Below are 288,358 nucleotides of genomic sequence, written 5' to 3'. Positions count from 1 at the left end.
TCACAAATATCATTACTACAACGAAAATTTGCGTAACTGAAATGATTTTTTTTCAATTTTGTCAATTTATTAAAACGTGAAAAGGTTCGTTTAATAGATCGTATAAAGTTATTTCCGATATTTGTAGGAAACAAGAAAATTGTCAAATACACATACTTTTTTTTAATAAACGTAGGTAATTGTTTTGAGTAGATAATTGTCCATTCGATTTCATAGATGTACACAAGCGACATGCTCGTGTAGTTACGGCTCTCTAGAACCTAACCCTAATCTGCAGTAAAAGTTTACATGAATCGTGTTCTGAGAACACTGAACATAATGCATGTACGTAAAGTGTCGCCCCAGATTAATCTGCAAAGGCTAATCAGGGACGACACTTACCGCTTTTATGATATTTTTCGTTAAAATGAAGTCTTTTCTTAGCACAAATCCAATTTTGGCGGTGTCGTCCTTGATTAGCCTGTGCGGACTGCACAGGCTAATCTGGGACGGCACTCTGCGCACTTGCATTAAACCCAGTTTTCTCAGAACGCGACTCATGTCATCGTCTTACTAATAAAACAATTAGCATAACGATCGACGCATCGCTGAATGTGATATTGTTTGGCAAACGCCACTCTTTACATTCTACAAACATTTCCTGTATTTTAAAATCCTTTCAAAATAACGCATGACGTGGCTCAGCATTATTTGTACCTCAGGAGTATTGCTTCGTTTTTCCAGCGCAATCCAGAGAAAAATTTTTATGATGATACCATAATATGCAGTCCGCACAGGCTAATCAGGGACGACACTTTCCGCAAAAACTTGATTTTTGCTAAGAAGAGACTTTCTTGAAACGAAAAATATCATAAAAGCGGCAAGTTTCGTCATTGATATTCTTGAGCGGACTGCACAGGCTAATCTGGGACGACACTTTACCACGGCCGTTAATCACGCGCGCCACCTGTTTTTTGAGATGCATTGATAAATGAGCCAATTCTACTTCCGATGTGGCGTTCAGGCCCGGAATTATTTAAATTTAACGAATAATTTTACAGGGTGATTAGGTTTTATATGTTTTTTAAAAACATATTTTGCATTATTTTTAAAACTCGGCCAATGTAGTGCGATTCAGTGACTTTGAATTCATCCAAAGATTTTCGGAAACATACACACAATCCATTTGGAAACGTGAGGACCTTTATAAGTTATAGCATGGTGGAATTCGTAAAAGCAAATCGATGTCTTTTGCCTGCGTGACGAGCAAATTCCCAGTCAATTAAATCGCTCAGTACATAAAGCGATTGCTTTCAACCTGTACAAGTAAATGCGTGCACAAAAACGTCGGCATCTAGTCGATATAATAGATTAATTTGCATTTTTCAAAAAGATAGCCAATGCGAAGGAGGTGGCGCTCAGATTATGAGGTTGCGCCTATGCATATTTAAAGCTATTTTAAAGTAAAGTATTTTATGTTATGGTTTTATTATGTTTACAGGACTTACATTATTTTTCGTAAGTTTACTTCTTTAGCACATTTGAGTCGCGTGCGTTTTTAATGTAAAAAACGTAGTTTTATAATAATGTCTTGGTGGATTTAAACATTCGTCTTTATAAGATAAGAACATTGAACATGTATAATACAAAAAGTTCACGGGAAAAGACCGAGCTATCTTCATTTTTTGGAGTTGATTGTGGGAAAAACAACATATATGTGCTTAATTATGATATATCGACCTTGGCCTTTTAGTGAATTCAGCATTTAGATCAAGGGGCACAAATCATCTTAAATTTATTTCGTGAATTAATATACTGTATACAAATATTGCTGTCGATGAATTTATTTTTATAATGTTGAACATTCAGTTATTGGTTTTATTGAGTATTACAATTTTTTGGTATATACATGTATCGTACAATATGTTTTATTCATGTTGGTGACTTCCTAATTGAGTTGATCACTTATATATTTAAAAAAACAACATCTTATTTATCATAGAATGTGTTTATGTTTTGTAAAGATTTGGGCCTTCGTATGTACGTTGAAAAATAAATTAAATATAACAAATAACATAATCTATGAAATCTACGTCATGTGCTAATGTCATTGCGATACGACTGTTAATTGATACATCCTGCATTGGCGCCTTCTCCTATCATTAGCGCCATCTCCTTAGCATTGTCTCCATCTCTTTTGGAAAAATGCACAATTATCTACTACGTGGACAAGAAGCCATTATTTTTGTGCATGTAGCATCTAATGTATGTTGTACGCAGTTGTTAGTGATTTAATTGGAAGGATATTTGTTCGTCATACAGGAAAAAACTCATCGAAATGCTTTTTAAAACTCCATCATGCCACAACTTATAAAGAATCTCACTTTTATAAATGGGTTGAGAGTGTATGTTTCTGTACATTTTTGGATGAATTAATCTTCGCTGAATCGCACTACATTGCCCGATTTTAAGAATAATGCGAAATATGTTGAAAAAAAAAACTCAACATAAAACCTAATCACCCAGTAAAATTATCCATGAAATTTCAAAACATCCAGGCCTGCACGCCACCTCGGAAGTTGCATTGGCTCATTTATTAATGCATCTCAAAAAAAGAGGTGGCGCGCATGATTAACGGCCGTGTTTACGTACATTCAAGAAACCCCCTTTTCACAGAGCACGGCTCATATGGTAGTTCAGGTTGAGTTGTCAAGCATGTATGCAACACTCGTTCATATTCCTATATGTCGTCGTAATTTCATGACCGGACCCCGAGTAATATGACGAAAAGAAATTTAACATGAGAAAAAGATTAAAAAATGTACCATGTCGGTGTTAATCGCATTAAAGAATAGTGTGAGTCATTTCGCTGGTTTGTACAAATGAATCCATCTAATCGTGATGTTACAGACTTTATCAGCAACATTAGAGTCAATGCTCACATTGTATCATAAATTCAGAACACAGCACGTTTTAAAATGTTATTTTGTGTTCAGGCATGTTCAATTAAAGATTTAAAAGTGCTTATTAGTTTTGCAATTTATGAAGAGAAAAACCACTGGAGTTTGCAGACGAAATTTTATATTAATGTTTAACTTAAGTGCAACATAAATGATACATTAATTTATTATTGATTTATCTAATATGATTTGTATCCCAATGTTAATAACTGTATAAGCCATTATTAATACATTTCAACATAATCTTTCATAATTTTATGTTTCAGTGATACAAGCCGCGTCTTATGCCATGTGCGGCAAGCGTAATTCCAGCCCAGCCTGTGCAGCCGCGCAGTCTGGTCAGGAGCTTCCCTGTCCGCTATAAAGTAACTCAAGGTTTAGTGGTCTCATGCACAGGCTGGTCTATGACATACTACCAATTTGCGGCCAGATATAATTTAATTTATTTCCAATAAGTTTAGTTTAATAAACACCGGCTCGTGCTTGACCATATTGATTACCATGAGCGTTACCGTGATACGTAGATATTAAAACAAAGACACCCCTTAATATTTAATTAGAATACAACAAATTACATACTCCGAGTTGGAGTGCCGGAAGGACGTCATTGATTATCAATTTGATAGCTAAGATTCAATGTCATTCGAAACGTTAGGCAAATATAAAATATTTATCGAGCACTACCGTTTCCCGAGTATTTCGTATTAGAAAGCAAGTGAGGCCCATTGAGCATACAAATTGAATAAACTGCCGTGTCATGTCTCTTCTAATCATCGCGGATGACGTATAGATATGCACCCTGGTGGCGTTCATTCACCTCATTCTAATATACCAAAGGCTGTTAGCATAAAACTGTTAGTGAAGCAAGAAATGATTACCAAATTGACGGAAGTAGAGTGCACAAAGTTTATTTACAAAAACCACAAATGATTGAATACAATAAGTGTGCGTAACGGTTTTGATTTATTGATAGAAACATGTTATTCATTGGTATATACGATTTTAATGAAATACAACACAAGCGCGAGTCTGATATGAAACAAGGAAAATGGGAACTCAAAGAAACAATGTTTTCAAGTTTTATGTATAATTGTAATTAAAATAAAATTATTCGTACTTACAACATTTATCTCAAAACCTGCAACCACAGAAAAGTTATTGAGCGGCGACCGGTATTTATCACTCCCCCTCCCGGAATGGTGGCATATCCGTTTTCCGGAGGTTTTGTTTACATATTGAGCTGATTTTGGGTATGTGCATCTACCTAAATGCTTTACAAATAAGGTGTGAGTTTGTTTCGGTTCATTGAATTTCGGCGAAGTTATGGGCCTTAGACTTAGACAGTATATCAATAATAACCGTTTTCCGGAGTTTTTACGCAACGCTTTGAAATATTGGACTGTTTTTTTTTTTGCAATTGACTCTACCAACATGCTTTACAAATGTAGTGTGAGTTTCGTTCCGGTCCATTGATTTTTGACGAAACTGTGTGCAATTGAAATTGAAATATTCTCTTTAATAACCGTTTGCCTAAGGTCTTACGAAACACTTTCAGATAGTCAGCTGTTTTTGGTATGTGAGTCTACCTACAAGACTTACAGATAAAGTGTTGGACATAGAAATTTTCTCTGAAATAGCTGTTGGGTGGCTTCAAAGCGCAGTCTGAGGTATTGTGTTTAATGTCTTGTTTTTCTACTCTTTAGTAGTTTACCTTTATCCAACTGGCGCCAAATGAAACACCGAATCATATCTGCCTGATAAGTATTTAAACAAAAAATTTCAGCACAATACTTCCAAATCAACTTAAGTTACTAGAGCGACCTTGACACTGACCCGACTGACCAAATAGAATGCTGAGCTACTTTGCCATGTACTCTTTTATGTTATATTTAAGTCATGCAAACTAAAGTTCATTTCCGGAAATCACCTATTTTACGCCATACACACGCCGGACCGTACTCAATTTTCGATGTTCATTTTGTTTTACATCGTTTTACGACTTGTTAAGAACATAAACCGGAATATTTTGCATATATATTGGATATGGCACGAGTTGTCATATCATACCATATTTTATTAAACGAGTTCTGGAATTTTGTTAGTAAGCAAGCCTTTGACGAGATTTCAAACGAATTTCCTGGACTAGTTTAATAAAACATGGTATGAAATGACAACGAGTGACAGATCTTTTTTATCACATGCTTTTAAATGAGAAAATTAAATAAATATTTACGCAAACATAATAATAAATCCCGAATGTTGTTTACATTTAGTGATGCCATTTGACGTTGCAACGTTCTTTCAGCAAAATAGCAAAATGCGATTGGTCAATCGAACGAAAATAAGTTAATGAAAACGCATAAAAAGTATATTACACATGTGTAAGATAATAATATTCGTAACGGTTATATTACGTAGGAAACAGGGTATGGCATGTGATAAATCATTATATTTTTGGACAGTATTGAAATGAACTAATGACGCGAACAAGAAACGGCGCTAGCGCGTCATGGGATACTTTTGGCCTCGTGAATTATTTTACTACACACGTTTTGCATAAAAAAAGTTTATTTTGCGAGGCTTAGAAAATCTGAACTAAGAGCCTTGGCCGAGCAAAATAAACTTCGCTTTATTCGGCGCCCACCTTGTATTCGATTTATCCCATCAATTTTCTAAGTCGTCAATTTTTTAAAGCGGGTATATACGATTTTTTTTATGTGTTTAATTGTAATATATTGATAAAATATGTTACAATAACACAAAATAGGCAAGAAAAATTATACATTAAAGCCGAATTTCATAAAATGCAGCAAAGACAAATTAGCGCCCCAAGCCGATAGTGACGTACATATTTTCCTACAATAACCGAAGCATTCGTCTTTGTATTAGGATCGGAGATAGTGTTCGTGTGTCGTATGAATAGATATCGTTGCAGGAATTCAAATAAACCGTTAAACTAAGTTTAGATGCACATCGTACATGTATGGTATACATGCTGGCGAATTCGGCTGTACAGCCGTTTTCAATTTCAGAATTAAATATCTGGCTTATTTTACATTTTTCGACACATGTTCTTCTTAACTTTTATTTTAATTTATATTGAAATATATATATAATAAGTTTTTTACACAGTTTATATAAATTCATAAATATTTGACAAAATCGTATATACCCGCTTTAAAAATATAATAGGAAAATAGAACTACACGGAAAATATCAAAGTTATTTTAAGCAAACATTGTTTTATTATTTTATTCGTGGCGAGCCTAATATATTTTAAAAAGATCAGGCATTAACCTGTGTTTCTGTTTATCATACCTCTATGTCCCCGATTTTACAGAAATAATGAAAAAAACACACACAAAACTGCAGCTTTAGCGGGAAAGAATATGAATTTTGTCGTTTGACGTGTTGATAATGACGCCATGAGTACGCGCACTTAATACGGTAATTGTAAAAAATGTTGCTTTTTTTTGCTTTTTTGTGTTGCAATTTGTGTTTGAACATATAACAACATTAATCTCAAAATCAAATTGGTATCAAATTGTTTGTTTTGTTGAATCTGATTCGATTTTACTAAAAATGATTACTTTATAGTTGATTCTGAGAAATATGACCATCCTTCATACATGGCTGATATAAAAGTCCGCCGCGTGTTACAGCTATAGTTCAGCATTGCCGAAATAAAGGAAAATATATTCAACAGTGGTTCATTTCGGCAATGCACGTCTGATGATGGGATACGTATTTTTCCTTGTTATTGAAATGGTTTAAAGCTATCCCGAATACCACAGTGAGTTCAGAAACAAAAAGAACACACGATGTCCCTTTAAAAAGTCGAATTTAGCTGAATTGATCTCGGAGGGAATAAACTTTTCTGTAGGAGCAGTTACAACTGTCTTGCAATCTTTTTACCGTCGTAAGTAGGAAAATAAAAGGAAATCATTATCTTGTCGCAATAAACGAGATTATTTTCACACATAGAAAACAATGTCACACGATGAGTAGCTCTTGCGTTGTTCAAGTTTAATTGGGTTATAACGGTATTTGTGTTAATAAAAAAACGTTATATGTCTTACATTAACGTCTTCAACTTTATTTTCGTATCAGCGTTGTTCTTATAGTACGCTGTATATATAGCATAGGAATAGTTATGCAAAGAGGTCAACGGCGCAACCGGATGTAGCATGAAGGTTGACCTTGACAACAAGCTGGTCGTCCTATGTATCGCGCAGACAAACCTCAGACCCGACACCGTGCTGTGGTCAGAGGCAGGGAAACGACTCGTCATAATTGAGTTAACTGTACCTTGGGAAATCAGATGCGAGGAGGCCTACAAGAGGAAAAAGTCCATCTTTACGGAGCTGCTAAAAGCTTGCAACCAAATAGGCTGGCGTGCTTAGTTGTTCCCCATAATAGAAGTAGGCGCTAGAGGGTTCTGTGCACAAATCCGTGTGCCGACTGATGTCAACAGTCGGGTCTACTGGCATGGATAGGCGGCGGACTATTCAGAAACGAAGTCAAGCTGCAGAACGTTCGTCACAACCACCATAGAACCTGAGTCTACATGAGGTTTATGCGTGGTTGTGAAATTGTATTCAACTAATTAAAGGACGACATAAGATTTAGCGGGTATATTTGTCGTTCTGACGAGTTTTTGTCTTTGCGACCCGCCTACACGTCCACTCAAAATAACGACAAATTTATCTACCAAATAACAAAACACACGCCGATTAAAAAGTCACCGATGACCTTATAACCTACAAGCATGCCAGAACGATGGCAGAAATTGTGGCAGAAATCAACAAACCTTCGTTTCGAAATTAGATTCATGGTGCTATCCTTTCGTCATTGTTTGTACAATCCATGCAACAACCGCATATTTAGATGCAGATTAATGACACCGCGTAAACTGTTCAAATATAATTATGGAACAGTAATGCCAACCAATAACCGACGTGTCGGTGTCGCACCCTGCACCAACATCAACACCTACAAGTTCAGATTGCTGCGGTATTTAACATAAATGTCAACAAATATACGGCTAAAACACGGTATTGGCGCTGATAAAGGAATTTTCATGTTATATGCATGAAATAAAAAAAATTAAGTCTCACTCGAACAAAGCTAGAATATAAAAAAGAGAATCCTCTAAATATCATACTGGAATTATGCATTTACTGACTTGGTTTTATGCGGAATTCTATCCTGCAAATACTTGAAACTTGCTAATTTGATGAAACGCCTATTTATATAATTATATTCAATGACGTTGTACAAAACATATATATGTACATAAAATTGATAAAAATAAGAGGTATTGATAATATTATGCAGCATTAATTAAAGGATTGATTTTCTAAATATGTGTGATATAAATAATAATGCTGTAAGAAACTTAAGCAATAAAACAATACCGGCTACACTAGTAAAACACAGTAAAAGTAAAATATTATGTAATAAATTGATATAACTAGGGTTAAGACAATAATTAAAATGATATTATGAGCAAATATTTGACAACATAAAGACACTGTTTTTCATTAACTAAAAGGATACGTAAAAGGATATTTCTGTACTCTGGCTGTCGGATCCCACAGCTTTTAGTTACCTGTCACCCTTAAGGACACTTCTTTTGGGTTTTAACCTTATTTGAACTATCGTGACTACAAGTCACTAATAGACTGACCAAGTGTGACTACAAGACACAACTTGAAGGTTAAAATTACAGTGTGACTATAAGACATAACTAGAGGGCCTAAGCGTGACTAAAAAGCAGCTGGTTGATGTAACTCAATCATTGAGCAAAGAAACCCTAATGATTCTTGGTTACCAGTCACTTGTACAATAAATATCCTTTTCGAGCAAAGAAGCCCGCGCAATTCTTTAATTTCTTGGTCCTCCGAGTCCTAGTGACAAATAAGCCCGTACAACTGAGTCTCGATTTTTTTTTAAATCACAGGTATTCAAATTAAAATAGGTTGTAAAAGTCTCTGAAGAGAAATGTTTTCAAATTCCTTTTGAAAATGTCTATTGAGGCGGAAGTGCGGATGCTTAATGGAAGGTCATTCCACAGTTTCGGACCAACAACTCCGAAACTCCTGTTCAAGAATGTTTTTCTCTTTGTGCGTTTCACATCATAACATCCGTTATACAAGACGGTAGATCGTAGGTTACGTGCTGGTACTGTTTCTTTTAAAAGTTCTGTAAGGTATTTTGGCGCGTGACCAACATAACAATTATACATGAAGGCCTGTAATTTGAATGTTATCCTTGCCTTTACTGGTAGCCAGTGAAGTTCATATAAAGCATCTTTTGAACTGTCATATCTGTCGACCGAGTACAAATTTGGCAAATATTGCTTCTTGAATTAAAGAAATTGGCAAAATATTATGGATATGAATTTATAAGCAAAATACCGTCAGTAGAAGGTTTTGTTTCAACTCTGAAATTCAAACAGTAATCTGTTGTTATATGCCAACATTTTTTTACAAAATAACATTCATTTGAACTTTTATTGACATCTAGAACTCGACTTTATATTATGATAAGTAGTAAAACCATTTAAATCACATTGCTAGCCAAGATATTCGAATGAGAGCTTGTTCTTTGTCAAACTTTCCAGTTCTAACATTTGTAGTGTTGGTAATATTTACAAGTTTATACGGCAATACTTTTTTTGTTTCATTATCGAAAAGTATAAATCCTGCAAAGGCTCATGTGTATCCAAAGTCAAAGTTGGCCAAAATGGGTGGTGCTGTATTGTACCATTAAAAAACAGCAACTCAATCAAAAAAGTTATAGACACTACACAAACAGGTATAATTGAATGAAACATTAAAGAATTATTCTACTTGTCATTAAAACATTGTTTTTCTCAATAGAAAGTTCCATCATATGTGATATAACGTGCATCATTATCTATTAACCTCTGCAGCCAAGAGCAAAAAAAGTGATGCAATAACTCTCTTGATTGAATATTGCATCATTCTTACATCACTGTCTGTTTGAGTAATTGACTACAAGACAATGTTACCCGAATTTCTTATCCTAGAAGAAGCTGTCCAATTTCTTTTCTGTTCTTTACCATGGTACATCCCTAAGACAAGGGAAGACGACAAAAGCAAACCTCTGGGAACAACTCTGGTAAGTTTGTATTGAATTGGTAAACCACACTCTTTAATTGAAGTGTCTGTAACCAATATCCCCATTTTATACTGTCAATGACCCTGTTTTTTATTCATATTACAGTATTGATGTGTAAGGCTAAAATTCGACATACTGCCAGTCGGCAATTTGTAATATTTTGGTATATTTATAGATTCTTTCATCTAGATTCTGATAACAGGCAACATTTTAAGTGATTTGATTTATTATAATATGCAATTGAAACTGAGTATTTTTGCATTCCATATCATTAGACTAGTAAATTCAAACAGAAATATTATGAGAATTCAATGAGCTCAGACTTAGTATTGGATACATTGCTGATATTGTCAAATGGTTACAAACACTACTAGACATGTGATTTGACCCAACTGTTGTTTAATAGTTTAAAGGAAAGTGTGCAATCATTGTTAATGCTATAACATTGAATAATCATCAGGTCGTGTGCTATTTCTTTTGTCAATCAGATAATTTTCTTTAAGAATCTACAAGTTATTCCAGTTTGCTTATGTATTAAAGCATATTGCGTACTCATTACAACTATGTTTTGTAAAGTCTAAATTTCATCCGTATACATAGAGGAACAAAAATGAGAATGCAATTGTTTGTTTTTCGGAAGCAAAGATAAGCCAGACGAAGATAAACATAAGATTAAAGCTAGAATGGAGAAGACGAGGCTAAAGGTACAAGCTTAGTGAAAAAAAATAGAGGGAAAATAAGGCGAAACACGAGGAGCTAAAAAGGGTTGATAGAGAAAGAAGAAAAGATGCAATACTACTTAAAAACAACAATTACTTTCCGATTCAAATTTTCAACAAGAATTAAGAAGTAAAAAACGTGAAGAAATGAAAAGGTATCGCCCGAAATAGAAAGAAAAAGCATCCCTGGCATTATCGGTTAATAAGAGTGCTGAATTAAGAAGTCCGAAACTGCTGAATTAAGTAGAAAGAAGAAAGAAGCTGTGAAAAGAACACAATCATGGCGTATCAAACTGAATGAAAGTATACAGAAAGAGTGTATTCAGATTGATTGTGAAATTGGAAATACTGGGTCAGCCAGAGATTCACCAATGAATAACGTGTTACCTAAAACAACTCTGTACAGACTTTAAAAAAGGTAAAAGAAGTATAACCAAATATCCCAAATAGAAAAGCAGTCATCATAGGTAAATTAATTGAATCACCATCAACATCAAAGTTTCTAAATAGGAATACAATGACAATGACACCAGATTGCAGAAAAACTTGAATTGACAGATACTGTTATACAATCTGTGCCAGAGAGCATTTCAGAAGTGAAAACAAGGAAAGGGGGTGCAACGAAACATGCATACAACATCATTTGTGACGCATTACTGAATAAATATAAAAGGCAGAGACTTTAAAGTATCAGTGAAAGGGAAAAAAGCTAGTTCTACATGGTGGAAGACGAACCAAAGAGAAAGAAGAAGAGATGAACTTAACTCTCCTTTAAAGAAATCTGTGAAAGATTTTTTCTAACTCAAGAAATCAGTAGGGAAGTGCCTAATAAACGTGAAACTGTGAAAGTAAGAAAAGGTGGCCAAAAAGAAATACTACAAAAACATGTGATGACTATGACATAAGAAGAAGCCAACAACGAGTACAAGTTAAGAAACCCTAGTCACAAAAAAGGACTACCTTAATTTTCTTAATTGAAACCAGTGAATGTAAAAAAAGGCAGAAGATCATGCATATGCCTTAAGTGCTGTAACGTGGCCCTAAAAAGTGAGGAACTAGCAAATGTAAAAACAGCAGTGAAAGACCATGGAGATTGGATGAAATTTCAGTAGATTAGAAAAGCTTAAGTGATGCTACTTTTTGTAAAGATGACACCAATCCAGCTATTAATTTTTTTAGAAGATAATGCAAACAATGCGGTGTGAACTGTTTGCAGAGTTATCTTTCACCATTTGTTGAAAAGTATAGTGACAGGCAGATATCATGGTATCAATGGGAAAGTATAGAAATAGCAAAAGATTATAGAGTAAAGCGTTGCATCTCCAGTGTGCCTAAAGAAACAGACATACAAACATTAATTACATGCTTAGAAACTTACATGCAAGAGTATCAAGAGCACGTTTTCAGGGCCAACTGGCAAGAGCAACATATAGGAATTTGTCTTGATATAATTGGTGAGGGTTCTATTGCTATGGTCATGGGTTTAATTGAGAACTATGGGTGTGTTTTTCAAAGTGAAAAAAAAATCTGGATTCTTCGACAGGAACTAAGTTTCAATACACCCAATCATGTGTTACTATACAGAAAAATAGAGAGAAAAAGAATTAAGGATAAAGCATGCCATTATTGGCATCAGTGAAGAAACCAAACATGATGCAGACTTAGCTATCACTTTTGAGAACAAAGCTATAGCAATTCTGAAGAACAAAAGGTGTGAAAGTTAGGGAGATCCGTGAGTGGACAGATGGCTGTGCTGCCCAGTATAAGAGGAAGAAAGCCATTGCTGACGTAAGCCTGAGGAAAAAGCCATCTGTAACAGGACATTTTTTCGAAACATCACATGGAAAGAGTGTTTGCGATGGTCTCGATGCGACAGTCAAGAATGCTTGCTTCAGAGCTATAATCAGCTAATGAAAGGTGATAGGTTGTGCAGAAGGTGCATATCATTTGTACAGGGAAACTGAAAATGGAAATTACAGATACTGAAGCTAAAACAGTTTCGAGAAGGGAGTTCATACTTATTAAAGATGTTGAGAGAAATAGAGAAGAATCTGAGTTTCAAATTATCGATCTTATTCACGAAGTTTAAACAGTTTCGTTATAGAGTACATTCTTAATAGGAAACAATTTAAAATAAAACTACGCGTTTGAGATATGCGGACTTTAAAATAAGTTTATATAGTTTGCTTAGGAACACTCACTTTCAAGAAAAGTTGAGATATTTGACAATAGAGTCTCCCTAAGTGAATAATGACAATTAAGACATAGAAAGGTGTATTCTTGTTTTGGAGCGCTTTATATCTAGCCAAATTTTAAATCGTTTACAGTGATATTTTTTCATTTTTAACCAATGAGTTTTAAAAGTGCACATGTGCTGAAACTATTAGCCTTTTCCAAAAACAATGAGCTTTTTTGGTTTTTATGTTGTATGCTTAAAATTCTGATTTTGGCAGCGTTGGTACATGCCGTTTATAATGCAAGCGTCAGTGCATACCCCACAGTACATAAAGTCATCTTCACTTTCGTATTGAAACCAACTATAAGTTATTTGCCATTTAGACAAAAACTTCTTCGAAATAGATGTAAATGCCTCGCTTACGCTCTCGGATGATGCTACATGTTCATTACTTTCGGCAATTCAAAGTGCAGCCTTCAAAGTTAATTGATCTTGACAGGTTTTTTTGTGGCATTTTGACAGTTCAGAAAGCGAAAGCGGATGCGAACGTTTGGATGGTTCTTCATCGTCGTATTCAACCTTATAGTCCATGCACAAAGCAGAGAACCAATATGAAACGCAGATACAAATGGCGTAGAATGATGTAGTACACATACAGCGGGCGTTACAATAAAAATCACCTCTGGCGTTCCGATCAAATGCGGAACAATTCGGGTTAATGTTAAGTATTAACAAGTATCTTTCCGAATTTGTCTTTCTTGAGAATCAATGCGCTTTATTAGACGAAGATATTTTTGTCACATGCGCTTTTAATAATTTTAATGCGCAAATAACGCAAAACGCACATGAAAAATTATCACTAGTTTATAAACGTATCCTTAATTAGCGATATAAATATTTCAGGTATGTGAATGGATTATAAGTTGTGTGCCTTTTGTTGGAAATTCAGGCGTAGTTCGTGTCTTTTCTGTGGCTGTTCTATGCAGACTTAGGCAAATTGTTTAATCCTCTATCGTTTTGTAAAAGCTAGGTTCTCCGAGTGCTATCAAAATTATCCCCATTTCATTTTCTACAATTACAAAACATTGTTACATCAGTAATCAGAAACGGACAGCGCGGTTGAGAGTACGAGCTGGGTCTTTGTGGAGAGTACCAAATACCTTATAAAATGTTTTACCCTGTTTATGGTATAAAGCATATTTACAAAAAAAATAGATTGTGTTTACATGTTTCCATCATTATATTGAATATCTTTTATTTTTATGTTTAAGAACTAGACTAGGATGCAATGTCAAATCATGTGAATAATGACTATTAAAGTATTGTAACATAACTATCAAAGGGATCTTTTCACGGTTTGGTAAATTGACAAAATTGAAAAAAGTTGTTGCAGATTCGCAAATTTTCGTTTGAGTTATGATATTTGTGAGAAAACAGTATAAATGAACATTCACCATAGTCTAATATAGCCATTATATGTATCTTTTGACGATTTGAAAACCTAAAAATTATAAAGCGTTCCAACGCGAAACGATTGAATAATTTAGAGAGTTCTGGTGTTGTCGTTTAAATTTACGAAACTACGAAGATTGCTTATATAAGGTATACAATACTTAACTTGTGTTTACTCGGCGGAATAGCCGAGAGGGCTAATGCGTTTTTACTTCAGACTAACTCCAGGACTCCGGGGGTCACTGATTTGAGCCCTGGTACCGGCTCCTTTTTTTCCTTTTTTAAATTTTATTCTTGATTTTTCCACTGGAGCTTTAAAGATCCAATGTTTACATTTATCAATATAAAGCATTTAATGACAAACTTCAAAATATGCCAAAATCTGTGAAAAGGCACCTTTAAGCAATTATAGGTAAATACGAGTATATTTTACCCATACAAATTATTGTAATTTTTAAAATAAGGATGTTCTTCTACAGTTCATTTATCATGTCAGGTTAAAAAACTAAACAACGTAAATAGGGCGTTGTAGCTAATATTTACAGGTTGATACTTGGCCTTAATTTATAATTTTATATACATTTGAATGCAAAATACTGTACCTCTAAATCCAAAGCAAATTAAACTCTCGCGTTTCAATGTGTTTTACCATTCGCCATGCAAAAAATAATCCGCCACTTTCAATTATGGCCGCTACGTAATTACGACCATCGATCGAATCCCTTTAACATTTTGTATACAAGTTACAATAGATCTGTCAAGCACAGCGTCATCATAATGTGACATGAATAGGACCGGTAGTTATATTTCAAATTATCGATTTTATTCATGAGGTTTCAACAATTTCGTTATTGGGTACATTCTTAAAAGGAAACAATGTGAAATAAAAGTGGACTACGCGTTTGAGATAAGCGGACTTTAAAAGATGTTTAAATTCTTTGTTTAAGAACACTCAGTTTCAAAGAAAAGTTGAGATATTTGAAAATAGAGTGTTCCTAAGAGAATAATGACAGTAGAAAGGTGTATTCTTGTAAATTTGGAGCGCTTGGCATCTTGCCAAATTTGAATCGTTTATTAACGAATCCTTAATAAGCGATATAAATATTTCAGGTATGTGAATGGATTTATTGGATAATAAGTTGTGTGTCTTTTGTTGTAAATTCAGGTTTAGTTCGTGTCTTTTCTGTCGCTGTTCTATGCAGACTTAGGCCAATTGTTTAATCCTCTATCGTTTTGTTAAAGCTGGGATATCCGAATGCTATCAAAATTATAACCCTTTTAATTTTTATTTCAAACCATTGTTACATCAGTAATCAGGAACGGACAGCGGGGTTGAGAGTACGAGCTGGGTCTTTGTGAAGAGTACCAAATACCATGTAAAATGTTTGACCTTGTTTATGGTATAAAGCAACGTTCCAAGCAATTTAAGTTGTGTTTACATGTTTCCATCATTATGTTGATTATCTGTTATTTTTATGTTTAAGAACTAGACTTAGAATGCAAGGTCAAATCATGTGAATAATGACTATTTAAGTATTGTAACGTATAGTTTATTTGTATGTTTTCCACTTATCTTAAGAGACCTAAGGATCTCTCTGAAATGTATACTTTTTAATATTGTGTTATTATGTTGTACTTTAGGACTGAAACCAAAGTACTGGTCTCTTCATAAACATGAATTGTGAATTATATGTTGCTGCTGTTTTTTTAAACTATAGTAATTTGAATGCCTTATTTAATATTTTAAAACAACATGTGTTCCAGGAATGTCAAGACACAATCCATAAATAAGAAAGCACGAAATACTGTTACTTTTGTCTATTTGAGGATGGATCACAATAGGCTAAGCAAACAGCAAAAAACAACAACAAAAGATAAGAAACCGTGGAAAGCAGCACACTATGTGGAGACTAATTTGACAGATAATAAAGAAATCTCAGAGATACTTTCGCGTGCTCTTGATGACTTAGCCGTCAATGAACACGTTATACAGTTTAGAAGGAAAATAATGCTCTCTTCTGAAAGTGAATTGACACTGACTCACAAAGGTTTTGGGCGTAACAAACGAACTTATATATTTGGAAGTCAAATCGAGGGCACATCAACCATTGGAATGATGTCTGACGTAGACATCCTATATCGTTTTGATACGTTCTGTTTGTTTCTTGATTCAGAAAATCCCCCCATTCAGCCGCATGATCATCAAATCGTGATAAAGGTAAGCACAAGCGGTTGTGCTCCGCAGTTTTGTGTTTTAAAAAGAATTGAACCATCCACATTAGCAAGGCGTTTTCAAAATTTGGTTCTTAATACTATTGATATCGCTGACTTTTTTCGATGGGATTGGACAAACCATGACGGCAGGATTCCAAATACAGTTATGTTTGATATCCAAAATCTCACTCCAGAAATATTTAGGCAAGCAACTAGACATGGACCTGCAAAAAGGTATGGCAATATAGTCCATGTTAACGCATGGAACTGTAAAAGTCTTCCCGAGCAATGCAAGTTCGTTTTTGAAAGGCCTCGCCCCGGTCACTGGCCTTCGGAGAAGACTCTGAAGAAGGCCAAGACATACGGCGTGTTTATAGTCCCACAGGGAACCCCCAAAAGTACAAACATTTGTACGTACGATTATTGTGATTATCAGTGGCGAATTTCCACAAATTTAACTGAACGGCTATTTATGTTCAGTTTAGATACAATACATCTGAAAGCATATGTTCTAACAAAGATGATAAGAAAGGAGCTGTTCGGACCAGAATATCGAGACAGGCTGAGTACATTTCATTTTAAAACAGCCTTCTTCTTTGCGGTCGAGAACAACCGGTCTGATTTGTGGAGGGAGGACAATCTTATCAATTGTGTCAAGTACATTCTTGCAACTTTGAGGCGCTTCTTAATGCGCCACAATTGTCCTCACTTTACTATAGAGAATGTTAACCTTTTTGACGGGAAAATTGAAAGACACGAGTTTCAGAAGTTGGTGCAAACACTTAAATATGTTATTAATTCACTGAGGACAACGATCGAACATATACAAATGGACAACCTTGGAAATACTTTTTATGAGCTCAGTACGAGAACAAATGAACGCAGTACCTATTGTACGAATGATTCGTCACTATTACATTATGTATTTAATTATTTTGAGGGAGCGATTAATGCAGTTTTTGAAACTGAATTTTTAGTACCACCCGACAATGCAAGAAAAGATTCGCTCAAAAACGAATTTACAAGCGTAAAAACGTATTCATGCGCATCGTTGGGAAAATACCAAAAATATGCCTATGTATTGCATGACGTCATGTCACGTATGGCTAGTTTTTTTGCGTCCGCGTGCTTAGAACAGAAGGCAGAAGAACATGAATTAGATCGGGATAGCATCAATAAAGCTAGACACATGTATGAACAAACTCTAGAGGCTGATATTATTGGCACATACATGCGATACGCTTCCTTCCTTTTCTGCAATGGAGAATTTGATGAAGCATGTACTTATTTTGACTTGATAGAAAAAAAGATAAAAGAAGATAAGAAATGTAATCTTATTTACCAGCTATTAGTTTCCCAGTCAGAGTTATTAGCAGTAAAGATAGCAAAGCAATCATCTGAACAGTCTTTCAAACAAAGGTGGTCGGTATTTTTGCTATTTAGACGAGCAGAGTCGATGTGTGTACCTGTATTCCTTCGATGCGAATTGTACCGAGGACGTTTTGGCACCCTAACTTTTCCTGATTATCTATTACCATTTTGTAGTAATGATGAGTGCATCTGTGTGCAAATCGAACCATATCTCTACTATCTACAGTATCTTACATACAAACTACTCAACCAAGAACCTAAACGGACGGAAGCTTTGATGAAATTATTCAAATGTATAACACTCATTGAACCCAGACAATTCATATCATCGGAGGGCGATATCTTCTTTATATCACACTCTGATACCTCGCTGAACATGCTAGGGCACTGCTTCGAACTGGAACAGAATTTGAAAATGGCATGGGTGATGTACGCAACGTCTGCAAAAATGCTACCTCAAAGAAATGCGGCCGTACTGCATATAATTCGACTTCTGTGGCAAGTTTATCAAAGACTGCGGTTTTAGGGACATTATAACTACAATCTCGAAGTAACCAAGTGGTAAAAAATGTATCTCTTATTTGTTATGTGACTAAAAAAAGTTAACACTGGAGGTTATATATTACCTAGCATGTCTCTTTGATACGGATTCGGAGGTTTGACGATAGGTGCTGGGTGTTTTTCACTTGCGTTGTTAACGCATGGCCCAACGTGGTGACAGAGGTATAGTTTCCTTCAAACTTTGTTTAACGAGGTGTTATACACATTAGCAAGTACACATGAGGGTGAAGATTCATTTCATTCAAATTAAGCCTTTGGTCAGCTCCTAGCATTTTAAAGCAGTGTTACTTTGTTGTGAAGGCGGTTCAGATATGCATATTATACGAAGCAATATAAATGGCATTACGATTATCATTACAAAAACGGTATAATTTAATAAATGCTTTGCCTTTTTAAGTTAACTAAGTCATTACTGTCCATAGACATCATTATGTTCTATAGGAAATACAGCTACCAGTTTATGTATTAAGGGTATTACCTTTGTGTTACAGTTTTATATACCGTACACTTACCGCTAAGTTACAATTATAAATTGTGAACTAATAAATACTAAATTGGTATTTTACACCGATATTTTTTATTTTATTATGTATATGTATTGTGTTGTATTATAAAACATTATTTAAAAAATAATTTTTTATACAAATTTAATTTTCAATCTGAAATCGTATAAAATTGGATAATTATTTTTGGCCTGGGGCGAAGCCCTAAGACCATAGTAATGATATAGAGAATACTAGGTTAGCGTTGAATACAGAGAAGTTTATGTTGCGAGGCTTAGAACGCCGGGAGCGCGAGCATTGGCGAGCGCTTTCGGTGTTCGAGCCGAGCAACATAAACTTCTCTGTATTCAACGCTAATCCTAATATTCTATTTATCCCATTTGATTTTTTTCAACGTGACATTAAACATAAATAGATCTAATAACCTTAACAGTAATTTTTATTCAGTCTTAAAAGCGCTTAAAATGTATTTGTTCTGGTACGCAAAATAGTCTTTAAAAAAATTCACACACAAACTGTAAAACAAGTAAAAATATCACCATATGCCTCGATTCCATTTTACGCAGTATGCGAATTGTAACACATAACGACCGCGAAAAGAAGATTTTACTTTATTATAATTCATTTTATTTTCGAAAGAAAATGATCAAAATCCAATATGGCGGCGATTTCTCCTGACAAAGTGATGTCGATGTCCACATACATCGACGACCTAGTTCTGGCTACCATAACTTTAAATGTCGCTTTTTATGATTTTTGACTGGCGCGACTTTGTACAGGTCTGCCAATACTATATAAACTGTACGCTGAAGTTTCTTTAGCTATCGACGACCTTGACAATTTTGACGAGTAAACAGACAATTGCAGCGACTGACACTTTATTTGACTTAATATACAGGGCAATACGTTTTCCGACTTCGGACGACGAATTTAAAGACGCGCAGAACGCATCGTCTAAGTTATCATATCATGAAAAAATTCTTCACAATGGCAACCTATGTAAAAGACCGAGCCAGTCCGATTGAGATAGCTCGATTTTTCTAATCGGCATACCTCGCTGATTATCATTGATAAAGGTAAAGCTCAGCTATAAATAGGACAGCATATTCTGGGAAAAGATGTAATAATAGTTTGTAAACGTTAATTTTAAATCAGTTATATTCAATCCATTATATGTTTATTGATCAATGAAACAACTATGCACTTTCTGTATTGTATTTGACATTTGTCGTGATTCAGGAAATAAATTGCGAATTAGCACGTGTTTACAGTGTTCGACACTAACTAATCTGAGTAAGGAGTCCTTTGAACTCCCTACTTTAAAAATTTAGGAGTCCGAACAGACTACAAGTCCAACAATCAGATACTATATACATTATTTTTTGGGTTATTACACATGTTAATCCATGATATGTTTAATTCTCGGTCATCTTTGGTTTTAGATCGAAGTTCAATAATTGTTATCATATGTTATCTATCATTGCAGCATTATTTAACCCATTCCAATACAATTTAAGTTAATTATTGTAAGGTTTAAACAATATACATTTGTTAATTATGCATGTATATGTATGCTTGCTTGTTAACATTGGGATTAGGGTTAAAAACCATAATCGGAAAACTATGCTAATGATTCACATCTTACGGGTGTAACAGTCCTATATGTTTCATTGCTTTATATATTTTTGCTCATTACTATTTCAAAGAAATAATTAATTTAAACAATAATGCGATTCAGATCAAAGTATTACCGGTCATTACTGACCACATCGGCAGATGTGCATTCCCAAATTTTAATCACTTTTGTCAAAACATCAAGGTCTACATGCAGTTTAAGCGTGCTTTCAAAACGCCTAACACTAATGCCAGTTTTGTCCGGATTTTCTGTTTAATATGTATAAAGTAGAATAACTGTTTGAATAATTAGATAACAAAGTCAACGAACTGCAATAAATTTCTGAACTAATCGATTGATAGCGACACGTAGTTATTCACGCATTTTCTGTCTTCAGTTACTAGGGTCCATGAAACGTGCATTGTGTAAACAATTTCGGGTATTATGATTTTTATAGTGATAACAAGCAAAATCTAGTTTAATTTATCAAAAATGGCAGAGAAAAAAACGGCCACGATCGAGTAGGTTCTAGAGTTCCCTTTTTACTACACGCAAGGACTGCGACAGGGAAAAAAATTCGGAATGTTTTCTTTTGTCGATGTGTTCAAGCAAAATAATGAGTGACATATGTTTTCGAATGTGCAAAAGTTCGGGCATGCCGATCTCGAGATACAAAAAAGTAAATCGATTGATATGTTTATAATTAAAGATGATTTTGAAGGAGTCCGTCGGACTGCCTTGACACAAATACAAGGAGCCCGAGTCTCATTTCTATGAGTCTCGGACTCCCGGACTCCCGTAAGTGTCGAACACTGGTTTAATTAACTTTCAACGCGATCATGAGTGTAAAGAAAACGAATTATTTCGAACCAAGCTGATAATCATTGATAAAGGTAAAGCTCAGCTATAAATAGGACAGTATATTCTGGGGAAAAGATGTAATAATAGTTTGTAAACGTTAATTCTAAATCAGTTATATTCAAACCATTATATGTTTATTAATCAATAAAACAAATATGCATTTTCTGTATTGTATTTTACATTTGTCGTGATTCGGGAAATAAATTGCGAATTAAAACGTGTTAAATTAACTTTCAACGCGATCATGAGTGTAAAGAAAACGAATAATTTCGAACCTGCAATTTGTAAACGTTGTAGCGACTATGGCATATAAACAGCATAATAGCCGTATCAGGGCTGTGATCAGGGCGGACCATAAAGACTTCGTGAAGAGGCCGATAGGACCTGAAAATAAACTCTGATACATACACATCATGGCTGTGATACTCGCTCTTCTGCGTGCTTTCTAATTTTGCATATTTTATCAACTTTTCAAACATAAATTACAGAGCCACATCAGTGCACATACTATGTTTGACAATTCATTCGTTTGTTGGATATTGTTTGCTGTTTTAAACACATATTAGGTCATATCGCGGAGATTTAGTTAACCTTACCATGTGTTCATGGGCGAACTCACGTATTCAAGTGCTCTTACGACTATGTGCTCATACCCACTTTCGATCGGGAATCGTCATGAAATTATTGCCGTACTTAACGAACAAGCATGCCTAAGCTTATTGAATTAGAGTAAAAGAACGATAGTCAAAAGAGAAAAAGTATATGTTCATGCACATGGGATTGTGAAATCACGTCCGTACACATAGCATCATTAACTTAGGAAAGGAAACAACGAAATATAAAGTTTGGTATGATAACAATTTGAAATTAAAGAGCATGGTGTAATTAAAGAGCATGTCAAGTTTAGAATTTATATGCTGAAACGTAATGTTATAACCCACAAACGTTTAACTATAACAGACAGTTTTTTAGATAAGTGGTACAGAAAATACACATCGAATACCTTTTTAAAGATATTTCTTGTTATATTTGATCGAGAATGTAACCCTCCTCCCAGTCTCGCTGAAAGGATCAAGTTCCCCACGGGTACTACTTCCCCGTACCGCCAATTTTGTTTCGTACCCTACATTTTTCGTACCCAATTTTTTTCGTACCTAATTTTTTTTTCATACCCATTTTTTTTCTACCCAAATTGTTTTCGTAACCAATTTTTTTTAAGTACTTAATTTTTTTTTGCATAATTTTTGTACCCAAAAATTTCGTACCTATTTTTTTCCTACCCAAAATTTTCGTACCCACATACACAATTGTGGTGATGTAGATAAACTTAAATAGATGCTTTTATATCAATCCTCTTCAAAAGCATCGTCACACCAGAACTGTCAGTACTTTGATTTTTTATATAATGTTATGGGTATGCCGTGTGTGATCCGATGCATCAATGGCGCCCATGTTAAAATCATTTCCCCGAGAACAGAGAACGAGAAAAGTACAAACAAAAACCAAAGCACGATTGGAATTAGTATCTTACCTTTAATTATCCTTTAAAATCCATCTAATCCATTTAACTCAATAATTGACGATTTTGCATCTAGGGTCTTTAATAATAATTTTAGCATAGTTAAATAAAGACCCTTATGCCATCCTATCACAATATTCAAATGAGTTTATGAACTCAATAAACTTTCTTTTTCGTCACACGCTACGTCATGTACTTTACATTACTGCTGTTTCAAATGAACTGGAGCAGTTTATCTAATAATAGCCGTTGGTAAACTCGGTTGCATTTGCAGATTTCTGCATACAAACATAATTATGTTTAAACTTGCATAATGTTTTATTTATCTATGGCAAATGCCCTTATTGTACAAGAAAATAATTTAATATATAAATACACAAAGAATGGAAAACATCCCAATACACAACAGATAAATGAGTAGATAATACCCGTGTACAAAATGGGACGTTCCCAATTCCAGTGTGGTGCTATTTTTACCATCTTAATATACTTTACACAGCTCTACGCCTAACGTGTATTAAATAGGAAAGCAAACATTGCAGATTATTTATGAATTGTGCGATATGTGTATGGCTTGCTGTACATTCTTAATTTTTAAGTTCAATGTCAAAAGTATATGCATTGATTATAAAAAATGCATATTACACGAAATAAGGAAAATGTGATCAATTGACAATTCATATATGTCGATATACAGTACATGTAGAAAACATGTGAAATAAGTCGCGTTTATAACAAATCGTCAAAAAAATGGGGAAAATAACGCAACAAGTATGTCATTTTATGACGCCATCAATCAGCTGATTCATTATACGGATGGCGAAACATTATGTCATATGACTAGATTTAAAGGTTGAAGGTCGTACAATTTTGAAGCTTAAGTTTTCTCGACTTTGTTTCTTATGAAAAATCATTCAGTTGTAAAGTAAATATAAATAAAAAATAACAAAACAAAAATCGTGTAATTTTATATTTTATTTCAACATTTCTTTTGGTGAATATGTCATATATATTTTTTTCTGCAAAATATGCGTATTTTCTTCCAATGGGTGACCTTAAAATTCGATCAATGAACCAAACAATATCGACCTAATTTTAGCGCATATCGCATGACGTCATTTGAAAAGTAGTCCGTGCACGCGACAGGTATATTCCACAGTGTTGAAGACAGGCAAGTATATTCCACAACGTGTTATACCGTCAATGTCGCGGTGAAAATGGGATAAAAAAAATCTGAAACAGTCAGAATTGGCTGGCTGCCAAAACATCCACGAATGAATGAATTTCCAAAAGTCCGATTTACCACTTGGCGGTCATTCATGCGCAATCAAAGGAAAGGGACCTATACAAACAAATAGGTCCCTGCAAAGAAGTTCTTCGCAGATCTCAATAACCCGCATTGTTAATGCAGAACATCACTATATAACATGACAGTGTCATAAAACGTGTAAAAATATTATTGAAGCAACATTGCTAAGCATTGAGTACGTCATAGTTTTTATTATTGTTTGCATATTCATGCGAGAATAAGTTCCTCACTTGACGGTCTAGGCCGAAAATATACGAGTGTCTAATGAGACAGTAAGAAGAATTTTCTCTGATACATTTTTAAGGTATTAGCACTCTAATGAACTTCGTACAATATCGCCATCTTTCGTACATATCCGTCACTCCGAACGTTATCCGGGAATGTGCGGAAAACTACAAAAATTCTATTAAATACGCTATGAAATACTAAATGTAGGACCCGCAAGCTAGATACAATGACAACAAATATGGCCGACATTGTAACTGACAGATTGGGTCGTTTAAAGAAAGCAATTTGCTATATTGAAAGAGAAAGATTAATAGAAGTGTTATTATTGTCCATATTAATGTGACTGGAGTAAATGATAAACGTCAACTAATGCAGGGCAGTGTTGACATTTATGAAGAAAACAATTCCATGAAATACGAATGTCAAACGCTTGAAAAGTTTGACCAGTCAAGAATAACGTTTAGAACCCGTGTCACTTACAAAATTTAATATTGTTGGTGAGCAGTAAAAGCGGATTAAGTGGATTTATGCTTGTGTGATGACTGTAGCCATGTGAACGGGTCATCGTATGGCAAAACCCATCACGTAAAGAAGAGTCTTCAACTTTTCAAGAAAGGAATGCCTTGTTTTGCTATCAATACAAAGTTTGGAACAGGAATACATGGATTATGCATACAATTTTCAAGTATAACAGTTTCATTATTCATAATTGAAGTAAAGTAGATTTTGAAGGAAAAGTGCACCCTGTCAGTGATTTTTACCACATAATCAGGCTCATATTTGCTTCCATTTTGAAAAAGAAAATATGCCATGTAAGAAAAAAGTTGTGTTGTAAATGCATGGAAATCAAGGACAGCATATTTGAATTGTATGACCAAGTAATGATGTTTTCCTCAAACAAACAACAAAAAAGTATATTATGTCCCAAAGACTAAAATTACTATTCTGAAAAGGATATGCCAATGACTGCTACTTCTATGATCACCTAAATTATGTATTATGGTTATGACGGGTTATCCAAATTAAAATGCTGCATATTTATCATCTTTTCAGCAATGATCAACAACATTGGTGGTCCAGGAACTGTTAATTACTTTTTGTCAACACTGTATGTTCCAATGATCAATTGAACTTAATGAAAATGGAAATACATGCGGGAAGGACCATTCATCAAGTTTCAACTATCTGCTTTATAGGAGACAGCCTTATAAGATGGAAACGAAGTAGGTATTTCACTGATTTATGTGATTGTTAATGTAGAACCAATGTTTTAAGTAATAAATAAAATGTAACGTTAATAGGCAGTTTTATATCCAGTAGGGATAATACATGTATTTGGTATTAACATTTAGATGAAAAATGTGTATATGTGGTGTTTACACTAACTTATTAATCCAGTTTAAAAGGGTGTATCATATAAAATACTAGTAATGACATGCTATGTCGTGAATGTCTGAATAAATAAAGTCGATGACGCATATCATAATTGATTATGTCACACTTCTCATGAAACACTAATGTCAGTTCTTACTCCTATACAAGTGCTTGTGTATTTGACATCTGTATATGATTGTTTTGTTAAATAACATGAATAACATGTTGTCATTTAAAAGAAACAACTTTGAGAAGGCTTATTGAAGCCAAATAAATAAGAAAAGACCAAATATTTTTATTTTGATAAATAAAAATGGTTAAAATTATTCATACACAATTTGCATTATGCATAATTTTCTTCGACTAAAACTTATTGAAGTTCTTATGAACCTGCCTGAATATAACTACATGCACTAGTCAAATATCAACTTCATTGGAACAATGGTGTTACCTTTTCAGTGACACATTGTATGCTGATTACCTGTGTAGGAGGAAAAAGAAACCAGACAGATCATGGACTCAAATTCAACCCAGAAAATAGCTAGGAACTTGCAGTCACTTAGTGTTCTTGTTTACAGTCATGTGTTCAATACTGCAACAACATAAATATTATAGCTGGCTCTGGACTCAACCTTATGCATCTTAAAATGATCTTTAAATGCGATGGTCTCAAGAACATTTTCATAATGAATAACTCTGACGGTCAGTCCAGGGTCACCAATGCCAAGCGTCTTTTGGAGAAAACTTATTCCAACCTGTCGAAGTTCTTCAAAGAACTGCCATGACAATCATGTATTTGTTTTGTTTGTCATAATAAGTTCCATGTTTAATATCACTAGTATAACTAGTCATTGATACATTGATAAATCTATTTTCCTTTTAACGTGTTTGATTGAATGATTAAGATGTGTCTTGTTACTAAATTATTAATGTTCTTATTTCCCTGTACCAGTTTCAAGTCTTATTTATAGAAGAACGCATTTCACGTGCAATTTCAAACTAGGTTAGCAAATCTTACTGCACTGAGTAGGTTCCATCTCACACATGATATATGAGATGTATGTATGTTTATATGTTTATGAGTTTATTATAGACTTTTCCTCTTTTTTTATTTATTTATAATATTTTTTTAACATTTAGCTAATCTTTATGGTCACATATAAACAATCTCTAATTCAGTATGGCGTTTCTGGAAAAGGGGGGTAACCTTGATTGTAAAGCGGGAACTTTTCGTTTTCACTGGTGGACCCTATTTTTAGCTCGACTATTATATATGAAATATATATATATATATATTGTTGAGCTATCCTACTCACTCCGGCGTCGGTGTGAGCGTGAGCGTGCAAATGTTAAAGTTTGCGTACCACCCCAAACATTTTCTATGTGCCTTGCCATGTTGCTTAAATAGTTTGCATACTTCTTTACCAACATGACCCCAACCTATAAACAAGAGCAGACAACTGTATCAAGCATTTTGTAAGAAGTATGGCTCTTTGTTCACTTAGAATATGCATATTATTCATGTTAAAGTTTGCGTACCACCCCAAATATTTCCTATGTTCCTTGACATATTGCTTTAATATTGTGCATATTTCTTTACCAACATGACCCCAACCTTTAAACAAGAGCACACAACTGTCTCAAGCATTTTGTATGAATTATGGCCCTTTTTTCACTTAGAATATGCATATTCTTAATGTTTAAGTTTGCGTACCACCCCAAATATTTCCTATGTCCCTTGACATATTGCTTTAATAGTTTGCATACTTCTTTACCAAAATGACCCCAATCTTTAAACAAGAGCAGACAACTGTATCAAGCATTTTGTAAGAATTATGGCCCTTTTTCCATTTAGAATATGCGTATTTCTGATAAATCTATGTTAAAGTTTGCGTACCACCTCAAATATGTTCAATATGTTGCTTTCATATTTTGCAAACTTTTCTACCAACATGACCCCAATCTATAAACAAGAGCAGACAACTGTATCAAGCATTTTGTAAGAATTATGGCCCTTTTTTGTCTTAGTAACTGAATATTTTCTTAAATTTTGTGTTTAGATCCACTTGACTTTTAAAGTATTAAAGCTATTGCTTTCAAACTTCAAATATTTTCTTACTACCATGAGGGTACTGTACCTGGCAAGTAAAATTTGACATTGACCTTTGAATGACCTTGACTCTCAAGGTCACAATAATAAATTTTAGTTAAATTACCATAACTTCTGTATGTATGATAAGATTGTATTCATAATTTGACAATACAACACTTACCTGAATACCACAATGGACTCCACCCAAACAAAAAAATACCCCACGCCCCAACTCAGAATCCCTGCACCCCCGACCCCCCCCCCCCAAAAAAAAAAATAAAATAAATATTTTTTCCTCTTTTTAATTGTTGGAAGATTGTCTAATAAATGACCACACCCCACATTATTCCCCCGCTCACCCCCCCCCCCCCCTACCCATCCCAAAATGAACATGTTTTTCTTTGAAACATGGTTAAAAAAAAATAATATTTATTTACTTTATTTTTGACACCGAGGCACTACCGGCGACAACCGGGGCTTGACCGGGATAAACCGTAGCCAGTCCGGGTTGACCGGGACTCTGCCGGGCTGTTTACCGGCTTCAACCGGGCGGCACCAGGAAATAGTGTGACTGCGTTAAAAAATGTCTACAAATCATCCCGGTCCTCGCCGGTCGACCGGCGTTAGCAAACCGGGATGGACCGGGGTTTTACCGGCTAAGGTGAGACTTGAACTTAAGTGGATTTTCTTTTGTATACACATTACAAAGGAAGTATGAGTGTTTTCCTGATCTGTTAATTATGTAATAGAAAACTATTTTAAGCTATTGAAAGGTATTTATTTGACGCCAACAATAATGTAATTATACAATATATTAATATTACACTAATTAATATTATTGTTGTTTATGGTTAAAAAACAGAGAGTTCTAAGAGAGATGCTCGTTTAAAAGTCACGTATCTTAACGATATTAAATGGTTATTTATTTTAAAATATGTGACCCAAAATGACGAGATACTTACGTATAACGTGAACTGACAACTTTAAGAATAATATGTTCCTGTTCTATGCGCATGATTGTGGATTCTGCTTGCGTGGTTTAGTATTTATCAATTTTAAAACAATTAGCAAATATTATGTATTAGTGTGATACTTTGTGGGGTACGTTTAAATTTTCAGCTATTTATCAGTTAATAAACAATGAATTCAAGTTCTAATGACGTAAGTCCTTGGTGCCTTGGTGTGTGTTTATGCACGAATGAGGACGAATAATCGTTGTTAATTTAAAGATAAAAAAAGATAACAGTAACGTTATTACTAATCGATTTTCGGATGACAATATTCCTATTTAAGACCATTTATCTTTTGTAGTAATTCGCTTTTCTTTAAAAAAAAAACAGCTTTTGATTTAATTTTATAGATTATACACACGTTTGTATTTTATTCAAAACACTATAATCAAACATTTTTCGTTCGAGTGTGCAGTCATTTTTAGCTCGGCTGTTTTCGGAGATAACCCGAGGTATTGTCATAGCCAGCTCGTCGTCCGCCGTCCGCCGTCCGCCGTCAGCCGTCCGCCGTAGGCGTCGTGCTAAAACCTTAACATTGTCTCTTAAATCAAAGTGCTTCCACCTACAACTTTGAAACTTCATATGTAGATGCACCTTGATGAGTTCTACACGCCACACCCATTTTTGGGTCACTAGGTCAAAGGTCAAGGTCACTGTGACCTTTAATATAAAACTTTAACATAGGCTCTAAAGCCAAAGTGCTTCCACCTTCAACTTTCAAACTTCATATGTAGATGCACCTTGATGAGTTCTACAGGCCACACCCATTTTTGGGTCACTATGTCAAAGGTCAAGGTCATTGTGACCTCTAATATAAAACTTTAACATAGGCTCTAAATTCAAAGTGCTTCCACCTACATCTTTGAAACTTCGTATGTAGATGCACATTGATGAGTTCTACACGCAACACCCATTTTGGGCCACTAGGTCAAAGGTCAATGTCACTGTGACCTCTAAAAAAAAATTCTGACAAGCTTTCGCAGCCGAGCGTGGCACCCGTTATGCGGTGCTCTTGTTTTATTTAGGCTTGAATTTATAGTTTAAATGTGCGGCAGAGATTACAAGTATTTTTTTGGTAATGTTCAACAATACGCAAACTCACCAGTGCATGTTATACACCAAGTGTAGTGTCTGTTACTGTTTTATACCACAGAACTGAAATAATTGTTCAACAAAATCTAATGCATGTTCAAGCTAAATTTAACTTGATCTGACTAGGGGACACTCTCGGGAATATAATGAGCTTCATTCAATTGTTTATCAAACATTTAAATGTTTGAGTGAGTGAGATTATTCTCAGCTCCAATACCGTGTTTTATCTGATACAATTTAATTGAACTCAACGCAAGTTCAGATCGCTGCAGAGTTTCACACAATTGTCAACAAATTTAATTAAAATCAACCTGTTCCTTGGCACGAATTATTGACTTCCGCTACGACATGGCAACACTAACGTACAAAAAATCGCAGCTCAATCAGCAGACGATATTTTGCTTCAATAAATCTTACGGAGGGTTAGGCAGATATTATATTCCGGAGAAATCCGATGTATCACGATTGGTACACGGTCTCAGCTGGTAGGAACTTGTCATCGTAAAAGTCAACGACATTCGTATATTAGATGGGTAGACCGCTAAGGGGAGGCGTCATTCGCATGCAGTGAATTGTGGAGTCTGGATACGTTATCAATTACGTTATACGTTAGGCTGTACGTTAACACGTTATGGATGCTCGGATGAGGGCGGCGATAATCCTTGGATTACTGGTACAGGGTGAGTATTTGTAGTTTAATCTGTTACTTACTTTTACATGAATAGCTTATGTGGCATAAGAGAAATATAACATTTTTTTATTTAAAATTATATTATCATAGATATTTATTGAATACGTCATCTTATATTAAGACACCATGTACACATGCTGATAATATAAAGAATTTGTTTTGCCGAATGATTTATATTATTGTTCACTATTTTTGCTATAACTGTTGGCCCATTTGGCCGTTTACAACTCTCATCATGAAAATTAAGGAATTAATCAAAAGTGCGTTTATTTACATATTTGGAATACATATCAAATTCACATACACCAACTTATCTCTCTCGTTCATCGCAAATCAAAACAACAAAAACAAATACATATAATTAAACAATGAAAAATGCAATACGAATTAAGATATATCGCACACCGTAGAAGAACTGATATATATTACTAAATGAAACAATCTTATAAAAAATGCCGGACTAGCCTTATTCTTCATTGTACCTATCGCATGGTACGGACCTAAAGCCGTAATATAGGAAAATAGCACGTGTATTAAAGGTACACTATATATTCTGAGAAAAAGGGGCTTAATGCATGTGCGTAAAGTGTCCTCCCAGATTAGCATGTACAGTCCGCACACTAATCAGGGGAGAAGCTGTCCTACTGGATTTTCGTGTAGAAGAGAGTTTTTTTTAAAGAAAATTAGCATCAGAGCGTTAAGCATTGTCTCGAATTAGGCCAGTTCGTATTGCACAGTCCAGTCTTGGACGACACTTAACACACTTTCACTTAACCCTTTCATTGCGAGCCCTTCTCAAATGATAAATTCTCTCTGCTATAAAGACACCAGCAAACATAGTGGAATACATTATTTCATGGTGGAGACATTAAGATTGTGTTACCCTTAATTAAACAGTTGTCAATGCATGTAAGAAAAAAAAATTGATGAAGGCCGTTTTAGTTAATTATTCATCTGATATTATTTTCGATGCAGAATTATGCATAATCTATTATTAAAAACGTGCTTTAAACATAAAAATATTACATTTTAACGTTTAACTCACGATTTATTTTAATGTATGAAATTAACTCATGATGTCCAAATTAGAGCATATTTTTTTTGTTCAATTGTTTCCCGATGCAAAATGAAACACCACATTTGGATGCGTTTTTAACTCGATTTCCTATTATTGTATTGAGTGATGCGATTGACCACTCGATATAAATGAGCTGCGTCATGCGAAAATGGGTCTTGTGACATATGCAACCAGCGTAGCTCCAAAATAGCCTGCGCACCTGGGCTACCGGCTGTACGGATATTACTAAAGACCCATTTTCGAATGACGCACCTGAAATAAAGGACCTCGTGCAATCTGTTCTGCCGGCACAATACACACACATTTGTTGTAAAAAAATAATAATAATACAATCGTTTTTAGTGGTATAAAACGTTTTTTTTTTTTAAAAAGCATGTCAATGTGTTTGCTCATTATAGATAACGTCATCATAGTTCCATTGACCAATCTGGCCATTTGAGGTAAATGAGAGACGACGATGCAAAAATCCTCCTTTAGTATGGTCTGTTGTATGCTGCTGACAGTAATTCATCCATTGGAAGGGATGTATTCTCTTTCATATTGTCTATCCAGCTTTCCTTCGGACGGCCTTGACGTCGATTTTCGTCGTTGTTTGACGGTCGCCAGTAGGGTCTCTTTTGGACCAACAAGTGTTGCAGTCATGTTCAGGACGTATTTGTTCGTCTTGTGCTCCGTATAGAAGATGCAAAGCAGTCTTCGAAGGCATATGTTTTCAAATGCCAGTATCTCGCGTGAAGCGTCCAGATTGACGTAGAGCTTGTACATAGTGGGGAAGCTCATCGAAATGCTTGCCCACATCCTGCTTAGTCTCGCCATCACTGCGGTCGCCATGGCAATTTGTATTCGGACCTCAACGGTACTGGTACCATCCTTCGACAGGATTTCACCCAAGTATTTGAAGCTGGTAAACATTTCTAGCTTCTCGCCGTTCATGGTGATGTCGCTTCCAGTGTTGGTCGTATGTTCACCATGATCTTGGACTTATCTGTGCTGACACCAATAGAGTCTGTTGGTGAGATCTTAAAGTTCACTGCTGGTGCCAACCATGAGGTCACTGTCATCAGCGAATCTCAAGTTGGGGATGGGTTTTCCACCGATGGAGATAGAGTTGTGATTGTCATGGGGAGTCTCCTGCATTATCTTCTAAAGAAAACAGTTCAACAGGACGGTAGAGAGCAGATATCCCTGACGGACGCCCAATACTTTCCATTGAGAGGTACTGCCCTGCAGGCGTTTCAATTGATTCATTGGATGACTCGCACCATCCCTTCGTCAAAGTTGCCATCATGCCACACGCATTTGATTTTATTTTAAGTCGATAAAGTTATGAAAGAGCTCACGTTGGAATTGCATGCGTTTTCAAATGATGACTCTGCAGTTTAAGATTTTTGCACTGTTGTACGCCCAGTTCTTTATCCACTCTGCTCTGTAGCATGACTTTGCTGGGATGACTGGTGAGGTCGATATTGGAGTAATTCTAGCACTTTGGATTGCCTTTTTGCGGTAGGTGGATGACCAGTTATTGGGTCCACTCATTGGGTCACTTCTTCGTCTACCAGATCGTTTTGCATTGCTGAAGTCGTTTCACTGTTCACCCATGTATGCCTAGTGGACTCTCCCATCCTTCTAAATTGGATCAATTTATTTCCAAAATTAGGGATGTCTAGTATATTAATTTCTATATTTAGAATATTTCTTAAAGAAATAACACCTTGCTTCATATCGATAATGAATCGCCTCGTGTGCTCCAGGGAAATTTTTATTGAAACTTGAATCGGTTGTTCAGATATTTAATTAAATATTATCTGTATTTGTTTGTATCTGTACAACATATCTCCAGTGTCTATATAAGATAGAATATTTCGAATAAATGCCAATAAAAAGCAGTTCGGACCAGCATATTTAGGGTTTTATTGATACAAAAGGAATTTAAACAATGTATTACCAAAAGGTATAGTTTATTCGTTGATATGGGCCGTATTCTGTGAAAAGGGGGTTTAATGCATGTGCGTAAAGTGCCATCTCAAATTAGCACAGGCTAATCAGGGACGACTTTGTCCGCTCAAACTTGATTTTTGCTAAGAAGAGACTTTTAGTAAACGTAAAATACCATTAAAGCAAAAAGTGTTGTCCCTAATTATAAACATAAACATGCCCGGGACCATATTGGCCTTTTTTAAATATATGTTGTTGGTTGTGGGATACAAGAACTAGATCGTCGGCAAAGTCAAGGCCAACCTACTGTAACTAGAGATTCCACTGAAATCCGTTTTTCTTCTGGTCCGTCGATGGCTTCATGACCCAGTCTATGGTCATCAGGAACATGAAAGGTGAAAGTACGCAGCCAGCCATCACTCTGCTCCCCACTTCGAAGAAGTCGGAGATTCTGTATGATTCTGTAGGTCATCCCTTGAGTCGCGTTCTGAGAAAACTGGGCATAATGCATGTTCGTAAAGTGTCATCCCAGATTAGGCTATGCAGTCCGCACACGCTAATCAGGGACGACACTTTCCGCTTTTATGTTTTTTTAGTTTCAAGGAAGTCCCTCCTTACAGAAAATCAAGTTTAGGCGAAAATGTGCCGTCCCTGATTAGCCTGTGCGGACTGCACATGCTAATCTGGGATGACACTTTACGCATATGCATTATGCCCAGTTTTCTCAGAACGCGACTCCCTTCATACAACTTCCTGATGATGGTGATTTTTCCTGACACTCTGTGGCGTCTCAGAGGTCTCCAGAGGGACTGGCATTCAACGTTGTCGAACTTCGTCACAAAGACAATAAAGATGACAAACTGGGGCGAACGTCATTTTCCAGAATGATGCGGATGATAGCGATGATTATACCACGAAGAAACATAACAATAACAATATTGGTGCTCTTTAATAAGCAGATGCATTCGAACGTGGTTATGCCATACATTTCTTATAGAAATGCTGAATATCCCGTTATATTGTTATATAATAGGACTTCTTTTTGTTATGTTTACCCTCGTATTTCTGGAATAAATTGAAAGTAAAACACAAGTCGTGGGTGTTATGAATATTCAAGCGTGCCATTTACTTCTGTTGATAAGAACGCAATCAATTACAGATATAGTCATTTATAAAATACTTTTAACATTCATTACACATTAAATACAATGAACATAGCGGCATTCGCTACGAAAAAGCCGCGCGCTGTTGGTAGAAAATTCATATGGCGATTCATATACCAAGAACGGACAAAAGATCAACTTACGACATGGCATCGCGTAAATGTTAAGACAGCTGGAGGCCATTCAATGTCTCATTAAACTGAAAAAAAGACCACTGGAACATACCTGTATTGTCACAAGTATATATATGCCTAAATTATTTGGGTTCCATAAGTCAACACAATTATCTACCTGTTCGTATAGGGAGAAATTATTGTAGTTTGGGGACATTAAGAATTTCTCTATCTCTATGTGTATATTCCGACCAACCGACACAGAAATGCATACTTTTATCGCACATAATCGACATTTTAAATCTTATTATTTAGGCGATAAGTAAATATGATAAATACAATATTATCATGCATTATTTTAAGTTTAACTTTTCAGTTTGCAGTAAGTCTAATAATATTGTCCTTTTGTCTTATGCAGGAAATATCTCCATAGACATTTTCTTGAAAAATATTCTTGTCATCTCCTCAAGTCTTTTAAATAAATCAATAGACAAATGCAAGAAAATAAATGCAACACAAACCTCAATCATACAACAATGAGGCTGGTCAATATAAAACAATAGTTAAAGCTGCGGTCATCGCCTTGTAACTGTCAATGCAATTAATTAGAGTTAAAGCCGATTGATGGCATGCAATTTTGAGAATTAATCATGAAACACAAACGTGTGAATAAACATTAATCTAATCGAGTCACAATCATAATTAATTACCAAGAACGGAGAATAATAATTAAATTTAATTGCAATCCTATTAATCAATGGTTACAATGCATCAGAGCTACAGAATCACAACCTTTTTAGTCGCGATGAAATGAAATAACCACAAATATATATAAAAAAATCTTTCGTTGTTGACCCGATTACAGAACTTAACATCATAGACCATAATTAAATAGTCCCGATCATCGTCGTTCATCTAAGGATTATGTCTTAATTTTATTAAGGACATTTTTAGATTTAAAGATACAACCATATCTAAATAATTGTTATTGTTTTAATTGTTACAAAAATACAAATGTACCATTCCGTAGTAACGAAACATGGCTCATTTTCTTTGAGGTCTTATTGTGGTATTTTACAAACTTAGAAAACGACAGCAATAGATGGCATGACGATTCTTAGCCTAGCACATTAAATGAGTCGTGTTCTGAGAAAACTGGGCATAATGCATGCAGGTAGCGTTTCGTCACAGACTAATCAGGGACGACACTTTCTGCCTAAATTGGATTTTTTGCTAAGAAGAGACTTCATTTTAACGAAAAAATGTTATAACAGCAGAAAGTATCGTCCCTGATTAGCCTGTGCGGACAGGCTAATCTAGGACGATACTTTACACACCAGCATTATGCCCAGTTTTCTCAGAACGCGACTCAAATGCATGGTAATAGGCTAATCAGAGACGACACCAGGCTAATCAGAGACGACACTTTCGGCTTTTATTTTATTTTTCGTTTTAACGATGTGTTCTTAGCGAAAATCCCGTTTGCATTAAGCCCACTTGTCCCAGAGCGATGCTCATATATATTCGTATTAACAGTGCCTTCATTGTTTGTATACATTTTGACGACTTTATTGAGGATTACGCTCTGGAAAAAGAAAGCTCAGAACTAACGGCCGACTTTTCATTACAGAAATGCTATCCCACAGGGAGAAATAGTTGATGAATATTGCATTTTGTGATTGCAACAGAAAGAGCTGCCGCTCCCATTTCTCCACTTACTTACCGCGTCGATTTACACTTTCGCAATAAAAGGACCACAAACAAGTGGGTGGGCCATAGGATCAAAATGTCCAAACGAAAGTTTAAATGTGTAAATTAAAAAAATACCTTTTAAACGCTTATTTGTGTTCAATTGATCGCAATAATGCGGTGATCTAAAAGGCAATTAAAAATGTATTTTTGCCGTCTAGCCTGTTTCGGTCTGTTTTGTAATTTGCACGTGTACTGAAATAATGGTTACTTTGTTAATATGCGAGTTTAAGTGCATATGAAGCTATAATTAATTCATGATTTGCACAATTGGAATTAAAAAGCAACGCCATGATTTAATTGATTTACCGTAATTGTCTTCAACGATTACATGTAGCGATTGAATCCTTAATTCAACGCTGTTTATGCAGCGATTTGAGAGTGTTTTACAAGCAAATACCGTGCAAAAACACAATTCTATTTGAGTTATTGAATACGCTTATATAATGTTAAAGAACGCCACACTATTTGATTTGTTTAAAATGCCTATACATTTGCAATGTAAAAGAAGTCTTCACTATTTGATGTGTTCAACATGCCTATACAAGTCTAAAGATCTCTACACTATTTAATTAATTCAGCATGCCTATACAATGCTAAAGATCTCTACACTATTTGATTAATTCAACATGCCTATACAATGCTAAAGATCTATACGCTATTTGATTAGTTCAACATGTCTATACAATGCTGAAGATCTCTACACTATTTGATTAATTCAACAAGCCTATACAATGCTAAAGATCTCTACGCTATTTGATTAGTTCAACATGCCTATACAATGCTAAAGATCTCTACACTATTTGATTTGTTCAACATGCCTATACAATCAAAAAGAACTTTATGCTATTTGATTTTTTAAAAATGCCCCATGTATACAATTCAGCCTCGCTCTAGGAAAACGGGGCTTAATGAATCTGCGTAGTTACTTTTTGCAGACGATATGGCAATTTTTGCGAAATCGCCAGATGAATTGCAAACCAATATTAATCTTTTGCACTCATATTGTAAAACATGGGGACTGTCCGTCAACACAGACAAAACTAAAATTATGGTTTTCAGAAAGAGGGACAGACTGTTGTCAAATGAAAAATGGAATTTTGATGGCATAGAATGAACTGTTGTAGACGATTTTAACTATCTTGGCACTGTTTTCAATAACACAGGGAATTTTAAGCTAAATCAATAATATTTAGGAGGTAAAGCTATTAAGGCATTAAACGTACTATTGCAACATTGTAAAAAGGACGAACTTAAGCCAAAGATATTGTGTCAACTCTTTGATTCGTATGTTGGTTTTATACTTATCTTTTCAGCAGAGGTATGGGGATTCACGCAATCAAAAGATCTAGAGAGAATACACCTGAAATTTTGCAAACGTATTTAAAAACAACTAATGTAATGCGGGCGTTTATGGGGAGTTAGGTCGATACCCTCTGTTCATTATAGGGTATATACAAATTATTAAATGCTGGAGTAAAATTATACATACAGATAATATTATTATTAAAAAGGGTTATGAGCAGGCCAAAGCAGATTGTAGCTATGGCTTAAAAAATGGGTATATAATGTAAAGTTATTGGTATGCAATCATGGTTCCTCTTATATTTTTGAAGAAGCTAAAAATGTCGATTTTAAATAATTTATTTGTAGTTTTAAACAACGTATCATTGACAATTTTATCCAGGAATGGTCCCAGAGCATGCAGACAAACCATGTTCTTACTTCTTATGAACTCTTCAAAAACAATTTCCATGACGAACCAAACCTCGATTTACTACCAAGCAGCCTAAGAATGTTTTTCTGTAGGCTTAGACAATCGGTTCACCCACTAAGAATACAAACCGGTAGATATGGTAGAAATAGAATTGCTAGGGATCAGCGGTATTGTTTATATTGTAATTCACATGATATTGAAGATGAATATCATTTTATGCTTACATGTCCATTTTTAGAGGAGATACGCAAAAATATGTACCAAAGTGTTATAAACAACGCCCATCGATGTTTAATTTTTTTTTGAAATGTTGGGCATTTATTACAAAACCAAAAAATTTGACCCAGTTGACAATGATCATTCAGTCTTTAAGACTGAAATCTTCACGGAGTAAAGGGCATCTTCCCTACAAAGTTCATGTACCTCGATACCATAATTCAATAAAACGTATGAAAAAAAAATTAACGTTCTTGTCGTTACATTATGCATCAAGACTAACTGTCCAGCGCCGTTTGAAACCTTTGTTTACATACATTTCAACTAACTGACATTTTAAACAAACGAGTGATTTCATTGGTCCAATGCGGAGGTGCAGAGGCGTATCCAGAAAATTTTCAGAGGGGGGGCTCAACAGGGGAGGGTGCGGGAGGGGTGTCCCCTTCCGTCGTCGATTTTTTTTTTTGAAATGGCACCTTGAAGTGATGCGATTTCCTGCTTTCTAATCAGCATTTTGCATGATAAAAGTGCATGTGAAACAAAAAAGAACTTGAGTTCACACATCAAGTGTGACAGACACACGGACAGACAGACACACAGGGGTTAATCAAATGTCTCTCAAACCACTAAAGTGGTGGGATACATTATCTTTATCCATAACTTTTTTAACGGAGTTAGATGGGTGGACCTCCTATTTAACCTTGTTGGATATCCTACTAGGTCAACTTAGGTACAACATTAAAATGTTTATGTCCATGTCCCTATCAATGGGAATAGCTGGGAATAACAATGTGCAACAGAGCCCTGAAGGGAAGTAGGTGGGTTGGGTACACCTTTCCACCTAGCCTGCCATATGAAGTGCAACTCGGCAGGGAGGGACTGAGGGGAAGGAAGATCATCATTGAACCATTCAAGTTCACTAGCACTAACAGGAGGGGAGCACATTTGTTCAGGTATAAACTTCAATCCCATGGCTGCCTTAGTCTGCAAATCATTGAATTGGGTGTCCATTTCGTTCACAAAAGTGTCAACAAAGGGAGTCGTTAAGTTTCTTGTGTAGTTTAATTCGGGTGTTGCTGCCTCGATGTTGTCTCGCTTTAAGAAAATGATTTAGTTTCATATAGCAAAGTAATTCTTCATTTTTGAGTCTTTTAATTTTAAAAACTATGGATGAACATCAAAGCAGTTAGCCCGATTTGTAAAAAAACAAAATCAAAACAAAAAAAATAATTGCCATTCATTAAGTGTGCAGTTGAATTTCACTGGCAATAACTTGTTCCTCAAAAGGATTATCACTCTAAAGAGCTAATACCAATTAAATTCATAAAAGAAATTACCGAGAAAATAATAATGATTGTCCATTGCGTTCGTCTAAACTCTTTAATTGCTACAAATTGAAAGATTGTTTTTCTCAAGTTTCATGCGACAGCCATTTGTAAACATTTATCTACAGCTAAATGTATGGATGAATTTCATTAGTTGACTGTATCTTCTTCAGCCAATCAAATAGCGCAGTTTATTACTTACAGTCAATGAAGCGTGCACTTTAGCTGACGAAGGTTAGATCGTCTGTACACATGCCTGGGGGCTAAGCACACAAATCGACAGCTGTTTATGGCTTAATTAGGGACAAATGACAGGAAATACACAAGTGGATTGAAACTGTAAGGGGCTCATTTTTATTAAAAATCGTGTCTAGCCAGCCAGCTGGGGGGGGGCTTTAGCCCCCTAGCCCCCCACCTAAATACGCCTCTGAGGTGTGTCTTTACAACTGGAGATTTCATTCATAAAGACTGCATGATCATTGTCAACTGGGTCATGCGAGTTGTGTATCGTGTTATTTCTTAAAAGTTGACCCAGTATTTGTAAAAATATTAGAAGATATAGACATTTCCAGAACGGAAATTCATTTCTGCGTTGAATAAGACCGAGATCGTGAAAATCGCTGCACAATTGATGAAGATATGGCTGTTCAAAGCGATGCACCCCGTTTTGGGTTGATTTTGAGTTGCACACCTTGTTATATATATATATATATATATATATGATTATTTATCATTCAAAATGATGTTTTCACTAATTAATATCATAGCAACACGCTAACCACCTGTGGTCTATATTATCGAAAAAATGAAGTGACCTAACAGGAAATTAAAAAAAAAATAATTTCCCCGTCAAGTTAGTTTCGGTTTAATACATGATTATGTAATTTGCACTTGGATTTAAATAATTGTAACTTTTTGAAAGTGTAATTTCTAATGCAAATTAGGCTATATTAAGGCATTATTTAATTGTAAGGTTATTTAAAGTATATGGTATTTATAACATATCAGTAAATTCCTTTTAAAATGTCTGAAGTTTTCTGCAAATACACGCATATTGATTTATACATATAAAAAATATTGAAACTAAGCATATTTTCGCCTTGGACATTTTTTACCTTTCAACAATCTTAGTCGATTACGTACTAATATGAAATGAAATCACATTGGATCCATTAGTAAATCGATAATGTAATCGGATAAAAAGTGAACGTTATGAGTTAATGGATTTACCGTAAAAGTCTTCAACAATTACATGCATCACTTTATGCATTTCTTCAGCGCTTTTCATGCAGCGATTTGAGAGTATTTAACATGCTTATAACATATAAAGGAACACACCACTATTTGACTTTCAACATATTATTTAACATAACTATAAGGTATAGGCATGTTATGGTATACCATGACGGTTTAGGCATGTTATTGAAGGCATGTAAAAGAACATTATTTGATTCGCTCATATATTTTACATGATATATAATTTGCATTTTTTTTCTTAACATCTTTTTACGAAAACGGCTGGCATGCAAAAGGTAAGCTGAGGATTGTTTTTCACCGATTCATATAAGAAATTAAAAAATAAAAAGTAAAATATATACATTAAAAGTACATTTACGGCAATTATTTCTCATATAACATTATAAAAAACTAAGGAATATTAAAGTCGATTTCCTTCTTTATATTATCAACCTCAAACTTATATGCTTGAACCGACTGAAGTAAAGTGCTACTATAGTAAATAACGAAGCAAATATAACAGTCAGAGCAACTTCAGAGGAGCCGCTCCCATACCGCAACTTACGTACCGTTCTGATATACATTTTATTTTATTTTTTTTTATTCAGGGACGACTCTTTCCGCCTAAATTGGATTTTTGCTAAGAAGAGACTTCATTTAAACGAAAAATGTCATAAAAGCGGAAAATGTCGTCCCTGATTAGCCTGTGCGGACTGCACAGGCTAATCTGCGACGACACTTTACGCAAATGCATTATGCCCAGTTTTCTCAGAACACGACACATATAAACTTTAGGCTTGCTAATGTAAATAAGTTTTTTAACGAACGTAATTTTAAGCTATTTTTGACATTTTTTAGAGTTTTCTAACAGTCTTCATAGACTTTTATAAGTTATAAGTGGCAAAATATTAGTCACGTAATAGTATACGACTTTCTGCCCACATTTATCTGATAAAGTCATATATCGCATTGGATGCTGATTATGAATTTGTGTGCAATCAAACAGAATAAGATATAATTAAAATTGTGCTCAGCCGGATAAAAAATCACTCAATTGTTTTACGAGTATGATTTTGAAACCTAAAGTGCTTCTCATTTTAGTTGACATCTAAAATGCAGGTTCGTCTGCTATAGTAATCCTAGATACTCAATAATTTAAGACACATACCAGCAAATGCTCCCTCTATTTTCGTTTATAAAACTAAGTTGCATGGCATTTGATGGCTGCATAAGTGCATCACCAATCTCTCTGTATGTGAGGCAGGCATGTGTGATTAGTCTGACAGTTGTATGTAGCCTTATTAGTTATTGACGAATACATGTCACACTTCCTAGATTCAAACTTAATATATTTATAGTGGCATGCAACATATATTTGAGTCGTGCTCTATGAAAACGGGGGTTTAATGCATGTACGTAAAGTGTCGTCCCAGATTAGCCTATACAGTCCGCATAGGCTAATCAGGGACGACACTTTCCTTCTTATGATAGTTTTCCTTTTAAGAAAGTCTCTGCTAATAAAAAAATAAGTTCTTTATCGGAAAGTGTGGTCCCTGATTAGCCTGTGAGGACTTCACCCCCTAATAATAAGGACCGAAAAACATCGTGATTTAAGGTGGAATGAATATTGCTTGAAACTGCTTCTATTTCGAATGATATGGCTAAAATATTAACTATGTAATGAATATTTTCGAAACAATTGCATTTAAAGACCACTTTTGCAAAAATTACTTATTGCTGCATTATGTTTGAACTATTTTAATTCAAACATCAATAGTTTTGCTGCCACATTCGAATATTAGTGATATGATTACTTCCATTGAACGGACTCGATAAATGATGCTAGTAATTATTTGTCTTATACCCGAGGGGCTGTGTTCATTCTGTCAAGGGAGTATCACTCGGCACTAGTTGCTATATAGTTTCACATATTCACGGATGATTGTATGTTTTGAGTAAAGAACGCCCATGATGTTGCATTTCACCGCTAAAGCCGATGTCTTATGAATTCTTTATGAAAAGACGTGGTGGACTTGTGTTCATCTGGAAACTAATAATTAACTTAAAAACGATTGTGATTGATATTCTAAGTACACATTATTAATTCATTTCAAACAATAAATGAGCCTTGCACTGAGAAAATGGGGTTTTATTGATGTGCGTAAAGTGTCGTTCCAGATTAGTCTGTGCAGTCAGCACAGGCTAACCAGGGACGACACTTTCCGCTTTAATGATATTTTTCGTTTCAAGAAAGTGTCTTCATAGTAAAAATCCAATTTATGCGGAAAGTGACGTCCCTGATTAGCCTGTGCGAACTGCACAGGCTAATAAGGAACGACACTATACGCACATGCAACGATGTCCAAGATTGTCGGTTACTAGTTTGCACAAGAACAAAATGCGCTCCGTTAATAATACGTTCTTACTTCCTTTAATTATATAAGGCCAAGTACTAGACTATTGGTTAGGTATAGTCATAATGAAACTCACGAAGAATCAAGACAAAACATCGTGTTCATAGGTTTTTGTATTAAGGCAAATGATACATTGCCTATGCATGACAGGAAAACATATACGACAGAAATATAAACATACACATATATAATATTGAAGCTCGTGTCAGTGTCCATGTAAAGTCTGTGGGGTTTAAACCGGTCAGATGTTACGCCAAGCCCCGTCCTGCTATAAGAGGGAACGAACACAGAGGGCAACATAGAGACTACATAAAAACATAAACAAATACACTTACATGCTTTATTCAGATGTTATAGCATTTATACGATCTCTGAAAGGCACGCCGAATCTCACCATTTGGGCGAGATTTCATAAAAAACACTCATGTGTAAATACACATTAGCTGTATTACATTGACTTTAGATGAAAAACCAAGGAAAAAACGATTTTATTTCAATATGATTACTTAGTTGTTTAATATTGCCACAGCAAGAGAATAACCACTTTTCGAGGCACGAATAAATACAATAAATATCCACTTAACTTCGTCTTGTTGACACGATTTCAGAAAGTAGCATCTTATAATACTATCCCAAAATCGGAGTTATCATCTCAGGTAGAAGTCGGGTGAAAAATATCAGATAACATAGCTTGTATTTATTTGCCCATATTAATATTGAAAAACATGTATTTCGTTTTCAGTATCGGCTAATGAAATGACTTATTTATGAAATAGTATTTCCATAATTGCAACATAACATATGTATCCATTAGTTTGTATCTTAAATACATTTTCATATGTTTAAAAAATAAAAAGCTTAAAAAAATTACCAATTTGGAGTAACTATAGCACATGTCGAAAACTATTTATTGTAACACGACACACATTCAATTACATAGTATGTACCGGTATTGTGGATCATTTTATTAAAATAAGTTAACAAACCATTGTCGTCTCACCTTAGCAACTACTGTGTTACTTTGTTGGGAAGGCAAAAATCGAAGATGAAAATGTTTCAATCGCAGATATGAACACAGCTTTTTAATACAACCCATTAATACAACTCTGGCGGTAAATTGACATGAATTCCCATCACCAACCGTTTGTTCCATAGAACAAAAACCATTGTAGGCGATGTGCAGTGTGAATCTAACAATCAATATATTTTCTGACAAGATGTCGTGAGAATAATAAAATAATAATGAGGCGAATTCAGTGATGGAAAGTCATTGACTGTGTCGCGTTCGGAGAAAACTGGGCATAATGCCTGTTCTTAAAGCGTCGTCCCAGATTAGCCTGTGCAGTACGCACAGGCTAATCAGGGACGACACCTTCCGCCTACAGAATATTTTCGATAAGAAGGTACTTCATATAAACGAAAAATACCATAAAAGCGGAAAGTGTCGTCCCTGATTAGCCTGTGTGGACTGCACAGGCTAATCTGTGACGACACTTAACGCACATGCATTATGCGCAGTTTTCACAGAACAAGACACGCCTGAGTACTCGAGGCAGAGGCGACGTAATGTTTTCCGCTACTCGTAACATCATGCATTATGCGTTATTCCAATCTTCACGCTGAGTTGTCGTTCCTTGATCTTACATACAACCTCTGCCATCACAAGAAATTCCTACAGGATTTGGTAGGATTTTATTTATTTTGTTTAAGTATTGTATTATCAAAAGTAGTATCATTGTCTTTTATATTTTGAAAATAGTGCATACATGTAGGTTCATACTAAAAATGAATTACCTAAATTAAAAAAACAGTAAAAAAAAATCAACGGTAAAGTTATTTACCACGTGGCTAGGCCTATCATCACGTGGTTTGTTATTAAGGCAGGGATTTGATACAGCAATGCTGGTTCCAATAAAATCTTTGCACGGTGGTTGGTGTTATTCTTGATAAAGTAGTAAATAGTACATACTAGTACTGTTGCGTTTCCAACAGCTAGTGGAGTCCGCCTATATTAATTACACATGACATTCGACGAATACAAACTCTTAGTGTAACGGTCTAGCTTTATATTCCGTACGTTTTGCACACAGGCAGCAGTATCATAACCCCCCCCCCCACCCCCCGGACCATACCCCCCCCCCCCGAGCTTACCCCAGGGGTTCCAGATTGTTAAATGTACACCTATTTTGTGTGGTTTAACTTTCCAACAACGAATATTGACAAAAAATAACAGTTTAAAAAAAAAATACCCCTCTTATAGGTAGTATATATACACCAGGTATGAAACGCACTATATGACTATTGCTGAAAGATTGTGGAACACTGGACGTGACCTTTTTCATCGAAAACACACATGTTCCCATGCAGTTGCCGACAAAATCCAACTGGATTGGGGGGGGGGATTTTTTTTATGATACTGCTGCCTGTGGTTTTGCATGCACATTTAGCATTCATACGCTGTGGGTGTGATGCTGACATGGCTGCGTTGATATAAGCATAATACATGCATCTAGCCATCAATACATAAGCAAACACAACCCTTCATGTAATTACTATTTCGAGATTCGTGATTTATATGAGTCGTGTTCTGAGTAAACTGGGCATAATGCATGTGCGAAAAGTATCGTCCCAGATTAGCCTGTGCAGTTCACAGCCTGTGCACAGGCTAATCAGCGATGACACTTTTCGTCTAAATTGGATTTTTGCTAAGAAGAGACTTCATTTAAACGAAAAATGTTATACAAGCGGAAAGTGTCGTCCCTGATAAGCCTGTGCGGACTGCACAGGCTAATCTGGGGTGACACTTTATGCACATGCATTAAGCCCAGTTTATCAGAACACTAGTCATATAATCACCAAACAGATGCCATCTTACTTGCTAGATCAGAGACAAATGCCGACGAGCGTTATTACAATCTGAACTGAACACATATACATTTTCTAGTTCCAATAGTCTTGTTTCTGCGATTTTGTATCGATGCTTCCAACACCAATCTGCTATATTATTGTGTACTTTACATAATTAATAACCGACAACGTGTCTAAATTTATATTCATGGCATATATTATATCCATCCGTGGGCTTGCGATCGAATGTAAAAGTATGTTTTGGTTTTCGAAATAGCACTAAATTAGTGTTATTTGTCATTTCTACGTGTTTAATAACAGTCTTCATAGACGTCATAGTCACACTGCCGCAATCCACATAGTCTTTATGGAATAGTCCAGGCTTTTACTTCAACCTTCATCTGGTAGAAGGATATTTCCCATGGGAAATTGATTATTGATATCTGTAATATTAATTGGTACATCGTTCCAGGACACCACTTCATAAACAATGAGATTCAATATGGACTGTTGTAAGGTATGCAGAACAAACAGCTGTACACGTTTTATTTTAAAGTTGACCATGGCTATGTAGTAACGTCTGTTAGTATACCATAGCTATGTAGTAACGTCTGCTTGTATAAAACATGGCTCTGCAGTAACGTCTGCTAGTATAAAACATGGCTATGTAGTAACGTCTGTTAGTATACCATAGCTATGTAGTAACGTCTGCTTGTATAAAACATCGCTCTGCAGTAACGTCTGCTAGTATAAAACATGGCTATGTAGTAACGTCTGTTAGTATACCATAGCTATGTAGTAACGTCTGCTTGTATAAAACATGGCTCTGCAGTAACGTCTGCTAGTATAAAACATGGCTATGTAGTAACGTCTGCTAGTATAAAACATGGCTATGTAGTAACGTCTGCTAGTATACAACATGGCTATGTAGTAACGTCTGCTAGTATACAACATGGCTATGTAGTAACGTCTACTAGTATACCATGGCTATGTGGTAACGTCTACTAGTATACAACATGGCTATGTAGTAACGTCTACTAGTATACCATGGCTATGTAGTAACGTCTACTAGTATACAACATGGCTATGTAGTAACGTCTACTAGTATACCATGGCTATGTAGTAACGTCTGTTAGTATACCATGGCTCTGTAGTAACGTCTGCTAGTATACCATGGCTATGTAGTAACGTCTGCTAGTATACAAAATACCATACGGTATACAGTCATAACACGTTTCTCCGTTTAAAACACGTTTATGTAATGTTACCCCGTTTAATAGCAAGTTGCATGGTATTCGTTCTCAGCGTCTAAGCCTAATATATTTATTTATATACGATGTTTGTTTGCTAAGTTTCCCAGTTGTCTGTAGCTTGGTTAATTTTTTACGAATACATGTCACACGTCGTAGCCTTTGGCTCTATATACCTGATATTTCAAAGGTTTGCAACATATATCAACATGACAACAGTTACTTAATATGGTTCAAAGAATGCTCATACATTCCATTGATACACACAATAAATCAGTTGACAACATTCGATTCCCTAGGGCAAAATATATCTGAGCTCTTTCGGTTACTACGCTCTTAGTATTCAATAACATATACTGAGAACGATGTGTATGCATTACAAAAATACATTTATAATTATTAAGCCGGTAAACAAGTTTGACCAACTATATTATTACAACCTGTTTTTAAATTTATCTCAAAGAAAACAGAACGTAATGAAAATCCGCATAGGTCTAATATATCCATTATAATGTGAACGTTTTATTACAAAACCATGTAGACGTACATGTGTATTTGCAACCATGTTATTAAAACATGACATAGGGTCTGCCACCACTTCATTCAATCGTATTAAAATCACATGTAACGCTTTGTTTGCCAGACGCTTACTACTTAGAAACACGTATTGTGACGCATTTGCAGTCCCTGCGAAATTTACATTTATTAAAAGACCTTTCTTACTTAATTCAAGTGTTTTGGGCTTCATTTCCAACCATTAAATACTGATGAGAAGCAAACAACATAAAAGACTGTGAGTTACTCACAGGCTGTCTATTATGCTGTTCGCACATAGCTATTTTCACTTTGCCTCTGAGTGGGAAAGGGTTTATTCGTGCAAGCCAAACCCTTATCCAATGATGGCACAATAAATCAAGACAAGAATTGTGTCGAGTATCGTATGACCAAATTGTAGAAAACATACATCCAGAATCCTTATCCGGAGAGCCATTTTTGTTCGCTGGTCATTAATTTCCATCAAATGACCAATTGTCTAAACAATACAAGAAAACACAATCACAAAGATATTAAATATAAAATACTGATCACAGCTGCCACGGTCTATGGAAAGACTAAGGGATTTAACTCATTTATTCCTAGCGTCTAGAAAAAAGGCCTTGGCAAACAGCGTAGACTGCGGCGTCTCATCAGGATCTGCGCTGTTTGCTTAAAGGAATTTCTGTAAGATATATTCTAAATATAGAAACTACAAAATAAACTTATATAAACCAAAACGTCGCATTTAAATTGCCAATACAAATGCATTCGCCCACCTAGCACAGAATTGATCACAAAAGACATATGTGCAAATAAACTTTCAACTAATGACATTGAAATTAAACTAAAAAGAAATAAAACAGAATGATAAATCGATTACATTGTCATTATGTTACCCAATGTGTGAGAAACCCCTCAGCAACAAAATTATATTGTTTGAGGTACGATAAAATAAAATGAAAGTGCATGCATTAGCTAAATCCCCTCTTGTTAACAAAATTTAAGAACTTATAGCATCATATAGTAACACTAACAAGACACAACGAAGTGCTTCTATAAGTGTTACTATTATTATATACCCCATCGTGCATGTCTTTAATGGAATATGTATACGGCTTAAGAATTTTTTTTCGTCATAGCTTGTTTCTTTTATGTCTTATGCATATTTGGTGAAATATGGTATTCTTACATTTATTCTATGTTCCTAACAGTGTCATTTTGTTCAGAACAGATTAAGATGAAAACAATAGGAAAATGCAACTATTTTACTTAAACGCAACATCAATGCGTTTTACAAATATAAAACTTTTTTTTATGAAATACAACATTTGCATCAGTTATTGTATACATAGTTAATACACTGGAGAGTGTTTCGGTACCAAATAATATAATAATGTTTCTGTTTGAGGCATGTAACTAGTTTGGAAGTTTTTTGAATTTGATATTGGTTCTTTATGTTGCCTTATGTGACGGATTTAAATATATTTGCTACGCGTTGTCTTCATAAAGTAATCCAGTGTCTACTGTATTGGTGCATGTCAAAGGACGACTGCAATCATACGACATCTATCAAAATGTCTCTCTAGGGTTTAAACACCGATTTATTTCCTTGATAAGGCTGCATAATTGAACCTATGATCTTGGAAGTCGATTGCACTTCTTGGTAGAGAAACCATACATATTCTAGATACTGATGGCACTTGTATTAGGAAACGAAATACTTATATTAATTTAGCTGTGATACATATTTAAGAATTCGATTACATCGAGATTCAAACGAACAATTATTGCTCAAAGACGTAATCGGAAATCGAATAATAGTTTATTGTTTAAAAAAGGTTAGGCTTTCAATTATTTGTGTAGATAGACTACTTCGTAAATTAATGTTTGCAAATTTATTATAAAGTTAACTTCTTTATAATTATATTACAATGTATTTTTACATGTCAGCATTGTTAGCAGTTCATGGTAATACGTAAATTTCATCACTTCATTTTTTAATTACTTTAGAAGTTTTCATTGATTTACACTTATTAAATAATAAGTAAAACCGACTTCTTGGATCAATAAGTAATTTGATAAAAAGCAAATTGAACCTTCAGTTGCATCAGCAGGAACGAAATCATATAGTCATTGCTCACAAACACTCACATTACAAACACAGAAATAAATAATACAACGGAAGTTACTGCCCTGGAAAGATTGATGCCAAGCATATTCAAACCAATCGCTCAAACCTCACTCTTTGTAGATAAAACATTCGTTTGTAAACTAAACTTATGTTTATAAAATGTTGCAAAAGGTATTTACTTACACTTGAATGTTTTATGATTAACCCATTTATGCCTAGCGTCTAGAAAAAAGGCCTTGCCAAACAGCGTAGACCCAGATGAGACGCCGCATGATGCGGCGTCTCATCTGGATCTGTGCTGTTTGCTTAATGGACTTTTTGTAAGAAATATTCTTAATATAGAAATAAATATACTAGACATCACTAATTTTGGAAATAACTTGATCCAATTTAGAAGGATGGGATAGTCCACTAGGCTTAAATGGGTTAATAATATTTTATTTATGTATAACATTTCCAACGTCACCAGGGTCTATTGCAACAATCTTTATATTATATATCGGATCACAATGAGATAACGTATTGACTTAAGAAAAAGTAAACTTTGCTAACGACTGCTTTTCATAACATTATATAAAAGATTATTGAATATTGAAATGCTTTGACTTATTTTCATATTCAAACAATTCATGGTTTTCAAAACACATGTCTTTTGTAAGTTCATACGTTTACGATCATCGTAATATATTTTGATCACGTTGTTCTTTTATTTTCATACTGACAACTTACAAATGTATGTATAAAAAGTTAAATACATCCGACTGAATTGATAAAAGACAAAGCAAAAACTAGAATATATTTTACCGTGCTCTGTCCCAGACTAGCCTCTGCAGTCCGCGCAGGCAAATCAGCGACGCCACTTTTCGCTTTAATGATGTTTTTTTTTGTTTCAAGAAAGTCTCTTTTTAGCAAAAAATCGAGTTTTATGGAAAGTGTTCCTGATTAGCCTGTGCGGACTGCACAGGCCAATATGGGGTGACACTTTACGCACATACATTAAACCTCCTTTTAAAAAAACATGACTAAAATATAGCTAGACATCAAATGAAAGGCTGACATTTTCAGACGCCTTATGTTCTTGTCGACGAAAGGTTCCTCTTAAACAAAATCAGTCGAATAAGTATTTCGTCAGCTTTCAAAGTGATTCATGCCATTTATATAATACCTTACAACTTTTACAGTTTTGCAAGAGGACTATATATGATTTATACCAGTATATTTGTATGGTTTCAAAGTAACCTTTGACCATAACAAGAATCGTTACCATATGTATGTTCCGAAAGGAAATTGGAGTGGAGGTTCTGATTTATTTCTCCAGAATGTTTAACACAAGATTTCTTGGCAAAAATGTAGAAGTAATCGTATTTTATTGCATTACAAAGCTTTTAATCAGTAACAGTGATTGGTAAAAATTAAAAATTATTCGCGAAAGGAATAAGAGAGAAACAAACGGAATCATATTTAGACCAAACGAAAACTTCGGTTTTGAATACTCAAACACTTGCGTTTGATGTTTTGGAATTCCTCGACAGTTTTGTCGCTAAAGTTGAAATGTAACACGTAAACACATGCATACGCGTATTTCAAAACGTCTTTGTGTAATGTCACGATTTATTGACACTGCATTTCAACTATCTAATGTAAAAGGCTGCGCTCAACAACATATTTCAAACTATTTTTTAAGATTAAATATGATAATTTATTATATAACTTGTATTTTACCAAGTATTTTCGTTTCCGTACACGATGCAGCTTATGTTTATTTTATTACAATGTTTATCTCTGTGACATAACATTATGTAGTAAACTATCAAGATTTAAGACGATGTACACTGTGCAAGTCTGAATAAATATTCGTCTTGTCTTTCAAACTTTCTACTTTAAGTAAGCGCTTAAATGATATTTCAATATTTACGATAAAACGCTGTTCCATACACATGTAATCATTCAATCAGCAATAATTGTGACAATACAATCATTGAGAAGCTTTCAGAACTGAAATGTTCCATTCCCTAACGACCAATCATTCATGGAAGTTGCGACAAAATCGTTATAGTTAATGCACAAATGACGCAAAACACATACACAGAGTAATGCAATTGCTAACGAGATAAAGTTAAACGTTGCATATTGGAGATATACGAGATATTTAAATAGTACTATCGGCTTGTATTTGAAAGACACATATCCAAACGATTGATTTATTGGCCAATTAACATCGATTCTTTAAGATTGTCACATAAACTATGATTTTGCAATTTAAAGGACTATATCTAACTGAACTATGCTTAGGATTTCCGAGCAAGAGCGCGTTTTTCTTTCGTTTTTATATCTGTAATTTTATGGAAAAAACGCAATCCCTAGACACGGCTATGTCTCCAGTGGTAACAATCAACGTCATAAAGTCCGTCACTCTGGATCAGCAGACGATTTATTGCTTAAATATGTCTATCTTACGGAGGAGCCCGGTGATAGTCGATGTATAACGATTGAAAATCCGTCCATGTCTGAAAGGGTAATCTGTGTGTAACTTAATTTTATTATTTGTGTCTTGTTCTGAGAAAACTGGGCATAAGGCATGTGCGTAAAGTGTCGTCCCAGATTAGCCTGTGCAGTCCAAATGGATATATCATTCAAATTGACTACTACACCTCAATATAGGTACCGTGCCATTGCAGAGGTTATCTGAATAACACACACACACAATGCAAATAGGTCAATGCAATCCTGCAATCGCGTCGGACCTCGGACCACCAAGTATGTCTGGTTACAAACCCTTACAAACTTCATTAATCTACAGATACAGGGTTATAACAGGCACACCATGTTTCTTAATGGATGTTAATACTGATGTTCATTTATTTCAATAGTTAGAAAATAAAATGGAACAAAACGCTAAAATTATATTAATTTAATTCAATTTACTATTCCTATATATCCTCCCAATATATACGCCGTCTTTTGACCTTTTTCACCAGGGGGGGGGGGGGGGGGGGGGCGTTTGCAAGGAGTAAAAATAGTGCCTTTTCACGATGTAGGTCATCGTGAAATGTTGTCAGTAAATGATTTATCTTAGAATTCGGTGAAAACCAGATTTAATGCATTTGCGTAGACTGGATTTTTGCTAAGAGAAAATAAATAAACGTAGGGTGTCGTCCTTTATTAGCCTGTGCGGACTGCTCATGCAATCTGGGACAATACATTACGCACATTCATTAAGCCCTGTTTTCCTAATGCATGCAGAGTGCTTTTAAGCAAAAATAAAGCATTAATTTGACATGGGGATCTGTGTTTATAATACGAGAGTTTGAAGCGTTAATCATGGTAGGGACGTATTAGACGTATTGGGGTATTTACGATTTGTATAATACAATTATTTTTCTTTATACAGGATCCATAGCAGCGTCATTGGTGGACCTACTGTCGAGACAAGTACATACGAATGTCGGAAATGGCGATGGCGGAAATGACGGTGTTGGAAATGACGATGTCGGAAATTACGCTGAACGTCCTAAAGGCTTGACAGACATGGTGTCGGACAGTTTGAAAGATATTGACCAAACAGAACAATTCGACTTAACCGATCACAGTTTAAAGGTTGAGGAAACTGATGGCAAAAACGAGAAATATATTGACGCAACCATAGCTGGAGATGTAATTGCAGCAGACGGAAGTGAGTACGAGAATTTGAACACGGATAAAACAGAAGACCAGATATCAATCTTGGATGCACTGATTAACAGTCAGTCCAGTCCTTCAGAAAATAGTTCCATTCAATCAACTGAAAGCCTTTGGGACACGAAACAAAAATTATCATCAAAATCAGACACGTGCCACTTGCGACAGAGTATGGCTTATGGCGAATGTGGTCACGTTGCCCACTGTCAAGTCACGTGTTCGAGCGAGACCGATTGCACGTTTCCCTACTGCGATTCGAAGGGTCAATGTCAATGTAGACAAGGTACGGTAGTAACAAAGTGCGTCATTTATGTTAATAAAATGAAACATATAAAAGGTAAATAAACGAACTGTGCATATTGTAAATCGTATATCTTGGTATTTATTTATCGTATATTTTGTTAAAACCTTTTACGGAATATAAAAATAATATTTTAATGCTCTGTGCGTGTATATAAAAAGCATTTCCATATCTAGTGCATTTTAATGCTGCATACATTGATATGAGTTCTGTATTGCGTCGTTTTCCGGTTACTAGTGGTATATTTTGTCTTTCTGCTATGCTTAAAAGTCATGTCAGCAGTGAACATATAACACAAGGTAAGGCAATAGGTTGGTTTATTTCAATTCGTATTATTTTTATACATTTTCAGCTGAGTGTAGCACAGCCGAAATGTGCGAATTCTTCAGAATAGAGTGTCAAGGAACATTCACATGTAAGGAAGGTTACTGCTACTGTCAACAAGAGGAGGAAAGCGAAATCACACAACAACAAAACAGAACGCAATAAATAAAAACACGACGTGACTACCCTGAAAAATGTTGATGTTTGAAGACATTCACAATAACAGTCTATATCGTGACGTTGAGGGATATTGTTCGATTTGTATGAATAAAATTTGGCCGTGCTCTGTGAACAGGTTTTTTATGCATGTGCAGTCTGCACAGGCTAATCAGGGACGAAACTCTCTGCCTAAACTTGATTTTTGCTAACAAAAGACTTTATTGAAACGAAAATATCATTACAGCGGAAAGTGTCGTCCCTGATTAGCCTGTGCGAACTGCACGGCCTAATGTGGGACGACACTTTACGCACATGCATTAAACCTATTTTTCACAGAGCCCATCCTAATTGTTTTGTGTTTAAACGAATGAACAAACTAATTATAAGGGGGGTAAGAGAGCTTTATTACTAAATCAAAAACTAACTACAGCTCCGTAAAGTTAATGCTGAAAAGCGCGCCTGGTATGAAAATACAACCAAAGACAATAATAAGCGTAATTAAATATGTGCAAAAAGCGCGCAATACAAATAAACAACATGAGAAATTCAGATAAACAACAACATAAAATTGGCGCATTTGAACTGCATCGGTACACTAAGCATAAATATACATAAAAGATATATGCCAATCAATGTTATATATAAAAGCGCATCAAAGAAACCATCATGATAAGGCGCACAAAGCCAATAGATAATGGCCATACAATAGAACCTTATCGTTGCACTTACATCCTAATTGTTTTGTGTGTATAATGGAGATAACTGCATATCTCAGCCACACCAGTTCATTCAGAGTTATTTCCAGTTGATTCCAGTGGTCCTTTACTGACGTTCTTGGCATGTGCCTGTGCCCATAAGTGTTTAAGGCATTTAAAAACAGAAGATTTAAACTTGATATGTCGGTACAAATCGGTTTGTGATATTGTAACCCTTTCTGTTTGGCCTAAAATATAGAAGCTGTTGAAGACTGTTTTCCTATAAAAATCGTATGTTTATGGAAATAAACTTTATTACATTGCTTTAGAAATTCCTTTTTTCGTAGCAATAAAAAAACGAAGATTGTGTGTGATAATATCTTATTTATATTTAATAATGTCCATAAAAAGTTTTGCGATAAAATATTGATATGTATATCTGTACTCATTAAACAAAACGCAGACAACTGTAAACATACTGTAACTATACATTTAACAATTTAATAAACTGTTGATTTTATGACGGTCATGTAAATTAAAAAAATATATTTGCTTTTTATAGAACTGTGCTTTTATGATAAATTAAACTTCAGTTAAATGGTATTTGCTTTTAAACGTATTCTCTTGAAAAGCTCTTTGATTTCAATCCCGATGCTATGGCGTTCATTTGCATTTGTGCTTCTGTTGTTTTGTGAATAAATCATGTTTTAGTTTTTGTTAAATTGATATTTTTTTAAATGATGTATTTTGTGTATTTACTTCAAACACATGGTGTTGTTGTACATGTGTACGATAAGCTTTATGTGCTTACTGTTCTGTTCTGGTTTGTATTGCAAGTTATTTAAACGTTAACTATTGATTGTGACAGGTATCCTCAATCGTGCTACATCGGCTATCTCCGTACTCCTCCGCAAGATAGGATGATTTATATGGTGTACGGATATGTCCAAAAGTCGTATTGGTATCTGACGGTTTAGTTAGAACCGTATCATACGGTTTATAAATCGCATGATACGCTTTAAACCGTATGATAAAAACTTTTTAACTTTTAAAAACTTTTGGACTGGTTCGTACGTTAAACCGAATGATTCGAAACCGTATGATACGAATCGTATCAGACGCTGTATGACGGGTATTTTTCAATGTACAATCAGCCAATTTATAGATTTATTGAATGTAAACCGTATGATACGGTTTACGCTAAACCGTATGATACGAATCGTAAACCGTCTGATACGAATCGTATCATACGGTTTCGCATCAAACAGTTATGCGTACAATCGGTCCAAAAGTCAAAACCGTCTGATACGATAGTATCAATCGGTTTATGACCCCAAAACCGTCTGATACGGTTCTAGCTAAACCGTCTGATACGATGGTACAGTCAATTGCTGACTATGACAGGAAGGCTCATTGTGCCGTTCTGCCTAACCATAAATGTGCCGCCATAATAGTGGTTAAACCGGACCTGCTTCTATATAGTATGATAATAAACAGTTACATTTTTAAGGTACACACATAGTGATTCTTATTTGTTTTGAGAGAGGTTAGTCAACTATTAATTTATGTACTCGTGTAAAAATTACGAGCCGCATCAGCTCTATGAATGGCTCGAGCTTACATGAACATTGCATTTTCGTCTTTAACGGATAAGACTTTCCGCACCCCTCGTACTAGCGCAATGAGTGATGTAATTGCAGGGCCTCTCGTACTAGCGCAATGAGTGATGTAATTGCAGGGCCTCTCGTACTAGCGCAATGAGTGATGTAATTGCAGGGCCTCTCGTACTAGCGCAATGAGTGATGTAATTGCAGGGCCTCTCGTACTAGCGCAATGAGTGATGTAATTGCAGGGCCCCTCGTACTAGCGCAATGAGTGATGTAATTGCAGAACCTCTCGTACTAGCGCAATGAGTGATGTAATTGCAGGGCCTCTCGTACTAGCGCAATGAGTGATGTAATTGCAGGGCCTCTCGTACTAGCGCAATGAGTGATGTAATTGCAGGGCCTCTCGTACTAGCGCAATGAGTGATGTAATTGCAGGGCCTCTCGTACTAGCGCAATGAGTGATGTAATTGCAGGGCCTCTCGTACTAGCGCAATGAGTGATGTAATTGCAGGGCCTCTCGTACTAGCGCAATGAGTGATGTAATTGCAGGGCCTCTCGTACTAGCGCAATGAGTGATGTAATTGCAGGGCCCCTCGTACTAGCGCAATGAGTGATGTAATTGCAGGGCCCCTCGTACTAGCGCAATGAGTGATGTAATTGCAGGGCCTCTCGTACTAGCGCAATGAGTGATGTAATTGCAGGGCCTCTCGTACTAGCGCAATGGGTGATGTAATTGCAGGGCCTCTCGTACTAGCGCAATGAGTGATGTAATTGCAGGGCCTCTCGTACTAGCGCAATGAGTGATGTAATTGCAGGGCCTCTCGTACTAGCGCAATGAGTGATGTAATTGCAGGGCCCCTCGTACTAGCGCAATGAGTGATGTAATTGCAGGGCCTCTCGTACTAGCGCAATGAGTGATGTAATTGCAGGGCCTCTCGTACTAGCGCAATGAGTGATGTAATTGCAGGGCCCCTCGTACTAGCGCAATGAGTGATGTAATTGCAGGGCCCCTCGTACTAGCGCAATGAGTGATGTAATTGCAGGGCCTCTCGTACTAGCGCAATGAGTGATGTAATTGCAGGGCCTCTCGTACTAGCGCAATGAGTGATGTAATTGCAGGGCCTCTCGTACTAGCGCAATGAGTGATGTAATTGCAGGGCCTCTCGTACTAGCGCAATGAGTGATGTAATTGCAGGGCCTCTCGTACTAGCGCAATGAGTGATGTAATTGCAGGGCCTCTCGTACTAGCGCAATGAGTGATGTAATTGCAGGACCTCTCGTACTAGCGCAATGAGTGATGTAATTGCAGGGCCTCTCGTACTAGCGCAATGAGTGATGTAATTGCAGGGCCTCTCGTACTAGCGCAATGAGTGATGTAATTGCAGGGCCTCTCGTACTAGCGCAATGAGTGATGTAATTGCAGGGCCTCTCGTACTAGCGCAATGAGTGATGTAATTGCAGGGCCTCTCGTACTAGCGCAATGAGTGATGTAATTGCAGGGCCTCTCGTACTAGCGCAATGAGTGATGTAATTGCAGGGCCTCTCGTACTAGCGCAATGAGTGATGTAATTGCAGGGCCTCTCGTACTAGCGCAATGAGTGATGTAATTGCAGGGCCTCTCGTACTAGCGCAATGAGTGATGTAATTGCAGGGCCTCTCGTACTAGCGCAATGAGTGATGTAATTGCAGGGCCTCTCGTACTAGCGCAATGAGTGATGTAATTGCAGGGCCTCTCGTACTAGCGCAATGAGTGATGTAATTGCAGGGCCTCTCGTACTAGCGCAATGAGTGATGTAATTGCAGGGCCTTTTTGAAAGGAAAAGACATTTAAAATCAATGAGTTAAAAATATGAGATTTGTAGAGGTATGATTTATATTTGCTTTAACCGGCACATACGAGAGCATTTTTCACGTTTTGTGTTTTCAATTTCTGACACGTACAGAAGAAACATATCATGATTATACAAATAAACGTGCTTATCCTTGAGAAGTCGGAACACGCGATGAAAACGGTGTTCATTTATAAACATGATTATATTCAGCAAGCAAAAAGAGCAGAAACAATAGAAGAAATAAACCAATTACTGAAGTACTATTGCTAGTAAGATGGTGCATATGCGTATGGACGATAAATGCAAACCGACGACATATGTGAGCCAAATGCAGGACAAAGCACAACCAGGGCTTGATGCAATTTCTGTTAAAACGGCTACGAAAAAAAATATTTTTATTTGTTTAATGAAATAAAAATTAACTCCAGACACATAAACTATTGCGTCCCTTCTCTTTCTTGGTATGCAATTCAAGCGACCAATCGCCATTCATAACAATATTAAACATAAACATATCAAAGCTTGAGTCGCGGCTTTGAAACGGACAATGCAAAAAAATGCTTAATTTTAACAGTCTATTCTGCACTCGCTTTGAACGAGAATTTTACATCCAATGCTATTTCTAAAGCTGCACTGTTCGCATGTCATTCTGATTTGAACGACCGCCGAGAGCTGAGATGCGTTGCCGCATTAGACGGGATTGAGGATTGCTATATATTTAAAAAAAATCGCCGCTCTCATGGCAAAAGGGAGTCAATGCATGTGCGTAAAGTGTCGTCCCAAATAAGCCTTTGCAGTCCGCACGTTATAATCCGGGACGACACTTTCCTCTTTTATGGAATTTTCCGTTTAACGGATGCCCCTTACACACGAAAAAAACAGTCTTATCGTAAAGTATTATCATGGATTAGCCTGTGCGGACTACACAGCTAATCTGGGAAGACACTTTACGCACATGCAATAAGCCCTGTTTTCCAAGAGCGCGACTCTTTTTTTTCTGTATATATCGTACATATATGTATATATAAAGCTTTAAAGACGACAAACAACTGTTGGCGGAATTCTGAAACAAACAAAAAATATCGAATGGCCATTGACCAAATAATTACACATGCATTTATACACATTGTGGAACTTTAGCTACAAAAACAAGAGAGGCATTATTTCAGCACGCGGTCCTTTGTTATAGCAAAGCTGAATTGTTTCATAGTCTGAGACAGCCTAAAAGCACAAGACAAAACCTAAAAATGTACAACGGAACGAACACGTTCAAGAGGATAAAATGGGGCGCCGCGTTTGAATTGTCGATAGAAAGAATGGGGTGGGGTGGGGGAGCGTTTTAACATTTAAATTTCGTCTGGTCATTGAACAAAATAAGTGTTTTGTCCGGATATATTCTTCCTTCTTTTTGTGTTGTTCCAGTAAATAAATTGGGGCCTTGCTACGTGAAAAGGGATCTAATCAGAGACAACACTTCCACTTTTATGATTTTTGTCGTTTAACGATACTTTCTTCTTAGCAAAAATCCAGTTTAGATGGAAGTTTTCGTCCCTGATTAGCCTGTAAGTACTGCAAAGGCTAATATGGGACGAAACTTAACGCACGTGCATTAAACCCCCTTTTTACAGAGCAAGGTCAATTTCGTTTAGCAGATTGTTTAGGGTGGGTATTTTGATGCTAAATTATGACTTCAACAACCTGTTTAGTATAAAGATCTCTACAGGCAACGCAGTGGGAGCACAATAATCGTCCATATCATTAATATCTCGTGCTTGCTTTTATTCCTATTTATGTTTGATGAAATCTATTTATACCCATAGTTTATAGGCATTGCACGAATTCCTTAGGCATTCATACCATTCCTTAGCTTTGATATCAGCTGATAGAAAATTATAAAGATACAATAAAGATGGTTAATTTTTTATGTAATATATGGAGCATGTATCCGAGATATTTGTTGCAAAAATAAATAGCAATTTATTCACCTTAACCCTTTCAGTGCGGGAACCGAATTTTAAAGGCCTTTGCAAACAGTTTGGATCCAGATGAGACGCCACAGAACGTGGCGTCTCATCTGGATCCAAACTGTTTGCTATTCTGATGGTATTCTTTGAAATAAAATGAAGAAAATGCTTATTTTACAAATTCAGCAGACGACATTTTAGCAGACGACAAATTTCCCAGCATGCAAAGGGTTAATATAAAATTATTTTATTAGCAGTTTTCAGTACTGAACATACAAACGTTCAAATGTTTGATATCAATAAACAAAGGTTGCAACCAAAGTCAAGTAACATAAGTGCATTTTTTAAGAATGTTTGTTCATAGTTTTAATATAGTTCCGAATGGATCAATCGTTTTTATGAACTTACAAATGTATTTAATCCATTTATCACATTTAAATTTGTCTTTGTTAATAGAAACTTAACGAAGATAAGAATGTCACCTTGGCATTCTATCTTGTTACATATATATGGGCCGCGCTCTGTAAAAAGGGGGTTTCATGCATGTGCGTAAAGTGTCATCCCAGATTAGAATGTGCAGTCCGCACAGGCTTATCAGGGACGACACTTTCCGACTAAACTTGATTTTTTGGTATGAATATACTTTCTTGAAACGAAAAATGTAAAAGCGAAAGTGTTTCCCTGAGTAGCCTGTGCAGTCCGATGACACTTAACGTACACGCATTTAACCGCCTGTGCAGTCCGATGACACTTAACGTACACGCGTTTAACCGCCTTTCCACAGAGCACGGCCCATATTTAAAGTGATATTATGGGCATTTTTCACTGTTGAATTGAGCTGAACAGAGTTAACAGGTCAACAGAGTTAGTTAAAATATGGTTACTGACCAATTATCTGCAACTCATCTTGCTTCCAGTTGTTTATACAAAATATATATTATATTCGATATTTTACATGACTGGTGAGTCTTATAAGTCGAAATGATCCGTAAAACAAAATAGTGTCTATGTGTCGTATGAACGAATCTGCACTTAAACTAAATTTAGATTCAAAACGTAAATCAAATTATTTCTTTCATCAGTTGTCAAAACGAAAGTACAGTTGATATATACACGCATTATTTTCCTCTTTCCGGGATATTGTTTTAGTATGTTGATGCTGCATTAACAAATATAAGTGTATATGGAGTGAAAACACCAAAAATAAACAACGGTTGCGATAGACACCTATATATGGTTAGATGCCCATAATATCACTTTAAAATGCTGAAGAAAAAGGCGTGCGTACATTTTTGCAATCAAAGACGGTGGGTGGGCTAAATTGGTGTGATATCGATACATATTAACCCATTTATGCCTAGTGGACTCTCCCATCCTTCTAAATTGGATCAATTTATTTCCAAAATTAGGGATGTCTAGTATATTTATTTATATATTTAGAATATTTCTTACAGAAATTCCTTTAAGCAAACAGCGCAGACCCAGATGAGACGCCGCATCATGCGGCGTCTCATCTGTGTCTACGCTGTTTGCCAATGCCTTTTTTCTAGACGCTAGGCATAAGTTAATATAACATGAAAATCGAGTTTTATTTATTAGTTAACGGTACAACGTCATACAGATACAATGATTGTAAGTTATCCTGTTATCATCTTATTAAGTTTCGGGTTCATTGACCCTTCATCAATTGATAACTTATAATAATATATAACCACTTATGATCCTAAGATATACACTCACTTGGAAGCAAAATTAAACGAGAACGAAGTCTTTAATGCTTTACCGCCTCAAAATATCCAAAGGCAAAAATATGAAATAGTTAAAATATGTTTTACTTTTAGAATGATTTTTTGTATTATTCACGCATGAAAATAAAAAGATGTTTCAATGTGCGATTAAACAGATTAATCGCTTTATATATTGAAACAATTTGACCTATCAAATATTATAACGAGAGTTTTTACTACATTTATCATTTTGTTTAGCTCAATGCTTCATTTGGTCTGCGCCATGCGAAAATAGGTCTTACTACTTATGCGCCCAGCGTAGCTCCAGACCCGACTGCACATCCGCACAGTCTGGTGTGAAGCCAGCATGTTCGCTAATGAGACTTATTTCGAGCAGACAGGGCAGCTCCAGACCAAACTGCGCGCATGCGCGAATGCATACGCTGCTGCATATGGCATATGATCCATTTTCGCACGACGCGGCATAATCGCAAACGGGTGGTCCAGTTTTTGTTTCCGTTAATTACGCGAACAGGCAGGAATATATTATTTTACATTTGTTACTTTTATATTTCTGGATTTTTGATAAGCTTCATTTTCTAATGATCTAAGGAAAGCATCATCTTTTATCAGACTTATTAACGTTATCGTTCACAACTATTTTCGTGGTCGTTCAAATATATTTTTGTAACTTGCTATCGATGTTATTGCACAATATCGGATAGAAGGGTAACGTGAGGGAATTATATAATTAATGCAGTATTTTGCATTGATAAGTTCTTCTGTAAAACTGATATAAGTCGGCATTTTTTGGGGGGCATTTTTTTTTTGGGGGGGGGGGGTGCTAGATGTTATTTATTTGTACAATATTAGATAGAAATAATATAATACATTTTAAACTGCACAAACAATGTCCGTAATATATGACACTTCGAATATTAGTCTACATTTTAAGTAATTGTGAACACGCTTTTAAAACACTTGTTTAACATCACTGGTATAAGCTGAATACAAGGTGTCAACAAATGGCACCACACCTGTTAAACTTTACGCGCACAGCTGGTACAGCATTATTTACATATTGGCCTCGTTTTGCGAGACCTTGTCTAAATGAGTAAGTTTCGTGCCAGAACAGCCTGTGCCGTTCGCACATGCTTATAAGGGACGACACCGAACGCAATGATAACATTTATTGTTTAAATGAAGTCTCTTCTTAATAAATTTTTTATGCACATGCATTAAGCCCTATTTTCCCAGAACGAGGCTCATATGATCAGTATGCTTAATACGAGCGCCATGCGAAAAATGGTCTTATGTCAGATGCGGCCAGTTTGATAGGACCGTATGATAAATGGATACATTTCTATACAGAGCGGTGTAACATTAATCATAGATCACCAACTGCATTGTTTTTATAAAATAAACGTTACATGAAAACAGTAAAACATAAAAAGATAAAATGTAAATTTATTTGATAATTTGTACGAAGATTTGACTTAATTAGTACAAAAATGTCATGTGACTCTAACGAACCGCCGTAGCGTTTGCTCAAAGAACGCCATGCTCACGTCATAAGTATGAAGTCGCTACTTGACGAGGCTTTTGTATGTAACTCATGAATCGTATACATGCAAATTGTTCTTTCAGAGGTAAGATCACTTAAGATGAAGAGCTAACATTGATACTGGCCGTGCTCTGTGAAAAGGGGTATAATGCATAGGCGTTAAGTGTTTTCCCAGATTAGCCTGTGCAGTCCGCACAGGCTAATCATGGACGACACTTTCCGCTTTTACGATATTTTTTGTTTAAAAAAATCCAGTTTTGCGGGAAGTGTCGTCCCTGATTGGCCTATGCGGACTGCACAGGCTAATCTGGTAGGCGCTTTATTTTCATGCAGTTAGCCCTTTTTCACAGAGCACGACCCAGATCTTTTTCAGATGTTCGGCATGTTGATACAGCAAGTTTCTCAGGCTTGAAGCACATGACACGTACAAAACATTATTTTGACATTGAAGTGAGTTTAAAATTTAAACAGTTTGAAAACAACACTTCCTGCATGATACTATCAAACAGGTGTTCTCATGTTAATAAGCAGAAAACAACGCACTGTAATGTAGTTCTGTAACGATGATAGAATCAGTATTTCATTCAAACTTCGGTGTTAATGTATGTAAATATGTAACGGTTTCGGGTGAGGTATTTAGAAATATCTTGATAAAACGAACATTTGTTTTAGATGATAAAACGCATCACGCAGCGTCCAGCCGTTTAAATCATACTATCCTGACATATATTATTGTTTAAATGATTAATATTATGTGTCATATAAAAATCCTGAATCCTCTGACATTATTTAATTGTTGAAGAACTGTTTGTTGGACAATATTAACATAATATTAATTTTTATCTTGTACTTAATTCAAGTTCACTACCTTTTCCTTTATCTGCAAATGTACAGTTTTAGGCACATAACACACGACGCATGTCGGTGTTTACATAAAGATATAAAAGTACTTTCCTCTGTACAAAGTGTGAGCTTATATGGACGTGCTCTGTGGAAAGGGGTTTAATGCGTGTGCGAAAAGTGTCGTCCCAGATTGGCCTGTCCAGTCCGCACAGGCTAATAAGGGATGACACTTTCCGCTTTTATGATATTTTTCGTTTTAAAAAGTCTCCTCTTAGCAAAAATCCATTTTAGGCGGAAAGTGTCGTCCCTGATTAGCCTGTGCGGACTGCACAAGCTAATCTGGAACGACACTTTACGCATATGCATTAAACCCCATTTTCACAGAGCGTGGCTCATATATTAAAAAAGAAACGCTTTTAAGAATACCCATCTTTTATCAATAGGATTCAAATGGATAGTTGCCATGCGGGACGGGGTGGGGCATACGTTGTCCAAGCCAGCATAAAAGTCAGTGTGACCATCTTTACTATCCAAGATCATGCTCCCAGTTAAGACACAAGTAAGTGTTTAACAATGGTTTGTTTCCTATTTCTTACCGAAAAAGCACCAGCGACGGATCCGATATTTTATAGAATCTTTCAGACGGCTTCGTTATAATGTCTTTCATATTATTTTGACATAAATTTTGAGAAGCTGAATGAGTTATTTTTTTTATTTTGAGTTAAAACGTGCACCAATAATACATGGAATGAAAAACGTATTACATGCTTTTCTAAATTTAAAATGAACATTTACATACCCATCAAAATAAAAGTTAAACGAAAGACCAACAACACATATAGAGGGGTAAGGAGAGCTTTATTAATAATACTAACTATAGCTCCAAAACTAAAAGCGCGCATAATAACAAAACATGGCAAATCAAAGTAGATGCGCGCTAAAGGTAATGCAATAATTAAATTAAATATATTCATGTTACACACATTGGCAATAACGCATGTTCAAGCATTGTAAACAATTCAAAGATATGCATGCATACACAACAAACAAGATAATGTTATTCCCAAACTCCCAAAGTAGGGGTAGATAGTAGGGGTATACTCGTTGAACATTAAGATTCCTGGATTGCTTTTTGCATGGATTGGATAATATTGTACATAGCACGAGTGTCATTTGATAAGTAGTTCTGATAACAGTTTGAACGCCAATCGCCCAGTAGTTTGATTGCATCTGGGGGAAGCCCGATGGCATAGCAGAAAGTAGCACCACCGCGCCTGAATGAATGTGACGCAATCTCACTAGGATCCACACCACCTGCCTGCAAACACTGTCGAATCCGACCAATGAACAGATTACTGGTTAGAACCTGAGTATGGCCATCCTTTAAATAAACAAAGGCTGGGCCATCATTATTTGCTAGCGCGGAAAGTTTTGCGGCATGGAATATAGCCTGCACAGGACACAAGCGATGCTGCTTAAGGCGCGGGAGCGGGATATCAAAGGTTCTAGACTGGTACTGATTTGTCTTGCTCCATCTTATGTGCACCATAATACCCCATTGATGATAGGTTATGTCACGCCGTCTGAGATGTTTGTGGGGGTCGAAGGCCATATCACTGGAGACCAAAACTTTACTGCGACGCAATAAGCCGTAAAACATTGTTAGGGCTACAGCCCACACGGATGAGTCGAATGAGGTGGACATGTCTAGTCGTTCCAGAATGATTATTAGTAGTTCCGGTGTCATAGGTTGTTTGCGCACAGTTATGTCCCCAATATGACGGCGTATACCCTGCATCGTGTACTTAAGTTTGAAGTTGTCTGCTACGGGGTTAGACAGGTTCCATTCTGCGTGAAGTAAGCGTATAATGTTCATGTACTGTTTGATTGAGCTGAACTTTAACGTTTTTGACAGATAGGCAGCATAACGACACAATGTCGTCGTGCATGCAGGAACAGCGGCATATCCGAACTTTTCGCAGAATTTGAGATAGGATGATCTATGCGTTGAGTAGGTCCGTTTCGTGTTGGACGACAGAGCGTTACTGTAGAAATATTCAACGGCCCGATCCAGGTCCTCTTCCGTTGTACCGCTTCTATCTGTAAAGAGAAAACCCCGATTGTTCCATGATTTCGATTAGCCGCGAAAACCCATTTGGTTCATGGAGTCTTGATACCCTGTCAGCTAGAGTGTTGAAACGGCCAGGGTAATAAACAGCACGAATTCTAAAGTTATAAATAGCACTCAGCCAAAAGATTCGTCTAAGCGAGTCCATCACAGTTGGATGTTTGCAAGATCCTTTGTTTCTGATCGCGCATGCGGTTATGTTGTCACAATGTACGTATACCAATTTGTTGGACCACGCACGTAACCATCGTCTTGTAGCTATTTCCAATGAAAGTACTTCCAAGTAATTTATAGGAAGTAATGCCGTCTGAGGAGTCCATGGTGCATGTATGAAGTCCATTTGGAAAAACGAGCCGCATGCAGTTTTGCATGCGTCAATGCTGACTGACACAGGCATTCTATCGTCTATCATCTGCATTGTACCATTGGATACTTTCATGAAGTCCAACCACCACATAATATCAAGTTTCATATCTTTATTTACATAAGTACGATGTCCACTAGAGCGAAGAGAATTTGCGCGGTCAATTAAGCGACGCATATGAAACCGACCGCCGTAAACACATGGTGTTATCCAATTTAATTTGCCGACTAGTTGTTGAATCCGTCTTTTTGTAATTTTCCTTGCGTGCAGTGTATTTATCAGGAGCGTGTGTATTTCCGTGATTTTTTGGTCCGGTACCGTTATAGTCATATTAATTGAATTTAAAACGAGCCCAAGGAATGTCAGCTTCTGATACGGTCCTTCCACTTTATTGTAGTTGATTTGAAATCCTAATTCGCGGACTAATTTCATAAGTTCATGAAGTGCTTTTTGACAATTGTCGTATGTGTCTGCTACTAAGAGAAAGTCATCTAAATACACAATGATATCTTTGAAACCTCTATTTTTCATAATCACTCGTACAGCTTGGGTCAGTGTATTAAATATATAAGGGGACAGTTTTGCTCCGAAGGGAAGTTTTGTATCTACCATGTAAGTAAAGTGTTTATTGTTTCCAAAACGCCATTTTAAACCTGTAGCTTGAGTATTAGAGGGATGAATATTAACGCTTCGATAAGCGTTTTGAAGGTCTAGTTTAGCCATGTAACAGTTAGGTGTGATTAGCTTTATGGCGTCTTTAATTGATTGATATTTAAAGGTAGTTGTGTCCGCAAAGTCATTAACTGCAAATCCTGTCGGCTGACTACAATCATGAATTAATCTTACTTTCGAGGAATCAGATTTTGGTATGGCTCCAAGTGCAGAAATGATGAGCGGTTTTTCATCGACTATCTTATAATGCCCGTTCTCAACTTCCGTGATAATTTGGGCCTCAGTTCGCGCGCGCATATTTAAATTTGTGGCCGATGAATAATTTTCCACCTCTGCACTTTGAGAAATTTTGCCTATGTCCAGGATATGAAAACCGTTCTTGATTCCCGAAAGTATAAATTCACGATCCTTATAATCCGCCGGCAGATTTTGTTCCCAGGCTTGGAGTTTCAAGGTCGACGGTCGGATTACTGGTTTTTTGTAGCGTCTTGGCGAGAGTTGTTTGAGGGTAGAGCCTTCACGTGCTTGTAACGGCATTTATCCCCAAACGGACATGCACCTTTCGCCTTAAATATCCTGCAGTCCTCTTTTGGCGCTGGATTTTGGACCGGAACTGACGGTTTTGGTCGTTTAGGAACTAGCATTTGGAGTTCCATATGCGGGGAGTATGTTCCCCACTTAAATCCATGTTCTGCTTGCAGTTCACGATTGTGGTAATCATAGTTCAGCACACTATTCCACTCGAAGGACTCTTCAAATTCAAAAATTCTGGTAGTGTATGCGAGGTAATACTCCACCTCGCTTCTTTCAATGTCGTTCACCGTAAGAAGGTGGTTTAGGACTCGCATATTCGCTGCCCCCCATTCCTCCATTTGAATGCCCAAATAGGGATGTTCATCTTCAGTTTTGAAGACAATAGTTTCACGTTCGCTTGAGTGCAAGACGAATTTTTTCCTTTTATTCTTCTTCCGTCGTTTGCTGTTCTCCGACAGGAACTGTGTTATGTGAACTGTCTTTTTTGTATTCGCTTTCATGGTAAGGATTGATCTTGGGTCCATAAAGCTAGACCCATTATGCACATTACTGTGTCTTTCTTTTGAAGGAAGCTGTGTTATGTTTGGGAAAGTAAGAAGCTTAGTTCTGTAATCCAAGCTTCAAAAGCAAAGTCACTCGTAGCTTCTATATCGTTGTTCATTTTCAACACCAAAGATTTAAGTAAAAACACTGTATCCGTTAAAACTGATAATAGGTTAAAGACACAATTGAGCAACACAAAAAAAAGAAGCATCCTTGACGGAGATTGCGCAAACTTCCCCAGACAGAATCAGCCGGTCAAACCAGTAACTAATTATCACGTGACTGATAAGACAAAACTGAGGCCCCCGAAAGGAGCAGCGGGTGTGTTAATCTTTCCTCTAAATACAATTAAGAACCTTAATTATACTAAAACATAGTGTCTGTATGCCTTCTTAAGCGCAATATAAGGGTTAATATTTATTTAATTGAATGTAATCATTATAATGTTATATTTATCAAAGCATTAAAATAAATACTTTAAGTGGCTTTCCATTGGTTTAAACCCCTATCATTCTCACTGACAGTTCGAGGACAGGGACCTTAGCTGTTATTGGCGCCGCACTGTAATACGTTTGTTTTTCTCTTATGGGAGGATCAATGTATATGTTTTTATTGTCAGAGTATCTTGCATAGTGGTGATTTGTTGTGTAAATAAGTGTAAATAAGTACTGCATTTGTGCCTATTACATTTACTACAACATTTATTGCCAATAATGCAAAGCTAATTCTTTTAATTAATAACTGATTACAGGGACTGGGCAATAATAAAAGATCACAGGGACTGGGCAAATACGCGAACCGGTGAAACTTTCTGGTTTTGTATAAAAACAAAACATAATCAAAATATATTTATTTTGTGTTTTTTCTAACAATAGCGCAGACTTTTGCTGTTCGAGTTTTGGTTAACGCCTATTTTCTTCAATTTTGCAAGACGACAGGGATTACACGGTTTATTGCTTTATTGATAACCGTTACACTGCAGTCACTTATTAATATCTTAGTTAGAAGGTCATTTTTCAAGCGGTTAAGTAGTGTAGTGGTGATAGTGTAGTGGTTACACGCTCGCTTCACATGGGAGAGGCCCAATAATCGAGCCTCAGTAGAATCAAATTATTTTATTTGTGTTCTATGTTAACTTTTTGTTTCGATGTAGACATTTTAGTTTAAATAAATATGCTGTTTTATTGTAACCATTTTTTGTTTTTATTATGCCCATGAAATATATGTGTGAGCGGGTTGGGGGTTCGTAAACACATTAAAACTTTTACAGTGTTTTCATATCAATGAGTACTCAACCCCTATCGTAAATGAGCAACGTAAGAATAAGTTCAGAATCATCTCCCCTTGAAGTTGAGAAAAATATGAAATACGCTTACAAGATGAAGCAGATTTTTTAAAACCTACACTGTTCTGTTCCATTAATGAAAACTGCACATGGATGTCAGTAAAAAGAGGATAACAATGTAAATAAAATGAACAATGAAATATTTGGGGGTTACAACACAAAATCATAGATAATGGTTATTTGGGGGTTATAACACAAAATCATAGATAATGGTTATACCAGTATCTTTTTCTATTTTGTTAAAAATTATCGGCCAATATATTAATATTAACAGAAGAAAAAAAATCGTTCCATGTAACTTCATTGAGTGCCTTTTACACTGAAATTCCCGACGCATTTTGATGGTTTGCATCTTGTCATTAAATAAGTGTGTGTGTGAGCTTGTGTATATGGTCCGTTTCGAACCATAGGCTATATTATATGGCACACCAAAGGGGTCGAAACTTTAACTTCTGCGGAGGCAGAGAAAATGCTGCTCGAGCTGCACATTGCTTGAATTTGCTGGTCAAGCATTATCTAGATGCTGCTCGATCAGCAAATTCCTAAGTTAAAGTTTCGACCCCTTTGGTGCGCCATAAAATTATGTGTAAGCACGGAGTGTGTCCCAGCACTCAAACATAATTAAATCAATTGACACACGCACGTTGGGACGAAGTTTGAATTAAAGCTGCAATATCCAGCCGGAGTACCTGAGACGCCACCTGTCCTGTATGGTGACCACCAACCAAACTCGCATGTTGCCTAGAACTGAAATTGAACCCGGGTCGCCTAGGTTAAAAGCGACTATTTAATTCATAAGCGTTGTGTAATGTATTGTCCTGTGCGTATATTTACTTAGAAGCTTGCCTTAAGTCACGTGGTCATGAGTGTCAATACATCGGTCACTTGTTTTATGCCACGTTGCACTGTGTGTCTACTTCATTGGTCACTTGCCTTATGTAACGTGGCCCTGAGTGCCTATTTCATTTTACACTTTCCTTAAGTAACGTGGTCCTGTGTGTATTTAATTGGTCACAAACAACGCTCTGTAATGTTGTTCTATCACGATGATAGATCAGTATTTCATTCAAACTTCGGTGTTTATGTATGTAAATATGTAACGGTTAGGGTGAGGTATTTAGAAACATCTTGATAAAACGAACATTTGTTTTAGATGATAAAACGCGTCATGCAGCGTCCAGCCATTTAAATCATACTATCCTGACACATATTATTGTTTAAATGATTAATATTATGTGTCATAGGCTTATGTCCCTTTTGTTGTTTTCTATCTTTGTAGAAGATCTTGAGCTGTTTGTTTTTTTCAAAATAATATTGATTCATGTTTGCAACTAGATGCCATTGTTTTAAATTTATTACATTTTGCAGACATTTTGGCCGTTGCGGGTAAATCATCAGAGGAAATCAAAAACCATTTAGATAATTTATATTCTTATTGTAATACATGGAGAATGAAGGTTAATATTGACAAGACAAAGGTATTTTTTTCGAAAAAGAGGCGGATTATTGCTAAATAAAAAGTGGACACACACTCGCCATGCTATAGAAACTGTAAATGATTTAATTATTTAGGTGTTGTACTCAATTATACAGGTAGTTTTAAGTTAAATCAAGAACATTTAATTGGCAAAGCTCTTAAAGCATTGAATGCATTGTTTTGTAAATGTCAAGATTTTGATTTAAAGCCAAAAATTCTATGTCAGTTATTTGATGCATTCGTTTTGGTCTATTGTACGTTATTCAGCAGAAGTTTGGGGTTTTACGAAATCTAAAGAATTGGAAAGGATACATCTGAAGTTCTGTAAAAGGCTTTAAAGAGTTAAAACTAATACCTGTAATGCACGTGTTCATGGTGAGTTAGGAAGATATCCTCTTTTTATACATAGATACATAGGAATCGTACAATATCGGTTTAAAATAGCAGCCTCTGATAACATAATGATCCAAACTGTATACAACATTGGAGTACCAGATTACGCCAGAGGCCGCCGAAATCGGATTTATAACATCAAGAAATTATTGTATGCTTACGGATTCAGTTATGTCTTTAACAGCGTTCATGATATTGATGTTAATTTTTTAAAACCCATTCTAAAATCCAGAATTATTGATTCGTATAAACAAAATTGGCACCGTACACTAGAATATAGTTAAATGTTAAATAATTATAGAACGTTTAAGTCAAATATTGAAGTTGAGATTTACCTAGACTTAGTTCCGAAAAATGTAAGGTTTTATATATGCCGATTAAGATTATCTGTTCACCCCCTTCGTATACAGACTGGTAGATATAATGGAAACAGTATTGCTAGACAAGAAAGATATTGTCTTTGTTGTTATGCCACGGATATTGAGGACGAATTTTATTTTGTATGTATTTGTTCATATATAAGAAAGAAATGCATTAAAAAATATTTCTATAATAATCCATATGTTATTAAGTATGTACAATGGCCTCAATCAACCAATAGGTCTTATATAATAAAACTTTGTTTGTTTGTTGAGGAATCGTAGAGTATTAGATTGAATTTGTTAAATCGTATAACGTAATTTTAAAATTGTTCATCCTCTGTACTTCTGTATATATTTGTTTTGTAAATATTAATGTTTGTTGACAATTGTTTTCTGCGCATATACATGTTGACATATATCAATACCAACCACATGTGATGTTGACGATGTACATTGTGCAAGAAAAATAAAATTTATTTTTGTGTGTCTGTGTGTTTGCGTGTCTGCGTGCCTGCCTGCGTGCCTGCCCTCGTGCCTGTCTGCGTGCTTGTCTGCGTGCCTGTCTGCGTGCCTGCCTGCCTGCGTGCCTGCCTGCGTGCCTGCCTGCCTGCCTGTCTGTCTGTCTGTCTGTCTGAAAAGCGACTATTTAACGTATTAGCGTTGTGTTATGTATTGTCCTTTGCGTCTATTTCATTGGTCACGTGATCCTGTGTGCCTATATCCTTTGTCACTTGCCTGAAGTCATGTGTCTATTAAATCGGAGACTTGTTTTATGTCGCGTGGCCCTGTGTTTTTATTTCATTGGTCTCTTGTCTTATGTAAAGTGGACCTGTGCCTATTACGTTGTCACGTGCCTTAAGACAAGTGATCCTGTGTGAATATTACATTGGTCACTTGCTTTAAGTCGCGTGGTCCTGTGTATCTATTACATCGGTCACATGCCATAAGTAACGTGGTCCTGTGTGTCTATTACATTGGTCATTTGCATTAAGCCACTTGGTCCTGTGCTTCTATTAAATTGGCTACTTGCATTAAGTCACTTGGTTCTGTGTGTCTATTACATTGGCTACTTGCCTTTAGTAACGTGGTCCTGTGTGTCATCGGTCACTTGCGTTAAGTAACGTGGTCCTGTGTATAAATAACATTGGTCGCATGCCTTAAGTAACGTGGTCCTGTGTGTATATTACATCGATCACTTGCATTAAGTCACTTGGTTCTGTGTGTCTTATACATCGGTCTCTTGCGTTAAGTCACTTGGTCCATTTGTGTCTATTACATTGTTCACTCGCATTAAGCCACTTGGTCCTGTGTGTCTATTACATTGGTCACTTGCATTAAGTCCCTTGGTCCTGTGTGTCTATTTCATCGGTCACTTGCGTTAAGTAACGTGGTCCTGTGTGTATATAGCATCGGTCACTTGCCTTAAGTTACGTGGTCGTGTGTGTCTTTTTCATCGGTCACTTGCATTAAGTCAATTGGTCCTGTGTGTCTATTACATTGGTTACTTGCCTTAAGTAACATGGTCCTGTGTGTCTATTACATTGGTTACTTGCGTTAAGTAACGTGGTCCTGTGTGTCTATTACATCGGTCTCTTGCGTTAAGTCACTTGGTCCTGTGTGTCTATTACATTGGTCACTTGCATTAAGTCACTTGGTCCTGTGTGTCTATTACATTGGTTACTTGCCTTTAGTAACGTGGTCCCGTGTGTCTATTACATTGGTAACATGCCTTAAGTAACGTGGTCTTTCGTGTCGATTTCATTGGTCACTTGCTTGTGTCACGTGGTCTAGTGTGTCTAGTTCATGGTTCAGTTGCCTTGAGTAACGGTGTCCTGTGTGTCTATTACATTGGTCACTTGCCTTGAGTCACGTGGTCTTGTGTGTCTATTTCATGGTTCAGTTGCCTTGAGTAACGTGGTCCTGTGTGTCTATTACATTAGTCACTTGCCCTGAGTCACGTGGTCTTGTGTGTCTATTTCATTGGTCACTTGCATTGAGTCACTTGGTCCTGTGTGCCTTTTACAACGGTCAATTGTCTTATTCCGCGTGCCCCTGCGTGCCTATTTCTTTGGTCACTTGCCTTAAGTAACGTGGTCCTATGTGTCTATTTCATTGGTAACTTGCATTGAGTCACGTGGGCTTGTGTGTCTATTTCATTGATCGCTTGCATTTAGTCGCGTGTTCCTGTGTGTCTATTTCATTGGTCACTTGCATTGAGTCACGTGGTTCTGTGTGTCTATTTCATTGGTTACTTGCCTTGTGTCACGTGTATAGTGACCAGACTGCTGCTGGACTATATTATTCCCTTAATAAAAAACCACATACAAAATATAAATTCTCATCTGCTTATTCTTTTAGTGTTAACCATTTTACCAGAAACACGCGTACTTGTACAACTACGTTTATGATATCGTTGGATGGCTTTTCAAAATGTGTTTGTTTTTCTTGTTAGCCTGTAATCCATAAAGTACAAGTATGATCTCTCTAACTGCTTTCATTTTAGAGTAGGTGTTTTTGATTTGCTGATGTTAGGCATATGTGCAATCGGAAACAGGGTTAGTAGTAAAACTGGGGCACGCTGATTGTGATTGAGTCGTGTTCTGAGAAAACTGGGCATAATGCATGTGCGTTAAATGTCGTCCCTCACAGGCTAATCAGGGACGACACTTGACGCCTAAACTTGATTTTCGTTAAGAAGGGACTTCCTTGAAACTAAAAATACCATTAAAGCTGAAAGTGTCGTCCCTGATAAGCCTGTGCGGACTGCACAGCCTAATCTGGGACGACACTTTACGCACATGCATTAAGCCCAGTTTTCTCAGAACGCGACTCATATACATAACAAGGCTCAAATTGTTTATTTTGCTTGTGATTTTGTCTGACGCATTCAGTGTATCTAGCACTACTTACCCTAACTACTTGCGTTAAGTAACGTGGTCCTGTGTGTATATAGCATCGGTCACTTGCCTTAAGTAACGTGGTCGTGTGTGTCTTTTTCATCGGTCACTTGCATTAAGTCACTTGGTCCTGTGTGTCTATTACATTGGTTACTTGCCTTAAGTAACATGGTCCTGTGTGTCTATTACATTGGTTAATTGCGTTAAGTAACGTGGTCCTGTGTGTCTATTACATCGGTCTCTTGCGTTAAGTCACTTGGTCCTGTGTGTCTATTACATTGGTCACTTGCATTAAGTCACTTGGTCCTGTGTGTCTATTACATTGGTTACTTGCCTTTAGTAACGTGGTCCCGTGTGTCTATTACATTGGTAACATGCCTTAAGTAACGTAGTCTTTCGTGTCGATTTCATTGGTCACTTGCTTGTGTCACGTGGTCTAGTGTGTCTAGTTCATGGTTCAGTTGCCTTGAGTAACGGTGTCCTGTGTGTCTATTACATTGGTCACTTGCCTTGAGTCACGTGGTCTTGTGTGTCTATTTCATGGTTCAGTTGCCTTGAGTAACGTGGTCCTGTGTGTCTATTACATTAGTCACTTGCCTTGAGTCACGTGGTCTTGTGTGTCTATTTCATTGGTCACTTGCATTGAGTCACTTGGTCCTGTGTGCCTTTTACAACGGTCAATTGGCTTATTCCGCGTGCCCCTGCGTGCCTATTTCTTTGGTCACTTGCCTTAAGTAACGTGGTCCTGTGTGTCTATTTCATTGGTAACTTGCATTGAGTCACGTGGGCTTGTGTGTCTATTTCATTGATCGCTTGCATTTAGTCGCGTGTTCCTGTGTGTCTATTTCATTGGTCACTTGCATTGAGTCACGTGGTTCTGTGTGTCTATTTCATTGGTTACTTGCCTTGTGTCACGTGTATAGTGACCAGACTGCTGCTGGACTATATTATTCCCTCAATAAAAAACCACATACAAAATATAAATTCTCATCTGCTTATTCTTTTAGTGTTAACCATTTTACCAGAAACACGCGTACTTGTACAACTACGTTTATGATATCGTTGGATGGCTTTTCAAAATGTGTTTGTTTTTCTTGTTAGCCTGTAATCCATAAAGTACAAGTATGATCTCTCTAACTGCTTTCATTTTAGAGTAGGTGTTTTAGATTTGCTGATGTTAGGCATATGTGCAATCGGAAACAGGGTTAGTAGTGAAACTGGGGCACGCTGATTGTGATTGACAACTCGATCATGTTTTGCTTATTAAACGTCGAAAAGTTTGAGGCAAACCATTGAACTTGTTTCATACACTTCTCTCTAACGCCCCGTGGTTTTCTCATTAAATACGGGGAGTCAGCCAAGAGCTCTGTACTTGTTACGTAGGTAGTTCAAACCGCTAAACGAAATTGCCAATGTCTTGTTAATTAATTAGACCCGATAAGCGAGGCTCTCTTTGAAAACCTCTCAAAAAGAAGAAGAAAAATAACAACATTTCAAGACAAAAACTTCGCCTCATCAGATATGCGTTTTGTAGTCGATCGTTGTTGGTTATGGGTTTATAAAGATGGTTAATTGATGTGTATCTGTTTGAAGTTTTCGGGGAAAAACTGGTTTAATATGTGAGCCGGATATTTTATAATAAACAACAATTGCCGCTTGGGTGTTGTGGGAGTTGTGCTTATATTTTGGAAATATATTCATGTGAATTTACTTGTTTGAGCAAAATATACGTGCGTTTATAGTGGATAATATTTGATTAAATTGTGATAGAATTTATTTCCTATCAACAATTCTAAATTATCACCATATAAAAATAAAATGAGAATGTGAGTTTTATAAGTGTGAACAGATTTATATAAAAACAGCTATACTACTAATGGATATACAGACCATGTTATTGTTCGGATGGCTTGATCCCGGTTTTAATGATAGGTCCGTGGTTGTACGACAGAGACGTGCGGCATTGAAACGGCAGGTACGTGAATTACATGTAAAAGTTGTAAATAATTGTATTGTGTGTTGATATTAGAGATGATATGAGACGTGTTCTGAGAAAACTGGGCATAATGCATGTGCGTGAAATGTCGTCCCGCACAGGCAAATCAGGGACGACACTTTTCGCCTAAACTTGATTTTCGTTAAGGTGGGACTTCCTGGAAACTAAAAATACCATTTGAGCGGAAAGTGTCGTCCCTGATTAGCCTGTGCGGACTGCACAGGCTAATCTGGGACGACACTTTACACACATGCATTTAGCCCAGTTTTCTCAGAACGCGACTCATATACATAACAAGGCTCAACTTGTTCATTTTGCTGGTAATATTGTATCAGTGTATCTAGCACTACTTACCCTAACTTAATGTATTAGCTTTTCGCATACACCACTGTCTGATATTTGTACAATAATTAAACAAAATAACATAAGCGGATAGTGACTAGAATTTATTTACTGATGATATGTTTTAGATTCAGTATTACTACATTACTAATATGTCAAACCAAAATTTAAAAACTGTTACTTTAAGTACGTAACATATAGTTTGTATAATAAAACCATTCAGTTCAAAAGTATTAGTTGATTTTGAACGAATGTATATTTTGATTGATTGTGAACATGTTACTTTTCTATTCATTTTGCATGCTCGTATAATTTAAATGAAATGCTAATTTGTATTTAAGATCCAATATTTATTATAAGAAAAAAACGAAATTCATCACCATTTTTTTTCTAGCAAAAATAATTTCTATAATCGTATTGCATTTTGCTTCGAAATGCCAGTGCGTAATAACAAAAAAACAATGCGGCCGTCAAAGAATAAACACGCGTTATAAATATACGGTTGAGAAAAACAGATCCGTCGCCAGCTGAGAAAATGTACATGTTTTATACATGTTTAATATGTTCAAACAAATCCCGATGTCTATGATGTCTATGGCAATAATCTTGGCGCCTACTCAGCAATCCTTGTTGTATTTCTTATTTTCCGTCGTGTTCATCTAAAGTAAATGAAAATCGATGGCAGATAGTTTCCCTATCAATTACCGATAGTTATGTTGTACAAAAAGTGTTCTTGTTCTTTATCTATAAATAATATTTGTTGCTTATTTATGCATGATTCTTCAACACCCACTTACATTTGGATTGTATTAAAAGCGATGTCTACATAATCAGGAAAAATTCGTTCGTCACGAAAGCAAACGTAGTTACAGCATAATTAGTCATATCATACCATATTTTATTAAATGAGTTCAGGAATTTTGTTAGTAAGCGAGCCTTTGGCGAGCTTACTAACGAATTTCCTGGACGAGTTTAATAAAATATGGTATGAAATGACAATGGGTGTCAGATCTTTTTATCACATGCTTTTAAATGAGCAAATTTAATAAATATTTACGCAAACATAATGATAAATCCCGAATTTTGTTTACATTTCGTGACGTCATTTGATGTTGCAACATCATTTCAGCAAAATAACAAAATGCGATTGGTCAATCGAACAAAAACTAAGCCAATGAAAGCGCTTAAAAAGTTTGTTACACATGTTTGAGATAAAAATATTCGTTATGGTTATATTACATGGGAAACAGGGTAGGGCATTTGATAAATAATTTGTTAAAACCATACGCCTAACGTTAGACATTAACAAACTATTTTCCAAATGTGTTACAAACATGACACACAAGACGTTCATTTATTTATATCAAATACTCAATAAGAATAAAAATGTAAATCAAAAGTAAGTTTGAAACTGAAATTGAACAACCTGTTATGTCTCTGGACTTCGAATACAACCGAAAATAACAGATATATAAGGTTATAAGTTAAATATAAGAACAATATAAGTCATGATACATAATCCGGAAAGTAACTCGTTGTGAATTATTAAGTGACTTTTATTCCATTCGAGTGATCAATATGACAAATACATGACAAGTCGCGAACTGTATAACGAAAGCTCATACGGGTCAATTTAAAGTTTTGGTTTCATTGTGATTTTACCGGTCATTAACATAAAGTAATGGAAAAAATAACGTAATAGCAATCAAATTACTGAGCGCGATGGCGAAAAAAAAAACAATAAGAGCACATGGAGTTAGTTTTGAAAAACAATTGAAGTAAAACTTTATTTGGGTCCATTTATATTCTAACAAGTATACTGGAGTGAAACTAGGCAGTTAAATAATACGGGTTTACGGAACACAAAAGGTTCATAATGAGCCCCATTCTGTAACAACAATCACTCTTACTTTATTTACATAACATTTCTATATACCAAAAATGTTTCTAATTCCTTTAAAAACGTGTTATTAAGTACTCCAATATAAAGTTTTATTTATATTTGCTTCCATTTAAGTTGGTATTATACAAATTGTGCTTACCCTGTCAATAAAGAAACATGCGTCGCACACTGTATGTGCATAAGTCACCATTTCGTGTGTATAGAGGGTAACAGTTTAAAATGAGCCTCGTTCTGGGAAAGAATGGCTTAATGCATGTGCGTAATGCGTCATCCCAGATTACCACGTGAAGTCCGCACATCGTTATGAGGGACGACACTTTCCGCTTTTATGACATTTTTCGTTTAAATGAAGTCTCTTCTTAGCAAAAATCAAATTTATGTGGAAAGTGTCGTCCCTGATTAGCCTGTGCGGACTGCATGCATGTTGCCCAGTTTTCTCAGAACACGACTCAGGCTGCTAATCTGTGACAAAACTGTAAACACAGGCAATAAGCCCCATTTTCCCCGAGCGCAACGTTTAATGTATAAATTTCACCGTTAATATGTATTGAAGACATGTTATATTAATGCATGCAAAATACATCTATTTACAAACATCTTTTTCATGGATGAACCCTTATATTATAGGATTATTTTGATGGCCCATTTAATTTCTTACCTCTAATCAGCACGCTCCCTTCATTTTACCATATGCATTTAAGAGGTAATTATCTCCTTAAGATTTAAGGCTTTCGTGCGCTATTTCACAGGTGGTCTGAAGAAGTTCTCACGGCGCAATCTGCTTGTTTTGATACCGCTTTCTCGCTTCAAAACGCTCCATTACACCACAGTGTTAATGCGTTCAGCACGCGTCAGAAATATAATGAGATATGGATAACGGATACGGCATTGGTACCGCCCGCCGCGTGCAGTAAAGAGAATCTAAGGAGCAGATATTACCCCGCACCGTGACCCTATTAGTAAAGTGCATACGGTAGCAGTCATAGACAGAGTATATTCAATTATCTTGTTATAGACCCGACTCAACCACTAATGCACGGCTGACGTATGAGGCCGTTCAAAACAGTTACTATATCCTCGTTCTTTAAAAACTAGGCTTAAAGGGACATTTTCACGTTTAGGAAAATTGACAAAATAAAAACAAAATTGTTTCAGATTCGCAAAATTTCGTTGTAGTTATGATAATTGTGAGGAAACAGTAATATTGAACATTTGCCATGCTCTAAAATAGCCATTATATGCATCTTGTGACGATTCAAAAACCTAAAAAAGTATAAAGCGTTGCAACGCGAAACGATTGAATAATTTGGAGAATTTTGTTGTTGTCGTTATATGTTGTTACACTATGAGGATTGCTTGTAAAAAGTAGTAAATACATCACTCATTGTATGAGCAAAGATGGCCGAGTTGTCTAAGCGTTAGACTTTTACTCCAGGGGTCAGTGGTTCGAGCCACGTGAGGGATACTTTTTTCTTTCTCTAATTTTATTCTTGGTTTGTTAACTGGCGGTTTTTAGATGCAATGTTAACATTTATCAATATAAAGCATTTAATGACAAACTTCAATATCTGTCAAAATCTGTAAAGGTCCCTTTAAAGGATGTAAATAATGTGTCAGGTCCCTTTAAAGGATGTAAATAATGTGTCAGGTCCCTTTAAAGGATGTAAATAATGTGTCAGGTCCCTTTAAAGGATGTAAATAATGTGTCACCCCAGATTAGCCTGAGCAGCACGTACTGGCTAATAAGGGACGACACTTTCCTGAGCAGCACGTACTGGCTAATAAGGGACGACACTTTCCTGAGCAGCACGTACTGGCTAATAAGGGACGACACTTTCCGCTTACACGGAATTTTCGGTAAGGAGAGATTCTCTTTAAACGAACAATTACATAATAGCGGCAGTGTCGCCCTGATAAGCACATGCGAACTGTACAAACTAATCTGGGACGATACTTTAAGCACATGCATTAAGCTCATTTTTTTCAGAACGCGGCTCATTAAATTATCTTGTTACAGTGCCGACACTGTTGGGTACACTGCTGACGTATGAAGCCGTTCAAAGCAGTTTATTGTATAATCACAACTATTTCTGTGACGGAATATTGCAATACGTTAGACAAGTGTTACGTGAACCTATCATCGAAATGAAATGCGTTAGGATGATTCATTCTGATATGATGTTTGTTACTAATTAACGTAAATAGGCAAAGAAAGCACGTACAGTCTTTACAAAATAGCAACACGTGACTCACTACAATGTTAGTATATTATTTACTGCAAGAAAATTAGTTTATTATGTAAAGAAACAAAATAAATCTCATTCGAATTAAAGCATGCTTACGAAAAATCAATGAAAATCAAATAATTAAAAAAATAATTAAATAAAAGTAAATACAAGTAAGATTGTACAACTGTAAACAATACCCTACAAAGCACATGATTTTTGGTGAGCTTTTTTTCATTCCTCTGCTAATAGTTATTCAATAAACCTGCTATTTAATTCAAAATTATTGAAATGGACCATCTATGCAAACTATTTGCTACCGTGTTTATCCCACTTATAACCATATCTTTAAAAACGACACTTCTCAACCCGGAAGCGTTAAAAGAACTCATTACATGTACTTGTTTACAGTAATATATTAAGTGCATAACTCCCACCAGACAAAATCGTTTATTTTGGCATAAAGACAATTGACAAACGAAACACAGCAAAAGGTTACACATGCCCAATTAATTTCCGTCTTTGTTATATATATAATTCGCAATCTTTGATCTCAAATTTCACCATGACCGAGCGATAAGCCAATATATCACTATACATGACCGGAAAGGTGGTTTTATAAGCTTACAAAAAAACTGCATTTGAAAAAATTCTATACGACGTAACTCAAAATAATTGCCTTAGAACATGTGCACCGGTGTTGACAGCTACCGGCACTGCCATTTGAAGGCAAAAACCATGCCCTACTATTGAGGCTTGCAACCACTAACATACAGAGAAATGCACAAATCAGGCCTTTTGCCCTGTGACTTACACATGTACCTTTAAACTGATACCTAAACTTATCATTTCAAATACATTTTTAAAATCTTATGCACCAGGACCTGCATCATATGTGCTAAGTAGCAAACTGACTGCGTGTAACCCCCCACATTCCACTTCCGTTTAGGGTTATGTAACCAAAACAAAGAACACGTCAAAGGTTTGTAAGACACGGAGCATGTCTTAGACATCCTCCTTTTCGTCTATCAGAAAATGCATTAATTATGGTTTGCTCTTGATGGTGATATGTCTTGAGATGGTGTTAACAAATGTAGCGCATACTTGTATTTACTTTATTTCTACCTTGTCTTAAAATATTACAGTTCTGTTGATCTAAAATTGATAAATATAATTGTTAACTTATGCTTGCATAAATACTCTATTTTATTTGCTTTGATTTGAAATTAGTTCGATTTTGTTAAGAAAGTGGATGAATAAATGGAGCGAACATGAACAGATCTTAAACGATTCTTAATTCTGTTTACGAGATAAAAGAGAGAAATAATATATGTATTTGACTTTATTTTCATCCTGTATACTAAAATACAGAAGTTATTTTAAGTCATTTATTAACTGAAACCCAAATATGGCATTTATTGATCATGAAAAGACTTTTACACCATCGTACACGATGTATTATGAATGCAGCTGGCTAATTGACATATGATTTGTAAAACATATTAACACTGTTTAAAACTATTTATTCGAAAGATAAAGCATGTGTTAAAAATATTAAACAAATAACGTTTTTTAACAAATTGACAAACATTTTGTTGCAAAACAAGGAGGTCCTATATCTCCTCTTTTGTTTATACTATTTAATAAGTGACATCAAGATGGTTTTTATTAGTCTAAAATGTATGCACATCTTATTAAAAAGTATCACATTATATGTTATTATTTATAAATGATATTAATTTGTTAACAAATGATCCAATTAATCAAGTCAAGTTGAACTGTATAACAAATATTCTTCCGCTCGATATTACAAAAATAGCCTTAAAAAGATTTATTTGTTAAACAAAAAATGATCAAAAATATATATGTAAAACATTAAGAACAATGCTGTCGAGGTTGCAGATCGTTTATATGACCTTGATATTCTGTTGAAGCACTTAACGAGCAAATATGGCGAAAGGCAAAAAATGTCTTATATACTTGTTTACCTGGGTTCATTAAGGTATTTGGACAAAAAATTGTCTGTTTGCTTCGACTGTAACTCCAATTATATTTGTATGACGGTAAGATTTGGGATAAATATGATTTCAAGGATGCTGATCAAATTCATATGAGGCGCACTCTCGGTAAACAGGCCAAATGCATGTGTGTATAGTATCTTCACAGAATAGTCTGTGCACTCCGCGGGCCAATCAAGGAAGACGCTTACTGTCTGAGCTAGTTTGTTCGCTTACAAGAGATTCCATGTAAACGCATAATACCATAAAGGCACAAAGCATGACGAACTCAATCCAGAAAGTATATTTAAAGTGTGTAAATACACAACGTTTTTTAGTGTCTCTCAGAATGTTAAGGATATGTAGGAAACATAAAAGAAGTCAGGAAGGCCTTCCCATCCGTTAAAAACGGGAACATATTTCTTACTGTTAAACACGGATTTTTTATCCGGTTGCTTATACTGGAGAGTGGAAAACGCACATTTATTCAACTAGATTACCAACAGGTGCGTGGTCAAATTAAACAATCATATGTTGTTTACTTCAATTACGACACTTTTATTCTTATTTGTTGCGGAACAAAAAGTTGTGTATCTGTAATGTTTGCACAGAACTGTGGGGATTTTTCAACAATATTCATGTTGTTAGTACATCAATGCATTTTCGATTGTATGAAAAACAGTATTTGCAATCGTTGATGCGTGATCTGGTCATACTTTATTTGATTTGTGTCTCGTGACCGTTTGATTTGTTTGAATGAACAACACTCTGCGTCTATTTCATAGAAACACGATTCTTGTCGAAGACACATGATTCTCGTCGATTCTAAAGCAAAGCAAACTGACTGCCGGGTCAAACAATTTTAAACATATGATATCGTTAAAAGTAATTGGCACACAAACGTGTTTTTCGACAGCTTGGAAAGTGTTATCGCATATTAAAACCAGGCGTATTTCAATGGGGAAAGGAAAATAATTGTGCCTAATTGAACGACCTGTCAGTGATAAAATTTTACGTCACAACCGCAATTGCCAATGAAACACTTACTGTCATCTTGTATTTATAAATCGACCTACTTAAGAATTTGAGCTGCCATAGTAATTTAACGGAAGCTCTAAACATGTCAAAGAAAGGTTCATACTTAGATTGATTGCGGGGGCACTTTAGTGCAGAAAGTTCTTCAGCAGATATATGTTAACGATGTAAGAAACATATGAGCCTCGCGCTATGAGAAGCGGGCTAAATGCATGTGCATACAGTGTTATCCCGGATACGCATGTGCAGTGCACACAGGCTAATCTAAGACGAAACTTAACGCAAATTAATCAAGTCCGATTTTCCCAGAGCGATGTTCAACTGCTGTTAAGCATGTATGCTGCACACGACTACGGTCAATTACAAGCACTTGCTTTTCAAAACTATTATGGAAGACAAATTGATGAGAGGGTTATTGTTTTGTGTAGTATCAATAGTCTTGGTTCATCCATCGAACTTCATAGCTCTTGCTTGTTTGTGAAAAGTAGGCTTTACCATGTCCAAGAACAACTACTGAGCTTGTTATTGGAACTTAATTTGTACATGCTTGAATGGCCTTAACAGCTACTTCATACAAACACAAAACTAACAAAAAATCATTATTATACAAGAATAATAAAAATCCAGAAAAGTTATCAAGAAATACATGGCTGTTGGCATCTTCTTTACGTCTTTACGTCTTTTATTTAAGGATATTTGATCATATAAAACATGAAAAAAATCACAAAAAAATAATAAGACTTGCTCGACCGTTTAAAGCAGTCAAATCAGGAACTGATATTGGAACAGATTGGAAGTCATACTGAACCTCACATTAGACCTGCGTCATGGCAGTCTCGTTTCAGGACTTTGTACTTTAAGCAGGCAAAGAAAAATATATTTACACTTTAGAAACAAAGTTGCACTTATAATCTCCCTCTGTTCTCATGGTCAGGTAATGGTGCTTCCCTCTTTATAGCAAATTAACAACAACCTCGTCAACAATATCACGATACATATTTATGGTAACCACAGGAATTTGATTGTCGAGTGTGTTATAAAAATAAACAACATCCAGACCATGAACCGTGATATGTGTTGGTATTTATTCCCGATCAAAGAGAGTGAAATCAACCTGAGCCTTGTTCTGGGCTTGAACGGTTTTTCTTTTAAATAGTATATTTTTAAAGAAAATCCAGTTTAGGCGAAAGTGTCGTACTTGTGCGGACTGCTTTTAAATATGTTGGTGGTGTTGTTTCAAGCGTAACACGAAAACATAGGAAACGATTTTCATCGATTGAAGTATACTTCGCAAATTTTACTTTTATAGTCTCGTTTAGCTGGTGCAAAACGTACATGAACAAAACCAATTGCTGATGTAGAAAACAATTCAAGAGTAATATGTATGGCCATGGAGTTCGAGAATGCTAGGTTAATGTTGTTGACCTATTAAATAGGAATACGTAAGGCCAAACGTGTTGTTTTTACAATTAGCAATGCTTACCATTGACACGGTTAACCATTAATGATGTTTCCTTTAAAAAATATGTACCATTAAAACTATTAACATCCAACAATGCTAAGTAATAGTAGTTATTAACAATGTTTTCTACGAATAATATTTAAAATGTATACTTTTTACCATTAATTATGTTTAATAAACACTGTTACCTTTTTACCCTTTACAATGTTAACTAGTCAAAATTTTTACCACTGACTTTGTTTACAGTTAAACAATTTTACCATTAACGATGTTAACAATTAACGATGTTTGCCGTCTACAATGTTTACCATGAACCATGTTAACCATAAACAATTAATTGGTAGGAGATGACAATTCATGTAAAAGAAAACACAGACATATATTTTGTGGCGTTTATATGAACCGCATATTGTTCCATGTGGTGACGGTTAACTTGCATCATGTACACAAAAAACAACATATTATATAAAAAAGGAAATGACATAAAAAAATTATAGAAAAATCAACAACACATAACCAGACATCAAAGATGACAAAGAAAACCGAATTAATCCAATTGTGAGCCTAGCGTTTACAACTGCATGTCACTGCTTGTTCGAATCTTAATAACACTCTTATCGAAATAGGAGACGTACCTTTAAAGCGTGAACTCAAACAAAACAAGTTACGAAAATGAGAGCAACTTACAATCAGGAAGATACTCGTTCACTTCACATCCCTTTTCTTTTCACCACGCTTATTGTGCAATGTCGTAGTATGCTGGTACACAAATACTTGAGACGGATCATCAAGAAATATAACAAACAACATAGCAGTCAACTAGGCATATTTATAAAAAGCTTCAGACAAAGAATGTCATATGTGTTGGCCGCTACGTGTTGACATCGTTAATGATTTGTCGCATGCTACTGAAAGGAGTTCTTAAATATTACTTCATAAAGAATTTCGTTATGAAAAGAAATTCATGAACAATAATGCAAACATAAAGAATATAAGTGTTAGTTTTAAATGCAATGCATGATAGTAACAGGTTTTATAAAGGTGTTAAAACCAAACCATGAGTTAGCCAATTTTCTACGTTTGTATGACTTACCATGGATATATAGAATGAGTAAAGAGACTTCATTTTCGGACGAATTCGATATTGACACTGGAAATTCCAATAACTTCCAAGGTGATTGTAACACTCTTAGTCGATTGGTGAATGACCAAGGTGATAATGAAACAAAGGATAAATCCGTAAGAACATCATTAAAGGTATATCAATCACTCGTGTTGTTATCATTGCAATATTTTTGCTTTAAATCCTATATCCATTTGAATGCTTTCACGAAGTAATACCCTATGTGATAAACTAAGGTGTATTTAAACTTTGTTGAAACAAAAAAATCTCAGTAAAGTGATTGATTTGTGTTAATTTTCAAACCGACACCTTATGTTTAGTATTGTTTTGACCAAATGTATATTAACTCTTGAGCAATAAAAATGTTTCAGTGAAGTATTGAATGCAGTAAAACAAAACCCCTCCCCAAGCTGGTGATTTAGGCTTTTTAAGCCTCGCTTAAAAAGCACATCTTTAGTCAACACTTACTTTACATTCTTAACTTTCAATACCTCTTATTAACCCGAAATAATTGTTTATATGGAATCGAATGCATTAACGTAAAAATAACAACCGAGCACATGTAAAATCGGGCGTCATTAACACATTTTTAATAATATCAACAACAAATAATTTGGGGATCAAAATCAGTTAAAATCCAATTTGATTTTTTTTGCTAACTATTTGAATATGCATGCAATAACTGCACCTTAACGAACGTGATGCGATTGCTTGTCTTTGCATTCATATCTTTTGTACAGAAATTTGCCGTTTAACATGTTTTATTCGCATTGTGGACTATGGTTTTATTAACTTCAGTATATACAAATCTGTAGATGTTTGAAAACACAAGTGGACATTATGTTAACAGTAACAATCAAGTCTGGATCACTTAACTGTTCATAGATAAACTTGTCCGCCCAAATGCTTTCAGTTAAGTGTTTAAATAACCGAAGCCTGTTTGCATAATTGTCTAATTTTACCACCCACGTCAAATTGTTGTTAATAGTTGTACGTGTTTCTTTTCGCTGTCCAACCGTTTCGTTGCTAATCATTACGATTTCTATATCCTTTCTGATTTGTGTCGTTCTAGTCAAGGCCTAGTACTGCTTACTTATCAATTTTTTTTATTGAATGTTTAGTTATCAATAGTTTATGTTACTGTTAACTTATCAGTTGTTGACTTTACAGTGAACTTATAAATGGTTGACTTTACTGTGAACTTATAAATGATTTACTTTACAGTGAACTTATAAATGGTTGACTTTACTGTGAACTTCAAATGGTTGACTTTAATGTGAACTTATAAATGGTTGACTTTACTGTGAACTTATAAATTGTTGACTTTACTGTGAACTTATAAATGGTGTACTTTACAGTGAACTTATCAATGGTTTACTTTACAGTGAACTTATAAATGGTTGACTTTACTGTGAACTTATAAATGGTTTACTTTACAGTGAACTTATAAATGGTTGAGTTTACTGTGAACTTATAAATGGTTTACTTTACAGTGAACTTATCAAAGGTTTACTTTACAGTGAACTTATCAATGGTTTACTTTACAGTGAACTTATCAACGGTTTACTTTACAGTTAACTTATCAAAGGTTTACTTTACACTGAACTTATCAATGGTTTACTTTACAGTGAACATATCAATGGTTTACTTTACTGTGAACTTATCAATGGTTTACTTTACAGTGAACTTATCAATGGTTTACTTTACTGTGAACTTATCAATGGTTTACTTTACAGTGATATTATCAATGGTTTACTTTACAGTGAACTTATTAATGGTTTACTTTAAAGTAAACTTATCAATGGTTTACTTTACAGGGAACTTATCAATGGTTTACCTTACAGTGAACTGATCAATGGTTTACTTTACTGTTAACTTATCAATGTTTTACTTTACTGTGAAATTATCAATTGTTAACGTTGCTTTTAATGTATCACATATTACTTTACTGATAACTTATCAATGGTTTACATTACTGTTAACTTATCAATGTTTTGTTTTACTGTGAAATTATCAATCGTTTACGTTGCTTTTTATGTACCACATATTTCTTTACTGATAACTTATCAATGGTTTACATTACTGTTAACTAATCAATGTTTTGTTTTACGGTGAAATTATCAATCGTTTACGTTCCTTTTTATGTATCACATATTTCTTTACTGATAACTTATCAATGTTTTACTTTATTGCTAACTCATTGATGCTTTACTTAACTGTTTACTGATCAATGATTTACTTTACTGTTCAAGTTATCAATGGTTTACTTTACTTTTAACCTGTCAATATCCTACTTTACTGTTTACCTTTCTAGGAATTGCTTTAATGTTTACTTTTAAATTGTTTACTTTAATTTTAACTTATCAATGGTTTAAATTAGTTGTTAACTTTATTGTTAATGTACCAATGGTTTTCTTAACGGTTTACTTATCAATGGTTTACAGTTCTGTTTCGTCCGCATGTGTGTATTTATCGCCGCTGATAAGTGTCGTTGCCCAGTTAACACAGCGGGGTGGCCATACAAAGGGGGTGGGTTCAGGTCAGCACATAAGGCAGTCGCGAAGACATTGAGGGGACCTGTATATTAACTCTGAGTTTCAAACATATAAGGTGGTGTTGATGGATGAAGGGGCGGGGGCTCTTATTAAGTTGGATTTTGACCAGGCATTTATTTAATGTAAAAATATATAACAAATATCTAACTGCATTACACACATAATAAAGAATGTCGAATCTGCTGTAAAAACCAATTAATTTTAAACTCAATTTTCAGAAAGCAAAAGACGTCATTCATGAGAAACTGAGCGATGCCAAAGAAGATCTAAAGCGTATCAAAAGCAATGGGTACACCCACGAGCTGCAAAAATGCACGGGCGTGTGTACCAGTGCCCGTGATCCAAGGCATGACGCTGAAACCGACTCGTATACCTCAAACACAAAACGTTGTAGTGGCAAAAGCGTTGCAACGGGAGATCAGAAATGTCTCGAAGACACTCAAAGCAATTGTGAGACAGTGAGTGCGCACAAAGGTCATGAACCTGGCAAAGACCATTTAAGACAATGCACAAAAGCATCAGGTCGACCGTTGAGATTTCGGACTCACATTCGTGTGTTTGTTTCAATTTTTGTGCTCGGCGTTCTGACAGGTGCCGCTGTGATATTAGCATTAAAATTAAAAAATGGCAATTCACGAGGTAAGCTATTAAACATGCAAGTGAGTCTCGTACAGTGAAAACGGGGCTTAATGCCCGTGAGTAAAGTGTCGTCCCAGATTTACCGGTTCAGTGCACATGCTAATCAGGGACGACACTTTCCGCTGTTATGGTATTTTTCGTTTAAAAAGTATCTTAGCAAAAATCCAGTTAAGGCGGAAAGTGACGTTCCTGATTAGCCTGTGCTTTATGCATGTTTCATATACATATTGATTTTGTTAAAAGACACACATGCCAAATAAAGTCACATTTCCGTTTTAATCTTTTCATTTTCATTAGGGACGACAGCTTACGCTCTAATAATTAACGGTGAGATTAACTTAACGTACATGCATTACGCTCAGATTTCCCCGAACGTGGCTCAATTTAAGTATTGTTGGATAGGAGTATGGCTCAATTTAAGTATTGTTGGATAGGAGTATGGCTCAATTTAAGTATTGTTGGATAGGAGTATGGCTCAATTTAAGTATTGTTGGATAGGTGTATGGCTCAATTTAAGTATTGTTGGATAGGAGTATGGCTCAATTTAAGTATTGTTGGATAGGAGTATGGCTTAATTTAAGTATTGTTGGATAGGAGTATGGCTCAATTTAAGTATTGTTGGATAGGAGTATGGCTCAATTTAAGTATTGTTGGATAGGAGTATGGCTCAATTTAAGTATTGTTGGATAGGAGTATGGCTCAATTTAAGTATTGTTGGATAGGAGTATGGCTCAATTTAAGTATTGTTGGATAGCAGATTGTAGCCGGACTTGATCTTCCTCGCCTTATTATACACCGTTTTGTTATGGTATGTAGGATTGTTTGGTATTCATAATTGGGAGTTATTTATATTAAAACAATAGCACGTTTTTACATGGCAAACAATGATATTACAGTGTAGTTTGGAATTTCAATATCAAACATGCATCGGCCATATTAAACCTTTCCTTGATCGCTTAGTGACGGAATGTTTACTGGACATAAGGTATGTCTGCTGATAAATATATGTGATTCTCTATTGTAATATTGCATGTAATTTACATGTATTGATCCGTTGTGTTTAGCTATTTTCACTTGACATTCGATCGAAAGTATACGTATACATTCCTCGTCAACAAAATGATTTTGTTTCTACGAATAATAGAATAATACTCGTTATACCTGTATAACTATATTTTTTAGGATGTATTCAATACCTTCCACTCATTCATGTGCCGATAACATGTTTTGCCTCTATTTCATTTCAGATTCAGCACAAAGTTCTAAAAACAATATATCTTCATATTATGCGCCAGGTAAATATACGTCTTTAGTTAAACAGGCAATTTAGAAAACATGGGTAGAAGTTTCCTTTTTTTATACGAAAACGTTGCCATTTAAATCAGTGATCAGGTCTGTGACAATACATGTACAGGTGTCTCGTGCATAAAATCACATGACACGCGAATAAACACCACACAACCATTGTCTAGCGTGATGTGTCGGCACAATACTACAACATATGATAAAAGTATTTGAATCGATGAACAATTAATTATATTATTGTAGAAACATTGCTCATCGTAATAATACTGATCACTACGCGTCGCAAAAGCTTAATCATAGTAAACAGTGTCAAGAACCAGGATGAAAATAGTTATATAACAATAGCATGACCCATTAAAATAAGACTGATTATAAATCCCTCAAATGATTGTATAATATTTGCCCAGGCGTGATTGTTTTAACGCGTTATACATCGAAATACCCGATACATTTAATAATACGTACATCATTAAGGCCTATATGTGAACAGGAAACATATCAATGACGACTCAACACACACCCAGGATATGAACCTAGAACTGGGAAACGGAAAACCAGGCCTTAATGACGTCAGCACATGCTTTTAAGGGCGACACTTTCCGCTGAATGGATTATTTTTCGTTAGAGAAAGTCTCTTATAAACGTTAATCCAGTCTAGGCGGAAAGTGTCCCTGATTAGCCTGTGCGGACTGCTACGGCTTATCTTGGTCGACTCTTTACGCAAATGCATTAAGCCCCAGTTTACCAGACCGTGATCCATCTGCTCATCGGTTGTATTTTCATGTAATTATCAAGTGATGTGGGATTTTTTTTTAAACCAGAACAAGGTCGCCTGAACACTTAGTCTTGCAATCAATTCATAGGCCGCCTGAACACTTAGTCTTGCAATCAATTCATCTTGAATTCAGCGTCGTTAGATGAACAGATGTACCGCACTGAACTTACCGATACGGCGCTATTGCACAACACGCGTTTAACAAACACTCGCTAACATTATGTACATTAAAATCATTACTTCAACGCGTACTTGAAGTATTTATTTTACGGACAGTACGTAGAATGAATTGATACATCGCAATACTGGAACACGAATAAATAATGCATATATACTGAAGGTGTTTTTAATTAGAAGAAACACGTTTGTTTATTGAACATCAACCTCGCATTTAAATGTATGTTATTGTCAGATGTGTACCCATACAATGCGTTGTCATAAGTAATTATTTATTAGCGTTTGTAAAAACGTGTTACACAAAAGGTGAAATATTTTTGTAAACCTTAAAATTAAAGTTATTTAATTAAAAGCTATTAAAACATGTCTAAAAAATATCGCCTCAGTAATAAACGCAAATTCTTGAAAACAACATATAGCTCTTGCTGTGTGAAAACTGGGTTAAATGCATGTGTTTAAAAGTCTTCCAAATTAGTCAGAGCAGTCCGCACAGGCTAATCAGGGACGACACTTTCCGCTTTTATTGTTTTTCACGTTGAAAGGGAGTATCCTCTCACAGAAAATCCAGTTATTCGGAAAGTGTCATCCCTGATTAGCGTGTGCGGACTGCAGAGGCTAACATATTGCGATACTTTCACCACATGCATTAAGTCAACTTTTCACATAGCGAGGCTCGTGTTATAGGAAAAGATTGTAAGATCTCTATATTTTCAGGATTATGGCTTATTGAGGGAACCCTCGATCTCAGGCAAGATTTTAAACCGGACCTGTACGATCCAACTTCCGAGTTATACAGAAACACATCCTCGGCGTTTATTGCAGAAGTAAGTAAAAACTAGACCAAGCATGGAAACCGAAATAACATATCGAAAATCAAAGCCCTGATCCAGTGATATATGGAGTATCATACGAGCCCTGATCCAGTGATATATGGAGTATCATACGAGCCCTGATCCAGTGATATATGGAGTATCATACGAGCCTCGTTCTTGGAAAACTGGGCTTAATGCATGTGCGAATAGTGTCGTCCGATATAAGCCTATGCTCAGGCCAATCAGGGATTACACTTTCCGCTCTTATGGAAATTTTCGTTTATAAAAAGTCTCTAGCGATAATCTAGTAAAGGCGGAAAGTGGTGTCCATGATTATCCTGTGCATTCCACCAGTTGTCCCCGAGCGAGGCTATATGTATCAGTTTATCCTTACATAAAGACAAGTAAAGTCAAGTCCAGTAAATTTCAAACTGCATCAGTACATAGTCAAACAGCATACATACGAGTCTTGTTATGATAGTTTTCGTTTAAAGAAAGTCTCTTCTGAGTAAATTCCAGTTTCGGCGGCAAACGTCGTCCCTGATTAGCCTTTGCGGACTGCATATGGTAATCTGGGACGACACTTAACGCACATGCATTAAACCCTCTTTTCACAGAGCGCTGCCCATTTATATTTGCAGATGGATAGGATAATGTCCACCAGTCCGTATTCGTTTGCGTATGCGGGAACGGAACTACTCGGCTTTAGGTATAATGTATTTGTTTCTTAACCCATTAATGCTTAGTGGACTCTCCCATCCTTCTTAGTTGGATCAATTTATTTCCAAAATTAGGGATGTCTAGTATGTTTATTTCTATATGCGGCGTCACATCTGGATCTCCGCTGTTTGCCAAACCCTTTTTCTAGACGCTAGGCATAAATGGGTTGAGATAAATTGAAAAACAAAACATATTTAACGCCGCTTTCTGTATAACAGCCCAAGTTAGTATACGAATGCAATGAACGCAACGATTTCACTTTGACTCGACAGCCAACATATTAATCTACTAGAAAAAGACATATACTTTAATATACTCGATGTCAATTCTTAAAACAAAAAAAAAAATAATTAAAAATTGAGAATTTCATACTTGGACAGAGGTGTGTAAGACGGTAATGAGGGCTTTTTGCACAATTTCCTGTTTTTGTCGGCAAATAAATTGTATAATTAGTGACTACTCGTATTATAGCAACTTGTTAAATTGATTAATAGAAAAACAGTAATTCAAATAATCATTGAATACAATTGAAACATAAAAACTTATTTCGCTATTATTATCCATGTTGATTTTTCAAAGCCATCATAATTCGGTATGCTTCTGATAATAATTTACTACTGTTTGTAAGACAAAATGTGAGTGGTCAGCTAAAATCGAATCATGGTTCTTTCTTAATTGAAACGACGTAATTATTTCTGCTGCTAGAGATTGCTCTGATAGCAGTCTTAGATGCACACAGAATGTAAACAGTATTGACAAAAATATTGGTTTGATAGTTTAAATGATATTCGAGGAAAAAAGAAACATGGATACAATTATTGTTCGTTGTTGATTGTAAATGGTTTCGGTACATAATGTAACATTGATTGGCGGTATTGATCGTCAACGAAATGAATTCCCAGCAATGCAAGCATTTTATTTCGCATCCGAATATAGATACATACTCAGCTGTTTTGTTTATACAATTTGTAACTGGTTCCACAAAATGCGATTTCATATTACATAAAAGAATCGAGAACAAAATTGCCCAGCCAATCCAATTCCGCGTTACTAATATTTTGTCTCTGCATATGGCTGCCGGAAAATCATCAGTAAGTCAAACCAATTTTTAATCATTTATTTTTGTTTTTAAATAATATGGCTATAAATATTCGACGATCGGCGTTTGTTATTTTGCAGCGAACTTTGTGGATATAAAGAATTAAGAAATTTGTGATTTAACGCAATGAAAAGTCGGATAATAAAACATTTATTGCCAATGTTCGGTTACACACCTGTGTCCATCTTCCAGTTTTAATTTGATTTACTTAAAAGTAAGGTGTAGTCGAATACCAAACTTATTTCAATTCCATGAATAGTTATTTTATCTTGTAGGTAAATGTGGTGGTTGTCGATATAACGTGTAATCCTTGCGTTCATTGCATTCGTATGAGAAATTTCGGCTTTATTTTTAGACAAGGGAGTTAAATAAGATTTATGTCAGTGGTACCCTTTATATATGTTTAAAATATATAAACTACATTTTTCCAAAAGCTCCTTGTGGTGTTTCCGAGCTGAAAGAATATTGCATGCGAGTTTTCGTTTAGTTTCAATAGGGACAGCGTATTTGATCAAATTTTCTTCTTTTTCAGTCCCGGAAGTATAAAATGCCAATTTCGGATGAGAAATAAAGATACGAATGTAAAACCTTTGCCCGAGCCAGACCAATACACGGCACAAGTCGCACGGCATATACGAGACGTGTCGAAAACGTCACGACTGCCTATAGACGAATCAACCATCACTCTGCAAGGTACAGCTAATAGTATAATCCGTGCCCTTGGAAGACCGGTTTAATGCATGTGCGTAAAGTGTCCGTACATATTAGCCTTTGCAGTCCGAACTAGCTTATCAGGGACGACACTCATCGCCTAAACTGGATTTAATTTACAAGAGACTTTGCTTAAATGAAAAATTAAATACAGTGGCTAAGTATGCTAATCTATGGCGACACTTTAAGCACATGCATTTAAGGCAGTTTTCCCTGAACGAGGCTCGTACTAAGAGACACACACGTGTTAAATATTGACTGTTATTGACCTCCAGGTGCATATGTAGTTATTCATATTGCATGTTTCCTGTACTTAGCCCGGCATCCTTAGACATGGACACATAGAAATACTTACATAGATATACTGACATACATGCACTGGATATTCTTTCACACGTCACAGAATTGAATAATACTTGATCAACTGTTCAAGTATTTAAGTTGTATGGCTGAGTGTTGTGAAGATGAACTACCGATAACACATTCATACAGATAATTCAATTTGATGGTAAACTTTTGAAAACAAAATTCAATACAAATAAAACACCTTTTGGCTGTTGCTCTTCTGCAAATAGTTAACGACGTTAAATTACCCCCGCCAATGGGTACCATTAAAAAGCAATGGAAGACTATCCACAAAATGTAGATGTGTAGAATGCATGAACGTAGCTAGTGACAGTTCCCTTTATTTCCAGCTATACTGAGTCCATTTACCAAAGAACGCTCTATCCACACAACCAAGTCGTTTTTTAGAACATCCGATCTTCCATCGACAACTGCAAAACTTTTAACGAATGACAATGACAAACGTGAAACAACTGAAACTACACCGCTTACTAAAACAGATAATTCTCTAATATCAATGATAACCCAACCAAATATAAAACAAACAGAGACCACTTATTCAAGCAGCATTCAAGCTGAAACGTTCAGTGATCACCATGCCGTGTTATCAGATATCACAACAGACATGAGACAAACTCAACACGCCGGACGTTACAAAGTTACCCAACCAAACCTGATTGCGGATAATCCAAATGCTTCAGAAGCAGGCAATAATATAACTGACGAAAAAACAAACAGAAGTAACGTTTCATCCAATACAACTGATGCTCCAAGTGAGAACAAACAATCGATGCGTTCTCAATCTACTGTTAAGGATCAACTATTCTCTGATATTTCTAACACTAATGATAGTGTACCAACTTCTCCAACTTCATTTTTTGGAACAAAGGATAGTTTTCAGAACATGACTATAAACAATGACTTGATATCTCCGGATAAAAGCAAATCAGCATATACTGATTCAATTTTAAAAACTAATACGACTGTTGACAATGATTTAGTCAGTGAATCGTCTCGGACCGAATTCGTTCCGGTACCTGAACGTCACGAAAATATGAATGGAAAGATAGCTGTGCATGGTGATGTGTCTGAAACGCATGACACTTCGGATATATATGAAGGTAAGCGTTATGAATTCCAGCTAGAATATGTATCGCTTTAATTGTACCTGCAGGATATTAGCAATCGTACTATCTGTATTATGACACAAGTTGTAATCACTACAGCTTAAATATATATGCATTTGTTTGCGCGTTGTATACTTACTATAACTACTCCATGAATGTGCCATTAACTTTTTTTATGTACAGCATTGATTGTGTGTTTATAATTGTTTGAAATTTTACATCACAGAGACATATTTATTTCGTCCTGCCGATAACGATACAAATGGGGATGAAACTAGATCAATAAATGTGTCGGTGATAACCTCGGCTACCGGTTCAAAATCAGAGTCCAACCTCACTGCTAAATTGGATTTCCACAGGCTTCGCTCTAATGCGACAAGTGACATTTTTAATGACGACACATTTACAGCAAATGTCACAGCACCGGGTTTTGAAAATAAAACTTTATATTATGAAACAAATGCAAGCTCCCAGATTAGGTTAATTGAGAAAAAGTCATCATTGGCTAGTGTGAATGAATCCTTCCCGGATGAAATTATATCAGACCATCAACATTTCACTGAACACAACGAAACTTATTTTGAAACCACACATGGTATAAAGACATTTGAGAATATCACTGATTACACTTATACCAAACAGCCCTCGGACAAAATACAAAGACCAGAAATACTGAAAACATTATCTGATAATGCGATATCAAATGAAGACAAGGAGTTCGGGACAATGTTAAAGTCCAATATAACACAGAAAAATGCAACAAAAGTGCCAAGTATAATTGATTATAAATTGAGCAGAAATGTAACACTAAATGTGAATGACGTGGAGAGAAACTTAGTGACAAACAGTTCTACTGTTGGTAGCACACTCCGAACGGAATCAACAATTACGACCGCAACAATGTCATATATATCTGACTCTACTGAATGTACAAGTGAACAACGTAATGCTACAGCCGATAAAGGCATCAGAAATAGTTCTGTTGTCTCTGAAAATATTAATACTTCAGATTTTATAGACACAAAACAAAGTATTACTGAACTAGAAAGAACAACGCGTACCACGCTGTACGGAGGTAAATTAACAAGCGAAACAATTACAAACAAAGATGACAGAAAGCTACTTGGAACTCCAACAGTTGGGAAACAAATCACCAGCAGAATTCCGCGAAATGAGTTGCAGAGCACCAGCAACCAATACACAGAACACACAACTAACATTGACCTTGACCAATCTACCGAGGTGCAAGAGACAGAGAAAGTCCAAAAAGCCTTTGATGTCGAGGTGAACTATACCTCACATAATATGATCAATGAAACAACGGACGCGTTTGAAAATGGAACTGTTAACAATTCATTTTCTGGTGACTTCAACAATTATACAAATTACACTTTACAGAATTTGATCAATAACTCAACAACAAACGTATTTGAAAATTCAATAAATACACTTTCTGGTGATTTAAATAATAATACAGCATTCAGCGTCACAAATGCGAGTTATAAACTCACGTCATTTAGCGTCGGAATGTCAATTAACAATCCTAGTTCAAATTCAAATTTGGACAAGCAAAGCTTTACAGTTAGTAATAAATCTGTTGGTAAAACAACAGCTAGAGACGCCTCTAATGACACAGGTTTCATACATGATATCCTTGATCAAAGTACATATTCTACAACGAATGATAATAGTTTGAACTTTTCAGAAGTTGATAAAAAATTATTTACTAAAAATAATACATTTGAAAATACAACGTCAAACCATTTTGAATATATACAAGTAAATGATACCACACCTAACTTTAATGAAACACAAGAGGTAAATCTCAATGACAACAAAATGCAAACTGGTACGACGTCATTTGAATTGCGCACCGATAACTTACCAGAATTGACATACCAAACTTTAAGTAATCATCTTAATTTAGCAATCGATAAAACAACAGACAATGAATTACTAAAAAACAAAAGCTATGACAATCGAACAATTTTATCAACGAACATGGAATTACTCAAAAACAACAGCTCGGAAAATCTAACAATGTCATTAATCAATATGGAATTACTAAAAATCAACAGCTCTGAAAGTCGAATAGTGTCATCAACCAACATGGAATTACTAAAAAACAACAGCTCTGAAAATCTCACAATTTCTTCAACGAACATGGAATTACTCAAAAGCAATACATTTGAAAGTCGAACAATGTCATCAACTAACGTGGGATTACTAAAAAACAACAGCCTTGAAAAGAAAACAATGTCATCAACCAACATGGAATTGCTAAAAACCCTAAGCTCTGAAAATCGAACAATGTCATCAACCAGCATGGAATTACTAAAAAACAACAGCCCTGAAAATCTAACAATGTCATCAACCAACATGGAATTACACGAAAACAACAGCCCTGAAGATCTTACAATGCCATCAACCAACATTGAATTACTCAAAAACAATAGCCCTGAAAATCGAACAATGTCATCACCCGACATTGAATTACTCAAAAACAACAGCCCTGAAAATCTAACAGTGTCATCAACCAACATGGAATTACTCAAAAACAACACATCTGAAAATAGGACAATGTCATCAACCAACATGGAATTACTAAAAAACAACAGCCCTGAAAATCGAACAATGTCATCAACCAACATGGAATTACTCAAAAACAACACATCTGAAAATAGGACAATGCCATCAACCAACATGGAATTACTAAAAAACAACAGCCCTGAAAATCGAACAATGTCATCAACCAACATGGAATTACTCAAAAACAACAGCCCTGAAAATAGACCAATGTCATCAACTACCATGGAATTACTAAAAAACAACAGCCCTGAAAATCGAACAATGTCATCAACCAACATGGAATTACTAAAAAACTACAGCCCTGGAAATCGAACAATGTCATCAACCAACATGGAATTACTCAAAACCAACAGCTCTCAAAATCGAACAATGTCATCAACCAACATGGAATTACTCAAAAACAACAGCTCTGAAAATCGAACAATGTCTTCCGTCAACATAAAATCATTAAAAAACAACAGCTCTGAAAATAGAACAATGTCATCCACCAAAGTGGGATTCCTAAAAAACAACAGATCTGAAAATCGAACCATGTCATCAACGAACATGGAGTTACCCAAAAGCAACAGCTCTGAAAATAGAACAATGTCATCAACCAACGTAAGAAACACGAATTTAACATCTGAAGGTCTGCAATCAACATTAAGGTATTATTCTTCTAAAGTATTGACAAAATATCTCAACACTACGAACAGTACAAACACTCGAACCGAAATGTCGAATATTGTTCCAGTTTTTAAAACTGAAGAAGAAAATACAGAGAACAATGCGAAGAAAGCAAAACATAGAGATTTGAAGTCGAACAGCATTAAATCATTAAACGAAACAAACAAGAATTTAAATGAAAATACTATTTCAGTTTCGCCAAATTATGACGAAATCAAAAGCAACTCCATTCGCCCACCATTCCAAGATCCCGTAACCGAAAGCAATTTACCAACACATGATAACTATGAAAAGAAAATTGAATCGAAATCGGAATGGCTACAAACGACGGAAATATATAGACAGCAAAAATCTAAAGTGGAATCTACTAAAGTACTAACGATATGGACGAGCACAAGTAAGATATAGTTTTCATCTTATGTTTTGTGTCTCGCTCTCGGATGTGCGCTCAGGCTAATCCGGGGCGACATTTTCCGTCTTAACTACATTTTCGCTAAGATGACACTTCATTAACAAAAATAGATTAAAAGTGGTACGTTTCGTCCCTGGTCATCCTGTACATGCTCATCTTGGACCACGTCTCGTCCCTGATCATCCTGTTCATGCTCATCTTGGACCACGTCTCTGATCATCCTGTTCATGTTCATCTTGGACCACGTCTCGTCCCTGATTATCCTGTTCATGTTCATCTTGGACCACGTCTTGTCCCTGATCATCATGTTCATGTTTATATTGGACCACGTCTCGTCTCTAGTCATCCTGTTTATGTTAATCTTGGAAACACGTCTCGTCCCTGATCATCCTGTACATGTTCATCTTGGACCACATCCCTGATCATCCTGTACATGCTCATCTTGGACCACGTCTCGTCCCTGATCATCCTGTACATGTTCATCTTGGAAACACGTCTCGTCCCTGATCATCCTGTACATGCTCATCTTGGACCACGTCTCGTCCCTGATCATCCTGTACATGTTCATCTTGGAAACACGTCTCGTCCCTGATCATGCTGTACATGCTCATCTTGGACCACGTCTCGTCCCTGATCATCCTGTACATGCTAATCTTGGACCACGTCTCGTCCCTGATCATCCTGTACATGCTCATCATGGACCACGTTTCGTCCCTGATCATCCTGTACATGCTCATCTTGGACCACGTTCGTCCCTAATCATCCTGTACATGCTCATCTTGGACCACGTTTCGTCCCTGATCATCCTGTACATGTTCATCTTAGACCACGTCTCGTCCCTGATCATCCCGTACATGTTCATCTTAGACAACGTTTCGACCCTGATCATCCTGTACACGTTCATCTTGACCACGTCTCGTCCCTGATCATCCTGTACATGCTCATTTTGGACCACGTGTCGTCCCTGGTCATCCTGTACATGTTCATCTTGACCACGTCTCGTCCCTGATCATCCTGTACATGCTCATCTTGGACCACGTCCCTGGTCATCCTGTATATGTTCATCTTGACCACGTCTCGTCCCTGATCATCCTGTACATGCTCATCTTGGACCACGTCTCGTCCCTTATCATCCTGTATATGTTCATCTTGGACCACGTCTCGTCCCTTATCATCCTGTACATGCTCATCTCGGACCACGTCTCGTCCCTGATCATCCTGTAATGCTCATCTTGGACCACGTCTCGTCCCTGATCATCCTGTACATGCTCATCTTGGACCACGTCTCGTCCCTGATCATCCTTTACATGCTCATCTTGGACCACGTCTCGTCCTTGATCATCCTGTACATGTTCATCTTGGACCACGTCTCGTCCCTTATCATCCTGTACATGCTCATCTTGGACCACGTCTCGTCCCTGATCATCCTGTACATGTTCATCTTGGACCACGTCTCGTCCCTGATCATCCTGTACATGTTCATCTTGGACCACGTCTCGTCCCTTATCATCCTGTACATGCTCATATTGGACCACGTCTCGTCCCTGATCATCCTGTACATGTTCATCTTGGACCACATCCCTGATCATCCTGTACATGCTCATCTTGAACCACGTCTCGTCCCTGATCATCCTGTACATGTTCATCTTGGACCACGTCCCTGATCATCCTGTAATGCTCATCTTGGACCACGTCTCGTCCCTGATCATCCTGTACATGTTCATCTTGGACCACGTCCCTGATCATCCTGTAATGCTCATCTTGGACCACGTCTCGTCCCTGATCATCCTGTACATGTTCATCTTGGACCACGTCTCGTCCCTTATCATCCTGTACATGCTCATCTTGGACCACGTCTCGTCCCTGATCATCCTGTACATGTTCATCTTGGACCACATCCCTGATCATCCTGTACATGCTCATCTTGGACCACGTCTCGTCCCTGATCATCCTGTACATGCTAATCTTGGACCACGTCTCGTCCCTGATCATCCTGTACATGTTCATCTTGGACCACATCCCTGATCATCCTGTACATGCTCATCTTGGACCACGTCTCGTCCCTGATCATCCTGTACATGCTAATCTTGGACCACGTCTCGTCCCTGATCATCCTGTACATGCTCATCTTGGACCACGTTTCGTCCCTGATAATCCTATACATGTTCATCTTGACCACGTCTCGTCCCTGATCATCCTGTACATGTTCATCTTGACCACGTCTCGTCCCTTATCATCCTGTACATGCTCATCTTGACCACGTCTCGTCCCTGATCATCCTGTACATGTTCATCTTGACCACGTCTCGTCCCTGATCATCCTGTACATGTTCATCTTGGACCACGTCTCGTCCCTGATCATCCTGTACATGTTCATCTTGGACCACGTCTCGTCCCTGATCACCCTGTACATGCTCATCTTGGACCACGTCCCTGATCATCCTGTACATTCTCATATTGGACCACATCCCTGATCATCCTGTACATGTTCATCTTGGACCACATCCCTGATCATCCTGTACATGTTCATCTTGACCACGTCTCGTACCTGACCATCCTGTACATGTTCATCTTGACCACGTCTCGTCCCCGATCATCCTGTAATGCTCATCTTGGACCACGTCTCGTCCCTGATCATCCTGTACATGCTCATCTTGGACCACATCCTTGATCATCCTGTAATGCTCATCTTGGACCACGTCTCGTCCCTGATCATCCTGTACATGCTCATCTTGGACCACGTCTCGTCCCTTATCATCCTGTACATGCTCATCTTGGACCACGTCTCGTCCCTGATCATCCTGTACATGCTCATCTTGGACCACATCCCTGATCATCCTGTACATGCTCATCTTGACCACGTCTCGTTCCTGATCATCCTGTACATGTTCATCTTGGACCACATCCATGATCACCCTGTACATGTTCATCTTTGACCACGTCTCGTCCCTGATCATCCTGTACATGCTCATCTTGGACCACGTTTCGTCGCTGATAATCCTATACATGTTCATCTTGACCACGTCTCGTCCCTGATCATCCTGTACATGTTCATCTTGACCACGTCTCGTCCCTGATCATCCTGTACATGTTCATCTTGACCACGTTTCGTCCCGTATCATCCTGTACATGCTCATCTTGGACCACGTTTCGTCCCTGATCATCCTGTACATGCTTATCTTGGACCACGTTTCGTCCCTGATCATCCTGTACATGCTCACTTTGGACCACGTTTCGTCCCTGATCATCCTGTACATGCTCATCTTGACCACGTCTCGTCCCTGATCATCCTGTACATGTTCATCTTGACCACGTCTCGTCCCTGATCATCCTGTACATGTTCATCTTGACCACGTTTCGTCCCTTATCATCCTGTACATGCTCATCTTGGACCACGTTTCGTCCCTGATCATCCTGTACATGCTTATCTTGGACCACGTTTCGTCCCTGATCATCCTGTACATGCTCACTTAGGACCACGTCTCGTACCTGACCATCCTGTACATGTTCATCTTGACCACGTCTCGTCCCTGACCATCCTGTACATGCTCATCTTGGACCACGTCTCGTCCCTGATCATCCTGTAATGCTCATCTTGGACCACGTCTCGTCCCTGATCATCCTGTACATGCTCATCTTGGACCACGTGTCGTCCCTGATCATCCTGTACATGTTCATCTTGGACCACGTCCCTGATCATCCTGTACATGCTCATCTTGGACCACGTCTCGTCCCTGATCATCCTGTACATGTTCATCTTGGACCACATCCCTGATCATCCTGTACATGCTCATCTTGGACCACGTCTCGTCCCTGATCATCCTGTACATGTTCATCTTGGACCACATCCATGATCACCCTGTACATGTTCATCTTGGACCACGTCTCGTCCCTGATCATCCTGTACATGCTCATCTTGGACCACGTTTCGTCCCTGATAATCCTATACATGTTCATCTTGACCACGTCTCGTCCCTGATCATCCTGTACATGTTCATCTTGACCACGTCTCGTCCCTGATCATCCTGTACATGTTCATCTTGACCACGTTTCGTCCCTTATCATCCTGTACATGCTCATCTTGGACCACGTTTCGTCCCTGATCATCCTGTACATGCTTATCTTGGACCACGTTTCGTGCCAGATCATCCTGTACATGCTCACTTTGGACCACGTTTCGTCCCTGATCATCCTGTACATGCTTTTTTGGGACCACGTTTCGTCCCTGATCATCCTGTACATGCTCATCTGGGACCACGATTCGTCCCTGATCATCCTGTACATGTTCATCTTGGACCACGTTTCGTCCCTGATCATCGTGTACATGCTCATCTTAGACCACGTAGCTTTCCCAGCGCGAGACTCCTTTTGTTTATATGATAGAATGGTAGCTACGCATGATGTTGTGTACATATTTTATAACTTAATTAGCCTCATAGTATTAAATATAGACGTGTTAAATTTGTATAATATATATTAATATATTGCATGGTTTATTATAGCTTAAAATTTATGTACTATAACTCTGAAATAATTGACCTGAGTGGACTTGACGCTGCGAATACATGTATTTAGTATATACCTGCTTTATGGTCCCAAAAATACAAGTTGTATCACTCGGTTAGATACAACTGGACAGAAATAATTCCCGTATTATGCTACTCGCTAGTTTTCCAATTCCGTATTACCATAGTAGCCGGACTACTTTTATTGACGTCACTTTGAATACAGAAATATATAAGAACATTCTTGGTTAATTATGAACGCTTAACTCATTTTTTATAAACTTAAATGATTCAAAGGTGTATATAATAAAAGGAATATTACGCAAGTCAATTGATACAAGTGTTTGTATCAGTCTCGTGGCTTGCGCTATTTCGTTTCACTCTCGAGGCTCCTCCTCTCGTGAGATACGTCATCACACACGCCACTCGACTGATACAAACACATGGAACAATTGACTAGCATAATATTCCGTATATATTACTTCGATTATAGGGAATGTATTTTTTTTAATTAATATTTCCCTTACGACGGATATAGCCAATATGCTTCTCTGAATATTAATTTTGATATTTGTTCTAAGCATACTGCCATAGTTTAAATAAATCGTGATATATGTATAAAATCGCATATTTCTTCTTCAATAGCAGTCATTTACTACGGAAAAATCATTTTAGCCACTCTCTGTTAAAAGGTGGTTTAATGCATGTGCTTAAAGTGTCGTCAATGATTAGCCTGTGCAATCCGCACAGGCTAATCAGGGACGACACTTCCCGTCTTAACTAGATTTTTGCTAAGAAGAGACTTTCTTAAAACAGAAAATATCATAAAAGCGGAAAGTGTCGTCCCTGATTTGCCTGTGCGGACTGCACAGGCTAATCTGGGACGACACTTTACGCACATGCATTAAACCCCATTTTCACAGAGCACAGCCCAATTTACAGAAGATGTCACGAACGTCAGGTCAATCATTTCCGAGCTGAAGGCTGTTTTTGTTTGCAACATGTATAATAAATATATATCGATGTAGAAATAATCGCTTCGGCGAATGAAGCCATTCAAACCGCTACAACAATGGCGCCGATTAAAACTACGAAGAACACTACATTGAATCATGTAGAAATTCAAACATCAGGTAATCTATTCACTAATTGTCACTAATCAACTGTATTGTGTCATCCACGTGTGTATGTAATCGACTTTTATCCCTATATGAAGAAAATAGTAAAAAATAACATCGCCTCTTTTCGAATTTATGACGACCTGCATATTTTTGTTTTTGAATTGTCGTGCAATCTTTATTAAACGTATTAGTTATTTTAAACTGACGCTTTTATTTCTAATGGAAAATATATTTTTATTTAGATATAATAATGGTTAAATCAAATACAAATCAATTAACCTAACTGAACGTTAATAAAACATGTTTATTGAAAAATATTTTGCAACAAAAATATTGTTACAAAACGAGATCAGTGTTTATTACTTCTTTAAAACTATAAATACATACAATTTCAAATACAGTTAGTATTTATATAGCGCAAACATTTTACATTTACTATCGCGCTTCTCACGTACAGTATAAGCATTTAGCGAAAACAAGGGACCAATATACATTTCTGTTCAAGAGCTTTAAAGCAGATATGAGCGTCCTATTCTTGTTTCATAAAATGCAGGCGTCGTGATTATCCGACTTGTAATAGCAATCAAAGATGATCCTCCGGTATTAGCCTCTGCAGTCCGCTTGATGTTCGCTTAGAAGAAACATCCTTTAATCGAGAACAACCATTATAGCGGAAAGTGTCTAACTTGATTAGCATGGGCGGACCGCACAGGCTAGTATGTTACGATACTTTACGCAGATGTATTGAGACCCTTTTTTTCAGAGCGAGGCTAATATTAAAATATTTTGAAACAGTATTGTTATTAGACGAGATCAGAATTTATTACACTTTTAAAAGTCAAGGATCAACCGCCGATCGCCAACGCTGGAAAAGACATTGACGCAAAAGAGTCAGATGGTCCTGTAACGTTAGATGGGTCAAAGAGCTCCGACGATCATGCCATCGTCAGTTACCATTGGAGTCTGGTCGCACCAGAGGGCGTACAGCTGGATATCTTAGGGTTGAGGACATCGGTTGCCACGGTAACCAAGTTAGCGCCAGGGATGTACACGTTTGGATTAACAGTTACCGATACTGCTGGGCAGAAGTCAATCGACTATGTGACAGTTACTGTCGAAAAAGGTGGGCACTATATGCGTGTTGATTTAATGCCAACAAAGAAAGTTTAATATATTAAATATTCAACCAAGATTAAAATATAACACAGAACAACTTAACTTACGACCGCAATAGTAAGATAACAAACTTTTTTTTATCAGATTGACCTTTATTTTACAAATGTTAAACTACAAACGTGAATACGTTTTGTATTTAAGAATTTGATATAATACTTGATATTATTTTTTTAATATGTATGTTAAACGATACAATATAATTAAATCCAGTAGAAAAATAATTGGAATCAAGTTGTCTTGTTCTACATTTCAGAATCTACCATTGCTACTACAATGGCAGGTATGTTGATTTTACAATAATGGTGATTGGCAGTCAAACAAGATATTATGTTCGTAGTACACAGAATCCCAACATTTTGCTGAATGTAAAAAACAAGTTCTAGTTATTATCTGTATTAAGAGTTTTCATTATATCAAGAAAAGTTAAATGTAACTGTCCTTGCGAGACCGGTTTCACATAGTATTTGTTTGATAACATGGGGCAAAAGTATGAAAGATGTCGGAAAATATTGAACTGCCCAAATGCTAATCAAAATGTTTGTCAAATTAAGGAAACATTGAAACTCCAGACACACGTTTAGGTGGCCAATATATTTTACAATGAAGAGAAATACTTACAACCAAAACATAAACATAAACCGATGCTGAAAACGGTAATCGCCGCTTTGGTCGATTCAAAATATTGTTTTAATCTCCACCAATTAAAGTTTTATTTCTAGCCGCAACACAGTTTAAATATGAGATATATTTTACATTTGCGAAATGTCAGAGACAAATGTCCCCTATGAGAATTGGTGCATAATGCGTCCTATCGTTAAGATAAAACTTCAATGTATTTGTTAACGGAAATAAAAGCTTGTTTTAGACACATGCCTGCCGGTGTCGGTTCGTACATGCGCCTCGCGAGGGTTCACCCACACTGTGTTTCCTAACCTCCTCGGGCAATTGAACGAGGCGGAGGCGGAAAGTTACTTCACGTCCGCCTCCCGAAGCATCGCGAATCAACTGTGTCAGGAGTACGCATTGACGTACCTGTGCTCCTTGTACTTCCCCAAGTGTGACCTGGAAACTGGCAGTCAGTCGTTCCCATGCCGGAGTCTATGTCAAGGTAAAGGTTGTTGTTTTTTGTCTAGATGCGCTAATTGATTCACCATTGCAGGATTCAATTACAGTTGCTTTCCCGTGACGTATTTCATCGTTATCCATGTTACCTCAAATACGTGATTCTTCCGAGCGACCGTGGGAGATTGTGCTGGCAGCGCTCAAACGTTATGATTAATATGTGAGCCTCGAACTAGGAAAACTGAGCCAAGTGCGTGTGCATAAAGTGTGTTGCAGGTAAGCCTGTGTTATCCGCACAGGATAATCAGGGCGACACTTTCCGCTTGTATTGTATTTTTCGTTTAAAGGGAGGATCTTCTTAGCGAGAATCTCGTTGAGGAAAAAAATGTCCGTCATTGAATAGCCTTTGTGGACAGAAGAGGCTAACCTGGGACGACACTTTACTGGAGAGGCTAACCTGGGACGACACTTTACTGGAGAGGCTAACCTGGGACGACACTTTACTGGAGAGGCTAACCTGGGACGACACTTTACTGGAGAGGCTAAACTGGGACGACACTTTACTGGAGAGGCTAACCTGGGACGACACTTTACTGGAGAGGCTAACCTGGGACGACACTTTACTGGAGAGGCTAACCTGGGACGACACTTTACTGGAGAGGCTAAACTGCGACGACACTTTACTGGAGAGGCAAACCTGGGACGACACTTTACTGGAGAGGCTAACCTGGGACGACACTTTACTGGAGAGGCTAACCTGGGACGACACTTTACTGGAGAGGCTAACTTGGGACGACACTTTACTGGAGAGGCTAAACTGGGACGACACTTTACTGGAGAGGCTAACCTTGGACGACACTTTACTGGAGAGGCTAACCTGGGACGACACTTTACTGGAGAGGCTAACCTGGGACGACACTTTACTGGAGAGGCTAACTTGGGACGACACTTTACTGGAGAGGCTAACTTGGGACGACAATTTACCCACACGTGTTAAACCCTGTTTTTCAACAACAAGGCTCTTAATTATAATTGGTTTTTCTCAGTATTTATGTATAATAAATGCAGTCAGCTGGTCACTCGATATTCATGAAAATAAAACATATTGAAGGTAATTTAAATTCGGTACAGTATGTGGCGATAAAACGATACAACTGTCTGAGTGTCGACTATGGAAGTGTAAAATGTTGAGTTAAAACATGCACAAACACCCTGCCGTGCTGTTTGGGCTTTAATAACGGCCTAGTACTGCCTTCGAACTGCGCGGTCTCCGGTTTGATCATTATTGTTGTCGGAACGTTTGTTAAGCCGGAGTACTTAACAATAATGCAAAAGCTAAAAGGTATTTGGTAACGATTCAACAATTCGTGCGATTTCACTGAAATCTATGGACAAATACGAGGGACAGTGTTCCAATGGAAATTCACAATTTTGAGTAATACGAGTCTTAATTGCTATGATGTTTCAATCTGTTAGTTAAATTTAAAATCAACCGTTGTAAGTTGTATCTTTTATTCTAAATATGCAATATGGTTTTCCCCAAAAATGAAATATGTTCTTCTCCAATATTCATTTAGCTGTTTTGGGTAACACTGATGCGCGGTGAACAAAATATTCATAAATCCTTTTCCATGTATTTAAATATATGTTTTAAAGCGGCCAACATGGAAACTGATGAAGAATCATGAACCTCTGCAAGAGATCAATTTCCTTTAACCCATTAATGCCCAGTGGGCTCTCCCATCCTTCTAAATTAGATCAATTTATTTCCAAAAGTAGGGGTGTCTGGTATATTTATTTCTATATTTAGAATATTTCTTACAGAAATTTCTTTAAGCAAACAACGCAGACCCAGATGAGACACCGCATTATGCGGCGTCTCATCTGGGTCTACGCTGTTTGCAATGTCCTTTTTTCAGGACGCTAGGCATGAATGGGTTAAGATTCTTTACTATACATACGCAATAAAAACTTCGTGAAAATTCATTTTCAGAGGCAGTGGCTACATGCGGCGATTACTTTCACAACCCCATCAACTGTGATTACTTTATGGACATGGATTGCGTTGGCATGACAACTACGACCTTGGCCCCCATAACAACCACACAATCACGTACGAAAATTCAATTTACATAGATATAGTATATACGAACCGCGTTCTTGGAAAACAAGGCTTATCGCATGTTCATAAAGTGTCGTCACAGATTAGCCTGTGTAGTTCGCACAGGCTTATCAAGACTGATACTTTCTGTTTGTATGGAATTGATCGTTTATGCGAAGTCTTTTCTGCACGAATATCCACGATTATCCAGTATATGTAGAAATTTTCGTACCTGATGAGCCTTTTCGGACTACACAGGCTAATCTGGGACGGCACTTTACGCACATGCATGAAGTCCCGTTTTCTTAGAGCGAGGCCCATGTGGTATGTATTGCGCTCAAATAATATTCAATAGAAGATTTACATATCTACACCACATATACGATAACAAATACAACACACTTAACCTGGAAGTTGTGATGTACATTCCCGACGTAACTGTTAATGTTAATAAATGCTTTTAGGTTAGATACTTTTGTCTTGGTATGTTGCTAAACATACCAATGTAAAAGTAATTTTTCTACATATTACATATCATACGCAGAGCTAGCCGAAAGGTTATCTTAGGTTGCAATTGAAATATTAATAAATTGTTTCGTGTTGCAGCTAGATGTGAAAAGACCACACACTGGCAATGCCGTGACATTGGTTTTGAGATGACGCAGTTTCCGAACCACTTTAACGAACCGGACCAGTCCAGCGCCATGCAGAGTTTCGCGTACTTCGAGAGTATTATAGAGAGCCGCTGCCACAGGGACAGTCTGTTCTTCATCTGCAGCATCCAGTTCCCGAAGTGTGCGGACGGCATCCAGTATAAACCGTGTCGGAAACTTTGTCAAGGTAAATCTCGGTAATTTATGCAAAGAATGATATAAGAAAATAACCAAAGGTTTGGTAGTTGATAACAAATATACGGTAAACAAATGAGTTTATTTTATAGGCTTATGTACAATTCTGAATTCCTTGGCAACGGTGGTAGTTATTCACCAGCAAGTTGGTAGTAAACTATATTTTGTGTGTTTTTACAATTAGATTGTGATGGCTAAATCATTGTTGCATTGCACAATTAAGCCAACATTAATAAAGAAGTGTAGGATGTGGATGATGCACCCATATGAAAAAGCGGAGTATATTGGCTTGCACCTGTCCGTCGTTTGCTCGGTCTGTAGACCGTTCGTGATCACGCATTCTTCGACTTACAACCACGCAGTTTGCTATGTTAGTTAATGTTGAGGAGGGGAAGACGCCAAGTGATGTTATGGTCAATAGGTTGAAAGTCAAGGTCAAAGAGCCTGTAACAGAATTGTATTGGAACAATGCTCAGTTTGAGTACCGTTAATAGTCGTAATAACAATCCCTTAAGCAGACTTCGTGTAATGAATAATACTACGGAAATTATCAAATTCGTTCAAGCATTGAAATGTAGTCATCTGAGTAAGATCATGTGGACTTCTTGTAAACAATAAGTGAAAGACATAACGCATCCTCATTATGTCAATCATTTAAAAATAAAGTTGCATTTGTAGCCAATTTACGATTATGGATATCAAGTGTTCACTGGTTGAAACATATAATTCAAAAGAGCACGTTACTTAGTGTGTGATTTCAAACCCAGCAAATGGTGTTTGTGATAGAAAACACTGTTGATCTATGTATCTGTTTATTTAACAGTATATTGATTTTCATTGCTGGATCATGTTTAACTGTATGGGGATTGACATTATAAATCAGGGATGTTTGCTGGGGATTGGGGTATTAGTGCTGTCCAAATATCACTTGATAAATGATCGTTATTTTTCATATTAGACGTGACGGCGACCTGTACAGATATCGCGATGTTTTTCAACTGTAACAACTTCCAGGAAATCAATTGTATAGCACCACAAAAGAGCAACCTATGTATGTACCACGTACTTTACAATATCCACTACATGTATAATCATGTTAAACGTTTTAAAGCTTATAGGGTGCTACTTGTATGAATACTTAAATTTAATATAGATCTACGAGGCGGATTTTATTTTTCAAAAAGAACGAACAATATTACATTAGAACATGTTGAACAAGAAATGATGTATAGATCTACTTAAATTAAAAATTGTAATCGTACAATTTTTGTTTACCGCTCTTAATTACAACACAGTTTGTCATATAATTGTTTGCTACATAAGTGATGTTCTATTTGTTTCAGTATCCGGACGCATGCACAACAAAGGTCTGTTGACTGATTACTCCCTATCCAAATTAAGTATTAAATGAATCAATTCACTTGAGCCGCGTTTTGGGAAAATATTGCTTAATGCATGTGCGTCAAACGTGGGCCCAGATAAGCCTGTGCAGACCTCACAGGCTAATCTAAGACGAAACTTTCCGCCTTAATTGGATTTTCGCTATGAATAGACTTCCTTAAAACGAAAAATGCCATTAATTTATCAAAATCCGTATAACAAAGTATAAATATGTGTTTTTACCCGAGTCATTAATAAATAACGAAGATACAAACTTTATTTCGATTCCGGCATGATTATAAAATTGTCAAAAAGAATAAGAACTGCATAATATACCGTGTGTGTTCCGATTCGGATCGTTTTAGCTGAATTTTCTGAGTAAAGGCTAATAAGGGACGACACTTTCTGCTTTTACGGTATTTTTCGTTCACAGCAGTCTCTTCTTAGGAAAATCAAGTTTAGGCGGAAATTGTCGTCCCTGATTAGCCTGTGCGTACTACACAGGCTAATATGGGACACACTTTACGCACTTGCATTAAACCCCCTTTTCACAGAGCAAGGCTCATATACATAGGTAAGATTAAGCAAATATCATGTTGGTGTTGCCGACCGGTATTATGTGGCTTATATTGTGCTACATGTCTTAATAAACTCGTATTGGCACCTTTAACACAGTTGTGAATAATAATAAATATTATAAAAAGGCAAATATGCTATTTTTTTGAAAGAAATGTATCGAATTAAATCGATTAGATCTACGGAACTCGTTTGAACTAAATAGTTACCACTTCGACTAAATAAAATAAGCTAGTTATCAACGCGTATAATTACAAGTATTAAAATAACTAGTTATAATCAGATATATTCAGAAATTCATAATTTACATTTTTTCATTAATTATATATTTAGAAAAGGGCTCAACAATAAAAGAATACTGCATCTGATATTTTATTATAAATTTCATAAATTCATAATCGTAATGAAAGCGGTGTGTAACATTAGCCGATGGTGTACATACTGTTTCATAAACATTATGTCATAAACGTGTCTTTTGTTTTCAAGTATGTACTCCGCACGAGTTTGCATGCCAGAAGGTGAACAAGTGTATTCCCTCTGGCAAGGTCTGCAATGTGGTCAACGACTGCTCAGATTGGTCGGACGAGATGCAGTGTGGTACGTATACGATGTAGCAGACATGTATTTAGGGACTTATTCACAGTTTTCGTGTTTTTTTACGATGTCGTTAAATATGTTAATTACAAATCTCTATTCTCTCGATAAGTCTTTTTTTCTATTTATCGAGAAAAAGCGTATTTATAAATTATTACGGAACAGCGTTCTTCAACATAAAATGCTTTGCCATTTTATCGATTCGAATGATGGTTATCCATTATAAACCATAATTATCAACAATGTTCTTAGCGAGGAATGTTATTTCGCGTGTTTTCACATAATATACAGATTATATTATTAATTAATAACACATATCTTGAAACGCGTAAATACAAAAAAACTATGAACAAGTTCTTTTATGAGAAAACTTTATAACCATACAGTCTTCATTTTTTTCTGATAATTAAAGTATGAAGTTGCGATTTGTAAAGTCCGAGGTATTCATGTATTCGTCCTTGTGATGTATAGATGGTCAAAATGCTCTCATCTAGCATTTGCATAATTGATTTCAGTTGCGCATGGTGCTTCAAATTTAAGTCACGTACCTAAAGTGAAGGATACTGTAAAATCATTTTTATTCGTCGACGTGACGTTCCGATATTAAAAAATTAGTTTTTTTGCACATGTAAAAAAATTCGTGGATTTCTGATTAGTTAAAAATGAGGAATTTGCGTCGGTCATTTTCCTGTGTGTTTGTGTTGAAGTCGTGGATCGTTAAACCCACGACTTCAAATCAACTAAGATGAAAGTCCCATGAATAATCATGGGTATACAGTATTGCATTGGTGACGACAGTTTCTCTCATATTGACGTGTCTTGGGTTTCAATATAACCACCATTGTGAACATTTATAAATATGACACAAGTACACGTTATTTTACTAGCTCCATAAATGGTTTACACATTATGTGCAAGTCTCTGAAGTTATTGCGCAGACCGCCGTGTGGTAGGGAACGACGTCATTTTATATATTTACTTGTGAATAAGCTGTTAAAACTAAGCATAGAGACTGGTTGAAACATCCGAGACATCACTTGGAGAGAACGTCGTGTTTGAAATAATATCTCTAGTTTTCGTGCTGAACATTCATGGCATATAACAGCGTTTATCATGATGTCTCTTTTTCAAATGTTTCAGTACGCAATAAGTATCAGTCCAATTAGTTCAGTTTGCAATAAGTATGTAATCAATATCAGTCCAAATGTTTCAGTATGCAATCAATATCAGTCCAAATGTTTCAGTACGCAATCAGTATCAGTTCAAATGTTTCAGTACGCAATCAGTATCAGTAAAAATGCTGCAGTATGCAATCAATATCAGTCCAAATGTTTCTGTTTGCAATCAGTATCAGTTCAAATGTTTCTGTATGCAATCAGTACCAGTTCAAATGTTTCAGTATGCAATCAGTATCAGTCCAAATGTTTCAGTATGCAATCAGTATCAGTTCAAATGTTTCAGTACGCAATCAGTATCAGTAAAAATGCTGCAGTATGCAATCAATATCAGTCCAAATGTTTCAGTGTGCAATCAGTATCAGTTAATATGTTTCAGTATGCAATCAGTATCAGTTAATATGTTTCAGTATGCAATCAGTATCAGTTCATATGTTTCAGTATGCAATCAGTATCAGTTCATATGTTTCAGTATGCAATCAGTATCAGTTCATATGTTTTAGTTTGCAATAAGTACCAATTCAAAAGTTTCAGTAGGCAATCAACATCAATCCAAATGCTTCAATATGCAAACAGCACCAGTTCAAATGTTTCTGTATGCAATCTATATCAGTTCAAATGTTTCTGTATGCAATCAGTACCAGTTCAAATGTTTCAGTATGCAATCAGTATCAGTCCAAATGTTTCAGTATGCAATCAGTATCAGTTCAAATGTTTCTGTATGCAATCAGTATCAGTCCAAATGTTTCAGTATGCAATCAGTACCAGTTCAAATGTTTCAGTATGCAATCAATACCAGTTCAAATGCGACATGGGGATGTGCATCAAGTCGTACCAGCGCTGCGATGGAAAGCTTGACTGTCCTGACAACAGCGACGAGAAAGATTGCAGTAAGTCCCTAATACACACACATTCACTTTTTAAAAACTGAAAACGAAATGGTATTTGCTCTGGGAAACGAGTTTCGATGCATTGGCGTCAAATGGTGACACTTACCGCTTATATTGTAATGTCATTTAAAGAATTCTTATGTGTTTGACAATTTAGTTTAGTCGGAAAGTGTCGTCCCTTATAAGCCTGTGCGAAATACACAGGCTACTCTGGGACGACACTTTACGCACATGCATTAAACACAGCGAAACTCAATTGAATTTAATAATAAAAGTTGTTTGGTTGCAACATCAGATATATTGTATAAACTCTAGGTACAGAGATTGTTCAATTCAATCGATGAGGTTTCTACAAATACAAAGAGGTCTTATTCAACAAATTGATTCAACGAAAATGAATGCATATTTAATTGAATTCATATGTATTCAGAAAACATTAGACAGTGTCGTTTTATATAAACAATAATGTTTATTAATTCAGTGCGAAGATTTTGTTTACTTTATTTTCGCATTCGAAATTGTGTGTCCTTTTTATACTTGTTACTTAGTTGTTACGTATAGAAACAGTCATTCAATATATATTCGTATGTGTTTCTGTATTACAAATTGTTTCACTTTCATTTTACAGTGAATGTTAGGGCCATACTAGACCACGGTATTCAAATGAGCGAGTAAACATAGTACAAAGATTATTTGTGCCTCGTTCTGGGAAAACAGGACTTAATGCTGTCCGCCCAGGCTAATCAGGGACGACACGTTCCGCCTACACTAGGTTTCCGTTTAGAAGACACTTCCTTTAAACAAAAACTCCATATGAGAGGAAATTGTCGTCCATGACTAGCATGTGTGGACTACACGGGCTTACCTGGGACAACACTATACACACATGCATTAAGTCGAGTTTTCCCAGAGTGAGGAATGTTTAAATAGCAGCTTGCAATGTTGGTTTGCTCAAAATGTAAAGATGTAAGAGATTTTACTTAAATTGACTTAATTATACGTATTATCATAAAGAACGTTTTGATATTTCAACCAACCTATCACCACATCTAATCCGTTAGCGTCTTCAATAACAGCAAGAGTATCATGTTGTAGTGGATAGTATGTACTTGCGCCTATTTTTTTTCGTGTTTAATCTCAAATTTAAGTGTTTAGGATCTATGTTCATGTTCAATGTTTCATGTTCAATGTTTCATGTTCAATATTTCATGTGCAATGTTTCGTGTTCAATGTTTCACGTTCAATGTTTCATGTTCAATGATTCATGTTCAATGTGTCATGTTCAATGTTTCATGTTCAATGTTTCATGTCCAATGTTTCATGTTCAATGTTTCATGTTCAATGTTTATTGTTTCATGTTCAATGTTTCATGTGCAATATTCATGTTTCATATTCAAAGTTTCATGTATAATGTTACATGTTTCATGTTCAATCTTTCATTTGCATGTTCGATGTTTCATACGCTATGTTCCGTGGTTCATGTTCAAACTGCTGGATGTGCCCCGATTTCAAGTGTAGCATGCTCTAGTGCATGAGTGCAATCAATTCATGTTCGATGTTTCATATTTAATGTTCTGCAGATGTGGCGATGGCAAGTTTTACATGTCCTAATTGGTGTGTTCAATCGCTTCATATTCCATGTTTCATGCTTTACAGATGGTTGTACCCACGGTCAGGTGGCATGCCCGAGTGGCAAGTGTATCATGTCTGAGTGGATGTGTGACGGGCGGTCCGAGTGCGAGGATGGCTGGGACGAGTTCAACTGTGGTCAGTTACAAGGATACTTCATTGTATTACATGAGCCTCGTTACGGGAAAACTGGGTTTACCGGGAAAACTGGGTTTAATGCATGTGCGTTAAATGTCGTCCCATATTAGCCTTTAGCAGTTTGCAGAGGCTAATCAGGTACGATAATTTCCGCCTAGACTGGGTTGTCGTTTAGAAAAGATCTAAATAAAAATTATATCATAGCAGTAAAAAGTTGCGTCTCTGTTTATGCATTATGACCAGTTTTCCCAGAATGCGACCCCATCTTTTTATGCTCATATTACTTTTTGTGTTAAACATTCAAATATGAGAATTTGAGAGGTGCTCGCGTCTAGCGTTCCCTACTTAGCGGGTACGCATTATACTAGTAACCGAACAACCAGTACTCTGAAGTAAAAAAAACCACTCGATCAGCTTGGGTATTCATCGTTATTTTGCGAAAAACATTGAAAATAGTTGGTGATTTCTATTGTTAATAAAGAATGCTACGCCGCAAAGATATATGATTATTTGAGTTAACAGAAAGTATGTTGTTATGCGACGGTATGTCAGACTCATTGACTGTGTCTTTTATCGGCTGGGCATATCCGGTTAGACTTCATTGGACCTTGTCGGAGTTCTTAGAACCCCAATACTTTATAAATATATTCTATATTTAATGTTAAATGGTTTACAACTTCCACAGAAATGCCATTAACATGTTGGTAGCTTAACCATTTTCCTCTCAGAAACGAAGTTTGACGGATTTGAAGTCCCTTAGAAAAACACAGTAAATTTAAATCCTTTCTTAATAGATTCAAGTTAAGAGTCTCCATTTCCAACCCTACGATTCTGTTGAGCAGCAAACAGCATAAGACCTGAACAGACTGCGAGTCACTCGCAGGCTATTCTTGTTTTATGCGTGTTGCAATAGCCGTTTTTATTTTACTTTTGAGTGTGAAAGGTTTAAATAACATTACATAACAGTCACAATATATGTTTTGTCTTGATTTGAACGATCATTGGATGTAGTGTGCATAGTGCAATAAATAAACACTTCTTATCATAAGTCTGCCACATTTTTAAGCAGATGCATGTACAAGTGCAAACGTTATGACGGAAACGTTTTGCCCATTTAAGAAGAAGACGGTGACAACCACTTAAAAAAGTACTATAATTAATGAATAGTTCAACTTAAGTATGATTTTTTCTGTGTATCCTACTGTATCTAGGTACGTTAAAGCGTGCAAAAGCTAGGCTGGGCTGTTAAAACTTGGAAATTAGATAGCTGGTCACATGGGGACACGTTATTTCAGTTTCATCGTCAGACAGAAAAATGTGATTGATATGGTTGCAAAACTAATTGAAAACTAAAATCTTGATAACATGATGTGATAAATTCGATGAATTAAACAGTACTTAAGCAATGTTGATAAAACTGTGTATGTGTAAAGAGGGTCACATGGGGAATATTTTATTTGTTTTCGTCAGACAAAATTTGTTGTTTTTATGGTTAAATATTGAAAACTACAATCTTGATCCTGCGATAACCCAAAAAAGTATGTCAGCACTGCTGATATTACTCGTTTTATGGTTAGAGGGCAATATGGGTAATAATTATGCGTGCTGTTTCAGTGTTTTTAGATCAAAATTGTCATTACTATTTTTACTGAAATTACTGAGAACTATGATCTCTATTCTGCAATAATGACTAAAAATTACCTAATGCAATTTAATGGAGATCCTGTTCTTACAACAGCAACCCGGTATCGGACTGGTGTCTGTGGCAAAGCTCTTGTTCCAATTTGATGTTTACATTTTCTCTAGACGTTTGTCCGAGGAACAAGTTTATGTGCAAGGACGAGAATCGAACCTGCATACCTCTTGACCGGAAGTGCAACGGTCATCCTGACTGCCCGGATGGATTTGACGAGTTTGAATGCAGTATGTATAACACTATTGTTTTTATATTTGTCAAATAGCTTAAGCAAGTAGCGCGCCATTAAACTGGTTTAACACCCCCAAGCGATGCTCTGCATTGACCGTTCCTAGTAGAAGTGTGTTTTGGCCATGTTGATAATTGTAAACATGCGAGGACGTGCATTTTTGAAAAGAGTAAGTTACATTTAATAACAATACATAACACATACATTGCAGAACAATGCAAAACAACATGACATATAACATAAATGTGGCTTATGTTCAGGTTATCGGCTTGGGATGGTACATGCAATGAGGGTTGAGAAGACTTAAATACACATGAAATAAATGCTGAAATGGTTCTTATGTAAAATGCGAACAGCGAATCTCCAGGCAAGCCCGCTAAGTCGCGCAGTCTGGTCAGGATCTACCATGTTCGTTATGAACGAACGCAATATTTCATGGTCTCGTTAACTGACAGCGTAGCTCGTGACTAGACTGTGCGAATGCGCAGTCTGGTCTGGAACTTCGCTGAACGCATATGGCATAAGGCCCATTTTTCGTACGACGTTGCACAAATGTCCTTCGACAAATGTGGCCCATTATTGTAGTAATTGATTCTGTTATCGTCTTAGTCAGCGACGAGAACGGGATGCTGCAGCTGCCGATACGTAAGACCACTTTGCCCATCTGCGCGAGTTCGTGGGACGAAACTAAGGGGGACGTCACGTGCGAACTGCTCGGACATGGGTACGAACGATATTGCGACTAATGCAATTTGTTTTGGTTTTCATGTACATTTCATTACATTTTAGTTTTTATTTGTAAATACACATGCACATGCAATATATTTTGATTAAATTGTCCTGACTTTTATTTGGTTAAATAAGCTGAAAATGTGCTTTCGCTAATTGCTTACAAATGAGTTTTTTTGAAAAACTTGCAATACTTTTATATAACATATGTATACTTCATACACATATACATAATAACTGCGTGTAAAAGACACACTTATTAAAGTCTCTTTACTCAAAGAGTAAACATAAAATACACACGGTAATATTGTCCTATTGTCTTGCTGCTTGATAAATGTTATATGTTCTACTACTGCCTTATAAACCGAATGTGCATGTTTCAAGACAATACACTGTAAAAACTGTGACATATTTCCAGGCCGTATATTGACAAGACGGATGTTTTCTCAAACATGCATACGCTGATTGATCTGTCACCCGACGGCGGCATGACGTCGGTACTCGGACCGATTCGAATCACGTGCGTTATTTTCCAATATTTGAAACAATCCGTTGAAAAACACCAACGCCTCTCCCCCCCCCCCCCTCCCCACAAACAAAATAAAAATAAATAAATAAAATAAATAAAAACAAATCATTTACAGTTAACTGTAAGCAAAATTATTTGATGTGGCATTGTTTTCAATTTAGAAGTGATGCCATTTGTATTAAATGTTTATCCATTTTTTTTATTTGACAGTACACTATACAATACCAAAGTTCTTTAAAGTTGTAATTAATACCAAAAAACATGACCATTTCTGTTTTTGCTTTTTTTTTAATTATCGAAAGGTTTCTATATTAACATGTTAACTTACAAATAATATGATAATTTAATTCAATAGAAACAAAGAATATGTTCATATAAATACATGTATTACTCGAACAACGTTTTGCGATTTCAGGCATTCATGTCCGGAAAATAAAGGGCTCCGTGTCAACTGTCAGCCAAAAGGTAAGTTAATGACATGTACTCATATATATTGTAAGCGCTCTGAGAAAAGTGGTTTAATGCATGTGCGTAAAGTGTCGTTCCAGATTAGACTGTGCAGTCCGCACAGGCTAATTTAGGACGACACTTTCCGCTTTTATGTAATTTTTTTGTTTACAGACAGTAGCTTCTTAGAAAAAATCCAGTTTGAAGGAAAGTGTCGTCCCTGATAAGGAAATCTCGGACGATATTTTACGCACATTCATTGAACTCCATTTCTTCCGAGCGAGGCTCATATTATTTGTAACGCTTAATTGAAAGCGTACAGCGGTTATGATGGTTAACCCTTTGCATGCTGGGAAATTTGTCGTCTGCTAAAATGTTGTCTGCTGAATTTCAAAAATTAACATTTTCTTCTATTTTTTTCAAAGAATACTATCAGAATAGCAAACAGTTTGGATCCTGATGAGACGCCACGTTCTGTGGCGTCTAATCTTGATCCAAACTGTTTGCAAGGCCTTCAAAATTCGGTTCCAGCACTGAAAGGGTTAATCGAACCAAAATGCAATAAAAATAACTACTGCTAAAGAAGACAAGGAACAAGTTCAAATATACATGTACTTTCGTGCAATATATACCATACAAAACATGTTTTCCGGAGAGTTTCTTTAATGGTCCATGCTAAGAATTGCGAATTAGAACCGTTTGAAAGGAATACTGGCCCTTAAAGTATCAACCAAGAGTTATTTCGTTCTTTTAAACAAATCAAATCAATGACAGCGGAAAGCGTCGTCCTTTATTAGCCTGTGTGGAGGGCACCAGCTTATATGGGACGACACTTTACGCACATGCATTAAGCTCGATTTTGCCAGAGCGCGGCTCATTTCGACCGTACACAAGATTCAACAATTATCCGCTATGTCCAAAACTTCTTTTACATCCGTCTAGGCTGCGGTAAGAGGATGGTGTACCTGAATCGGTTTATAGTGAACGGAGAGAACGCAGAGCCGGGAACCTGGCCGTGGCAGGCCGCCCTCTACTTCGGCAACCAGTACTTCTGTGGGGGCACCCTCATCAACAGGGAGTTCGTGTTGACGGCCGCGCACTGTGTAGAGTAAGTGTTGCAGTGGGGCGCATGCGCACTGTGTAGAGTAAGTGTTGCAGTGGGGCGCATGCGCACTGTGTAGAGTAAGTGTTGCAGTGGGGCGCATGCGCACTGTGTAGAGTAAGTGTTGCAGTGGGGCGCATGCGCACTGTGTAGAGTAAGTGTTGCAGTGGGGCGCATGCGCACTGTGTAGAGTAAGTGTTGTAGTGGGGCGCATGCGCACTGTGTAGAGTAGGTGTCGCTAAGGAGACCTTCGCGTATATGAATTTGAGCCAGATAAGCCTATGCAGTCCGCACAGGCTAATCAGGGACGACATTTTACCATTGTGTGGATTTGTTTTTCATTTAAATTAAGTTTCTTCTACATGCAAATCTAGTTGAAGCGGAAAGTGTTGTCCCTGTTTAGCTTATGTTGACTGCATGTTAATCTGGGCTACATTTAACGCGCATGAATTCAACCCAGTTTCCTTATATGAATTTAATCTCGGTCGATGTTGGCAAATCTCTTGAGTTAAATCTTATCTTTAATTGAAAAGTACGTTGCTGAACCTATCAGTTCAAATTTTCAATATTATATCTTTCTGGAGACAAAAAGGAAAACATTTATCACTAAAGTAAAGTACAATTTTTGTAAATTTTAATGAAAGCAAGCAAATAAATAGTATTGGAATGGTGATCGCCTTAAGGATTTTGTACATTCAATAAATATTTCTTTTTGGAATGGAATATTTATGGAAATGGGGAAACGTAATATGTTCACATTTATTGAAATATCACTTATCTCTTTTATTGGTAATGATATAACACATTATAAATAAAAATCAAATACGTTCATATACGTACTTTATTCCATTCAGCCGGTACACAGGCGAATTCAGCTTGCTGACGGTGAAGCTGGGAGCCAATAACCGCGAGCACTCAGAAACCACTCAGCGCGTCATCAAGGTCGAGGCGATCAAACCGCACAGCGATCACGTGTACTTCGAGCGCAACGACATCGCGCTTCTGCAGCTGGAGAGCCCCGTGGAGTACACGACCTACATTCAGCCCATATGCCTTCCGGAGGCCACCGAACCACTACCGCTGTACTCCACGTGCTTTACGGTCGGGTGGGGGAAAGTGAAATGGAACGGTGAGTACAGAATAATGTGATTCTCGTTCTGGGAAAACTGGGCTAAATGCATGTAAAGATGTAAAGTGTCGTCCCGGATTAGCCTATGCAGTCCGCACAGGCGAATCAGGGACACAACTTTACGAATTCTTTTATTTTTGGTTTAAAAGAGGTCTCTTCGTAAGAAAAGTGAAGGCGGAAATTGTCGTCCCTCATTAGCCTATCCGGACTGCACAGGCTAATTTTGGACGACACTTAACGTACATGCATGAAGCCCAGTTTTCTTAGATGGAGACTCATCTATCAGGGACGGGTTACAGTGTTTTAAGAATACTACAATTTAGTATTGAATATGGATATTTATAGAAAATGAATAAAGAGAGTGTATGTTACAGATGATTTGCTTGGTTGACATAAATATTCTGATTTCCGATGAATCTTGTGTCTTTATGGCAACTTTAACTTTGCGATACCGTTTCATCGTCATCTTTTATGGTAACTATATCTGTTCAATTCCGTAATCCTTTTGCCCAATCATGTATGTTTACTAAAACCGTTTGAACTTAAACCATTATGTATACTATAACCGTCTGCTGTGAAACCGATTTTACTTCAGACTCTATGGTTACTGTAACCGTACGATGCGAAGCCGATTTAACTCTAGACTCAATGGTTACTGTAACCGTACGATGCGATACCAATTCTACTTCAGACTGTATTATTAATATAACCGTAGGATACGAAACCGATTCTACTTCAGACTGTATTATTAATATAACCGTAGGATGAGATACCAATTCTACTTCAGACTGTATTATTAATATAATCGTAGGATGCGATACCAATTCTACTTCATACTGTATTATTAATATAACCGTAGAATGCGATACCAATTCTACTTCAGACTGTATTATTAATATAACCGTACGATGCGATACCGATTCTACTTTAGACTGTATTATTAGTATAACCGTAGGATGCGATACCAATTCTACTTCAAACTGAATTATTAATATAACCGTACGATGCGATACCAATTCTACTGCAGACTGTATTATTAATATAACCGTAGGATGCGATACAAATACTACTTCAGACTGTATTATAAATATAACCGTAGGATGCGATACTTCAGACTGTATTATTAATATAACCGTAGGATGCGATACCAATTCTACTTCATACTGTATTATTAATATAACCGTAGAGTGCGATACAAATTCTACTTCAGACTGTATTATTTATATAACCGTACGATGCGATACCGATTCTACTTCAGACCGTATTATTAATATAACCGTAGGATGCGATACCGATTCTACTTCAGACTGTATTATTAATATAACCGTACGATGCGATACCAATTCTACTTCAGACTGTATTATTAATATAACCGTAGGATGCGAAACCGATTCTACTTCAGACTGTATTATTAATATAACCGTAGGATGCGAAACCGATTCTACTTCAGACTGTATTATTAATATAACCGTAGGATGCGAAACCGATTCTACTTCAGACTGTATTATTAATATAACCGTAGGATGCGAAACCGATTCTACTTCAGACTGTATTATTAATATAACCGTAGGATGCGAAACCGATTCTACTTCAGACTGTATTATTAATATAACCGTAGGATGCGAAACCGATTCTACTTCAGACTGTATTATTAATATAACCGTAGAATGCGAAACCGATTCTACTTCAGACTGTATTATTAATATAACCGTAGAATGCGATACCAATTCTACTTCAGACTGTATTATTAATATAACCGTACGATGCGATACCAATTCTACTTCATACTGAATTATTAATATAACCGTACGATGCGATACCGATTCTACTTCAGACTGTATTATTAACATAACCGTACGACGCGATACCGATTTAACACTTAACTTAATGGTAACTGTAATCATAATGCCGCGAGACCGTTTTAAAGGCAATCAATATTGTTAGTATATCTAGGCAATACAGTTTTGAATTAAGCCTTTATTGTAAATATAGGGCTGAAACCGTTTCAATGTTAGCCTAGTTGGAAACATTAACGGGGCGATATCGTTTCCACTTCGGTCTATATAATGACTGTAACCGGGCGATATCGTTTGAACATCAGCATGTATAGTAACTAAAACGCGGCGATACCATTTCCACTATGGTCTACATGATAACTGTAACGAGGCGATATCGTTTGAACATCAGCATGTATAGTAACTAAAACGCGGCGATACCATTTCCACTATGGTATGATAACTGTAACGAGGCGATATCGTTTGAACATCAGCATGTATAGTAACTAAAACGCGGCGAAACCATTTCCACTATGGTCTACATGATAATTGTAACGAGGCGATATCGTTTGAACATCAGCATGTATAGTAACTAAAACGCGGCGATATCATTTCCACTATGGTAAACATGATATCTGTAACGAGGCGATATCGTTTGAACATCAGCCAATATGGCAATTAACTCAGCTGCTATGGCTACTGTTTCAGGGGACTACGCGGACGTGTTGCAGCAGCTGAAGATGACGCTGTGGGATACAAACAAATGTAACAGCAGTATCGCCTGGAACGGAGACATCTTTGAAACATTTATGTGCGCTGGGTACTATTCTGGCATTCGGTCTATTTGCAAGGTAAGCGACTTTTTCTTCGGTTGAAATGAATACTAAAGCCGTGGTCTGGGAAAACCGGGCTTAATTTGTACGAAAAGCGTTGTCCCAGATTAGCCTGTGTGCCCGCACAACAACTTCCGCTTCATTTGATGTGTTGGTTTATATGTATTTTTATGTCCCCCACTATAGTTGTGGGGGACATATTGTTTTTACCCTGTCTGTTGGTTGGTTGGTCTGTTGGTTGGTTGGTCTGTTTGCGCCAACTTTAACATTTTGCAATAACTTTTGCTATATTGAATATAGCAATTTGATATTTGGCATGCATGTGTATCTCATGGAGTTGCACATTTTGAGTGGTGAAAAGTCAAGGCCAAGGTCATCCTTCAAGGTGAGAGGCCAAATATATGTGGCCCAAATCGCTTATTTTATGAATACTTTTGCAATATTGAAGATAGCAACTTGATATTTGGCATGCATGTTTATATCATAGAGCTGCACATTTTGAGTGGCGAAAGGTCAAGGTCAAGGTCATTCTTCAAGGTGAGAGGTCAAATATATGTGGCCCAAATCGCTTATTTTATGAATACTTTTGCAATATTGAAGATAGCAACTTGATATATGGCATGCATGTGTATCTCATGGAGCAGTACATTTTGAGTGGTGAAAGGTCAAGGTCAAGGTCATCCTTCAAGGTCAAATATATGGGTCAACATTGCTCATGTAATGTCACTTCTGCAAAATTAAAGCTAGCAATTGTATATTTGAAATGCATGTGTATCTCATGGAGCTGCACATTTTGAGTGGTAAAGGGTCAAGGTCATCCTTCAAGGTCAAACGTCATATAGGGGGACATTGTGTTTCACAAGCACATCTTGTTGAGTAAAGGAAGTTGATTCTTAGCGAAAGCCGAGATTAAGCGTAAAGTGCCCTCTCAGAATAGCATGTGCGTAATGCAGACTAATCTGGGACGACACTTTACGCTTATGCATTAGGCCCGTTTTCTCAGAGCACGACTCATTTATTTAATTAAGCTTTTCTTAACGTATTAATGTGTTTTATTGAGACGTTGCGGTATCTATATATAATATGTATATAATATAATTATAATCACTAGTACTTTTTATTGCCGTGGTGCTAAATTGTAGTCAATTGTACTCAATTGTACAAACTTTGGAATAAAGACATATTTCGTATATCCCTGGAGGATTTATCACGAAGCAAAACAGCAAAGTTGAAAGCGAATGCTTATTCACGGACTTCAAACGTACACACGGAAAAATTATACATAACTGAAAAGTATATATAAACGGTAAAACGTAATAATATTCATACATGTATATGTACATGAACTTCTTAGATACAAGAGCGTAGGTAATGGGGCGGCAGGGTGGGCGGCCGCCGCCCCAATATTTCGGCTAGTCGTCGTTATATAGATAAAACGTAAAATCTTATTTTTAAATATATAAATATTTACATTATTTTATGTTTTAATTAGCACGAGTTTTTGGAAATAAATAATAACTGTTGAGATTTCTGGGTCGTCGTCGGCGGCATTGGACCAACTGATTTCATGACAAACTGAGAGTGAGACAAAAATAGAGCATTTATATCCACATGAAAATTTCTCCAAAACGCAACATATTAATTGTAATTGTATTTTTTTTTTCGGAACCACGGGAGAGGACAACCCTCTCAAACGAACCCCCTTATGTTCCCAATACAGACACTGGACCGCCGCCCCATTGTTTGGAGGTTATCTACGTCCCTGAGATACTTTTATTAATATTTATGTGCAATTGACGCATATAACTCATTGTTTGTATTTGTGTTAACAGTACATGTACGTATACACGTCTTTCTGTTTAGATAGAATTAAAAAAATGGAACCTTTTTGAAGGAAAATCCGGTCAGTGTCGTAAAAAATGCCAATCGGCAGATATTCCATTTTGGATTTCTTAATAGAAATGTCTTTATATAAATTCTAGTCTGACAGTGGAGGTCCTTTATTATGCCTTGACGGTCAGAAAACATGGAAGTTACGGGGTATAAACAGTTACGTAGCGAACTATTGTAACATGACCGAGCGTCCGAACGTGTTTACGAATGTTGCAATGTACCTCGACTGGATAAACGATAGGACAGGTAATCGAGTGTTAACCGATTAAATCTATAAAATCAAACTTCGAACTTAAACATGAACTTATTTGTTTTTTGTAAAAGTTATTTTCTGAGTATGCTTTTAAAATGTATATAAATATGATAAATGTTTGATTTAAGACATGCTCAAAGACCCGTTTTCCTAAAGCGATGATTAACTGCATTTAAAACGTCTTATATGCCCTACTATGTCTACAGAATGCAAGTTCCGCTGTGATAACGGCAAGTGTCTCTACAACAAAGACTTCATTTGTGACCGTGTCAACAATTGCGGCGACAACTCCGATGAGACAAGAATTTGCAGTAAGTGGGAACAACTTTGTTAACTGTGCTTAAGTGTCGTTTAAGATTAGCTTGTACAGTCCACACAGGCTTATCAGGGATTACACTTTCCGCCTAAACTGGATTTTCGTTCAGAAGAGACCTCACGCAAACGAAAAATTCCATAAAAGCGGAAAGTGTATTTCCTGATAAGCCTGTACGGAAAGCAAAGGTTACTTTGGTACGATACTGCACGCATATGTAATAAGCCCAGTTTTCCCAGAACGAAACCCAGTCAGTATGCTCATACATTAAATTTATTTCATAATGTCGAAGAAGTTTGATAGCCCCATTGATTTGAAGGCACACAAAGCTGACACTTTCATATCTTATCGAATTAAACTATCAAGTATTATTATTCAAATGATATACCTGTTTATTTTGAAGGAATTGCGTTCATGTGTTTATAAATATATGTATGTATACTTAGATATTGAAAACAGTAGGACCCGTATACTCAATGTCATATTAAGACTAAAGAAAAAACAATAGGCCTAGAACCAAGAAGAATACATCCAACGTTGAATATTAACAGTTAACCGCTTGTTGTTATGTCATTTACAAAATGTTCTGTATGAAGATTGATGTAGGTATAGTTCGTTAATGCCAAGTTAGAATCAAAAGTAAAGCAATTTTTGAAAATTCTAATTAAAAGAATTTGTTCTGTTCTTAGAACTAAGAATAGTTGGGTGACTACGGGCCCAAAAATCTGACTTGTGTCAATAAACCACATCCATGTCCCAATAAATTGTACGCCACCATACGATTGCAAGTGTGCGCCAAGAGCGTTGTGGTCAACAGAAAATATATTACCGACGACAATAATTTAGTAACTAAAGAGTACCGGTAATTTATCCGTTTTGCCCACATACCAAATACTCCAAGTTGTAAAAAAGGTATTATTGAAGACGTTAGTTACTACTGCAAACCTTGTATTCGCTTACCTCACAGACCGCACAGTGACCTGCGACTTCGACGACAAGTTCTTGTGCGGATACCAGTACAAGGGATGGGACGTGGGCTTTGATAACAGGCGATCCAGTAGCACAGAGATAGAGGGCCAGCTTCATACGCAGTCTAATGTGCCGCAGTTTGACAACACATTCGGACGATATCCCGGTGAGTACGAAATCCAATGTGTCGCCGTTTGATAACACATTGGGACGATATCCCGTAGAGTTTGTAGTCCAATGTGCCTCAGTTTGACAACACATTCGGACGATATCCCGGTGAGTACGTCATCCAATTTGCCTCAGTTTGACAACACATTCGGACGATATCCCGGTGAGTACGTCATCCTATGTGCCTCAGTTTGACAACACATTCGGACTATATCCCGGTGAGTACGTCATCCAATGTGCCTCAGTTTGACAACACATTCGGACGATATCCCGGTGAGTACGAAATCCAATGTGCCGCAGTTTGATAACACATAGGGACGATATCCCGTAGAGTTTGTAGTCCAATTGTACCGCAGTTTGACAACACCTTCGGACGATATCCCGGTGAGTACGTAATCCAATATGCCGCAGTTTGATAACACCTTCGGACTATATCCCGGTGAGTACGTACTCCAATATGCCGCAGTTTGATAACACATTCGGAAGATACCCCGGTAAGTACGTAATCAAATGTGACGCAGTTGGACAACACATTCGGCTGATATCCCGGTGAGTACGTAATCCAGAGTGCCGCAGTTTGACAACACATTCGGATGATATCCCGGTGAGTACGTAATCCAATGTGCCGCATTTTGAAAACACTTTCGGACGATATCCCGGTTTCATGTAACCCTATGTGCCGCAATTTAACAACACCTACGGACGATACCCCAGTGAGTACGCAGTCAAATATTCCGCAGTTTGACAACACCAACACCTGATAAATGTTTTCGTTATAGAATAATTCCTATATTGCAGAGTGAACTTACTTTTAACTTTAATTGCCAAAATATCGCGAATTTTGTTATTTGTATTATCATTCGAGTCGAGTCATGCAAAATTGGGTCTTATGCCATATTTTTCCCGCGTAGCTCCAGACTCGAATTGCGCAGTCTAATCAGGAGCTACTCTGTATGCAAATAAGACGACGAAATATATATTGACTTTTGATAGCGGCGAGGTGGCTGCTGATGCGCAGTCTGAGATGAAGCTACACTGTTCGCATTTGGAATAAGACCCATTTCAGCATGGCGCGGGTCTTTCAGGTTATACTTGAAGTTTGTATGAAACTAGTAATCATCGTGCACAAATCTGACCCGTGTACTTATTTCATCGGATTTTTTAAAAAGATTTTGAACATTGTCAAGAACATGTCAATAATGAAACACGGTATATGATCGATTTGCAGGTCATTTCTTCTACGGGAAACTGAAGACTGTTACAGAAGCCGAGCTGTTGTCGCCCAAGTTTACGGTCTATGGACAGACGTGCGTTCGGTTCGCCTTCTACATGCGTGGAAAGTTGTATCCCCCAATTGGCCTCGCAGTACATCTGCAGGAGTTCTTCAAGTATAACGATTATTTGCATTCAATTTTATTTCGGTTAATAGTTAAGTTTTCCGGCAGCTCAACGCGTGAGCTGAATTTACGTCATTTATTAAGAAAGCGATGAGAATGTTTGTGCTGTTTTAAAAGTCTTATTTTTGCACGGCAGACTGTACCACATTGACCTCGAAGTGAAGCTACCGTAATTGCTTGTTTCGGTACTCGTTGTATTTGCCTGAACTATACGCGTTCTTCCATATTTCTGGAGTTATGAAATTCGTAATTATGCGTCGCAATATGTATCACCTCATTTGCCTCACACTATATCTACATGAACAGGCCCGAAGGCAGAGTTTTGAAAGGGAGGGGGGAGTGCAAATTTTCCCTAGAAAATTATGAAAAGTAAACGTACAATCCTGCATTCTGGTGAATTTTTTATCTGTACTTAGAGACTGAAGTTAAAGATCATTTTTATATGAAATTTCACTTTCATTGACCATAATCAGTGACTGATGGACATGAATATGATATAACATACAAGAATTTCCCACTACCGTTTTTCAACAATCACCTTTTTCGATCAGTCAGGGAAATACACTATTTTTTACGGTGTTAAACCCGACACTAGTATGCGCGCACACACTTTGTTTACATATGCAACAGCAAATTTATAGAATGTAAAATCAACAATAAGAACAGTATAAAATATCATTATTTATTGGAATCTTGGAATCTTGATAAAATTTGTGTATTTTACCATTCCAAAATTTTACCGATCTTAAATCAAGCAAATTAAAAGGGTATATTTGACTTGTTTTCAAAGAAATTGTTTGTCTGCTACTATGGGTAGTACCAGAGGCCTAGCATTGCTCTAAACGTGCTTATAGTGCATTGTACAACAAACAATGATTAATAAAACTTGGTATTGTCTAATGTGCAGCAATACTTAACAGGAATCAAAATGGTATAACTTGTTACTTTTATTTTTTAAACATTTTTTAACCAATTAGTTAGCTATTTCTAAACGAATTTCAGAAACATATAACAATACAAACCCTATGACTACAAACTGCTGGCCCTATGGCCTCAAAGTCCTTAACAAAAAGATGGACATATTTACCCATTATACTAAGGACCCGCCACAGTTAATGAACATTAGACGTTAACGTCGACCTGATCATATGTAATAACGTTTTAAATTCAATTTAACAATGGTTTAAGAGTAGGACATAGTTTCAAGTGTCAAGTTTGACATAATTAAAACATTGTGGAAAGTTATGTATGTGGAGCTATCTTGGAAATGACTTCATCAAGAAATTAATTTTATGGTGACCTGTCAGTAACCTATTGAATTGAACATTATTGTAACGCTTAAATACGGTGACTCACTGCATTCCGTGGAAAAGAGAAATAACCGGTTTGGCGTCAAATAAAGTTTGCTGCGACTTAAAGTACAATTTTGTTTACTCGTCCAAAAATATTGGGTGCGAACGCACCTAACGCACCCCCTGGCTACGGGCATGATGACTTAAAAAGTTATTATTTGTTTATATGCTTATTTGCTTTTCAATTGCTTAAGTAGAAAATACAGTGTAGTTGTGCGTAAAGTGTTGTCCCTGGTTTGCCTCTATGTAGTCCGCACGGGCTTTTCAGGAAACAAACTTTCCGCCTAAATAGAAATTCGATTTAGAAAAGACTAAATGAAAACGAACAGCCTCGCTTCGGAACCGGGCTTAATACATGTGCTAAAAGCGTCGCCTGAGATAAGCATGTGCAGTCCACACAGTCTTATCAGAGACGAAGCTTTCCACTTGTATTGTATTTTTAGTTTGAAGGAAGTCGCAAATCCAGTATCGGCGGTAAGTATCGCCCATGATAAGCCGGTGCAAACTGCACACACTAATCAGGGACGACTCTCTATGCATTAAGCACCGTTTTTCTCAGTTCGCGACTCATATGTTTAAATGTACTTCAGCCGCACAGATTACTCTACGACATTAAAGCGATGGCCGGACGCCATCACGCTGCTGTACGAACGAGACGAGTGGCGTACGGGGTACTTCGACATTACCTATGAAGAGTCCAGAGAGTTCCGAGAATTCAGACTAAAGTTTACCTCCGGGGAGTTACTCAAAACTGCAGTCGACGATGTGCAGATTAGGCCTGGGATGTGCAAAAATGTTTGTAAGTAATTTGTAAAAGGGAATGCACCTCGAGTGCACCCCCATCTAAATTAAAATAAAGCGTTTAGTAAACCTCAAACTTTTTCTTTTATGTGTTGTCGTATCATTTTCATATGGGTTCTATCGTGTCATAAGAAAACTCGTTTAGGCAAGATATGTTAAAAATATAACAAAGATGTTCAACATTTTATAGCAAAGCACCATTCATGAAATGCAGTCCACGGAAAAGGGGAGGAGTGATATGAGTATTAGTCAGTTGTGAAACTGTATTGATTAGGTTTACTTAACTTATTTACCTAAATAATGATGACCTTAGCGAATAAGTAATAATTCCGAACTATTTAGAAAAGTCGCGATTTTCATTTTAAATTATTTTGAAAATGGCTTAATAATAAAACAATGCAAGATCATATAGTTTAGTATTTCTTTCATATATTCAGAATCGTAGTAAAACAATCTGTAACACATGCTATTTTTGTCACCAATGTTGTCTATGTGTACTCATTGTTGCTTATTATTGGAATTATTCCTACTTAGGTTTATACCAAGACATGACATATTGTGTGTTTATACGCGCGTTATTTACTTTGAAGTTATTTAAATCATTGAAGCTGTTAACGTTTTATTAGTTTAAATGAACACAACAAAGTGTATAGGCAATCTGATGAGTAAATGTATCATTAACCCATTTATGCCTAGTTGACTCTCCCATCCTTCTAGTTGGATCAATTTATTTCCAAAATTAGGGATGTCAAGTATATTTATTTCTATATTTAGAATATTTCATAAAGAAATTCCTTTTAAGCATTATGCGGCGTCTCATCTTGGTCTACGCTGTTTGCAATGTCCTTTTTTCAGGACGCTAGGCATAAATGGGTTGAACCGGAAAACTTTTATATAAGTACATTTCAAATAGACAAAATTTACGTTCAGAAATGTTTAAAAGAATGTTTAACAAGCACGTACTAATAACATTTATAATTTGCGTTAGATCATTTGTCACTCGTTCCTGTAAAACAATCACTTGTTCGCATAATAAAGAATATCGTTGCTAGCGCATTATGATAAGCTTGTTAGGCATTATTTTATGCTTTACTTTCACGGAGGCATCAATTTCAGACGTTCAAATTAAACAATTGATTTGTACCATATTTTTGAGGTTACATGATTGTCACTGGAGTTACCTGACGCGGGCGTTATTTTAAAAGAAAACACATTAAGAGCTTTTTGTAGACTCACGCTCATGTTAGGCCTGTCTCAATAACAGTGTTGTGGACCTACGCAAAATAACTATAGATATATCATACATAGTTATAACATGATTCGGGAACAAATGGACTTAATGCATGTGCGTGAAGTGTCGTCCCAGATAAGTCTGTGCAGTCCGCAGCGGCTTTTCAGGGACTTTACTCTCCTCTTAAACTAGATTTTCATTAAAACGGTGTTTCCTTTTAACAAACACTTTCTTATATTGAAGCGTAAAGAGTCTTCCTGATAAGCCTGTGAGAACTACACAGGCTTATATCGGATGACACTTTACGAACATGCATTAAGCCCAGTAAATCAATGGCGGCTCATCTGTGTATGTCTTTACCAGTGTGCAACTCTGATCGGGAGTTCTGGTGTCGAGGTATTGGTCGAGAAGAGGACAAGTGTATCCCAAAACAGGCTCGCTGTAACCTCGTGGTGGACTGTAACAGTCAGCAAGACGAGCTACAGTGCACCAGTAAGTGTATCATAGTAGTATGTACTCGACCATACTGATAATACATTGTACATGTATTAACGAGGACCTGATTTTGTATTGAGTAGGTAAACATCTTTTTAACGCTGTCAGTGAACCGAGTTTAATAAATGAGTTGTTTGACGAGAACTTTGTGTTACTGCTCATTTGGTTCATCAAATCGCTGGACAATATTACACTTTTTAAAGGTATTTAAATATTGTCAACCCGAGCCCAACTGATGGTGCTAACAACCTTATACTATTCGGGCCTATCCGCTTTTCATATTAACCTCGTTCTGGGAAAACTGGGTTAAATGCATTGGCGTCAAGTGCAATCCCATCTTAGCCTGAGCAGTCCGAACAGGCATGACACGGACCATTCATTAATAAAATCCATAAAAGCAGAAAGTGATGTCCCTGATTAATCTTGGACTTCAGCTTACGCACATGCATTCAGCTCCGTTTTTTCCTTCACGAGTCTTATGTTATAAGCAATTCTAACGGTCTGATATTTTACCAACAGAACAAGACAGCTATCTGTGCACTTTTGAGAACGGGAATCTGTGTGGGCTCAGACAAGAAGTTGGGGACGGAACTGACTGGTGGCTCGTCAATGCCACATTCGTCCAGGAGGAGCTTGATAACAAGGGGTTCCGGGACCACACTTCCGGTTCTAACGAAGGTAGGCTATACAAAATTTCAGGCAAATCAAAGCGACACTTTTTGCTTAAACTGAAGTTTTGAAAAGATAAGACTTTCTTTAAACAGAAAATATCATAAAAGCAGAAAGTGTCGTCCCAGATCAGCCAGTGCGGACTGCACATTCTAATCTGTACGACACTTTATGCACATGCTTTAAACCCCCTTTTCACAGAGCACGGCTCAAATGTATTATGTAAATAATTTCGTGGACTATTGACAGTATAGTACTTAAATGAAGTAGCAAGAAGATACATACTCATTAATGATTGTATAGAGTTTGATACCACATGATCCTTGTATACATTGGCAAATAACAATGCGGAGAAACATATGTTCACGACAATTATTTGTACCACTTTCTGTGAAAACTGGGATCCTTGCATGTACGCAAAGTGTCATATTATCCTGTGCAGTCCCAGTGAAGGATGAAAATGCTGCCCCTGATTAGCCTGTTCGGACTTCACGGGATAATCTGAAATGACATGTAACGCACATGCTTAACGCACATGCATTACGAACATGCGTTAACCCTTTGCATGCTGGGAAATTTATCGTCTGCTAAAATGTCGTCTGCTGAATTTCTACAATTAACATTTCTTCGAATTTAAAAAAAAAATACTAGCACAATAGCAAACAGTTTGGATCCAGATGAGACGCCACGTTCTGTGGCGTCTCATCTGGATCCAAACTGTTTGCAAAGGCCTTCAAATTTCGGTTCCCGCACTGAAAGAGTTAAGTCCAGTTGTCCACAACGAGGTTGATTACAAGAAAATAGAACAGATCATATTTACAGCTCATCGTCATAAACATACATATGCAATAACAGCATGAGTTTCAATTAAATACAAACCATTCATCATTAAGATAAAAGATACATTTAAAAATGAATGAAATACAATATATTTTAGTACAAAATGTCACATAGATGAGGTTAAAACATAGGGACCGCATAATGTAAAAAACGTAGTTTAATAATTGCAACAAGTTTATTATTACATTATTCAAAGCTTATTATCTTTGTGAGAAATATATCATTTATACTACTTATATAAAAAAATCTCCCATTTTCAAGCATTTTAAACAAAACACAGCTAGTTTCCTTAACACTATTTGTCTGAACTCTTAAGAAGTTTGATAAACTTGAACATTATAACACTATTACTATTTTAGGCCGCATGTTCTTCATCAGTGCATACGGTATACAGTCCAGCTCCCATATCTTCATGCGGCAGGTGTTCCGCCTCAACAACGTCCAGCACTGTTTCTCCTTCTACTACCAGATGAAGGCGGACATCAACTTCAACATCTACGTACGAATAATTCTTATTGAGCCACGCTCGGTAAAAACGGGACTAGATGCAAATGCGTAAAGTGTCGTCCCAGATTAGCCTGTGAAGTCCGCACAGGCTGGTCAGGGACGACACTTTCCGCTTTTATGGGTTTGTTTTGGTCAAAAGAAGTCCCTTCTTTGCGAAAATGCAGTGTAGGCGGAAATAGCCGTTTTAATTTGTAATGCTAATTTAATTTCATGAAAATATCACATTTAAAAGATTTTTTTAATTCACACAATACAGTTCATTTACTGAAATAACTTTGAATAAATATATAAGGACTGATTTTGCGTGTTTAGACTTCTTTCCCAGAATGGAATGCTATAATTTAAGTGATTTGTTTTGGTATCAATGTAGATTTTATACTTTTCTGATGCTACTTTTACGCACTGACTTTAAGCTGTTGGATGTTGTTATATTGAAATACTTAAAGGGGCCTTTTCACAGATTTTGGCATTTTTTAACTTATTCATTAAATGCTTTATATCGATAAATGTTAACATTGGATCGTAAAAGCTCCAGTAAAAAATCAAGAATAAAATTAAAAAAAGGAAAAGAATATTGCCCGGACCAGGTTTCGAACCAGTGACCCCTGGAGTCCTGCCAGAGTCCTGAAGTAAAAACGCTTTAGCCTACTGAGCTATTCCGCCGAGTACATATACATGAAGTATTTTATACCTTATATAAGCAATCTTCGTAGTTTCACAAAATTTAACGACAAAAACAGAACTCTCCAAATTATTCAATCGTTTCGCGTTGCAACGCTTTATAATTTTTAGGTTTTTAAATCGTCAAAAGATGCATATAATGGCTATATAAGACCATGGTAAATGTTCAGTATTACTGTTTCCTCACAAATATCATAACTAAAACGAAAATTTGCGAATCTGAAACAACTTTTTTCAATTTTGTCAATTTACCAAAGCGTGAAAAGATCCCTTTAACAGTGGCCATGCGAACATTAGTAGTATTTGTTTATTCTATTTAAAGGCAAGAACGTACTGTATAAATTACAACTGTTGCAATTGTATAAGTTCTCTTCTAAAAACATATAACTATATATAGTTATATGTTTTTAGAAGAGAACCTATACAATTGCAACAGTTGTAATTTATAAAGTACGTTCTTGCCTTTATATATGTTTTAATTTAAGACTTGAGTTGCGAATGCGGATTGAGAGTTTAAACATAATTACAAAATGTACTGCATAATGTGCTATTCTATGTGTACGTTATTTCCTGATTAAGTTACTATTATTACATATCTTAACTATATTTTCTGACCATATTGACTTGATATAAACATCTATAATGTCTGTCTTACTCGTTAAATCATAATGTAGTTCAAGATCTTACAATTAATATATTATAACGTGTCATTATAAGTCTAGTTTCCACAATATTTGTCTTACATGTTTCTTTCGGTACGACAAATATATGAAAAGTGGTTATTAATTGTTAAGTACAGATTAGTGATAGCAGTTGCCTATGATATCAGTCTTACATTTTCGTTTCGGTAAGGCATATATATCTATGGCACTCTTAATGTTAATTCCATAGATGTTAAAATACCCTCTGTGATAGATATATAATTCACACAAGTTAAATGATTTAACTATATTATATTTTTGTATTTAAAGGTTTCTTTGCGATTGGTTATTTTACTTGTTTTTTCGTAATAGTAAAATTGAATTAATTTTATAAACATATCCGAAGAGGTCGATGTAGAGAAACCATTTAATGCAGGATAAAGTGGTGTAATATGGCATATTTATGTAAATGTGTATATATAACTACTCTTTTGTCATTGTTTGTTAAATCGATGTATATGTTTAGAATACAGCCCTAAAAGGCTTCTTTTAAACAACATACTATCATGCTTATATGATGCTATTTGATAGTACGAAACAAATCAGGATAAATGTATGCTACATTTTAAAAACAAATTTCTATGTTTCTAAATTGTTATTAGAATATCATCTAGTAATCGGTTAAGGACAAAAATAAATATAGGCAGCTATACTACCCAAAGTAGTTGATTGAAAAACCTCTAAGATAAGACCATATTGTATAATATTTTAAAATAGATTGGTTAAATGCTTAGAAAACGTTTCAGAATTATCTTGCATGTATGTTTTTTTTAAATATTGTTCTCAAAGTGATCTTCTCCAAATGTTGGAAACATACAGCTACAACTTTTGTTAAAATTTTGTATTCTAGTCTACACTGTTCGTCAACACTTGTATTGTATATATGTCCTCGTGGGTTTAAATGCCTTATTGGATTGAAATAAACTGTCTGTCTGTCTTGTATAGGTTGATTGTGCTGGATGTGTAAGACGTTCACATGTCGCTCAAGTTACTTTTGAAGAAAACTGGACGCTGTTTCAAATATCGCTGAAAGAGGGCGACGTCGTTAATGTTACCTATGACGTCGTTGGCAACGTCAGAGATTCAACTAATATCGTCAGACCTTTCATCGCTTTAGATGATATTTCTGTTAAGCCGGGAGAATGCCCCACATATGGTAATAACCATGTTAGATTGTTCAACATATGGTAATAATGCCAGATATGTGGTAATAACCACGTTTAAATGCCCGTCATATAATAATAACAACGTTAAAATGTTCGACATATAGTAATAACTACGATATATTGCCCGATATATGGTGATAACAACGTTAAATTGCAAGACATGTGGCACTTACCACATTAGATAGCCCCACTTATGGTATTTAACACTTTAAATTGTCCGAAATATTGTAATAACCACGTTAGTTTGTCCGACTTATTGAGCGAAGTGCATTGGCTAACCTTGAACGACACTTTTCGCACAAGCATTTAGCCCAGTTTTCCCATGCTGATTGTTGTTTGCGTCTATTCCCCAGTATGCCCAGCGAACTACGCCAAGTGCCGCACCACGGACCGGTGTATACCGACCAGCGCAATCTGTGACAGACGAGTGGATTGCCTGGACGAGTACGATGAAGAGAGATGTGGTATGATGTGCATGTAATACATAGCATTACTGTACGGACTAATCAAGTGAAGTCAAAAACGGGAAGTTATTTGTATCCGCCGGAAAAAAATATGATCATATCGGCCCCGGTCCTATTTGTCGGCGGCGGCCCGATCATAAACGTCCGTCCTGGCTCTGCTGTGTGTAATTGTCCAAATAATACATAACGTTTCATGAGTATTTTACGTAGTATCTGGCTTCTTAAAGTGACTTCACATATCACGCTAAATGACGTTAAAGGGCAGCTTTATTGTTTTTTTGTGAAATTATGAGAATTTTTCACTTTTGAATTGAGCTGAAAAGAATTAACAGGTCAAAAGAGTTAGTTAAAATGTGGTAACTGACCAATTATCTGCAACTCATCTTGCTACCAGTTGTTTATAAACAATATATAGTATTTAGATATTTTACATGACTGCCCTAGTCCTCTAAGCCGAACGGACCTGTCTTTTTATTACGATCGGAGTTAGTGTTCGTGTGTCGTATGGATAGAAATCGTTCAGGGAAACGAATCGTTTCTGTCGTCAGTTGTCAAACGAAAGTACGGTTGATATTCAAATGCATTATTTTTCTCTTTTCGGGATATTGTTTTAGTATGTTAATGCTTCAGTAACAAATATAAGTGTGTATGAAGTGAAAACGCCAAAAATAAACAAGGTTTGCGATAGACACCGAAAAACATAGCATATTATACTGTTAGATGCGTGTAATGTTACTTTAATTATACGATTTTTTAATTATTAATAAAAATCGGAAATGGTTAACATGCCTTTGCCAAAAAAATAGTACAAACATATTGTAAATGACAAAATAATCACTGATTTGCAATCAAAATTTGGATGTGTTTTATACTTGTGTGCTCCAAAATTGAAGATCATAAATGTTGTGCCAACCTTAACAGCGAGTCAATCCTCATTAAGCTTTTGCCTTCTATTCTATTATGCATTCTAAAAAAGTGACGTCTTTCAGTTGTTGTCGTTTTTTCTAGTATGTACTCCGAACGAGTTCCGGTGTCGCAGTGGACGCTGCGTCCCTAAAGTGTACATGTGCGACAGAGTGCCCCACTGCCTGGACGGGTCAGACGAAGGGGATGTGTGCAGTAAGTGCAACATAACTGTAACTTTTTCTACTGACAGGCTTTTTGGGACAACACTTTACGCACACGCATTAAGTTCAGTTTTCTCAGAACTGGACTGATATAACGGGAAATCAGCAATAATGTCATATACGTTTATTTATTTTAATTTTATACAGGTCAAGTACCCACAACATCATTAAAGAATGTTTGATGGCACTATAGAGTATATTTTGTCAATGTAATACAATGCTCTTATGAAAAATATAATACAGGTTAAATTCATTAAAGTTGCGTACATAGGCAACATTTTTGAATACATTGTTAAAATTGTATAAACGATGCTTCTATCATGAAATGAAAATAACAAAATAATTTATTTTGTATTTAAATTTATTTTTTTTCCATTGAAATGTAAGATGGGTTTAAATTTGGTACACCCCTACAAGTGCGGCTACGAGTTCGTTGACTGCACTACTATCGTCCCTTATTAGCAAGTGTGGACCTCTCGGGCTTATCCGGAATGACATTTGCAATAAGCTTAATTATTTTTCCCAATAGAGCCCCTGCAGTCTGTGAGCTGTACGGTCGACCAACCGTGCATATGCAGCGACGAGTTCGTTGACTCCACTAGTATCGTCCCTGATTAGCCAGTGCGGACTTCACAGGCAAATCCGAGGCGAAATTGTGCGCCCATAAATTAAAATATTATTTTATTCCCAATAGTTCTATTGGGTCTGCAGTCTGTGAGCTGCACGTTCGACCACCCATACATGTGCGGCTACGAGTTCGTAGACTTCACTGCGTACAAGTGGAGACGGCACGCCGGCCCTACACCGTCCAAACTGAAGACAGGTCCGCAGAATGACCACACGTTTAGAAATCAAACAGGTGGGAAACTTGGTACCAGAGCATGTTCTTTTAGAAGGTTTCGTTTTCAATTTTGTTAAAGTAAGTATTGCATGGCAATATTTCATGCGGTGTTTCTGAAGCTGTAATTAATGAGGCAATTGGCAAAACCTGCGGCTTACCCGTTAGTCCAGATAAATTTACGTCACAATCCTCTAAAGAAAGTACAATCTATACAATCGCAGTAAACGCGTCTGTCTCGCACAAAATCAAATCCAAGAATGCACTTGTCGCCTCTATACTGCCACAAGCCAGTGTAGTGAGATTCGCAAGACTGTAAAAATCGTAGGACAAACCGGAAGAATCGTATTTCTCACGTTATCCCATTGAGACGTACAAGACCGATGGCCGTGAAAAACCTACGACCGATGACTTTGTACGTTAAGATTGCAATAACTATTATTCGGACTGTTGTAATTTCCATTTCATTTTAGACATATATCCACGAATTGTCGCAATCGTTGACTGGTGACTGGCACCACATTAGCTTTGCTAAACATTATTCCACTTCCGCCTGATTAAACGTGTACAAACATACAAAGGAAGGGGGGTATATGCCAATTATTCTTTTTCTGCACATTGCAATATCACTTCTAACGGACGGCGTACGAGTCAATGTATGTAAGGGGATTAGGAGCGATGAGGGTAAAGATTAACTTGGTTATACATGTATATTTCATCCAACGTTAACCTTCAATTCCTTTGATATAGGTTTGATGTAACGTTGTTCAATGTCTGTTTTGTTAGTCAAACGTTTCGCTGCCATCTAAATAAACAACGAAAGATCAATGTATATTGCCACAATTGTTTTTTATTGGCTGGCTTCAATCATATGCATTTTTCAATAAGATGGTTCGCAGACTTCTTTAGTGTCAGATTGCCTTAAATGCGGAACAGTTTGATATCTGCCGTTTGCATTTCTCGCTGACTTTACAATTTTGCCAAATAAAAATGAGCTATGTCTTGATTGGTTGATATTCGATAACAGGAATACTGATTACAAAATATAATACTGCTTTTCTTTTGCATTTAATGTATTTGCCTTTCTTAAATTGTTTTCAGGATACTACATGTATCCCGAGGCGAACGAAGGCAGCAAGGGAGACAATGCCTCGATAGTCTCCCCAGTGTTCAACACCGGCTTCAGACAGAGCCTCGAGTTCTACTACCACATCTACTCCACGTCTCCTGTGGATACGGCCGCGGGAATCATGAAGGTGCGTGTAACCTGGAAACAAGTTATTAAGCCTCGCTCTGGAAAAACCGGTCTAATGCTAATCAGGGACAGCAGTTTCCGTTTGTAGGATTTTATTGGTGAAAAGGAAGTCTCTTTTTAGCAAAAATCCAGTTTATACCCGTAATTTTGTCCCAGATTATTCTCTGCAAATTGCACTGGCTAATATGTTACTTAACTTTACGCACATGCCATAAGTCCAGGTCCCCCAGAACGAGGTTCAATTAGAATTGTTTTGAGAAAACTGGGAAAAATGCACGTGCATTAAGTGTCGTCCCAGATTAGCCTGTGCAGTTCGCACAGGCTCATCAGGGACGACACTTTCCGCTTTTATGACATTTTTTGGCATTTTAACATGCATTTTGCCCAGTTTTCTCAGAACGCGACTCAAATGAACTGATTAAATTAATTACATATAGATAAGGCATTAAGGTTCGCGAGGTCAAGCTTCAACCTTATAATGTGCAATCTTTTAAATAATTATTCATAAAACATTTATTTAACTGAAGACCATGATTGTATTGTTTAACCAAACTGAAAGTGTAACTATTCGTATTTCTTACAGGTATGGTTGGAGGACCCTTCCACGCGCAAGGAGGTCTTGAATTGGACGTCGGACCCTCTGGAGCTTCACGACGCCTGGTTACGTCAGTGCATCAACGTACCGGACTTCCGTTCTCTACGTCTGTGGGTGACGGCGCTACGTACTGAGAGCACGATCTTTGGTGTAGACATGGCGGTGGATGACATCCGCCTGAACAACTATAGGTGTGAGGGTAAGCGTACACATTCATGGTCTTGTCATAAATGGTTATACATTCTCCACGGATTTTGAGCATTACTACCTGTTCGTTTAAATATGATTAATATTATACATATCGTTCCTGTATGAAATATGTTTGGTTTCTTGTTAGTTTTTTTCTTTTTTTTTTGTTTCACATTAAAACAACAATACTAACACTGTGAGGGGTGATTTAAATCAATATTTCATTTGTTTAGTGGTGTTTACCATCATAGTATGGTATTAATGATGTTTCTATGAAATCATATGCTCTTGTGTAACTATCAGACTGCTGTTTTGTATGGAATTTATACATGCATTGTCCAGGATGATTTTCTTTTCAAGAGGATTGGAATGTGTCACGTTAAACAATCACATATATCATACTACACATCGTAACTATCACATATATAATACTAAACATCGTATTGATTATTAAATATTTTCCGCCGCTTAAAGGGGCCTTTTCACATATTTTGGCATGTTTTGAAGTTTGTCATTAAATGCTTTATATTTATAAATGTAAACATTGGATCTAAAAAGCTCAAATAAAACATCGAGAATTAAATTAACAAACGGAAAAAAAAGTAGCCCGCAGCAGGGCTCGAACCAGTGACCCTCGGAATCCTGAAGTAAAAACCAATTAGACCGCTCGGCCATCCTGCCAAATATGTATAAGGGACGTATTTTATAGTTGATATAAGCAATCTTTGTAGATTCACAAAATTAAACGACAACAACAGAACTCTCCAAATTATTCAATCGTTTCGCGTTGCAACGCTTTATAATTTTCAGGTTTTTAAATCGTCAAAAGATGCATATAATGGCTATATAAGACCATAGTAAATGTTCAGTATTACTGTTTCCTCACAAATATCATAACTAAAACAAAAACTTGCGAATCTAAAACAACTTTTTTTCAATTTTGTCAATTTACCAAAACGTGAAAAGATCCCTTTAAGGCACGATACCAAAGTTCCAACTCTCAAAAAAGGTTCCTTACACGGTTTATCATGATTTACGCATGTAGCTTAACCTTTTTCTGATTCTCAGCAAAACATCGTAATAATCAATACATATTTTGGTAGATCAAAGATCAATAATCCAAAGCCCGCTAGCTTGAGGTAGCGTACATCGAGAACCATTTTTGATGTTGTAAAACTCTTTTTTATATTACAGCAAGGAATATATTCTTAACATTTTAGATATATGTTTCATTTGTTATATTGCAGAACACAGCACTGCGGCGTCTAAGATTGTTACAACACTGCCGCCTACCACTAAAAGATCGGGTAATTGAACTGTTAATTTAACGTACATTAGTGGATACAAACGATTGTTAATATAATTGGTAACTTTAACCCTTTAAGCGCTGGAACGGAATTTCGAAAGCCTTTGCAAACAGTTTGGATCCAGATGAGACGCCACAGAACGTGGCGTCTCATCAGGATCCTAACTGTTTGCTATTCTGATAGTAATCTTTGAAAAAAAACGAAGAAATGGCTAATTTTAGAAATTCAGCAGACGACAAATTTCCCAGCATGCAAAGGGTTAAATACGATTTATATCCTTTATTGAGACTCTTCCTAATTGGAGCCTTGCAGACCAGTATTTTTGAATACATGCAGCTACATCTTTTGAAATGTTTGTAGACCATTAATTTTTAACTCTTGCAAACCAGAATTTTATAGTTCACGTTGGCCATTAGTAAAAGTCAGAATTTAATACTTGGTATATTTAAATAAAAAATATCACTAATACATTTAGATAAATTGGATTACATGTATGTTTGCATTAATACGATTACACACATATTTGCATACACACGCTTATAAAGTGTCCCAATGTTTTGTCGTATTCATACATAATTGAGCCGCGCTCCGAGAAAAGGGGGTTTAATGCATGTGCGTAAACTATCGTCCCAGATAAGCCTGTGCAATTTGCCCACACTTATCAGGGACGACGCTTTCCGCCTAAACTTGATTTGTGCTAACAAGAAACTTTCTTTAAACGAAAAGTATCATAAAAGCGAAATGTCGTTCCTGATTAGCTTGTGCGAAATGCAAAGGCTAATCTGGGACGACACTTTACGCCCTTGCCTTAAACCCCCTTTTCACAGAGCACGACCCATATATTGTTTCCAGGTTGCACTGCTGAACAGTTCCAATGCAAGAAGGATCTCTCGTGTATCCCGAAGTCGTGGGTGTGTGACAGAATGACTGACTGCAGAGATAAATCGGATGAACAAGACTGTCCGTAAATGACGTCATGAATAATGCAATATATATCTTGTTTTGAAATGATGTGGATTTTGTCGGCGGAAAACTTTGAACAGCTCAAGTCGTATTGGAGTTTAAAGCGGGTATATACGATTTTTATATGTGCTGAATTGTAAAATATTGATACAAATATGTTATAATAACACACAATATGCAAGAAAAATGATACATTTAAGACGAATTTCATAAAATACAGCAAATACAAATTAGCGCCCAGAGCCGATTGTGACGAAGATAATTCGTAATTATTTTCCTACAATAACCGATGCATTCGTCTTTTTAGTAAGTGTTCGTGTGTCGTATGAATCGATATCGCTGCAGGAATTTCAAATGAACCGTTAAACTAAATTTAGATTCACATCGTACATGCATGATATACATGCTGGCGAATTCGGCTGTACAGCCTTTTTCGATTTCAGAATTAAATATCTGGCTTATTTAGCATTTTTCGACACATGTTCTTCTTAACTTTTATTTTAGTTTATATTGAAATATATGTATAATAAGTTTTTACACATTTTATATTAATAAATAAATATTTGACAAGATCGTATATACCCGCTTTAAAGGACTATTCGAAGGCCGTTCTTCAATAACAAGAGATGTTATCTTGTTAACGAGAGTGAATGATACGTCGTTCAGGCATGTCGTTAAAACACATTTCGAAAAATATGTAAATGTAATACCATGGTAAGATTGATAAAATATCATAGAGAATAACAGAAACTTCATATTCGTGTAGGAAGCTTAACAAGATACAAATCTATTTTAGACAAGAAAAACACGCAATTGTTTGCCCCGTGTGATATCGTTGATAGGTTTTAATTGATTTTGCTTGATGCGAATTTCTTTTTTGAGGAAATGATTAACTCTGTATAATGTTTTCTAGTCTGTTGACATTGACTTATTTATACACGCGGTATAACTTACATTAGTAGTATGACAAAGGACATAACCAAGCTATATAAGTGTGTGTAGCAACGTTTTAGTTATAAAGTTAGTTTTACTTTGTTTATATTGTTATCATTGATTTGATGTAATATTTTACATATTCAAAATGTTGTATTTGATTTGTGTTGCCAATTTGCAATAGCTGTTTGATGTAATATGTACAATCTGCAGAAAACGTACTTTGATAGAACTATTTCTAACTATAATAATACAGTTGTTTTTACCAAAAGAACTTTCTCTTACAAACTATTAAGTATTATAGATTGATTATATCTTCCTTCTGTTGTACCTGCTAAACGCATGTCTGCTTCACCATTGGATTCAAACGAAAATAGCAATACGTCTTATTTTCATAACATTTATTTAAACCCTGTACACATTTGAAGCATGCGCAAAGTATTCATTGAACAGTCTATTTTGCTTCTAATATGTGTACATTTTTATTTTTATTTCGGACACTTCTGTACATACGACGTCTCTTAGGATAAAAGTAAAATTTATTAGAAAAACAAAATGGCCGAAGTGATAATGCCCTCTACAATGTTTCGTTGTATAATTCTACACAACCCAGCTAGTTAAATAACAAACACTCGCACAATAGAATCAATAAATAAACAATACCACATATATGCGCCCACAAATAGCATGGAAGGATAAATCACAAACGGTAATGCACCAAAATGCATGATATCATTTTTTTCATCCTTATGCATAACGAATTATTATAAAATTATTTTTATGAATGATATGTCGCAGGTTGTTAGTTGAAATTAAATAATAAAATATTAAGTATTATATATAAAATTTCTTAATGTTTTCTGCTGTCAACTTTTTATATGAAAACACAGTCAGAAACGTTGTCCTCTGTAATTATTATGAGAAAAAAAGTGGAACTCATTTTATGTGGAACGGTGGATTTTATTGAATTTTCGTAATACCTGCATCATCTTTAGGATCATAACCCGTTGTTCTTGTGTTTTATTTCTATATTATGCATGTAATCTTGCCGGTAGAAATGTATATGAATATCTTGTCGGTTTTATTTCAAATTGTGTGCTAGTGTAAATAAAGCGTTTTTGGTTAAACAAATATCGTTGTTTCTTATTTCGGCATATGTGTTTGATGTGTTTCTATCTTTCAGTGTATTATATGCCACCATGTTACGAGTATTCTTCCATAAGGAACTTTTCTGATCCATCCTACTTACAACATAGTCGCAAATAGATTCAGATTGTCAACACAGTTTCATTATTGAACTTTTTAACGCATTTACAACAATAAGGGCCTATTATAACACTTAAAACTCATTTAACTCAATTAAAACTCTAATTGAGTGATGTTGTTTTCATAATACATTACTGGAATACATGTTAGAAGACTAGGCTTGTTACTTTTTGTTTACTACACTGTTGTACAATACAGACAAACTGCTTTCTACTAATGTCGTCAGCTAGGTACCACTTGTCATTGCTTGTTTCGCACTTTTAAACCTAGGACAAGCTCTAAGTTTCGGGCGGAAGTGCTGATCAGGCACTAACCATTAGTGGATGGCTTCCAGCTACTGGCGTTCCTCCTTAGTCACAGCCAGCTGGAGCTTCTTTCTGCTGCCTGTGATACCTTCTTAATGGCCAGCTTTCTCGCCTGTCCCACTATTCCCATATCCTGGAACATCTTTCCCAGCGATGGTGCAGGAAACCCTCTGCATCCGACTTCAATCGGGTAGTTCTATGCTCTCCACCCGGCCTCTCTACATTCCTGGACGAGATCTTCGTACTTCGCCTTCTTTCTCTCGTGTGCCTGAGTTCATCTTTCTTCCCATGGTACAGTCAGCTCTACCAGAATGATCTTCTTTGTCTTTTCGGAGACCATCACAATGTCTGGACGTAGGGTGGTGTGGACAATGTCTGGAAACTGCAGCTGTTTCCAAAGATCTGCCCGTAGTTCCCAGTCATTTACTTAGTATGCCGTCTAGGATACTCGGATGTCCTTCCTTTGTACCCTTCGTTACTGTCCCTGCTGGTACAAAGTTGATGTGTTTTGCCCCTGCATGTACTCGCGCCTTCTTCTTGTGTCTCCTTGTGTCTCTCACGTGAATCAGCTACCTCTCGGAGTACCTGGTCATGTCTCCAGCGACATCTCCCCTGGGCAAGTGCTTCCTTACACGAGGACATGATGTGGTCCAGGGTAGTTCTTCCCCCACATAAGTTGCATTCTGCTGTCTCTATCAGCCCCCATCTCTGGAGATTTGTCGGTGTTGGCAAGACATCATAAACTGCCCGGATCAGGAACTGCAGTTGAAAAAACTGGTACTTCCAGATATCTGTCCATGACAGTTTCCTCCCTGTTATCTGCCACTTTGTCCAGCTTCCCTGGCTCCCCATCTGGACTGCTTTCACATTTCTTGTCTCTTCTTCTTCCTTTCGGATTTCGCTCTGAACAAGTTCTCATCTTTGGACTGTTGTGGCTGAACTCCACGGTTGTCTAGTGTTCAAGCCGAGTCACTGTCTATTTTGACAACTTGTTCCCACTATATCTTGATGTCTCAGCCGACTCTCTGCCTGCTCAATTGCATTGGGTGCTGACCATCTTCTTCCAATTCTGACCTCTATCCCTGCATTCCTTATGCTCATGTCTCTAGAGTCTCGTAGGGTCAACACGAGCCTTGCCTTACTAACTATGTACTCCTGAAAGAGGGAGCTGCAACATTCCGGTTCTGTTGAAGAGTCCAATACTTGTCATATATGATGGAAGTCCGAACAATTGTCTTAGACTCTTGTTTATCATGCTTTCCAAGCTGTCAACCGTCGATGTTGGGATCTCATACAACAGCAGCCACAGAAGACGGGGCAGGAGGCCATGCTGAAAAAGCCATGCCTTGAACTTCCCCGGTAGGTCCGTTCCCTCCATCTTTGCAAGCCCATTCCTCAGTTGCTGCCTGATGCGCTCTGTGTTATTTCTGCTATCAACAGTGTGGTGTCAAACCATTTACCCAAGCACTTGACGGGGTTGTCAATAAGTGATGGGATATCCTCGCCCTGTACCCTGAGTGTTATCTTCTGCCAGACTTTGCCTCTTCTCAAGATAAGAAATCTTGACTTCCTTGGTATGAAGGCCATTCTAGCTCATGACAACATTTCCAAGGGCTGATAGGATCCATCGGGCTTGTATGTGGGACTCTGTTGTGATGGTCAGATCATCCATAAATCCCCTCTGTGGTGGAAGTCTGAAATCTGTCTGAGTCTTTGGTCTCCTTGACTCCCTGTCTCCTGCTTTGATGATGAGATTCATAGCGGCGATGAACAGTACTACTGACACTGTGCAGCCGGTTACAATCCCCTTCTGAAGCTGCATCCAGGATGTTGCAAAGTTCTTTGTTATGAAGCGCATATTGATGTTTCTGTAGTAGCTTCTGACAATGCTCTGAATATGTTCTGAACATGGTGGTGTTTCAAAGCAAACTCTATTACCTGGTGGGGTACCGTGCCATACGCACTTGCTAGATCCAGCTATACAACTGTGAGATCTGTCTTGTTGATCTTAGCTTCCCTGATTAACTGGCTAATAGCGCATGTGTGTTCAATGCAGCCAGAAAATCCTGGAACACCTCTCTTCTGTGCTGATGTGTCAATGTACCCATTACTGGTCATGAATGTTGTAAGACGCCTGGTAACCACTGACATGTAGATTTTCCCCTCTACGTTCAACAATGATATTGTTCGAAACTGTCCAATGTCCTTGGAAACCTTTTCCTTTGGGACGAAGATTCCTTCTGCTCGCTTTCACTCCACAGGTACATCTCCTTTACGCCAGAACACCTTCAATAGTTTCCACAACCGTCTCAGCAGTTTTGGGCATGACCTTTACACCTTGTAAGGTATTCCATTTGGACCTGGTGCTGACTTTGATCTAGCTTTCTTGATTATTTCTTGGACCTCATTGAAGGTTGTTCTCCCTCAGTCAATGCAACAGTGGGCATGGGTACTGGGGCTATGCGTTCATGTCCCTCCATCTGCATATGTCTCGCCTGATCGTGCGTATTCTTCAGATGCTCTTCAACCTCCTCTTAGAATAAATCAGCTGTCCCGCTTTCTTCTCTTCAGAAACGTTCTTGCTAAAACCATAGGGATTGGAAAGATATCGTGATCTTTGTCTGACATTCTCCCTCCTTGCTTTCCGTATCCTTTCCGCTTTTCTCAGGTCTTGAAGTCTGCCTCTGGTGTGGTCTCGTAGTTCCTGTAGACCAATTTTCTCTAGCTCTGATGTCTGTCTGTACTGGTTCCTCAAGTTGCGAAGGTCCTTCCTCAACTTCTCTATTTATATCTGCCGTCTGTTCTTGGAGACTGTGGTCTGCTTCCTTTCCGATGGTGTCACACCAAATCTTTCCTTCCCGACTGCATATATCAATCTACACACACTCCTCAGTTTCCTCTCTACTGTTCCAAGTAACACCTGTTCCACGATGCAATCTACATCCTCGTCCAACTCCTTAAACTGTTGTCGTTCATAGCTGGCCATAAGATGCGCTCTAGTCTGTCGTCTGTACTGGCTACCAAGATCATGTTCTGTTCTTGTAGGCTCATCCACCTCTTCCACCTCAGATTCGTGGAGATCCTCAGCACTGTGGTGTTCTTCCTGGCTGTTGTCCTCCTGTGTCTCACCAGACAAGTCTGTGCACTGTCTCTGCTCCGGATTAGGCTGACAACCCTTCCTAGACCGATGGATCTTGAGACCCCTGACATTCTTACAGATTTTCCCGCAAACACACTGAGCCGTCTCTGTATAGGCCTCACCTGTCAATGTCCGTTGTACTAGCCGTGTCGATTCCGTTATGTCCGTCCTATTGGATCTCTCTTCCACCCCCCTTCTCGGAAGACCCTGTTGGTATCTTTCTTTGTGTCTTGTTGTAGCTGTGGGTAACTCCTTACGGAGTCATCATCTTGGGGTGCCGGCCCTTGACATTAAAATTAACAAGAGTACCACTTTAGTTATGGGTACATCTATGTTATGATCTAAAAATGTTTTATTACAAGAACATGTAACATTGACAAGATTTTGATCCTGTCAGCAAGACTTACCAGCCTACGAATAATAATAATACAACTTAGCAAGAATCAGCCTCTTTTAAGATGATATTGTTTTTCTGCCCCGTATCCAGAGGTCACAGCATCTTAACTATTTTTTTATGAATTCATAAAAATGGTCTCTCAAACCACAAGTTCCGGATGCTTCATATTTGGCGCACTACATAGTTAAGAGGTCGTCTACAAAGCTAGTTTAAATCCTTCAAAGCTGTCTGGACGCATTGGGTCACATGTTATATACATACCCATTCCTCGGTAACCAAGTATGGATTGATGACGTAAAATACTTTCATCATCGCCTGTAACACGCTGGTATATGATAATATAAACCTTACTAGCAAAATAACTTCAGACAATCTTCTTGAAACAATATGAAAATGTAAAGTGGTCCTCTATGTTGTTGACATACTGCCCCTTGGGTAAACCAGTCAGGACACAGAGATTCACAGGAAAAGTAATATTCTTTTGAAAAGTTCTTTTCTCAGAACTGACGATTCCGAGCGTTGTTCTAAAAGCATGTCGTATAATGTATATTCAAAAATTAATCATGGTGTTAATTCTGGCCATGCCCGGTATCCAATCTATTAAATAAGGTTTAGCAAACAAAGCTTAAACGTTCGCCTCTGAAACTTCAATTTTCAGAATTTAAATCTAATGAAACATCTTATAGTGCTCTTTTGTTTGCTATGGTTATTTAGACGATACATGTATTTCTGTCATTTAATAAATAGCTTTCAATTTATTTCACCAGTCAATATTCACCAGTACAAACCCTTTTTATATTACCCTGTCACGAATGAGTTAGTATATGATAAACACATTTATTCATTACACAGAAAAGAACCACTCTTAAATGTTAAACCCGATTTAAAGATATGCGACGTTAAGGCTTCCTTGTGTAAGTTAAGCAATTCCCTTGAATTTAATCCCTAAATTGACACTTTAATAGTTAGTTTACTAAAACATTTGTTTTTCTCTTAAATATTTGGCGTAAATGTTTAGCTTTCAGCATCAGTGGTCCTTTAACAAAGTAGATTTATACCATGTACCTGAAACCGAAACCGAAAACTGCTCTAACAAAAATTTGTATTTAAGCACAATGCAGTGATATTATATTACACGTACCCATGCCCGGAATACTACCTGATCATAAGCTATGTACAGTAGCTGTAACATAACACGGTGGAAATACTGAATCAAACATTCACGGTGGCTCAGATGTGCCTTGTGAGGGTATTAATTTTTATCCTACAGCGAAATGATTTTATAGAACATAATCGGACTCATAGAGAAAAGATAATGTTTTGTCAACGGATATTTTTAGATACGGTTTATCCCACAGATAGATCATGTACATAGGGACTACTTTGTTTGGCCTTTCACCCCCGATTGCGTCATTCAGGTCATTGGGTACGCAGTCGTTTAACGAGTTAACAAGTGTGTGTGTGTGTTTACGATGGATTATTATAATATTATGAATTTATACAACATTGTTTGGATATTAAAGTAGAATGAAACTGGTGAGACTGCATTTTCGATTTTATTGAAATGTCGAATGTACTCGAATAACGCGATGTTTTGTTGAACAATTGATGGATTAAATTTAATAAAAATGTCAGTGAATTGTTCTTAAAATTTTCGAAGAAAATCGATGTTGAATTAAAAGGGTAATTTATTTGATGATTAAGTCGTTACTTTGTCAGTCGATCAAAGAATGTCTATCCACAAAGAATTGCATGCTTACATCCAGTGCTTTAAAATGGAAAAGGTGGATGGCGACGAAGAAATGTGTCCAGAATGTTAACTAGTCATGGAAGCAAATTAAACTTTACGAAAATAAACACGGTTATTACACAACTTCGGTGAGTAGAACAATAACCAGAAGATGTTTTACTTTTTATGTCAGTAAGTAAACTGTGTGTGAAAAAAAGAGTTGTTTATAGACTAAAATAAACAATATCGGCGGGGATAAATGCTCCACGTTGGTGTCTAAACAATTTGTAAATTTCAAGATGGCAGCCATTTTTGTTTTTTGGTATGTTACAGTGGTGAAACAAGAATCGCCTGTGTTCTACTAAAGTGTGTATCATTTGGAACGCTGATTAAATTTGAATTGAGGCGTATAGTGATATTTTGTCTCGTTAGTCTTCTTTTGCGTGGAATTTTTAAGGACTATTTCGAGTTCCGTAAACGGGAAAGATCACAATTAATATTATTACGCAATGTTAGATTCAGTTAATTTTATGTGTTTTTGCTTTTATTTTATCAATAAAATACTACTATTTTGATTGCATCAGGAATAAAAAAAAATTTAATATTGTAGGATAAATAGAATACAATGTTAGTGTGAAATGTGTACTTAAATGTATCCCACTTGTCTCAGAAAGGCTTACAAGTCTTGGCAGGCCTCGACATGTAAACCTTTTTCACCTGTGGGTTAAATTTAAGTAAACAATCACACTAATAAAGTATTCTCTTTATGTCGTTAATACGACTTAATACCTGGTTTCAACGAAATAATAAATCGTCTCCACGTTGTATTCACTAGTTGGTAGGACTTAGACAGTCATTTTGAAAATAATTAACGTGTTTGAACGACTATGTTAGTCATGCCAATGGCGTAACTGACGCGTGGACAAGACTTAATAACTCGTGGAAATGAGATAATGAACCATTCGTAACGGCCAAATTTAAAAATATAAATAAACGCCGTTTCAAAACATATAAATATATTGTTGATAGTGTTACTTTACATTAAGATTTTGGTCGCATAGATATGCATCGTTTAATATTTCATCTTTAATGCGTTAAAGTTGTTTGATTACCATTATGTTTATTTAATATTACAATAACACATTATGTTATTAAACATATTTTTAGTTTCTACGACCTGTTTTATGACAAGCAATTATGTAACCAAATAACAAAACAGCTCAATTAAATCTAAAGGTTCATGATCTTGCTGTTTTTTTATTATGTTTGTTTTGTTAACGAATATATTCTATCCAGCATTACAAGTGTGAACATATAATTTGAAGTTGACTGTTGATTTTTGGATTTTTTCTAATTAATGTACGAACCTTAAATCAAATTAGAGCGTTCGTTTTCTTTATCTGTGTAACCCTGGAAACAAAAGGACATATTAAACGGTAGATTTAATTACAGATTAACTTTTAATCCTAACTCGGGATGGTTTGGATGTTATAGGACATTTCGATATTTATATTTGTGTGTGCTAAATGTTATTCATGAAAATGTTGTTTTTCTATTTCTGCGTTTAGCGTTAATTATTAAATATATTCCTTGCCTGGTGATTGATGGTATTAATTCAAAAATAACGCTTTTGATAAGGCGGTCCAAATTTTATTTCTGTAAACAAGGTAAAAAAATATTGTAATATATTAAAATAATATACATGTGAATTTGCATGCACAGTTTATAATAGTATGTCATGTAGAATTTGAAATAAAATGTCTCTACAGTATTTTCAGAACCATAAGTAACTTACACTAATAAGCATATATTTTAATACCTGTTATATTATAAAAGTTTAAAAGGTTAAGTATTTATACATTTTACGGAACTGTTTACATACCGAATAATCATGTAGAATTAACAATTAAATATTATTAAGGGGTGTTGCGGCAGTTTATTTAACCGAGGATATATTTATAGCAACACCTATGCTATTCTCACAACCCAATAGTTTTGTTATCAGAATCATCACAAATTAATGACCGAGTAGGTTCATAATAGGTACTCAGTGGTTCGATCCCAGGTGCAGTTAACTTTTTTTTCTTTCTTTTATTTCATTCTTGTTTTTTTTTTCCTGGAACTCTTAAGTCCTGTTGTTTACATTAATCAATTAAAAGCATTTAATCACAAACTTCAAATCATGCCGAAATTTGACAACAAGTCCCTGTTATTGATGATTAAGGTTGAGTTTGATACTGTATGGTCTTATGTTTGTGATTAAATATTGAATTAGTGTTGTGTGTTTTTTTGTAAACTGTTGTGATCCCAATTAAGATTGTAAACAATCAATAATGTTTATGCATATCTCTAACAGTCTATGTACCGGTACTTGTGTTTCGCCTAATTGCTGTATTTTATGACATTTGACATAGACGGTAGGGATAGTTGAACAAAAAAATCTCTGTTAAAAGTGCGGTGACCCCCCCCCCCTTTTATTTTTGTTTTATGATAACAATACGTAGATGAACATATTTGAGCAATTTCGCAAAAAGTTATTAGATAGAACTTTTTGTAATTCCATTTTTGTGGTTAAAATAGTAAAAAATTGACGTATTTTGGGGTGACATAAAAATTATAAAAATTAAATTTCTTAAAATTTAACTTGTGTTCTCCATCTTTTTGGTAGTTTGTGGTTTAATAAAATGGTATATGATATATCTTAGCTTATATAATGTCTACATGTTGCCAATTTCATAGGTTATTAATCATTTTTATGCAATTAGAGATTTTTCAGTTTTAATGAAAAAGTACATGTTATATAATGGTGAATAAAAGCAAAACAAGGCCGGCGACCCTTTGTTTTTATTTCATTTTTCATATAATATTAGTATGTATTACTCAAATATAAATTTTGAGCAAAATTTATTAGATGGAAAAAAATCAGCAAAACTGCAGCAACACCCCTTAAGTACTACAATAAAATCCCAATACAACTAATATCAGCTATTAACTATAAATTACCGCACTTAGTAAAATAATACAAACAACAAATGAATATCCAAAATGTAAATAATTACAAAAACTATACCTGTAAACAAAACAACAAAATATTATTTGCGCACAGCTTTAAATACTGATAATAGGGCTAAGGTGTTACTCCCATCTCCGGAATCACCGCAAGATATTTTTTTGTTAAAGTACTTACTGGTACTAATAGATATTTCATTTTTTTGTCAAATTCCTAGGTATATTTTTCTGCTGATTCAGTGACCTGCGATCTATTTTACGTAATGATATTCTTGGAACTTGGAATATGTGTTTAGCTGACCCGAATACTCTTATATTTATAGATCTTTAACCTCAACCGAAATAAATGTTTTGTATTGTCCTGTTAGTAAGAATTTACTGACGAAGTATTTTCTTGCTGTATGTTAAGGCAGGTGTAAGAAGATGTACTTTTTCTTGTGTGTACTTGGTAACCATTTGCTACTCTAGTATGATTATGTTATATGACAATTTTATGTAATATACAATTACATTAACAATTAATGTAATTATATTAATCAATGAAGTTAGTATTTTTTTAAGCGATTACCGGCAACTACCATACGGTATGCGTTTTTGTAATACCATACGGTATGCGTTTTTATAAACTGAATGGCGTCAAGCAATATCTTAAAGCGTTAATATAGTATCTCACCACCCAATGTGTGCTTATGAAGTGTATCCTATAATGAGTTGTAGTAGTTCTGTGTATTGACTGCGTAGAATGATATAATTGTAGATTGTATTGTTTAAAGAATAGAAATTATGTCATGTATACGCAAACTTTACGAAAACCTGTCTTTTATACTTAATGCTTACACGAATTTACGTAACTGTCGAAAATCCACAATCAAACCCTGTCTAAATTCCCCAACGGGCAACTTATCACATGCATGGAGCATGCTTTGATCTCATCCATCGATTGTTTATTCATAAATAGACGATTTACATGTAACGTTTGTGATGCCGATAACGATACACAAAAATGAGTAATCACATCCCGTCGGACCGAAACAGATAATGACAATTCAAAATGGATTTTATCGGGTATGGGGCAAAGCTGGAGTTCATTTTGTTAAGGAGTCGCCAGAAAACCTCTTTATATACCTTCTTGTTCTATCACATCAGAAGACATTAGACAGAAATATTTATACTCATAATTGAACACGTCTGCTCTCATATAGGACGGAAGATTCGTTTACGTGCTGAAGTGTATGAATTTAAACACGCATTTTATACGCTTTATATAAATAATGACACGATTCATTAGACAAAAAGTTAACAGTATATCAGTAAGACGCGCCATATTTTATGGCTGTTATTATTGCATTAAAGAAAGAAAGCATACCATATAATTGAAACTTTGTTTTAAACGTGAACTGTAAACTGGTTTGCAAGAAATGTTTTTTCAATAAAATGATGATTAACAGGAAAACACGATACGTGGTTCGTTTTATAATATCCTGAACAGCACTATAAGCATGTCATGCAATAGTTATCATCAGTATTATCATCAGCATCAAAACTTTATATATTGCAATCTCTACCAAATCATCAAAGAATGCTCTGTTAATATTATTTATGTAACAATCGGTTTCATAAAAAAGAAGCCTCATTGATGTGTCGATTATCACCATCATTCATAAAAGGCCACATTTGTATCAGTGTTTATTTTTTTAAAGTTTCATTTAATGTAGACGAAGAATTAATTTCTTCAAGTAACTCGACATAGGCAAAGGATCAAATATATATTTGTTTTACTCTAATTGACATGATTTACAAACCATTTTTTATTAGTTATTTGTTAAATGTAATTTAATTCCTCGAGTTACATTATGCAAAATTAAGACATTTCCTTGGTCAATATATGAATAACAATTCATATATTTATTTGTCTTATACATGTAAGCATGGATCATTGCATGGAGTGCGGATTAGTCCTAGGCTCTTTAAAGGTATATTACTACATTAGTGATATAAAATCATTGAATCATTGCTACACAAAAGGACGCCATTCAGTAAGCATATTTTATAGTGTTCTATCAGTGGGCATTAACCACACATCTGCGAGCAGCAACAACATGTATTATTTTGAACTAGGAGCAAAGACATATCCATTGCTTATGAACCGTATTCGACCAAAACCAGAGGTTTATTTTATCTAGCTAGCGTTCCTTAATATTAAAATTTAACTGAGGTAGAAAATGCCTTTTTTATCAGCAGTACGTTGTTATCAAACATGTTACTTTAACTTTTGGAACATATCTATGTGTAGTTAGATGAAGGAAGAACTAGCAACTGTTTTATTGCGTTTTTAACATGTGTCTTTGTATTAAATATAGATTATTGGTAGCCAATTACATCAATTAATATTTAATTATTTAAGTATCAGAAAAACACAAGAAATGTTCAAAGCTTCAACTCCAAAGTAATATTATAATAACAGATCCTCACACAAGTTAATTGGCAACGCATTGACACTAAAGTCCTGTCCAGCATAAACATTGCTCTAAAATGACATACATATGAGGTCGCATACAAAAATTTAGCACTAATCTATTCTTAACAAAACTCTATAGTAATCCGTGCAAAATTGTATATTATAAAACACTAAAACATTAAGTATTTATTAGGCATGGGGACGCACATTAATCAACATTACGATTATCTGGTGTTTATGTGTACACATTAAGCGGCATGTGAAGTATATATTCTTGCCATCATAACTGATGCCTATTCGATCAGAACTGCACAAGGGACAATAATATACAATTGAATAGTGTGTTGTTTTACTGTTTTTATAACTGGGTAACATATGATAATGGAGCTACTTATTAAACTATTTCAAGCAAAGACTTACATTAAGCTTGTAGGAACATATTAAGATGCCAGATGTGAAATCATTTGTTATACTATTCCAAATTTGAAATCATGCTTTACGTCAGAAGGTTAAATACATAAACGCGAATCTCTCCAACAGCAAACATCAAGCCAGAACCAAAAACGATAACAAAGCATGAACATTTAGAAGGCCCAACATTTTAATTGTGATTACATTGCTTTTACCTTACAACTAGCTTTGTCAGAGATGTTGGAAAAACAAAGTTGTAAACCGAAAGGATTTTAGCTCATTAAGATAATGCAAGCTGAATTGTGAACCTGTTTGAGGGTTAAATTGAAGATTAATATTGCATTGTATTTTCAGAAATAAGATTATTGTGTAATCATTATATAATAAATCGTTCCTTGGCATACATATATTATAAAAATAGTTGCGCATGAAATGTACATGGGAAATCGCAAACGCAAAATCGGTAACAGGTCTTAATTCTGGTCCCACTGGACACGTGTATCGAACAAGACTTGTTGTTATTGTATTTATATTTCTTAAAGATTGCATCGATAACATTATTTCATAATTATAACTGCATTTTTTTAATACATATATATTTTTGGAAAAATAGAGTCGATATGCTCCTTTAAGACCAATGTTACAGAAGTAGATCTTATATGTCTTAAATATGGTTACCAAGCAGTTACTGCATGTGAGGAGACAATTAACCAAGGAATCAGTATTGGCTATCATATTTGTGAGTAAAAAACATCTTTTATATCCAACGCATAAAGGTAGAATATAGGATGTTGTTCAAATGGGACAAGGTGAACCATCTTAGTGACATTTTGTAATAATTGTATAAATCTATGAAATTTCTTAAGTCAACACAGCAATTAAGCTTCAAAGCATACATACATTTACCTGCCAGTGAATATTTATAAGTCTTATTAATTGTAAACTGATAGTTTTCAGTTCTTTTGCGTTGATCAACCTCAAGGGCTAGCAAAACAAGTTAGAACCTTTGCAATAATTAAGCATAAAGTGACACATGGAATCATTTTTACACCCATATAGTTTAAGTTCTATCCAAATACCTTCTAGTCACACCTCTAAGTAACTGTAACGAAAAAAAGCGGTTAGAAGCCAAATCGAAATAATTTGTGAATAATATTATCGCGGTATTTGCGGTCATGCGACTTTAAACTTATTTTAGTAACAAAACATGTGCTCTTTATGTTATGGAAGAAAACATAATTTTATCGAATTTAACATCACCGGTGCCCGTTGAATGAACAAACTATACGTTTTATAACGAGAAAATGCATAATATAATTAATATCAATATTAAAACCATTTGTAGTCTGGTAAGACTTGAGTTATTGAATAAAAAATGCAAAACTTAAGTCAGAAGTTGTTTTTACAAATCTGATATAGCGATCAGGGTCGATTAGAAAATATTGGAATACATTACTTGTCAACAACACTGGTAGTCTTCTTGTATCTTGTATGACGATTAAATAAATGTTTCAGTATTGTTCGCTGCATTTAAATTCGCTACGCACGCTGCATTTTAATAAGTATTTATATCGACGTATGTAAGTTGGATATACATTAATTTAATTCGTAAAGTTAAAAACATATTTATTAAATGAAAAATATTTTAGGACACTTTCAATACGGGGTTACCTACAATACAATTGTCTAGTCAGTGCTATATAAACTGTTTTGATGAAGTTCAAATTGAGGGTCAAATATAGTTATGAACAGTAAACGATTTGCATTCTTTGACGATTAAATATCAATATTAAATTATCAATTGCCAATTATGCGACTTTTACAGACACTAGCAGCAACTAGATTTTAGCAGCCGTTTCTAACAAAACGATCTACTCAATTAATTTGTTTCGCCAATTATTTGAGTCAGATATCCATTTTTGTTATAATGTAATATATTAATTAATACGTCAATGTTGACATAACGAAAATCCCATGATTATTTTCCTTATAGGATGCAATGGTCAATTGCCGTTGTTTTCCAATAAAGTATATATTTATCTACAATATTGTTGAGTTATGTAGCAAATTAGTTTTAAGACTATTATTCGATAATGACTTTCAGAGCGTTCTTTACTATTCATTTAAGTAAGCCATTTTAAGTGTTGTTGTACGGTATGACTGAATAGCGGAAAGAAAAGTCTTACTGCAGAAAAGATCATCCTAACATACTACATAAAGAGTACTTGTTCGTCGATATTTAATTACATGCACTACGCATTAATGTTCAAACACATTTTTTAAATGTTGAATGAAAACATACCGATTTCCGACGCGTTATTTTTTTCGCATGAATATCTATCATTTTCGCACCGACTTTGACGCGCCAAAATCAGAAGAAGTAAAATCATTGAATGAAAAATTCATGAAGCACATCTATATGCATGAACCGTGTCGATTACGCAACTGTTGTGTAGTAAACCTCTCATTTGTGCTGATGTGAGTTCGAAGACCACTAAAGGCATGATCGAAACAAATTATGTTTTGGAATTGGATACTTTTGTTTGCTTCATAATTCAATTGAAAAAAATTGTTTCTAGATATTTGATAAATGTCGTTATTAAAAGCCTACATTTATTGGAATATCATAGAAATGCATCTTAAATGCAACAAAACTGATGACCAAAATACATTTTAAGCAAATTTTATGAGTTAAAAAGGAATCAATGTCTTATATCGAGATATTACCAGCATTAAGCTATATTGATAACAACAATTATTTTCGAATTCAGTCCAGATACAAATGTAAATGTTCTGTTAGCAAGTTTCACGGTGATTGAGTTAAAAATATGGCAATGCTTATCAATGGACATGAAACGTATCTCACTCGTTGTAGAAATCGTTTCAACATAGATTTCATTACGATTACGCAAACAAACGTAATGTAACGATTAGAAGGTGCTCGAGCTTTGTTTTTTCCACAAACTGATGAGTTTGTTTACACCATATTACTAAAGTTTATCTTGTTATGAGATATCGTAGATGTTCTGGTTGAGTTTCATGAAGATTTTGCAAAAAAATTGTTGCATCTAGAATATTCAAAAGCTGTATCTTTGATTTAACCAAACGACTTCGATTTGACTTCATGCGACACTGTTTGAACTCAGCTAAGACCCAGTTTTATTATTAGCTGACATTTAATTTGCATAACTGTTCTGACTATGTTTCACGAGATTAGATAATAAATCTTGCCTCTGGAGTGTTCAAAAGTTGTTTCTGTTATATGATGTTATTACCTAGTTTTTGACCTCACTGGAACCAGTTTTGAAAGCGGCCGAGATAGCATTTTGACTGACGTTCAGTCAAAGTTTCATGGGCTCTATAAGTTTAACAAGCTTTTTGTTTGTATTTGACACTTTGACCTAGTTTTTTAACCCATGTTTTAAACACATTTTTAAACTCGGCTGAGGTATTCTCAGGAAAAATGTTCTGACCAAGTTTCATGAAGATCGGACAAACAATGCAGTGATATGAAATACCAAATGTCAACGCCTAATTGTATGCCTTTACATAACACAACACGCTGAAAATTAAAAATCAAGTAAAAGTCGTAACTATGTTTGGAAGTATTTCAGATAAATGTTTGATGATTCCAAAACCATTTCAAGAAAGCTTCAATCGTTTTAGATAATAACACAAACGAGAAAGCATTGTTTGTTTGTACTACTATATAACTGTATTTTGTGAAATGCTTACACATTTTGATATATGTAAGTGAACGCTTGTGTAAATTATCATCTCTGTACAGGCAATTACCATAATCACTCAAAATCCCTTCTTATTGTAGCTTTGACGGCTTATTCTTTGTTATACTGACTTTAGTTTATCTTTTGATCCTAGGCTATTATAATTTACTCTTTATACACCCAACATAACCTCACGTATCATAATTATGATACCAAACATATTATCATCCTTTACCATTTGCTTCTTTTCCCTTCCATCTTCTAATCTCTCTGATATCTTTTTCTTCATTGTGCAGCAGTTTTGTAGCAAACAACGAACACAAATCTTAATAACGTATCCGTCGCAATGTGTCTTCATCGCTAATCGCAACACCCGTATTATGACAGCGTTTCTGGCCCATCTTGTATTTATTGGAGGTTATTATTATGTTGTACATTAAACAGAGACCAGTAAACGCTGTCATGGTTGCATATAGATCACCAGCTATCTTTCCATTTTTCCTGCACTTATTATATGTATGTCAATTATGGCTTAATATAACAAGCCTTTTCTCATTACACATTTATGTATACACGTCTATGAACACAGCACTGAGAATTGAACATCCATGCAAACGTGTTCTGATAGGAAAAAACATACACACGGATATTATTTTCCTCAAAAAGCTTCTAAAATGTTTCGTATATGCTGCAACATGTTATTGGATCTCTATAGTCTTATTGCGATCAGGTGATATTCATCCTAACCCTGGGCCAACTTTGTCTGATCTATCTTTTAACACAGATACAAGCAGTTCTTCTTCCTTTCTAAAATCGTCGGCAACAAACCACATCCGTTTTGTACATTACAATATACAAAGTCTGGTGCATAAAATTGATGTTCTTTACACAGGACTACGAGGATTTGACATAATTGGTTTTACCGAAACATGGCTTAATAGTTCTATTTTATCTGCTGATCTCCTCTTTGACGGTTTCCACCAACCAATTCGCAAGGATCGCGCATTCGATTCACACGGTGGCGTTGCTATATACGTAAATGAAAGTATTGCCTTTAAACGCAGACAAGATCTTGAACTGAATAATGTTGAATGTATTTGGATTGAAGTTTTTCCCTCAAAAAATAAATCCATTTTGTTTGGCGTGTTTTATAGACCGCCTAGTGCGGAAAGATCATATATGATTTCCATTGAAGAGTCTATAGGGTTAGCCAGAGACACGCGAATAGATGATATTATTATAACAGGTGATTTTAACATAAATGCTCTAGCTGAACCGTCTGCACGGACAATTAATGATTTATGTCAACAATATGAATTAACGCAACTCATTAACGAACCAACACATTATACTGAACACACATCATCCATTATTGATCTTATTTTTGTAAGTAATCGGAATAATGTACTACTTTCTGGAACAGGCGAACCCTTTTTAGACCAAACCGTTCGGTACCACTGCCCTGTTTTTGTAACATTTACATTTACATTTATTATAAAAATTTACAAAACCCAGATACAAAACGTTTCATCGACATATCTGGTGCTATGACATTGGAGATTATACTAAACTACGACAAATGATGTCGGATACTAATTGGGATCTACATAAATCCGAAAATGTTGATATATATGCAGATAATTTAACTTAAACAATATTGAACATTGCAAGTATATGTATTCCGAACAAAAATGTTTGTATCCGTTTGCGTGATCTTCCATGGATGAACAATAACATAAAGAAAAAAATTCGACAACGAAAGCGCCTTTACCGAAAAGTAAAACAATTTCATAGTGATATTCACTGGTCAAATTTCCGTCGTGTAAGGAATGAGGTTGTTTTACTATTACGAAACTCGAAAATCGAATATTTTCACAATATTGCTAAAAAACTTAAGTCATCAGACCTTTCCGCTAAAGACTGGTGGGAGACACTGCGAACATTTGTCCCTTCTAACAGAACTAACACAATACCACCTCTTTACGATGAACAAACCAATAGTTTTGTAGCGGATGATACATGTAAAGCGGATATGCTCAACAGGTATTTCGCTAGCCAGTGTTCACTTGACGAAGCAAATCACGATCTTCCCCAAATGCACCATACACACACGAACAGTCTTCAGTCTATACATATAACACCAGAGGAAGTAATTGACTCAATTAAATGTCTAAAGGTAGGAAAAGCGTCTGGTCCTGATGGAATAGATAATAGAATCTTAAAAGAGGCGATGCATCAATTAAGCTACCCCTTGTGTGATTTGTTTAACTCTTGTCTAAATACTTGCAAAATGCCTTCTTGTTGGAAACTTGCAAATGTGTGTCCAGTTTACAAAAAAGGCGATCCATCCTTAACTTCAAATTATCGACCCATATCACTGCTTAATACAACCGAGAAGGTCTTTGAAAGAATACTGCATAAACACATTTTTAATTTTCTTCGTGCAAATTCATTTTTTGCACCCACTCAATCTGGCTTTTTGCCTGGTGACTCCACTGTCAATCAGCTGACATATATTTACAACACATTTTGCAAAGCACTAGATAATGGCCTTGCAGTCAGGGTTGTATTCTTCGATATAAGTAAAGCTTTTGATAAAGTATGGCACAAAGGTCTTTTATGTAAATTGAAACAAGCAGGCATTCGAGAAAAACTATTATCGTTTTTGTCTAACTATCTTTCTGATCGTAAACAAACAGTAATCTTACCGGGATCGTCCGGATCAACCCCTATTGAAATTCTCGCCGGAGTCCCTCAAGGTTCTATTCTAGGACCACTTATGTTTTTAGTATATATAAATGACATAATTACTGACATAAATGCACACATACATTTGTTCGCTGATGACACCAGTCTTTTCATGGTCGTTAATTCGCCTAACGAAACTGCAGCCGTACTGCAATCAGATATCGACAAAATTTCTAGCTGGGCTAACAAATGGATGGTTTGTTTTAACCCTTCAAAATCCGAATCAATGATTATTTCTCGCAAAATAAATAAACCAAATCATCCACCATTGACCATGCAGAACATTAATATTCCAATTGTTGATATCCATAAACATTTAGGTGTTTTTATGTCAAATGACTGTACATGGCATGCGCATATATCCTTCATAAAGGAAAAGGCATGGTCACGAGTTCATATACTGCGTAGATTAAAAACAATTCTTGATAGAAAAACTCTCGAGAAAATATATTTTTCGTTTATTAGACCAATCATTGAGTACTCAGACGCTGTATTTGACAATTGTACGCAATACGAAAAAGATGAACTAGAGAAAATACAAACTGAAGCCGCGCGAATAACAGCCGGATGCACGCGTCTAGTCTCATTTGAAGAACTTTATAATGAATTAGGATGGGAAACTCTTAGTCAACGAAGACGTAAAAATAAACTAATATTAATGTATAAAATGAAATCAAACAATTGTCCGAACTACTTACAGTCCCTTGTTCCCGCAACAGTTGGGTCGCGTAGCAATTACTCATTAAGAAATGCGTCACATCTCCAATCAATTCAAGCGCGTACGTCACTGTATTTAAATTCCTTTTTACCGTCCACTGTATCCGAATGGAATAATCTTCCAGATGACGCCCAAATCGCTGAATCTATCCAATCCTTCAAAAGGCGTATTAACATTGATCGACCGATTCAAAATCCCATATTCTCGTACGGCGAAAGACGCTCTCAAATATTACACACGCGTTTACGTACAAAGTGTAGCGCCTTAAATGACCATCTTTTTAGACGTAATATTGTTACATCCCCATTATGTGTATGCGGACTTCAGGAAACGACGTCACATTATTTTCTCGAATGTACTCAGTATGCACATGCCCGCGGCGAACTTCTTAACACAATATCCGTTTATTCCGTCCCCTGCATTGAAACAATTCTATTTGGAGACAACACGCGTGACTACCTTACCAATATTAGAATAGCTGATGCTGTTCACAAATTTATAGTTAATAGTAAGCGATTTGATTCGTAACAAGCTATAGAACGACTCACAACCCTTTTCTCTTCTTTTCCCTTATCTAATATTTCAAAACTACCTTTATCTTCTTCCCAGAACCCTACCACACTTTCCTTCACCTCCATATGTCAACTTAAAATTTAATTTTTACAATTCAAACACTATACACGGAGTTTGTCTCTTTCTTTAATTGTTATTATTGTTTAATGATCAAAATCCGATCATGTTCGCCTGAAAACATGTAATTGTATTTGTATAGGGAGAAGAACTATATAAGACATTGTCTTTCGTTCTAATCCTATTCAAACATGTTCATTGTATAAATGTTACATGTAATGCTATGTAATAACAAATTGTATTGCTTGAAATAAATATGTTTAAACTTAACGAGAAAGAGTTCATATGCGACACAAACATGTTCTTTTACACAATGTTTAGTTTCAACAAATGTGTATACCAACCGTGACACATTATAAAGATGAATAACAGACGCCCGATGATTCTTGCTTGGGATTTTAATTAAGAATTTATTTCAACGTTGGAATACAATATTAATCTTACACTTACACGTTGAAAAATTATACGAAAATAATTAATTTTCTTCGTTGCGTTTAATAAGTTTCGTAATAACCTCATGAAAACAACAACGTTTTTTAACATAGTGAATAAGAGCAAATCATTAGATTTCAAACGTTACAGCTTTAACCGCTTACACACTGACAGCGTCCCATATATCATACCAGTCACGTGGTTGTTATTCGATATCCAAAACATAAGTCGCCATATTGAATCTTCAGGTGTTCGCTTACATACAGTGTTTATATATACACGACAATATTACGTTATGTTCTCTTCAAATGGATATGATACAACACAATGACAACTGAATGATACTGATATGCATTATGTGACATTGTTTTCAGGTTCAGTATCAATCGAAACTGAAAAAAAGTAATGGAGAAAGAGTTGAACGATGAAGAGTTGTGTAATTGGCTGAAGGCGTGCATAGCATTAAAATACTTTAAAGAAGGAATTATGCCTTTCATTCATCAACAGTGTGAAAATATCTTTATACAAAACGTAAGCAAAGTTCAAGCTAGATGCAACCTATCACAATACATTTGCAAGGTATGTGTTATCGACACATTAAAGCCAAGCCACGCCAAAAATAACCCATGCAGTAAAAGGAAATGTAATTGCAAAATTGCAAATACGATATTGTGCAAAGACAATGGATCATGCAGTGAGTTGTATGATCTTTTAAGGGATAATCATAGACATAATGAGCCTAATTTTTCGAACACAAATTGTTCACTTTGGTCAGACCCAACACGAGGCCCATGGGAGCAAATGAAATGTTTCATTTTCACTCCTGGATACAAATATACTGCACATGAATCAGATGCAGATGTGACTTCATTGATACAAATTTTTGAAAACAACAAGGAACTTCAAAACGTTCTGGGCATTTGCTTTGCTGATTTCGATCAGGTAAAATTCTTACGAAAATAAATTACAAAAATATACTTGCAAATGTAAAATGAAGTAACATAGGTCGGTGTGTTTAATTTAAACTATACAAAGATTGTTTGCTCTGTCATATAGGTTTCAATGGAACTGTAACGATCTTTAAAACACAACTATGTTTAGCATGTGTTGTTAAAACAGTCTTTTGTTCACATGTTAACAATATGTAACTTATGCAAATAACATATACTGAAGACATTAATAGTAAATAGTTATCTTACATATTATCATAAATGTAATCAATTGATAAATGTTGATAAGTATAATTTTCTTTTTTTAAATAATTGGTTAGCAAAAACAATAAATTCGATTGCACACATTTTTAAGCGGACAGACGAGACGCGTCATGCATGATTTATTGAGTGCCTCAATTGTCTAATTCAATGTGCTGTTAAATTATAATGAGAATGAGCAAAAACAAAGTGTCTATGGTCCAATATTGTAACTTCAATTATCCAAAGTAAATCGATTATTCTACAATGAGCTTTTATATGACACTGAAACATGATCCTATAAGTGTTCGATCCAACCATTATATAGTTACAATGACGCGATAACTATACGACACCTGAGATCAAAATTACACGCTTCTTATTTTCAGTCCCTTCAGAATATATTTGTATTGTTAAGGACATTGTTTTACATTTTTGAATTCTTACTGCAATACTGATTTGTTTAGTCATACTACTTCTGTTTAGTTTACTGGTCTCAGTACATTTGACTCTTTGCTACTTCATAAAGTCATGAATTAGATTCGAAGGACAAAATTCGAAAATTATACCTTCTTGCTAAAATTAGTACATAGGGATACTATTCTGGCAGGTGAACGATTATTCCCGAGGTTTAGACTACTTTTGTGGATACCTTAATATGGCGTCCGAGCTGGCTTTGCTGAAATTCCGCAAAAATATATATTTGTTCAGAATAGTTTATACACGAAAATCATGAGTCATTGGGAAATAGAAAACATACGAACCATGGGACGCAAGACCACGTGGGTATACCATTAATTTTGGTGTGTCAAAAGTAAAATTATTTATATCTACGGTCATTTTTGCCGTTTCCATTGACTGACCGCTGTTATCAGTTTTGACTATAAGTAAAACGTTAACAAACGATTGAAAATTAAGCTGGTTTCGTTATATTATCAATTATAATCCGCTCTTGGTCATTAAAACAAGTATGTTTGATCCTCGCTGCGGTACCCGTGAAAATACAAACTTCTCTTATCACTAATGAGTTTAAACCAGTAGTGAAATCAAATTCGATCATTCGCTGGAAGCACCACTGTTTGTTTAAATTGTAAGCTGTAGCAAAAATGAAAAAACAAATGCGAGAGAAGATTACTTATAAAAGGACAAACATGTCATTCACATATTGTTTGACGTTAATTGCCATTATCATGTTGTTCATTTTCGTGTCAGGGCAAGTTCTGTTTTCATTTTTGGGATTTAGTGACGAAGAAGCTTGACAAATTTGAGTGTTGTCTCTATGGGTCAACAACAAGTTAAGCTGCTGACACCTACATGTATAACACCTCAAAATAAACTAGCAACATATTTCCTTTTTAAATTATTGACGATGAATAGGTTCTATATCTTTATAAGCGATTGTCGAGTTCTTACTAGTATTCGAATATACTTTTAATTTATTTGAATTTTTTTTGTTTAAACAATGTTATTGTAATCGATTTGTTTTCACGTTTCAAGTGCATTTTTGGTTATCGTATTTGTGTGCATATTTTTCAAGAATTGACATGTATTAAGAGAAGTGATTGGCACTAGTAGACCGATATTATTGATGGACAAATATTTGGCGGTTGGTTTTCAACGCAGTAAAATCATCAATACTTCTATCTTCAATGAGGTAAAACCATGATTAAATAATCCATATTGAAAGATATACAAGGCCTTTTTCGAAACAAATGTGTGCATTATTAAGCAAAGCGTTTTTAGCGTAAGTGTAAAAGGTCACCTTTGACATATCTGCCGTGTGATGGGTTATGCAAGGGAATTAAAACAATTGTTTTACGTATGCCATTAACTATGCATACATTCAGCGGTTTAAAGTTCAAACAATTATTAACATAAAGATGTTAAAACAACTTACATGGAATATCGATATCGACCACATAATTTTGCAAACTTTTCTTTATTTTATGCCTATTCTAAAATGCGTTAATGTTAAGAAATAACAATAAAGTTGCTCTATTTATTCAGTGCAGAAATTAAATGGCGGTGCTGACAGAAGAGATAAGTCGATAATAACGTACTTTGAACATTGAGCTCACGATTTCATTTCAGTTGTATAATATCGGGGCTTTAGGACAAGTACACTCTTCAAAGTGTTTTTATTCTTAAACGGCACGCTTAAATTTAAACAGAAAACACATAAGGAAATCAAACATAGGTTACTCTGCAATTATTATGGGCGGAGCTAAAACATTCACAGCTCACGCTGAAACTGAACAGTTAAGCCAATGCAATTACCTCACGTTGTAAAATCGCATGTTTTATCAATGAAAATCTCGATCCCGAATACTATGTAAACAAATGCGATGGTTCATCTTCTCAAGCTTGATTAATATCTAGCACAATCATTGTACACATCACAAATAAGGAAATCTTAAATATGGACGCACATTTGAAAACGGAGTGTATTGTGATTCATGCTATTATGTAGCTCTACAATAGATCTATCTAGGACAAACTTCTTCGGCGTTGTAACCGATGCATATATAAAATCTAAGTACTGACAGTACTGGTGTGACGATGCTTTTGAAGAGGATGGATATAAAAGCATCAATTTAAGTTTATCTACATCACCACAATTGTGTTTGTGGGTACGAAAATTTTGGGTGCGAACACAAATTTGTACGACAATTTTTTGTACAAAAATTATGCCAAACAAAAAATTGGGTACGAAAACAAATTTGGTTACGAAAAAAAATTTGGGTACGAAACAATATTTGGGTATGAAAAAACATTTGGATACGAAAAAAAATTGGGTACGACAAATTTTGGGTACGAAAAAAAAGGGGAGTACGCGGAAGTAGTACCCGTGGGGAACTTGACCCATTCAGCGAAACTGGGAGGCGGTTTACATTCTCGATCAAATATAACAAGAAATATCTTTAAAAAGATATTCGACGTGTATTTTCTGTACCACTTATCTTAAAAAAACGTTCTGTTACAGTAAAACGTTTGTGGGTTATAACATTACGTTACGTAGCAGATATATTGAAAACTTGACATGCTCTTAAATGACACCATACTCTTTAATTTCACATGTATATCATACCAAACTTTATATTCCGTTGTTTCCTTTCCTAAGTTAATGATGTTAGTGTACGGACATGATTTCACATGTCCTTGTGCATGAACATATAATTTTTCTCATTTGATTATTGTTTTTTTTTCTCTAATTCAATAAGCTTAGGTATGTTTGTTGGTTAAGTACGCCAATAATTTCATGATGATTCCCGAAAGTAGGTATGAGCACATAGTCGAATACGACTTGAATACGTGAGTTCGCCCATGAACACATGGTAAGGTTAACTAAATCTCCGCGATATGACCTAATAAGTGTTTAAAACAGCAATAATATCCAACAAACGAATGAATTATCAAACATAGTATGTGCACTGATGTGGCTCTGTAATTTCTGTTTGAAAAGTTTATTAAATATGCAAAATGAGAAAGCACGCATAAGAGCGAGTTTCATAGATGTCGTATGGCTATTATGCTGTTTATATACTATACTCGCTATAACGTTTACAAATGGCAGGTTCGAAAGAATTCGTTTTCTTTACCTTCATGATCGCGTTAAACGTTAATTATACACGTTTTCATTCGCAATGTATTTACAGATTCACGACAGATGTCAAATAAAATACAGAAAATGCATAGTTATTTCGTTGATTTATAAACATATAATGGATTGCATATACAGTCCACTCTCGTTATCTCGACATCGGATATCTCGATATTCTCGATTTGTCGAAGTAAGTTCAATGTCCCAACTTTTTTCCTTGTTTATCTATATAAATAAACATCGCATATCTCGATTTTCGTTATGTCGAATAATTCGATATGTCGTTATAAAAATTTTGTCCCGAGACCCGATTTTACATGTATTTACTGTGGTTTATCTCGAAGTGCGAATAAATGTTCCAGTGTCGGCAAAAGGTGAGACATTTTTTTCTTTGATACTTCACAGTCCCGCTTCGCCCGGCTGCTCCCGATACTGTGCGGTAGGGAATTGATCCGTTAATTGCATCAATTATCACACGTTTGTAATGTCGTTAGCCATTAACACTTGAGTAAGGCCTGTCACTTTAACTGTCACTTTAACATCAATTAACTGCAATTAATACACAGCCTGCCGAAAGGCCGAAATACAAATTGATTTAACAAACAACAATCCAAAATGCATTGAGTTATATTTTTACTAATATTCGATTGAACTTTGCATTTCAAACTACAAAATGTACATGTACAGTTCAGTATTCCGGAACGTGATTTACGCATGTTCAGATGGAAAACACTCGTCTTGATTGGACGTCAATTGCATCATAACTTTAAATAGCAACATTACCGGATGTTTACTCGACAGTTTAGACAAATTATAACCGCATGTGTTCATGCAATTCTGTTATACTTAAAACGTCATTTTAAGCATTTACATAGCAAAATTAATCGTGCCTCGTAAAAACGCGCATACATCAGGAAGAGTATTATTCCACACGGTGACGGCTTTAGTTAGACCACTTAGCAGGTATTTAGATGTTATTAACAAGGTAAATTTTCGTCTCATTGTTTCTTTGAAAACGCCTAATCGGATATCTCGAACTCTCGTTATCTCGATATTTTTTATTGTTCCCGCCGACTTCGAGATAACGAGAGTGGACTGTAACTGATTTAAAATTAACGTTTTCGAACTATTATTAAATCTTTTCCCCAGAATATGCTGTCCTATTTATAGCTGAGCTTCCTTTACACTTTATCAATGATAATCAGCGAGGTATGCCGAGTATAAAAATCTCAATCGGACTGGCTCGGTCTTTTACATAGGTCGTCATTGTGAAGAATTTTTTCATGGTATGATAACTTAGACGAGCTGCTTCGCAGCATCGTCAATCATACACTGTTCGCTTTTGTAATAGCTCAAAACGAATATAATTTATATTATATATATGTATTTAGTTACCTGTTTTGTGAAACTGTTATGTGACTGTACGAGTTCAATGAAAATGGAGCACTTGATCAATGGAACAGCCCGTAGCTGACAATTATGGTACGAACAATCGGAGAGGTTTAAAATGTCAGTTTATAATCGGGATAGAATCGAATACGTACGTGTACGTCATAGTTTGCTGTCATATAACCCGCGGACAATTGTGTAGATGCGTGGTTTTTAATCACTCGTGCTTCGAACTCGTGATTTATTTTTTACGGATACGAACTGCTGGCAACGAGTTATTTGAAAACAACAAACGATAACGAGCATACACACACCAATAAGAGAACACAGAATAATAAACCAAAGAATTTCAAAATAAATAATGTTGAATTTAAAGGACTTAAACACTTACTGTTGATATTCATTTATATTAAATAGCGGTTATACTCCTTAAACATTAGGTATGATTTGACATTGATATAAACTTTTACAGTAATGTAATTTAAATAAAAACTTGTTGTTGAAGACCATTCTACAAATAAAATACGTTGTGAAAGAATTCGTGTAATACGTCGAGGTTGTACTCATGTTATCATTCTTCATTGGCGTAGAATGAACAAACTTTTTGAAATAATAATGAAAGGTTTTTAATTGGATATAGGCTATTATGTGGTTCGATTAATTAATTTTCCGATCATATTTGTTCTTTAGTACTTAACTAAGTATTTATTGCACACCAACTACACATTTATTTCAACGCAGACTGTCTTTTTTAAAGACTTTCTTCTTGTTTATCGCTATTTTACTATTCATTTTCAGGTCAGAAAAGATCGAAACGCCATATACCATTCCGGAAACATGACGATGTCCAAAGCAGATCTTCGATGTTACATATACCACGTGAAGACTGTTTTAGAATTACCAATGTTTCAAAACTATGTATCAACACTATACCTAATCGCAAAACTAACAGAGGTACGTACAAAGTAAAACTTAGTACAAACGGATTGCGTTAACCAACAAAGATACTATTAGGCAAAACATATGTGTGCAAATATTAATGATACTTGATGAATATAGGTTTCACTAAAAGTTGAATGTAAAGAAATACAACTTGAACAATACTTCCGCAAGTCATTCGGTGATTTAACATCAATAAATATAGTCATTTTTTATAAATTATATTATGATTTAAATTGTGTTGTATTGTCTGATGCTCTAATGCCTGTATTTCTTTTTTTGGATGTTGATCTAATTGCAAGACAAACTGTTATTCTTATAGCAGCTAAATCCCTTTTTATTTCTAGTAATTAAATCAGTAGAAAGTACTCATATTATCAAGACCCATTCGAAATCTACGACTATCAGTTTAAAAGGATTAACATTAAGAAATCTTCGTGAATAATGACATCAAAACAATGAGTCAGACGTAATATTACAGTGAAACTGTAACAATGATCGATATTACTAAATTTTAGTTTTCACTGTATAAAGGTGATTAACCAGTTTTAAATCATGTATTTGGCCACATTGAAGTACCTATTTGTTCCCCCAATCCATACTTAGAGTAAAACTACTATATTTTGTCAATAAATACATTCGACCGGATTTTGCATTTTACATGTATGCCTCAAAAACATATGTTTACTTGTGACAGGGACGTTACCTCGTTTGGGGGAAAATAATTGACATTAAATAGTTCATAATTTGTGTCGGTATTTACACAGAAATATTCCGAAAGTATAGTATAAATGGATAACACGTTAGTTTGTTTATAGATTAGTCATTATAAAAAATAATATAATCAAAAGTAGACACTTACTTGATTGAACATTTAATTCTTTAAACAAAAGTTTAACTACACAAACATAAAAAATATCGCTTTAACCAAACTGATTCATCGCTTATGTTAACCCCCTTGTTGTCAATACCGCTGTGGTATTAAATGGAAGTAAATCAAATAAAGCTAGGAATTATATGTGTTATAAACGACAGAGCTGGGTCTGACATTTATATTAGACCTCATCCGTTTGACGGCTATCGGGCAAAAGACGGGCCGATTATGACTTCCAGTTCAGCTCTGCCGTATTTTATTGTCTAATTTTAATAGCATCTACCAGTTTCATTGCTATGCTTGTTTCATCAGTTGGAAACAAACACAACAAGAATCACAACACAAAACGAAATTGACATTAGAGAAGAAGTGATGAAGGCACTGAAAGAATCAAAGAAGGAATTAGAAATGCATGCCGAACAAGGCAGAAACGTGGCAGATGAACTTAGAAGACTTATGGATGCGGAAAACGCCAATACGGTAAAACTTGAAAAAATATTTGGGGAACACATAAAAACATTATTTGACCAAATTAAAGAAACGAGAGAAACAATTCAGCTTGAACGAAACGAATTCCGCAGAGATTTATCAGCAACAATTAACAATATCGATGAGGTAAGGAGGATTTATTATAGTGACATGTGTTTACGTACAAGGTATTAACAGACATATATACAATGCATAAAATAACACCCGGCCTAATAGGCCTTTAAGTAACCTAAACAACAGTGTAACATATAAAGTGAATTTTATACATATAAAATATAAATATATATATATATGAAATATATATTTATATATTATACACCATATATACATAACACACATATATTTGATGGCAATATTATGCACTATGTACAAATATTTCGTCTCAATAACTTACGAATATAATAAACCATTTGTCATTTCTGTTCTTTTTAAAACATAGCTTCGGCGAGAACACGGCGTACATTACAGAGGTAACATTTTTCTTTTGATCCTATTTAAACGACTGAAATGACAACTATTGTTAATGTTGGTTGCATTTATTTTTTTAAGTAAGTGTTTTGAATTTTAATTATAAGAATGTGAAAATATTACTAGAATAAATACATATTTAAAAATTATATTGGTTAGGAATACAGGAGATATTACAGATATTACAGCAAAATGATCGTTTACCGCGAGGGATTAAAAGAAAACGTGCCGAGCCAGGTCAGTTTGAACACATTTAATATCATGTTTAAGCCAGTTTTAGTCACATGTATTTTAGGAACGACTTGTTTTGCTAATAAGAAAGTCCCCTTAATACCGAAACCGCTTCTCACGATGCTTAATTTTAATGTTTCAACTGAAGGCGACGTAGGTGGTAATTTTTTATTTTGCATTGTTGTATTACCCAGAACGTCATGACGTGGTGAGGGCTGTTATAAAAGTGCTGTGTTCCACGAACAAGGATCTTGTTTCTGAAAAGATTGTTAAAATTGCAAAAGGCTGTACACAAGACGACGATCCACAATTGCTAAGTGAAGTAGCATCAGTGCTTGAGCAATTGCAAAAAGGTATATATTAATTCATTGAGAAGGATACGAGGTTTTATGTCGTATTCGTTAAAACGTTAAAATTGGTAAGGATTGAATCTTTCATACTAGCGTGATACATGATTCAGAATTTGAAAATACATATATCGAGTCCCGAATTTCCTAACAAATGCACATTTTGCACGCCTATTTACTTGATTTAGACTGTTTTGTTTTCTGTAGATTATCAATTTAAATGCAGATGTGATCAAAGAAATAAATTAATATGTTCACGAGTAAAAATATAAATTGTCTATGATCAAAGGTGAATACAAAAATGATATTCTATTTTAAAAGAATAATATCTCTGTTACTCATTTATGTTTTAATTCGTGTACCAGAGGAATAAGAAACATGGACTTCAACTGTTAATTCTTATTTTTTAAACAGTGGATAACCAATAAACAATCACTGGTATTTCGATATAAACCATGTGACGGTAAAACTGAATGGTATTATTGTCAATCCGGTTTAAATATAAAAGCAAACGTTTACAGAGTCAAATACAAGTTTAAAAACTAACATCCACATTCAGACCGCTGTACCTGATTCATTTCAACATCGTTTATCAAATTACGTCAAGATATATATATATATAGTAAGTTTTTGTAAATGCTTCAAATGGAATTACAGTAATCGAAGATCGTCTTTTTAAAAAACTTTCATTTTTCACGTATTGTACAGCAATTGAAATGTAAATAAGCTTTTATTTTGAACAAACGACATTTTATGGTCCGCATCTTCCAAAACTAAACAAGCTCGGTTAACTGAATTGATGGTCCATGTTCGTTTAAGACTTCACTTGATCTTGCTCACACCACAGTAGCATATCATTTTCCATGAAAGAGTCTATTTCAACAGACCAAATTAAAAAAAATCTTTACATCTATACAATATAAAGAATAATAAACATTTGCAAATAAAAGTCCTTTTATACGCATAAATGGTTAGCAATACCTTTATATCTGCATTTACAAAATGATAAAATGATAATTATTGTGTTTGTTGTAGCACTCTTTGTGCACATTAATAGGCTTGAAGTTGGTTTTAGATGGAAACATAATAGTAGACATCAAAAACGAATGCGTGGCTCTGTACATCAGCGTCCCATCACTTCAGAATTGGATTCACTTATGCAGGGATTTTTTCAATGGTGCACTGATGCAATTGCTTCAACCGCTTCAAAACTACTTGAGAACACTACCCAAATGCGGGGCACTGGAGCTAAGAATGAACATATCCGAACATGATTTGATCAAGTCTTTTGCTAGCTTACGTAAGTTTTTCTTTTTGTTAATCTTCAATCACAATTTAAAATGTGATCACGATCATTACATTATTATTATTATTATTATTATTATTATTATTATTATTATTATTATTATTATTATTATTATTGTTATTATTATTATTATTATTATTATTAGTAGTAGTAGTAGTAGTAGTAGTAGTAGTAGTAGTAGTAGTAGTAGTAGTAGTAGTAGTAGTAGTAGTAGTAGTAGTAGTAGTAGTAGTAGTAGTAGTAGTAGTAGTAGTTGTAGTAGAAGTTGTAGTAGTAGAAGTAGTAGTAGTATGCTCATGTTGATAGCATGTGCATTAAATGCAGGCATTTCATGCTTATATGTTGCTGTTAAACCACTTGTGTCCTTTATTTTAGTTGACCGTACTGTTGACCATACTGTTGGCCGTAGTGTAGAACGTATTAATTATCAGCTATAAATTACTTATGTTACTATAAATAGTAACAAAATTGACTCGAATGCATGTGATTATCGGTCAAAGCAAGGTGATTATCACGTTTGGCCCTGCAGGGCCAAATGTTGATAATCGATAATCGGCCCGGAGCTAAACCAGGTGACGTTACGGTCAACGCATTACGTAGTAGTGTAAGATAAAAATATTCGTCATGGTTATAGTACATGGGAAACAGGGAATGGCATGTGATAAAAATGTGTTTCAGCGATACATATAATATTGAAGTACCAATCGGTAAAATAGCAGGTATTGATGTGGCTTGTTTGAACATCTTTGAACACAGGGACTTGTCATGAATTAGCCACGACCACTTGTATCGTCTTTATTTAAAATTTCTTTAACATTCTTTTCATAGTGATCATGATTCTTCTACATTGTTCTTATTAATTTTTTGTATATGTTTATTATTTATTTCGTATTTAGATTTACAATGTATTTAGTATTTTATAATTTTATGCTGCTTTTATACTAATTGTGCACATGGCTTTCCATTTGGTTTTAGTTGACCGTATTTCACCCGTATTAGCCTCGAAAACTTTCAGCGATAGACATGATGTGAACGTGACAATCGGTAATGTATCTGAATCTAAATGAATTCGTTTGATTGAGAGTCCAATTATTATTATTAGATTTTTCATATGTATATTCTTAGTATAAAAGACGTATTCTGAAATAAAACATTTTATAAATGATGCAAATACTTCCAATAAAAACGAGACTCCTGGCAGTATATATAAACATTAAACAGTATATAAAGGTGCCTTTAAAACATGCCACTCATGTATGAAATTGTAATAATAAATTTACAAAGAAATGAAATTACGGCTTTCTTCTGTGGCAGTAGTTTTGTTTCAGGCACATGCAAACGTGAACCGTAATCCAAACCAAACAGAAAAACGCTCCCTGAACCAGTTTTTCAATTGATTTAAATTGTGATATATTTTTCTTTATAAAATACAACTTTTTTTCGTGTGATCATAGAATTGCTTCAGGAGCTGCAATTCAAACTATGCGTTTATAATAGAAAAGCCAAAGCTTTAGCTGAGAGCTTAGATGAGGTAGCCAAACTGATTGAGGGTAAGTTATAATATTGCTCAAGTTATAAATTCATTATAATTTTGCATTTTTACACAGCTTTTTGAAAGAAAGATGACATAAGGTTTTACACACGAAATGTTCTCAAACAAGCTATTTAGGTTTTTATATTTTTGACATGTTGTATCCCATTCAAAGAGAGGGAGAGGAGCCCTGCGCGAGTAATGGTGAGGGGTAGTATTTGGGTTGCTGGGGTTGCGGCGATGGCTGCCGTCAGATTGGGTTTGGTTGGTTTAGGCGTTTCGTTGATATCAGGAGCTGTTGGTACGTACATAATCAATAATCAACCAAATGCACTCTGATCAATTAACAAAATATTGTATTTTGCTGTACTGGTTTCAATCATGTTTTTTGTATTTCTTGTTCGATAAAAACCGGTCACCCCGTATTTATTATAGCACACGCTTCGTTCATTTTAGCATCCATTAATAAAATAAAATGTTGTCATTTGCAAAACGAGTGCTGACTTCTTAAATTAATCTTCATATACTTTTAAAAAGTTCGATGTAACCTTTGCTGGTACAATAAGTGTTGTTGTGTTTTTGTTTTCTTATTACAAAATGTGTGCTATAACGTATTGTCTTTTGATGTATCGCAGTAGTAGCCATTGGTGGTCATTCGGAACACACCTTGAACAAAGACATAGTTTCCAGAAGCGAAGCTTACAAAAAGGCCAAGAGGATATTGCAGACGATTCTACAAACGCACAAAGACATCGTGGTCGGCTCCAATCACATCATTGATATACTTGGACAGGAAAAACTTGAAGAAAGATTCCCACCGCTTGCAAACATTCTTAAACGTTATATCGGCGGAAATGCAGAAATCAGCATCCTTAATGCTTTAAAGTTGATACGTAATACTGCTTTTGAAATTCGACGAGGTGGAATGACATTCTCTATTGTTGAACGGAAATCAAAAATGACATGGGAAGACGAGTTTGTTATTTGGAAAATAAATAAGCTCATGAAATCAAAACCTACTGAGCCAAATCTCCAACTGTTTGAAGTTGTTTGGAAGATTTCTGGCATGACAAAAATGTTGCTTGAAACGTGCCGCAGTGACGAAGAAATCGAGCATCTGATTAATGATACTATTCGAAGAATAGAACAATAACTGCATGGTGTGAGGATGTAAAAATGAAGATTTTTATAGTAACATTCATACGACCATTTCTCCTGCGGGACAGAGTCGCAACTGATTTGTTTTATTGTCTGTTTATCACTCTGGTAATAAGGAAAACATTTGAACATGTAAATGAACGAATGCTATTCATCTTTTCGATATGCATTAATAAATTATCAACAAATACTTCTAAGGTGGCGCATGGGACCGAACAAAAAGATGCACAAATCTAGAGGAAAAGAATTTTATATATTAGTATCGACATATTTTGCTTTATTTCATACACTGGAGGTTGATAAAGCTATGAAAAGTTTATCCAAAATTTACAGAAATAAATAATCAAAATCCATTTTGAAATGTGAGGGCAATTAAAAATTATGACATAAAGTAACTTGAATAAGCGAAACGATGAATTTGCCTTTTTCGAAGCGAATTTCAAGCCAAATGTTCGGTGGCACGCACGTATATAATATGTTCGTGTGTTTACGTATCTCGTTCCCACTTATGAAAGAATAAGTAAGTTGTGGAATCGAGAAAACAAGTCTTGCGAACGATTTGAAACCTCGTTGGAACGAAATAATTGATTCGTAGGAACCAATCAAAATAAATGTTGTTTAATTCATGTGTCAAAATGGCTGACACAATGGAGGCTAACATAATTTCGGACGATATAAATCAAATAGATTCAGCCTGTTAAAGACTTCATAAACTATATGTTGTTTGAAAAGTGTTCCGGTATATGTCTGAACCACAAGCTAAATGACTCGTTCCAACGAGTTATTTGGTCGTTCCAACGATTTATTTATGTCGTTTCAATGGGTGTCAAAGCATTAGGAACGATCGAGATACTATAGCGTGTGAACGAGTTACTTAGTTGTGGGTACCACATTAATCAACACAAACCCATGTCAACTCTGTGCCGCCTTAGACATCAAATAGTTGTTTAACAATCTACTAAAACATTTTGCATTTTACCGCAAGAGTTCAAGCAAATGCCATTGAAGTTGCACTATTTAAAATATAAGAATTTGACCTGTTTTTGTTACCATTTCCACTTGTTATGGTTATAAGATTTGCACAACTATGCTAAGTATATAGAGGGGCGTGTTCACAGTTTGGCAAATGGCTTAAAATGTCATGGAATGAATAATGTGATCAACATTTTAAGCAAGTTAACTAAATATCCTTATTTGCAAAAATGATAAAACATATCGGTGTGTTTATAGATAACCATATATCAAATCATAAAGCGTTTGTAACGCGTTTCATAAACAAATGATGAACCTTGTGTTTTACTAATAAGCGTTTCAAAACCCACGATTAGTTGTGTCGAATGTTGAATGTTGTAGTGGTAGCAAGTTAAATTTTGCCAACATTATATAACATTTGATATGCATGTATGTAAGCGTTTTTGTAGATTCATCCGCTCCTTTTTATAAATTTGCGAGTCTTTGACCTGTGTCATAAAGTACAAAAACGCGTTTGAAAAGGACATGAAACTTATCGTTATAAACATAATTAGCACGGTTTTGGCGTAGCTATCTTTTTTTCGACATATAGTTCCTTCGATAGTTCAAACACTGGAATTATTGAATGACAATCGAAACTTGCATATTTTCGAAATTTTGAAAATGCACACGCGAGTTGAAGCTTAGAAAAAGTAGTTATAGATAATGTAATAGGAAAATTATCTTACAAATCGCAGTCAAGTGGTAATAATATTGTGATATGACTGTAAAATCAATCATCATGCACGGCATATTGATAAACTCTCGTTAGTAAAGCCTCCTCTACGGCATAAACTTTTTGTAGAAGTATGCTGTCTTGTGGCGCCTCGTTAATATCTATTGGCCGCCGTACTTCTATATAGAATATATTAATGGTTTGCCTCTTGTATGATAAATTATTATTTTATGCATTTTACATTTTGGAAAAAATATCGATTTTTGCCCATAAGAAAAAAACGTTTGAAATTTGTTTTCTCCCGAGAGGATTTGCTCGAGACGGATCAAACCCCGCGCAGAGATTTGACCGGAACCAGCATAGCCCGATCAAATGGTATATATTATTATATACAAAATATACTTTAAGGTATACATTATTATATACTCTAAAGTATGTATAAACTAATGTATAAAATGAACGCGCGTGAATTTATATTTATTCCTCCGCTTTCTAACATCTACATCCAACTTGATATCAAACTTACACTCAGTATAAACTTGACATTTTATTTAATAAGAGTCAAATACACTTTCATATACGTTTTGCTCAAGATGTATGCTGATGGTGAAAATGCCTAACTTCTATAGTGAGCATATGTTTTAATCAAGTTGTACGCTGATTGTGCAAAAAATGGCACTTAAATTATGCTTTCAACGCACACCATACGCAATAGTATGTATTATTATTATTAATATTTAATAATTAATTTGATATAACTAGTTCTAAACAATAATTCATACAAATGTATGAGAAAATGTATTTTTTAAAATGATGTATACATGTACAAACATTATTATGATGGTTTTCCATTGTTTTATTAGTTTAAACATATTTATTTCTTTTTGGCAAGTACAATATATCAAAATACACAATACAATAGTTATCAGAAAAGGATTGAAACGGAAGAAATAATTCTTATAGAGTTTCTCTCCTTGCGATTATATTTACACATAATTGGCAGTGTATTAGGAAAAATACAGCTTAGTTTATGCTAGACATATGAAATATTAGTGGTTAGTATACAAAGGTTTTGTTTTATTAGATACATCAATATATCTTAAATCGTTTGACGATAAGAAATTAGAAAAAAATATTTTCCCATAATGCAATGTAATAAACGCTTGAGCGCACTGAAAGTGTGCACGAGCAGATCGATGGTGTTTTGCGGTTTTCCGTCATTCAGCTTTGGACGATCGAACTGTAAAGACATAGTTAAAGTTCGTGGTTTTTTTGTATTTTAATTTCAATTCCAGTATGATTAATTTTCGACCTTAATAAATTGGGTATTGGTTAACATTTAGATGAAAAACAAAAAAGGCGAAGATTGTGTATGTGTATTAATGAAATGTGTTTTTATGTAGATAACATTAATTTTGTAAATATGTATTGGTTGAATTATTTAATCATTTTGATGTGTGTCATGTTTGATGCAGACAGAAGACTGTCCAGATGCGTTACAAAGTAGAGAAAATGTATTGAAAAGTGTATAAGTCTTGTTTTGTTAATTTGCGATAAGTACTAATATACAATGTTGTTGTTTTTTTATTTGCGATTCGTATTGGAGAGAGACTGAGAACATTGTTGATTATAGAAGTGAATGAAGTGCTATTTGAGGAATTTGTGTCCCATACTAGGCAATAAATGTCTTTTGGATCAAATTTGACAATTATGCGTTTAGTTTGATATGTACTTGAAAGAGTTTATTATTATAGCCCGTTAACCGTTTCAAGGACGAGTTACCCTACTGTTTATTTTATAAAAGTCGCTGTATATGACATATTTGTATATGTAACTGTATGTTTGTTTTAGGTTGATTATCTTTTTAACAAATATAAGATAATAGAAGCATATAAGATGTGTTATCTGGATTATTAGTCACATTATTAAAATGTTAACTGAAACATTATTATGTAATTATCATATTTTCAAAAAAAAAATGCAGTTACTGTTATTATTGTAATTGTATCGTTTACGTTCAGTAGTTTTATTTTCCCTTAGTTTATAATATTTATTGAAACACGTTTTATTATTGAAATTTGAATACGTTTTTAAGTATGTTGATTTACGTTAAAAGTGTTATCGAAGAAAAAAGAATAAACTGTGACACTGCATGCCCTTGTTCTTCTCCAGCGTTTGCCTTGCATTGCACCTCCAGACAATAAGGTATGACATCATGAAATGTTCACTATGCATCACTGTTGCCGTGTTAGGAAAAAACCCTACCTACCCATGACGACCATGCTTTTCAACGGACCTGGAACAAATGTCCTAAGCAACTCTCGTGAAGATTTGATTTTAAAAAGTGATATCTAGAGTTCTCATGCGCATTACTTGTAGTCATATAAAGAAGCCGTCCAAATCTGGCAGTAATAATTTTCTACGGACAACAACCAATTTTGAACTCGCCCGATATATTATAAGTATAAGTATAATGAAGATTTGAGGAAAAAACTACTCGAGTATCCACAAGGTTTCACTATACTCCTATAAATTCAATTTCTCCGCCCACTTGGTCCCGTGATTTTCAACAGACAGCAAACGTTTTCGAACTCAGCCATGATATCAGTCGAACAACGGTTACTGAGCCATCAATAGATTCACCTTTAGCCATCAAAAACTGCACCAGCCCGTTACAGCCAGGTTTTTCACAGGACACACGAATGGACGTATAGTCATATATTAAACAAGAAATATCTTTTTAAAAAGATATACGGCGTTGATTGTGGTTGGAGTTGGTGAAAGGTATAGAGTTCACTGAATGAGATCAAAGATAGTAAATGTCTTTTTCTGTGAAGTTCTCAGTTGCATCACACGCAGTACGGGATGTTACGCGGAGTTTTCGCGGCTTATTTTACATTATTACATATTGCTGGTCATAAATCTATAGATACAAAACACAAAACCAAAAGAAGAATGGAAGTGAAATTAAAACATATGGGTTAACCGGCCACACGCGACGTATCCGTACATATTTTAAATATTAATACGCGTGTTCTTCGAACAAACCTGTTTTAGTGGTTTGTCGGGCAATGCTATTTGATTCGATTATTAACAGTATCGAGAATCATCGCGCTCATGCTTAATACATTAGTCAATATGGTGGAATAATTCTTGTTAAATTAATCAAAAATAATATTTATCATGGTATTGTTGAAAACACATTAAGAATCTATTATTGACATACCATAATTATATCGCTGAATATCTTCATTTAACATATTTCTGGTCTAAAGAAAATTCCAGTTCACCTAGTTCACGAAATAGCGTCTATATTATATAACGATTATTTTACTGGCCGTGAACTCAGGTCAGCACATAAGGTAGTCGTGAAGACGCAGCGATGACCTGTAAATAAACACACACACACTGGCCACGAACTGACTCTGATACCTCGCGGGTTGGAATTCAATGTATTAAAGTGAGGCCACGATTCTACTGTTGAAACGACGGCTTGTTTAAAATTTAATACTTTTACATGTTAAATGTTAAATTTCGAAAACAATTTAAAATGGTTTGGCCAAAACGAATATCAGGATAGGGAAAAACCGATACTTGTATGAACTTGAATATACTAGTACACAGACAGGAATATGGAAGTTATTACTTAATATGAGAACATAGCCTTTAAGTACAAAAGCTCTGGCGCTGACAATCTTCTGAAAATAAAAGGTACACGCACAAACTGTATTGATGTCGAGAGTTGAGTGTAAAACTGTTCTATCTATTAAGTATTTTCATAAGAGATAAAATTGCTTCATGCAGTAAAAAACTGTAACAAAGACGCGTTCATGTTTCCAATGTTCTGGCGGTATGCTCAAATCAGCCAGTTGAATAAATGAAGTGTATTCATTCGTGTCTAGCCGCGGGAAATTTTATTTGAATTTTATTGGATACTTACACGGGTCAGGTAAGGTCTAAAGTGACGTTAAACAGCTACGCTGAAAAATGGCCTGCCATATGGCAGCCATTTTGTAAAGAACTGGAATCATTGTTTACTTCAGCCGAGATATTATGAGCAAAAATGTTGTGAGCAAACTGCAGACCACATCTATGTTTAGGGCTAGCCGAACATCCCACTTAGCCCACAAACAGTCACAAACCAAAGGCGCGTCTAAAACGCTTTTATCAGATATACCTATGTAGACAGAAAATCTAAAAACATGTATGCCAACATGTGCAACGTGAATCTCATGCTAAGTACACAAATTTAGTTTACTAATGTCGTAAGTATCGGAAATCTATCAAAACGATTAGGGGATATGTTAAAAAAACAAGAGCTGTCACCAAAGGATGACTTATGCCCCCTACAAACGCTTGATAGAAGTTATGAGCTTTTTTCGAAACCTAAACGCAGATTTCGAAACCTAAACGCGGACCCTAAGTTCAAGGTCAAGGTCACAGGGGTAAAAATGTGTGTGCTTATGGAAAGGCCTTGTCCATATAAACATGCATACCAAATATGAAGGTTATATCTCAAGGGACATAGAAGTTATGAGCATTTTTCGAAACCTAAACGCAGATTTCGAAACCTAAACCTAAACGCGGACCCTAAGTTCAAGGTCAAGGTCAAAGGGGTATAATTGTTTGTGCGTATGGAAAGGCCTTGTCCATATACACATGCATACCAAATATGAAGGTTATATCTCAAGGGACATAGAAGTTATGAGCATTTTTCGAAACCTAAACGCAGATTTCGAAACCTAAACCTAAACGCGGACCCTAAGTTCAAGGTCAAGGTCAAAGGGGTATAATTGTTTGTGCGTATGGAAAGGCCTTGTCCATATACACATGCATACCAAATATGAAGGTTATATCTCGAAGGGACATTTATTATTATTAAGTTATGAGCATTTTTCGAAACCTAAACGCAAAGTGTGGCGGAAAGACGGACAGACAGACAGACAGACTAAAAATATGGTCCATCTGTAAATGATGTTAAACTTATAGGTTAGATCTGCATCTACAAAAATATGGTCAAACAAACTTTGTAATAGAGAAATCTTTAATATGTTTCGTGAAATCAAGTCATGAGAATTTCATGAAATAAACTTTCATTTGAACCCATGCCCACAACTGAACATTTATATTTGTAACGTAATGTTGGAGAGGAAAACTTCATTGTAATTATCTAACAAATTATTTACTCAGATTTGCGTTTTCAAAAAACAAGCAAACAACAACCAATCTATAAAAATACGTATGTAAAAGATAATTTTTTATATTAAAATGTTCTAACACAAAGATGTGTTCATTACATTTCTGAGCGAAAGTAAAATAATATATATCAATATCAGAAGATAGCACTGTAGTGAAAGATCACACAGAATGTTTTATAGTGAGGACCATTATGTCGCGCATACAGAAAATAGAAAGCATAGTCTACCGAGAATCAGCTCTGCCAACATGCTAGTCTTGGTCATAAAGTTATTAAAATTATTGCATATGGTAGAGGTCTCTAACCTTGAATGGTTAATAAGTGCTGCAGCGGACCAGATGAAGTCTCACACATTTAACTTGCTGTATGATGAAACTTTTGTTTTTCACAAAGTGTTCCAGTGGCATTAAACAAATTTGGAAAGGTTAAGAAAGGTCTATGAAAGGTTATTGTGCAAATTAAAAAGAGTGAACACATAACCATGCATGCGGTTATTTTAAAGGCCAAAGATTATGTTCAAACGTAAAGAATGAAGTTTCCAACAGTATTAATGTGTGGGACTTGGTAAAAGATTACATTCACAGTAATCGTTGGTCAAGAATATTTAGTGTGTTCTAGTTCTATTCATATAAATTAGCATAGGTAACAGAAAATTGAACTTCTACCCAAGGAGAGCGCTCAAATACATGCCCACTAATTTACAGATTCTTAATTCCTCATATCAAAGAGGTCCCATAAGACAGACTAATGGAATCAAGGTCTAAATCCTGTGTTAGACATAGCTCTTCTAAATGAATGCTCGCCAAATCCATGACATTCCTCTCAGAAAAAGAGAGGAAGCTGACAAACAACAAAAAAGTCAAAGGAGTCATTGAACAACAAAAGCACCTGTAGTTGCTGTGCTGCATTTATGCTCTTAACATTCTAATTATGTTAAACAAGAGGGCCATGATGGCCCTGAATCGCTCACCTGACTAACCTTGCTACATCAACTTAAATTCTATCAGAACCATATACAATCCCGAGCCAGATTTCATTAATTAATACATTGACAAAATTTCATTAAGACATGATGGAAACTGTGACCTCTTTCATCTACACAAGGTTTTACTAGAATTAAATGACCTAATTTTTCACATCAGATGACCCATATACCATCCAAAATCAGATATTATCCAGATAAACATTCTGACCATATTTCATTTAGAGTTTCGTTTGATTATATTGCGCAAAGTTTTTTCAAATTTGTGCGGGCAATTTCATCTCTTTTATTGATATTCTTTATGGAATAATGTCCACGTCTTTTTTCCAATTCTGCAATTTTGCACTTAGCTAAGTTGATGTTCTTGTTTAGTTTATTTAAATTCTTGTTTTGCTTAGCACACAAATACCTTGTCATTTTATAACATTTTGTATTGTCCGAATCATCATCACACTCGAAATTTGTTTGACAAGACACTGACTTTTTTCTTGATATAGGGATGTTTCAGATGAACTACTACTACTAGGCGGCGGGGGAGTAGGCCATGAAATTTCAGTTACGGTTTGGCACATTGTCAAATCAATGTTTTCATTGGAAATATTACTGCATGTTTTGGCAGGCACCATTTGTTCAAAATGTTTACTGTCTGTGAATTCTTGTTTCAAAAACTCTGGCAGAGTTTTTGCACATTTTTTATGTTGCAGTTTCTTTTTGTTTTCAGACAGATGCTGACTTTTCATAGTAACTGCATGCTCCTTACAGTTTACTAATGCTTCATCCAAGAAAGCCATCAAACCGACAAGTTCACTCCTGTGAATATTTTTATTCTTTGCAATCTGCCATATTTCTAAAACTGCACCATTAGTGAGTGTTAGTTTCTGGAAGTTGTCAGGTTTGCTGCGCAGAATTGAATCTGTGATGCCCAGTGCTTGACAGTAAGGTCCAGGGTAGTTCTGGGTCCCTATCATTACATCTTAAATTGAAAAGATAAAATCACACACATGATTCAGCTTTTTGTGCCATAAACAACGTAAACGTAATCGAGTTTGCTTGTTAACAGTAAGAAACATTTTTCGAATTTTTGGTACGAAAGTGATCGCAAATAATTTGCAATATTGGTTTTACATCGGAACATCGTTATTATTTTCTTCATTAGCGGAAACAAATAGACGTTATAATTAAATGACTAGTTTTTTCGAAAAATACTTAAAATATGTTTGACTGATTGTTTTTCTATATTCCGTTCGACTGCAAACATTATACGACTACGACTCGTAGTACGAGCCGAAAGGTATAGTACCAGAAAGGCCGTTTACCAAAAAGGCCGCACCAAAAAGGCCGCATAAGTGAACCAAAAAGGCTTCATGGTATACAAGAAAGGCCATACAATATTTTGTATTATTATTGAATAGTTATGCTTAATATAGTTATCATATCTATTAAATAGTCATAACTTGTTTATTAGGAATAATCCGTTTAAGAAAATTTTATTTTTCTCTGAACTCTCTGTTTGCATTTAAAAGTGTAACCAATGAGTAATGAAGGTGTTGTAAACTTACGTGGCGGCAAAATATATATAAGATCCAGAATTATTGAGAAATATATAACCCGTTCGTGCGTCAAAGTTGTCTATAGTAGTTGCTTTGTTTTATTCATTATATTGGTAAGTACCGGACTTTATTTGGCGTTTGAAATATGGTGTTTTTAAATCGTGTAAATTCTTCACGAATTTCTTCACGAGTGTTAATTTGTTGGGTGTTGATAGTGTGTGAGTGTTGTGGTATGAGCAATGTTAAAATCGTATAACATAGTCAATGTCGTCAAAAAGTAGCATACACAATATATAGTGTACAACGTTATTCTTGATTACTATGTTAAACAATAACATAAATAAAAAAAATATACGCATATGGATTAGTGACTGCTTAAAACAAATATTTAATATATTTTACATATATAATTAAGTGCATAATATATCATATATATTATTAATTTCCTCTTCAACTATTTTTTTGCAATTGTTAAAATATAAGAAGTTGAAAGAATGTGCATGTACAAAAAAAAACTCGCTAATCAGACCGGGTATCCAAGTGTCAAGGGTCATTCACAGTTTGCGGCATCTGTTTTGAAAACGGATTAGTAGAACGCCCACATATGGTGTAAAATGACACTTATTGGCACCTATTGATAATTACTTGCGCATTTTAACATATTTTCTAACCTTTTAACGATACAACACTAGCTACATTAAATTCGGAAGTCTTAAACCGAAATAAATAAAAATGCTTTATTCTATGTGATATTATTAAAAATTATAACAGATTGTCTATATTATTACGCATTTCATTAGCATTAAAAAATAAATTAAGCAAAGTTTATAATGTCTTTTTTATGAGCCGACTGCATTAGAATGTCAAATTTATTTAACGTTGGCCACTTTTGAAAATATAGTTATAAATATTCCTTTCTAATTTCGGACAAACAAGTACAAAGTGACACTCGTTTTCTATAGCGTGTCCGTTGCAAAACTTACATTTTCTATTTTCGCGTAGTATCTTTTGATAACGACCGCGTTCGATCTCTAATTTATGTGACAAGTATGAGGCGAAACAATGCACCACCTCCGAGTAGATAAAAGTCTATCTATCCGTCCAAGGTCGGTCAAGTGTACGGTGTTGTGCTGGAGTAATGCACGTAACAAATAGAATTGACATGTTTGACAATAATATGATTATAGGTGCTACCTAATTTACGGGCAAAAGGTTTTTAAGTTTTTTTGATAACCATGTATTTTTAATAAATATATGGACATGATTGTGTTCAAAATATTATAATTGTTGCAATAATTAAGTAATGCATCCAAAAAAATCAATCTTAAAACGAGTTACATGTTCCAAGCTTACAGATCTAGCATCTGATATTGTTTTTGTTTTCTAGCCATAGGAATTTATAGCTGGTTTGGTGTCTGTGGTATAGTGGATGGAGTGTCTGCTAACTGGCTTAGTCACTGGGAGGTCTCTGTATTGATCCCTTAAGTGGGTAATTTATACCAAATTATGCGACTATCGACCGCTAACTCATATTGTGCGTATTTGGTATAAATTATAATAATAATAATGTTTAATAAATACGCACAATATCTATGAGTTAGCGGTCGATAGTCGCATAATAATAATAATAATAATGTTCAATGTCAAATATCTCTAAAAGCAACAGACGTAAGGTGTCTTCTGATTGGCTAACACTCAAGGGTCGGTGAAAATTGTACGTCGAAGTACATTACTCCTTCTACCTAGTAGGTCTTGTAGACTTTCGACGTCATGGTACGTCATATAGAAACTAAGTACTGGTCCTATCCAGGAAACAGTTTGTTTCATCAAATGTCTCAATTCAACTTGACAGCTTGCTAAAGCAGTTGCATTTAGCATACAGTACACTGATTTAACATAATCAAATTCATGTGATGTGTCAAATCAATTTTGCTTGACAAATTTGACAGGATTTTTTTTAATCCAATAAGTTTTAGACTGTCAAATAACACACACTACGTATTGAAAGCCATACCTAGCGCTTTCGTCTGTATATCACTGACTTCATCAGAAGAATAATTTCTACTGTTGGGAAACGTTTACACCACTAATTGTCTTCTTATTTATTATCAATGTATAATTATGTGTAACAGCATAACAACATACTTGTTTTGCAATTAAAATATTAAATAAATACAGGTATCTTGCGCAGGTTTCTAAATTTCTTTCGCAAACTATTGTTGAATAGTTTAAATTTTGTCGCCACTAAAAAACTAGCCATTTTGTAGCAATTCTAAAATCACAGTCTAAACTGCATACACTTAGCTCTATAGTTACAATTTCAATGCAAATATTAGAATGCATCATGTTATATCATCCATATTTTTTTTATTTAAACATTCAAATAACACATAACACAGTACATATATAAAAAGGTATGTGGTATTGTGTGGAGATACAAAACACTTCACATCATTTATTTGCACATAAAATAATAGTTACAAAATAAGTAAAACTAAAACACTGTCATCAACCTACATTTCAAGAATATTTACGTATATGAAATTACAAAGTGGTGTTATTGTATTACCTTTTACAAAATAACATTGCTGGTTTTGTACTAGCCATAAAACATTTATCCTGGATTAACAAGTAACAACCAATTTATTAATTACACAATAGAACGAAAATCATATTAATTGCATTATGCATTAACTAAACAAGCTATTTGCTACTGTTTCGAATTACACTATCTTACTAAAAATGATCACTGGTACTTAGTGCTTTTACATACTTGTGGTTAAGTTTTTGTATTACTAGTTTGACAATTATCAGCAGACACTTGTCGATATACAGACAAAATTTGCATGGGAACTTTCATATTTTTTCAGCATAATTGCCTTCAAATTGTTAATTTAACAACCCTTTGACATTGTTTGCACATCTGATCTTATTATACCATAGCTGATTTTTGTTTATAGATAGACATATATAGACTTTTCAAAGTTCTATAAAAGTTCACACATGTTCCATCCAAGTAAACAAACAGAACCAATAAAGATCACCATAAATAATAACTGTGTGTATAGCTTGGAAATTTTGATAGTTCAGGAATCCCTCCTTTGTTGATTTCTGTAAACCACAACTGTCAGTTTTGCTGGATAGAATGACTTGTATGATGTCCAGCTCTTGCCTTGGCAGAACAGCTTCTAAAAACGGAAAACCAACAAATATCTTAAAATTTGATCAATAATGCAATAATGCTTCGAATCTTGAAGATTTTTTTACGTAAGATTGCGGTACGAAAATTCAACAGTATTGGATTTTGTGGTTTTAGGCCTAAACTAATTATAGTGATATGTAACCTTTCGGGATATCGGTAAAGTGCGAGCAGACGAGGTGTAAATACGTTAAAAATTAAAGCTAAAATACTAAAAAGTTAGATTGGAATATCTTTAAATTTTGTGAATAAATGTGTTTCTGGTGGATAACAACGACAACTTACCAGAATATTGCTCATGATCACACGTAAAACCTCTTTCTGAGAGCGAATGGAAAATGCGTCACAAATTCTGACAAATAAACAGTAGGGTGTCGTTATTGAAATATCGCGAGAATACTGGAAGAATAGAGATGCCAACTATAATGTTTAAAACAAATATGTTTTTACAAGCGTTTGTGATTTGTCAGGATAATAATAACAATATGATATCGAAAAGACCAAAGCAAATAAATTCGACAGAAATCTGAGATTCGGCAATATATTAAAGACGGGTTATGTTCACCTAAATTGTGTTTGGCAAAGACTGTCACTATATGTAGTGAACCAGTCTTCGGCTTATACCCACTGAAGAAGAGCATTCAGGGGAGATCATTGAGTAATGACTTAATTCTGGAACGTTTGCGAAGAAAAACAAATAATCGTGAATACTTAGTGCGATTCGCTACACAATTATGATGTCATTGATATAACTTTTCCTGAGGTATGTATTTACATGTGATTTAGCACATGTCAAAGTGTTTTTGATTTGTTTAAGTTCATAAATAGCATCGCGAAAATATATGTCGCGTGGCAAATTTTTTTGAGACGTATCCATATGTGGTATTCTTATGTAATTTTATGTCTAAATTCCCATATGTATGAACGGTCAACGCCCGCTTCGCGGGCTTTTGCCCGTATTATTATGTTATTATGTTGTATTTTGTCAGTGTGAGTGTTTAACGTCTGTAAATGTTTGCTTGTAACTGTATATTTTGTTATATAAATTGTGTGATTGTGCTTGTACATTGACTGTATATATCGTAAATGTATATTTAAACATAAACAACAGATAAAGAAAACAATTAACTTCATACCTGTTTTATGACTAATTCCATTTTGATTTATGTGTATTTGTTTGTAAAAAAAATTTCAAACCTATAATAACAATAATTGCTTTAAGGCCTTTTTGGTTCATTTTTTGGCCTTTTTGGTACGCTTTGGGGCCTTTTTGGTAAGGCCTTTTTGGTTTCGACCTTTCTGGACTTAAACCAACCGAAAAATGGCTAGGTGACGAATCCACTTTCGTTTTTCATTAAGACTATTTATAATAAATATGTAGAGATTTATTGATATTAACAATGTGTAACTGATTCCACTATGTCGCAAATTGAATGAAAACAGATGCCTCTCACAGCATGATTGCACAAAGTGTAATAAACAGCGGTACATAACAAAATGCACAGAAGCCAATTAAGTAATAATCTAAATAGGCTATATAATATCGTAATCAATCAGTATCAAATTGATATTTATACCATTTGAAAGGTAATTTTATTTTCTATTTAAATAACTTTGAATGATAATCATATCTTTAAAAACAAATGTGTAAGACCGATTTTAGTTGAAGTGGTGTCAATGATAATTGGTTTTCTCCTGTTATCAGCTAATTAGCCACTCAGCTTCTGGAGTTGCCAATCATTAAGAGCATATGAAAACTATGACCTCTATTGTCTTCACAAGGTTTTTCTTTGATTTGACCTAGTGACCTAGTTTTTGACCCCAGATGACCCAAATACAATCCCAACCCAGATTTCATCAAGATAAACATTCTGACCAAATTTCATAAAGATTGGATGAAAACTATGACCTCTATTGTCTACACAAGGTTTTTCTCTTATTTGACCTAGTGACCTAGTTTTTGACCCCAGACGACCCAAATACAATCCCAACCCAGATTTCATGAAGATAAACATTATGACCAAATTTCATAAAGATTGGATGAAAACTGTGACCTCTATAGTCTACACAAGATTTTTCTATCATTTGACCTAGTGACCTAGTTTTTGACCCCAGATGACCCAAATACAATCCCAACCCAGATTTCATCAAGATAAACATTCTGACCTAATTTCATAAGGATTGGATGAAAACTGTGACCTCTACTGTCTACACAAACAAATTGTTGACGGACACACGCACACACGCACGCACGCACAACGGAAGCCGGACATCACACAGTCACATAAGCTCACCATGTCACTTCGTGACAGGTGAGCTAAAAAGGTATCAGGAAATGCATAAGTATTTGCAATTGTTCTTTTCTTTTATTTAATTTTTCTCACAACAAAATTCTCAAGTTAACATATTTAATACATATTTTTCAAGATACGCATAGAAACAAACATTTTTTAATTTAAAATATAAATCAACTTGACAGAATGTCCAGGTTCAAATATATACACTGACAAATCTACACTAATTTCTTCACAGCTAACAGTCAATAGTTAAGGTTTATGTTCCTATTTCTGCACTTTTCAGCACACCAGCCCTATGCCTTTGCCTTTAGTTTGTTGAATTTTGCCATCCTTGACTCTATCTCTGGTCTGAAATGCCTTATCAGCCCCTGAAACCAAACAAAACATCACATATCAGAAAATGAAAAAAACTCAATGTGCTCACTAAAGCCTTTCATTTACCCTAAGCTGCAGATGTCAATTATTAAGTGTTTGTAAAATGCACATTTTATTTAAATTTATGTCAAGGTTCTATTTGTTTATTGTTACTTAATCTGAATAAAACCTTCCTTTCATGCCCACAAACACTTGTAAACACTTTCAAAAGTTTTACAAAAATTGCACAAAACAAACAAAAAAGTGTTTGCACAAAACAAAAGACAGACTCTACTAAGCAAGTGAGGCAAATCAATGCAGTCCAAAGGGCAGCTATGTCCTCCAATTTAATCGTTCCTACATTCAAGTGGTGACATTGACGTTCAAATGGTTTAACTGCCATGACATTCAAGTGGTGACATTGACGTTCAAATGGTTTAACTGCCATATCAACGATAACATTAAGACTTGTGACAAGATTTGTTCATGGGCAAAAAAGATGTAGAATAGACTTAACAAGAGATGTGTTTGTCAGAAACACAATGCCCCCTATCGCGCCGCTTTGAAGCCATAAATTTGACCTTTGACCTTGAAGGATGACCTTGACCTCTCACCACTCAAAATGTGCAGCTCCATGAGATACACATGCATGCCAAATATCAAGTTGCTATCTTCAATATTGCAAAAGTTATTGTAAAACTTTAACCTTGACTTTAACCAAGGTTAAAGTTTTAGGACAGAATGACAGACAGACAGAATGACAGACAGACAGACAGGCCCAAAACAATATACCCCCAATCATTCGATCCAGGGGCATAAAAATACCAGCTCAAACAAAACCTAGAGAATGATCTTGCTCTTGAGGTGTCATGACTTTCGTATAATGCTATATACATATATACACTTATCAAAACATGTCAGCTAAGTTTTTTGAAAATTTCTGCTCATGGTTCTAGTGTAGGAGATATTATACGAGGACACAAAAATAAAAGCTCTTTTTTAGTTCTTATAACTCTGACCTTGACCAGTATAAAAAGATTCAAATCTACATGAAACATTTTTAGTAAAGTTTCATTAAGATTCTTCTAATGGAATATAAAGCCTGCACAAAAATGGAAGCTTTCCAAGTGTGACCTTGAACTTCAGCCAGCATGACTGACTCCTTCTTTGTACATATTTGTCTCAAAGTCAATGACTTTAAAATACCAGCCAAGTTTTATGAAAAGCATGCCAAAGTGTACAGGAGAAACGAGGGGGGAAAAACAGATGTTATGGACAGACTGATGATTTCACTTACATGACTGAATGACAAAGGCAACAACGCTCCATATATTTTCTTGGGAGAAATTTTGGTAAAAAATCTGACCCCATTCCCAATTTTTTTTAAGTATATATTATTCCCATATGTCTGTCTGGAAAACATGATTAAATAAATAATTAACAAGAACACCACATAACGAGTGCCACGCTCAGCTACGGGTGCAGTTTTGAATAAATGAAAGCTTGTCAGAATTTTTTTTCTTTAGAGGTCACAGTGACCTTGACCTTTGGCCTAGTGACCCCAAAATGGCTGTGGCGTGTAGAATTCATCAAGGTGCATCTACATATGAATTTTCAAAGTTGTAGGTGGAAGCACTTTGATTTTACAGCCAATGTTAAGGTATTAGCACGATGCAGACGGCGGACGGCGAATGGCGGACGACACGACGAGCTAGCTATAACAATACCTCAGGTTTTCTCCGAAAACGCCAAGCTAATAAATCAAAACTTTTACTTTGACTCCCAATTAAGCTGTATTAGTTGAGCTTGAGTAAATTAAACACAGGTATTCCCAATTTTAAAGCATTTGTAAGCAAAAAAAAACAACAACACAGTCTCCCAATTTTAGTCAAAACAACGCGATTGTTCACAATCCAATAGGCCAATGCCAGTTTTTCTAAATGGTTAAAGAAACACTGGGTCCCACCTGTACTGGCCATGCTGCACCATCCCCCAAAGCACAGATGGTGTGTCCCTCTATCTGCTTGCTGATCTCCCACAGCATATCAATCTCTTCAGGCCGGCCATTGCCCTCAACTGACAAAAAAAGGACACCAGATGGTTAAAGCTGCAGCACATATTAATACTGCACAATCATTATAATTCTTGGGACATTAATTTTTGTTGATTGTGTAGGTTGATTGATCCACATATTTAACACAAACACATTACCGATGAAGTGCTTTAAGTGTCTTCCCAGGTTAGCCTACGAAGTCTGCACACGCTAATCAGGAACAGCCTTTTTTCACCATAGACTGTATTTTCCATTAAAAAAAACTTTTTTTCAACAAAAAATGCCATAAACATGGTTGTTCAAAAAGGCAATATTTAAATGTAACATTCTATTAAGTGTTCTTTTATGAAAAAGGTTCATAACCCTTTCAATGGCAATAAAGTTAATCATTGGATATACCCAAAGTATCATGATACAAAACATGTTTTTATTGGTGGTGATCAGATAAAAACTTAAATTATTTGAGAAAATTCATAAGTGAGTTTTCACAATGACGGATTAATTGACATAATCACATAATTATACCCACATTCCTTTATGAGAGTAGCAGTGGAGGCATACTTACCATCACATCATTATACCCACATTCCTCTATGAGAGTAGCAGTGGAGGCATACTTACCATCACATCATTATACCCACATTCCTCTATGAGGGTAGCAGTGGAGGCATACTTACCATCACATCATTATACCCACATTCCTCTATGAGGGTAGCAGTGGAGGCATACTTACCACCTCTATGAGGGTAGCAGTGGAGGCATACTTACCATCACATCATTATACCCACATTCCTCTATGAGAATAGCAGTGGAGGCATACTTACCATCACATCATTATACCCACATTCCTCTATGAGAGTTGCAGTGGAGGCATACTTACCATCTCTATGAGGGTAGCAGTGGAGGCCGCATACTTACCACCTCTATGAGAGTAGCAGTGGAGGCATACTTACCATCACATCATTATACCCACATTCCTCTATGAGGGTACCAGTGGAGGCATACTTACCAAATCTGTGCATCATCACATTCATCCATCCTGTCCCCTCCCTGCATGGAGTACACTGCAAATAGACAGCAACAGAAATGAACCTCCCTCTGAAAAAACTGGGCTTAATGCATGTGCGTAAAGTGTTGTCTTAGATTAGCCTGTGCAGTCCACACAGGCTAATCAGTGACAAAACTGGGCACAAAATAAAAAACAAACATGTGGAGCACAACTAAAAGTCATTTAATAGGTCATGCTCAGTTAAAACTGGGCTTCAAGCATGTGCATTGAGTGACGTCATAGATTAGCATGAGCAGTCTGTACAGCCTAATTAGGGAAGATACTTACAGACCAAACTGGATTTTAGTTTAAAAGAGACTTCCTTTAAACAAAAAACACCATTAAAGCAAAAAGTGTCATTCCTGATTAGCCTTCACAACTGCACAGGCTAATCTGGGACAACACTTTAAGCATATGCATTAAGCCAACTGGATTTTAGTTTAAAAGAGACTTCCTTTAAACAAAAAATACCGTTAAAGCAAAAAGTGTCATTCCTGATTAGCCTTCACAACTGCACAGGCTAATCTGGGACAACACTTTAAGCATATCCATTAAGCCCTGCTTATGCAGAACGAGGCTTAAAGTTCTTAGCAACAGGGCCATGAAAGCTTCAAATCCTCTCAAATCAAAAACATGCTCCGAACCTGCCCACAGCTTTCGTGCTTGTAGAAGTGCATGAGTCTGGCAATGCAGCGTACAACGTCAGCGTCCTTGTTCATGACTGTAATGGCAGCTGTACCGAGGGCAGAGTTGACCTTCACAAGGTCATCAAAGTCCATCAGCACGTTGTCACAGACCCTGGAGTGAGGGTGGAGAAAAATGAAGGCATCGTGGGAGTTTCAGTTTCAACTGCTTGTACCATATCTTTATAGCCAACAACCATGTATTAAGTTCTACACATTTTGTTATACTAAAATAGAGGAAAACAAGTTTTCTGATAAAGATAAATGGCAAACTGTAATTAAACCCAGCCAAAATTTTACCATTGCACAACATTTGTTGATGCGACTGAAACATTGATCATGACAATCATGGATATTTTCAATAGCACTATGCTTTTTTCCCAAATTAGCAATCAGAATAACGTTGTAGCAATATAAAATTTTTACATTTGAATTGTAGGGTATAATGTGCATAAAACCTGATTGAGTACAGAATAATAACTGATAGTGATTAATAGCCTTACATATAGCTTTTACACAGTTGTTGCGCATTGAAAAAGAAATGATTTTCTTAATCTTTGAACTTCACCCTTCAAGGCAGAGATGTGGTTTTTATGTGCAAACAAAACTTAAGATTGATTATCATGTATGCAACGTTATTGCAAAACCATTGAATAAATAGTCACATTTTAGATCACCCTATTTGACAATTAAAACCTGCATTTTAACCAGAAAGTTTATCTCCTACTGTAAAGTAAGCCAGCCACATTATTTTAGCACATGACACTTCATCTCACTATTTTGAAATCTTTCCATGCATGGGGTAGTGGCGTCTACACAAGTAACAAGACACACAGACTGACTAACCTCTAGAACAAAGTGGTTTATGTTTAGCCTCTTTCTGAACCAACTGGTAGTGGTTTATCATTTGTGACAATGTATTTTCTATTTTGCTCCCTCCCTTAACCAACTGGTTGTTGGTGTACACTATTTCTGTTAAAATACACCTCTAGTCCCTTTCTTAAAATTCTAAGAAAATCTTTAAAGTTACTTTTTTGGTAAACAAAATACAAACATTAATGAGAAGTTTCATCTTAAAATAGGTCAAATGTGAAAATATATGAAATCATTTAATTACAGGACTGTATAGATGTTATTTATTATCACTGAACCTTCTTAAATAGTTTTGTAAGTAAATAGGCCCTGTCATGTTTAATGAGATTCCTGGCTCTCTACCCAATCTATATCAACATTTCCACTTAATACATGTGGCATGTGGGTAAGTGTCCTTATCAGCCATCAACATGTGCAGTCTGCAAAGGCTATTCCAGGAGGGCACTTTCCAACTACAGTACATTAATGTTTTGTAACAACACCCTTGCAACAGAAATTCCATTAAGAGTTAAATGCAAAGGCTCCTGCCAAGCAGTAAAAACCAAGACATGAGTTAAACAATTTAAGAATGTGTATTATTGTGTAATACTGTATTCCCATGTGGAAAAAGACATTAAAACGGCTTTTATCATGGCAAAAATTCAAAGCTTTATACTCCAGCATTGTGTGATACAAAACCAGACACAACCATATGAGTTGGGTTGGTAAAACTTAAATGGCCACTTAGACTTAAGGTCTGTTTTATTCAGACCTAAGCAAGAGATGTGTTGTCAGAAACACAATGCCCCCTATAGCTCCACTTTGAAATAAAATTTCAAAACATCATTTGGCAGGTTTAGAAATTATCTCCCTTTAAAAGCTTATTACTTCCCTTGGATTGTATTTTTTTACCTTGAAGGATGACATTGACCTTTCACCACTCAAAATGTGCAGCTTCATGAGATACACATGCATGCCAAATATCAAGTTGCTATCTTCAATATTGCAAAAGATATGGCCAATGTTAAAGTTTTCGGACGGACAGACAGACGGACGGACTACGGACAGTTAAACTGTTATATGCCACCCTACCAGGAGCATAAAAATAAATAAATCAAGCAATGGAATTATCATTTTCAAATGATTTGAGCACACAAATTTGTTTACAGTTAATACATGTTTTACAGATTTAACAATTAAGTCACATAAGTAACTTGATCCAAAAGTAAAGGCTGCTAGATTACGTGGCCGTTCAAGTTTGGAGCAACCAGGCCCAGCAAAATATGACCCACGTTGAAACAGCACATACAATTTTGGTATGATTGGTATGGACGACCCTCCCAGGTATGACAGCCACCAGGTTGTCCTGCCCCCCTATGACTCCAGTTTACAATGCATATGAACCCTTCCCCAATCAGAATCAAAGTGAACATGACTATACCATAGGGGGCTCTGAAAAATATGAAGGTATCAGGATATTGTTCTGCAGTCCTCCATTACATGATGGTAGTTAGATAAAAGCTGTTTAAAAAATGGCTAAAAAGTAACAACACTTTTTAAGTTTTTAATACAAGCTGCATTGAATATATAGACATATGCTTCTAGCAGCCATCACTCACTATTGGATATTGTAATGTTGCCAAAATGCTAGTACTTTACCGATCATATTCTTAAGACTTGCATATTGAAGGCAACACCCTACTATATGCAACCAGCATAAATCCAGAACAGCCTGCGAGTAACTCGCAGTCTGTTCAGGTTTTATGCTGTTTGCTGCTCATCAGTACAAAGGGTTGGAAATGAAGGCTTTAAAACTTGAAACTGGTAAGTAAGGTGTTAAATTAAATTTACATACAATTTTGGTATGAGTGGTGTGGACGACCCCCCAGGTATGATGGCAGTGAAAGAGAGAGTTAAGTGAAAGAAAACGAACAAATAAGAACTAATAAGGGCATAACAAATCACAAAAGAAAAGGAACATATATCACATACGATTTCGGAATAAGAGGTGTGGATGAGCCCCCAGGTATGACAGCCACCAGGTTGTCCCAGCCTCCTATGACTCCCCCCGCGTGGCGCTCAATGAGCTCACGTAGAGGTATTGACATCTCCTCCTCCACTGTACAGGGGTTGTTGACTTGACCGGAGATGTTGAACAGCTGAAATTCATGCTCACAGTTTTTATTTCAACAAGGAATAAGCGGTTTGCCCATTAATAAAATATGAAATGTCATAATGATACACTTTTAAGTGACCTTTTCACAGATTTAGGCAGGTTTTGAAGTTTGTCATTTAATGCTTTAAATTGATAAATGTAAACATTTTTACTAAAAACCTCCAGTATACAACAAAAATAAAATTACAGAAAGAAAAAAAAGTAATACACAACTGGGTTCAAACCCATGATCTTTGGAGTAAAAGTTTAGCACCGAAACCACTCAGCCATCCATACTGATGTAGACGATTTTGTATCTTATACTATATATAAGCAATCCTTGTTATGTCATAAAATATAACAATAACAACAAGGGACAAAATTGTCACAAAACCAGGTTTTCATTGTGAAAAAAAAATCTGATAAAGGGAGAAAACTCAAACTGAACTTTTGAAATGAACAAACAAAATTAACCCCCTTTGTAAGTTTTTTTTTTTAATCTATTTTTAGTCGTGGCGACCTTGACATTGGAGATATTGACGTGATTCTTTCGTGCGACACACCGTCCCATGATGGTGAACAAATGTGCCAAATGATTTTAAAATCTCACAATGAATGACATAGTTATGGCCAGGACAAGCTCATTTATGGCCATTTTTGACCTTTGAACTCAAAGTGTGACCTTGACCTTGGAGATATCGACGTAATTATTTCACGCGACACACCGTCCAATGATGGTGAACAAATGATCCAAATGATTTTAAAATCTGACAATGAACGACATAGTTATGGCCCGGACAAGCTTGTTCCGCCCGCCCGCCAGCCCGCCCGCATTCGCCAATCTAATAACCAGTTTTTTCCTTTGGAAAACCTGGTTAACAAAACTCTCCAAATTTTTCAATAGTTTCTTGTTTGAAATGCTTTATAATTTTCAGGTTTTTTAATCGTCAAAAGGTGCCTGTAATGGACATTTAAGAGCCTGGCAAATGTTCATTATTACTATTTCCTGGCAAATATCATAACTACAACGAAAATGTGCATATCTGAAACAATTTTTCCAATGTTGTCAATTACCAAAACATGAAAAGGGCCCTTTAAATGATTACTTACCGGAAAAAAATATTGCATAATGTTAATAGATAACATACAAAATTAAGCCTAAAATTGAATTTACAAATGTTTCAAGTTGAGGGTCCTGGATATGTTTGCCAGCTTTATCTCAATACCAACAGACACAACTATCTCTACTTACCTTGGTTCCACGATTCCTCTCGCGACCAAAGCCAGCGAACCATTCCCCTCCCCTTCGACAGATAGTCTACAAACAGTTACACTCATTAAAAATTTGGCATACTCAGTTTATTCTTGCCTCTTTGAGATCTGGTGTGAAAGAATTACACCAATTAAGCAATTAAGGCATAAATATAATACTGTTACATGCTTGAGGTTTATTTAAGAAAGTAAAAGCACATTCAGCATGTAATTGGTGATTGATCTGTGTGGTAAATACCATTGATTTCGCAATAGGCTGTTCACCTAACCTGATGACAATGTTTTTCTATCACATAAATAAGGCTTAATTTTCTCCCAATGAGTTCAAACAATGCTGAAATGCAGAAAAATACTTTTCAATTTTTACAATTACAACACAAAACAAGCATAAATTGTAAATTCAACACTCTAAGGGCCAAAGCAGACATATATCAGCAAGCAATTATACAAATCATATTTAAGTTTTGTTTCCTATTTGTCAAACACTATATTGTAAATATTCCTGCCAAACAATGATATCATTTTGCTTGTGAAGAATTAAAATGAACATGCAAGGGTGGGCAAGGAAAGAACACATAAATTTGTATAGCAATATTTAACAAACACATAAATTTAATAATTATTTGTGCCTTAATAGATTTTATATTTCCTTGATTAAATGTAATTTTGCTAGTTTAGCTTTGATTATATTGTTTACATCTTATGTCGTTATTTTTTGTAAGAAAATGTATTGGTATATCACAGGCATGATGTTTGCAAAGGCAAATCCCATTTTTGAGGTCTCTAAAACATTTCAATTTTCCCGGGTCATTAAATAAACATAAACTTCGAATGATTAATGAAGGTTCATGAAAAGCAGGGATCTTGTTAAAATAACCACAATTGTAAGTAAACAAATTCAATGGTTTATAAACAGACAAGTGTTTACATTTTTAAAGGCTTTTACATTATCAAATACTTGAAGTGGATACATATCCTTTAACCATAAAAAATACAATGAAACTACACTTTAACATGCACATTGAATTTGTAATACATGTATTGGACAATATTTGAAAAGTTGAAACGTAGTGGAAGTTGAAACTAAGTCTATGATTTGTTGGTAATAGTTTTCTTATTATATGACATTTTTCTAACATGGAGCTATGAGGAGTAATCTGAATGCTACTTTATCCCTGTAAAAGAGAATTCACTGGCCTAAACTTTGTTTAGAATGCAGGCCCAAAACTGAATATTTACATCAGTAATTCAATGTAAATCTTGTACAGCCCAGGTGAGCTAAAAATTGTGTTTCACCGATCTGAGCCATTTTCCAACTTGTCCCAGAAATCAATAAAACCAATGTATTGACTAAGCTTCACGATGATTTGGCAAAAACTGTGACTTCTATAGTGTTCGATCACAGGGTTTCTCTCTAGTCACATAAGGAAAACTGCCCCATCCCCCCCCCCCCCCCCGGCAGCATGTTTTTTGACCAAACAGGACCATTTGCAAACTCATCTGAGATATTTATAACACCAATCTTTTCACCAAGTTTGTTCGCAAGCTTTTTTTTACTATATAAATATAAGAACCCCCCCCCCCAACTGACTGGAACCATTTTCGAACTTAACTCTCATATCAAAGGAACAAATGTTCTTACCAAATTTCATAAAAATTGGCCCACCCACTGGCGGCCATGTCTTTTTACGGACCGGAACCATTTTTTAAAATCAACCAACATATCATTAAGACAAACATTTTGACAAAGTTACATGAAGATTGGGCATAAAATGTGACTTCTACAATGTTTTCAAGTTTTTTTTTCTTTTTGACCTGGTGACCAATTTTTTGCCCCGGCACGACCCAGTTTCGAACTCGACTGAGATTTCATTCGGACAAAGCTTCTGACCAAGTTTCATAACGATCGGACAATAAATGTGGCCTCTAAAGTGTTTACGAACAAATGTGAACGGACGGACGGACATACAACAGACAAAGACCAGTCACAAAGCTCACCGGAGCAATCAGGTAAGCTAAAAATACAATCCATATAAAACAAGAAACCATTGGAGACGGGTGATGCTCTCCAAAGGTTTATTTTGTCACAATATTGCACTATATATTCAGATAAAAGGAAATGTCTTGAGGGCACAGTAGTTGGGGGGACAAGAGTTTTTTAATAAAAAATTTCAAAGGGCCATAACCCTGTGAAAAATCATCCGACCAGAACCCGCTGATAATATGCACATCTCCTCTTGGTTGTGAAGCTTCCCATAAAGTTTCATTGAATTCCGGTCATTAGTTGCTGAGAAATAGCCTGGACAAGAATTGCACTATATGTACAGTTAATGGAAAATTTCAAAGGGTCATAACTCTGTGAACAAGAGGGCCATGATGGCCCTGTAGCGCTCCACTGCTGAAAAATGGCTGAAACAAATATTCTATGCATGTGCAAATACTTAAATATAGGCCCTATTTAAGCACATGTACACTTTTGTGACCCCCTGGGCTTGGTCAAATTTAACCCCAGGGGAATAATTTGAGCAAACTTTGTAGAGGACTACTATATCTCATGTACATACAAATTATGGTAGCCCTAGGTCCTAGATTTAAGGACAAGAATATTTTAAAAGTTTTCACAAAATAAGCAAGATATAAGCGTATATAATCTTCAATTTTGTGACCTGTGGGTCAGGCTCAAATTTGACCCAAAGGGCATAATTTGAACAAACTTGGTAGAGGACTATAAGATGTTACTGCATACCAAATTTGGTAGCCATAGTCTGAATGGTTTCCGACAAGAAGATTTTTAAAGATTTCACAAAATAGGCGCTTTATAAGCGTTTGTTCAATTTTGTGACCCCCCAGGGCAGGGTCAAAGTTGACCCCAGAGGCATTATTTGAACAAATTTGATAGAGGTTTATTAGATGTCACTACATATCAAATTTGGTAGCCCCAGGCCCAATGGTAATGGACAAGAAGATTTTTTAAGTTTTGAAAAAATAAGCCCCATATAAGTGTATGTACAGTTTTGTGACCCCCCGGGCAGGGTCAAATTTGACCCAAGGGGCATAATTTGAACAAACTTGGTAGAGAACTATTAGATGTCACTACATACCAAATTTGGTAGCCCTATGCCTTATGGTTCAGGACGGAAGATTTTTAAAGTTTTCACAAAAAAGCACTATATAAGCATATAATCGATTTTTTTGGCCCCCAGGGCAGGGTCAAATTTGACTCCTGGTGCATAATTTGAACAAACTAAGTGGAGGACTATACAATGTCACTACATACCAAATTGTGTAGCCGTAGGTCTAATGGTTATGGACAATTTTTTTTTTAAGTTTTCACGAAATAGGCATTATATAAGCATATGTTCAATTTTGTGACCCCCGGGGCAGGTTCAAATTTAACCCCAGGGATAAAATTTGAACAAATTTGGTTGAGGACTATAAGATGTCACTACACACCAAATTTGATAGCCCTAGGCTGGATGGTTATCGACAAGAAGATTTTTGAAGTTTTCACAAAATAGGCCTTATATAAGCATATGTTCAATTTTGTGATCCCCCGGGGCAGGGTCAAATTTGACCCCAGGGGTAAAATTTGAACAAACTTGGTAGAGGACTATAAGATTTCACTACATACCAAATTTGGTAGCCCTGACCCAATGTTTATAGACAAGAAGGTTTTAAAAGTTTTCACAAAATAGGCCTTATATAAGCGTATGTTCAATTCTGTGACCCCCAGGGCAGGGTCAAATTTACCCCAGGGGCATAATTTGAACAAACTTGGTAGAGGACTATAAGATGTCACTACATATCAAATTTGGAAGCCCTAGATCAAATGGTTATGGACAAGAAGATTTTAAAGTTTTCACAAAATAAGCCCTTTTTAAGCATATATTCAATTTTGTGACTCCCAGGGCAGTTTCAAATTTAACCCCTGGGGCATAATTTGAACAAACTGAGAAGAGAACTAATACATGTCTCTACATACCAAATGTGGTAGCCCTTTGCCAAACAGTTATGGACAAGAAGATTTTGAAAGTTTTCACAAAAAGGCCTTATATAAGCATATGTTCAATTTTGTGACCCTCGGGGCAGGGTCAAATTTGACCCCAGGGGCATAATTTGAAAAACTTGGTAGAGGACTATTAGATGTCTCTACATACCAAATTTATTAGCCCTAGGCCCAATGGTTATGGACAAGAAGATTTTGAAAGTTTTCACAAAATAGGCCTTATATAAGCATATGTTCAATTTTGTGACCCCAGGGACAGGGTCAAATTTGACCCCAGGGGCATAATTTGAAGAAATTTGGTAGAGGACTATTATATTTCTCTACATACCAAATTTGATAGCCCTAGGCCCAATGGTTATGGAAGTAAAGATTTTGAAAGTTTTCACAAAATAGGCCTTATATAAGCATATGTTCAATTTTGTAACCCCCCAGGGCTGGGTCAAATTTGACCCCAGGGGCATAATTTGAAGAAATTTGGTAGAGGACTTTTAGATGTCTCTACATACCAAATTTGATAGACCTAGGCCCAATGTTTATGGATGAGAATATTTTGAAAGTTTACACAAAATAGGCCTTATATAAGCATTTGTTCAATTTTGTGACCCCCGGGGCAGGGTCAAATTTGACCCCAGGGGCATAATTTGAAGAAATTTGGTCTAGGACTATTAGATGGTTCTACATACCAAATTTAAAAGCCCTAGGCCCAATGGTTATGGATGAGAAAATTTTGAAAGTTTTCACAAAATAGGCCTTCACAAAATAGGCCTTATATAAGCATATGTTCAATTTTGTGACCCCCGGGGCAGAGTCAAATTTGACCCCAGGGGCATAATATGAAGTAATTTGGTAGAGGACTATTAGATGTCTCCACAAACCAAATTTGATAGCCCTAGGCTAAAAGTTATGGACGAAAAGATTTTGAAAGTTTTCACAAAATAGGCCTTATATAAGCTAATTTTCAATTTTGTGACCCCCGAGGCGGCGTCAAATTTGAACCCAGGGGCATAATTTGAACAAATTTGAAAGAGGTTCATCCCAGGAACATTCCTGAGAAATTTCATCAGAATTAGACCAGTACTAAAGGAGAAGAAGAAAAAGTTAACACACGCACGGACGCACGCATGACTGACACAGGACCGTGACATAAGCCCCGCTGGCCTCTGGCCAGTGGAGCTTAAAATCATCTGACCAGAACCTGCTGATAATATGCACATCTCCTCTTGGTAGTGACGCTTCCCATAAAGTTTCATTGAATTCCAGTCATTATTTGCTGAGAAATAGCCCGGACAAGAATTGCACTATATGTACAGTTAAAGGAAAATTTCCAAAGGCCATAACTCTGTGAAAATCATCCGACCAGAACCCGCTGATAATATGCACATCTCCTCTTGGTAGTGAAGCTTCCCATAAAGTTTCATTGAATTCCGGTCATTAGTTGCTGAGAAAAAGCCCGGACAAGAATTGCACTATATGTACAGTAAATGGAAAATTTCAATTGGCCATAACTCTGTGAAAAATCATCCGACCAGAACCTGCTGATAATATGCACATCTCCTCTCGGTAGTAAAGCTTCCCATAAAGTTTCATTGAATTCCGGTCATTAGTTGCTGAGAAATAGCCCGGACAAAAATTGTGCACTGACAGACACAGTGACGGACACACGGACGGATGGACAGACGAAGCGGCAACTATATGCTCCCCCAAAAAATTTTGGGGGAGCATAAAAATACTTAAAAGCAATTTAAATAAACCCACACATTTATATGTGTACAATTCAAATGTTTTGGAACGCAAGATTATGTGTTCATTACACTTCTGAGCAAAAGTAAAAGCCACTTTCAAGCACAGCAGCTAACAAATGGAGATGTTTATCACACAAAATACCCACGGGTGCTACAGCTACCGTCTCCACGTTGGCAACAGTGGTGGGGCAACCAAACACTCCAACATCGGCAGGAAATGGGGGCTTCAAACGAGGCTTGCCCTGCTTCCCTTCTAGAGATTCTATCAGAGCCTGTCAGGAGAAATATGGTGTGCAAATTTTAATTATGTCATCCTTGTTGTGGGAAAATTGTGCTTGAAGGATTTGCATAAGGTGTTATCCCGGATAAGCCTGTGCAGTCCACACAGGCTAACCAGGGACCACACTTTCCGCCTAAACAGGATTTCTGCTAAGAATAGACTTCCTTTAAACAAAAAATACTATTTTAGTGGAGATTGTTGTCCCTGATTTGCCTGTGCGGACTGCATGTTAATAGCTTAAAACCTTTCATTTCATCTTTGAGTTTGTTGAAGCCTGATTGGAACACCAACATCTTTTTAAATGACCCCTTAATATTGACATCAGGTCTCGACTGATGCCATATATTGAGCTTGTTCTCGGAAAAAATAGGCTGCACAGGCCAATATTGGATGATACTTCTCGCTTCTATGGAATTTTTCTCCAGACCAGACGGACAGTGTAGCCCCAGATAAGCCTGTGCGGACTGCGCAGGATAAACTTGGACAATACTTCACACACATGCATTGAGGCCAGTTTTCTCCAAACTAGGCTAAATTTATCACTAAAACCAAGAACACTTACTGTTTCCTCCCCACATATGTAGGCTCCTGCTCCCCTGTGTACGTAGATGTCAAAGTCATACCCCGTACCACACGCGTTCTTGCCTATCAAACCAGCATCGTAGGCCTGTAATTTAGATGAATGTATTAATGTATAATATGAACATTCTTCAAATATTATAAGAAAAAACTTCTAAACTCAGAGTACATGAAGCTCATACTTTTGGATTTAGTTTTCAAAAGTTAACAACATTCATGAACACTGGACTAGTAAAATACAAGTCCAGTATGTTTTCTTCCAGCTTTATACAATTCATCATTTTTTGTAACTATTCCTCTGTTGTTCTTTTCTTTTCTCTCTAACAAAAATATATATTAGCATATCTTGTATAACATGTCTGAACTATATTGCTTTGTACAATCACTATGTTGTATGATCATATACATGTTTACATTGTATGTATGATATTGAATAAAAAAAAATAAAAAATCTGGATTGTAAATAGTGCTGCAACAATTCACCAGTATATCGGTATATATCGCAATACGAAATCTGCATATTGTATTGCGATACGGTTTTCATCATACCGGTACGAAAATTCTACAAAAATTCATCCACACTTCGTCCAGAAAAGCCATCTCGAAATATTGATATCAAGGTAAACAAAACAAATCGGTTTTAACTGTTGGGTAAAAATAAAATGTTATGTAAAAATAGCATTCTAAAAAGTAAATTATATCAATAGCGTTGTTACATGGGAGTCCGCAAGATCTGCTTTTGCATGTCATACTGTTAAATTTAAGATAAGGCTTATGGAAATACGAAAAAAAAACAATAAATTACATAATAAAAATGTTAATTGATGTTATTATGAACAGAAGTAATAATGATAAAAAAATAAGCAACAGTATTCTGATACGTTACACGACCGGCTTTTAAACGTCCACAATTCTCTTTCGGATTATTATTCTTCTTGTTGGCTATTATAATAGTTCTCAAAATGGCAGAGGAAACGAATGCCGAGTTTGACTTTATAGACAATTCCAAGGGAAACAGTGTTTGGCCATATTTTAGTGTTAAAAGGAAGAGAGAAACGAATGAGATCGAGGAAGGGGTAGGATATTGTAAGCAGTGTCAGGATGGTGTCAAATGTAGTGGCGGAACATCCAATTTAGAACCAAAACATACAATACAAAGGTTATATTTATGTAATTAAGTTTGTTTTGGTGATTAGCTGGCCAGTTATACTTCTGGTACAAGTTAGCTATATATTGCAATATATTCCAATACGGGTTTTAAAACTGACAATATACGATGCTGTCCGGTAATCTTGCGCAGTTAAAGGTCAATTGGTTTAAAAACATGTTCTTTTATAAATTGACAACATTATATCTACATTTATTATGAAAATAAGAATTGCATGTGCTTATTAACAGAATATGTGATAAATTAAGTGAAGAACTGTCCGGTTTTGTTTTCAAAACAAACATGACTCACCTCATTTTCAAACTATCACAGTGTCCGGTAATCTTGCGCACTTGTTGCAATGACCTCATTTAGTCAAAATTGTAAACATATGGTGTCCCATTTGTGACAAAAAATGTTACAGAAAATTATCTCAAAAATCAGTTTGTAAAACCATTCAAATTTAATGTGGATTAGTAGTGCTTTTCTTCACTACAAATCAACAAATCTAGTAATGGTGTACAATTAACATAAAAAAGTACCGGTATGTATGAAAAAAATGTTAATGCATAACAGGTTTAATTTTACAACAATCATGCTTCCATAATTGACAGAAAATATCAAAACTAGACCATTGCGCATGCGGAGATTATACCAAATGTGGTTTGACAGAATGGCGGGAAATGATGACAATGTCGTCTGATGCGATATATTTTCAATGGTCAAAAATACCATAACTGATGGGATATTGTGCAATGGAATGCTAAATTACATGTTGGATTTATGAATTCTTCATTTAAAGTATGAACACGCTAAAGACTCCAGGTAGTTTGTGATTCATTTCAAATTTATCGTATGCAGGTCAGTGTTTAAGATACATGTACAATGTATAGGGATGACGCAACCGGTGTTAAAATGTAATGATCTGATTTTATTTTGCATGGAATACGTACTTTTTAAATCCTTTAATTCTTAAAAATGTGAAATTTTATCTTTCATCACTAAAGAAAACCATCAGTCGTCTGCAAAATTCGCAACTGCGAAGTGCGCAAGATTACCGGATGTGCAAGATTACCGGACTTAACTGTATTGCAATACGGTTTGGGCGTATTGTTGCAGCACTAATTGTAAACAATCATAAGTAACTAAAGCTTTGTCTCCCTAAGCAAGTTATACCTTGCACCACTTTGTCACCAATGTTCACGGGTAAAAAACTCAGAAATGTGAGGATCATGTGGCATGAAAACAGTGCCTTGCACATCTACACATACTTGAAATTTCAATTCAATTACTTGAGAAATGTGGATAAGGTTTGCTTTAAAAACTTACAACAAATTATGCTTACTAACCAACTAAAAACTCAATCAGCACAATGACTCCAATAGATATCCCTCAATCTATAGTTACAAAATGATAATCATATATGAGACAAGCTGTGGTAAAACAAGGCTCAATGCATGTACAAAAGTGTTGTTCCTGATTAGCCAGTGCAAACTACACAGGCTAATCTGGGATGAAACTTTTTGCACATGCATTAAGCCCTATTTCCCAGCAGGAGGCTGCTTAAATAGTCGTCTCTTAAACTTAAGTTGAACAAGGATTAATCATAGTGAAAATATTAGTGTAATGTTTTAAAGTGTCAGTACCATAAATTGATATGCGTAAGGATTTGTAAAACCTATCTGCCTTATTGAAGTAGTTTTAGTGATTATTTGTGAAGTGTTTATTATATAAAATTTCATTTAATTGTACAAAAAAGAATTAACAATAAACAAAAACAATGCAGCAAGATTTTAAGCAATCAGATATTATTATGGCATTCCCATGTAAAAGTGATCACCTTACCTCTTTAATGGCAACATTCACTTGGGATGCTTCATTGTAAAACTCTCCTCGAATATAGATGTAAGCTGAAAAAAAACAAGCATATACGCAATGCACACTGAAATAAACTGCCAATCAAAAATAACCTGCAATTTTCCTTGACATTTATTAAAAGGTAGAGTAAATGAAGAGCTCCAGATAATTATCTCAATCTTGGGGTATATCACTAATGAAAAGATGAATTTATGCAACAGACACAAACAGCAAAAAATAGCAAGAGACTAAAATTATTGTATGAACAAACTTAACGAATTTTATGAATATAAGGAATTTGATACAAATTTCCCTTAGGGGCTTCATTGTGGGCCCAGTAAACACCAACCTGCCCTAGCCCCCATGGCCTTTCCAGCTACCAAACATCCCTCGAGGAGCACGTGTGGATCGTGTCTCATGATCTCCCGGTCCTTGCATGTGCCCGGCTCACTCTCGTCAGCATTCACCACCAGGTACTTGGGACTGAAATATAACAGGTACTTGGGACTGAAATATAACAGGTACTTGGGACTGAAATATAACAGGTACTTGGGACTGAAATATAGCAGTAACTTGGGACTGAAATATAACAGGTACTTGGGACTGAAATATAACAGGTACTTGGGACTGAAATATAGCAGTAACTTGGGACTAAGATATAACAGGTACTTGGGGCTGAAATATAGCAGTAACTTGGGACTAAGATATAACAGGTACTTGCGACTGAAATATAGCAGTAACTTGGGACTAAGATATAACAGGTACTTGGGACTGAAATATAGCAGTTACTTGGGACTAAGATATAACAGGTACTTGGGACTGAAATATAGCAGTTACTTGGGACTAAGATATAACAGGTACTTGGGACTGAAATATAACAGGTACTTGGGACTAAGATATAACAGGTACTTGGGACTGAAATATAGCAGTAACTTGGGACTAAGATATAACAGGTACTTGGGACTGAAATATAACAGGTACTTGGGACTAAGATATAACAGGTACTTGGGACTATATAGCAGTAACTTGGGACTAAGATATAACAGGTACTTGGGACTGAAATATAACAGGTACTTGGGACTAAGATATAACAGGTACTTGGGACTGAAATATAGCAGTAACTTGGGACTAAGATATAACAGGTACTTGGGACTGAAATATAGCAGTTACTTGGGACTAAGATATAACAGGTACTTGGGACTGAAATATAGCAGTTACTTGGGACTAAGATATAACAGGTACTTGGGACTGAAATATAACAGGTACTTGGGACTGAAATATAACAGGTACTTGGGACTAAGATATAACAGGTACTTGGGACTGAAATATAGCAGTTACTTGGGACTAAGATATAACAGGTACTTGGGACTGAAATATAACAGGTACTTGGGACTAAGATATAACAGGTACTTGGGACTGAAATATAGCAGTAACTTGGGACTAAGATATAACAGGTACTTGGGACTGAAATATAACAGGTACTTGGGACTAAGATATAACAGGTACTTGGGACTGAAATATAGCAGTAACTTGGGACTAAGATATAACAGGTACTTGGGACTGAAATATAGCAGTTACTTGGGACTAAGATATAACAGGTACTTGGGACTGAAATATAGCAGTTACTTGGGACTAAGATATAACAGGTACTTGGGACTGAAATATAACAGGTACTTGGGACTGAAATATAACAGGTACTTGGGACTGAAACATAACAGGTACTTGGGACTGAAATATAGCAGGTACTTGGGACTGAAATATAGCAGTAACTTGGAACTGAAATATAGCAGTAACTTGGGACTAAGATATAACAGGTACTTGGGACTGAAATATAACAGGTACTTGGGACTGAAATATAACAGGTACTTGGGACTGAAATATAGCAGTTACTTGGGACTAAGATATAACAGGTACTTGGGACTGAAATATAGCAGTTACTTGGGACTGAAATATAACAGGTACTTGGGACTGAAATATAGCAGTAACTTGGGACTGAAATATAGCAGTAACTTGGGACTAAGATATAACAGGTACTTGGGACTGAAATATAGCAGTAACTTGGGACTAAGATATAACAGGTACTTGGGACTGAAATATAGCAGTTACTTGGGACTAAGATATAACAGGTACTTGGGACTGAAATATAACAGGTACTTGGGACTGAAATATAACAGGTACTTGGGACTGAAACATAACAGGTACTTGGGACTGAAATATAGCAGGTACTTGGGACTGAAATATAGCAGTAACTTGGGACTGAAATATAGCAGTAACTTGGGACTAAGATATAACAGGTACTTGGGACTGAAATATAACAGGTACTTGGGACTGAAATATAACAGGTACTTGGGACTGAAATATAGCAGTTACTTGGGACTAAGATATAACAGGTACTTGGGACTGAAATATAGCAGTTACTTGGGACTGAAATATAACAGGTACTTGGGACTGAAATATAGCAGTAACTTGGGACTGAAATATAACAGGTACTTGGGACTGAAATATAGCAGTAACTTGGGACTAAGATATAACAGGTACTTGGGACTGAAATATAGCAGTAACTTGGGACTAAGATATAACAGGTACTTGGGACTGAAATATAAAAGGTATTTGGGACTGATATATAACAGGTACTTGGGCTTAAGATCAGGCTGTCAAGTGACCTTTTTTCAAAAAGTAGGAAAAAATAGGAACTACTTTTGCAAGAAAAGTAGGAAAAAAGTAGGAAAAAGTAGGAACTTTTTCCTCAAAAGTAGGAATACATAATACTTATTTTTTAGACACAGGTCCATAGCTTGAAACAGAGCAGGAGTGCCATCACATGTTCTGTATGGATACCCACTTGAATCAAACGCTTTTGTGAATTATCATGCATGTATTTCATGTTTTCCTTGTGTTTTTATCCATCTGCATGACTTATAAGTTGATTAGCACCAGAATTACTACAAGATGGACTTCATTCAGACAGTACAATATCTTGCAAACTCATTGCCGGTATCTCTCTTGCACCATGATCCCAGTGTTTTTCCACTGTTGTCCAACTTCTCCATCCATGAAGGGTTAAACTTTGTTTTCCCACTAGGAATTTTAGCACTTATAGTGTATCTATGATAATTAAGTTTCAAGCAAAGCTACCCTGATAAAGAAGTATACATGTAATTAGATGCTGTTCATTTTGGTGTATCATCAAATAAGTGGTTAGAGGTCTTCTGTGTATCGATATACAAATGGTAATTATATTGTGCATGTTATATCCTTAAGCAGAAGACCAAATTTATTTAGTGATACACCAACTTGTTTTACAAGATTAATACTAGTATATAAAGCAGTGTAAATGCTCTGCTACAGCTACATTGTGAAACCTTTAAATTGACAATAGGGTGCAGTTATAATGACTTAAGTTACATTCAAAATGACTGGTCATTGCAGAGCAGATTATGCAACTGGAGATAGGACCTTATCACCTGACATCTTTTATGACAGCATTGATTGGGCAATGAAACAGTTGCACTACATTGTTTATTCCAGTTTCAAATAATGGCTTTTACATTATTGATGACTTTGCGGGAGTGTAATAATTCCGTTTAATAATTTTAATACTTCGCTTTAACACCTTGAAGTTACCTCACTAGCTATGGCATCATTAGACAAGAGTTGTGTTTGTCCAAAACACAATACCCGTGTGTGTGTTTCAGAGTTTATTTACAGGTCCTACTGGCCTCTTCACGAGGTCACGGTAGCCCGACCTGAACACAATGTCCACTATTGCGCAGCTTTGAAATAAAATTTCAATATATCATTTGGCAGGTTTAGAAATTATCTCCCTTTTAAAGCTTATTACTTCCCTTGGATTGTATTTTTTAACTTTTGACCTTGAAGGATGACCTTCACCTTTCACCACTCAAAATGTGCAGCTTCATGAGATACACATGCATGCCAAATATCAAGTTGCTATCTTCAATATTGCAAAAGTTATGGCCCATATTAAAGTTTTCGGACGGACACACACACACACAGACAGACAGACAAACGGACTGGCAGTACAACTGCAATATGCCACCCTACCGGGAGCATAAAAATGTATCAGGGCATTTAGGCTCTGTGCATTTATCTTTAATTACTAAACATGATGTACCTATGATATCAATAGAACATCATATCCGTTGTCATGTAATACTGAATTTATTACATTACATTTGCAAATGATGAAAACTCGACAAAGCATCAGTTTGATCTTTTTTCCAATAACTTGTGTAATAAATTCCATATTACATAACCACTCATACAATACATGTATCTCTATATCACTAAATTCCAAACAGCAATATCATGTAAACATGCATAAGGTTTGGTCAAATTGTTGTCAATGGAAACAAAATAAAACTGGAATAAACAATGGGTTCCCTCAGCTCTTGCATCACTGGGAACTGTGTAAGGTAGTGAAGTCTGCAGTATACAAATGCTAAGGAAGTAAACAAGGCACTATTGTTACTTCAAAAAAAAACTTGTCAATAATTTTAAAAGTTACATAAGAAATAAATATTTATGCTCCTGAAGAGGTGCTAGCAGACAGTCAGCATGGGTTGTCAGGTCTCATCTAGATGAATGCACATTAACAGGGATACAGTCATGCCATAGATTCATTCATCCTGCAAGTTTACTAAATAAACTCTTTAAAAAAAAATAATTCTCCATTGAAAATGAAAAAGTAGGAATAGTAGGAAGATTTGGTAAAAAAATAGGAAAAAGTAGGATCCTGATGAAAAAGTAGGAAATAGTAGGAAAAAGTAGGAAAAAGTATGACCGCTTGACAGCCTGTAAGATATAACAGGTACTTGGGGCTGAAATATAACAGGTACTTGGGACTGAAATATAACAGGTACTTGGGACTGAAACATAACAGGTACTTGGGACTGAAATATAGCAGGTACTTGGGACTGAAATATAGCAGTAACTTGGGACTGAAATATAGCAGTAACTTGGGACTAAGATATAACAGGTACTTGGGACTGAAATATAGCAGTAACTTGGGACTAAGATATAACAGGTACTTGGGACTGAAATATAGCAGTTACTTGGGACTAAGATATAACAGGTACTTGGGACTGAAATATAACAGGTACTTGGGACTGAAATATAACAGGTACTTGGGACTGAAACATAACAGGTACTTGGGACTGAAATATAACAGGTACTTGGGACTGAAATATAGCAGTAACTTGGGACTGAAATATAGCAGTAACTTGGGACTAAGATATAACAGGTACTTGGGACTGAAATATAACAGGTACTTGGGACTGAAATATAACAGGTACTTGGGACTGAAATATAGCAGTTACTTGGGACTAAGATATAACAGGTACTTGGGACTGAAATATAACAGGTACTTGGGACTGAAATATAACAGGTACTTGGGACTGAAATATAGCAGTAACTTGGGACTGAAATATAACAGGTACTTGGGACTGAAATATAGCAGTAACTTGGGACTAAGATATAACAGGTACTTGGGACTGAAATATAGCAGTAACTTGGGACTAAGATATAACAGGTACTTGGGACTGAAATATAAAAGGTATTTGGGACTGATATATAACAGGTACTTGGGCTTAAGATATAACAGGTACTTGGGGCTGAAATATAACAGGTACTTGGGACTGAAATATAACAGGTACTTGGGACTGAAACATAACAGGTACTTGGGACTGAAATATAGCAGGTACTTGGGACTGAAATATAGCAGTAACTTGGGACTGAAATATAGCAGTAAATTGGGACTAAGATATAACAGGTACTTGGGGCTGAAATAAAACAGGTACTTGGGACTGAATCATAACAGGTACTTGGGACTAAAATATAACAGGTACTTGGGCCTAAGATATAACAGGTACTTGGGGCTGAAATAAAACAGGTACTTGGGACTGAATCATAACAGGTACTTGGGACTAAAATATAACAGGTACTTGGGACTAAAATATAACAGGTACTTGGGACTGAAATATAACAGGTACTTGGGACTGAAATATAACAGGTACTTGGGACTGAAATATAGCAGTTACTTGGGACTAAGATATAACAGGTACTTGGGACTGAAATATAGCAGTAACTTGGGACTAAGATATAACAGGTACTTGGGACTGAAATATAGCAGTAACTTGGGACTAAGATATAACAGGTACTTGGGACTGAAATATAGCAGTAACTTGGGACTAAGATATAACAGGTACTTGGGACTGAAATATAGCAGTAACTTGGGACTGAAATATAACAGGTACTTGGGACTAAAATATAACAGGTACTTGGGACTGAAATATAGCAGTAACTTGGGACTAAGATATAACAGGTACTTGGGACTGAAATATAGCAGGTACTTGGGACTGAAATATAACAGGTACTTGGGACTGAAATATAGCAGTTACTTGAAACTAAAATATGACAGGTACTTGGGACTGAAATATAACAGGTACTTGGGACTGAAATATAGCAGTAACTTGGGACTAAGATATAACAGGTACTTGGGACTGAAATATAAAAGGTATTTGGGACTGATATATAACAGGTACTTGGGACTGAAATATACCAGGTACTTTGGACTGTAATATAACAGGTACTTGGGACTGTTATTTAAAAGGTACTTGGGACTGAAATATAACAGGTTCTTGGGACTATTATATAACAGGATCATGGAATTGTAATATAACAGGTACTAGGAACTGACGTATAACAGGTACTTGGGACTGTTATATAACAGGTACTTGGGACGGAAATATAACAGGTACTTGGGACTGAATCACTGTTAATGAAGCCTCACTTACCGGCCATCTGTACTGGGTTTGTTCATGAAGCCCCACTTCATGCCGGAAGGGAAACCAGCCCCTCCACGGCCTCTCAAACCGGAGGTCACAATCTCCTTGAGGATCCAGTCAGCCCCTTTGTTTACAATCTCTTTCGTCTTGTACCATGTACCCTACAAAATGGAAAGTTATGTTTTCAACAGCATTTACATTATGAAGAAATATTTCACTTTTTCATTTTAATAAGGCCCCAGCATAACAGATGCTACAAACTAATATCACCTATTTCAAATCTAAATAAGCTCTAACAAAACAACAACCTGATGCATTCAATAAACACTGATGCCCCCCTGATGGAAGCCTTTTCACTATTCAGTATTGATTGGATGGCCCATTTGATTTTGGTCTTTATCTAAAAAATAGGTCAATATTAATGTACAAACTAGGTCAACATCAATGTCTAAATTAGATCAATGTCAAAATAAGGTCATGTGATGTAAGTGTGCTGAGTGCTGAATGGAAGAATTAGTTGTTTAGATGTTTATAGAACAATCACTCGGGGCTTACCAAGTTGTCAAGGTCAAAATGTGGGTCAATATCAAGGTCAAAATTATGTATAGGTGAGGCGGTTAGGTTGATAGTGTTCATATATAACATCTAGGTAAGTATCAAATGTTTGTAGCATGTGAAATTGATCATAGATGAAGAGCATCATATTTGGTTGACAAACAATGTAGACTATGAGTCTAAGTGCAAAAGGAGGTAAATGCCAGGGTCAAAGCGAGGTCAGGTGATCTGGCTGTGTTGAGATTGTTCAAATATGACAATGCATCCTTGCAAAAACCGGTATAAATTTTTTTTATAAAAAGTAGTATGGATGTAAGACAAGATGCATTTAGGGTCAATCATTTAGGGATAGCCAAGACGTAGTACCTTTTGACTTTGTATAAGTCAAAAGTATGTCAATGTCAAATAGAAAATGAGGTGAGGTGATGAAGGTGTTAAAAATGTGTTCATAGATTAAAATTCATGCTAGTATCAATGCATTTCAGTTAGTTACATTGAAGTTATAATCACACTGGACATCTTGGCTTTATGTCATAAGACTAAAGACAAGCAGAATGAACAGGTTAATAGATATATACCCCGCCTAATCAGTATAATGAACAGGTTAATAGATATATACCCCGCCTAATCAGTGAACAGGTAAATAGATATATACCCCGCCTAATCAGTGAACAGGTTAATAGATATATACCCCGCCTAATCAGTATAATGAACAGGTTAATAGATATATACCCCGCCTAATCAGTGAACAGGTTAATAGATATATACCCCACCTAATCAGTATAATGAACAGGTTAATAGATATATACCCCGCCTAATCAGTGAACAGGTTAATAGATATATACCCCGCCTAATGAACAGGTTAATAGATATATACCCGGCCTAGACAAGCAGAATGAACAGGTTAATAGATATATACCCCGCCTAATCAGTATAATGAACAGGTTAATAGATATATACCCCGCCTAATCAGTATAATGAACAGGTTAATAGATATATACCCCGCCTAGACAAGCAGAATGAACAGGTTAATAGATATATACCCCGCCTAATCAGTATAATGAACAGGTTAATAGATATATACCCCGCCTAATCAGTGAACATGTAAATAGATATATACCCTGACTTATCAGTATAATGAACAGGTTAATAGATACATACCCCGCCTAATCAGTATAATGAACAGGTTAATAGATATATACCCCCCCCCCCAATCAGTATAATGATCAGGATAATAGATATATACCCCGCCTAATCAGTATAATGAACAGGATAATAGATATATACCCCGCCTAATCAGTATAATGAACAGGTTAATAGATATATACCCCGCCTAATGAACAGGTTAAGAGATATATACCCGGCCTAGACAAGCAGAATGAACAGGTTAATAGATATATACCCCGCCTAATCAGTATAATGAACAGGTTAATAGATATATACCCCGCCTAATCAGTATAATGAACAGGATAATAGATATATACCCCGCCTAATCAGTATAATAAACAGGTTAATAGAAATATACCCCGCCTAATGAACAGGTTAATAGATATATACCCCGCATAGACAAGCCTAATGAACAGGTTAATAGATATATACCCCACCTAGACAAGCATAATGAACAGGTTAATAGATATATACCCCGCCTAGACAAGCATAATGAACAGGTTAATAGATATATACCCCGCCTAGACAAGCATAATGAACAGGTTAATAGATATATACCCCGCCTAGACAAGCATAATGAACAGGTTAATAGATATATACCCCGCCTAATCAGTATAATGAACAGGTTAATAGATATATACCCCGCCTAGACAAGCATAATGAACAGGTTAATAGATATATACCCCGCCTAATCAGTATAATAAACAGGTTAATAGATATATACCCCGCCTAATCAATGAACAGGTTAAGAGATATATACCCCACCTACAGAATGAACAGGTTAATAGATATATACCCCGCCTAATTAACAGGTTAATAGATATATACCCCGCCTAATTAACAGGTTAATAGATATACCCCGCCTAATGTACAGGTTAATAGATATATACCCCGCCTAATGAACAGGTTAATAGATATACCCCGCCTACAGAATGAACAGGTTAATAGATATATACCCCGCCTAATGTACAGGTTAATAGATATATACCCCGCCTACAGAATAAACATGTTAATAGATATATACCCCACCTAATGAACAGGATTATAGATATATACCCCGCCTAATCAGTATAATGAACGTTGGCACAAAAACAGACAAATCCGTCAAGGACAGACTGAAGCCCAAGTGAAAAAGGAGGAGGGCTGGGCATAAGGCTAGCTATCCTACCCTGTAAAAAAAAAACAAGCTATGGAAAAGCCAAAAAAACATACCCTAAGAACTGGTCGGCGGCCAAAACACAAACGCATGCAAATTGGATGATACAAAAAGTAATGAAATGGAACTGCAAGTGAATATTGACTGTTTCTACTGTACCCGTTTGAGAGCTCCTTTCAGCCTGTAATCATGGCGACCATACAGGTTCTGGAAGATTCTATCGTCATCATGTAGGGGCCCAAACTTTGTCTGAAACAAACAGTACATATAACTGTTTATGGCAAAATGATATAGCATACATCAACTACATCCAAATAATTGATCCGTGCTCTGTGAAAATGGTGTTTAATGCATGCGCGTAAAATGTTGTCCCAGATAGGCCTGTGCAGTTAGCACAGGCTAATTAGGGACAACATTTTTTGGCTAAACTAGATTTTTGCTTTGAAGAGACTTTTTTAAACAAAAACAAGATGCGTTTGAGAAACACAATGTCCCCCTATATGACGTTTGACCTTGGAGGATGACCTTGACCTTGTGAAGGATGACCTTGACCATGACCTTTTACCACTCAAAATGTGCAGCTCCATAAGATACACATGCATGCCAAATATCAAGTTGCTATCTTCAAAATTGCAAAAGTATTCATAAAATAAGCGATTTGGGCCACATATATTTGATCTCTGACCTTGAAGGATGACCTTGACCTTGACCTTTCACCACTCAAAATGTGCAGCTCCATGAGATACACATGCATGCCGATTATCAAGTTGCTATCTTCAATATTGCAAAAGTATTCATAAAATGAGCGATTTTGGCCACATATATTTGACCTCTGACCTTGAAGGATGACCTTGACCTTTCACCACTCAAATTGTGCAGCTTCATGAGATACACATGCATGCCAAATATGAAGTTGCTATCTTCAATATAGCAAAAGTTATTGCAAAATGTTAAAGTTGGGCCAAACAGACCAACAGACAGACAGGGCAAAAACAATATGTCCCCCACTACTATAGTGGGGGACATAAAAATCCATTAGAGACGAAAGAGTCGGCCCTGATTAGCCTGTGCAAACGGCACAGGCTAATCTGGTACTACACTTGAAGTGCATGCCTTAAACCCCCTTTTCACAGACCCAATTCATTCACTTCAATACCAGACAAATTATTAAAAATAAGGCCTGGACCATACTCAGAACAATATTTTGTATATAAAATTACTAAAGAAAAGCAAACTTAAGAAATAAGTTATGTTGTTCATTGGAAATTAAGCAAATTAAGGGTGCCAATGAGTTATTATTAATGATAAGTATGGATTAGGTTAAAATAAACAAGAGATGTGTTTGTCAGAAACACAATGCCCCTTTCTGGGCCGCTTTGAAGCCATATATTAGACTTTTGACCTTGAAGGATGACCTTGATCTTTCACCACTCAAAATGTGCAGCTCCATGAGACACACATGCATGCCAAATATCAAGTTGCAATCTTCAATATTGCAAAGGTTATGACCAATGTGGTTAAAGTTTTTGGACAGACAGACGGACGGACTGACGGACATGGATGGACAGACTGACTGACCGACTGACCGACAATGCAAAACTATATGCCACCCTTCAGGGACATAAAAAAATTAATAATTAAAGACAAATCAATTTTGTGAAGCTTTGATTACATAGATGATAGAAGAAAAATATCTCTTTATTTTGATTTTTAAATTTTGAGAAGAACATTATAATTAAGACAGAGCAATCTTCTAACACTCAATGCTCACCTAAGCAAGAAAAAATCACTGTATCTCATGAAATAAATGATCTAAAACCATTCTTCAGATGTCATCATTGGCTTTGACACAATGTAATCCTGTATTGACAACACTACTTGTAACACACAATAGTCAAGTGCTTCAATTCTCCCTTTCCAGGAAAAATCAACATCAAAACTTGAAGTAAAACAATCCCTGAAGGAAATTAAGGCCCAGTTGTGTTAAGGTGGACATTTTATTTAGTTACAGACCCTCCACTTCTACTGTTATCCGGTCTCTCGATTCAAGTTTCTCTTCCTTTACCAATCAGTGTCGTTCAATAGGGGCTCACCGTTATAAGGAAATGCTTATCTCTATTACTTCCTTAAGCACATCCAAGTCCATTGGAGTTTAAAAGACTCGGTAAAAGTGACCTGAAATCTTTGCCTCAATACTGCATTTATTATTTGAGGAAACTTAACAGAAATCTAGCCTGGTACAAACTCTTCATTGTGGCTTTTTCCTGGCTTAAAATTAATTGAAATACAATTTTCATAAAAATTTTCAAACTTTGCATTGATTGAAAATATGCAATAATGAAATGATTAGAAAATACTGTTCAAACAATTATTTGCAGGACACTAATTTTCATAGATTTTATGGTTGGAAAGAACCATCAATTTAAGCGTCTAATAAAAGTTTATAATTTTTAGGATGTTTACAAACAAAGAACTATTTGAAAGAATTTTTTATAGCATTAAAATGAAGTATTAAGAGATTGTTCCTCATGATTCATGATGACATGATATAATTATAAGTATTACAAGCCAGAAATGATAAAAGACTGCCACAATTTACAGGCAAGTTTGTCCTACGAACAGGACAAATTTAGAGGCCAGCTGTAAATTTCATTGGGCTCAATTTGAACATGCTAAATTTCATTGTGTTTTACTGTTCAACAGAAATATTTATAAATTATTGTTCTTAAATGACAACTTTACTGACAAGTGTATCTGATATATTCACTTTACTGACAAGTGTATCTGATATATTCACTTTACTGACAAGTGTATCTGATATATTCACAAAAGTACAATTGGAGATTTTCTTCTTTTAATTTTCAATTTCATCATTCATATTTTTGTTCAACCGGCTAACAATCTTTTGCAATAAGTGATATGTGCATAAATATAATATCCAGATATCATTCAAGTGCTGAATAAAACTTGTATCTGGCTTCATTCTATTGAACATGAGTTTATTGTTAAATTTATATATTTGGGTCACCTCTTCGACACTTTGTTACAACTACTTGGGTCCACTCTTCTACACTTTGTTACAACTACTAACTTGGGTCCACTCTTCGACACTTTGTTACAACGAAATCAGATTGAGACCCTTTCTTTCAAAGTGAAGTGCCATGTTTGCAAGACAGGTTGAAATGGGGTATTCTTTCAGCAGAGCAGCACCTTTTATTGCAAGGCTTCAGACACAGAAACACCATGATACACATTTCTTGAAAAAAAAAGCAATAATATGTGAAATCGATCAATTTAAGTAGCCATGAAATAGTCAATTTCTTTAAACCCACAGAATTTCACGACCAAGAATATGAAATTATAAATAGTTGTACAGTATTATAGATACTTTTCAGTTTTTTGTATTTTTCTTCCTCTGATTGTGTTTCTTGTTTTAGACTCTGCCATGCTTACCTTTTCTTGTTTCTTGGGGGCCTCCGTGGCATTGTTTCTGTACAGAGTCAGCGAGCTCGGAGCATAGTTGTTGAGCACTGAAAAACAAGCAGTCAATGTGAATATATATCATTTTAAATATTCCAACTTGTGAACAATCGCTAGTCAAGGGAAGTGGTCAATGAACTCAGGTGACCACAGAAATATTGACCCTTTAAAGGTGTAGGCCCTGTGAACCACTAAAAGAAAAACATTACATTTTGAGTCGCGTTCTGAGAAAACTGGGTATAATGCATGTGCGTAAAGTGTCGTCCCAGATTAGCCTGTGCAGTCCACTTATATGACATTTTTCGTTAAAATTAAGTCTCTTCTTAGCAAAAATCCAATTTAGTCGGAAAGTGTCGTCCCTGATTAGCCTGTGTGGACTGCACAGGCTAATCTGGGAATTTTTTTACACACATGCATTATGCCCAGTTTTCTCAGAACGCGACTCAAAATTTAATGTTTTTCAATTTGTTTATCCAACTGTATCTGTGTCATTTTTGACACTTCAAACTCACATTCCAGTAAAACTCAAACTACCCCATTCAGGGAGTTTTATCTGATTTTGGGAAAAGGGTCTGGCCTTTTTGAGGGGAAAAAAAATCTCGCAAAATGCCAAATTTTGGGGACAAAATCACGTGAAACACCAGATTTTGGGGAAAAAGGAAAGTCTTAATAATCAATTTAAGATATTTTACTGTTTTTAAAACAAATTCAAGGCTACAGATAATTTAATTATGCAATATGTTCTATTTTCTATACAGGATCAGGTTAACTTATGTATTTAAAGGTTAAAAAAAAATAAAAAATTGGGGGGGGGGGGGGGGGGGAAATTTACCTGCTGAGGGGGAAAAAATCTGAGTGAAAGGGCCGTTTTTCGGCGGGTCACAAAGGGAAAAAAAGGCCATTATTTAATGCCTATGTTTATTCACATTATGCTCTTGTGTATGTCCAACACAAAGTTAACTTGCAATTACATGAGAAAGTTGCCAGATTCAAACAGTTTCATACACTTGACTCGCTCCTCTTAAGTGAGGAACTTGCATTTACAATTAATTGTTTATTCCAGATAATTTATTCTGATTGCATATAAAATTGACGTGTACTGTAGAAATTACAAAAAAGAATAATACAAAAAAAGTGTTTTTTTTATCCATTTATAGCTGTTATGAGTACCTCAAGATTGTATGAACTAATTAGCAGTCATTTAATCAGAAATAATTATTTTAAACATGCTACATACTCAGACATGATTTTTGTTGAAGAATTCCCCATAATTTTCCTAGGAAAAAAACTTATATTGTCCTATTATTTGTTTACTCACAGTGAATCACATCTATCATATAAAAGGCATTTAGCGCGGTCAGATTATTTAGCCCTAAAAAGACGTGAAATAGACTCAGAATAGAGACAACAAATCAGGGCCCTTGCTAAACTTTGGGGGATTGGGGTCAGGCCATTAGAGGGAAGAATTTCACGTTGTTTTGGGCAAAAAGGGGAAATTTAGAAAATCTTTTTACCAACCACTCAACACCTAAAATTGCTATATTTTAATGTAATTTACATAAATATACATTTAATCAAAGGTTAATAGCTGGCAACATAAGTATACAATAAATAAAAAAATAAAAAAATTGTAGGGGTGAATTTTTAGCTGAAATAGGGGAAAAAGTTTACTATTTTAAGGGGGGAATGGGGCCGAATTTCGGCCCCAAAAACGGTCAAACGAGGGCCCTGCAAATATGATTGATTTCAGTGCTTACTTTCCACAACTTGTAATGACTGCAATGTGACCTCTTAACACAGGCAAAAAAGGGATTTCAGACTGAAGTGTATTTGCCGTTGTCCCCTACAGAAAGGTAACCATACCACATTTTACTTTGACATTTTGGCCATTGCTATTAGAAACACACAAAGTGACGTGGTAAGAGTGTCAGTTTACCACTCTGAAGCAGTGCTTTCCACAGGAATTTTTACAGACCCACCAGTGCTGATGGACAGGACAGGACTGTCCCCTCCATACTTTTTTTACATTTATAGGGGCCAATTACGTCATTTGGTACACTAAAACTCTTAAGAACAACAACTATAAAGTCATTGGTAAAGACATTTTATAAATTGTTTTTTTTAATTGTTTGAAACCTTTTCCGTATAGATAGTATAATCCCGACTCAAACGATTCCCCACAACATCCCTATCAATCCAACTCTATTATTGCCTACTTACTGCTTTTCAAGTTTCTTTTCATTAATCGATAATTCTGTATATTCTATTTTAAAAACAAATTCTGGTAAATACTGACAATAAAAAGGCTCAAGAATCTCATTAACGCATTTTGTTTCAAAAGTATAACATGAATTATGGCATTTGTGGCTATTTAAAGATTTGATGAAATACTCCAACTAAAAATGCGTAAATCATTTGATGTGATATGAGTATGTTTATACAACAATCAATACACCCACCTTTTTCATGCAAAATGACATGATGTGTACTTTTCGCGCCCTTTCTGTTGAGACAAGAATCAACAGGATATAAATAAGCTGATTATTTGAAGCTAGAATTTGTCAATGTGGTGTTAAATTTTTATTCAAACTTGTGTTTTGGATTACAATAGCATTAACATTAAAAATTATGGAGTGGGTTTACAAATTTATTTATGCTCATTGGAGATTTAAGAACATTCAAAGCTTCGTAATGAATTCAACGATAATTTGTTGAAACGCTTTACGAAGTGAAACAATGTTTTGACAGTATAATACATGAAATGCACAATTTCAACGCGGATTACAGCCCAGGGCCCTCACACTACTTTGGGGGAAGGGGTCCGCAGCCCTTAGGAGGGGGAATTTTCGCGTCGTTTCCCTTTTTGGGGGATGTTTTTTACTTACTCTCTCATTATTACATTTGTACATGTTTGCACTATATTCATTGCATTTTTCATAATTTAGTATGTTTGCAAAGATTAAATTGAATTCTAACACGGCACGTGACTTGTTTTCTACAGACAAAGAAGGAAATCAAACGTCGGTTATTCTGCAATAACTTATGGGCGGAGCTTAATGTTTGAAAATAGTTCCGAATAAATAAAGAAAATATTGCAGTAAAATACACGTACTAAAACCCGCTCTAAAAGAAATGTAGTAAATGTAGCATGTATATAAGTGTAATGAAACAACTAATTGTATATTTGGTGATTATTGGCATAACCACGCCTACAAAAAATGTTATTTGTTAGAAAACGTGATTCAGAAAACATTAATAGCATGTCAGCTTTTCAGTAGCATCAATAAACGTGACGTCATTAAGTTTCTAAGATTGTTGTTTTCAATGAAAGTGACGTCATTTGCAACATATTTCTAAATGAAAACAACGTCATATGTTTGTACAATTCAATGACGTCACTAAATAGTGAACTTTGTACTCAGAAGGGCGGAGTTTTGAAAAATATAGTTCACGTCCTAAAACTTGAACCAAATCAATTAGAATCGTGTTAGAATCAAAATAATATTTTTCTATGATGGTTAGTTGTCGAATAACCCACAGTAAGTTGTATAGATGCGTGTTATCAAATCACTTGTGCTTCGCACTAGTGATTTAATTCCTACGCATCTATACTCCTTACTGTGGGTTATTTGACAACAAACCATTATGGAAAAATATTATTTCTTAAATAGAATTGAGATATAATAATCATGAGACACATCTTTCCATAAAAAAAAATATATATATATATATATATTTTTTTTATGGGGGAATTTTTCCCCCCAAAAGGGGAAAAAAGTATACTTTTCAGGTGGGGAACTGCCGCCGTAGTTCGGCGGCAGATTTAATAGATTGAGGGCCCTGCAGCCGGATGCAATCATCATTCTTCTAATTAACTGGCCAAGATTTCTGTGGCAATAACCCAGGGCTCCCGCTGCCGTTCGCCAGATTCGCAAATGGCGAAAATTTAGCAAATTCAGCGAATAAAATAATTGTATGGCGAAAACGTCCAAACGATTTTTTCCTGACAAATGCCGTCCCAGATAGTTAACTCTTCAGCTGTAGACTGTGCTTCAATACATGGGCGTGTTATTGACCCGAAAAATTGATACACAGTCTGAATTAACACCTGTCAGAACCGGATATCGAGACAAAGGAAACTGACAGACTGGTGTGAAAATAAAACAATGGTGTAACCGTTGATCTTATCGGCTTAAATAAACAATTACATCTGATTAAAGATTGCTGCCGATTTCAATCAATTTGAGTAAAAGCCGTTGGCGAATTATCAACTTAGTCACACTTTTTACGTAAGTAAAGATGTTGATAATTGATTTTAATTTCGAGACGTTCGTAATGTTTGTAATGATTAAAGGCTAAATGCCTTATAATTGTGAATGACGATAGATGAAGGGGTATAAAACCCTTGACATTTACGGCGAAAGTGTCAGAAATTGTGACTGCCATAATGGTGACCATAGGCAATAAGCGTCCTTTAGACTCTGACCAATCTAATGTATATTTATCCAGGCTTCCTGAAAAGGCCGGACCTCTGGTCTTGCCCGGCAAATTTTTTTACGGTCCAGCGAAGTTTCTAATATTTCCGGTCCTTATGACAGGCCAAACAAAATATGACTAAATACCGAAAAGTCTAATACTTGCCAAAAGAACGATTACATCCAATTGGAATAACTCTTTTCGTGAATTTCGAGCCTTTTAGTCATTAAGAACACTAACGCATTACTTGTTCCTAAGAGTACTCTCTCTTTGTTGTTGTTTTTCGAAAACGTCAAATTCATTGTTCTGACATATTACCATCTATCCAATTACAAAGGTTGCAACAAAAAACTACACATGAACAAAATGCTTATACAAATGATCGAAATTGTCAAATTTGAAGTTGTCATCATCATATATAAGCAATGTTTTGCTTTATGTATCGTCGGAACGCACGAGATAACACGGAAATGTGCTTATATCAGTGTAATATCGCATTATAATTTTATTTTTGATAATATAAAACAGATAGTCTTGTATAAGATTGATATTGTACGGAGAATATATAAGAGTATATTTTGTACAAGTTGACTACATAATTACATATTATATTGAATGAATCACATATTTAAAAATTACAGTGATTTACATTTGCATAAGAACACATAATATGATGTTATATGTTCCAAAATCAATTACTTATAGTTGTCCAATACTTATACACAGGCGGCACATTGCAATAAATATGAGTTAAACTTTACTAAATTATTCAGTTATAAACTCACTCTGTTCGGTCAGGTGAATTTTTGTCCGGACAGGCTTACTTTTCCATCAGCCTGTCCGGTTGACAGGCACTGTTTGGGACTTTTCAGGAAGCCTGTTTATCATGTGCTTATTTTATAAACAAATGCTTGAGTTATGATGTATGTACATCTATAAATGGTTTGTTGTAAACTGTGTTTTTTTTGTTATGCACAAATGATGATTATAGTTTGAGTAATTAACATGTTAAACCTTCTTTTTTTTAGTTTCTTCTTTTACACTACTGTAGCCTATTATACTTACAACAGGCAGTTCCAAATGCTTTGCTAAAACTTTGGCTACAGTTTCTAAAATTTGGCTATAAAAAATCCATTTGGCTAAAATGTTGGCAACAGAAATTTTTGGGCCAGGGGGAGCCCTGAATTACCTGTATGTCATGAGTTGTCTGCGTGATTCTACAGTTATTGCATGCCTACGAGTGGTGTCGCTCATTAAATGTTGGCTCTCATTGGGCAATTTTGATTGTCCCACACAAAAACGCTCCGCCTTTAGTTGGGCATTGGTTGGGTAAAGCGATACATCTTATTGACAGAGGATCAAAAAGCGGCTTTCAGAAACTGCAAAAATACACTGATTGGAAAGTTTAAGTGCCCCACAGACTCTGATTTTGGAAATTCAAGTGTCCTGGCCTGTGGAAAGCACTGCTCTTGAGAACCAGCTTCAATCTCCCAATGGGGCTCAGGATTTGTCATATTCAGACAATACTGATTGAACACTCAACTTACATAAACATGACCTCTATCATGTCTATTATAAACAGAAGGAAATCCCTACTAAAAAACTTAAAAATAAACAAATTAACAGCAACCAACGAAAATACCAATGACAAAAGAAGAATTACCATTTGTGAGTCTCAATGCGGGAGAAACTCGGCAAATGCTGGCCATGATTGCTTTCGAAACTTCAAATAAAGACAGGTTACATAAAATGTTTGGCAGTTCTGCCGTCCGGCTCAGCTAATAATTTATGCGTTGTAAAAGTCGCAGTGTCAAGGTTACAGCGCACTTGTAAAATTAGGTTAGACTATGTACTACGTTGAATGTTCTTATTTTATTTATAGTTTAATGGTGCCAAAATTAAAGTTGTATTTTCTTTGCAAAGTGAAACACATTTGCTTAATAAAAGCCTGATGTTTCATTAACGTTTTTCCACCGAGATAACTTCACTACTCTGAATTTCAATAATAGATAGCCGGACTACTAGCCTGGTTATGCCGTCCAGATATCAATAATATTGTGAAAATCGCTCTGTGGAAATGGCCTTAAATGCATATGCGTAAAGTGTCATCCCAGATTAACCTATGCAGTCCGCACAGGCTAATTAGGGATGACGCTTTCCGCTTCTATGACGTGTTTCGTTAAAAGAAAGTAAGTTCTAAGCAAATATCCAATTTAGGCGGAAAGTGTCGTCCCTGATTAGCCTGTGCGGACTGCACTGGCTAATCTGGGACGACACTTCACTCAGACGCATTATACCTCACAGAGCAATGCTCATTTATTTATTGATAGATCTTAGTACAGTCTACATATGTGTTAAGCGTATGTCATCCAACATACATCTTTTAAACGAATTAATCAAATATCATAATGTATGTACTGCATGAATAATAATACTTCAGCGTTTGTGAATATATTTTGTTACTCAAATCACATTTAACGCTGTAATAATAAAGTACATAACGAAAAAAGATTTGTGGAATAAAAAGACGACTCTGCAGTACATACAACATGCGTGTGCGTAGGTGTTGCGGGATAACAACGCATCCATAATATAGCTTGTAGCTTTAAATTAGTGTCAACTTAAAAGAATTGCCTGATCAAGCACTATGTCACTTATTGCATTATCATTACCACCTTGCTGTCTCGTAGTTCTCGGCATACGGTTGCTTTATTTTCACCGCACTAGCTGTCTCATAATCCTGCAGTCGCTATATCATCATCATACTTTCGCGTGCTAATGATTGCACAGTCGCATTATCGTCACCGACCTTACTGCCCCATATATCTACGTCGAACGGTCGCATTATCTTCGTCGAACTATCGCATTATCATCGGCGTACTGCCGCGTTATTGTCGTCGTACTTTTTAGTTATCTTTAACGTACTGCCACGTTATTATCGTCGTAATTTAATTTTATCATCAACGCACTGTCACGTTATCATCGTCGTACCTTTGCGTTATCACCAACGTACTGTCGCGTTATCATCGTCGTACTTTCTGCGTTATCATCAACGTCTTACTTTTTGCGTTATCATCAACGTACTGTCGCGTTATCATCGTCTTAATTTGCGTTATCATCAACGTACTGTCGCGGTATTATCATATAGTTGCAAAATCATTATCGCATCGTCGCATTATCAACTCCATTAACAGTTCTCTTTTTTTAAAGATGTCCAGACAATCGTAAGAAAATAAACTTTTAATTGCTTTTACTGTAAACGTCTTAGAACTGACTTTGCATTCATATTTATTTCATGTTTTCCATCACGGAGTTTATTTCTATCAATTATATAGCCGTTAATGTATCGAACGTGTTTCCGTCCATTTGCAAAGATGTACGATCTATTCTAAGCGCGAACATTCAGCAGTTGTCTAACGTTTAAATGAAATACAACGACAAAATTGATACATGGCAAGTTTATTTTTTGCGATAAATAATATATAATGTAACATTATTTACAAGCTATAACGGTATAACAAATAACAATAGAACAATGTCAATATTTTGTAACGATGAGACATCATTGTAAGTTGCCCACTAATATGTGGTAAATTATGTCCGTGTGTGCATCATAATTCAGAGTACACGTGATCAAAGTGATATTCTTCCCAGTCCATACATATTGTGTAGGGATGATACAAAACAAAAGGGTACTTTGAAATACTAACGTACACAAAAAGCAAGTACATGCCACTGAACACCTTGTCAGTTCTTATCTTATAATATACGAAATTCTTACATACAGCATTTGACTGCGTAAGACTTCGTTTTTAACTGGTGTTCACATAACTAAATGTACATGTTATTCTCAGTGAACCATCGCTTCTAGACGAAAACGAAAATCAAGAAACAAACGCACATAAACACACTGTAGTTAATGGATAATTGTGTGATTATCTAATTACCCTGATGAAGATAAGGCATTGACAAAACAAGACGTGTCTTTGAGTGTGACAGTAAAGATTTTCCACAAATTCTCGATGGCTCGATCGATAGACCGAATACTTAAACTGAGAGACAACAATGCTCTCAAAAATGCAATTACATTATTATTTTTTGTTTCAAATGAAAGAAATAACAGACTATTAACCTGCTGTAGACTGTCAAGTTGCATAGTAAATGCTGTTTAGGATTATAGCCTAATATACATGAGACAAAAACAAATGGTCACGTTTTAGAAGTTTTAACGCGTATGAGAAATGACAATGCAACACGAAGAAAGCATAGGACACGCTCCAACTACATATAGACAAAATCCATAAACAATTAACATTAAATTGAAGACTAGAAAATATATTGCATGAGGCGTCAAATATCATGGAATGTTACGTATGATTTAACCATTGTACAAAATGGTGTTCAATGAATAAGAAATAAACGATGTTTTATGTAAAACATTAATGTACATGCAATGGTCCTTGTACACAAATACTGTAATTTTTGCACAAAAATCAACCATAACTTGGAATGTAACGTATGCTGATGCCATTTTACAAACATATTGTGTTAGATGAGTAAAATAATATACGATGTTTTGTGTAAAACCATCCATTTACATGCAACGGTCCTTGCAACCAAATACTATACATTTTGTAGCACATAAGTCATAACTCGATTTTAAGAACTGAGGCGTACATTTAGCTTGGATGGAAATACTTTTGTCGATGATGGTGAGGTAATGTCTTCGTTCAGACCACCATCAGATGCGCAGCCTTGTGGATGAGTAGCTTTAGGCTTCATGTAGAATGCGATTTAACCGTGTTAATAAAGTACAGTGTAGTCTTCAAGTAGACTGATGCGTAGCCTTGTGGACCTGTAGGGTGCGGGACTGGCAGAATCCTTTACCGCATATTGCGCACGTGAAAGGTTTCGTCTTGGAGTGAATGTACCTGTAAGAGACGATTAATAATGCTCACTATTATTATTAATCAAATTACACACTAATAATATATATTTTCAGAATGTAAATGTGAACAATATAATGCGCAGTCATATAAAGGCGGTCAGTCAACTGTTTCATTGTTTACCAAAACCAAGTTTAAATTCATTTGTGGCCGGGTTAGGGAATCTAACCGGTCGGCCTCTATGGCATTACTGGAAACAAAGATTATGCTGAAAATGTTTCGTTTATAAGACCCCTTCACAACATCAGCATCACTCTGAGAAAACGGAGCTTAATGCATATGCGTAAGCCTAAGGTGTCGTCCCAGATTAGCCGGTGTAGTCCGCACAGGCTAATCAGGGACGACACTTACCGCTTTTATTTGACATTTCGTTTAAAGAAAGTTTCTTCTTACAGAAAAGCAAGTTTATGCAGAAAGTATTGCCCCATATAAACATGAGCGGACTGCACATTCAAAATCTGGAACGACACTTTACGCACATGAATTAAACCCTGTTTTCACAGAGCGAGACTCATGTCAATCAAGCCGCAACTCACGTGTGATCCCGCAAGTGATCCCGGCGGCGGAATGCCTTTCCGCAGACGTCACAGGGAAAAGGGCGTTCGTCCGTATGTGTGCGCTCGTGTATGAGCAGGTTGTAGCTTTTAGTGAAGTGGCGTCCGCAGAACTTACAGATGAATTGTTTCTTGGTCCTGGAAAAAAGCAGAAACCAATTTTTCGATGTCAAAAGTCATATAATCTTACCAAATGAGAGAGTAAACGTCTCAAGTAAAGGTTTTAATAAATATTGTTGTTTTTTTTTTAAATAAATCACAACATTTTGAACTTCATATCCAGCGCTATAAGTTAAAACTTAGTAATTATAATACTGAAAACACTTATTCTCAAATTAAGTATTTGTAAGCACCAATTTTCGAATTTCTTGATAAAATGAAGCGATTTTTCCCAACCAAAAGGGCCTGGGTCTCATTTTCAAAATGTTAAAAAAACACTGGCCAAAAATACCAGTATGAGGAGAAGCTCTTGCATTAAAATTTCAGCGCGAGCTATAATACTAATTCAAGATTTATGACTTTTTCGTATTTAAATGATCGTTCCAAAAATAACGTTTTGAGATTTCGCTGAAAGCTGAACTAGTGCCACGCGTGTCAACTGTATAGAAGGGATAATTACTACATCATTGAATCTGATTTCGGACGTCGTTTACTTATCGATGAACTTATTTCCTATGCAAAGATAACAAGGGTACTTACTCAAAATGTATACAATCTTTTGTACATGAATGAAAGTCCGTGTTGAAATGAAAATTATTTGAAATTGTGTTTGGGTACTATTTCTTCTGAACTTTTAATAGAATTCTTAATTTTAATTCGTCGATGTGATATGTTTTTGATAATCGTTTTGTGCGCGCCCGCGTTTCACGAGATAAATGCTTCCAAAAAGAATATAAGTTGTAATCCAGATGAACATACATGGGCGGCTCATCATGTCCCTATGTACAAAAAAGACTGACCTATTGTAAGAACTAAAATAATTGTTCTTATATGAAAATGGTTTAATCGCTAATCTTTGATTGTGCCTCGAGATTAACGTATTTTTCCAAATCTCTCATGTTCCGGTGTACCGGTATGCCTTATTCTACTCGCATGGTACCGCATTCTAAAATAAGCTACTTTCTGGTAAAAGTGTGCGTAAAGTGTCGTCCGCACAGACTAATCAGGGACAAAACTTGCCGGTTGTATGCAATGTTTCGTTTGAAGGAAGTCTTTTGTTAACGAAAACCTAGTTTAAGTGGCAAGTCTTGTCCCAGATAGGCCATTGTGGCCCGACTTGTATTAAGCCCAGTTTTCATTGAATGATGCCTAAATACTAATGTACATATGTCGGTGCCAGGGTTATGCTGTTGAGTTCCCGTGACATATAGTTTATGATGAAAGAGTTTCCATATTTACCTTCGCTGTCGTCTAGGTTTGTAGGCGGCGTCCATGAATCCATTTCCGGAATTTGGCAGCCCGGAGAGCCCCTCGAAGCCAAACATGGGGTGGGGGAACGGGGCCATCATTCTGAACAAGATTGGAAAAACACTATTGTCAGAAAGAGTTAGAAAACTTCAGTTGCGGAACTGCAGATACATTCAGGTCTGGTATCGCTTTCAAATGCATTTCGTGTATTGTTCGTTAGCATCATGCGAAATAATCATATCATATATATCAATCATAATGAACATAATTTTTTATCAAAAGCATCTTCAACACAATAACCAAATAACCAACATCATTATCATCGAAAGACGTAAGCGTTTGTAAATTACTTAAATCAATCTAAATCACCACAATAACCGCCACCACAATCCACCAGGAAATCGTAAAGATTAAGTCAGAATGTGCCTTTAATACAGAAGAAGATTATTGAAGAAATTCGATTCACATAAACTATTATTTTTATTTTCCCTCTGCATTGGAACAATGCAAATAGCATCACCAACAAACACATGAACAACAGCAGCGACAGCAGCGCTCTTAACAGCATCGGCAATAACAAATAACATTATATGAATAGCCTAGGCGAACTACACATGCTAACCAGGACGAATATTCAGAATATGCATTATACCCCCATATCTCAGAGCGCTTCTTATAAACTGACAACTTACCTCATTCTTTCCTGTATAAACGTGTATGCGTGACTTATTACGTGTGCGTCACGTGACTCAGAAGTCTCGTCCACCTCCTCGTGATCTCGCGTGACTGACTCTGCCAGGTGAGCAAAGTCGAACCGTGTGGATTTCTTGGAATCTGAATAATAATTTGATATATTTTCATAATTTCTAGTGATAATTATTCATGTTTAAATTTTAATGCCGCAAGTGCTCGATATTCGATGAACATACATTATTTAATTCAATGCATCAATGTACTTGTTTATGAATTTATTTGAGCGTTTTTTGTGTTCATTTATTTATTCTGGTGAACTTCCCAGTTCACATATTTTCGTCCTTTAAAAATGACGTTAAATAAATTTACTAAAAATCTCAAATGTTGGAATACACTTAAACAGATAAAATATAAGGACAAAATATAATTTATGTTTCTGGATTTTAACCCGGAATATCTGGAATAAGAGGCGAAAGGTAACACGCTAACCCTAAACACCGCCGACTTTTTAATATGACAAATATTTTAAACGCTATTTCGGCAATGCTTTTTTTTAACTCGAGGAAAGAACACGATTTCCGATTTCCACTTACGAGTATACATAAACAAACATGTTTCGTTCCTTTTTGGATGTGACAGTTGTCGTTGAAAATTGACATTATGTTGATTTTTGAACAATTCCCTTTAAAGCATTTTACAAACACTTCATTCACTGTACAAAACATTTAAAACAATGTCAACGTACAATCAGGATATGTATGGCATCATGATGAGACGTTACAATTTGTATTTTGTTATTCTACCTAGATTAAAAAAAACGATGTTTTGCGACTCGGACCCGATCAAGCTACATCGCTCTTACAGGGCCGTGATACCTTGGATCTTTGACCATTTTAAGGCCAAAGAAATGCTATAGAAAGCTTACCTAGTGGAGTGGACTCCAACTCAGACGACGTGTTGTGACCGGAAACGACCGAGCTGTCGGCATCTGAGTATGAGGAATTGGGCGAACTCGGAAGCGACATCCCCCTTCGGTGACTCCTAGATTCCGTCGTCGTATTAGGCGCTACCGGACCGGAACGCGCACAAAACGCCGCTAGATGAAGGTGGTCAGAAGATTCTCTCAAAGATCGTTCCGACGACAGGAACTCCATTTTGCCGACGCCGGTGCCGACAAACTGACTCATGTTGAAATATAAGTTATTCAGAGTCAGTGTATACGGGAACGGTGTGTTAAGGAATGCGGGGTGTGGCACAGGGACGCCGACGGGGAGGCCACCGGGGAGCGACGCTCGTGCGTGGATGTAGGAATGTCCGGCGTAGCACGGCGTCGGTCTCTGCGGAAGCCCGGAAACGGATGACGTCATATCTACGGGGGAGTTCTTCCTGAAACAATAATCATATGAGTTCATTATAAAAAGCGTATTTACAGAACTTTTTAGAAGACAGTTAAAAGATTATGTTAAACATTAAAAGAGTTAATTCATTCCTATTTGAATAAGCATACTTAACACTGATTTCATGCTGAGCGCTGTGGAAAAAAGTTTAGCGCAAATTTTTAAATTGTCTGAAAAAATACTGATGTTCCTGTCGTTTTGCATAAACAAACAAAACTAACAACGCAAAAAAAATAAGTTAAAGGAAGGAACATGAATTTCCTAAAGAAAGCAGTTAAACGAAAGCTGCAATAGCTTCATATAATTGAACTTACATCAATAGAAGAAAATCTCGATAACTTTCTTCTTTGTTCGTGCTGATGTTACAAAAGCATTTAAATATTTACTGCTAATTCCAACAGTCACTGTATGAAATGATAAGTTCCAAAAATCAGTGAAACATTTGACATAAGACAAATGGTCAGCGTAATATATGACAAACTTTTTCTGTGCAACCTCACTGTTTCAGTCACCAATCAGAAAATTGCAGACGACACATCTTATCACGTGATCCCCCGCTGGGTGGAGTCAGACAGTCGTTTGCATAATTTATTCGTAAGGTTTCCATAGCACGCGCTCGGAACAAAAGGAATTAACAAATCAGACGATTTAAATAGGTTGTGACGTAATCAGTTCGGAAACAAAGCTGACTTCCGGATTTGGTGTCTCGTTTACTTCTCGGGAATGCTCGTAATCTCCGAGACCGCTATCGGCATCAAAGGTACTCGTGGTTATTTAATTAGTTGACTTAATGATTGAATTAGCAAATAATTGCTGCAACTTAAGAAGTATTCTCAATATCTTTGTCTAAGATACATTAATCGCGCTTCTATTCTATTTGCTAAAGGATTCAGGTTTATTTGTCGGTCACACATTTATTACAGGGTTGGATTATCGGGCCGGCGATTTGCTTTTTTTACACAAGTATTAACGGTATTGAGGATTAACAAGTCTCCAACAAGTGATATTTCCAGAGTTTCAGATACATTGAGATCACGTCCTTATAATACACTGTAATTCCAATGTCAACTTGGATTTATTTCCCTAAAAACATCATAGTAACTTATACATATTTTATATACGAATTATAGCAGTTTGATAGTTGAATTCCCCATTGCACGTTTTATAAGCATGATTATACGATTTTTTGTATGTGTTAAATTATAATATATTGATAAAATATGTTACAATAACACAAAATAGACAAGAAAAATTATACATTGAAGAAGAATTTAATAAAATGCAGCAAAGACAAATTAGCGCCTCGAGCCGATTTAATTGTGAAAGATATTTCGTACATATTTTCTTACAAAAACCTAAGCATTCGTCTTTTTTTTAGGATCAGAGTTAGTGTTTGTGTGTCGTATGAATATATATCGTTGCAGGAATTTAAAATGAACCGTTAAAACTAAATTAAGATTCACATCGTAAATGCATGATATGCATGCTGGCGAATTCGACTGTACAGACATTTTCGATTTCAGAATTAAATATCAGTCTTGTTTCGCATTTTTCGACACATGTTCTTCTTAATTTTATTGTAATTTATATTGCAATACATATATAATAAGTTGTTTATACATTTTATAGAAATTCGTAAATATTTGACAAAATCGTATAATCTCGCTTTAACTAGGAAGGACACGGACAGAAAAGAACAGTTTAATCCACCCGTAACTGCGTAGTAAACTTGATACCAAATATCAACAATTCATGTGCGAGTTCCCTTTTTCATTATTTTGTCGACTTTTTATATAATTGAGAAACGTATTACAGAAATATCTACTATTTCCGGTAAGTTCAAATCAGTTTCTTTAAGTTTAATGTTTACATATAGTTGTATATAGTGCAGCAGCTATGAATGATACGAATAAGGACTATACGCTTAACGGCACAACACCATACTGTATACACATACTTTTGAATATGGTTTCCGTACCCAGTGTACTTTTTATAAGTATCTGAGCCGACCAATCAAGCCAAAGTATTCGAACATGGGTAGGGAATGATTTCGAACTAAAAAAGGTGAATGTTTCATTTATGGATTATGTGGATATTGAATAATTAAAACGATTGAAATCAAACTTTTAACCAATGACGTGCGTGTGACTGTTACTGTTTCGTGCTTAACCCATTTATACCTAGTGGACCCTCCCATCCTTCTAAATTTGATCAATTTATTTCCAAAGTTAGGGGTTGCTAGTATATGTATAAATTCCTTTAAGCAAACAGCGTAGACCCTGATGAGACGCCGCACTATGCGTCTCATCTGGGTCTATGCTGTTTGCCTAGGCATTTGTTGTAGACGCTAGGTTAAATTAGAAAACTCGATGACTAAAACACACCACCTTATGGTCGCAAAATTAAGAGACAGATTCCGTAAGCTTTTGTTAATTAAACATCCCCTCTTACTGTGTAATTTAAACAAACACATTTCCATCGCTTCTATCACGTATGCAGAAAGTATCATGTCTATTTGTCGGCGACACCTATATTAGACCCGGGGATTATCGGGCCTTTGCTTATTTGGTCGATGGATAAACAAGTAACGGTACAAGCGGATTAATAAAACACCTAATACAACTTGCTAGTAATAGATCACACTACGTAATGGATTTTTTTGAGGCGATGGCGACCCGAAAAGGCAGGCAGAATTAAATGTAACTTAAGATTCAAATCAAATTCACTGTTTTGGTAAATTAAAAAAAAGGTTCTTATAGGACAAAACTGTTATTTTTAAACTTAATATTGGTTTCATTCGCCATGAAAACGCTGATCTCGTTAAGATGAATTGAACGAGTATGGATCTTTACGAACATTTTATTACAATCCGAGTATGGCAGAATACATAAACCGATTTAATAAATATATCTTCATTGTTCGGTTTGCTAAATTAACCAGTATACACGAAACAAATATATATTCATATTATTTTAATTATTTAATAAGACATTTTATCGATATAAAATTCATTTCAAAACAACACAACTATAAATCACTCAGTCACTTGAAACATAATAGGTTAATATATATATATATATATATATATATATATATATATATATATATATATATATATATATATATATATATATAAACTAATTGGTATTCGCCTGTCCCAAGTAATACAAAATTCGATTTAACTTAAGTAGGTACATTTGATTGTGCAAAATAAAAAAAAAATGTTGACAATAAATCTATTTTTGCTAAAATATAAATATATGCGAGAAAAGAAGGAATATTTATTGTTTCAATATATGGCTGAATAAAAAGGAAATATTGATGAATAATATATATATATTAAAAAATAAAAAAAATTAAAAAAAGAAAGAGAAGGAATACAAATTGTTTCCAGACATGGCTAATTTAACGGGTAATATTGATGATTTTAAAGCGAGTATATACGATTTCAATGTTAATATTGTAATAGCACAATATTCTATAGCATATGAATAAGACCGAGGAATGTTAAATACACTCTTTTTACGATACCATCAACTAAATATTGTTTACTTCGGTGAAATTTATAACGATAAAATTAACTTCGATAGCGATACATTTTTTTCGTATATACTGTAGAATCAAAATTGTGTCTATCTATGGTATGAACAAATCTACACAGACTCTTGGAGAGTTCCCGACAGAGTATTGTGTAATTGAAAGAGTTTTCTGCTGTTCAGCATATTTTTTTTGTAATTGAATAAAACGCTTTTTCTTTTTGTTTTCTATTGCTTCTTCGTTTTATTATATTTTTTGTATTCATGAACGTTTTTATCTATTTTAAGAAAGAAATTTGATATTGCACTGAATGCAATTGTGTTCAATAATGAAAAAAATATTAATTAAAAAAGTGTGATTCCACTGGGGATTGAACCCAGGACCATCTGCGTGTTAAGCAGATGTGATAACCACTACACCATGGAATCAGCTGTTTGTGAGCATATCTTAGCTAGGTCAGAATGATGAGCGGTGTACAAATACAACCAACCTGTCAAATACGTGAGTTCATTGCAACTCGCGTTTCTCTGTCTCTATAACGCTCAAAATCAACGAAAATTTCGTACAATATTTCGTTAAATAAAGTTAAACAATTAAAAATCAGTGTTCCGTATGGCGCTGGTTAAATAGATGTTTGTAGATACAAAATGCTCGCTTTTATTACTGTTCTGCATATTTAATTCCATTTTATTTCCCGCAACGATATCTGTTTATACGAAACATGAACACTAACATGGTACCATTTTAGTGTTCGTGTGTCGTATAAAAAGATATAGTCGCGGGAAATTAAAATGGAAATAACTGTGTCACAAAGAGCATTTTGCATCTACAAAATCTATGTAATCATACCACATCTAGCGTTGAAATTGTGGCTATTGCTATAAGGAACACTGATTGTTTAGATGTCAACTTTATTTTACGAAATACTTTACGAAATGTTCGTTGATTTTGAGCGTTACAGAGGCTATAAGTCCCAACATTCTTCTATAATACCAAGGTATTTAAAAAGCTTGATTGTTCATCGTTTTCGTATACAAATAATCTGCTATATTATAAATATAAGAATGCGATGACTGATAAATGTATGTTTTCGATAGCATGGTTTTAAAACATATCACGACGGCTTTTCCTTATAAAATTATTGTTAAATTTATAAAACAAGGCACATAGTGTTCTTTTTATGCCGCGCTTAGGTTTTGCAATGTAGAAGGCAACATAATTATTATGTCAAGTGATTTTGTATAAACTATTATAAAAATTGCACATAATGCAAAGTGCAACTATGTGTTAAATAATTCACGTATTTTGCATCGACTTAATCACCAACTGTTAATTAAAAGATTTAAAAAAGTTCGGAAAGTATGGAAAGTTTATGGATATTAACAATATGGATAAATGATGCATGTTAGTTAATAACTCCCAACGTATACATTTATTAAATAAACGATTTTAAATATGCCTCCACTTTACGCATTGCACACGCATATTCAGATCGCAGTTTACTAGTATATGACCACAGTAAGACCAACGTTAACATCTGTTTAAAAAGTTTACACGTACTAACTAACATCTAGTTTTGCGCTTATGGGAAACTTAAATGCAATTATCAAACCTTCGACGCTGACCATTTTTCTCACGCGAGGCGTTTACCTAACTTTTTAGCGACGCTGTCATTTTAAAAAGCGTCTGGATGCGATAATATCCCGCAATCTTGTGGAAGCTGATACCTACATTTTGACGACTTCTGCAGGTGTTTCTTAGAAAAGTACATAACGTATACGTCAATTTCTACTATACGAAAAACAGCTCGTCTCGTGCCGAGAACGGGCCGATACTCTAGTGTTACAAAATTGGTAAATCAACCATTCAATTCAATACAAGCATTATGTGCAAGTTAACTTAATTTCAAATGACTAGTATTGTAAATGTCACCATTACAAACGTTTACAACGGTTCCGTACCATTTATGGACCGAAATATGGTCTGTTGATATATAAAACTCTTAACGCTTTTCAACTTGGTCTCCATTTATGACAGAACTTGGAGATTTTATAGCCCGACGTTTCATAAAACTCTAAATTAACAAAGCATTGTCAACGATGTATTGTACTAGCATGAAGACGGACCGGTAAAATAACCATTACTCAGTAAAATTAGTCATTTGCGCGAGTCCATAGGCTTTCAGTGTATCAATCCGATTGATCAAGGTTTTGAAAACGAATAATTATGCTGTCTATTTTGAGTTTTTGGTCCCATAAAACTTCAGAATTCACGAAATATATGTTAGTGTCAATCTCTTAAAATCATACAAAATTATAAAGTGATTAGTTGTCATGTCTTAATAAAGCTTGTATCGATAATCGAGTTGAATTGCGCTGTCTAGTATTATTTCAGAATATTTTTTACTATATTACTTATTTTATGTTCAATTAAACAGAACAAGAAACGGTATTAGTTTATATCGTCGTTCAGCTTGTTCACGAAATGTTAGTGTGTGTAAATAGTATTGTTAAAAGAATATCACAAAAGTAATGTTTTCACGCATGTTCGTATTGATTGAAATTGACAAACAATGCCGAACATGACTATATAATATTTGAAAGAATCTAAAATATTGATATCGAGGTAAAGGCTTTAAACAATTTTTTTATTCACCGGGATTCTGAACGGTCAGATTTTGGGACAAAATCTTACACGGTGGCATTAGGTTATTCGTGGATATAAATAAAAGCTTTCTTTTAACTACAGTTTAAATAATAAAGATCCAAATAATCAAGTAAACTCTTGCGACTGCATATAATGTTTATATAACCAGGTCGATAGATGATATTCAGATTACCGTATCTCTTAACCCATTTATGCCTAGTGGATTCTCCCATCCTTCAAAATTGGATCAATTAATTTTCAAAATTAGGGATGTCTAGTTCATTTATTTCTTTATTTAGAATATTTCTTACAGAAATCCCATTAAGCAAACAGGGCAGACCCTGATGAGACGCCGCAACATGTGGCGTCTCATCTGGGTCTACGCTATTTTCCAAGGCCTTTTTTCATGACGCAAGGCATAAATGGGTTAAAAAGAGTTTATTTCCGATATATGAATACGTCCGTTCAACCTGAGACATGTTTTGATCAGTTGCAGGAGAAGTCAAACAAACAGTTGCTTCACGTAGCGCCTTGAAATCTACCGTGAAACCTTATACAGTGATATAAACAATTATCAGTCAAGAGGCAGTTCAACTTTCTATCCCCCACTCCATTGTATAATCAGCAAGCAAATATCGTAAACTCGACAAATAGCGAAAGTAATAGCGAAAGTATCGTACCGCTAATTATTTTATCATTCCTTTTATTTATCTTGATAAGTAAGTGATAAGTACGTAGCGAAGATATTTGACTGGATTGAAGAACAAATAGGTATAAATAAACACCCGATGGACTAAGAATGGGCCGAGATAGTTAAAGTAATTGGGCTTTTGAAAGAGGTGAAAATCTAATTGTTGTAAATTGGCAATCGAGTCAGCGGATGATGATGAATAAACACGCGCGTGCGATAGGGCGGTGTCTTTCAAGCTAAATTTCGAAACTTTTGCGTTACCTAGACTTAAGGAAATTCCGGATTGCGATGTATAATTTTATGTGCGTTAACAGCAGTCACAAATAAAGTGTTATATTTAACACCACGACGGTTAGATTTGAATTGTAGTTGTGAGAATATCATCAAGCACCTTTATGAAAGAAATAATAACAAAATAAATGCACATAGGGCGAAATATAAAGACGATTTACTATTGTGCATTGTTTACATATGGTTCCTGTATAAAATGATGAAAAATCGAAATTTAAACCATTGTTATCACAGTTAAAAATATTATTAAATTAACATTAAAAGAATACGAAGAATAACATTTGGTTTTAACGAATTCGATTGATGATGCTTGATTTTTTCTATGAATTTTTTTGACAGTTTTAACAGTTTTAATCTCAACAAATGTCAATAAGTATTTACTTCAGTAAAACCCGTCCCTGGTTGAGATTGAACCACTTACTTTTAAGTTTAAAACCAAGAGCGATAACCGATTGCGCAAATAGTTGTGTCCATATGTTCTATTTTTGAGAGAAGTCTATCAACTTTAGCTTGATAAAAAATCAAATATTTTATGATATTGTGTGTTTCGTTTATTAACAATTGTATTCATTGTTTTCGTATAATTGACATTATTTCCAATTGAAATTACTTAAGACTGCTTTTAAGCATTACAATTTAATATATTTTGTTTGCATTTAGATGAGATTTGTTCTGAGAAAACTGGGCATAATGCATGTGCGTAAAGTGTCATACCAGATTAGCATGTGCAGTCCGCACAGGCTAATCAGGGACGACACTTTCCGCTTAAACTTGATTTTCGGTAAGAAGGGACTTCCTTGAAACTAAAAGTACCATAAATGCGGCAAGTGTAAGCACAGGCTAATCTGGGACGTAACTTTACGCACATGCATTAAGCCCAATTTTCTCAGAACACGACTCAATGAAACTTTCATATGGAGATTAGACGGTACATATAAGTGTCGTTTTGGGAAAACTAGGCTTAATGCATTTGCGTAAAGTGTCGTCCCAGATTAACATGTGCTAAGCAGGGACAAAACATTCTGCATGAATTCGATTTTCGCCAAGAAGATCATTCTCTTTAAAGAAAAAGTACAATAAACGCGGAAAGTGTCGTCCTTTATTAGCCTGTGAGGACAGCACATGCTAATCTGGGACGGCACATTACGCACATGAATTAAACCGAGTTTTAGCAGAAAGATGCTCAACACATCAAAATAAAACTCACCAACAGCGGCGAAAGAAAACCTCCAATTGAAATACAGGATTTATCCGACTTATCTCTAAGACAATAATCAATAAATGTAATTAATTTATCACAAACAAAGTCTCTTAGACGACAAACATATCAATCAAAAATATATTATATATTTATTTTAAATAATTTCACAAGGGTGTAAATTTATGAACATTTAATTTAAACAAAAATACGCATAATATACCTATTAAAACTCGTCGCAAAAACAAAGCACGACTTTTATTGGTTACCTAAAAACTCGTCAAATTAAAGACAGTATGATCTTGTAATCATTAAGTGTCAAAAAGTGGTCCTTTAAATGGGTTCCCGTATATTCAGGTGTTGTTACATGACCTGTCATATGCCACTGCGATACACCAATACACAGGTCGACATTGCCCCCTCCCCCGCGGTGCTGTCAGCGAAATAACCGGCCCAGTAGGGAGACGATCAGTTGTTACCAGTTTAAACATAACGCACACAGAAACTGCGCAAACGGATGTTTACGTTATGTTTTATATAATGTAAATTAAAACATAAAATAAACTTAACTACCACACAATAGTAACACGTACAAATAACGTAATGAATTTTATATCGGAGTACAATTCACATTCATTACACCGTGTTTTAAAATGCGATTTTTACTTGAATGTTTATGTGTATACTTATTTTCAAAGCCAACGTAATCGCAATAGAAATTATTATTATTATTATTATTATTATTATTATTATTATTATTATTATTATTATTATTATTATTAATGTTGTTGTTGCTATTATTATTATTATTATTAATGTTGTTGTTGCTATTATTATTATTATTATTATTATTATTATCATTATCATTATTATATATAAGCTATTTGACATTTGATCAGCGACAGAAATATTTGAAACTATCATTATAAACAGTAAGCCAGATACATATAGCAACCAACGAAAACGGAGCATTAACCCATTTATGCCCAGTGAACTCTCCCATCCTTCTAAATTGGATCAATTTATTTCCAAAATAAGGGATGTATATTATATTTATTTCTATATTTAGAATATTTCTTACAGAAATTCCTTTAAGCCATCTTGGTCTACGCTGTTTGCCAAGGCCTTTTTTTCTAGACGATAGACATAAATGGGTCAATACGTGAAAGTCAAAATTTAATTATAACAACAAAAAGCACGTCTTCAAATATATCATGACCATCTGCAATTATAAGTAAAATAGTTTTACAAGTGAAGTATACTTATTTTTCACTGGTGTTTTACTTTCCGCTATTAGTATGCATTAATGGATGTTTTTACATGTTTTTGGATTAAGAACTATGAAAAATTAACATTCTTTATAAATTTTAAATCTTCATTTAAGTCTTTATAATTGTCTTTATATTTAAGACCACCAACCCAACGGTCTGATTTCCAAGGCAAATGCGTTGCCACGCTACCATGTCATTTTTGCCACCTGTGTATTAGTCAACAACCACAGTCCAGACATCTGAAGTTGCATCGACTTATGTATTCATTTGCATAATTATACAAATCGAGGTACCGACTTTATATTGGGCTACTAACTTAAGAATCATAACTTAATCATAGCTAATAAAATAAAATAAATGTACACGTTAGATTGTAATCTGTTGAGTAGCGGATCCGTGGTCTAGTGGTAACACACTGGCTTCACAATCCAGAGATCGCTGGTTCGATCCCCCGCTGCACCTAACCTACTAACTCGTCTTTCGCATGAGACGTTAAACCGAGGTGCAGTGTACTAGGTGCTATACACCGGGCACTAAAAGACCCAGGGTCACCTCTGGAACGGTGTGTCTCCTGTATCTTGCACTATCCCCCGTAACCAACTAACACGTCTTTCTGGGGGCGATGGCCATATGGGAGACAATCCCGGTGCACTCGATAAAAAACAAAAACAACATAATCTGTTGACAAAAAATTGCCCCTCGCTCAAGAAAATTGGGCTTGATACATGAACTTAAAGTGTCGTCACAGAATAGCCTAAGCACTCCGCACAGTCTACTGAGGGACGACACTTTCCGCCTGTACATGAGTTACGCTAAGGAGAAACTTTCTTTAAACGAAAAAATAAAGCGGATAGTGTCGTCCCTGATTAGTCCCTGCAGAATGCATTAATCCCCGTTTTCCCAGTGGGGCTCAATAGTCTTTTTACAGATTTAGCATCTAACGCTTCCGTCACGCATTCGCCGAAATAGGTCGGGATTCCTCGAGGGCGTGGGTCCACCTTCTCTAAAAGTATCGGTGTGGCGGTTATCTCATTTGTACTTCGTCATCACAGCGAAGATGGAATAAGGAATGCTATACGAACGCGCCCGGTCGGACAAGATATGTATGCTTTCTCACAGATTGCCATCAATTTAGTATGCAACTAGTTTATATATTTATGTAACGAATGGTTCGATTCAGCTGCTGCAGTCGGTAGAACATGAGATTTATTTCATATTTCAGAGTTTTTATTTTTCCCCGTATCCGTAGGTGATATTTCATTATCAATCTTTTTATATGCTGTTATATTTATTTAAGACAAATCGAACTAGTATGTCGGCGTCGTCCAATACTGTATTAGCCTGTTCTGTCAGCAAATGCTTATCAGGGGCGACAGTTTTCGCATTGAATGCAGTTTCGTTTAGTTTTATATTCTGTGCTGTTATATTGATAACCGTAGTTTCATATCTTCACAATTAACAATCGAAAGTAAAAAAACACTTACTGCGCGGATTTTGTACAGACAATCGCAAATATGAGAGTTCGGAAGCCACATGATAATTGCTAGCCTTCTTTTAATAGCTCAATTAGACTGAAAGCGATTGTTTTTAAACATGACAGGAACATAATCGCGTGGACAATGCGGCGTTTATGAAGCATCGTTTTATCACCACTTCAAACTGATTGTTCATGTACTGGATTTGAAGAAAAGATTTTAGTGAGTCACTGGAAGTAGTAGTTAGAACTGCACAAGTAGTAGCAATAGTAGTAACCGGTAGTTACAGCAGCATTAGAACTTGTAGAAGTAGAAGTAGCGGCGACAGTATGAAGTTGCAGCAGCAAACTTATTGATTTAGGCAGCAGAAGAAGTAGCAACAGGAAAGAGATTAGCGAAATTATGTGTATCAGGTAGACATAGCAGCAGAAGTAGAATAATGAGTAGCTATCGCAGCAACAGTTACAGCATCAAAAGGAGAAGCACAAGCAGGTAGAAAGTGGCAGCAAAACTAGACAGAATGTAGCAGCAACAACGGTGGCATATGAAGCAGTTTATGCTCCAATAATTGCGAGGCGTGTGCAGCAGTTTTAGCATATTTAGCTAATCATGTGTATCAGAGGTAGAGGCCGAGTCGAAAAAGTATAAACAGAAGAAGGAGTTGAAATAGTTAGAAGTAGCACCCAACTTTCTCAGATCCCAGCTTAGCCTGTGCAGTCTTAACAGGCTAATCAACTGCGACACTTTCAGCCTGACCGGTTTATCGTTTAGTAGTGACTTATTTTAAACAAAAAATTTCATAAAAGCGGAAAGTATCGCCCCTGTTTAGCCTGTGCGGACTTCACAGGCCTTTATGGAACGACATTTTACGCAGATGCATCAAGCCCAGTTTTTCCAGAACAATGCTTGTATAGTCAAATTGACTCAATTAAGCCCCGTTTCCCAAAGCACTGCTCATAAATGTTCCAAAATGGACCAATGCCTAACTAACGACTGACTAACCCCTCGACGCTCGGCGGCACATGACGCCGATTCACACGACCCAAGTGTCCTGTGACAGACTGAAGGAACTTGCCACTTGAGGAAAGCAAGGATGACACCACGTCGCCTCTGATCTTTACACAGTGATCTGTGAAAACGGGGCTGTATGCATGCGCGTGAAGTGTCGTCCCAGAAAACCATCTGCATACCGCACAGGATAATCAGGAACGAAACTTTCCGTCCAAACTGCGGGAAGGTTCGTCCCTTAATCAGCCTGTGCGGACTGCACTGACTGTTATATGACGATTCTTTACACGCATTAATTTAACCCCGTTTTCATAGAGCGAGACTCATATGTTGTATTTAACAAACATTTTATAGAGCTTCATTATTCTGCTAACCACTAAATGTTCTTACACTTGAACAAAAACAAAAAAACACGCAAAATACCGTTCCAAAACAGACAAGCGTAAAGTGTTTGATAGCACATATTGTGGAAATTAAAATCTTAAATTATGATGTAATTGGAAGATTATTCAGCTGACGTCATAGCGCTCATATCGATTTGCATAATTTCGTGTGTGTGAGTGTTTTTTTTATTAATTATTTATCAAACCAAATTTTACTCTTTAGTTCTTAAGCCACACACTAATGTTTGCGTTCGCATGGAGACAGTTCGCAATAATGAGCGATATCGGACGATACCTTACCTCCAGCTTCTATCTAAGGATAAACGGAAACAGACCATGCTTGTTGCAAAAGCGTCTTCATTTTTTATGAAAGAAAAAAATAGGTAAGTTATTAAATATATATTATTCATGTCTATCTTTCATGTAAACTGTGTTAATGATACAGACACCATAACGATTTCATTGCTGTTTTTAGATGCATTTATAAAAGAGACATGTATATTTCAGATGAAGCGATAATGTCCTCATAGAGTGGTTTGAAACAACAACAAAAAAATCACCAACTATGATTACATTTGATCTTATCGCAAAATTGACCACATGACCTGCATTTTGGGAAAACCGTGCTTAATGCATACGCGTTAAGTGTCGCCCCAGATTAACATATGAGTCGCGTTCTGAGAAAACTGGGCATAATGCATATGCGTAAAGTGTCGCCCCAGATTAGCTTGTGCAATCCGCAATCCGCACAGGCTAATCAGAAACGACACTTTGCCGCCTAAATTGGATTTTTGCTAAAAAGGGACTTCATTTTAACGAAAAATGTCATAAAAGCGGAAAGTGTCGTCCCTTATTAGCCTGTGCGGATTGCACAGGCTAATCTGGGACGACACTTTACGCACTTGCATTAAGTCTAGTTTTTTTCAGAACGAGATTCATTAGTAAACCGAATTGCACATCAAAGCATTTGCACATTAGTGGTATTCAAAGACAATTAGTTCCGCAAACGATGTTAAGCTTCAAGCAATTACAAGACATTGTGTTATAAGTGGACCTTTATAAATAATGATGGACTTTTAACTGGATATATATTTATGATTTTGCTTGTTCACACGTACTTTTATCGGAAATAACATAAAGGTTCTGTATTTACAAACACAATAGCTGACAGTCGTTCTAATCAATGTTTAACCAATCTTATATATTATTATTTGCATTTGATTTTGAAAAAAGAATTTGGCAAAATATATTTTCAAAACTAAAACATTTACAAAAGCTTTCTAAACGTAGACGAAGAAGACGAGATAAGTCCGTTTCTCATCGGGATCGAACCGTATTCGCGATGGTGTAACGTATTAATCAAATGCACGCGATAATATAACGTATACAGTGTACGCGATAGTCTAACTTATTAATAACCATGATAAATTTGCACTCGATCGTATAACGTATTTATCATAGTACCCGCGATAGTCGTTTATATAAATCAACCTGTACGCGATAGTCGAGCGTATGAATAAACATATACGCGATATTATAACGTATTAATAACCATGTACGCTATAGTATATGATATTTATCACCGTGTACGCGACAGTCTAATGTATAAACCTACGTGAACGCGATAGTCTAATGTATAAAGAAACGTGTACACGATAGTATAATGTATAAACCAACGTGTACGCGATAGTATAATGTACAAACCAACGTGTTCGCGATAGTCTAATGCATACACCAACGTGTTCGCGATAGTCGAATGCATACACCAACATGTACGCGATAGTCTAATGTATAAACCACCGTGTGCGCGATAGTATAATGTATAAACCAACGTGTACGCGATAGTCTTATGTATAAACCACCGTGTACGCAATAGTATAATGTACAAACCAACGTGTACGCGATAGTCTAATGTATAAACCACCGTGTACGCGATAGTCCAGTGTATAAACAAACGTGTACGCGATAATCTACTGTATAAATAAACGTGTTGTCACCATACATCGTTCATATACACGTGTACTTAAAAGTCTCACATATTAATCAACACTGGTCGCTCTACGTTTTCGATGACAAAGGAGCTTGTTTTAGTGATAGAACTTTGCACAACGCAATTCAAAATTGCAAATAATTTGTGCTCTACACAAGTATATTAGTATAATCTAACGTAAAAAATGTTCATATACATGTGTACGCGAAACTCTTACGTATTCAGCACCCAAAAATAATTTATATACACGTATTAACTACAATAACTCGATAAAAACAAAAACATGGGTACGCGATATTGTAACGTAGTAATCACAGTGAATCTTTCATAAACCCGTACATGCGTAATTTTAATCTCCCGTATTACTGTAAATCGTTTATATACATTTGAACACTGTAGTCTAACGTATTGATCACCATAAATCGTTCATATAAATGTTTGCAAACATTGCAGTTCAATAAATATGGGCAAGAAAAAGGTGAAAAGGGTGTTTAATGCATGTGCGTAAAGTTTCGTCCCAGATAAGCCTGTGCTAATGGACGACACTTTCCGCTTTTATGATATTTTTCGTTTCAAGAAAGTCTGTTCTTAGCAAAAATCCAATTTAGGCGGTAAGTGTCGCCCCTGATAAGCCTGTGCGGACTGCACAGGGTAATCTGGGATGACACTGTACGCACATGCATTCAACACCTTGCCACAGAGCACGGCTCATATATATATATATATATATATATGTTTGATTTTGGTAAAGCTAAGACTACTGTTAATGCTTCTTCTTTTAATATGGATAAAGGAGTAGTGTATGGACAAAACTAATGCTTTCGAATAGGGGCCGGATTAAGTGACAAAAACTACCGTTAAACAACAGAAGTTCACAAGAACGCAGAAGATTGTATACCATTAAATAAATGTGTATCCTTACATGGACAAACATTAACACGAATGTTAATATCATGTAAACTTTAGTATGAAGACGATGTGCTTGTGTATAAGTCTGAATAAACTGTCTGTCTGTCTGTTAAAATAGTGTTAAACTATTTTTTGGATAAAAAATGTTTATAAAATTAAGTTTATACAACAATTTTAATGCGAAAAAATGGCGGAAGAAATATAGTTACCATTTGAATTTATTTATAAAGTTAACAGGACCGTTCGCCCCGAAATATATTTCGTCTTGTGATTTTCGTCGTTGGGGCTTCCTTTGAATATCATTCCAATACTACTACTAAGTGCCGAGAACAGTTTATTTGCTCATGTTGATTATTTTATTCAATAACGCACAAAATGTATATTATATATAAATGAATTTGCGTTACTATGCTCCACTGGGAGTTTACAGGAATAAGTCATGTAAGTCATATACAAAAATTACAAATTAACAAAATGGCTACGCGAGAACATAGATTCTAATTGTAAAATATTGATTTCTTTATCATCGATACGTTTAGGATGACTATTCTATAATTGCTAATAAATTTCATTAATTATAAGTAATCGCTTGGTCAATTGAAAGTAAAATGTTCAAGTAAATACTGTTTCATAAGTTCGCGCAACCTAGTTTTTAACCCATTTATGCCTAGCGTCTAGAAAAAAGGCCTTGGCAAACAGCGTAGACCCAGATGAGACGCCGCATGATGCGGTTCTGCTCTGTTTGGTTAAAGGAATTTCTGTAAGAAATATTCTAAATATAGAAATAAATATACTAGACAACTCTAATTTTGGAAATAAAATTGATCCAATTTAGAAGGATGGGAGAGTCCACTAGGCTTAAATGGGTTAATAAAATGTACATCAGTGCAGAAGCGCGCGGAGTTAAAGGCGTATCTGATATTGTTGAGTTCAGTTTCGTTATTGAACTCTTTCTAGATTCTGTTGTATTTACACGAATCTATCATTGTGCAACTTAAAGGACGCCATTTTTATCCATAAGTATTCGAAAGACGTTCAAAGTGCAAAAAAGTAAAGGCTTACAGAAATTCGGCGCAAAAATCCTGACGTGATTGTCATGTTTGACGTAATATCTAGTAAGTGTAATGACGTTGTAAAAAATGCGATACTCTTGTCTTTTTCTATTCATTAATTAAATTGGTTGATGAAAACAGATTTCTTTACTATCTTAAAGACACATTATGATAAATTGTGGAAAGAAAACTGCGTCATGATGAAATACTAATTACCATGCCATATATTCTAATCGTGAAGAACAAACTGATTTTCAGAAAATGTGATACGCACTATGCAGGGATTTTTAAACTGTATAAACATGAATTGTATGCATTAATTTGCATTTTCTACGTTACAAGCATTCCATGCGGCGGATAAGCGACTAACAACTGAGAACAACAACCAAAACAACAACAACAATTAAACCATTGTTTTCAATTATTTTGAAACGTACACTTTCAACCTTAATTTCAAAATAAGAATATAAGCCGAATATCATGTTTGAAGACATTGGTTTTTATTTTTAAAAATATTCAATTTTTTGCGCATAGCTTTCAAGGACACTATTACGCAAACAAATGTATGCAGCGATGCTGGCATCACGTCTTTTTACGGACATGCGTACCACCCACAAATGAACCGACAATTTATTACAATATATAGCATTTGGCTTTTGGATTTCAATAGACAGTTATTTGTTGTGGTTATTTGCCGAATAATTTGACTTCAAGACTACAGCGCTTTGATATGTTTTGGGGACGATGTAAAATGATATAAAAAAGTAATCCTAAATAATTTGTTGATATTTTAGACATCGATCAGATGACCAACTGCGCAGTTATCAAACCACAAACGAGGCTGCACTTTTGTTTTATTCGCTCAATATAACTATGTTTCGTATCAATGTGCTTGAAATTTAAAAACGTATATTAAAGTCTTTATAAACATAACATGACCATGCGAGAAGCTCTGTGCGCCCACACTCTCTACATCAAAGGCTCCATCTTATGCACGTATTTGCAAAATTACCACCAACAAGTAAAATCATTTTAAGACGTTTACTTTTGTTCTTAATACCTAGCATAAAAAATAAAAGCTTTAGCGGACATTTGCGTTTCGTATTACGAAACAAAACATCCGAAAAATGTGCCCATGTCCTCATTACATGAATTCATTAATTGCACGCCATTGACATAAGATACTATAACAAAGTGCTGAAAATGTGATTTGCGCTGATAAAGATTCCCTTCTAAGAACACTTGATTTAAAAATATCTGAAAAGGTCAACAGAGCATAGGTTAAACAGAAAATGAGACTTACCAGTGGTCAAAATACGTCAAAATCGCACTTTTTGACACAATTTGCGCTCAATTCAAGTCCGGTAATCGATGAAATAGATGGCACTGAGTCTATTCAATGTTCTACACTAACGCATTTAAACGTGAATTTTACTTTAAACTCCAAAATTTTCTTTACATTCCGATCATGGCCGTCGCACCAATGAGTAACTCACATTTGATGGCTTTAAAAAACACATCACCCAACTGGCGCGCAGTGCGCATGCGCCGAGTCGCAATAGATACTTTGCGTGAGGATTACAGCTTCAAGTACTTTCACGTGAAATTACTTAAAAACGAAGAAGACTCAATCGGGCTTTGACGGTGATTTTGTCTTTGTAATTATTATTTTGGACTTTATGTCTTAGTTCATTGTTTGAATAATATTAATCACATTGGTAGTGACGTGTTTAGTATATGAATAAACCTGGAAAACTGGCCAGCGATTTGTGTACTATTTTAATGCCTTACACGATTAGTACTTGTTAAATCTGTTTTATTAAGAACGATTTAAACAACGCGTTTATATATACGAGTTGTTGATCGGAAAAGAACTCATAGTAGTAATATATCTAGTAAGTTAAAAAAAGTTTAACTTACTACTTTATATTGAAATATCATCACATGTAACGGTGTAGTAATGGTAGGAGAAAAACACATCTAGTAAGTTAAAAACAGTTTAACTTACTACTTTATATTGAAATATCATCATATATAACGGTGTAGTAAAGGTAGGAGAAAAACACATCTAGTAAGTTAAAAACAGTTTAACTTACTACTTTATATTGAAATATCATCATATATAACGGTGTAGTAAAGGTAGGAGAAAAAACACAATACATCACTGGCCTTGTCTAAGTCATCCACGTAGTGTCAATGCGCTTAAATCATTTCATTCTGCCGTTTAAGGGGGTCAGACAGCGCTGCCCTGTGTGGGTTTCTGGCCATGCCCCGTTCTGTGTTAGGATGATGGGGGACACGATCGTTTGAAACAAAAGGCGAGTGTATTTCAGTCGAGCTCTGGGAAAACCGTGCTTAATGCATGCACTTTAAGTGTCTTCAAAAATAAGCACATGTTGTCTGCAATTGATAATCAGGTACGGCACTTAAGCCAAAAAGTCGATTTTTGTTTGGAAGATATTTTGTTTAAATTAAAAATGCATAGAAAGGGATAGTGCCGTCTCTGAGCAGTCTGTTCGAAATGCACAGGCTAATCTGAAAATAAACTGTATGCACTTTCAATAAGTCCCGTCTTCCCAGATTGAGTATCGAGCGTCGACTAGGTCTTTTTGTAGAACTCAAAAGCCACCATTCTCTAATGCTTTATAGGAACTGGCTAGTTATAGAAATTCGCCGAGATATTATGTCCAAGAACATTCTCACAAATGTTTCTAATAATCTGATTTCAACTTTTAGAAATATTGAGCGGACATCGTCTTCCTTGACACCGCCCGCCTGCCACCCAACGGTAGCCACATGTGTTCCCATTATACACCTGTTTAAACGGGCGTTTACAATAACGGATCCAGCTTTACAACTGATTGATAACATTGTTAAAATGACAAAATGGTACATACAGATGTAGCTAAAAAGATGTATTCTATTTCTTTGACAGGGCATAACAATAAACAACAAATAAATACAGATATAGAAATTACAATCGTTTTGCTGTACAAACATTTGTACAAATAAAACATATTAATTGTATAAAAATAATAAGATGTGAAAGTATATTTGTACATTGATATCTTGTATCTATAATTTAACCCTTTTATGTCAAGCGACTAGAATAAAGGTCTTGGCAAACAGCGTAGACCCAGATGAGACGCCACATGATGCGGCGTCTCGTCAGGGTTTGCGCTGTTTGCTCACAGGAATTTCTGCAAGAAATATTCTAAATATAGAAATAAATATTCTAGAAATCCCTAATTTTGGAAATAAATTAATCCAATTTAGAAGGATGGGAGAGTCCACTAGGCATAAATGGGTTAAAGTCGATTGTTAAGCTACGCGCATCATTATTGTGCCCCGGAACTTGTCTCTGTTCATTTCTCGGAAAAGTAGTGTTTGTTTGAAGGGCCAAACCACGTAAAGATCGGCTTACGCTATAATATGAGTCGTGTTCTGAGAAAACTGGGCATAATGCATGTGCGTAAAGTGCCATCCCAGATTAGCCTGTGCAGTTCTCTTTTTAGTCTCTTTTTAGCAAAATCTAATATAGGCGAAAAGTGTCGTCCCTGATTAGCCTGTGCAGACTGCAAAGGCTAATCTGGGATGACACTTTACTCACATACATTATGCCCAGTTTTCTCAGAACACGCTATAATATGAATTTGTTTATTTTACATAATTGTGACATTTTAAAATTTGATTTAGTTTCACTGTATATACTTACCGCGAATAGTACATGGATTATATTTGATAAAAAATAAAGTTAAATATAAACAGTTAAATTAAAATAAATAAATTTCAAAGTATCGATTGAAATCTCGTCATACACAAAGAAACTGAATGTAGTGAAGGGAAATCATTAATAAGATCGCCTATGCTATCTACATAAGAATCATTTGAGTCTCAAAACTGAACTCTGCTGACATCAACATAGAAAAGTTTAGTTATTTCTGTTGAATGCTCGTGCGCAGTGACTAAAACGTGAGTTTTGAGACACACAAAAAAGTATTGTCCTATTTTATAAATTTTCATGGGGACGGTGTGTCTGAGTTAACGAACGTGTTTTTTAAGTATACGAGGTCCTTCCGCGCCTGAGGATGTATTACGTGCGGACCCGGGGTGCGTGCACTATTGACTTACTAAACTAAAAAAACGTTGAGGACGACTTTTGCAGTATAGCTGCACGATTCCTTGTTATTTAGATGTTACTTACAGATCTTCAATATGGTTGTGGTCTTGTGATGTGTACGGACACCGAAGTACCCGGAGCTTACACCGCCTGCCTGATATTGTGACCTCCAAACTAACTCACATGCTTCTGGGAACGGGAATTGAACCCGTGTCGCCTAGACACGGAGCGCGTGTACCAAATACCGCGCTAAACGGACAGTATACGCGTGGTTTCGCGGCCGGATTTCCGCATTTTATGTCTGGTTCTCGCCTCCTTTTTACGCCGACAACACCGTATCATAGGTTGGTACGTACAAAGACAATATTCATCTTCGAGCATTGTGTGCGTGTAGTGGAAAGTATGGTTTAATAAGGTGGGCATCCGACTTTCAGATCAATGAACAAAAGGAAAACAGTCTTAACTTTCATCAGATCTATAATGTCCACGTATGTTTGCTGTACAAAAACAACAACAAGATTCTTAAATGACACGCGTCATGCGAAAATGTGCCTTAATACAATTTTAACAGCTTTGCCTTTTTTTTGTTCAGTCACATTTAATATTGTATTCATATTATATTGAGCTACTGTATCGAAATAATTTGTTAGTTTAAGGAGTTTGGTGTAGACATTTGATTAAACTAGATTTGTATCTATTTCATTACCATGAAATCACCGGTTCATGTAAGTTAATCTTAATTACATAATTACTGATTTAAAAAAGAAGGATTTTTTTTTTAATGAATACTTCGTTAAATTTATACAACAAAATGAAAACAAAAAACGAAGGAAAAAATTCAGGTCCCACCGAGATTTGAACTCGGATCGCAAGATTCAGAGTCTTGAGTGCTAACCATTACACCATGGAACCTCGCTGCTCACTCATACAGCTTAGTAGTATAGATAGCTTATACACTCCCCAGCTTGTCACAGCAATCGGATTTTCCCACGGTTATTTTAGGTTATCTATCTAATTATAGAAACAAACTGCTTCCGGTAAACGTCAACAAAATACACAAAGAAAACGTCTAGTAAATTGTTATTATTTTAACGTCCAATTTTTATGTGTATTTACTTAATAATAATTATTATTATAAATTGATAGAGAATTTCTCTGAAATAAAACTGTTTGCTATCAGAGTAGATAAAGTAAAGTTATTATCAACATCGGTATCTACTCTAATCGTTTCTGGTTTATTTAGCAATCATTTCTAATCAGTATTTTAATTTGAGTATGCTTTATTATACACTAATATAAAGTCTACAATTTAACAATGTGTATGCATGTGCTTTTAACAATTTAATTTAGGTGAACTGTCCCAGTGCTAAATAACAAAGACGCGTGCAAATAGAGTAGTTGGTCCCGTGGTGTAATGGTTAGCACTCTGGACTTTGAATCCAGCGATCCGAGTTCAAATCTCGGCGGGACCTCTTTGTTTTAAAAAAATACAATTGCACAACATAAGCAATGGCAAAAACCACGCTAAACAATCCACGTATGCATTCAAGTGCACTATATTCTTTATCGTCATTTTTAATCTAATTTACCTTCCAGAAGCTTTCAATGAGCTTTCGAATAAATGTTTTAATATAATTTATATTACGCTTTATGAATTTGCGTGTAAAATAAGTTTCCATAGGCTTTATGCCATGGCATGTTAAGTTTCACACAGTATAATATATATTATTATTTATTATAAAAGTTATGATGTTTTTATTCGTATTTTCGTGTGTTCTGAAATTATTTCTCAGAGGGTTAGCGGGGGTACCAACAGATAAGATAGGACGTCCCGATACCAGAGGCGAAGGCGAAACAATAAACGTGTGTTGAGCCAACCAAGAAATACATGTCGAATGAAGACACAAGCATTATTTAAATCATCAATTGGCAAATTCATTAGCTGTTTCTTCTTTTCCCCTTCTTCTCCACTTCCTTCTTCCTGCTATTCTTCTCTTATTCTTATTCTTCTTAGTAGTCTTTTCTAAGTCTCTGCTTTGTATTTTCAGTGTAAGTGTTGTTATACTATTTGTATCTGCTGCATCATTATCATTTGTATTCTCGCTATTGGTTATTTGTTGTAAACGTATGGATATGAAATGCAATTGAATCAATAAATTTCCCGTGAGACCCTTGAAGTTTTTATAAAAAAAATTCGTTTGTTTTCACAAACATCTCCAAAGTAGGGTTAGTAAGGCTCATTGTGGACCTGAAATTGCTTGAAGTCACCCGGGGGTGACGAGAAGCCGATTCTTGTCACCCTAGGGTTACTTTATCCCGAGTCATGTCACCCTGGGGTAACTTCAATCCGACCGGGTGACTAGAATCAGCTTGAAGTCACCACAGGGTGACATGAATCGGCTTTTAGTCACCCCCGGGTGACTTCAAGACATTTCAGGTCGGCAATGACCCAATGAGCGTTAGTAAGTCGGTCAAACTTGTTTATTTGTCCAAAAACCTTTCTCTTTATTTAAAAGTGAATTTTACGAATTTGATTAAAGACTAATTATTGAAAACTCCAAATGGAATACCAAAAAAAAAAATATGCGTCGATCAGGTTATTTAAAAAAACTTTTTAAAAACCTCATCATTTGCGCTTTATATTCGAGCAAGCAAAGATTATGACAACATTCCAAACATCCAACATCAGACGTCCTGGGTGATTGTAATTACTTCAATAAAGGGACATAAACTGTTTATGACCATTTTAAGCCGCATTGCGATCGACATTGATATCTGCGCAATGCGACAGAAAAGGAATGATTAATAAACAAATGTGATCATATTGAATTCAGTCTTAATTTGTGTTTCTTTGCAATCACTTGTGGATTTTATTACATACTGCGAAGAAAATGGTATACTTAATAAATTAAGTTAATAGCTATAATATTAATAATAGATAATAATGTAAATTACATTTGTTGCTTTCAATATGCACTCTTTTAATGATTTTATTATTAGATAAAATCATTATGTATTGATATATCATTTGTCTTTTTTTAGCCAGTGGTTATAACTTTGGACACAACGCTGTCATAAAAATTGATAAATGTCAAAACATGCTTAGTTTGCTAGATTAAGACACGTTTAACAAAATATGTAATTATTTATACAATAAACTTTAGATTTAAATACGAGGCGATAAATAAATGCCGTTCATCGTAACTGAATGCGCTTATGGAAAATATTCCGTCAAAATATTAATAAGATTTGATGTATATTGGGTTAATCTTTCCAAGGGAGACTATAAGTAACAGTTTACTTGTCAGTGTAAGAGAGATAGTCATAAATATTGTCACTGGTGGTTGTCTCCTCGATAGTATAGTGGTAAGTATCCCCGCCTGTCACGCGGGAGACCGGGGTTCGATTCCCCGTCGGGGAGCTCTTTTTTTTAAACCACTGTTTTTTTATTTATTATTGTATTTTATATTTCATTATTGCAGACCGAAACGTTAACAGACGAACAAGTCTCTGGTAAGTTCTATGATTTCATTTGTTGTTATATAATGTAAAGAAGAACAATGATTTAATTTGTTATTATATAATGTAAAGAAGAAAAATATTATACTCATATAATGAATCTTATATTTATATTATTATAACGATGGTAGTTTACAGCATGTTACAAATACATATATATATCTTCAACATCAACATACCTGTAAAAGACGTCGAATATCCTTTTGAATTTTATAATTATTTCAGTTGTAATAAGTATTTAATTACTAGTTATTGGAATCAAAAAGCGATTAATAAATTTTGCTCTTTTGTTATAAATAAAAAAAAATATATTAAAAAAAGTGTGATTCCACTGGGGATTGAACCCAGGACCATCGGCGTGTTAAGCAGATGTGATAACCACTACACCATGGAATCAGCTGGCAATAAGCGTGGTAAAATTGAGCTTTGAGTAAACTATCGGTGTTAAAAAGGTTACACGACACTATAAAATGCGTGTTACCTCGTTCAAATTGTAGAACGCTACAGGTTTAATATTTAAGAGTATAATTTACTTATGATTTTAAATTTGATGTTAAATATGATAAAAAAGATATTCATTAAATATTTGGTTGTAAACATGTCGCTGGTACTTTCATCTGTCTACAAAGAGTAACGGTGCAACAGTGAACACAAGTTCACTTTCCGTTGATTTAATTGCACTCGACAATGGATGTTGTTGTTTTTTTCCGATTGATTGGCGGCTATTTATTTTATTTTCAACATGGTATCCGTATATTGTATGTAGATTTTTTCAAGTTTATATAAACACATACACACCAAGTGACAAAATTGTAATATAAGTTATAACTGTTATCTTATCATTGGTAAGTATTTCTCGCAATCAACCCAAAAAAGAACAAAAATTTACTTCTTTTTATTTGTATAATGTTTGAAGTATTAACATAAGCCCTTGTTTAGTACCAGTTATGACGACGCACACTTAATATACTAACACTTTTTCTTTGTGATTTAAAGTTAACGAAAAAAAGTTTGGTCGGCCTTCCCATTTTTCCGGTCTAAGTTCAACAAACAACAAACTTTCAAGCTTTATAACTTCAGAACTCGATAAGTAATATTTAGAACATTACGTAAACTTTGTTCTTTAACCCATGTATGCCTAGCGTCTAGAAAAACAGGCCTTGGCAAACAGCTTAGACCCAGATGAGACGCTGCATGATGCGGCGTCTCATCAGGGTCTGCGCTGTTTTCTTAAAATAGAAAGAAATATACTAGACATCCCTTTTTTGGAAATAAATTGATCCAATTTAGAAGGATCGGAGAGTCCACTAGGCATAAATGGGTTAATATTGGTTAAAAAGATGTTGAACGAGCGCAGGGTACAGGGGCAGAATCAACGGAGTTTTCAGCGGTTTACACACGGGCTGGACAGAATGTAAACACACTGTTAAGAACTTAATTTTTCTAATATCTCAGGTTATTTAAATACATTTGCAAAACTATTTAGTGCATAAAAGACACTTTTTGTTGCAGTTAGTGCCGATATCTTCAGGTGTAAGAATACATCATTGAATACGTCTGAAATCGTTGACACAATTTCACATTGCGTTAAGCATTACCGTGTACAATGAATGCAGCAGATACCGAATGTTTGAACAAGAACACAGGCTTATTAAATACAGTCATTCCGATGTATTTCACATTGCCTTAAGGAGCACAAAACACTGTCTTGTATGCAGTAGTTGAAATTCTTGAGAATTTTAATTTTAAAAAGTGATTAGAAACAAGACTATTGTCAAGCAATATGGTCCCCTACCGGTGAAACTCCATCTTTTTCTGCAATATTTTTAGTCTATTTGTTGCCATAACAACCAGAATTCTTGACGTAGGAACGAAATGAAACGACGTGCATAATCTCCATATTGCCATCTATCCATGTTTCAAGCTTCATGAAAAAATATTTAGAACTTTTAAAGTTATCGCAGGATCCACCGTTTTAAGCAATATTTCTAGTATATTTGTTGCTATAGCAACCAAAATTCTTGACGTAGGAAAAAAATGAAATGACGTGCATAATCACCATATTGCCATCTGTCCATGTTTCAAGTTTCATGAAAAAATATAAAGAAGTTTTAAAGTTATCGCAGGATCCAGAAAAGTGTTACAGACAGACAGACTCACAGACAGACATACACACAGAGCACAAACCATAAGTCCCCTCCGGTTTCACCGGTAGGGGATAATAAAGCACCACATACCGTCGTGTATACATTCATTAAATTTAAAAGAGGGAACCCCACAAAGTCACGTGATCCTGCATTCTGATATTGGTAACTAACGCTAACACATGTCCGGAATATACCTTGTATTATTCATTGATTTTAAAGCCTCGAACGAGGATAAGTATAATTATATGAGTCACTTTTAAGATAAACCGTGCTTAATGCATGTGCATACAGTGTCGTCCCACATAAGCCTGTGCAGTCTGAACAGACTGATACAATACGACACTTGCCACTTTTATGGAATTGTTCGTTTAAAGAAATTAAAGTTGTTTTCGATTAGCCTATGCGGACTGCAACGCTCGTCTGGGGCAACACACTACGCACATTACTTAAGACCCGTTTTCCCGAGCGAGGCTTAATTATATCATAACACGCAGAGTTCAAGGAGGCGTTCACGCTGTTCGACAAGGACGCGGACGGTACGATAACCACGCGGGAGCTGGGTACGGTGATGCGCTCCCTGGGACAGAACCCGACCGAGACAGAGCTGCAGGCCATGATCAACGAGGTGGACGCTGACGGTAAGTCACTCACTTCACTTTGTCCGTAGTCTGGACGCTGACGGTAAGTCACTCACTTCACTTTGTCCGTAGTCTGGACGCTGACGGTAAGTCACTCACTTCACTTTGTCCGTAGTCTGGACGCTGACGGTAAGTCACTCACTTCACTTTGTCCGTAGTCTGGACGCTGACGGTAAGTCACTCACTTCACTTTGTCCGTAGTCTGGACACGCTGACGGTAAGTCACTCACTTCACTTTGTCCGTAGTCTGGACACGCTGACGGTAAGTCACTCACTTCACTTTGTCCGTAGTCTGGACGCAGTTGGGGAACAATAGTTGACCTGGCAACCAGCCCTCTCCATCTTCTTTCGGACGTTCTAACATCTTCGCTTAATCTAAGTCTGCCTCTTTTGCTCTTTCGCTATTCTAATCCTTTAACTACTGTCTTGGCAAGTCCGGATGATCGTAAGAAATACCCATACCTCTTTAGTTTCTGTTTTTTGACAGTGGTCAGTAGATCTTCGTGTGTAAATAAGTGACGGAAAGTAACCATGATTGGCTTTCGATTAGCAAACTGGTTGCTATGCCCGCTTCTCTTCTAGGCGACCCGGGTTCAGTCCCGTTTGATGCATGTGGGTTTTGTCGGTGATCACCATACAGGATAGGTGGGAGGTGGGAAGTCATCCAGACATTCTGGATAAATACTTCATCAAACTTTATAATCATCCAGTGAAAACTTAATACTAGTAGCTGAAAATTGCATCTTTAATTCAAAATTTAATGAGGAAGGAGTTCTGGGACACACACCGGGTGAACTCATTTTGCAGACTTAGACGTTGAAGGACCTTATAAACTTCGAAATACACACAAATATGTATGCCATGATCGCATAAAACGACGTAATAATGAGCACTACGTCGTGCTTTCGAAGCTGCCAGAAGCCAACCTCGCGTTCGCTCGTAAATGTTTGGAAGCCGGAAATTCACATGGAATATATTTCGACACCAAAAATAGAAACGAGCATTTTGGATGGCGTTAAATCTATGTTACCAGACCAGATCTAGCGTTGAAATTTTGGCTATTGCTACTAGGAACATTTTTTATGAATGAACTGCATTGATTCGGTGATTTTGAGTGTTATTGGGCTTTTATTTTAGATCGATTTCATCGAAACCGAAATGCTATTTAAACGCCTTGGAGTACGTTTCCTTGTTTGAACCAGTACTTGTTGTCTTTGTGTGAGATCTTACTAACGCTCGAATAGTGGAGATCGAACCAGTGACATCCAAGTCTATATTACTAATGATAAAATCTGATGACGGTTACTCTATTACGCATATTTAAGATTTTTCTTTAGTTTTTAATTATGAAAGCTAAAGCGTTCTGAAGTCCAGCTGAGATGGAAATTGCATTTGTGATTGAAATATATACCGGACGTTCACATCGACTCACTCAACTCACAGTCCTTTGTTCTGCCGACAGGAAACGGAACTATCGATTTCCCGGAGTTCCTTACAATGATGGCCAAGAAAATGAAGGACTGTGACAGCGAAGAGGAAATCAGAGGTAAGAAAATCGGTTAAAAACTAGTAAATCCTGTATCGGTATTGCCATACAGATCTTGTTAAAGACGCATCGCCTACTTGATAGCTTAATTTATAACATGCTATACCCTGTTTCCCATGTAATACAACCATTACATATATTTTTTTTAATTACACATGTGTAATACAACATTTTAAAGCGTTTTCATTGGCTTAGATTTCGTTTATTGACCAATCGCATTTTGTTATTTTGCTGAAATTACGTTGCAACGTCAAATGACGTCACGAAATGTACACGACATTCGGGATTTATCATTATGTTTACGTAAATATTTATTTAATTTGCTCATTTAAAAGCATGTGATAAAAAAGATCTGACACTCGTTGTCATGTCATACCATATTTTATTAAACTCGTCCAGGAAATTCGTTAGTAAGCTTGCTTACTAACAAAATTCCTAAAATCGTTTAATAAAATATGGTATGATATGACAACTCGTGCCAGATGCTATATAATATTGTATAGAAATAGATACCGTAAGTTAGTGTTTACTATCAAACTTTCACCAAATCGTTTTAACAGATGTCCGAAGGATTCGACTCTCATATTTATTTGCGTAATATTCAAATATGTATATTTAGTGATCTTTTACTAACGTCATGGAAAAAAACAATAATTTTTTTCCTGATAGAGCGGAGTTTCATTGTTTGGTCTATTACCACTCGATTCTAAGACGGGCACGCTAAATTATTAATAAAAAATAGGATGGAAACCAAAACATTTTGTATGATTTCGTCACTCTTTGCGCAAATATATAATTGGTTCTGAGCATAGTTTATTAAGTTCTTGAGGCCATAACAAACCATATGATGCATCCGATTCATTTAAGTATAATATTTTATATGGTGTAAATGTTTTTATTAGTTTTTTTCTTTACTTTCTTTTCATTCTGGCCGTAAGCCACACACTCGAAAAATGACGAATCAATCACTCACACAATAACGAGTCACTCTAGTACAATGTGTAGTTAAATGTAGAAAAAAATTCTCATTAACTTATGCAGTCCACACAGACTAATCAGGTACGACAATTTTCCGCTTTAACGGAAATGTTCGTTCACATCTCTTTAGCGAAAATCCATTTATTCAGACAGAAAGTTTAGTCCCTGGTTGCGGTGATGATTTAGCAATTGCTTATACCTCTTCGAACAGCCCAAACCATTATATCGCTCACAAAAATAAACAGTTTTCGCGAGAGCATCCTTTTTCCACGTTAATCGATTAGTGCTTAATAAATAATCCCCTCCCCACACGCCAACTTTCTTTGATAGCGATTCATGATGATATATCAACTTTTAAGACACGAACTTATCTTACGAAGGTATACCGAGCTGTTCCTATTATGTCAACAGCTGTCAATTAAGCCCTTCGCGTATTGTTTCGTAAATGTGTCATTTCTGTCTCCAAACATATCGTCTCTGTGGCGCAATCGGTTAGCGCGTTCGGCTGTTAACCGAAAGGTTGGTGGTTCAAGCCCACCCAGGGACGAAATTTTTAGAAAATATAATACGAATAATATGAAGGTCATTCAAAATTATATATTTTTGTGTTCCCTTAAATCTCCTGTTTGATATATGGACTTATTTTATTTATATATTTTTTTGTTTAACCTTTTTATTTGATTTCAGAGGCATTTCGAGTGTTCGACAAAGATGGCAACGGTCAGATCAGCGCCTCGGAGCTGCGTCACGTGATGACGAAAATAGGTCAGACAGTTAGTCCTGTTTAATGCGATGCTTGATAAAATTTTCCTTTTTTTGAATTTCAGCGATGTTCAGCAATTAATATTACCATTTGTGTCTCTTAATTTGTAACTTTTGAATAAATTGACACTAATGGTAGAACAACAACACGCAGTTATTTTATTAAGTATGTATAGCAGAAGCTGAAGTCTCTTTCTTAGGCTGAATTGGTCATTGTCGGCTCGGTTACCCGGGTCCCCGGGTACTCTTTAGTATACTTACATGTACCCCGGGTACGGTAAATATACTAAAACGTACCAGGTCGATATTAGACTGTACATGAGTTGTATTCCCGCCCAAAATCTGATGTCGTAAAACGCGCTACCGATTACCGTAGAACGGTATTGTTTATCTGAATCGAGGAGTTCTGGAATAAACATGCTTTTTGAGTATGAGTATAGAGGCCAATTAACAGAAAATTGACATAAATGTGACCATAATTAATTAAACAAGAGTTCCGCGGTCGGAGATGACCGCATTGAAGCCGGATTTTTGATTTAAATGACAGGAAAGTACCTTTCGTGTTTTTGTCAATGCAATACTTAAATTACTGAAATATTGTTCAAAGGTCAAAATGAAATGTAAGTACTTTTCAAGGCATGAGCAAACCTTGTGTTATGTTTTGAATGCATGCATATACATAACAATTTTAACATTTTAACATTGAAGGTCACAGTGACCTTGACCTTCAAATGAATGACATTGAAATGAGCAGTGGTGATCTTCTAGTACTGGCCAACCTTTATGTCAAGTTTGAAGACTCTAGGTACAAGCATACCAAAGTTATAACATGGAATAAGAACTTTAACATTTTTACCTACCAAAGTTATAAGAACTTTAACATTTTTACATTCAAGGTCACAGTGACCTTGACCTTAGAATGAATGACCTTGAAATGACCAGTGGTCATCTAAGTGTGCTTGCAAACCTTCATGTCAAGTTTGAAGACTCTATGTCCAAGCATACCAAAGTTATAACAATTTTTACATTTTAACATTTAAGGTCACAGTGACCTTGACCTTCAAATGAATGACATTGAAATGACCAGTGGTCATCTTCTAGTACTGGCCAATCTTTATTTCAAGTTTGAAGACTCTAGGTACAAGCATACCAAAGTTATAACATGAAATAAGAACTTTAACATTTTTACATTCAAGGTCACAGTGACCTTGACCTTCAAATGAATGACCTTGAAATGTCCAGTGGTTACTTACTAGTTCTGGCCAACCTTCATGTCAAGTTTCAAGACTCTAGGTCCAAGCATACCAAAGTTATAACAACTTTAACATTTTTACATTCAAGGTCACAGTGACCTTGACCTTCAAATGAATGACCTTGAAATGTCCAGTGGTTACTTACTAGTTCTGGCCAACCTTCATGTCAAGTTTCAAGACTCTAGGTCCAAGCATACCAAAGTTATAACAACTTTAACATTTTTATATTGAAGGTCACAGTGACCTTCACCTTCAAATGAATGACCTTGAAATGACCAGTGGTCATCTGTTAATCCTGGCCAACCTTCATTTCAAGTTTGAAGACTCTAGGTCCAAGCATACCAAAGTTATACCATGAAATAAGAACTTTAACATTTTTACATTCAAGGTCACAGTGACCTTGACCTTCAAATGAATGACCTTGAAATGACCAGTGGTTACTAACTAGTTATGGCCAACCTTCATGTCAAGTTTCAAGACTCTAGGTCCAAGCATACCAAAGTTATAAGAACTTTAACATTTTTTATATTGAAGGTCACAGTGACCTTGACCTTCAAATGAATGACCTTGAAATGACCAGTGGTCATCTGTTAATCCTGGCCAACCTTCATGTCAAGTTTGAAGACTCTAGGTCCAAGCATACCAAAGTTATACCATGAAATAAGAACTTTAACATTTTTTATATTGAAGGTCACAGTGACCTTGACCTTCAAATGAATGACCTTGAAATGACCAGTGGTCATCTGTTAATCCTGGCCAACCTTCATGTCAAGTTTGAAGACTCTAGGTCCAAGCATACCAAAGTTATACCATGAAATAAGAACTTTAACATTTTCGAGCACGCCGCCACCCCGCCACCCCGCCACCCCGCCCCCCCACCCCGCCACCCCGCCACCCCGCCCGCCCGCCCGACAACATCAATCTATAAGCCGAGATTTTTTCGAAAAAAATCCGGCTAAAAAGTAGCCGACAGCGACCGATTTAGCGTTAAAATTCCCGGGTACGTTTTAGTATATTCACCTTATCCGGGGAACTTTGAAGTATACGTCAATGTACCCGGGGTAAAACAAATATGCTTAACAGTACCCAGGAGTATTGCAATATGCAATAATGCGTATTTTTGTACCCGTGGAATATGATAGTTTTCTGAAAGAGTGCACGGGGTACTTTTACCTGAGTCAAAAACGACGAATTTAATTAATTTAGTTCCTAAACGGTTGATTTTCTGACGTTTTTCGATAAACTTTTACAGACCTATTTGAACTTTGTACAATCGCACTAGTAACAAAAACAATATGGTATACTAATTTAATCAATATGAATATAAAAATAGAGCCCTATTGTTTAACGTTCAATCAAATACTTTTTTTAACGTTTACTGTAAGTGCTGCATAGGTTTATTTATCTAAGAGAGGTCACTTTAAGGTGAAAAGCTGACAGACGAAGAAGTGGACGAGATGATCAAGGAGGCTGATGTAGATGGTGACGGCCAGGTCAACTATGAAGGTAACAACAAAAACATCAACAACATCAGCACCATCATCAATAAGCAAGCAACAACAGCAGCATTAACGAGAGCCAACAGCAAATTGACAATAAAATTTCCACTACTACTACTACTGCTACTGCTGCTGCTGCTGCTACTGCTACTGCTGCTGCTACTACTACTACTATTACTACTTCTACTACTACTACTACTACTTCTACTACTACTACTACTACTACTACTACTACTACTACTACTACTTCTACTTCTACTTCTACATCTTCTCATCATAATCATCATTATCATCATCATCATCATCATAATCATCATCATCATCATCATCATCATCATCATCATCATCATCATCATCATCATCATCATCATCTATTCACTATCGGCCAAAGCGGTGTCGTTTCGTTTAAGAATTTTGATTCATGTGCAGCTTTTATTTCATCTACTCCCATAATGGATAGTATGTTGTTTGCATCTCTTCGATTTTCTGCAGAATTCGTACAGATGATGACGAGTGGACGGTTGAAGTGAGAAAGATGGACTATAGCTACAACAAAGTCTCCACGATTTAAAGGGAATTGTTTACAGATTTTAGCATTTTTAGATGTGTGTCATTAAATGATTTAAATTTATAAATGTAAACGTCGGAGCTCAAACACTCCAGTGTAAAACAGGAATAAAAAAACAAGAAGATAAAAAGTAATCCACACCTTGGCTTGAACCACTGACCCTTGGAGTAAATATGTTTTTATACTTAACGGAGCCTTTTCACAGATTTTGGCATATTTTGAAGTTTGTCATTAAATGCTTTATATTGATAAATGTAAACATTGGATCTTAAAAGCTCCAGTAAACAATCAAGAATAAAATTAAAAAAAGGAAAAAGAGTAGCCGGTACCAGGGCTCGAACCAGTGACCTCCGAAGTCCTGGAGTTAGTCTGAAGTAAAAACGCATTAGCTCTCTCGGCTTTTCCGCCAGGCATACACAGGTTAATAAGTATTTTATACCTTATATAACCAATCTTCGTAGTTTCGTAAATTTAAACGACAACAACAGAACTCTCCAAATTATTCAATCGTTTCGCGTTGCAACGCTTTATAATTTTTAGGTTTTCAAATCGTCAAAAGATACATATAATGGCTATATTGGACTATGGTAAATGTTCAGTAATACTGTTTCCTCACAAATATCATAACTAAAACGAAAATTTGCGAATCTTAAACAACTTTTTTCAATTTTGTCAATTAACCTAACCGTGAAAAGATCCCTTTAATATAAATTATCCTCGTAATGTCACAAAATATGACGCTAAAATCAGAAATCTCTAAAATATTCAAATATAAGAGCATGATAAATGGTCAATATGCTTCTTTGGACTTGGAATTGTAAACGATAGATATATAATCTCACAGTTTAACTCCCACAATTAGTGAAGGACGCAATATTCCGTGTAAATTTATGTTTAAAGTTCCTGACCCGCGAATCTTCCGTACATGTTTCCGTTAGATAAATCGTGTCTAGTATTTCGCGTTTGAGGCTATTGAACGTATTATAAAAACATTAACAAGAGACCAATCTGTACTCATGTGTTATGCTCAAAATACTCTTGTGAGATCACCAAATCTTCTTTTTGTCAATACATGCACCCCCAACCTACCGAGTATTGAATGTACACCCATGTTACACAAACACGGCTAATCCAAACACAGAGACCTACAGGGATGTGCCGGAAAAAAAAGGTTTGTTGAACTTAAATGCATGACGATATTAATCATTCATCTTTGTTAAGTTTGTCATAGACCGGTAGGAACCGTTGGAGAAAAAAAAACAACACAGTTTCACTGCTTTGTGTTAGTTTCGACTTAGCATATGTTTAGCATTTTTTATTGCAATTTTCGAATATACAAGATCAAAGATAACAAGATAGCAAGAAAGAAGCCTTGAATCTTCACTTGTTCGTTATTGGACACAATAGAAATTTAATTGAGTGTAATCGCACCGCTAGAGCGTTAAAATAACTTGGTCGGTATAGATTAATTCAAGCGATACAAGCATTTTCCGCAATAGTCGTTATTTATGATATATATCCAGGTGTTCTCTCGATATTGTATTGTCGTAGGTGTCTTTTCCACCTCGACCTATGCTACATTCTTTTTTGTTTTAACGATCGGTCCTGATTTTTTTACAAATAAATGTAACGTTCCTTTTTGTATTGTATAATTCAGTTGAATATGTCGAAAATACCGCAAAACAAACAATGCGAACGTGAAATAAAATATTTATTAAGAGTAAAATATATTCCTTTTGCAAAAAGTACGTAGGAGTATACATTTGTATTGTGTATGATATTCAGAGTAAAACAAACAGAGTGTCGGCAACATTATTGCATAGTCAAACATCTATATGTCATAATAAAAATGCAAAAACTTCATACGATCTCACCACCTATCACGAGTTATGTGTACACATGAACACATACAAAGTTATGCGTGTATCAAGATTCCCGAAAAAGACGACCAATAATATGCACTGTTTTCATATAAAGAACAAGCTGAATATCCATTAGACTGCACCCTGACTTGCTCACCAACAGCAACTGTGGCAAACGCTTGCATACTGCTACAAGCCATGCTGCTGCCTGCTAGGCTAACGGAAGTCTGTAAAGAAGTTCCATCTTTCACAATTTTCAGACATCCCCAATTACTTGAAACTGAACAATACTGGACTGCAAACATAAAAACGTAAATAGACAAGTTTACATAATTGCATGGTTATTTAAAAACTTAATAATGCTCAACGCGCATCACGTGTTTATCTTCACGTTCCTATAACTAAACGTTAACATTTTATTAAATAATTGAAAAAGCCATCGACATAATCAGAGGGGGTAAACACGTGATTATCAAGATGGCGACGTCCATGCCGAGGCAGGTATTTGTCGCCGTTTTTTACCCTTTATTACTTGTATAAAGTTTTTTAATTCCGCTCACTTTCCAGCCATATTAGCAAGAAAGTAGTACGAAACAATAATACGATTTTAACATATATGTTGAGCTTTAAAAGAAAGAAAAAATATTTCATAAAATTATTTTTAACACACAACCACGCACACAATTCATAACAACTAAGATAATCTTACTACCGTTGGTGTTGTCGTTTCTGAGCGCTTGCTGGTGATGCGGGAGAAAGCGGGAATTTTAAAATTTCGCGCCAAATACGTATGCAGCCAATCGGATTTACACAGTTACGTCATCGGTTTTCGATTTCACGAAGCGCACATTTAAACAAGCGAAAATAGGACTATAAGCGATATGGCGTAATTCAGTGTTATGTAACCAAACTAAGAAGATATAAACAATAAATTAATAGTGTACGAAATTAGACGCCCGTACGGAATTAGCCGCATCGACTCCATAGGCGGCGTCTTTTATACGTTATATAAGCAATCTTCGTAGTTTCACCAATTTAAACGACATCAACAGAACTCTCCAAATTATTTAATCGTTTCGCGTTGCAACGCTTTATATTTTTTAGGTTTTTAAATCGTCAAAAGATGCATATACTGGCTATATTAGACAATGGCAAATGTTCAGTAATACTATTTCCTCACAAATATCATAACTAAAACGAAAATTTGCGAATCTGAAACAACTTTTTTCAATTTTGTCAATTTACCAAAACGTGAAAAGATCCCTTTAAGTATTATTCCGTGTATCGCTGTCAAACACATTTTTATTAAAGAATACATTTCATAACGGTTTCATTTAATTTTGTTCACATTAAACCTTTAAATGAAAGTGTCGCTTTAAATATTTTCCGTGTCTTAACTTTAATAAGCCGCGAATCGTTTGCTAAAAAACAGTTAACAAAAAGGGCTACACGTTCTAATTCTTAATGAAATACAAAAATAAGTATAACATAATTAATAACGTCCATAAACACACACGGCAAGATCAAAGTTTTAATGGAAAACTAATATGACATTCCACGTAAATTATTATTTTCGTCTAAATCGAATACTATATATATAGAGAAACAATGTATTTATAACCGACCAATGAGGTAACATTATGCAACTTTCAATGTACACAGTGCTATATGGCAACAATATGGAATTTGAACAGTAGTAGTGTTTTAAAGGGGCCTTTTCACAGATTTTGGAATTTTTTAACTTATTCATTAAATGCTTTATATCGATAAATGTAAACATTGGATCGTAAAAGCTCCAGTAAAAAATCAAGAATAAAATTAAAAAAAGGAAAAGAACATTGCCCGGACCAGGTTTCGAACCAGTGACCCCTGGAGTCCTGCCAGAGTACTGAAGTAAAAACGCTCTAGCCTACTGAGCTATTCCGCCGAGTACATGCACGTGAAGTATTTTATACCTTATATAAGCAATCTTCGTAGTTTCACAAAATTTAACGACAAAAACAGAACTCTCCAAATTATTCAATCGTTTCGCGTTGCAACGCTTTATAATTTTTAGGTTTTAAAATCGTCAAAAGATGCATATAATGGCTATATTAGACCATGGTAAATGTTCAGTATTACTGTTTCCTCACAAATATCATAACTAAAACGAAAATTTGCGAATCTGAAACAACTTTTTTCAATTTTGTCAATTTACCAAAGCGTGAAAAGATCCCTTTAAGGTCTGGACTATCATTACTAGTAAGTTTGTATAAACATTCTTCTAATGAAATTAGTAAAATAATGTTTATATTTTATGTTTAATAATTTATTGCATGATTATTCGGTGCTGTTATATGAATTTGATGCCGTAAAAGCTTCCGACATGAATTCATGTCGGAACGATGCTATTGCAAAATAACGTTAAACGATATGAGGTCGATGTAAATCAACCTCATATTTATAGGAGTAATACCTTGGCTACGTGAAGCATGATTCAGCATTTATTCCCACCGATATTGTTAATTTTAGTCTTTAAACAACTCTTCTTTTTACACACTTTATACTTACTTACATAAAAGTATTGTTCTACTCACCGAAGTTGTATAATAACCACGTCCATGTTTATTTTCGAAATGTTTAATTTGCTTCCATGACGAGTTAAAATTATAGACACATTTCTTCATCACCATCCATCTGATCCATTTTAAAGCACTGGATGTAAGCAGGCAATTCTTTGTGGATAGACATTCTTTGATCGACTGACGAAGGAACGCCTAACCATCAAAGAAATTACCATTTTAATTGGACATCGATTTCCTTCGAAAGTTAAAGAACAATTCACTGACACTTTTCTAAAATTTAATCCATCAATTGTTCAACAAAACATCGCGTTTTTTCGAGTACATTCGATATTTTAATTAAATCGAAAATGCAGTCTCACCAGTTTCATTCCAGTTTTATATCCAAACAATGTGTTTTTCACATTCATAATATTATAATAATCCATCGTAAAGACACACACTCGTAAATCGTTAAACGACTGCGTACCCAATAACCTAAATGACGCAATCAGGGATGAAAGGCCAAAAAAGTAGTCCCTATGTACATGTTCTAAAAATAACTGCTATAAACCGGATCTAAAAATAGCAATAAAGAAAAGCTTATCTTTTCTTTATGAGTCGTATTTGTTTTATAAAATCATTTAGCTGTATGATACAAAATAGAGGAGATACGCACACTGTTTTTTTAAAATTCTATTGTGGTAACATTTAATGAAAATCAATGTCAGGAAAGTTCCTTTCCGAAAATGAAAGTAAACACACTAATGTTCGAGTTGTTTTTCCTGCATTCAAAAAACACAATAGCAGTTTGTTGTTTACTGTTAATAAACAAAATATGTTGAAATCGTTTGATTGATGGTAGCATGCAATCATTGTGTTTAAAGCATTTAAGCGACAAATTGAATATGACCTCCTTTATGTTATCTATGATTACTGAATTGATCTACTGGAAATACATAAATTTATTTACGTAAAAAAGGTTTTCAAGAGTATTAAATAAATAAAAAAAGCTGAACAGTTTTGTGTGTGAATGAATAAGGAATATAGGTCAGTGAAGTTGCGCTAAAGAACACTATGTGAACATTAATCTATTGAAATGTAAAACACAATAGTATTAAGCACCTGCACACTTGAACCTTGTACTGAGAAAACTGGGCTTAATGCATGTGCGTAAAGTGTCGTCCCAGATTAGCCTGTGCAGTCCGCACAGTCTAATCAGGGACGACACTTTCCGCCTAAACTCGATTTATACAACTGGAATATGTGTTTCTGATTTGTAAGAAAGTCTGGCTTGTAAATTTTGTCGGTCGTCGGACATTTCTGGTATTGCTAATGTGTTCATTATAATTGACCAGTCGCCAACTCCGCCCACATTTTGTCGATCAGCCAATCAGATATCGATTTTTCACACACCCCTCAGCAACGCTTATCTGGCCGCCATTTTGTCCGACAAACAAAGCGTGTTGTACATATGGAATGGACGTAATTTTTTCAGAGTTTACACAGATTTTATATCAAATGCATGATCATTACTGTTCGATCATTATTCAAAATTGTAGGTGCTATACATACTTTATAAAAGGTTATTATTTTATCTTTATTTCTTGAACATATGAACGAGTAATGAGAAAACAAACACAATAAATAGTTTAACCACACCAGGTGTGTGTTCTATAAAACGTGTTATACCGTATTGATGCACAATATTATTAAGCAGTTTGGGCAACATAATAATTGCCACACGTGCTTATTAATCTCAGCGTAATTGTCGATGATTAATAAATAACAGTATGTTGCGTGGATCTCAGAATGAAGGAACATTAAGGCATTGTTAGGTACTGTACACAAGAAAAGAAAACTATTTAATTACTTAAATGATTTCCAATTATATATTTATTTTCTGTGGATCATTAACAAGGGAAATCATTATAAATTGTTAACTTAAATATTGTTTTAACTAAGTAAAAACAACAAAAAGGTGATTTCAACGCGGCTTAGCCAGCTTAAAGCGACTTCAAGTGTAAAATGTACGGCTTATAATACAACAACAACATTTCTAATACAACATATATTGATACGGGGAGAAATGTGAAAATTGCAATTAAAATATAAGGGTCATCTTGTTATAAATAAGCAAATGCATAATATGCTAAATGTATTCAATTCGAATGTTCGTGAATAGCACCGTAATACCAACATTTCAATTTTTGATAGTGAAATGTAACAGGTTCGCATTAAACATAAATGAAATAAAATGCATATAAGGCTATCTGTTAATGAAACCACGAAATTAGGCCTGTATTAAATTATGGTTTCAATCAAAATTTAATTTATATCCAAATAACAAAAATCGGTGTCTTTTTCAAAATAACTCAATAGAACAAAGATCTTAACATTTTTAATAAACAAAAAAACCATCATGATATGGATATGTCATTTGCATTTAATTAAAATATTTTTAAAATTATATATGAATAGCCACCGGGTTCACTGTGAGACGGTTGAATACAAGTTCAAAATCAATATGAAATAAATGCTCATTTTTACAACGGATTTTTCATCACCTCCCTATATAATATGTATAAGAAACGTTTCTGATAGTCAGTCTGCCGTTAACTCATCTATTTTGATTACGCCATTTCTCTCTAAAGTTTTTATGATTGTATTTACAAAGCAGTTTAGGTTAGTGTGCGGCTTTAATAATTTATTTTATAGAAAAGAGCATAATAAATCATTACAAATATAGAATTTCCCTCACGTAATCCGCTATAATTGCGATCTGCTTGTCGGAGTTTCCTAATCACTAGACCACGTGACTATGTGGGCGGAGCGATCGATAATTTGGCGACTGGTCAATTGCCATCTGATACTGAATACTGATCATACATTATTTGAGTGCTATGTAAAGTTATATATCAAACATGTATAGCTTACTACTATTCAGTTACTGTTATACTGAGTACATTGTGCCATCATTTTGCGATCAACGTTGTCTGCATTCACAAATTTTCTTTGTTTTTAGGTTTGTCTTATTTTTATGTTTACATCAATATTAAACAGCAGTCATTGACATTAAGTCGATTTTATAATCCTATCTATTACAAAACATTTCGAATACATACAACGACAAATGTTTGATGGCTTTACAGAGTTATACTTAAATCCATTGAGTTGAATGGACAGAGGGTGGGGTAGGGCTGCATTTCAGCCCTAATTTTGTCACCAATTTTTGTATTATGTAGTAAATAGACCTTGCTTTATAATTATGTACAACATATGAATTTCTATACCTTAAGTGTGAAATTGTTTTGCAGTTTCTTTTCATTTAAACATCTATTGTCTATTTTGACACTATTGTAAAGATATCAGTGCACACATTTTTGGAGGCCTTTTTCGCTTTTAACAACATAATTTCATGCTACTCGCAAAATCAAATCATGAATTAAGTTTTGTGTCAAATAAATCTTAATCCCACTGAAAATACCACAATCGTATAAAAATGGTCATACAAAAGAGAGCACTAATTGCCATGAAACTCTCAACTTTAACTGAGGTCGGGGAAAGCTAATTTTTGTCGTCTTGTGACACATCACCCATATTGAAACCAGGGTGCAGAATCATGGCGGTTCAACAGTGAAAAATGCCCATAATATCACTTAAAAGTTAAAAGGGTGAGCCTCACAATGAAACGTGATCCTGCATCCTGGATTAGATGAGCTTAACGTTTTAAAACGTCAACGATATACTTAAATATTTGTGTTTGATGAACATTGAATATACTTTGACAACATAAGTATACCACTAAGGAAATGACCACCTTATGGAGATGTATCAACCACACCTTCGCGTTGGACGAATTAAATCACTCGTGTGTTTAAAATGTCGGCCAATTGAAAATTTATGTAAACAAGGATTTCAAACGGCGCTGGACAGTTAGTGTTAATTCATAATGTAATGGCAAGAATGGTAATAATGCTTTTTCATACGTTTTATTAAATTTTGGTACCGAGGTCCGTGAACTTTGCAGGGAAAATGCCCATTACTCCATGAAGATTTCAGTCTTAGATCAGATCAGATCGGTGACGACTAGGTCACGCGAGTTGTGTATCGTGTTCTTTCTTACAATTTGACCCAGCATTTGTAAACATATTACAAGATATTGCCAGAAAGGAAAGTTATTTCTGCGTTGAATAAGACCAAGTTCATGGACATCGCTGCACAATTGATGAAGTTATGGCTGTTTGAAGCGATGTACCCCGTTTTTGGGTCATTTTGAGTTGAATACCTTGTTATAATTATATTTGATAGTGATTTTTTTCAGAAAAGTTTATTTTTCGTTATATACTAATTTTAATAAAATTGTTATCAGTATGGCAATTATAATAATAGAATAAGACTAATTGGCAATTGGCTTCGTTGTTACAAACACTCGTTAACGGTTATTCGATCCCACTTGTCCGCTAATCATAACAACGAACGTGCGAATGGCATATATTATGAGGGTCCATTACTGTCCCTTGATAACAAAAGACTAGTTAATTGGCATGTGACAAACAGGCCCCACCTCCTGCAGTGATTCTCAAGTGTGTTCCCGCATTCGTACCACGATTTTTCGCAACTGCGATTGATCGCGAATATGTATTACACACAAATCGGATATTGACTGACGCATTTTTTTTAAATTCAAAATCAGAAATCGGCGAATATAAGTGCTGACGAAATCGTCATTTTTACAAAAATGACGAAATTTTGTGCTGTCGAAAATAAATGGTTTCACAGTAATTTGATTTTTTTTTAAATCGAAATGATGTATTTACTATTTAATATCATAGCCACACGCTAACCACCTGTGATTATAATAATCATAATAAACTAATCTCACCAAATAGTTATTAAACCGAAGTATATACAATGTTTAAATACATTAAGTTAGTACAATATCGTATCAGTACATTTTTAGGCCAATGCACACATTTCGGCGCGGAACGACCTTATAAACTCTGAAATACACTGTACAAACAAACACGCCCACTGCCGCACAAACCGTTCGATTAGTAAACTTTTCTTAAAAAGCCTATTATTTGTATTGTTTTAAAATATATTTGCACAACGTCAATTTACCTGCTGTATTACTATTACAGACGCCGAATATCCTTTTTGAAAATTAATTCGTGTTTCAGTAAAACAAGACAGATAATATTAATGTTTAAATTAATTCGATTTGTGAAGCAAAAAGTGTGATTTCACTGGGGATTGAACCCAGGACCATCTGCGTGTTAAGCAGATGTGATAACCACTACACCATGGAATCAGTTGTTTCAACTGGTGGTAACATTTGTATATTAAGAAACCAACCGGAGAAAACAGGTTACACAGCACTATACAACGCATGGTTTATATTTTTGGATTTAAATTAGTGTACTCAACAAATATATTTTTAAGCATCTTATTGCATTATGATATAAACACTTAATGCAATATTTTATTGCCAACCTATAATAAGTACTGACTACTATTTACAAACTTATTAGGCGGCACAGTTATATAAACTTGTTTAAGTTGATTTAACCCAATTATGCCTAGTGGACTCTCCCATCCTTCTAAATTGGATCAACTCATTTCCAAATTAGGGATGTGTAGTATATTTATTTCTATATTGAGAATATTTCTTACAGAAATTCCTTTAAGCAAACAGCGCAGACCCTGATGAGACGCCGCATCATGCGGCGTCTCATCTGGGTCTACGCTGTTTGCCAACACATTTTTTCTAGACTCTAGGCATAAATGGGTTAATTGCGTATGTTGTATATAGATTATTTCAAGTTCAAATATACACATTCGTAACACATGCCATTATTTTAAAATATGTTATACATGTATTATTATCATAGGCAAATCTTAAGGTATGTTACCTTTATCAACATTAAACAAGCACAACACATTTTTGCTGTATTTAATAGTTACCTATTTCAGTCTCGATTATAACCTCGGTCAATTAACCTTTGTACACGTATGCTAAGTGATTTAATGTTAACGAAAACATATTTGGCCAAACAACCTACCGTTCTTGACGGTATGAGTTCAACAAACAACTAACTTTGTTTGCTTTATGACTTCCTAAACTTTCAGTTAAAGTTAGAACGTATTTAGTAAACTTACATCTTATTGGTTAAAAATGGGTAAAGTGAGCGCCGCCGAAAATGAATTTGAAGCCAGTGGTCATTATGGCCACTGGTAACGCTATCACATATCCAGCCTGCACCTTGTATTATTATTTGAGCATGGTTTGAAAAACTTGGCTTAATGCATGTGCGTAGAGTGTCGTCCCAGATAAGCCTATGCAGCCCTCATATGCTAACCGGGTAAAATAATGGAATTTTGTTCTTGAAAGAAGTTTCTTCTTACCGAAAATCGAGTCTATGCGCACAGCGTCGTTCTGATAAACCCGTACGGACTGCAACGCTCATCTGGGGCAACACTCTACGCACATTAATTAAGTTCCGTTTTCCCAGAGCGAGGCTCACTTATATCATAACATGCAGAGTTCAATGAGGCGTTCTCGCTGTTCGACAAGGACGCGGACGGCACGATAACCACGCGAGAGCTGGGTACGGTGATGCGCTCCCTGGGACAGTACCCGACCGAGACAGAGCTGCAGGCCATGTGCCAACGAGGTAGACGCTGACGGTAAAAACAGCACAACATTATCATGAATGATCACTTTTACAAATAAAAATCAATAGGTATGGCCACTTTTTGTTGACGACAGATGATTTTCGATTAAGATTTTTTCCGTGTAAAATAAAATTAACTTGATGAACGTTTCCTGTCGAAAGAAAAAAATGGCGTTGCGTGAATCAATGTGATCGCGAATTTATATCTCCAATATATTATTCAATTACAACTGCATTTTTTTGCTAAGCTGGTATTTCAGATACCTTTTGCATTCATAAATGAAAATTAAAAAAATGACCTTGACAACGAGGAGGAAATCAGAGGTAAGAAAATAGGCTGGAAACAAGTAAATCCTTTACTGGTATTACCATACCGATTTTTTTTATAGAATCATCTATTGATAGTTTTATATCTTTTATAAATATACCATCGCTTTGTGTAAACTATACCTGTCCCCTTATCGGTATAATTTCGGATTTTCGAAAGTAAGTATCATTAGAGTAGTCTCCCATTCGGGTAGGTATCGCTCACTTCCAGTCTGTTAGAAGTACACGGCGCAAAAAGTAAACAATGGGAAAATTCTATTGTTGTATGCCTGAATGTCAAAATTGTTGGGGAAAAGTTGGCAGATATGGCAACCCTTTAACGCTGCACAAATTGCCAAGTAATCATGCTACGAAAACCGCATGGATTAAAGCGATAAATATCGTATTTGTAGGAGTAGTACACCATGTTCATGGCAAGCAAAATTATTACAAACATTTTGTTTAGTATTACCGTAATTACTCTATGTTTTCGGACACTTAAAAATAATTATTTTTTTTCGTGTCCGAAAACTTAGATACGAAATATATTCACAAAATACAGGTGTCCGAAAACTTAGAGTCGAAAATTGATGTGTCCGAAAATAGCGTCAATTTTATCAACGACTTCCGGTATTAGCACGCGCTTGT

The 288,358-nt window shown here is 35.7% G+C and overlaps 6 protein-coding genes, 7 non-coding genes and 1 pseudogene across 14 annotated transcripts; 8 read left to right on the top strand and 6 right to left on the bottom strand.

The window, feature by feature from the left end:
* Positions 1–30,693: 30,693 nt before the first annotated feature.
* On the top strand, positions 30,694–56,063 carry LOC127857048 (uncharacterized). The gene is made up of 3 exons (XM_052393342.1): positions 30,694–30,861; positions 53,975–54,544; positions 54,915–56,063. The coding sequence occupies exons 1-3, from the start codon at positions 30,813–30,815 to the stop codon at positions 55,049–55,051; spliced, it is 756 nt and encodes a 251-aa protein (XP_052249302.1). The 5' UTR covers positions 30,694–30,812; the 3' UTR covers positions 55,052–56,063.
* A 21,785-nt stretch (positions 56,064–77,848) lies between these two features.
* LOC127857034 (uncharacterized) lies at positions 77,849–148,421 on the top strand. Its single transcript, XM_052393311.1, has 42 exons — positions 77,849–77,967; positions 90,849–91,269; positions 92,517–92,564; positions 94,241–94,350; positions 94,980–95,047; positions 96,690–96,850; positions 97,564–98,334; positions 107,540–107,644; positions 108,471–108,755; positions 109,062–109,088; positions 109,674–109,916; positions 111,864–111,983; positions 112,578–112,811; positions 113,778–113,870; positions 114,163–114,186; positions 115,262–115,372; positions 117,327–117,434; positions 118,063–118,089; positions 119,091–119,201; positions 121,008–121,124; positions 121,736–121,850; positions 122,274–122,375; positions 122,800–122,849; positions 123,774–123,939; positions 124,788–125,062; positions 127,546–127,688; positions 129,653–129,809; positions 130,023–130,127; positions 131,097–131,264; positions 132,495–132,654; positions 134,606–134,814; positions 136,411–136,539; positions 137,062–137,220; positions 138,411–138,550; positions 140,886–141,096; positions 141,460–141,570; positions 142,579–142,689; positions 143,392–143,556; positions 144,637–144,791; positions 145,374–145,584; positions 146,822–146,881; positions 147,734–148,421. The coding sequence occupies exons 1-42, from the start codon at positions 77,869–77,871 to the stop codon at positions 147,847–147,849; spliced, it is 6,501 nt and encodes a 2,166-aa protein (XP_052249271.1). The 5' UTR covers positions 77,849–77,868; the 3' UTR covers positions 147,850–148,421.
* A 21,681-nt stretch (positions 148,422–170,102) lies between these two features.
* LOC127857480 (uncharacterized) lies at positions 170,103–183,972 on the top strand. The gene is made up of 10 exons (XM_052393875.1): positions 170,103–170,686; positions 176,723–176,878; positions 178,050–178,352; positions 178,666–178,696; positions 178,854–178,931; positions 179,120–179,278; positions 180,348–180,572; positions 181,554–181,622; positions 182,033–182,410; positions 182,745–183,972. The coding sequence occupies exons 1-9, from the start codon at positions 170,150–170,152 to the stop codon at positions 182,137–182,139; spliced, it is 1,665 nt and encodes a 554-aa protein (XP_052249835.1). The 5' UTR covers positions 170,103–170,149; the 3' UTR covers positions 182,140–182,410; positions 182,745–183,972.
* A 14,262-nt stretch (positions 183,973–198,234) lies between these two features.
* On the bottom strand, positions 198,235–235,649 carry LOC127858178 (NADH dehydrogenase [ubiquinone] flavoprotein 1, mitochondrial-like). Its single transcript, XM_052395151.1, has 14 exons — positions 235,511–235,649; positions 229,345–229,421; positions 226,051–226,140; positions 223,023–223,174; positions 216,557–216,690; positions 216,196–216,260; positions 213,187–213,291; positions 212,491–212,616; positions 206,577–206,642; positions 205,162–205,328; positions 202,279–202,432; positions 201,596–201,650; positions 200,500–200,609; positions 198,235–198,547 (listed from the first exon to the last, which is right to left on the bottom strand). The coding sequence occupies exons 1-14, from the start codon at positions 235,554–235,556 to the stop codon at positions 198,473–198,475; spliced, it is 1,422 nt and encodes a 473-aa protein (XP_052251111.1). The 5' UTR covers positions 235,557–235,649; the 3' UTR covers positions 198,235–198,472.
* Positions 235,650–237,290: 1,641 nt separating this feature from the next.
* On the bottom strand, positions 237,291–260,808 carry LOC127858452 (zinc finger protein 84-like). 2 transcript variants are annotated; one of them, XM_052395628.1, is made up of 6 exons: positions 260,599–260,808; positions 242,373–242,833; positions 241,447–241,588; positions 240,746–240,856; positions 239,330–239,485; positions 237,291–238,778 (listed from the first exon to the last, which is right to left on the bottom strand). In XM_052395628.1, the coding sequence occupies exons 2-6, from the start codon at positions 242,812–242,814 to the stop codon at positions 238,673–238,675; spliced, it is 957 nt and encodes a 318-aa protein (XP_052251588.1). In that variant the 5' UTR covers positions 242,815–242,833; positions 260,599–260,808; the 3' UTR covers positions 237,291–238,672. The 2 variants fall into 2 exon arrangements, with proteins under 2 accessions (XP_052251588.1, XP_052251587.1); XM_052395627.1 differs by lacking the exon at positions 260,599–260,808 and adding an exon at positions 243,159–243,321.
* On the bottom strand, positions 246,737–246,809 carry Trnav-aac (transfer RNA valine (anticodon AAC)). The gene has a single exon. It is a non-coding gene; the product is annotated as a tRNA-Val (tRNA).
* Positions 260,809–264,255: 3,447 nt separating the features above from the next.
* On the bottom strand, positions 264,256–264,327 carry Trnaq-cug (transfer RNA glutamine (anticodon CUG)). Its single transcript has one exon. It is a non-coding gene; the product is annotated as a tRNA-Gln (tRNA).
* Positions 264,328–264,815: 488 nt separating this feature from the next.
* Trnaq-uug (transfer RNA glutamine (anticodon UUG)) lies at positions 264,816–264,887 on the top strand. Its single transcript has one exon. It is a non-coding gene; the product is annotated as a tRNA-Gln (tRNA).
* Positions 264,888–266,164: 1,277 nt separating this feature from the next.
* LOC127858028 (calmodulin-A-like) lies at positions 266,165–276,459 on the top strand. Its single transcript, XM_052394870.1, has 7 exons — positions 266,165–266,309; positions 266,898–266,928; positions 269,576–269,719; positions 271,182–271,265; positions 272,931–273,008; positions 275,684–275,764; positions 276,250–276,459. Exons 1-7 carry the CDS (start codon positions 266,307–266,309, stop codon positions 276,285–276,287), a joined length of 459 nt encoding a protein of 152 aa, XP_052250830.1. The 5' UTR covers positions 266,165–266,306; the 3' UTR covers positions 276,288–276,459.
* Trnad-guc (transfer RNA aspartic acid (anticodon GUC)) lies at positions 266,765–266,836 on the top strand. The gene has a single exon. It is a non-coding gene; the product is annotated as a tRNA-Asp (tRNA).
* Positions 267,258–267,330, bottom strand: Trnav-aac (transfer RNA valine (anticodon AAC)). Its single transcript has one exon. It is a non-coding gene; the product is annotated as a tRNA-Val (tRNA).
* On the top strand, positions 272,717–272,790 carry Trnan-guu (transfer RNA asparagine (anticodon GUU)). The gene has a single exon. It is a non-coding gene; the product is annotated as a tRNA-Asn (tRNA).
* Positions 276,460–285,968: 9,509 nt separating the features above from the next.
* On the bottom strand, positions 285,969–286,041 carry Trnav-aac (transfer RNA valine (anticodon AAC)). The gene has a single exon. It is a non-coding gene; the product is annotated as a tRNA-Val (tRNA).
* An 864-nt stretch (positions 286,042–286,905) lies between these two features.
* The window catches only part of LOC127857479 (calmodulin-like), a 5,478-nt pseudogene continuing 4,025 nt past the window's right edge, over positions 286,906–288,358 (top strand).

This window comes from Dreissena polymorpha, chromosome 14, assembly GCF_020536995.1.
Source record: "Dreissena polymorpha isolate Duluth1 chromosome 14, UMN_Dpol_1.0, whole genome shotgun sequence".
Taxonomy (NCBI): Eukaryota; Metazoa; Mollusca; class Bivalvia; order Myida; family Dreissenidae; genus Dreissena; species Dreissena polymorpha.
This window is presented reverse-complemented; position numbering and strand designations above follow the sequence as displayed.

Excerpts from the sequence above, each read along its gene's own strand:
- LOC127857048 (XM_052393342.1), top strand. The coding sequence starts at position 30,813 with ATGGATGCTCGGATGAGGGCGGCGATAATCCTTGGATTACTGGTACAG. Across the intron at positions 30,862-53,974 it reads CCTTGGATTACTGGTACAGG|GATCCATAGCAGCGTCATTG; the intron begins GTGAGTATTTGT and ends TTCTTTATACAG. Across the intron at positions 54,545-54,914 it reads TCAATGTCAATGTAGACAAG|CTGAGTGTAGCACAGCCGAA; the intron begins GTACGGTAGTAA and ends ATACATTTTCAG.
- LOC127857034 (XM_052393311.1), top strand. The coding sequence starts at position 77,869 with ATGGATATACAGACCATGTTATTGTTCGGATGGCTTGATCCCGGTTTT. Across the intron at positions 109,089-109,673 it reads CATTGCTACTACAATGGCAG|ACACATGCCTGCCGGTGTCG; the intron begins GTATGTTGATTT and ends AGCTTGTTTTAG. Across the intron at positions 137,221-138,410 it reads CACTTCCGGTTCTAACGAAG|GCCGCATGTTCTTCATCAGT; the intron begins GTAGGCTATACA and ends TTACTATTTTAG.
- LOC127857480 (XM_052393875.1), top strand. The coding sequence starts at position 170,150 with ATGGAGAAAGAGTTGAACGATGAAGAGTTGTGTAATTGGCTGAAGGCG. Across the intron at positions 178,697-178,853 it reads ACACGGCGTACATTACAGAG|GAATACAGGAGATATTACAG; the intron begins GTAACATTTTTC and ends TATATTGGTTAG. Across the intron at positions 179,279-180,347 it reads GCTTGAGCAATTGCAAAAAG|ATGGAAACATAATAGTAGAC; the intron begins GTATATATTAAT and ends AGTTGGTTTTAG.
- LOC127858178 (XM_052395151.1), bottom strand. The coding sequence starts at position 235,556 with ATGGCCAGCATTTGCCGAGTTTCTCCCGCATTGAGACTCACAAATG. Across the intron at positions 216,261-216,556 it reads GGCCATGGGGGCTAGGGCAG|CTTACATCTATATTCGAGGA; the intron begins GTTGGTGTTTAC and ends GTTTTTTTTCAG. Across the intron at positions 201,651-202,278 it reads AGCACGAAAGCTGTGGGCAG|TGTACTCCATGCAGGGAGGG; the intron begins GTTCGGAGCATG and ends GTCTATTTGCAG.
- LOC127858452 (XM_052395627.1), bottom strand. Across the intron at positions 240,857-241,446 it reads TTTATACAGGAAAGAATGAG|AATGATGGCCCCGTTCCCCC; the intron begins GTAAGTTGTCAG and ends AATCTTGTTCAG. Across the intron at positions 239,486-240,745 it reads AAACCTAGACGACAGCGAAG|GACCAAGAAACAATTCATCT; the intron begins GTAAATATGGAA and ends GCTTTTTTCCAG.
- LOC127858028 (XM_052394870.1), top strand. Across the intron at positions 266,929-269,575 it reads AACAGACGAACAAGTCTCTG|AGTTCAAGGAGGCGTTCACG; the intron begins GTAAGTTCTATG and ends CATAACACGCAG. Across the intron at positions 269,720-271,181 it reads CAACGAGGTGGACGCTGACG|GAAACGGAACTATCGATTTC; the intron begins GTAAGTCACTCA and ends TTCTGCCGACAG.